We start from the raw sequence: 278430 nt of genomic DNA, 5'->3' as shown, positions 1-278430 counted from the left end.
TTGTGACGAACATTTTCTGCTGCTTTTCCTCAATTTCTTTTGCAGATGTTTCTCAAAGGCACTTTGTCACAGGCCACATAGTGAGCTATAACTAGTGAAAATAATGAATTTCCTCATATATAAACGCCACTGGATTGTTTATTACGTGCACTAATATCTTCTGTTGCGTTTGGCTACGATGAGAAGAAAGTGGGTTAAAACTTCTCTTCATCTCTCCAATCTCCAATGACCTCCTGTCCTCTAGTCAGTGGCACAAAACTACAGACCCACATCTGAGTGTCGGGCCAGCTGCGGTACTACTCAGAATAACAGTCCCATTCCCGCCTCGGTCGTAATCCCAATCTGTGAGGTTTAGCGGGATTAGTTTTTGCATTATGGTGCACGCTGACAGCTCAGCGTCGAGCGGCTCTTTCAGCGGACAATCCGATTGATCGATTGCAAGAAAAAAAATAAAAAGGGAATAAAGAATCATGCAGAATCACAACAAAGCCTGTGAGTTGACAAAAACAACAACAATGAGGGGATTTAAACACTAAATAAGAGGAGGAAACTAAAGAATGCCACATTTTTTAAAATGGAAGTGAAGTCGATCCGCCAACCATGACTGGAAATGAACAACACCAGTCTAACTTCTTTCTGGCTCAATTAATTTCTTCCTAAAATAATTTATAGTAATAATTCTATGTTTAATTATCAATGCCAGCAACAGGCAAGAACAATTAAATGCCATTAAATGGCAGAAGGTAACAAATCTGTGAATCCACCTGTTGTCATTCATACAAGTCATGACTTGCTGCAAGAATATTAAATTAAATATAAGATTATGATGATATCAGTATTTTTTGTGCTATTTTTCTTGGTGGTATGCCATGAGATGAATGTAAAATATAAGCCTTGGCTCAATAAAGGTTGGGAAACACTGCCTTGACCTTAATATAATACGCTCCCTATCACTCACTTGGCTGTCATTGTTAGAGTTTTAGGAAATGCAGTGTGTCAAAAATTTTCATCACAAAGACATAATTATGTGTGTGCATGCGTGTGTGTGTGTCTGTCTGTTTTTTTTTTTATTTGCAAAGTAGAACAGATTGAGTGACTGATCTATTCAGAGCAAGTTTATAGAGGGAGCCACAATGCGATGACCATAAACCTGAATCAATGGGTTTGTTGCAGATGGCGTGTTTATGTCTGTGTGCGTGAGCGGGAGACACACACGCGCGACCGCCAAAACAGGCAGACATGCCAAGCGCACACAGACATGCACACATGTTCAGTGAAATCACACCGCCAAACAATAATAACCCTAAAGACCGTTTCATTGAGAATGTCGTGATACAAAAGTACACATTCATCACATTGACTTCTATTAAATTCCTTCAGACACAAATTAAACGCTTCGTAGGCACTAAAATGTTGTCTTATCCATCTGTCGGAAATGTCTGCAGAGATTTATGTGCCGAGACGCAAAACAAGTCATGTTTAGTATGAAGGCAAAACAAACTCACCTGCATCAGAGTCTGAAGAAGAATCCGGCCGATTGAGGGCAGAGGGAGACAAACACACACATTAGATGACATTGTGATTTTTCAAACAGCTTAGATGAACAGCCTTGTTCATCAAGTTTGGCATTAAGCCTTCCCTTGGCAGCTAATTTTATCTGAGGGATGGGCTAAATCAGGCCAAAAAACAGAAAAGTTGTTGGCATCTACTGCCCCAACAGATGGATTATCTCTGTGAGGCATCGCCAAGCAAACAATAGCTTTTATTCAGCGGCTTGACCCATAAAATATATCAAAGTGACTCCATGTGAGCTGCTTTTTCCTTTCAAGTTGACCAATTAGCTACAAAAGAAACAGTGAAAATTCAGCAGTGAGATGAGGAAGAATCTGAAATTCTATAGTGGTTGACAATAAATAATAATCATAATAACAACCACACTAGTATTAATAATATAACAAAAGGCAACGGAAAGTTAAAGATGTCTTGTTCTCTCACCCTTTGCTGGATGATCGCATGTTTATGCTCCAACTCTCTCTTCTCCACCGCTGAGTCGATGACGAGCTGATCCAGCTGCACAAAGTAGAGCAGAGCGAATAAGATGGAAATGGGAGCCAAATTAAGGTGGAACTTGAAATAACCGCCAGATGCTTTGACATCTGGAAGCAGCACGTTCAAGTAATAATGGAGGAAGGGTTGCTAAAAACCTTATTCAAAGGAGTTCTGTCATGTGCGTGAGCAATAGTATTTGGTTTTCCTCACCTGGGCAGCCAGCTTTTTCATGTAGGGGTCAATCTCATCCAGAATATTGAAGCCTTGTTGGAAAAGTGTATACTGGGCACGCATGAAGGACAGCATCTGTACAGGTTGAGAAGCTTCTACTTGTCATCGCAGAAACATGCAGTTTTTTTTGTATACAAGCAAGTTGAGCAGTATCGATGTGAAACTAAGGAAAATAAATATGGGCTCACCGCATCCAGGATTTCAAACTTCTTCCTGGCCTGAAGCACATTAATCTGTTCAGGAAACAAAACAAAACTTTAATTTATGTGTCTAATGAACAGATTGGTGGAAAAAGTGCCAGTGTTTGATGCATTTAGATGAACTTGCTGTGGATCATTAGCGCTACCTTGTGGACACTTTTTGTATGGCAATATGTATGTAGCCCACCTGTAGTACGTAGTCCAAGGCGAGGTGCCTGAAGGCTTTACGGCTGAGGACGAGAGCTTGCGTGGCCTCCTCCGCTTCATGGACCTTGTTCCTGGGGGCTTGGGCGTTCTTCACCTGAGCCAGCTCCATGTCCTCTCGAACGCGATCAAACTGCTTCTTGGTATCCTTGAACTTGCGCACGTCACTATCGTGAAGAAGCATGCAACACATATATCAGTGTATTTAAACTCACAAGACCTGAAATATTTGATAGGCATAATTTAGGCCAATAGGAAAATCCAATGGAATGCTTACTCTTTAATGAAAGCGTGAAGTTGTTGCTTGATTGACCGCTGAGCTTGGTCGAATAAAATCTGTGGAAAGAGAAGACAGAGGACATAAGATACCTGTTGCCATTCACACAAAAGAATAATAGATTTTTTTTTTTTTTTTAACTAAACCGACCCGGTTCCTTTGTGAGTAACTTGAGACTTGGTCTAAGTGCATTTTGTCACATTTTCGTTTGGTGGTGTGCAATATTTATTTTTCCGCACGCTCGCTCAATGTCATTGGGAGACACAAACTGTAGTTTCTTGTTTAACCACAAGGTGGGGCTATAAACTTATATCCCTTTGGAACTATCAATGCATGCTTATGGGGAGGAGAAGTGAGGTAGAAGAGGCACAGGAACAATGTCAGTCTCACCCAGGCAATGTTATCTTTATAAATGCTGCTCTTGTGTTGGAGCTCATTTGATTGTGCAGGAACAGCACAATCGTATTAGCAATGCATTGACACCGTACCGTCAATAGTTAAAGTCCTGATGAATAATCATATAAACAACCATGATAACTGCAGAAAGAAATGTTCCAAATGGTGGGAAAACAGCATGACAGGGTAACTGCTGCAGTGAGTAACAAGTCAACAAGCTAAGCTTTTATGAGTTTGTGGCTTGACAATACAACCTTTGTTTACCAAATAACACCCAATTTTCCATGTTGTCTTGGACTACTCGTGTTTCATTTCCTGTTTTTCTAACAAAGGTCAGCAAATAGGTTATTAATCGGTGTTTATTTCATAGTCTGACATGATAAATTCAATTTGCATCAACAAATTCCAGTTACAGGACAATTAGTGCTGTGCTAGGAATTACTTGGTACTTTCCACAGTGGTGAGGTTGCCAGCCCACCCTGAAATTTAAAGCAGCTCCATCAGGCTCACTCAAAAGGAACACCAGTAATCCAAAAGTTCCACGCAAACCTGTTTTGGATTATGGTGTCCTGTTGGGCGTGACCCCAACATATCATCATGTCGACTCACGTTGCTTTGAAACATTCGTGTCACGTTCAAAGACCCTCCCTGCTTGTTACTGTGGACGTCAGGCAGCAGGCCAAGCCTGCACAACAGTTGCTGACAAGCAAATTCCTTATGTTTAAGTATGATAAAATATAAAAATTAAGGCAATAAATACATGAATTCAGTCAGTTCCTGAACTACTTCAAAAAATATGAAAAGGGATCAGTCACAAAGCCGGCCATCTGGATTGCACTTATTCGAGCAGTCAAAGTTATTAACATTTTGGGGCACTGTAGTTAAATCCAGACCTTGTACAAGGTTGGAAATACGTTATCATAAAATATTTCAAAAATGTTTTTAAAGACAGAGAGTGTGGGTGAGTCTCTATCTGCGCTATTAGCATGATGTGAGGTTTCAGAAAAAGGGAGAGTAGGCCTGAAGATGGTACACAGAGAACACAATTAGGCACGTACGCAGATGACGGTCGGAGTATTTGTGTCATCACCAACCCCATTAAACCCAATGTTACACCAAACAGAAAAAGTGATTAAATCAAACTGAGCTGATAGATCCTCTTGTGTTCAGCACACATTGAGTTGATTTGAAAAGCTTAGAGAGGTCAAATGGGATTGACCCCTGGGGAATTGAGTCAAAGGGAAGAGAGATACAGTGGAACAATGACAGTAGGACAAACATTTTTTATTGTTGCCTACGTCTGGGTTTTTGAGTTTCATTTGCGATGCCCTTCAAGAGTATACTAAAAACAGAAGCTGCCAAGGACAGAACAATGGCACGAGAGAAGAGGCAACAATGAAATCACGAGATGGGGAAGTCTATTAGCAAATGAGGAAGGGGGGGAACAAAACATAAAAGCCTTCTGCGTGATTAAAACATGATAAAATAAAAAAGGGAACCTCATGAATACAAGCAGCAGTATGCAGAGCCACCTACAAAGCAGACTAATCAGCAAATCTGGTTTCTACCTTATTATTAAAAGATCCCCGTACCATTTGATGTGTGAATTAATTCCTCTACTTTATATCGGCTCTGCTGTGTGTGTGTTTTATGCAATAGTGAGCCCACTCAAAAGTGAATGTCTTGGCATCTTAAGAAGACATGGATGCATTTAATGCTTTTTTAAGACAGCAGACAAAAATGCTCCTTCGTGTTTATTCGTCCGGTCTGGCTCAAGTCTATTGTAAAAGAAGAACAGTTCTCACCATATGGTAGTTGACGATCTCCTGGAGGCTTTCGCCACACTTTTCAAGGCAGTCCTACAAACACAAACACATTTTACACGAAGCAAGCATCTGATTTCATTTCAAGATAACCCAAAAGACATGGAGACACCCCGACGCTCCCATTTTCTGGGAGCCTGGACGTCTCCATGTCTAGACAATACTTGTTTATACAGCTCTACTTGTTTGATTCACGTGGGGAACCGCCGGAATGTCCTGTTCGAGTCAGAGGGATGCGAGGGAGACCTCGACCTACATTTGGAATTTGCATGTTTGTGTGCCCGACATGCTAACAGAAGTGACGGACGGGCGTTCACTCACCGATACCATCTCTTCTTTCTTGCATTGCTGGGACAGGTCCTTGATGCCGTTCACAAAAAGCTTGTTGGCGCTGACGTAGGCCCTGCCGGCCTCGATCATACCGCTGCATAACTTCACCAGCTAAGAGGAGCAAATACAAATTTGGATACTTTAAAAACCCATTGAGGACGCGTTCTATTTAAAAAAAAAAGCGACACAGCGATGATAATAATAGTCGCAGCGATTACATAAATCAAATAAAGCTTAGGTAGATTGGCAGTTGCAAATAAAACATAAATGTAGTCAATTCAATTGTTTTTTAACTACTATGTAAATGAACTTCATTATTTTTCTTCCAAATGGCTAAATTGACATTTGACACAAATCAGGATGATCGTCTAAGTGTAAATAGTACATGCTTAACATCCTGAACATTCCATCTTACATTCTTTTAAGGCACTTACTTGTGCTTGTCATTTTAGAGATGAAGAGTCCCACAGAGACACACTCGTAAACATTTCTAAGCATACTTGGGTCAGTCGGAATGTTTCTTTGCCAGCATTTTTTTTCTCATTCAACAGAACTCATTTCCGGCAAACTGAACAGCTCATGTCAGTAACTTTATATAGATTGTTTAGACATTTTCAAAAGTGAACCTCAAGTTCAGATATGAAACCGGAACTTGAGTCAAGTTACATATTGATCATACATTGCTACGCTGTGTATGGCAAACAAGCTATTTGTGATTTATTTTCTCAATTATAAACATGCAATTAATTTTATAATGGTCGTATAACTTTGGACAAATAATAAAAATACAGGGCGGGGAGGTAAAACAAATAAAACAACTAAAAAAACAGAACCCTCCCAACAAAAGATGACGATTGGGTAATTCCACACTGGGAATTCAGGCAGTTAAATAAGTCAGCCAAATGTTCCCATCACAAGCTAAATCGCAAACAAGGGAGTCGTCTTTGAGGGTGTAAACATGTAAATTATGGGGTGCAGATAGCTCAAGAGTGCAAACTATGCATTCCCACTTTGCGGGTAATATTACGCACTAGAGTGACACAGTCTTTAACACTTGGAAAGAGTGTGTTGCCGAGAACTTGCGAGCTATGCAGAGGAAGGAGTGAATAAAACATCGCATCTCGTGCAAAGTCTCATCAGCATCAGCCAATGTGAGGTCACTGTACTTTCGTGGCAGCTTACAGATAAGTAAGCATTGGCCACTTATGGAAGAACTGGTGAGACACGTAAGATGGAATTTAGCTCGTACATGTATGTATGTATGCATAAGTAATACCACCATCAGACATAAAGCATTAATATTAAATATACATTAGTCAATTTTATGTCTGAATCAACACAACAGCAATTCCTGCCTTGCTCTTTCACAAAATATCTGCTAGTCTAGTGAGTTATCTGACGGGGGGCAATGTGATCTCATCGCGTGCTATACCGAGCCCCCCAGGGTCCGAACATGGCCATTATATGTGTCAGCTTGTCAACAAATGGGCTGAAAGAACCACAGGGGAGTCACATCGCTACATCTGCTCAAATCGGACCAAATAGGTTGTGTTCATTGACTGACACGGCAACAATGTAATGGAGAACCTTCGAACCATAGCAAACTGTAAAATATGGCAAAGTATAAGCAGATTTGGTTGTTAAAGGACACATGAGAATATCAAATGTATTAAATTAGGCAACTACAGTGTAATTCATTCCATTTTATTTAGATTTCTATGCTGTCAGAATATACCTCAGGCAGTGTGAGGTCATCCCGCCAAAGCAGTGTAAGGACCCCCCGCTGCCAGAATAAATGACCCAAATGGAACCTCAAGTCATCATTCAAAGTTCAGAGGAGGGTCCCAACTTGCTTGGAGGAAAATTTTGTGATGGGGTGGATGTGATGTGTCACCCACCAGCCTGCTAATTTAACTGCTGCGGGAGATATTTAAAAATTGCAAATGTCATGAAAGACCAAATTCACAATATGACTATAAAACTTGAGCATGATTGAGCTGTTGTGTAGGTTGATTTCATGTAAAGGCGTGTTTGGACAAACAGAAACAAAAAAAAATGAACGTCTACTGCCATTGCTGATTTATAATCACTTGGAATAATGATTTCACGTAAAGGCGTGTTTGGACAAACAGAAACAAAAAAATGAACGTCTACTGCCATTGCTGATTTATAATCACTTGGAAAAATGAAATGTCCGACCAACAAGTTTTTATATGTCTCTGCGGGTCCAAAAATAAGGTTATGCAATATACAAAAGTGTCGTGCATTCTGGCATCATATTAAATTATCATGACAACAGACATGATGCAGTGCAGTTAATGCAATCTGACTCAGAAACATCTATTGGTTTATCGAAAGAGACATTACCTCAGCTCTGAGACTCCCAGGGGACAACGAGCCATCTACTTTCACTTTACATAAAGCACTAAATCATATTAAAAGCGCATGGCAATAATGCAGCGGGAAATGTACTCCTAATGTCAAGTTTGCTTAACCAACCCAACAATTATTTATGATCATTTTTATATGAATAAACATTGATCTATTTTGACATAAACAAAAATTGCTGACACAGGCAAAAATGGCAGTGGAGCAACAACAGGCGACTGTAATGTTTCTATATTTCACTCCAACGCGTGCACTGTGTTGTTTAGCTATGCTCGAGCCAATTGGACATAGCACAGCACATCTGGTTTTAATGGACTGATGCAAAGAAAACCAATTCAAGTTCACACGTCAACTAAGCACTGATGACGTTTTTCAGGGAAGCATTATGATTCAGTCAAAAGAAAACATAGTTGATTTAGTAATCTGTACGGGAGGGGGGAGGGGGTCCATACCTTGTCCAACTTTGCCTCGATCTCCACCACGTCTGTCTCCACATCATCAATGCCGGCCCTGAAACAAGAATAAACAAAGTTACTGAAATGATGATGGACTTGGAGACACACACACAAACTGACTTATGAGTGTCCAAAAGATTTATAATATGGACAAAATATTAGGATATGACTGAAGGAAGTGAACGTGATCAATGAATTTATTACGAGCACTATCTTTGTACTTTTAGTCTGCTGTATTGATGATCTTATGAAAAGATCATATTTCATCAACCTTTAAATTAATCTTTGACAAATGAACAAACACTGTGAATCTGGCTAAAGACTTTTTTTTTCATCCCTGCTGCATAATAAGATGCAACCAGACACCACACATCATGCTTGCTCAGACTTTCGCGTTAATCCCAACGATTAAGATTAGCGGTAATGGCCCAGCTGTAAAATCAATGAATGACATCATGCGGAGGGTAAGGATCCGAGTTTCAGGATTCATAAAGTAAACACAAAGGCAAAAGGATTATATAGGTGTTCTTTAGGACTCAGCATCTAGTATTTCAAGGATAACAACACCAATATGCAATAATAATAAATCATAAGGCCTCACAAAGAGCTCACAATAAAACGTTAGAAAAGTATCAACATTGTTCAAGACGTGCTATGGTTTATTTGAATTCCACAATGACAACATCAGCTGAAGCTTATTTGGATCGGATCCAGCAAGAGTTCAGCGACACACCCTCGGTAAGCTGCTGGAACAAGCCCCTCATAACAGCAGACCCCTAGGGAATGGCGATGATCTCACCATGAAATGGCAAAGCCAGACTCATCTGCAACTCTTTCACACCGGGCAACACCCTCATTGCAGCAGACTTGGAAAAAGCCACACTTGCAGATACATTTAAATATCTCGCCCAACTTTGGAGCCATCCAGAAGAAGAATGCAGGAATGCTCTCTCACCTGTTCCAAAAAAGAACATTGATAGAATTCCTCACTCACAAAGAAGACAAAGTGTTTATCCAATTTGTCTAAGAAGAACACACTCCTGACACAGCAGGGTGAGCACGTGTGTGGTCTCCACAGGAGGTATGTTGCGTGTGTATGCAGATGTCCGCACACGTCGTTACACTCGACTACCATTGCTGAAATGCGCAGCCGACCATTCAACCAGCACTCATTTGCCGTTCTCCAATCAAGCGGCGAATCAAACACGTGCACATGGTGTTCCTTATAGCAATGTCAAACGGTAATACGGTGCGGGGGGTCCGAGGATAAGCTCATTAAATCAAGCATCACGCACGCCGCACTGTCAATGAGACGTGGTGGCCAAAATCTTAACCGTGAGGCCAATGCAGGCATCCCTCAATGTGGTTTGTGTTACAGCTCCAACACGTCCACAAACACACACAAAGTACACTATGAGAGTTGTCAAGCTTGCCATGGTTGAACACAAAAAGCTTTTTGGATGGAAACGTGTGCAACAATATACTGGAGGCAATAAATCTCAGTTTGTCCTCAAACCAGACTTGACTGCTGATGTATGTCTTTGTTTGCAATATGGGATTCAAATCAGGAGAATGACTCTCAACGTTGATACTAAAAACAGAATTAGCTGCAACTTTATCAAGAATAGTTTCTACAAAGACACTAACGGTCAGTTTTTTTCCTCTGCTTAATGTGCTACATGTGTTCCTTCTGAATGAATTTAGTGTCGATCTTTTCTGCAAATCACTTCAGCATTGACTAAGATAGTTCTCCTACTTAGTACTGCATTATACTAAGCGATGCTTGTCATTAAAAATATATGTACCGTATTTTCCGCACTATAAGGCGCACCTAAAACCCTCCAATTTTCTCAAAAGCCGACAGTGCGCCTTATATGGACCAATATGGATTCGTGGATGAGGACTAATTTATTAAAGTAAGCTTTACGTGTTTATTTTGTGTGCTGTGTGATATTAACGTTTGAGCAACGTTGAGTTATTGATATAGTGTTATTGTTTTCACTATTTTGAGTGTTACTATATTGTGATTGCATTAACGTTTGAGCAACGTTGAGTTATTTATTCTATGCGCCTTATAATCCAGTGCGCCTTATATATGGACAAAGTTTTAAAATGGGCCATTCATTGAAGGTGCGCCTTATAGTGCGGAAAATACAGTAATGTAAATATCGTCATTAATAATATACATGTACAAATATATATACACATTTAAAAAATATGTATATATTTTTATAAAAAGCAAATACAAATAAATTAGAAACTATCAGGTGTGTACATAATGGGGAAGCCACTTTAAAACACAGCTCACCCTCAACATTTAATACTCACGCCTGTGTCCACTGTGTGTGGACATACTGTATGAGGAACAACCTCAGGCTTTGAACAATGATGATGCAGCCGGCCAGCCCAGTCAGAAGAGGAGGGGGGGATGGGCACATGCTTGTTGCCAGTGGTAACATACAGTAGAAGGTCTAACATCATCGGCAATGGGGGATGGGAGGGTTAGCTTCACGTGCCCTCGCGCCACGTGCACTCTCGTCAGACCCAACAACCATTCGCAATCTATTCTGGTCCCACCACTGTGTGTGTACGTACGTCCTGCAGGACGTTTGCGTGGATATCGTTTTGCATCTCTTCACATTAGTGTGCACACACACATACATTGTATATCTTGCAGTGGAGTCCACTCGATGTGTCACACGACATCCCATCCACATCAGCATCACTAGAGGAACAGGGGCAGCAGGAACAACAGGCCCTCTGATACCAGTTAAGCTTGGACCCGGCGGGCAAAAAAATACTCACATGCAACAGGACATCAGCCACCACATGTGACGATGTTGATTAGAGTCGGCCAGTAAAACAAACCGTAGTCAAAACAGAAATGTCGAGTTTCCATCTGCCCTAAAAATAACAAATGTAGTGATGAATATGCATTATATTATGTTATATATATTATTTCCAATAGTCTGATGTATAATCCCTGCAATTTTAATCAGTCAGTATTTGTGATCTGACTCAGCAGATCAAGATATAAAGGGCAGTGACCTATTTTCTTTAACAGACATCAGGTGATGTACGTACACACACACAGAAACACAAATGGATCAGGAGCACAATATGACAGATGAGGCACACGCAAATTAAATTCAGGAATCATGTCTGTGTTAGACCACAGTCAAAGACTAGTCAAAAAAAATAAATAAAAGCACACACACACGCTCATGCCGAACATCCTCATTTATAATTACACACTTTGATCCTCCACCCGCAAGTTCAGACTGAGCACACGTCAAAATATCTCCTTCTCGGAATTCCAAGTAGGGAGGCAACCATAGCAACCGTTCATTGACCCAAATCACCATGGCAACAGGCATCAGCATTACTCACGCTTTTTTTTTTTTTTTTTTAACTGACCAATTTCCTCTTTGTCTGACTTGATTGTACTTGAGCATCTCCCCGCCACTCCCTTTAGCTTCCAATAATCTCCGTGTGTGCATACAGGATTTACTTTCAAATCACTCATCCGTAGCCTAATTGCTTTGTTTGCTGATATTTAGCACAAAGTGAGCAGGTAGAATTTTGATGGTTAACGTAACAACATCCCATCCTTTATTTCTTTGTCTTGCTGTCACATTGTGAAGTTCGGAACACACTCAAAAAAGATTCAACTACATCTTTAAGATTGACCTCCTTTAACACATCCCATAATTCTTGGTGTGCGCACTTTTTAGCATGTGTGAGTCTGCGTACAAGATGACAATGAAACACAACAGCAGACTCATTTGTACATTTAATTGGACCATTTGTGAGGTCAATGCACAATCGCCACACCATTAAAGAGCGCACAAACGAGCTCAGTCATCATCACAAGAGCCTTCAATAAAGATTCCTCACATTTGGAACACACACCCGGCCTAACACGCTGCCTTTTGACATCAATGGCGACTAAAGGCAAACACTGGTATCTTATGCGCGGCTTACAAAGATGCCTTCACTGCTCCCCCCCTAACCCCCTCCTCCATACACACAAACATCACACTCTTTCCACGAAAAAACTTTGCGGAAGATACTTGTGTGCCATGTGATTTCATCGGAAGTCATGAGCTCCATAAATGAGCATATTTCAAATATCCCCGAGAATGGGGATAATAAAAGTTGTAAGAAAAAAAACATTCAAGTTTCACATACTGAAAGATGGGGTTTTTTTGCCATAATTTTTTTTCTTTATTTCGTTAGCCATATTTATTTTTCACACTTTCAGTACATTGCAAACACATCGGTTTAAAAAAAATGAAATGCTCATGGACGTTTCCACTAACAACCTCTTTGTCTGCCTGTCATATTTTATTTTGACACATTATTTGTTCAGTAATTATAATGGTTTAAAAAATGTATTTTAATGACCTGATCTGTCAGATAAATTTAAAAAAAGTACAGTTTCACTATTGTTTGACCCACTAATGTAAACATATAAACTGTCAATGGGTAATTTATGAGACGCTTTTAATGATGCAGTAACATGACTGAACAAAGGATTACCGCAAGTCCTGTAAGTGAGAAGACGCTTCCTCTGCTGTTCCCTGCTGCACTTTCGATGAACTCAATGCATGTATAAATATTTCTAGCAGAGAACATCGAGATGTGGAAACGTCATTATATCATTCCACAGAATGGGCCAGCAGGAAACGTGTTGGAAGGCCTCAGAGCGTGAAGGGGTCAGAAATGATCCTTCTCAAACATATTCTGATGGCCTTGCAAGCCAGGTGCCACTTGTGTTTGTTGGAAAGTGCGACACTAGCTTGCTTTTTTGTGCCAAGACAGGAGGGAAGAGATTTAACCAGGGAAAAGTCCGACGTGACTTCCATTATCTGCGCTGTCAACATGCGAGTCAAAAAAAGACACAAGGGAGTCATGAAATGACAGTAAAAAAATGATCCGCACAACAAAACACTCCAAAGTTCATTCAAGCATGCATCTACCAACTCCAGATGCTTCCCAAAAGTGTGCTAACGGAAGAACATAGTGCGTTTATGTTTGAATAACAACATCAATATCGTTTTGATGGGACGTTGGGAAATTGGGAGATCAAATTCTGGTGGGTTAGCCAGGACACATAGGCGCCAGTGTCTTTGCTAACCTTGACACAATCAGATATTTTGTGAGTCTACTAATTAGAAAAAGAAAATCTCAATTAGCGATTGTCACTAAAAATGTTTGTTTGAATTCTGTCAATTATGTGTCATTTTTGTTAATCTCTTGAATCATTATTTTAGAATAAATCTATTCCACCAACAGTCTTTAGTTTTCTGGCAAAATAATCAGTTGTGCTGACAGCGGCGTCAAAACAGAAGTTAAGAGCTTTTATTTTGTTTTCTATCACTTCTTATTTTAGATGGCTTGTACAGTCAATGACAAAGCTGCATCGCCCCAAGTCTTTTATTCTATTGAACTGCTCTGCTTTTTCTCGAGCACAGCATGGCAACTCATGTTTAATGCACATTGATGCATTTTCCATACTGCTTGTTTGTATTGACTTTGGGCGAGAGGCAGCGTTCACTCTGTACTGATCGCCAGTCAAACACAGGGCACAAATAGACAAGCAACTATTCACACTCGTATTCACAGAAGGAGAATTTAGTCTTCAAGTCAAGTCAAGTCAAGTCAAGTCAAGTCAAGTCAAGTCAAGTCAAGTCAAGTCAAGTCAAGTCAAGTTTATTTGTATAGCCCTAAATCACAAACAGTCTCAAAGGGCTTCACATAGACAAAAATTGACAATTATTCTCAACTGTGCTAAAATGCATATTTGAAATGCTACCCACTGTGCTAGTGTTTAACGCATATAATACTTCATATAGTTACAGAAATAGATTTGTCGATTCATCTAATGTTAATTTCCCCATTGCATTCCCTTACTTCTAGTTTCAACCAGTTACAGCTGTGGCCCAGGCGGAGCAGTGACTTCTGACATTGAAGCACAACCAGCTCAAGGGTTTGATCATGTTGGGTCACGCTGCACTCACACACCCAGCGGAATGTGGCTTTACATCCTCGCTTAGTCGTTTACTGTAAACCACTGCCCACGCCACCGTTAGAGCAAAAGCTAAAAAAATAAATAAAATGATGCTGTGACAGCCAACTATGCTAGACCAGAGTCAAAATTCAGAAATCATTCAAATGACAGCGTGACCTTGAGAGCAGTCAGGAAAGTTAATTTTCTCCACGGGTGAGCTGTGTGTGCAGGCATCAGAGGGGCTGCTGATTCAGCTCAAGCAGTTGGCGGTCGAAGAAGAACAGCACGTTAAGACCTGCACTATGGGACACATCCAAACAGCGTCAGCCATCAAAACAGAAATTAGACATTTGGACACCCCACTAAGACCAACAAACAAAACCCACAGGGAAAATATACAAAAAAGCTGTACAGTGCTTAAATGTACTTGAAGCCGAATATCAAAGCCCCCACCTCTTTAACCTTCACTGAGCCCCCTGCGGCCACTGAGCATCCGCCCAAATGCACAATGACGCAGGCGGCATGAGAATCGAAGAGGAAGGAGAAGACCCCCTGCGGTGTACACTGTGAGCTCCCGTTCCCAGCAATAATTCACTTCTGCGTTCTTAGCATCTCTCCCGCCCACAGCCAGCTGACGGCCTCTTATCGCAAGAGCTAGTGGGATGTGTTTGGCTTGGATGGAAGCTCACAGGAAGACAAACAAGTAGATATAAAAAGTCAAATCAAACAAGTAGCCTGTAATATTAATGTATGTATGCGTGCGTGTGTGTTTCCTTGTGAAGACCGCAGTCGTGTGTATTTTCTTCTATTACATTTGTTTCTTCGTGCCACACAAAATGTTCAGCGCCAAATTGATGACTAAGCCATGTCTATATAACACTCCCACATGCTTTCAGCAGAAAGCCAGAAAGAGAAATGAGAATCCCTGACAACACAGCAGAGTTGCCTGTACATAAAAAGAAAACTAAAACGTCACAGTTGTCAGTTGAATATCTGAGTTGTGGTGATCAAGTGCAGGAGTTTGGATTCGAGCCACCAAAGCGACACATCTGTTCATACTCATACATGCAGGAAGTGCAACATTCTCATTTTACACAACTGTCCATACAAGAAGTAACCAAATCCTCATCGCACTTCAATTTGTTGAATAAAAATAAAAGTGCACCAGCTGGATGAATGAAAATGGGAGCAACAGCTTCAATGGATGCTCGATTCATGAAAAAAAAAGTTATGACGCTTAATCTCTAACAGTTTATTTGATGCATGAGTATGTATTTAAGGGGTCACCTGATAAATGTTTGTCTGATAGTTCCATAAAACATACGCTCACGCATTCACCACTCTTTATCTTGTGAGGAAGGAAATGGAATCTGCTGAAGGGGCCACACAGAATCGCTGTGCAGAGATCTTACAAAGCACACAAATCTCATCTGACATAAACATTTACACTAAAACAGCGGTTCGGATTGCCTCTTTCGGTGGCGGATGTTCCGTTGGGGTCTGCGAGATTTGCCAATTCATTCCGAGTAAAGTACCTCCTGAGACACTGAGGATAAGGTTACGAATCGTTTAGAAGATTATTTTACAGCTCAGGACAAAAGAACAGATTTGCACGACAAGTACAAAGCTTTAGGTGCATTTGTGTTTCAAAATGTTTCTGCCAGTTTAAGATTAGATTTGGAGTTGGCCAACCAAGTGTTGTCATTTGTAAAGTCTTGACGTGGCTCCAAAGGCTGTTAAATTGATATCTGTGTTTGTAATTGCTTAATCTTGCTCTCTCTCAATATGTTGAAATATGTTTGTATGCTTAAAGACCCAAAGAAATCTCACTTCAATGAGATCCAGTATGCACATAATGAAATGTTGAAAGCGATGAGCTTACATTTGGCATCGATCTGGACAACATTTTCCAATCATGTTTGCCCTCAAAGCCTTCAAAAATCCTCAGTCTGGGCGCACGTTACTGTCTGTTCTTGTTTAGACGGAGGGGATCAGCTGTTCTGACAGATGACACTAAGTCACCATAAATGGAGCAACAACATTCCAACTATTCCTTTTAATTGCAGAAAATGACACGTGATGGAATCTGGACCTTCTGTTGTTGACAACAAAGACTTTCAAATGTGCTTCTATGCAATTCTTTCCCTAGTTGTGAGATACAATGAGTAGAAGTTTTTGCTCTTTGGTCCAAAGTCAACTTCCAGTGGCGGTTACCGTGAAATTTATGCTTGTTTCACACAGACATGATTCTTAATCTCCTTCCTCTGGAGCCAGGAATCTCTCGGACACAACCTTCTTGTTCATCCAGCTACATCTGGCTGGTCCAATGGGACATACACATTGACTCATTGGCTTTCCCGCCATGACTCTGCACGCACATACCAATGGAACAGAATAATACTTCCTGCCTGGACTCAAGACAAACTGTCCATTACTGATCAGTAACTGGGCCTCAGCTGTTCGGATTTTCCCACTTGGAACCGGTTGGCAATCCATCCAACAAATGGAAAGAAACACCCGCCCAGTCCATATGTTGAAGTACATGCGTGTGACACTGCGGGGGGGCTTCGAGGGGAACGTTACGGATACGAGAAAGTGTGGGACTGCTGACACGGCGTATGGGAATGTTTTCGTTTGGTTGGAAAGAATTCCACGGAGATGTAGGATGGAAGAATGTAGTGAAAAAGACGGTGACAAGGGAATCCATCCGTTTCTGAGAGGGAAATAAATGCTTGTATTGTTCAGAGGATTGGATTGTCAATCACGTGTGGTTTCGGCGCCGTTGTGTTTTTTGGATCAGTGAGGGTCAGGCCTGGTGCAAAGCATGATCGATGATGACACGCCAAGCAGGCATCAGGAAATCAAAAGCACTTAAATAGAAAAAAAAAAGAGCTAAATGTTGACGAAAGATAATGTAGTCTACGAGAAATTGTACAGCAGGCAACACGGGTGGAGGGAGAGAGAACAAATACATCATCCAAAAAAGAAACGGGAGCAATAAAAATAGAAATAGAGATGTGAGGAAAACCGCCGAGTTCCAAAACCAAATAGCAGAGCTAAAATAAAACAAGTGAAACAAATTCCTAATTTGAGAAGATCCACTGGTTTCCAGATGTCAGACTCTTGCATGTGAGAGAAAAATCGAAAACTTCATTTCATCATCCTCTTCCTGTTACTGATGATGTGTTGCAAAAACGACAAAGATTGACAAAGATTCACTTCAGTAAAAGAATCGAGTCAAACAAATCATAGATCTAATTTCATTCCAGAGTTAGAAGCCTCTTCATTTCTCTCCAACTCCTCTCCCTGCGTTGACTTGTAACCGCCGAGACACATGCACTTAATCGAATCAAACCCTCTGAGTGTCTGACGATGATGATTCACATCCTTTCTCCAAATTGCATCACAGTCTGAAGGTGAGAGAAGTACAAATCCGAAAACACGAGCATCAGAGAGAGAAAACGACAAAACAATGAGATTACTTCTCTCCCTTCTGTTCAGACGAATCATTTTTCAAACGAAGAACTAAATGACACCAGATGGTCGCCACATTGAGAAAAGAACAAACACCCACTTCAATCGAACGGATGGCGGTGAATTTTCATCATCAAACAACACGCAAATACGCTTTTTGTGTTCGCTTACGTCAATAAACCCGAAGATAACTTTAAGTTGACCGCTCAAACCCAAAAGGTTCATTGAGTCTGCTTAACCTCTCACACTAAGAACTTAGCACATTTTTAAATTTAACACACCTACATGACCTAAACACACGCTTCTCAGTTTCCTCCATTTTGCCAGCATTCAACACGTGTACATACGTGTAAAGTCCTGAGAGGGTTTATTCATGCGTGGCCTAACGTGTGACGTTCCGCAAAATTGCACAGCGACCATTTAACGACTTCCTGGGAAGCGAAATCTCTATGGCGAATTTGGCATTTCACAGGTCCACCTAGTGCCTGCAGCTTGAGCGGAGAGAAAAAAAATAAGACAAATCAGGTCATTCATGAGTCTGATGTTAACAACTGATAAAGCAAAAAAAAAATGTTTGTAACATTTCTCAAAAACACATACGCTGTTGTTCTACTGACAAACATCTTTTGAGCCAGTCGACAAGAACCTGGCATTTGAATTCATTTTGATCTGGAAAGTCAACTGGTGGATCCGAGCGCCAATATTGTGTGTCGACTATCGAGTAGATTGAATCAGAGAGATCGTGCTTGCCGATAATCCTATTTCATATAAGTCCCCGCAGCGGCACGTGCGGCCGAGCGACGGGAAAGCTGCTTCGTGGTGGATTCAGCAGGAGTGGCCACGTGCGGGGAATGATGTCAGGCCGGTGTGTACCCACAGGCATGCAAAGACCACATATGTGCTCAGCCCACGCATGACAATTTTGCATCCAGACTGGCACAACGAAGCTTGTTACTTTCACTGCTGCTCATAAGCATCTCAGCAACGTGTCAATCAGACACTTATATAACGACAAGTGTGAGAGCCCGTCAGAACAAACAGAGAGACGCCTTGCTGCCCTCGGCTGTACCACAGCATCCTCACAAGTCTTTGAAGTCGTTGGAATGTTTCGTGCCCCTGACATGACAGACGGTGGTCTTTCCTGCGCTTGTGAGGAGACTTCGAGTAGTATTGACGGGATCTTCTTGATATTTTACAAGCACTTATTGCATCCACTAAAAGGTTTGATTGCTACTCGAGTTTAAATGTTACTTTTCTTCAAGAGGATGAGCGTTGTTAATAGACTCTTTGGGATCTAAAGTTGCTTTTTAATTGCTGATCTGAACAGATGACATGATTGCACAGGAGACTAGTGAAAGTAAAAATGAAAGACAGTAAAGTCGTCCCCCCCCGCGTACACTTAAAACAGTTTCCACTCTTCTGAGAAGACATTTTTTTCCATTCAGAGCAAAGCAATATCACAATACAAATACATTGCCATCATAAAAGCGACTATATCAAATAGAAATAAATTGTTTGGCCCTGCTATACCTTCAAAAGAAAATCGACATGCTGCAAATCCGGAGAGATTATGGCCAAATGGAACAGTTGTTGATTTTATAGCATTTGCCAGATTTACGGAGCAAGCAATTTCGAGAAAATGTAGAATTCTTAAGCAGAGCTGTGCATTGTCAAATTATCTTTAACATAATGTGCAGTATAGAATAAGCATTGGGGTCACATCGTAGCCGTTGGTTTAGATTGAGGGAATTTAATGTGAGTGGTCTGGAATCCGTCTTGATGTTTGCTGGTGTCTATTTCCAGCGAGGGTCAAAGGGGGATTTCAAAGTGGTTTTCTCTGAAATACTTTCAAGCAGTAAGGACACTGTGTAAAAAAAACAACTTCACTCTGCTGTCACTTCATCCTCTTACACTTTTCCAAACTCCGGCTCATTGGTGGGAGGCAATTTTAGCCCCCTCTCACTTAGGATGGGTGCATTTTCATATTTCAGGCAGCTGGCACATCAGTCCGCATTATCTCAGACAGGTGAAGAGATGATACGCAGGATTAAAAGCATGACGCAGGAAGTAATCCAGACATTTTTTGCAAAGGCTCGGCGCCAGACAGATACCCAGAGCATCGAGAGGACACTTTAATCTGCAAATAAATAGACAGCAGATTTTAAAAGTCATGTCAGGAAGCCACATTTGCAGCACTTTCAAAATATTTTAAATAGATCAACATGATTGATTGTGGTCAATTTTTCAATAAACCACAGGATTCCCTTCTTTTGTTCACAACCTTTTGCCACCCAATGCTGGCTTTTCAAATAAATATAGCCAGACAGATTGTGACCGCTCATCCTTTTTTTTTCCCCTTGCAAGTAACCATAGCAACCACTCTAGACGAGGCAAAAAAAAAAACCTCGGGGGAAGCAGCACAACGTCATCTTCCACGCCCGCTCCACTTTGAGAAACACACAAAAAAAGCCTTCTGCACGAGAATACCCTTGTACACATGTGGCTAAGCTACCTGAAACCCGGAGAGATGTGATTATAATCTCAGCCATCGAGCAGGTTGAACGACATTCACCTGCACGTATGAAGGTGAAGAATGAAAGTCAGCACAAACATGAAGACTGTGTCCTGAATCAATTTTGTTTTTGGAATGAGGGCAGACACCCGTTTCAATGACGTCCCATTGTTTGTTTATCAAATTGTGAATGAGGCCGAGTTGCTCAACTTGTTTGGAGGCCATGCGGCAGAGTGGGTGAAGAGGAAGCAGACCGGTCCGGGTGTTGGGTTCTGTGCACACGCTGACCGGGGATAAATATTACTGGAGGCCATTTTTCATATTTACAAGACAGTTCAAAAACACAGAAACGTGGCATATGGGTTTTGTTAAAGCAGAAGGTCGGTCAACAACTAAAATGCTAGCGCTACACAAAACTAGAGTTCTGTGTGCATATGTTTATCAAATTATTCGAAGAATCATTTTTAAACTACATTAGTGTGCCCTGCAGTTCGGTAACTGTTAAACAAAAAGTCCAATTTAGATTCAAAAATGAAATTTTAATGTGATGTATGCTGTAAAAAAAAAAACGGTGTATTTTGGGGGCGAAAACATATAAATAAAAAATGATTATAAATATAAATGATTTACATTTATGACAACAAAGCAAGCAAGTTGCTGGCTCCCAAAAAATGCTGAGTTGTTTTTGATTATATCCTTAAGTTGGAGGACAATACAGGGAACAATCAGTTCTGGAATTTTCTCATTTCTTTATTGTGAAATGTGGGAAAGCCGATTTCCACAACAGTAAAACTAAAAATAGTTTTATTCAATTGCCCAACTTAAAACTTCATCGATTTTTTTTTTTTTTTTACACACAATGTAGGATTGGACATATTCAATTGAATGGAGTCATCAGGTTACACAAGTGTTTGACTGTTAGCAGGATTACAAAAATGGAGAAAAAACAGAGCAATACAATCTAAAGAACCCCAACCCTAAAAAAAAAAAATTTCAAACTTCTGTTAATAGTGAGGGATTTGATGCTGATTGTAATTTAAAAAACAGAAAGACAGCCTTGAACAATCATTACCCTTAAAATGAAACTAACAGAAACAGGTAGCCCAATAAAAACCAACGGCTACCCAAAGCACTCAACGAGCCCGCCTCGATGGAATCAAATGACAACCTTCTTGTCCGACCACACTGAGCAGGTGCGCCAGCTTTATCTCCACACTGTCGAGGTGAATGAACAGCAGGTGAGCTGCACAAACAATGCAGCACAAAGAGGTTGATCAAATGGAACAAAGAGATGTTTGTTACAGATGCCCAGCATACCTTCAATACTCTTCCAATACTCAGTCATGCAAAAACATGCACAAGTTAAGACCTGCTGGAAGTGGGCGTGAAGGAGCCGCTGTAGCGTCAGGCGTGGGAGAACACAGCAATGACTCTTATGCTGCTTTTCTAAGATGACACAACCACAGCCAAGAAGCCGGTCTCCGAAAACGCAGCACGACTCGAAACATTCCGACCTGCTTCAGTCACCTTCAATGACGAAGAATGTCCTTTTGAATTGCGGGAGCCCGACCTGATGCATGCAAGCATCATTTTATGGTTCCAACGTGTTGAAAGACTTGAGAAATCTGAACGCTTGTTGGTTCAAGCATTTAAGGCAGCTGATCAGTGAGTCGCATGATCAAACCAAAAAACAAACCAAGTGAGCCATTTTGAAATTTTGAATTGGGCAAAACCAGCAGTTGACGGTCAGCCACTCATAGAAACTCATTGCTGAACACTCAGTTGGTTTCTGCCACAGGTTCCAGCTGCCTGAAAGCCTCAAATGTGGAAAATTGGCTGACTGGATGTTTCTGGCAGCCAGGCAGAGCATTTGAGTCGCAACTACACATTGTTGTCTGCTGTCTATTTGCAAGTATCTATAACGTGCTGGGTGTAAATGACAGAGCAGCCACCATTATGACCAACGGTTACATCATGACCTCATTTTTAGCCAACACGACATTCTGTCCTTTGTGTAAGGCGGATTTTTCCAAATAGCACTCAGCATTGGAGCAGTCAGAAGATATTGCTTAAACGCGGACCCTCTCTTTTCCTCTCCTGTGACCTTTCGTCCTCGCCATCCATCAAAAGGGAATCCGTGAGCACGCTCGCTCCGTCCTCTGACTGAGGTCGTCTGTCATCTGTTAAACTAAACTAAAGGAAAGTAACACGTCAGAGACAGACGCTGACAGCATGGAACTACTTGTTTCCATTGATTTGCATGTGAAGCTAGAAGCCCGGCTGGCACGTGGATGGAGTGCGCCCCCCTCCCTACCCACAAGGGGGCTAAACATCTGGATGCATGCCCGGGAAAAATGCTCTGTTTCCCGCAGAGAGCATTCTCACCTCCCCGCTGATTGCTTGGCCAGTCAAATGCAGCTGCGTGGACATCCACTATGCATTCATGCAAAAGCACGAAAGGCTTTTCTTTCACACACACAGACACACTCACTCACTGTCACACGAAGGCCACATATATAAATGAATGATCTCAACAAGACCCAGCAATTAAGCAAATGGCTCCTTAGTGGCCTGTCCCTTCTGCGTTTATACTGAGCCAACGTTGCTTACAATACATATTCGCAAATTACATACATAACATAAATGCATTTTTACTAATAATAGAGCATTTCCCTTTAAATGCCATGAAGGAGCGGATGATTTATCCACCCTGTTGATGCAAGCACAATCTCAGGAGAAAAAAAAATCATGCGTAAAAGAAGGCGTGCCGTTTAGCGCAGCAGTCTTACCTGAACCGGGGCGAATCCTTGATGCATTCTTCAAAATCCACCGTCATTTTTGCGTCTTCGTTGTGTATTCCCGGATCAGTGCGCCAGTGTCATCGCCCGCGGCGGCTTGTCGCTATGAACCGAGGGGATGGACGGCGGCTGGTCGTGTCCCTGACGCGCGGCAGTTCCTTCCCAGTGGCACCGTGTCACCAATAAGTCGAGCCGAGTGCTCAGTGACTGAATTACTACAAGCAGAGAGGAGGAGGACGGCTGGAGGGGAGGAGTGCGCGTTGGCGAACCAAGTTGGAAGAAGAGCGCGCCGACTAGCGACGCCCTGCAAGAACAGAAAAATACCAAAGGTTGAAACAGACAGAATCATAATGAAATACGCTTAAATGAGATAAACCTGATTACATTTTTAATCCAGTAGAGTGCATTTTAATTTTTAATTTTAGAATATTTTTCAATTCACTATGCACAGTACCATATATTGCATAGGCATTCAAACTTTACAAATTGTGCTTTTTACGTTTAAATATTTTTTTCTGTTTAATGCTACGTACAAAGTTACACAAAAGTCATGTTGCAAAATCCAATCTCCATGAAAATGCATATTTGAAACACTGCTGCAATAACAAGATTATTTCATTTAATCACCATTGACACAATAATTCAAACATAATTAACATTTAACGTTATTCCACTTAAATACGACATATTGATCCATTACGTGGCCATAAAAGCAGTTTTCACAACTTCATCGTGCTTCTTCATGTCTGTTTCCTGTAAATATAATTTTTTTGCTCATTAATTTTTATTGGGACAGAAAGCTACTACTTGCCTACGTGTGATGTCGTTATCAAAATGCGACAGAACAGAGCACGTCCTTCTGCAAATATAACTCGTGCATTTTAAATCGGCAAATGCAGATTTTGGTATAGAACCATTGTGTGAATATATCTTTTAATTTGCATTTTGCTATGTAGCATATCAAATGGCCAAATTTGTCTTAACGCGAGTTGTCCTCTGGTTGTTAGAAGACTGTGGTTCCGGACTACAAATCCGATTGTGCCTACATCCGGATGCAACTCGCAGCATGTTGAACAGTCTTCTCTTCTGCTGCACGCACCAGCGCGGCGTTTAACAGTTCACCCTATTTGAGTTAGTTATTCAATGCATTTTTATTTTATTTTTTTGTGCAAAAGTGTCCCCCTGCAGCTTTTAAGTATGCAACCCTTTTGCAAATGACATCGAACGAGGTCATGTCTAATCACACACGTTACCTCATCTTTTTCCAATACATTGGAACTAAATACAGGTAGGCCATAATTTGCATACAGTACATTTGATGTATGTAGCATAACCGGCATAACGTGTTTCGTGTTTTATACAGTGGTGCAGTCAAAGTGCCTCCACAACAACTGGAGAGAAAAGGGGTCCAAGATCACTTGGAGGTAACTAACTCAACGCGATTTATTAAATGATCAAACATCCTCTATTATAGGCCTAGTAATGTTAAAACACATTTGTGGAGAAAGTTCAATATTTATAAAACTACACTGTTACTTGAGCAGAATTGAGTATTCTGACAACAAATTGGTAGCACGAACATATATGTTAACCAAAGACTGGATGGCTTAAAAAGTTAACTTTCCAATGAGATCTTATTTTATGTCCGGTCATTTCTCTCTCCCCCCTGTGGCTACAGAATGCATTAAGAAGACTGAGGCCACTCAACCCAGTGTCTGTGTCCATTTCCAGCAGGACAGATAGTGGCGTCCACGCTCTCTCTAACTCTGCCCATTTTGATTTCCAACGCAAGAACGACAAGCCGCCATTTACTGAGGACATTTTAATTGAGGCGCTCAATTACCACCTCAAACCAGAGCAAATTAGGTATGTCGATTCAATGATCTTTTGCAACACACTGGTGTGTATAGTGTCAAACAGTAGGAGTGGGATGAAGTCAAGCACCGAATAAAAGTCAGAACAGATAGAGAGGTGAGAGTGTGAAGGAGAACGAGCCAATTGGGAAACAAATGGGGGAGAGAGAAGCAGAAAGGATCCCAGCATCCCACTTGCATCCCACTAATCCTTCAACCTGCAGAGAGAAGGTTAGAAAGGATTTTCTCCGCTCTGCTTTTTGCTCTGTAGGATCCAATAACACACATGTATGCATCTGCAACACCCGATGGAAATAACGTTTTCCTCGACTAGTGCAAACGGCCTTTTTGTTAAATAGAAATGTGTAGTGATGTGTTTGTTTTTGCAAACGGCAAACGCTGTCACTTCACATTTCAGCAGGTGCCATTAGAAGACGTAAAGCTTTCAAATGCCACGTGTCGCATCCGATCCCCTCCCTCGTAACCTACTTTCTCTTCTCGTGCACTGGAAACACACACACACACACACACACTCGGGCACTGAGCTCTCTAATGTAACTCGGTGAGCAGAAATAGGCCTGCTAGCATGCGCACATGCATGTATGATGCATACAGCATCGTTCTCGACCCTGCCACCTTCCGACGGTCACCTGTCACAGTGATTGTTGTGGCCTGGAAGAAAAGTCCAATTTTTTGCAACCAACATTGTCTCCAAGATTAACCGATGGCAGTACTATAACAAATAAATATGCATATTTGACAATACATGTTGTGAAAAGACCATTTTCTGACAGCTGATCAACTAAACAGCTCATTAAGATTAGAGAAGAAAAATACATATGGCACATCCAACCAGGATTTCTTCATGTGGTGTCTAAAATCTGGTGGTTCATCATTGTGCACAGTTTCAATTCAAAGCAGATGTCGTGATTGGAAATGACACTGACCTTAATTCCATTCAAATACCACACACAGGCCGATTCATTGTTTCCCATCACTGGATCTGATATCAAAAGAGAGAGTGGTCTAAATGTCACAAGCAGGAAGCGTTCAGTGTCCCTCTGCTGGATGCACATCAAAGCTCGTCTCATCCTGAACTAATGCTAAATATTTGAGCGTAAGCGCTCGGCTCCTCTGAGCTCTATGCTCTCTGACAATGGCTGCGCTTTTGTATAAAAGCTGCATCATTGGCATTTTAGACAAAGACCCATGCACAGGTTTTATGACTTGTATTAGAAAACCATCTGTTCCAATGTGGGAGGGAATGAAGGATGCTTTTGATCAGTAGTCGCATTAGCTTTGCTAGCTAGCAGCATGACCTTTCCTATTTTAGTGACCTTTCCTGCCAGCATACTGACAATGTTAATACTGCATTCTAATATTCCAATGATGTAACTAATACATATTGATTGACAAATGTTTCCCCCCCCTTTGCCAGCGTCACCCGCGCCTATCGCGTGCCAGATGACTTCCACGCCCGTTATCGAGCCCTCTCCCGGACGTATGTCTACCGCGTCGCCCTGGGTATTTCCCATCCCTCTCAGCTTCCCCTGGTTGAACGCGACATGTGCTGGAATCTCCGCCACACGTGAGTCAACAATGTGTATGATTCCTACTCATACAGAGCTCAATCGTATGCGTGCACGCAAAGCCCCCCCCCCCCCCCCCCCCCCTTGCAGAAACAATAACATGTTAGACACATGAATAATCCACATGTGCTCAGTCGCAACTGCAAATTAGGGCCAGTCGACTCAAGTCAAACGTTTTATCCGAGCCGACGTCCCAAAAACAAAGGACAGGCAAAGATGTGGGAAACAATGGATGTCGGGGTGGGAAAGAAAGAGGGGGGGAATGCTTTGGGAGAGATTTGCTGCTTACATGATGTTCTCTTGGCGGGAATTGGAAGCAGGAGCGTGATGAAACACATTTTAGGGAGCACGTAGTGTAAGAGCATTTGTCGTGTCTTTTTTTTTTTTTTTTAGGGAGGGCGGAAAGTAGGCCAAGATAAGCTGCGGGCTTAAACACATGCCGAGCAGCACCCACACGTCTTCCTCTCTCGCTCTCCTGATCAGTCTTCCCCTGCTTCCCTCCCTCCTTCCTTTCGCTTCGTTATCCCGTCTCACATTTTCAGCATCCGCCTCGTCCTTCCGCCCCCGAGCATCCCCGTTTGATCTACTCTTTCGTCACTGCTGAAAGAAATGTCCCCCTCTCTCATCTGCTTTTGTCAAAGCCGAATCACGATGACCTCCGCAAAACCAAAAGTCGTGTCTTGCGTCATCCATCAGCAACCAGGAAGTAGTCACTAACATACAGATGGAAAAATGAACACAAATACAGGATTAAGTTATTTGTCGAGAGGCTGTCATAGATTTGCTGAGTCATCACGTCACAGTTTAAAATGCAAGAAAACCTTGTCACGTTTCAAAACCGTTGCCTTTCAGGTGATGCGGTCGTACAAATTCATTTCCGTGTCTGTTGAGCACGCTTAAGCAGAGTGTAAATGAAGCTCGTGTTTTCCACTTTGTTCATTTCAGACCCACATGTCACGTTCCACATTTTAAATGAAGGCGTTACGCTTGTAATTAGTGAGACATTCTCTTCATTCTTCCCCGCTCTCTCTATCTATCAGATCATATTTGAGAGCTGACGTTAGCTTGTTGAGGAAACCAGGCGCCGGCCCACCCTCTCCACCATCCAGCAAGTCACATTGGCACGATTGAAACGCTCACGTGGCGTTGTGACTCAAAAATATGTGCAAGTTAACCAATAAATGATTCCACTGCTACAAATGGAAAGTGGGCGTTTAAATCGTGACGCGTTTCAAGTGTCGAATCACACATCTACAGCCGAACCTCTAAAAGTCAAACTGCACCAAAATATGACTTCAAACGAACTAAATTGATCTATACAACTTGTCTTGTAAATATGATTTTGGTCACACTTTGTTGTCAGCGAGCTCGATATGGAAGCAATGAGCGAAGCGGCCACCGTGTTGATCGGAACTCACGACTTCAGCAGCTTCAGGGCAGTCAACTCCGACATGCCTTTCAAAAACCCTGTAAAGACGCTGGATGTCGCCAGCATCCAGCCTGGGAGAGCATTTGCAAGTGAGCACTTCCACAGGTAAACCTGGTTGAACGAGTAGACATACAGTATTGTTAAGCATATATGAATAATTCATATGAATGAATAATTATCTACTAATTTGAGGAAAAGGTCTACCAAATGCCAGATTACTTCCAATCAATGTTTTTTGTATGCATACCAAGATGGTAGACACATGCAAAATGGATACTCTAACATGGTTCCATGGTATCTTGCAGAGAGATTCCATTTTGGGAGTTGACTTTTCAAAGCAAATCATTTCTATACAAGCAGGTACGTTGCATTATATCCAGTTTATTCCCATTTAGTCCCATTAAAACTCTCCTGGAGTTCTGTAATCACAGTACCTTGCTTCTTCTTTAATGATCCCAAGCTTAACTGTGTCATTGTTGCTTCAGGTACGCAGAATGACGGGGGCCCTCGTGGCCGTGGGCCAGGGAAGGATCTCACTCACCGAGCTGAAAGACATCATGGAAGCTCGGGACACTCTGGCTTATCCACAGAAACTCGTTGCTCCACCCCGTGGCCTCTTCCTCACCAGGGTGGACTACAACAAGTCAGGTAAGCAATTAGTTGAATCACAGATTATGCTTGACTCTTTTCAAACTTTTTTCATATCAATTGTAAATGACTTAATCCTTTATGGGAATTGTACAAGCAATGTATTAAATAACACAAGCAAATACGTTCACCCCTGTATGCATCTCATGGGGCTTCATGCATTGTAGAAAAAGTTAGGTTTGATATGTTAATTACTAAAAAAAAAAAACTATTTTGTGTTCCATCAGATCTGCTGCTCTCACCAAAAACCTCAACTGAAGTTTTGAGTGATGCACAAACTCCAAACTGAACATCCATTTAATAAAGTTTTTATTTAAGCCTCTCTGGTTAATACTGTTTTCGTTGTGACACATAGGACGCTGCAAACAGTTGATCACCTACACATTTTTATTCAAATACATGACCGTATCCATAGCTCAGCTTTTTGACCACACAAACAGTTGAGTCTATCTTGTTCTAAACAAATTACTCTTAAGACTACTTCTGTGTGTCCATGAACACAAAGGTATCTTCTAATATCAAACAAGGTTTACAACATGGGGAGTGTTGCTGCTGTGTGCGCATCTAAACAGACTGTGGCATACCACACACACATGCCCACCATGTATTACGCTACATCCAAATAAAACTGCATACACGGTTTTGTTTTCACAGATGATCCATGTGGATATTTAGTACTCAAGCCTTAAATTTGGCTGCATGTATTTCCTGCAAACAGGAATGAATAAAAGCGGACCACCGCCACCAGTGTTGACAGTGCCAGTGGGAACCAAATGAGGTTTGTTGAAGGTTCAATCTGACCCTTTATAGTCCTTCAATGATTTGAAGGACTGAGCTCACATGTCACTGATGGATACAGCCAATTTTATTTTTTTTTCTAAAGCTGCGACAGTCAAAGTTGAACCTCATGAGGAATGTGTTTTTGCACTTCTCAGAAGTGACACTAAATCAGTCACACAATTTATTTGTCCCCGTCGATTTTAAATGTGTACACAAGTACACGTCCTCTATTATGCGACCATGTTTTTTTAACACAGTAAATCTGATTGGCATAGGTCCTCAAGTCAATTCAGCATTTGGTTTAAGAGTTCAATAGATACAAATTTCAAGTGTCATTCAGCATGTGAAGTCCAATATTTTGGATTACCAATAACAAAAGCATATGAATACATAATGCACTTGAGGAAGGCTTTGTGTATTTATCTTACTCACAATCATTGAGAACTTTGTAGTTTGGATGATGAAGAAGAATGGCGCTCAAGTCCAACCGATTGTGAGACAAAATCACATCGAACCTTAATGGTTCAAATCTTTAAAAAAAATTAAGAATCATGTGACATGTTTAAAAACAACTACATGTTACAGCTGAGCAGTCTTAATACTCTATAAATAAAATTGTGAGGGACGCGTGACTGGGCCTTAATCCAGAATGATCTAAAATGTTGAGGAGTTATTGGTAGGTCATCTTCATTTTGGCATTTGGCTACGCACCCTGAAGATAAGTTGAGGTTAATTTCATTTCTGTCATGTGAGTATACTCTAAATTTGCATAGACCCTAAAATCCATCCATCAGTCATCACCCCAAATGATGCCCCTGCATTCAGAGCAGCAGTATACCCAACTTCACCCTTTCCACACACTGTCGATGACCTAAAGAGGATACATTCATGAAAAATGTTCATATATGTATGAACAGCAGAGTCAAATGGGGTTTTAGGAGTTACTTGACAGTTAAACGTGTACAAGGCGAAAATAAAATTTTATTCTAGTAAAAAGAGTGAAATAGGGTATGTTCCACAGACTGAAGTGTATGTAAACATGCAGTATATGTGGTTTTGCCCCTTCCCCTCTAACGGCTTAAAATAAAAGACAAACTTAAAAAGTCAGCATAAAGAAGCATAGTCTTTGCAGAGCGCAAGTCTAGCTGGCATCCACTTTGTCAGCACGCTTTTCTTTCAGTTGGCGATTTTCTCAATTTCATCCAAATCGTGTGTGTCGAGTTTTTCAATTTTCTTATCTGGAAAAGAGAAAACCAGCGTCGTGTTTTTTTCTGCCAGTGGACGAATAAAAATGCAATATATATTACATTGAACCTATAAATACTTACTAAAATGCTCCTGGATCCTGTTGAGAATGTTCATACTCATTCTGCTGTCCACCATGTTGATGGCCAGCCCCCTTTTGCCGAACCGACCCGTGCGGCCAATCCTATGCAGGTATGTCTCGTTATCGGGGTTACCCTCCTGGTCTACGGGCAGGTCAAAATTGATCACCACCGATACCTGCTCCACATCAATTCCTGGTGGACAGCAAGTACAGAAAGGAAAAAAAACAAGGCGAGAGGTGATAGGGGAAATTAATGTTAATATTTTCACATATTTATAAAATAGGTATGTTCAACTTGGTCTGCATGGGTTCCTCACCTCTGGCACAGACATTTGTGGTGACAAGCACCTTCTCCTTTCCATTTCGGAAGCGTTCAATGACAGCTGCCCTCTGCTCGACTTGCATCTCCCCGCTAAGCAGCGCCACCTGATGGTTCTCTTTGGAAAGCTCTCCTGCCAGCCAGCCTGCGGTCTTCCTTGTCTGGATCACATGAAGGAAAGCAGAGTCACCAGTTCATATACCAGCCAGACACTCAAGGAACTTAACGAATTTATGCTTCATGTGGTAAACGACGTCAGTCTTTTGAAGTTCTTTATAAACTCTGGAACATTTCTCAGGAAAATGTGATACCATTTATAATCTATCGATCGGAAAGTGCTGGGGGAAGGGAAGTGACTCACATGGCAGAAAATCATAGCCTGGGCTATGGTGATGGCGCCATAGATGTTGCACAGGGCTTCAAACTTTTCCTCCTTGCTGTTGCACAACACATAGTACTGCTTGATCGTATCCAGCGTCTCCTCCTCTCTTTTCAATTTGATGATATTTGGGTCGGGCACGATGCGCCTGGCGAAGTCCCACACGGTCTCCTCAAACGTAGCTGAGAACAGCAACATCTGGCAGTTTTTGGGCAGCATCCTGTGTAGCAATGAACAAATTAAAATTGTAGCATCCTTCAGTGGAAACTCAAAATCCGAACATAGACACAAAGTGAACTCCCACATTTTCATCTAATTGCAGATTTTTGTGGAGGAACCTATTTGCCATTACTTGATAAGATTTAAACAAAGATTGCTTTGGTGCCATCCTGGTCCTCCCTTATAGGACCTTCATTTAGTCAGGCTATTATTGCCTTGTCTGGGCACCTACAGTAAAATTAAAATTTTCATGCGTGCATCTTTTATTGTCAAGAAACTTTTTTATTAATATTCATTTTTACCTTTGGATGCGAATACTCTGGTCTTTGTGACCCTGTGTTGCAATCATGACATCAGCCTCATCCAGCACAAACACCTGAATCTTCTCGGGATCAATGAACTTCAATTTGCTGCACCAGTCCAGCATGGTGCCGGGCGTGCCGATGACTATTTGTTCCTGAAGGTTCACGCCTCGCGGCACTGGAAAATTTTCAAAGAAACTTTGTCAACACAAAAGCACACCGAGTACCGGACGAGAAAGTCAACATGGCACTCGATGTGAACTTACGCCTATTTCCTCGTATGGCGTAAACTAGTTTGACTTCAGGATAGTTTTTGCCCATCTGCTCAATGACTTTGCCAGTCTGAAGTGCCAGTTCATAGGTGGGTGACAAACACAGGCACTGGATGAAAAAGGAAAAAGAGATTTAGAAATCTAACTCGCAGGTCACACAAGGACTAAGGATAAACCCATCTGCAGTCACTTGGATCACTGATAATATTTTCAAAAAATAACCTGGGGATATTTGTTGTCTGGATTGACGTGGCTGAGCATGGCAAGCACAAAGGCAGCGGTTTTTCCGGTTCCTGACTGAGACTGGGCGATGAGATTCTGTGGACTAAACAGAAAAATCAAAACAAACCGACTTTAGTCGCATCATACATTTAGTTCAGAAAAGTAGCACATCACAGTCAATGTGCAGCATACTCACGGTTCAGCGAGCATCATAGGTAAGGCGGTCTCCTGGATTTTGGAGGGCCGGTTAAAACCCATGCCATAGACACCCTGAAGGAGCTGTGGTTTACTGCACATATGAGAAAAAATATTTTTAATCTATTGATCAAGTTTGGCAGGAATACAACAGATTGGGCATGTAATGAACACACAAGAGGGATTATGAATAAACGAAAGAATGATACACTTACAGTCGCAACTCCTCAAAGGATTTAACAGAGTACAGTGGTGAGTTGGGATCCTTCTGAAGAACTTCAACTTGATTTGTGGTGTTGACAAGATTACTTCTGATTAACTTGTTCAACAATGACTGGGCCGCTTTGTCTTCTGCGGAAAAACAAGAGTAGAAATTGCATTTTTAAGATGGGAGGAATTGTTAGTGATCTGAAGGACCATGCAAAGCATACGAGTAAAAGCGACCATGATAAACTTGCATATACAGTCTACTTACGAACGCCTATACTTGCAGACATTTTGAGATGACGAGTATGTGAACACATTGCAAGGAGTATGTGGAAGCATACAATAACTTCTTAGAATGACTTATTTTTTCTGTGTCTTCTCTGGGGTATTTCTAGCAAGTGTTCAAAATTATAATGTAAACAACATTATTGGATCACATCCTTTTATTTTGATGTTCTACCTTTTTGGTTTATAACAAACAGCATCATTCGATCAAAGCTTTTTACTTTGATCCAACTTTTGCTTTATTGCATCACAGCTTTTTACTTTCGGTCCATAATTTTGTCAGCACAATTGTTGTGAGGAGTGTTTGGGGTGACAAAACAATTCAATTACTGTATGGGGCATACATAATCACATCAGCTCACCTCGTTCATCTTCATCTGCAGTCTTTCCTGGAGTCTTATCTCCCGCTTCTGACTTTACAACAGTACTCCCTGCTGATGATACAGATGTTCCTGAGCAAAATCACTTTATAGCCTTTTCATGCTTGAAATTAGTCTCATCACTTTGCAAACATACCGTTTTCTCCTGGTGCATCCTTTAGTTGAAGATTTCCAATCTGTAGAAAAACAGTTTACCACAGTTGACTAGAAAAACATGTTAACGGCAGTAATGATCAACTGTTATAAACATTTAGAAACGTGACCCTGAAACATAAAACTTGGAAAGCACAAATCTAGAAGAAGCCAATGCTTCTACTTAATCAGGTTAAGCTATTTTGGAACCTCTTGCATCATTCAGTTGCCAGCCAGTTAAAGCTGTCTCAATGAATTACCTCTTTGATGCTAGCTTCTGCCAAAGCTAGCAACGCACGCAGCAATTCTTTACCGGCTAATTTGGGACATTTTAGCGCTTGCATTTAAACTAAGCAAATATCCGAAGGCACGATAATATACGCAGATTTGTGTTGAAACAATGTCTGGCATTAAACAAATATAAGCATTCATTTTTTTACAGCGCTAGGCCTGTGACTAAAACATCTTCGAGGCTAACGTGAACTAGCACACTTACATTTACTGATTCCGCTCCCGCTTCCTGTGCGTCAACAGCCTGGGCCCAAGAGTCCGAAGCCATCGTTGTTTTCCCTCTGTCGTTGTTTTAAAAACTAAAACTGTGGAAATGTCTCAGACGTGTGTGAGAGAAAAGTAGAATCCAGTATTTTACAGTCACAATGGCGTGCCGATACTGACTGAGAGCCTTGTACAACAGCAACGTCTACCGAGTGGAAACGAAGTGCAGGGAAACAGTTCCTCCGTATTAAAGGTTCCTAGCAGGATTTCCCTCCAAAATAAAAGGGAATACTGTGAAAATTATTGCTATGATTTTACAAAACAAAAGTGTCAAAATTCAACCCTGTTAGAGCTAATATAAAATTTGAAGATGACAGTATTTTCCATTTCTACTAATTACTAATTAAATGTTATTAATGTTTGATCATGTTTTCATGGACACTGTCAAGGCAGTATCAATGTAACTTTACTATATATGATAATATCATAATCATCCATCCATCCATTTTCTGTACTGCCTGTCCCCACATAATAATAATTAACCACAGAAAATCTAACAATGTCCTCACACGCACATTCACACAAGCACATAGAGTGCAAATACTTTCTCTCCGTTCCTGCTGCTCTAATGTGTCTGGGTGTGTGTTTGTGCATGCACACGTGTTCGAGTTTGCCATCACACAGGGCGCATACTCAGGGTGACCTCTGCAGTCAGGCCACTGTGGCTGTCTGTCTCCTCTTTAATTGAATACAAAATTGATTTCACACATTTCCCCATGCTGTTTTACGCGGAGAGATAGATAGAAGATGACACTGGCTTGGGATTGTGTGCAGTTCCATCAACTGGGGGTCAACACACAGTGCTCTTTGTTCTGTGTGTGAGTCCAAACCTCTCGTATGCCTTTTGCATAACATAGTAGATGAGTGAAACGTCACAACATGTGAGAATGAGCATGCTTGGAGGTGCTTATTATCAGTTTTGGAGAGAAATTTGTCGAAAACCTGAAGGAGCATTTATACGGTAACATCCAATCACATGCCTCGCCACAAATATCCATGGCAACTGAAAAAGTAAAAGATATGAGCTCTCCAGAGAATTGGGGAAAGAGAGAGAAGGACTTGCAATCTCTAAATAAGGACTCATTTTATGAAGACGTGAAGTTGAAATTGGATTTCTGCATACTATCATGCATTGTTGCTCACATAATGTTTGCTCTTGGTTCTGTGGTTTCATATTTTGACTCTACTTAAAATATATGAGTGATAGATGCTATTTAAATAACATCAGAACTGAATAATTGCACATTACAAAATATTTGTAATGAGTTAGATGATTTGTGAATTATGATATTGTGTATTTTTCAATGCATTATTTCACAGGTTGCTGATAAACATGGCATGGATGCATCAATGGGTGCGAAAATATAGCGGTTGGACACAGTAGTGGAATGAGAATGAAAATGCAAGGAGGGGCCTGCCTACTGGTTGGTATTCCTCAGGCTTAGAGCCACAGAGGCTGATGGTGCAGAGTGGACATCACATTGGAATTTCAATCGGGATGAGGCAGCTTTACTGCTTTGGCCTGTGAGATTTAGCTTTTGTGTACATGTTGTTCTACCATAGCAATGAAATGAATAAAAAAATAAGATACTGATCAGAACGGGACGTTTAGAAAGCACAAGAATCCATGACAAAAAATATCAAAATGAAAACAAAACATGTCAATTCACTTGGACCGCCCCATCCAAAATCATGCTGGATATTTTTTACTTGATCTTGGTGACTGACAGGAAAACAATAAAGCCACCTCGCAGACTGATCCTGTTGAGATGAAAATGAATATTAATGCTCAGCGTTTTACAATTTAAATTTTCCACTGCAGTTCTTTGTATATGCCCTTTATCGTTAAATGTTTGAGTGACTTTATTTCAATGTTTAATTTTTTTTCCTAGGATCAGTGTTTCTGTTTGCTTCAAGGGAGACTTCGTTCCACCAACTCGTCGAGGAAACAGCTGGATTATTACGTAAACACACAATAGGGACAAAACAGCCCGGAGCCCTTTTGTAAAACGTGAAACGAGATTAGTTGGACTTTCCGTTGGCTCAGTGTAGTTTGGAGTTCACTTCTATTGATGATCATCAATCGTCATCTTATCAGGGCCAAAGAGCTCCAAGGCTCTCGAGCCCCGGCTGAACAATTTTCAATTCCTTAATAATTTATTGATGCCGGGCAGTCAAATTGCATATCAATAATGTAGAGGAGCTCAGTGCAATGTTGATACAAAACACCATCAGCTCATTCATGCTCAAAGAACTGCCGATATATGTACTATGTTTACTCCCACGTGATCCAGTGGTGGCCTCAAGCAGTGATCCAGACCGTATGAGTCAGCTTCATAATGTTATATATCATACCTGTGGGAACTCATGCCTTGCTGAAAGTTTCCATCTGAGTGGTCACACTGCAGGTGGAGTTAAAGAAACAACAACAACAAAAAAAAACATTTTGCACAGAGAAAAACGGAAATGATTTTTCATGTCATTCATTGAAGTGTAAATGAAATCAGCCTGTACTCTATTTCCTATTTTGAAAGCAGCAAGTCAATTTGGAGAAAGAAAGCTTACAAATGTCACCATGACACACTCTGATTTTGGGTGCGGGCCAGTCACACATGTAGGACAAATTAATGAACCAATGGCCAATTTCCATCTGGGTCAGCATCTTTTATTCACAAGGCACGCGCCGTGCACAGTTACATGTCATCCTGCCCCCGAGGGCCCTGTGGAGACCCACTCTGCCAAAGCGAGATGGTCCATCATTTTGTTCTGTTTTGAAAATAATCTCCAAGTAATAAATTAGCTGGGGGGCCCTCAAGCGTTTCCCTTTTGTTGACCATCCCACTTTGGATATTCAAGACTAATGTGTGTGCGTGTGCGCCTGTGTGTGTTTGTTCGGAAGATGTCAGCTTGCTATTCGCAGATTCATGGTGCTTTATCGATGTGCATGAATATAAAAACACGTGCTACCCAGAGCTTATATTGTAGTTTGTCTGCAGCAATAATAATTTGTATTGTATTGTTGTATTATAAATGACTTTTTTTCTATTAAAGTGATGCAGGGTCCAAGAGAGAGAGAATAAAAAACATTGTTTTCAGCGGCTGCAAGTCTCTTTAATTGATGAACTCTGCATGACCCCGTTTCTGGTGCACACTGCACTGTGATGCATCACGCCCAATATGATTTAGGGAATAAATTAAAGCACACGAGGAAACGGCTTGTTCCAAAAGATGAAAATTAGCTGTCACAACAGAACCCTGGAATACACAGCTTCAGGTAGACATACACAGAACTACAGCCGAAGTTCTATTTTTAAAGAAAATAATATTATTCTTGCCGTGGTTTGCAGCAGCAGGTATACAAGTACATCTTATCACACAGAAGGATGTTTTTAATACTTGGTCACCTTATGGAGAGGACAATATATTAAACAACCTTCGGTATGATGCAGTGTAAACTAAAAGCCCAAAAGTGGAAATGCAATGAGATGAAGTTGTTTCTTTGCGCTTGAAAACAACACTGCACCAAAATGAAGCTCGATCTCAGTCGTTGATTCCTCAGCATGGACGTGAAGCGGCAACTGAGCAACTAGGCAGAGAGAGAAATGGAGAGAGTGAGAGACTGGGGATGTGGTTGCTATAGAAACCATCTGGTGGGTCTGAACGGTTTCTCCCTGGCATTCATTTCATCATTGAGAACTCGCTCTCTCTTTCTCTTCCCTTCTTCCCTCCATGCCTCTCTTATCTGCTAATCTCTCTGTGAATCTTCCTCGCATTATACTTCCTGTTCTCCTCACTTGTTTAACGTTAATGCAGCATGCTCCCTTGTTTGATCCTTTTAGTTGCTTTTCCAAATTTTCATGGCTCTGTCCTGACAGTCCCATCTGCCCGACTTGGATTCTTACCCTCTTGTTTAAACAGCACCCAAGGACAATGTCCCCGGGCCAAGAATTTGCTAAAAATGACTTCAAACTGGATTGCAATCTAAGAGCCACCACAGTTGAAAGATTGACGTCATCTGCAATCACTAATTTAGTGGCAAGCAAAGTGGCGTTTAACAGACTTACTGCACCATCATTTCAATATTTCACTGAATAAACAAAAGCAAGCTGTTCAGATACCTTCAGGGACTTTTAGGTTTCCTGCGAGTGGTCGTCCTGTGAATTCCCTGTCAGTCGGAGAAGACTTGATCCCACAGCCAGTTCAGCACATATAGAGGAGCCAAAAGCCTCTTCATTCACACAAATGAAGCTTTGAGGTCAATGCCCCAGCTCCAAGGTTATGAGACAAAATGGTGAAGAGGTTGTCTTGCTGCGTAAGAGAGGTTAGAGTTGTCAGGAAGGAAGCTAACAAGCTATTGTTTATGTCTAGCAAGTATTTCATATGTCATACCTTGAGAGACAATATTATCCAATATGTCAGACTTATAGTTAATAAAACTTCACTTTGTGCCCCAGAGGTAGTAATTAATTCAGCGTGGAGTGTAATTGCATAGATGAGATGGCGTCCCAGAATTATTTCACGTTCAACTCTGCCCAGCTGGAAGTGAACGGGATCTGTATGACGTGTACAACTGCATCACCCCGAAAGCTGTTTCCAATATTTTGTCCCAGGTGAGCAAACAACAATTGTGTTGTGGGACAAAACTCATCTTGAAATTTCACTGCAACTTTCGCGATGAGGGAACGTAGTAGAGTAATATTATGCCCGAAGTGTGCAGCCTCTTATCCCATGTGAGGGAACAGGCTGTTGCTGCAGTAAGCGGCGTGCATCGTCATGGTTGACTGCTGTCTCGGAAGAAGGGACCGGCATCGGCGGGATAATGTGGTCACGCCACGCAGTGAATAGGCACTTTGGAGAGATAAAAGAACAAGAAACATTCCATTACAGTTAGCGATGCTATCAAAGCCGAGGGTCGGGGAAAACTGTTCCGCAACCCACCGCAGTATCCATCCGGCAGCAAGAGATGCATCTGTTACCATGGTAGCGGAACCCAGGCAGCCCCTTTCATGTCTGTCAAGAGGAGGAGGAGGAGAGACATGCAATATGTTAGTCCGGCCTGCGGTTGAAGCTGAAATAGACGTGCGTGCTTGGACGTGTTGTCGTCTCTTGTATGTACGCATTCCCTGCCCGCATCACGGCGGTCCCCGCTCGCTGACACTGGCTCGTCACACAACATGAATCATTTAAAGGTGGAAATGTCACGTCTCATCAGTGTCGCTCACGCCTCAGTGCACCCGCTAGCACCATTTGCATCTGCACGACCATGAACTTAAAGCAGCACTTGATTCAAAAGACCGGCTGAGATTGGTGGATACAAACTTTATTATTGCAATTCGCCATTTGGAGATGAAAGTGAAAACAACAGCACGGATGTTTTTAGTTTTTTTTTTTATTGTTTGTTCATTTGTATCCCATTCCCGATTCCTTCCAATCGTTCAGATGAATGGGACGCTACTTTCTCACAGTGGAAAACGCCGATTTAACCGTCCTTGGCAGCCAGATAAACAATCTAGTATCAACTGTACACAACACATCTGAAAAGTCTGCCAAGTCCAACCCTCGTCATATAAAACTAGACTTTTGTGTTTTTGCTACACTTGTAAACATTACAAAACAAAACAAAAATCCACCTCGTCATTCCTTAAACAGTAAATAGTTTGTTATCGCCTTTATTACAAGATATGAGGCCACTGTACAAATAGGAGTGAACGATACAGTACAGTATTAAGACTGCTGCTTGAGGTTTGTCATTCAAAGCTGTTTCACGAGGTGCTTCAAGAATACACACAAGTTTCAGAAGTTCTGCTGCTGTGCATGCATGATTTTAACGTCGCCATGCATGAGTTGGTATTTTAAGTGTTAGCCCTAAAAAAACAACAACAAATAACTTTTAGAAGTCAATGTAAAAGCACAAAAAAAAACCAGAACGACTTTTCCGGTGCAGCACAGTATTCACCTCAGGTTTGGCACACACAAAAATGATGCACAATGCAATATAAATAGTTTAGCAACAGGGTGCGTACAGTCATATCAACCAATCAAGGTGAAAGCCCGGAAGCTCACACGCATAGGTGGAAGGTACGTCATAAATAAATAAATGTCAGCTGCAAAAGGTAACAAAAAAAAACAGGCAACATCGAGAATCAAATTGGGCAAAAGAAAATCCTCAACATACATAAACAACAAAGATTCACTGCAACACATTGTTTCCCCCAAACAAAGAGAAATAGATACCAAACTTGTGCAAGAAAATGTATTCCTATATACAAATGTATACACTGATATATATATATATATATATATATATATAATTTTGACCGTTATAGCAGAAATGTGTGCTTTTGTTTCTATTTAATATTCATTTCTGCATCCTCTCCCTGATTTCTCTCCTTCGCCCATCTGAAGCCCCACCCCCTTCTCCATCCTTCTCCAGCTTTTCGATTTATGGCAAAACCCCTTCTTCTAGGGTGTGTGTGCTGGTGGCGGGGGTCCACCTGGGGGTCTCTTTGCTGCCGCTGTGTGTGCATCTCCCATATGGCCGTGACTGCCATGGAGAGGAGGGTGTGTGGAAGTGCTGCTTGCTGCCACATGAAACAAAGTGCTTATATACAATGTCTTTGGATTACAACGGGTAAATATCATCATTTAAAAAAAAAAAAAAAAATCCAAGAGTGTCTTTAGGGAGGGGGCATTTCTACGCATCCGCCGGGGTCTTCTCTGTACCATTTTTCAGTGCACCGTCATTGCCGGCCTCGTCCTCGATCACCACTGCGGATGACAGAGGGAGCGTGTTAATGAAGAGGGTTTAGTGTCTGTCTGACTGACAAATTAAAGCTCATTATCATTGTTTGTGCCAAGCGGCTTGTGGAGGTAAACAAAATAACATTAATTATGTGAATGCATGCATGAAGCACCTGTGCTGGCCTTAGAGGAGCAGGACATGCAAACAAATGCATAAATGATGCACATACTGTACATGCAAGTGCGTGTTGTGGTTGTGCACCACATCAAGTGCGCATGTGTGTGCGTGGCAGGCAGTACAAGTCACACATTGGGATTCACCATCAGGAATGCAGCACATACATCTTTTTTTTTTTTTGGTGCAAATGGTAATTAAGTCAGCGTAAAGCGTTCATTTATGGGGAGCAGTGAGCGTTTTAAAAGCATTGCGCATCTGACTAGTGCTGCACAGCCAAATGAAGAAAAAAAACACACAATAAAGAACACAAACGCAATAATTTCAGGGGGGGTGGAATGGTGACACATCCACATAAAGGCAAAAGTGGCGCAGTCAACATAAGACGCATGCCAATTTAATTCAATATATTAAATGTACCTACCCCGTTTGCTGCGGCCTATTTGTCCCAGCTTGGGCGGACGTTTATTCTGCGAACCGTTGAAGAAGTTGTTGGTGTCTTGAAGGCGACAGGTGAAGGAAAGGTGTTCCTCGTCGCCCTCGTTCCCATAATGACTCATTTTTTCTTCGTTGAAAGGCAGCACTTCCGACATTTTCAGATGCGTCTTAGAGCAAAACACGAGGCGCGCTAAGCGGGAAGCTCCTCGCCGATCGCGTGAACAACAACAAAAAAAATAAAAAGAGAAAAAAAATAAAACGACACACACGACGCGGGCACGATCGAGTCTTATGTTGTTTACCCACAACACACGTGTATGTGTGTGTGTCTCAGGAATAAAACACTGGAAATGTCCTTAAATCATCCAATCGTGCAGCTTGGGCAACATTATTAAAAAAAAAATCCTTATTCCTTTTCTCTCCGCTCTCCGTCGATGGTTGTCTAAAAAAGAGAAGCGTGTTGGTTTGGTGATGGAGAATCGCGGTGGTTGCGCCCACTGCGCGGAGTCGCTGGCACGGAAAATGTGAGGGAGAGATGCAAATAGAAGAGCGATGCAAAACGCGGATCCCGGGGAGACCTGGCGAGGGAGCTGTTTGATTGAGGGGGGGGGGGGGGGGGGTGTCTCTAGTGCAAAAGCAAAGCAAAAAAAACACATAGACAGAAAAGACACAATTTAGGATCCGCTTCCAGCTCAGTAGGATTTGCACTCAGAAACTATGGCGCGTGCATGTACTGTGTGGGAAATCCAGTTGACACGACGAGGCAGAGCTGCCAAAGCATGGAAGACACAATTGTGCAGCTTATTTGGACAGCAGGAATGAGGAAAAGACTCGGGCCAGTAGGTGGCAGTATCGTTATCATTTGACCTTTGGCCTCTAAGCGCCCTTGTTTTTCACTAGTCTGTTATGATAGTCATATTTCACTTCATACCAATTTCATTGTAAAATAAATTTTAATCTTAACCCCAGTAGCAACCAACACAAGGACGAAAGTATCAGGAATACTTTAATTGACTAGTTTACTGGAACAAAGGCTGTGTGTAAAAAGAAAGACATCAAATATAGTTTTATTACTAAATGTAGGATTCATTTTCTCTATGGCACAGCTTTACAGTTCTATATAAAATCATTACAACCTTACTTTTACTATATCTACAGAACCTAATGTGGTACATTTATCAGTGAGAAACACACTTAAGAATAGACACCATCAGAGCTTTCAAGAATGTAAAGTCTTTAAATAATTAAAGAAGCAAGACATATAAAGGCGTAAGATTGGCTTCGGCTCACTCAAGACCCGAATGAAAACAAGCGTGATAGAAAATGGATGGACAGACAGAAAGCTTATTGACCAAGCCCAATTACAAATGGCCTTTTGGTCTCCTTGACCGACACTGTCTATTATAGCGTGTAATGAAGCTAATCTGAAGTAACATGACTTTCTTTTGCCGCCACCTCGCTCTTATGCAATAGTGACAGTATATAACAGTACATTTGCTACAGTGCATTGGAAGATGAGCTAAGATAAAATGTTTTTTACATTATGTACACTTTGTAACATTGTGAGAAAAACACACTTATCTTTTTTTGTCATGCATCCACATCCCTGTTAACCTATGCAGGGTGCCCTTTGCAAGAATTAATCATCCGTCGCCATTGACTACCATAGCTTTGCAATGATAATATGCCATTATCAGCCTTATGGCAAGTCAGCATCATCCACACACGTACACATACACAGACACATCTCCCCTCTTGTACCACATTGAGCATCATCTGAATAATTTATGCTCTACCCAAGAGACACGGCTTTGTATGACCTCCCGCAGTCACGTTTCCTGGACAGCCATTCATCTGACCTCAACCCGAGGAAACCTCAACAAATATTGTCATGATTTACAAGTTGCACTGTAAAGAAATAATGTTACCTGTGATTGTATGACAAGCATCAAACATCTCTAGTAGCACAAAACATGTAATGTAATTAAAAATTACTAAAAATACTGTAACTCTCAGCCATAGTTGTATATGCAGATGTGTTTGTAGGGATTGTGGTTTAATTTGATTTAAATTTCAAACGAAAAAAAGAAATAATCATAAACGAAGCTTTAGTTTCCATATTATTTGGCAGTGACAAACCTGTTTCAAATCAGGAGTTGTGAGAAACCTGGAAGTAATATTTTATGGCTCGCAACCATTAATCATTCAATTTTTGCTTAAATATTGATTGAGAATATTTGTCATGGAAAATGGCAGGTTACAATTGTTGTTATGAAAGCAAATGCAAGTAGATTAATCTGCAGTTCATTTTTGATCACAGATTTATTCATTATAACAATTACTGGATTGAAGGGGAAATCATGGAAAATTGATTTATTTTTTTTTATTTTTTTAAATGGCTCAGTTCCACTCGTAACAACTGCAAGCTGTTGGCAACAGCAGGTGGTGTCTGCTGCCAACTGCTGGAAACCTCACGCTACTGCAGTTTTACTCTTAATTCGTAATTAAAGTACAAATTAGTGAGGTCGTAAGTGACAGGTAGCCACTTGTTTTTGATTTTACCACAGTTTAAAACAATTACCAGGCATCTCATTAACATGTCTCTGAGATGCTCCCATCAAAATATTTCAGAGATCAAGAATTACGGTACACCTTACATCATTGTACATTGACGAATATCATTGATTATTAAACCAAAGGAAATATGAGCTAAGGTTAAGGGTCAGGCCTTCGCATTAATCAGTACCCAAGAAGTAGCTCTCCTTGTCAAAAGGTTGCTGACCCTTGCCTTACATCATTAATTTGACCTTGTTTGGTTATTAGTCTGTTTTGAGGAGGCGGTTTATTTGGTTTGAAGGCACACAAAACAAATGATACTCCTGACACATGGATTGCTGACGTCCCAGCAGGTGATTGGCTGGGACTGACCCTCTCCCCATTCCCATGTGCTACTGCTCCATTCACATTTAAAACCTGACAACCAAACCCATTCGCACTGATACAAGAAGATCCCAAATGGACCAAGTCAAATACACAGGAGAGCTGGTGCACACCGAGGATATGGGATCAAGAAGTTTGAGCAAGGAAACGGTGAAAAAGCTGATCCACCACTCTCATGAGGCAAAGAAGCAAGCGTACTGTCCTTACAGCAAATTCAGAGTTGGAGCTGCTCTCTTGACCGTTGACAACTTATTGTTCACAGGTAGAGTACTTGATTCAAGCCCATTCTGAGTAATAATTGAATTAACTGTTGTTCGTATTTATTTTAATTGGTATTTCTGGGGTGGAAAAGTCATGTGATTTCTCAGATGAAATCAGAAATTAGGGGTAATAAATCAATTCAGTGTCGGGGGAAAAATGTATAAGGAAAATGGCAGTAAAAATTGCACAGACTACTGTAATAAATAACCAGCCTAGGATACTCGGTAACTATTGCAGGGAAGGGGTAGGTGGGGGTAAAAGAACATTGAAGAACATGTTTTTTTGTTGATATTTTAAATAATTTGTCTCCGTTCTAGCAAGGAGTCCAGATTTTATTTTGATGCAATTGGAAGCAAGATAATACACACTGAGTTTATATGAGTATAAATCAGCCCTATTAGTAGTATTGTATTTTTAACTGCTGATTATTTGTGTTATGATCGTCATTAATCATAATAGCACTTAAGCAAAATTAACTTGACTAAAATGCATCAACTTCATTCGACCCCTCCATAGGGGAACGTATTTTTTTGAGCATTCCAGTGAACCGCTATGACCTTTTTTTTATTGTCATCCATCACCAACAGCAAAGGCCACCCTGGCAGGGATTTCAATCATTATCAACAAGTTCAGTTTGTGTTGTTGGCCTTTGCAAAGCTTTTAGCTATTCACGTGTCGTGTGCTTGGCAAAATGTTTGGGAATGAGGGTGGGTGGCGGGGGCTGCCAAAGAGCTGAGAGTGCAAAGGCTGTTTGATTCCCAAACACACCAGGCTCACGGCACCACCTGTTTTGTTTTTTTTCTGAGGGGTTTATTTGCTTAAATGAACAGTCAATGAACCCAGTGATTGAGAAGTGCCATTGATTAACTTTTATGTAATGGTGCACAGGAAAAAAAGTAGTATTACCAACAGTGTGTTTGATAATTTAAGCAAGTTATCATTATTTGTTTTAGTTCCTGAAAATGTACTTTTGGAGATGTGAGAATTGTGCTCAACAGCTCTATTTGAGGGTGTTTTTTTTTTTTTTTTTTGCATTGTGTAAGACTAGATTGTTATTATTATTAACACAAATCAATCTACCTCCATGCAGGATGCAACGTGGAGAATGCATGTTACAACCTGGGAGTATGTGCTGAGAGGAATGCCATTTCAAAAGCTGTGTCTGAAGGTTACACTACATTCAAGGCCATCGCAATTGCCAGGTAGCACAAACGCTATTATGTAAAAACATGACTCGGTTCACAGGATTCGTTTTGCGACCCTGCCACGCACGAAATGTTCAACATTAACCTGATGGTTTCTTCTTGCTTGATTGATCCGTTTGTGTAGTGACTTGAGTGACCAATTCATCTCTCCATGCGGTGGCTGCAGGCAGTTCATGAGAGAGGTACGGTACTTCATGAGCACTCATTGGACATTGCATTAGGTACAGCTAGACCACATCTATGCGTCTTTCAGTTTGGGTCCAGCTGGGATGTTTACCTGTCAAAGCCGGATGGGACGTACACGAAGATGAGCGTCAACCAGCTCCTGCCAGTCTCATTTGGTCCTGAAGACCTGGACATGAAAAAAGCACTGGACATACCCAATGAGTACTGAAACAGCAATTAACTAGAACTTAAATTCTGTCATGTAGACGCATCAATATTACAAGTGCTTGTATTTATTACTGTATTATTGTATTTATGGTAAAGGTATTTTCTTGTGTTAATTGCTTGTTATTAATATATATTGTTTTACGGCTGATGATACTGGATAATTCAATGTGCTAATTAGTATTGTATTAGTAAAAACGTTGAATCACATATATAAAAACCATTTATTAGCTGAATGGAATAAAATGACATATCAAAACAACATGCAGATAATTTAATAAATAAACTTTTCAAACAAACTCTTCACGTTGGATATTGTCAAATGCCATAAAAGTCTATTATTATTTACTCAGCAGCAAATTATTTAAACATATTTTAAAAAAATCAAGATGATACTACAATTTATCAGTGCAATCCCACTTATTTGTGGTCGATGACCTTCAAAGTTCATGCATTTAAAAGAGCAAAACATTGACTGATTCTGTGGGTCAGGCTTCGAAACGTACCGGTCTCTGGCTCACTCATGAACAGGTGTCATGCAGATCTTATTTTTGAATTTACCTTCAAACATGTTTAACCACAGATCATTAACATCCATGATTTAGCATGTGATGGCTGTCATAATCCAATCGACCTGTTCCAAAGGTTTTTATCGTACTAGTGTCCTAGTACGCTCTTCGTCCTCACTTGTAAAACAATTGAGCAGTTGAGTAGAATGACTATTTTCACTACTAGTTGCTAGTTGCTCTCATTATCCTACTAGTGAGGACAAATATGGAATAAATGCTCATGCCATACAGTAGTTGTACAATCTTTCCTCAGTGTACTTCTTAGTGATTAAACATTTCAGTTACTGTGCCCCCCCACCCCAAAAAAAAACAAGACAAAAAAAAAAAAAGCATCTAAGTCTGGGCAACATAAAAAAAAGCATCCCGAATTGTGGACACAAATAAACCTTAGATAATAATTTTACAAACAGTAGACTGTTCTGCACAAACTTGAAGAAAAAGCAAGAACGTAAATGGTGAGCACTACCTTGGTGACGCCGACCTCAGCTCTCCGTGGGGGTGTTCGCAGCGGCATGGAGGGGAGGCCAGGAAGGCACATGACATCTCGGCAGCGTGCCCTCCATTAATCTCTCCATCCACAGTCCCAGGCGGTCAAGCTTGTGGTGCACGTCTATACTTGTAGCCCTACTGGAGCCTCTCTTGGACCTAACCCCATCCTCTCTGGAATGGGATCGAGAGTCTGAGCTAGACCGAGACCTGGATCGGGACTTTCTCCTACTCTCAGAAGAGAATGAAGACTCAGAGGCTGACGACGCGTCGCTCAGATCGTCTCCGACAAAGACGGGTCTGAAGTGGCAAAAGTATTTCTTGTAGCCGTTCAGGGCCAAAACGTGGCCGGAGTAGCCTGACGAGTCCTCATCCTCGTCTGGATGAGTTCCAGGGCGTGATGCGTTTGAGCACGAGCGGAGAAGTGTGGGCATCCAGTGATGATGCTTCTCAGCGTTGAGGAAGGAGAAGTGAATAGTCTGAGTCCTGTGGTGGAAGAAACTTTCACATGACTTCACTGGCAATTGAACACAATACTAAAGCATGCTTGCCACTACTTTCAAAGACTTCTCCTTTAAAATTGAATTTGCTGATAAAAAAAAAAAAAAAAAAATCCGTATACACTACTCTCCTCTCCATTGTGTGCTCACGTTCCAGAGAAAGAGTACTGACACTTACCCAGAGAAAGAAAACACCTCCTTGGCAAACTTGCGCAACAAGGCGTTCTTTGACGCATTGGTGAGCACCAGAACAACATTGATGTGGCCCGGCCGCAGCTTGACCAAGTTACTGGTGTACGTGACGTCAGTCAGCTCTGTGACCTCCACAAAATCCTTCTTGGGGGGTCGGCTGCATGGAGCAGGGACAAGAGGATAAAACGTTTTTGTTTTTTTTTAATCACATGCAGTAGCATTATTTGAACAGCAGTGATTTGAAGAGAAATGTCGAATTTTCCTGGTTGGCTCAATTTAGTAGATTATTCTCACAGGAGACATCTTTAATAAACAATAATAAAAAGCCCCAAAATTTTAATAGAGTATGGCTGTCTCCTTGGCCCTGTAGATGTATCGAGTTCTCAATATATATAACCACAGTTACCTGGTGGATCGACTTGATGCATCATCGTCACTTTGAGTTTGCTCCTTTGACGCTGGTTTCCGGGGTTTGGTCTCACTTGGTTCACTAAAATCAAACAACAACAAAAAAAAAAACGAATAGAAAAGTGAATTCTCCATGTCTTAGCTGGTAAACAGAAAGCTCACTCTCTCACCTGAAGGCCTGAATGATTACTGTCCCGAAAAGAATAAAAAGAGCTGAGAAGATCAATGACAGGATGGGCATCATCTCTCGCCTTGAAAAAAGACACATCACATCTTAGTGGAAGGACTTTTGTTGTACTTACATAAAATATTCATTTGCAATAAAAAATGTACTTGAAAATGTGTGTTTGTGGTACATTTGCAGTTTACACTATCAAGATAGAATATTATATTTTTTGGGATGTTGGGATCAGTATACCAAAAGAAATTTTCTCCTGTTTCTTTTCATCCCAACATGTAACTTTACAATTTTGTCTTACCAGTTTGAGTAGAGAAGGTCGTCGTAAATTTGATGGACGTAATCACAAGCAGCATTCAGCCACTCGATCAAGAACATCTGAACAAAGATCGAAAATTTAAAACTGTCAGATCAGTTTAGGGGAAAAATATTCTGTGTGTCATATCTTACAGGGGCCATTTCATTATTGAGCTCTGGCAAGGTGGCGTCTGAGGTCAGATAGGTGGGGTCCTTCTGAAGGAGCTCCAAATGCTCGAGGAGACGGTACTTGTCTTCTTCGCTGCCATTCCACCCGCCGATCACAGAGCGGTACAGCACCTTGCCACCCGAGCTCCGTCTCTCAAGAATAACCACCTGGAGAAAAAAAACACGTGTCTAATAATGATGACACATTTCTCCTCAAAGTTTAAAAATATATACATATATTAACATGTATCGAACGTTCTTCTGTGTGTGAGCGCATGCCACTGACCTGCGGGGAGACTACAGCCTGGTTGGGAAGAAGAGCCTGGCAGAAAGGCTGCTGCTTATGCTGGTAAACGTACACAAACCGTAGCACCTCTTTCTTATTGAACGTCGCAAAGTCCAAGAAGGCCTGATACTGGGGAAGGAAAGTTTGGTCGTCGTTGGTGATCAGCAGCACGCAATACCTGCCAAAAACAAATGGTGTCATTTCCTTGACTTTCTTCATGTGAGAACTCAAAGCGATGATCTTCGGTGTCTTACTTCCTTCGTCTGTGGAACTGCTTAACAGGACACAGCTCATCAAACAGCTGCTGGTTGACCAGTCTAGGAACTTGGAGGAATTTGTTGTTGGAGACAAACATTTCCATGAGCTTCCAATACAGTCCTGCAGCCTGGAAGATAAAAGAAGGCAAAAAAAAAGGGAGTTTGAATAAGATCAGTTGCACTGGTGCATTTTTACATTTGAAACTCCATAAATTCATACGTGGATTTTTATTTTAATACGACACAGAGCCATGCTTGTGTAATAAAGAACCTGGATCATGTCCACTGGGTTTTTGGTGTCCTCTTTAAACAGCAGCAACATGGGGAAGTTTGTGTTTACATTGAACTGGCGCAGAAGCTCGGTGTTACGTACGTCACCTTGTTCTACGTAACCAAATCGAACATAGTCTCGGAAGGCAAATGCTGATAACTGGAGAGAACAAGGAAGAAAGTACTTTCATTTAGATGTATAAGAAGAGGAGATTACAAATTTTAACAGGCGCTGAAGTATTTCCAACAAAAGCCTCACCTTGTAGATTATGGGGGCATTGAAGTGCTTGTCAAATACAAGAACATTGGGCTTATTTCCAACATGCCAGCTTTCCAGAAAATTCTGGTAGTTGTCAGATGTGATCTAGGGAACAAACAAGAAAATTTAAGATCATATAACAGATTTCCAGGGGAATTAAAGAGAATATAATGTATATTTTTAAAAAAAGTCAATTTCACATATTTTCACCCCTTTGCAACCCTAAGAGGAAGTTTTGTGTATCTTTCGGGTTTTTCACCTTTTCCACCAAATTTTGAGGAAGAAGGTCCTCAATGAACTGTCGCAAGTGTTCTCGACGAATGGTTTGATGGAAGAAGGTCACTCTGCCGTTTAGCAGTCCAATGATGGAAGGAGCGCGGTGAGCCCCCAACTGGTTGGCGAGCCGACGCTCATAACCCAGATCCACAATACCGATGCCCACACCTGTACAAATGAACTACAACTTTATCTCACATAGGAGAGACAAATACTGTTTGAATGTGATCATGGGATCAGCATTAGTCTTACCCAGCGGCTCAAGTTCCTCCACGGTCTCCTTCCACACAGGCTCTATGTGGATGCACGCAAAGCACCAATCAGAGGTCACTTTGATGAGGTACGGTCTCTTGTGGCTGTCTGGAAGGACATCGCTGTTAAACTGAGCGTGGTGAAACAAGTACTTGCTGTCAGCAAAGTCCCTGGACCTGGACAAAACAGATTGATAAGATTTTTAATGACATGACAGCAAACAGTCTAAAAGTATAGTCTGGATCGGAAACATAAAACCCTGCTCGGAGCACCTCTAATATATCATATATATTAAAGAAACATGGAAAGGGGTTACCTGGAGAAATGAAAGAAAGACTCATCGAAGTAGAAGCCGTTTTGGAAATGTTGACGCTGTGACTGGCCAAAGGGCTCGTTTTCTTCTACCTGCCCGTACCGGTCAAAGTTGGCCCTTCGCTCCTCGTTCGACAAAATCTGTGTGCAAAAGAGAAACAATACAAGTTACAGTAATTCCATACTGCCTTTTATTACGCACTGGTTCCGAGTCCAGTGTTAATACAAGAAGGCACCACACCCATGTGGTTAAATTTTCATAATGAATATATTTATTCAGTTAGCACAGTTGGGGAAAATGACGTGAAACAGATTCCACAAGGTATTAATTCAAAATCACGTTTCACCAGAATAAGCAAGACAATCTTGCAGTTCTTGAATACCACACACCTCATACGACTTTGAAACCTTGATGAACATATCTTCAGCAATGGGGTCTTTATTTTTATCTGGATGCCTGTGGAGGAAAATACATTGGTAATTGGAAATCGTCGCAATGACTGGTGGAATAACAATCACAGATGTCCAGCTGTCATTTGGTAGCACAAAACTATGGGGTTGCAGATGACTCACCATTCTTTTGCAAGGTTCTTATATGCCTTTTTGACTTCAGCTTGGCTCGCACTCCTGCTGACACCCAGGACTTTATAAGGGTCATAAGCAGCGGTTGGTTCCACTAAATGTTCAGTAAAAACTAGCAAAAAGATGGCGAGAGCCAGTGGGCATAGCCCAGGATGTCGGCTATTTCTCACAGCAGTCATCGCTCGTCACTGTCCGATTGCACAAACAAGTAATGGTTTTAATTAACAAACCCGTCGGATAAAGATACACGAAGCTATAAGCTAGCATTAAAATCCTAATTTACTCATTCATGTTTCAGGTTGAAAGAGACATTCCGGTGTTTTAAAAGCCGGAGGTCATTATTTTTCCGGCTAATGTTGTAGAAATTGTCACCGAATCTCTTCCGGTTTTTAATTTCAAAATAAAGCTCATATAGTAATATTATTTTATATATTTATGGAAATATATTTAGATTATGATATATAATATTTATTTATTTTTGCATGGAAGAAGGGGATCTATCAGAAAGGTTTCTGTAAAGTATAGTTGACCTAGTTGTAAGTTAATGTCCATTTAATGCGCAATTTACTACTTTACTATTTACTACCACTTTTCGCTTTTTTTTTCTTTTTCGGAGACGTTTCCAAACCTAAGTGATATAGAGTATAATAATAAAATATGTATTATTTGTGATCTAATGTTTCCCGTTTGGGGTCTATGTTTCCGGTATCCACTGATCACAGCCTCCCTCGTTTCCTGGGGTAAAAAAAAATGAAAGAATCCACGTCTGCCCAGGTTCTGCGAGTTTAAACCATTATGTTTACATGTTTCGTTTTTTTCTTCACCTAACTTACGCACCATGTGTGATTTTGCTTTTTGTGGAGACAGTTGCCAGAGTACGCAAGGCGCCTGGACTCGGTAGCCAACGTCAACGTTAGCAAAGCTTCAAGGCCTGCTGTGGCTTGACTATTCGCAAAAGGGCCACTTTAGTACTCAGGTAAATAAACCAACAAACTTGGCATGATGAAGGAGAGCTAAGAGGAAAGCAAAACATTACATGAAGCGCCTCAATTTACTTCAGAAGCAGTTCTTGATTTGGATGTAAATACTATCAAATCAGAGCTCGTTGTCTGCACTTAAAGCGAATCTGGATTGATTGATTTCATTTCAAATCCATTGTACAGAGCTGGAATGTTAAATTTTTTATCAATGTCCGAATAGTTATAGTATGTTTTGATGACATGACCGCAAATGTTTTTTTTCTCCCTGCACGACAGGCTCAGCATCATGAATTTTGTTCGTCTCGTCTGCCGCCACAAGACTGCGCTGTTCCTGTGCACTGTGTGCACTTTTGCTGTGGTTCTTGTCTTCTTGGCCAAATGTACCTCAGAAACCCTGAAGCAGGGTCATGCCGATCCACCGGGATTGGCCCCCCATGCCAGCGCTTTACATCCCCGTCCGGAGCAGCACGACCGCTCCGCCTCGTCCAAAGACATGTCGGCATTCCTGGTAGTCCTCATCACAACAGGGCCCAAGTACACGGAGCGTAGAAGTATCATCCGGAGCACGTGGCTGTCCAAGCGGGACTCAGATGTTCTGGCCATGTTTGTTGTAGGAACTTTAGGGCTTTCCAATGAAGACCTTCAGAACCTCAACGTAGAACAAGGACGACACAAGGATCTGCTCCTACTGCCTGACTTGAAAGATTCTTACGATAACCTAACCATGAAGCTGCTGCACATGTATTCCTGGCTGGACCACAATGTGGACTTCAAGTTTGTCCTCAAAGCAGATGATGACACATTCGCTCGCTTGGACATCCTTAAAGAGGAGCTGCGAGGGAAAGAGCCCACTCGCTTGTACTGGGGCTTCTTCTCAGGCCGGGGACGAGTCAAGTCGGCTGGGAAGTGGCGGGAAAGTTCTTGGGAGCTCTGTGACTACTACCTGCCCTACGCTCTGGGCGGTGGCTACATCCTATCATCCGACCTGGTGCGATATGTGCATCTTAATGCAGGCTACTTGAAAATATGGCAGAGTGAGGATGTGTCTTTGGGTGCGTGGTTGGCCCCGGTGGATGTTCGCCGGATGCATGACCCGCGTTTTGACACGGAGTATAAATCCCGTGGTTGCAACAATAAATACTTGGTGACACATAAGCAAAGTCTGGAGGACATGCTGGAGAAGCACCAGATGCTGCAGCGTGACGGCAGGCTCTGTAAGGAGGAAGTCAAATTGCGACTCTCATACGTGTACGACTGGGCTGTGCCCCCCTCGCAATGCTGCCAACGGAAGGAGGGCATTCCTTAATAATATCTCCTCATCGCTGGGCTGAAGCCAACTTTCAATCCCTACTCAAATCTGTCCTTATTGCGTTTACAGTACGAGCCCCATTGTAGCTTTGTGTTCTCCTCACAAATCACCAAATGATTCAATTTGATCCAAATGGATACAAATGGGAGAATAATTGTGGAAATGGATGAGGCCAAATTATTTTACTCTTGAACGACGGTCAGGTCATACTGACAGATTTAACAAATGTCACATAAAGTGATTATTTTGAAAAAAAAAGATGTTCTGAGATGTTTATCAAGGATACAGAACTAAAGTTCAAATAGCGTTCTGAAAAACTGCTCTAATGTCATCCCATTACTGCTCACAGCCACTGTGGGGCAGGATTGCACTTAAGTGTATCTGAAATTTATTTAAAATGCTGTAAATTGTCCTTGGATGTTTATTTCTCTGAGCACTCACAATTACAAGGGGAAATGCTTTTCTGTTTTAAAGGTCGAAGACAAATTTTGCACAAATCGTGTTTCATGTAATGGTGGAAATATGATTTTAAATATCAAATTCTGCCTTCTGTACAAGCCTTCTTCAGCCTTGTCAGTCGTGTCAGCTGTGTTGTACACTACCTTTATTTCCTCTTCATCACATTTGTACATTTGTTGAAATCTGTGGGTCTTCACATTAGGAAATTCATACCTGGCATTATATTGTGTTGTAATTTTTTTTTAAAATTATATTTATTGTTAATTTATTATGCAGTAAGAACACTGGTTGTTATGCCGGCATATGAGGAGGCACAGTGAATTTGTAGTCTTAAAAGTTTATGATCAAAGGTACACACACAAGACATCCTGCAAGTTGCACATTGCGTGAAAGGGAAAATGGTTGAATGTGTTTTGTTAAGCAGGTCTTCCTGTTTCTTTACGAGATGAGATGCATGTACAGAGTATGTGATGGTTATGAAGCGATCAAGTCAACATGTTTCTACAACACTGTGCAGCAGTTGCTGTTTTTTATTATTTTTTTTATACTATGTCATCCTCCCTTGATGTATTATTAAAATGACGTGGTACTGTCGCATGTATTCGTTGTCCAGCAAATAATTTTATTTGCTTTAAAGTGTATTAAAAAAAAGTTTTTTCCTTCATTACGATTTATTAAACTTTTTATTTCATAATTATTGATTTTTTAAAAAGCAACAAAACAGTTAGGCAATATCACACAAGAAAAAAATGGTCATTGTTTTCCAAAGTAAAAGCAGATGTTTGCAAATGTCTTATTTTGATTAAACACAAAAAAAAAATACTGGGACAATTCATTTCATATAGGCAAAATTACTTTTTTGCTGTGAGGAGACCCTCCAGTTGGACCTAACGAGAAGGATGTATAAGAATGAGAAAATGAGAATTAGTTGAGACGAAATTAAAATTGCTGTGTAGTGATGAATGACCTTCATCTGTTGGTTGTTTTTCCTCAGGCTCTGAATCTCCTCGGTGCACTTCTTTTCTTGCGCTTCCTGTTTTTCAGCTGCCATTTTCTTCACTTCCACACATTTCTTTTTTTGGTGATTCAGTTTCTCAATCAGCTCCTCTTTTAAGTTCTCTAAATCAGAAATCTATACAAGATAAAAGAAAAGCAGACAGATGTAAATGTGTTGATACAACTTTGAGAGGTTAAAATATCTCTACTAGTCACAAAACAATTGAAATATTTGGCCTTCAGGGGAAACTTCATGACAAACCAAAAATGAATTGACTTACAGGGTATATGATTTTGACCTCTAACCTTTTGAATCTAATTTTGTCCAACTGTTCAATATTTCATTCATCATTCAAGGAAGCCCACTTCTAAGCCTTTTTATGTTCAAATATTTCAAACATTGTAAATTATATTGTTCAAGAATTCTGAAATTTCACCCGAAAACTGAAAATGCACAACTTTCTTTCAGTAATTTGTAGTTCGCTAGTCTTACTTTGTCCTTCAGGGCCACCTTGTCCTGTTCATCATGCAGGGCTTTCCTCACGCCAAAAACCATACTGCTCTCATAGAACGTCTGATAGGCAGCAATGGTCATTTTGATCTCGTCTCTTACCCGCAGCAACAAGAGACCCCTCTCGGCACAAATGAGGACCACCTGTCTGATCAATTCATCTATTCAACAAAACTAAGATTAAAAAATTGGTATTCAAAAGTTTACATATATCATATACAGTCTATACCAAAGCACTCTGTGTATAACTGCCTTCTCAGAGGGCAGATTCCAGTCTCCATAGCCCGTGTTTGCAGCAGCTTCTTATCCAACTCTTCCTCCAAGTTCACCACGTCCACTCGAGTAGATGGTTCACTGCAGACTCTTTGCACCCACTCTTTGTTTGCTTCCTCCCATCTCCTGCGAGGGGGAGATGACAATAAATAACACTGTTTTGTGAAATTGACTGAAGAGTTATTTAGATACCTGGGTGGAAACATAAGATTGAGAAGGTTCTCATTTTTCTGCTTGATGTCTTCAAGCGTTGCTGTTATGGATTTACGAAGACGTAGTAAAGAGTCTGCAGGCTGCTGAGGTTTTGACTTGAGGGGTTTTGGAGGACGTCCCTGAAGCAAACGTGTTTTTTTAAAAAAAACAAAATTATATATTATTATTATTGTCTTGTGCAATATTTAATACACACTTAGGTTATGTCATTTTTTATTTTTATTTTAAATGAATCAGTCAGAACACTGCAGTCATGACATCACATCATGACATCAGATATAATATATGACCAAATATGAGCTGGGTATTTTGTATCGGTTAAATGTTCCCTTACAAAGATAATACCTAATAGTGTTTTGAAACTAGAGGGATGCTACTCACCTTTGCTGATTTTTTATCTGCACTTTTGGGAACTAAAACTGGAGGATCGTATCTGAGGAGAGATTCGGCGGGTGCATTCATTCTGAGCTTTACAAAAATATTCCAATTCTATATTTTCAGAGGAAATTCCCGAAGATTCCATCCCATCTCTCATGTTTTTTCTTTTACCAAGACAACTCGATATTGAGCGTGACCCTAGCCACTTGTAAAGCATTACATTTCCTGAAACTGAGCATTGTTTATGATTTGTAATCTCGCCACTTGCGAATACGTCACCAGCAGTGACATCAGTGCTTGTCATTGACGGCGTGTTAAAAAAAAGACGTGACAAGGGAATATCTTCAACGGCATATCCAAATAACGTTTATGGTTGGTCATGTCAAGTTTAGCAAAATTTAATACGACACTGTACACACATTGTGCTAACGAACTGGTGAAAATACTACATTAAATTGTATTGTGAAGGGTGTTGAGAATCCCAACTTCCACTGGGTGGCAGCCGTGCGCTATGGACGCCAAGCAAAGAAGTAAAAGGAGGTTTGAAACCGGAAATGTCAACTCAGTGACTGCGAAGTCGATGTCGTTAGCTTCCCTCTTCCGAAACACACGATGGCGTTTTGATGGACATAAGTTAACAGTTACATAACGTTGATAAAAGGTCGCTGCGAATATGACAAATGGTAAGTGGTATTCATTAAAACGCCTAGTTGAATAAATGTCAGCTTAAGTGTAGTTACCTTAGCAGGCAAAAGCTAACGTTAATTTAGCTGTAGACGTGGCCCGTGAGCTGTCGCTTCACTTTCTCAAACTGAATCTGTGCTGCTAAATTATCAACCTAGAATATGCTGAAATTGTCATTTAAATAATATCCTACCACCCATAATGAAATCATCCCGTGGTTTGCGTCGGTTTGCTGAATTCTACATTGAAATCTTTGAACAAACTAGAACTATGTTATTGTTTACAACAATGCAACTCAAAATACTGATACTGCATGTACATGCACAGCATTCAATATATTTTTTAAAACCCGCGTCGAACACTGTTATTGGCAACATTTGTTGTGTTTAAGTGATTTCAATTTAAAGCTTTTGGAGTGTTGTAGTGATTTGATCACTTGTACTCAGAACCACCTATCAAAATAACACTGGATTACATGAGCATTCACGACCAAGTAAAGAGCTTTTTAAATGTAAAAATAAAATTGTTAATGTACAATTGCCTGGATGTCATTCACATGAGCTAGATCATTTTAGTTTTTACATTAAAATAAGTTTTTTGTCCATTTTGTGCCCTTGTCCTACAGTGTATTCTTTTGATGGCATCCTGGTGTTTGGGCTGCTCTTCATCTGCACATGTGCATACTTCAAAAAGGTTCCTCGCCTCAACAGCTGGCTGCTGTCAGAAAAGAAAGGAGTATGGGGAGTCTTCTACAAAGGTAATCTCAAATGGTGCAAATCAATAGGGGCTGCTTGGTTATAGTCTGCATTTTAAAATGGTTTAAGATTAGTTTGGGGGGGTGCTTTCTGGTAATTACCTTACAGTCCTTATTAACCACTTATTTTTCATGAAATATCATCTTTTGATTTTTCTTTGTAGCTGCAATCATTGGGACAAGGCTCCATATTCCTGTAGCGATCTGCTGTGTGGTCATGGCTTTCTACTTGATCTTCCTGAAATGATGAAACCAAACTGGATTGGAAAGATTTGGATTGGCGCAAGCAGGACTCAGTGAGGCCATACCTGGTCCTTGTGGGACAACTCGTGGACTATGTGACCCATGACGTCACATCTTCTCATGGACTCGTCAGTGCTGCCCCCCTCTGGCGACTGTGGAGATGGGGTCTCCCAAACAGATGAGGTCATCCTTAAACCACCTCAGTTTTTATTACAGAGAAGAGAAGTGGGAGTGCACTATGGTTGTACTGGTTTCAACTCATGCTGTTGTCTTCATTCACATTGTTATTTATACTGAAGGTATGGTCATTGTTGGCCTGGACATCATCAATTTAGTTTGGATGAGTAATTTCAAATCTAAAAATGATCATCTACTTTTTCCCTGGTTACATCTGTAATGCTTCTTCAGTGACTGGATAAAGAAATAATATATGATGTATTTTGACACAATTGTCTACACCCCACCATTGTTTTCGCACAAGTGAATTTGAAACAGGTTCTTGTACTACACAATTTACCCCATCTAACTGCATGTTTTATTTTTTAAATCAGTCTATGACTACTGTTACAAATGGATATTTTTACAAATTGGACCATTATTAAATCTGCCTCATGATATACCAATGCTAAATAAGGATAGTGGTTATCTGACCATTTCATGCTATTATTGAAAGAAATGATTGAGGGGAGTCCAATGGAATTTTGGGTAAAATGTTAGCAACACAACTTGTATGTTGTTTTTATTAAAAAAAATCAAAACATAATCACTTATAAAAGATTTCCAGTTGTGTATTTGTTTTATTACCTTTATTCAGTATGTTTGACACTCATGCAAAATAAAGCCAAATCACAATTGTTTTCAGTGCAATCAGTTGCTTGACACATCCCTGGAAAGTCTGCAGTAAATTTTACTTTCTAATTTCCACAATGTACTGGACTAGTAATCCAATCAAACGGACTGACTTGAACTTTCTAATTTCCACAATGTACTGGACTAGTAATCCAATCAAACGGATTGACTTGACTGCTCTGTCACAGGTGCTGAATTTTGAAATGTGACACATTCCCAAAACTTTCTGCTGCTTTTGACACTACTGTACACTCAAAATTATTCAAGCCATTATGAGCCCATGATAAAAAAAAAAGAGTTGACACCCCTGTAATGTTATTATACTGTATGCTTGATGCCATATTCATAAACAATACAATAAACATAAACCTAATTCTCATATTTGAAAATGAAGTATTATAATTATATATATATATAATTATATATATTTTGAAACTATTGAGCAATCCACAAATTTGAAAGCACCCCTAATTTTATATTGTGCTTTTTATGATTATTTAAAATAATATTTGCCTTTATATTTGTGTTCAAGTGTTCTGAGTTCCTAAATAAAACAAAAATAAACACGAAAGATGACTAGATGATTGACAGGGAATCTCCTGCCCTCTAAACAGCACTGTAAGAAGCTCCCCTTGTTTTCGCGATTTCGAGGTTCTCGCGAGACCTCTATACCGAGAGCGCGCTGTGACCAAGACAAATACGCGCTCACGTTTCCGCATGCCGAGCAGAACACGAAAGAGAGCGAACGAGTACTCGAGCAGAAGCTCATCCAACCTGACCCAGCGGCTTTAGAAGAGGAAGTTACCTCCATCGAGAAAGTGCACGGAGCATTGAAGAGCTTTCTTTGGAAGCAATTTTGCACCACGGGGCGCCCTTGGTTCTCGGCCTTTTACCTCCACAAATCGCGTCAGTCTTGTCGAATTATTTCCAAGAGTAGCCCAGCGTTGTGGGTGCCACACGGGGAGGAGAGGGCACAAGTTTCCGCTGCCTTGTTTTCCCCCGTCGCTGCGGACCTACTTAAATCCGCAGGAATGTCTCAGGAGAGACCCACTTTCTACCGGCAGGAGCTCAACAAAACAATGTGGGAGGTCCCGGAGCGGTACCAGAACCTGTCTCCCGTTGGGTCTGGTGCCTATGGTTCTGTTTGGTAAGCGGATGCTTTCAACATGCCTTTTATTGACCTTTTTATAGTTTACAAAAGGAGCGTGCATGTTCCCAAGTTGTCATTGTTACCCTGTTTATTTTGCGAATCGTCCGACTTGGAAATGTGCAGCTTTGTACCCGCCTTGGCAGTGGCGGCGTGCCTGTGCATGCTCCTTCATCGGGCCTGAGAACGGCCTGTTCATCACATTTGATTCCAGTTTAGGACACTACGATTGTATCCCAGGCTCCAGCATGCACAAGCTAACTCTTTGCAATCGGCGCTCTGCATGCATTATGCATTTTCCAGTTGGGTGCAGCCAGCCTGCACAGCACCAGAAGGTCACGTGTTTTGCAGTAAGTAAAGTAGGCCCCCTTGTGCACAGTGAGGGCTTTGAATAGGAGGCAGAAAAAAAAGAGCACGATGATGACTCTAGAATGATGTCACTTTTTGTAGTACAGGCGTGACTCACAGTCCCGAGGTGAGGCACACATCTATTAGTCAGCACTAAATCCTGCCATGGCACCTCACTTACCCTTCAGTCTTTCTATACATGTGCACTTGTAGATGCTCAAAGTAAGCAATGACATCACCATGCAGCAAAGCTTCAATCAGGAATGCGAGTAATGCAATTTAGCTCCCCTTAATCTATTACCATTTACACAAACACGAACTAATCCATGACCATTTATACAAAAACTAAACATTTATTTAACACCAAAATTAAATATTCTGCTTGTGGTTGGTAGTGGTTTGCAACTCCATGACATCATTGTCACATGTCAATAAATTGCTTGCAAGTTTTTAAGTGACAAAGTACTTTGGCTTTATCAAACTTTCACTTCAAGGGAGAATGTTGTGAATGCCAAAACGTGCTGAGTGCGTCTATTTTCTTTCGACATTTTTCAGCTTTGTGTGGTGTACTTACAAACCCCAAGGCACGTATTGAAAAATCAATAAGGAGCCTACTATTTCTGGTGATGTCTCCTTTTTCTTAACACAAGTTTATTTCATATGAGGTGGACTTTATGTACATGAAGGTCAACAAAACTGAAGTGGCTGAAAAATGTGGAACCTGACAGCACTTGCACATCTTTGTTGAAGTACAGAACAGCTTGTTCTGCTTCTCGTTAATTGTCTTTTTTTTTATTGTCACACCAGTTCTGTTAGTTCCTGTCATAACTACTATCAATAACGGTTCTTTCCATGATCACGTGAGATAAGCTAAATTAGATTTTTATGTTACTTGTTGCAGTTTGTTTGTGTAGTCTTGTATTACAGAGAAATTACTGCATATGGAAAATATCAACTTGTCCATTTTTGGACTGAAGATGGAAAGGCCCATCTGGCTTGAGCAAGCACTAGACTAGCCTTCAGTGCTTTCCTCTATGAAAGAAGAACGAAGACCAGAAGTTAGCAGGCTGCATCGTGCTACTTACTGACCTCTGCTCACCCCTCTGAACTCACAACATCGCTCCTGTTTTATTTTTATGACCACTTTGTTATTACTCTTTCTTTTTATTACAGACTAATTAGCTGCTGTTTGCTTAGACCTGACTTGTTTATTCTGCAGATCAGCACACTTAAAAACGACTGGTCTTCAATCCGGCCATGACATGCAGGTTGTTTGGGACAGAAGGTCCACCGGTTGCATGTGATTATCTCGCTCGTGCCGAAGAAGACAAAACACTCTGCGTATCATAATGTTCTTATTATGGGCCATCTTGATAGGCTGCTGACTAAAGTTAGTAAGTGTGGCTCTATGGGAAGTACCACTTGAGGAAATGACTCACCTCTTCCGCTTGTAACTAGTGGAGAAATAGAATTCAATATTCAGGTCACCTTGCATATGTGGACCAGGTCACCAGTACAGGTTTTGCAGTTCAAGCTGCCAAGGCTAAATTAGGGTGCACCACTCCCTGCTTGATGTCTGTCTGCACCAGGTTTTGCAATGAGCCATTTGTAATGCAGCGTAACTAGTCAACCTAGAAGGAATGCGAGTTATTGTAAGGGGGCCCGGCCCGGCCCGGCCCGTATTCCCTCGGTGAACGCAGGCAGGCCCATCTGACTCGTGACCGTTCTTCTGCATCATTGTCTTAATCGAGCACAGTTGTCTCGTTTTCTAGTTTGGCGGGCAAATCTACGAATTTGACCAAAAGAATTTGTTGTCACTTCGACACGGAAAATGTCCGTCTGTGCTTTTCTTTTCGTCACACCCATTTCTGTTCTGATTCCTCTGGCAATGAGGTGTAGAGTTACACTCGAGAAATGCGTTCTCATTCCAGCATTGGGGTGTTTGAGTTGATCCAGCCATCTTTTAGTTCCTTTGTTCTTGATCCTTCTTTATTATGTGACAACCACGGAGACTTTTTTTTTTGCTTGAACTGGACTCACTGGCATGTTGCCATCAAGGCCATACAGTACGAGAAAACTAAAGTAGTGCGGCAAAAGCTATCAAAGCTCGAGGACCACTTCATGTGATGATGGACTTATGCTGTTCATTTGTTGGTTAACATATTTGTCAATGTGTCCAGCAATTTATGTGACGGTGCTTAATAGTGCAAAGCATAGAAAGACAATAGCTCAATTTATTTCTGTTATATTTAATTTCTCTTTGCTTGCAGTGAACGGTTTTATGTGTTTCTGAAATATATAAATCTGATTTTCATTTTTAGGGGAAACCACTGGCCTGCATGTTGTCTTTGTGTACAAGTCAGTGAAATGTTTTTGACTTTGCTCAAATGCACCTTTTACAATCAATTTACTATTTTTATATATCTTACAGTTCAGCATTTGACGTGAAGACGAGCCTGAAGGTAGCAGTAAAGAAGTTATCCAGACCGTTCCAGTCCATCATCCACGCAAAGAGAACTTACAGAGAGCTGCGGCTGCTTAAACATATGAAGCACGAGAATGTAAGTTGCACCAGAAGACTTGGTCGTGCATTGTAGATAAAATCACCTGCAGACACTTGCCCACACGATTTTAGATGCTGTGTGCCGGTGCTGCATCCATTCTGACCACTTCACGTTACATAATCACAGTAACTTTGTCAAGCGACTCCAGGCAAAGGATATGTGCTGCTGGAAAAGCAAATGTGTGAATGTGTGATTCTGATACTGATTTTACAGACAGTTAAGTATGGAAGGTTTCAAAAGAAACATCTTCTCTTGTATATAGATTCTTTCCTGTGAACAATTAATAACATTTGATCACACTAGAACGTTTCCATTGTAACACTCATGGTTGCCCACATCAAGAGGAAAAACTCTCCAACTGTTCTTCTTTGCAAATGACACCACAAATTCCTGATACATTCACTCCACTTTTAATTCATTCTCGATACCCAGCTGAAGCAAAACAAGAGCAAAATGTGAGACTAACAACACCTTGTTTTGTTTTGCGCAAGAAAACAAATTTGGAGTATCACACTCATGTGGCCTGAGGGGAAGTAGAAATAATATTTTCTCCCATGAGTTGAAGCTGCAAAGGTTTATTCACCTTTGTAGACACTTGGGCCAATCTGCGGTTGAGTAAAAAAAAAAAAAAAACCTCAGGCCACAATATGAGGGTACGTGGAATTTGTCATCAAGCATATTGCCGTGTTGTTTCGTCATAACAAAAATTGCATGCAGTGGTTTTTTTTTTGTGTTCTTTTTGTTTGTGCATTCTAAATTTGTCCGCATGTTGGATTAGATTACCTTTTGCTGTGCAGACAGACATTCTGTTTTTCTCCCGCTGTTGCCGGGAGACTCCCCGGGTTTTGAGTTTGGAAAGCTAAGATGAACCAATCCGATATTTGTTGTGACTGCAGTCTACCAATCATCTGTGTGGGTGCTGTGTGCAGGCGGGCTCATGGTGAGCGGCGATAGCATAACTGATCTGTAGCACTCTGTTTTGGAAAGGGGGGGGGGAAGGTTCCCTGGATCTGCATTCCTTTATGACCTACTTTTTGACATGCCATGAATCATGTCATGTAAATATCAATATTTTATCAAAAATGGAATGCAGCTGATTTTTTTTTTTTTTACATCCTTGATCACCAACTTTAGCATTCTGCTCTCGGTGTGTGCTTTTGTCAATATTCAGACTTCTTTCCGGGTTGGCATCACCTTTTCTGCACGTCACAATGATCATACTCCCCGAAAACAAACCAGTTTAGTCGCTGCCTAACTTGTATGTTTTGCCAGAGCCATTTTCTTTCAATTAGACCACACAAAGCAAAACAGCGTGGCAATTTAATCTAACTACAAACGCTTTTGTAAATCTAAAGCAGCGGCTTTGCTGTCTCCGTGTTGCAAATTAAAGACAGGATATTGAAGAAGACTAAAATAGTGCATCATATCAATGTGTAAACAGGATCTTTGCTTTCTCTTTTTTTCCCTTCTCAGGTGATCGGACTGTTAGATGTTTTCACACCTGCAACAAGCTTAGAAGAGTTCAGTGATGTGTAAGTCATACACCCCCCCCCCTCCCCCCTTGCTCCACCAACGATTATCACATTCCACCTTATATGTAGTGTTTTAGGTGAATGTAGGTTAAACACATGCACTGTGAACATTGGAGTTGTTTCCATGGTAACAGCCATCTGGCAGTCTGTGCATTTGTGTGCATAGACTACTCCAATGAGTGTGCACATGGTCTCCACGCGGGGGGGTGACGTCACGGATATGTGAGCTTGTTGCACTTGTAGGTCACTACAGCGCTCGGTTCTGTTTTGCAGATACTTGGTGACCCATTTAATGGGGGCGGACCTCAACAACATCGTAAAGTGTCAGAAGCTGACCGACGACCACGTCCAGTTCCTCATCTACCAGATTCTCAGAGGCCTAAAGGTCAGTCACTGCTTCATATTTGATTTACTACAGTCGACCCTCCTCAAGTTAAACACAATTTGTTCCCGAAGAGTAGTCAACCTCGTGTTTACATTTCCAAATTTTCAAGATGCTGTTTTAAGTTATATTTTTAACATTCATCCGTCAATTCTTAGCAATGTGATTGTATGATAATATTGAAATAAAATGTCTGGGAAAGCTCAGGCATGCAATTTGGAACATTTAAAGGGCTATTTATAGTACATATGTATCTTAACTATAGGCAGCCTCAGTTCTCGCTCCTGCGAGAGTTCACCTTACTTTTCGACATGTTTATGCCTCCAGTAAACTCCAGTTAAATGTTTACTCGATCTGCGCCCAACCCCTTCTGAAAGTGGAAAGATTTTTACTCCAGCAACTGCAGCAACACACATTATCTTACGAGCATGTTTCATTTTCTCTTCTTTTTTTTTCCCCCCCTCTGCAGTACATCCATTCTGCAGACATCATCCACAGAGTAAGTGCTGTTGTGTAATAGGTTGTAAGTATCGAGATCACATTTCACTTCATGCATACTCCACCCTACCTAGTATGAAACCCTGCTTTGAAACCCTAACTCTAGTTTTAAACCCTACTTTGAAACCCTGATCCTAGTTTTAACCATGGGTAAAAACATGATTCAATACTACATGGCCCGAATAAAGGTTTAGAACAATCAACAGAGCATCATATTTCATGTTTTGTGGTGTGACGCTACATTGTCACACATCATTGCTGTCTGTTTGAATTGAGCTTATCTTTAACTTATCTTTCTATCTCCACTCCCCAGGACTTGAAGCCCAGTAATCTGGCTGTAAATGAAGACTGCGAGTTGAAGGTGTGTTGCCGTCGAAAATGAAATACTGATCGCAATATGCTGTACGGCCACTACTCATGCAGTTATGCAATCAAACCAAATGCAACCACAATAATCAAAATATTGTTACTTCTTTTATGGAGACAATCAAACCTGACTAGCATTATCTTTGCAAGAACCCCTAATAAACACAGAATGTAGACTAGGACAGACTTTTAGCGCCAATGTTTTTGGTTCCTCAGATCCTGGACTTTGGTTTGGCCCGGCATACGGATGACGAAATGACTGGCTATGTGGCCACTCGGTGGTACCGCGCCCCGGAGATCATGCTTAACTGGATGCACTACAACATGACAGGTACGGACACTCAGATATGATGTTAGTTTACTTCTCATTACGGCATCATTCATTTTCACATATTTGGACTGTGACTCCTCACAAATGTAATCATATTGCATCAACAACAAAAGAAAATGACTTGAGAAAAAAAAAACATTCACTGTTGTTTTACTGCCTCCATGTTTTAGTGGACATCTGGTCGGTGGGCTGCATCATGGCGGAACTTCTCACCGGACGAACGCTGTTCCCCGGCACGGATCGTATCCTTCCATTCTACTGTCGTTGTGGGGAAGGCTGTAGATGAGTGCATGAACTGTATACGAATGCAGCTAATGGTTTTCCTTCATGTCAGTGAGATAGATATTGATCAGTTGAAGCTTGTCATGCTGCTCGTTGGAACCCCTGGGTCCGAGCTCTCAATGAAAATCTCCTCCGAGTCTGTGAGTGTCAAGCAGTCAAAATGTACTTGCGTTCCTTGCATTGCATCTGCTTTGCTCTTTTCCTAAAAAACTCATTTTTTGCTCCTGCTTGACACACGCTTCTCTTTTAGCATGTATTAGAAGTATGGAGGCACTATGGCTGAAGATCTTTAACAATAGCCTCTTAAAATGGTCATCTTCACCCTGTGTTTGTTCACTCTTCATGCACAAACTTAAAATGCCCGTGCTCTTTCCCCTTCTTGATATGATGCCCCTTGACTCAGACACCTTAGACATAAACCAGCTCCAACAGATAATGCGTCTGACGGGGACCCCCCCGGCCTCCCTTATAAGCAGGATGCCCAGCCATGAGGTGAGACATGCCAAGCTGCCTCTGCTGGAGATGCTCTCTCCTGCTCTCATTTAGCTAATTCTGTTTCCTCTTTGTCTCACCGCAGTTGTCACGGCCATTTAGTATTTTGTCAGTCTTGAGCTTGTTAACATTTGACTGCTAATTGTTCAATACTACTACAAAAACAAATGCACATAAGCGTGTCATAAAGGAAGATGAGGTGAATTTACAACAATAGCAGTGCAGATTTTTCACATTGTGTTATGGCTGGGCTGTGTTTTTATTTCCTCTCACAGGCAAGGAACTATATCAACTCACTTCCCCATATGCCCAAGAGAAACTTTGCGGATGTATTTATCGGCGCCAACCCTCTTGGTAAGTGTGCCTTTAAAAAAAATAAAAAATAATGTTTTTCTTGGCTCACTGAGTCCCTCTAGTGGTCTCATCAACCACAAAGCCCTTTTCATGCCTGGCTGCATTTGATTGGCGAAATGGAGTCAGTTTTATTGTATTCAACAGCCACCATAGATTGTGCACCTTACCAGTCGTTCTCATGTTGTTCCTTCTCGCTAGCTGTGGATCTGCTGGAGAAAATGCTGGTGCTGGACACAGACAAACGGATCACGGCATCCGAGGCGCTGGCCCACCCTTACTTTGCCCAGTATCACGATCCAGATGACGAGCCTGAAGCGGAGCCTTATGACCAGAGCTTTGAAAGCCGCGAGCTGGAAATTGAGGAGTGGAAGAGTAAGTAGCTATAGTTAGGATCATTAAGGGGAGGTGGTCGCGCTCCTGGCAGAACTTAGATGTGATGGTTCTGCCTCCCTGTTCTGTCCAATAGGGTTAACTTACGAGGAGGTGGTCAGCTTCGAGCCTCCATCGTTCGACAGGGATGAGATGGAGTCATGAGAAAGAGTGAAGGCAACCAACCTTAGAAACACATGAAAACCTCTCTGTGTGACTCGGCAACACTTTCCGAACACTCTCGACACCACCACAATGTTCAAGTGCCTGCCATCTTTACATCTCTGCGGGGTAATTTTTCAGGGATTGAACTTGACTTGTGTGTTTCTCCCGTCACTCATGAAGTGGTTCCGTTTTTTTATTAGTTTCAATACAAACTAATAATTTAGTGAGGCTACCAGCTAGCGTTGTTCTCTTTATATCGTAAGCAAATTGGAGCAACTTCTATTTAGTGGATAATGAAAAGAAAACTTGATAAACAGGATTGAAATGTTTTAGGGAGATATTTATAAAATGAATTCCACTTTTAAATTCCATATTTTTGTACATAGGTGTGTTTTAGAATGACAAGAAAAACAGTGTTTGCATACAAGTGATTCAGCCAGGCCAGTAACCATATTGGACCCACAGTATGAATGATATGCCATAAAAGGCATAAAAGGAGATTTGTTATTTAATGAATAAAGTATGTATGACATCTCTTCAGTATATGTAACAGTTGCAACATTGTTTTTATAATTTGATTCAGTCTTTCTATGTAACTTCTCTACACCGCTGAGAGGTTTGTTGTCTGTTTCTAGTCTTAGCTCCTGTTAGCACTTTAGTTTCGGTCCATAGTTTAAGCATATTCCCTCATCCTGCAGGACCACTATGGTGTAATATGTCTTGAAGTTTTAAATGTTATCCACCACAGTATGGGCTGGCAGTATACTTTAATCATATTGCGTTTATAAATCACAAGTGTTCATTGAATGTTTTATGGACGTCAGGTTGTCTTATATTTATGATCTTTTCAGATGTTTTGTATATTGATGTTAAAGAATGTTATTTGTGGAAAAAAAAAAAACAAGCTTCAGTTTATTATTTATGGAGAGCTGTCCTTTACCAAACACAAAATGTATTGTCTGATGTAGTTGCGTTTACCAGAACCAAACAAAAAATTTAAGACAATTCGATTGTTTTAATAACACTTTGTAACACATTTTGGCTGTTTACTCAGCGGACTATTTGAGGAAGCTAGTCAAATTTACACATGCTGCCTTTAGTGCTTCATTTGCAAATACTTATTTTTATTTAGGGCTTTTCAAATGTGACGTTTTATTGTGTGTGTTGAATTAAGCGCTCGTAGTTTGAATATTTTTTGACGGGGGTTCTGTTTTTCTCCCAATGAATGCTCAAACCACATCTTGTCATTGATTTGAATCATATATAGAAAGACACATGTATAGCATTTAAATATTTACTCCCTGGATGCTGAATTCTCAATTAATTCGTTAATTTATTGGTTATTGGTTTTGTTGGCACCACTATTTTTAGGTCCTTTTTTACTATCTGGTTAATTTCCTGTAAAACGCTACCGTGAGAAAATAAAGGTGGCTATTTTTCAAACAGGGTAAAAGTGCATTGTTAATACAGTTAAATTAATGTACAATTCTGAAATATATTTACTGCACAGTTTCAAAAAATATTTCTGTAGAAGCTTGCTACCACTAGGGAACGCTAAATGGTCTACATAATAACAATGTCACAACTTAAATATGCAGTAAAGATACTTGTGACGTAAATGTATTGTTAAATAGCTGTTGTTTTTATTTTAGTTTATTTTGAGCTGCCTGGGAAAGAACTGAACGATCTGGTAGACAAAGAAAATTGGACTGTCCACGTCTTGTAAACCGGTTATGTTGACACATGCAATACAAACAAACTACAACAGGGAATATTTATTATGCACACGACAGCAACATCGATTATTGTCAATCAAAGTGAATATAATAAATATTTCATAATCATTAATATTTCATTTCGATCCAAAACACCATACTAGTGTTTACAAAGTTGGAATATTTCTTAGGTTTCCTGAACACACCCTCTTACCGCGCTGGAGATTGAAAAGACTATAGTGCTGGTATTTCCAACACCTCCTAAACGCAACACTCGCAGACTGGTTTGCCGCGATGGAAAGAAAAGGTACGTTAACTAAACACTTTTCTTTCGTATTAGATTCTCGCAGTTATTCTCGACATTATCGGAGGCAGATTATGCCACTATGATAATGTCTCATGTAGTGTTAACCCCACCAAGTAATAGTTAAAAGATGGACCATGCGCTTTACTTTGTGTGCGTACTGTAGCATTTATGCTAGTTGTGTCCACGAGACAAGCACTGTTAGGAATCCGGATGCGCTCAAACTTTCTACAATAATGAGAAAGCGTCAACTCCTTAAGTTCCACCAGCCCACTAAGTCAATGCAAACTATTTGTGTTAATGATAAAGGCTGAATTAATTGACAACTTGGATGCACCTCGCTAGCAAATTGGGTGTGTGACTGTGCATTGAGAACCTGTCAACTTGATGCATCATTCTAGGACTCTTTTTTTCCCTCCATAATAAAACATGTGATGCTATGTTGTGTTATGGTTTTTGTTAGGGATTCTATTATTGTTTTTTTTTTTTTTATCGGAGAAAGCTGTACAACATGTATGGACTGTTCTGATTTTAACCCATGTGGTGTTATTCTACTTGACAGTACTGGCTTTACAGGCGAGGAAGAAGAGGACAAAGCCTCGAAAGACTGGAAAGAAGTAAGTTCTCATAAATATTTTGCAAAAAAACATGGAAAAAAAGTAGGCTGTTTGCTTATTACATTATACTTGAAGTAATCCATCTTCGTACCAAGTCGTGCTATATACTTAAAGTTGGTATGTGCAGGGGTGTATACAAATGTATAGTCACCAACATTTACATGACCGTCCTTGCATCGTATACTAGTGGTTATAAATCATTGCCCACTATTTTCATCTTTCACCGCCTCCTTGTTTTCTCAACTGCAGTTTATTACATAACCCATCATCTATCCGTTTTGCCCTCACCCTGCGTGTTAACTTGCCCTTCGTTCTTTCCCATCAAGTAAGAAGACTAACTGAAAATGATATAAAGGCTACGAGCGATGCAAGTGTCACTGTGCTTGGCTTTCCATGGAAGGCATCAGTGCATTTCAGTCAACCTTGACGTGTATGTTTTGATCATCCCTTGGCCTTTTTTGGGTGATATTTAAGGAAGTAGAAACTTATTGTGAAAGGACAAGTTTAAGAACTGCAGAATACTTTTGAAGTAAAGCCAAACAATGCACTTCTGGCTTCCCGTTCTATAGTTGTCACTACGAGGTGGGTCCAATAATCACATAATGTATAAAGCATCCCAATTGGAGTTCAGTGCTGCAGTGTTTAGCCTCGGTGACATTTTGCTTCTCCAGTGCAAAGGAGTGTGATGTTAACATTCTCTAGCCTGTGATTGAGGATAATAAGGATGAAGAGGTCAACTGAAGAAGCTGATGGTGGAGTGAAAGAAATGGTTGATGTGGTCCCTCACCTGCATTGCAGTGCTGAGCTGTGTAGTCCAATCATCTCCCTGCTGCTAGTGCAGGGGGCGGGGCCAGAGGCTGACGGCAGCCAAGGAGAGTTCTCGGTCAGAGAGAGAGAGAGGACGAGAGCAATGAAGAGATTGTAAGCTGATGTGCAAGTGGAGAAGCGAGACACTGCGAGCGCTGATGCCTTGAGTGTGGGCACTTGTTTTTGCTTCTTTTGGATCATCTCAACTGTGCTACTCATTCCCCAGCCCCCTCACCCTTGAATATTTTTGCCCCCCACTCTTGACTAATGGAGTGAGAGCATCTTTGAACACCTGCCCTTGTCTCCTCCACTGTCCTGTCCTCCTCCCTGCTTCAAGTCCCATGGGTATCCGTGCATCCTGCAGGTAAGCAGGCAGATCTGACAACCATTTTGGATTGTTTTCTTGAATCAGGTCCACATGTTGAATTGTACAGATTGTCCTGTAAGCGCAGTATGCTTATGTTTGCCCTTGACTTTTGCCATTCAAAGAATGTTTGAATGTCAGTTAGTGTGTGCGTACTGCAGCAAAAAAAAAAAAAAAAAAAATGCATATGCACAAGTATCTCTTGTAAAGTTACTGCTTCTCTTCACATTATTCTATTCATGACTTGGATTTAATTTGTCCTTTCAAGCTGTATCTTATAGTTTTTAATCTTCATGATTACTGCTATTTTCTTAAATAACTGCATGTTTTAGGCCTTTGTGTTGTCCATGAAATAATATTTGTATAGTAATAACATTTCTGTGCTAAGGCTGCTGCAGAGACAAGTTGAACTGGATAGAAGCAAGTTGGCAAACATCTTGTTTGACTAGAAGAATGCAGTTTTTATTCATTGCCCAGTATGTTTGAATGATGTTGACAAGAACAGTTCTATAAATAAAATATTATCTGACGAACATTCAGTAGATTCATCTGTGATATTTGGATCTGTTTTATTGGTTGCCCTTGACTTGGAACGTTGGGGCTAAGTTGACTTGTTTGTTGTCTGTTATTTAGTCGTCGCGTGTTACTAAGTCAGTGCCTCATGTAGCATTGTTTATTTTAAAACATTGCAAAGCAAAACGTGGTATAAAGTCTCACCGGCGGTGCTGGTTGTTGCCTTCTGGGCTCCTTCCTAAAGCAGGTGGCTTGTTTTTGCTCTACAGCTTGACCTTTCAGCACTGCAGGGGCTCCTTATCTTACTAGTTTACATTACAGGTTGAACCATATCCAAGTTTTTTTTGTTTTAGACAAACATAAACAACAATTACTTTGCTTTGGGTCATCCTGTTTAACCAATGGGGCAATGTATTTATTTATTTAATCAACTATGTTCATATTTGCTCATCACAACTTGAACGGCACACCGTAACCCCCATCAGCTGTTCAGCAAAGCAGTCAATGTTTAATGATATTAGGTTTTGGTCGAAGGATTCTCATCTGTGTTATTTTTGTGGTCACTCAGATTAGAAGACATTTTGTGCTTTGTGTCTGGCTTGTTTTGAGTAACTGACCCTCTGCAACTCCAATGATGCAGCAGATTCGGTTGGACTCATTTTGATTACAATTTGGCAGTATTGTTATCCAGCGGCAAAGTATTGCAATGATTTCTGTGTGCTTGTTAATTAGGGGGTGGCTAAAGGGGGAAACTGTGCTGACCCCAATTCCAGCATTGCCCTCTCGAGTAATAGCTGCTATTTTAGTAACGGCTGCGGCAAAGACTAGTGATGAGAGGGCAAAGCAGGAAAATGTCAATTCTTCAGCTGCTCAGTCAGCAGGATTTGAACTTGTTTTGCAATGCAGGATTTCTGTGAGCATCACAGAGATGACACATGAAGACGTGGCTTAGAGGCAGCAACACTTAAGGAGTTTGGAAAGTGGGATGTTCCCCTCACTGACGATCATGTAATTAACATGATTAGTTTATTTCATTAGTTTGGTGAGCTGCATTTCCTTCCATCCATCTGACTTAAAAACTGAATTAGGAAAAAGACTTTCTCTTGTTTTTAACCAAAGAGCATGTCTGTTTTATCCCAAATGTCCTTTTTCTGTGACCTCTGACCCAACCGCCTCCTGTTTTTTTTCCCCTAAGGCCAGAGCCTCAGAGCTGTGGTGGCACCTCCAAGCCAAGTCAGACAGACTCGCCTGTCCCCGATCAAGACGAGGAGATCCTGGGCTCTGATGATGATGAGCAAGAAGACCCCGGTGACTACTGCAAGGGTAACAACTTTCTGTCTGTTATCAGAGCAAATTATTAAAAACAAAGAAAAAAAAACCCTCCTGAATCACATCATTATGGTTTGGTCAGGGGGATATCACCATGTGAAGATTGGAGATCTTTTCAACGGAAGATACCATGTGATCCGTAAGCTTGGCTGGGGGCACTTCTCCACTGTGTGGCTAGCTTGGGACATCCAGTAAGTTGTTACTAGACTGCAGAGATAAATTCATATTTTGCATATAAAAACAAATACTCATGTAACTACATTGGTACATTTTAATTCACAAAAAAATATTGTTTTTGTGTGTATCTTGCAGGGAGAAGCGCTTTGTCGCTATGAAGGTTGTCAAAAGCGCTGAGCATTACACAGAAACGGCCCTGGATGAAATCAAGCTACTCAAATCTGTAAAATAGACAATTTCATTTTTTATTTTTTTTTAGTGTTTTGTTTCAGCCAAATACCCATTATACGTCTGTCTCTGTCGCATTTGTTTCAGGTGCGGAACACAGACCCCGCTGATCCCAGCAGGGAGCGAGTGGTGCAGCTTCTTGATGACTTCAAAATTTCTGGCATGAACGGCACGCGTATCTTTTAACACAATTGTGCTTGAAGACCACTTGTAGACTCACTTTGACACCCTCTGCCCTCAAACCCTGCGCCTCATCTCTCTACATAGCTATTTGTGGGTCTTCTGCTGACAGCTCGCTGTGCATTGGCACATCCTTGGGTGTCACAGGCTCTGATGCAGTGACGGCACCGTCACTTTTTTTTTTCCCCCCTCTCCCGCAGTATCCAGTCTGCAGCTGTGCTCTCTGACAGAACACCCACACACCCTCTGAATGTCGTGATCTTTCATTTGTAGTCGCAAAGTCCATTGTGGGTCGACAAAATGCGACTTGTTTAAAGAGCGATGCCTTCTTGTGTTCTTCCTTGACTTGTGTTCCACCAGATATCTGCATGGTCTTTGAGGTGCTGGGGTACCATCTTCTAAAGTGGATCATCAAGTCAAATTATCAAGGCCTACCATTGCCTTGTGTTAAAAGCATCATTCGACAGGTACTGCGGCAAAACTTTCAGAAAGCTTAACTGTCATTTTTTGTTTGGATATTGCTGATGGTACCTGGTCACTTTCATGCAGGTCCTCCAGGGTTTAGATTACCTCCACACGAAATGTAAAATCATCCACACAGACATCAAGCCAGAAAACATTCTTCTCACTGTCAACGAGTCCTATATCAAGAAAATGGCTGTCGAAGCGACGCAATGGCAGAAAACTGGCGTGGTACCGCCCTCTGGCTCTGCAGGTTACACTTTTAATCCCTCCCCTGTGTTTGCGCTACAATTTCTCCTCATCATTCCATGATTTACTGTTTGGATTTCCAGCTGTAATTCCCCCGTCGTCTTCAATTGACATCACTGAGCAATTAGCTCGACGATATCTTTATTGATGGAATTTCAACGATTCTAAACTTGTTTGGAGATGATAGCTATGAGTCATCACTGACTGAATGTTTAAACGGCCACCTTGCTCTGAGAAATGAGAGACAGCCTCTGCATGAGTCTGTTAATACATCTTGGTGTGAGTCAGCTTCCATCGAGGTGATAGATGTACCTCCAATGTCCTCGAGTAATACAATCCTCCTCTTCTTTTTCTCTTCCCACAGTGAGTACAGCTCCAGCACCCAAGCCGGTAATTTTTTCTTTCCTCAAACTGACTAGTATGAATGGCTGTGCGGAATACAAATGGATCATTTCTTGTCTCTCTCAAGATGGCCAAAATGTCAAAGAATAAAAAGAGAAAGATGAAGAAGAAGCAGAAGAAGCAGGCAGAGCAGCGACAGGTGGGAGAAGCGTCACTCAAAGCTGGAGAGGAGACAAAGGAGGACACAAAAGAAACCACGTCTGACATCTCTACTGCCCCCACCTCGGTGTCGACCACGTTGCAAAATGACACAGAGCATCCGATTGCAGGTGATTAAGCAAATGATGCGGCACCAACATCTTTGCAAACAGGAAATACAAAAAAATGCTTTTTTTGCTGAATTAATACCTCTGAGAGTATCACTAAGAATGTTTGCATTATCCTCTTTACTAAGGCTTACAGGATGAGAATATTGAAGTGCTTATTAAAGCGTTATTACATTTGTTACAGAATCTCCCATTGTCAAGCTCCCCCAAGAGGTGGCTGAGCCAAGTGTACCCACAGAGGGCGCCACCAAGGAGGAGAGTAACATGGAGGTCAACTGCAACGGTAACGCCTCTGAACCGGTGAGCGAGGCCACCCAAGAAAGCCCGGAACATGGGACCAAGCAGTCTGCAGAAGAGCTAGAGGACCAACAGAATGAAAACCAAGTAGATGACAAAATACAGACTCTCGACAAAGTACGCAACAAAGACGACTTCCAGAGCTGTAACGGACGCTCAGAGGACCCCGAGCCACCCGTTGCCACTTCAGAGATGATTGATGCTGTCAAGGTAGAGCGAAAGGAGGAGGATATGGACACACAAGGGGAGAACAAAACGCAAGGTCAAGATGAAGAAAATAGTTTGAGTGGTTAGTTGGAAGGAATATCATTTTTAAATATATGTCACTATTTTTGTTGGAGGCATTTCCTGTCACTAACTATCTGCACTTCTTTTTCTTTCTTTGCTGCCTCTGTCGTCGGGCTTCCTCCAATAGAATCATCTAGTAGCTTGTTAGTAAATCCCTTGGATCCTCTGAATGCTGACAAGTTGCAGGTTAAGATCGCCGACCTTGGAAACGCCTGCTGGGTGGTGAGTATTAGAAACAATACACTTGCATCTCTCAACGGATTTGACAGAAATGTGTCCACTGACTAATCGATTTCCATCTCGCGCAGCACAAGCATTTTACGGACGACATCCAGACTCGGCAGTATCGTTCACTCGAGGTGCTGCTAGGAGCTGGCTATGGCACGCCGGCAGACATTTGGAGCACAGCCTGCATGGTAACGCAGATCTCTGTAGATCTGAAAAATAAGAGCTAATCTTTTTGATATGGGGGTGTCATGTGCTGATGGCAATTGAGTAAAAATAAATAAAAAGCTAAATTAATGCGCCACTTGTCAAGATGCCAACACAGCTTATGACGTAGAATGCAACTTTGTAATCACAAATACGTGATGTTCTCCGTCTTCAGGCCTTCGAACTGGCAACTGGAGACTATTTGTTTGAACCTCACTCAGGAGAAGATTATTCCAGAGATGAAGGTTTGTGGATTCTTGAGGAACAAATCCTGCCTATAAACAACCACGAGACATGCAAGACGAAAGCCAATGTCCTTTCTTTAATTGCGACTTTAATGTCTCCAGATCACATAGCTCTGATCATCGAGCTGCTCGGCAAGGTTCCTCGCAAGCTGATCACGGCAGGCAAATACTCCAAGGAGTTTTTCACCAAGAAAGGTAAACTCACACACACCGCTGCTATCATCTGCCTTTCTTCTGTGCCTTGTGAGTTAGTTAGAAGTTCACAAAGTCATAAAATTTGATATGTGGAACACTACTGCATCCAAGTCAGTACATCCACAGAATATATTTTAGATATACAGAGTGGCTTCCTCATTTTAAAAATGCGCCATTTGACCCTAGGTGACCTGCGACACATCACAAAGCTGAAGCCATGGGGGATGTTTGATGTGCTGGTGGACAAGTACGAGTGGTCCAAAGAAGAGGCGCACAACTTCAGCAGCTTCCTGCAGCCAATGCTGGACCTTGTCCCTGAAAGAAGGGCCACGGCTGCTCAGTGTCTCTCTAATGCCTGGCTGGCATAAGATGGCGTGCATATAATTGTGATACACACACACATGCACGCACACGCCTCTAGATGCACACAGGATGGGTGTGAAGATTATGGGCTTAAAACCGAAACTGTGCACTCTTCATGGCCTTCAGATGCATCCGGCACACACTTGTCACACCAGCTAAGACTGCACCTTAGTTGCCATCCACATTCTTTTTAGATTACCGACAGAAGAGGAAGCAAATTTTCTTGGGTTCATTTCGCAGGGCAAGTTTGTTTTGGTGTCTACAGCACATGAACTCGTTCAGATATTTTAGTTACTCTTAGAATTTAAGATCGACAGTAGTTCTTGCGCTCGAGTACAAGCAAGCAGTAACAGATTTTGCTGTTCAAATCACCAACTTTTTTTAGATCACCAAGAAGCCAAATACGTGCAGTCTTGTTTACCATCGCATTAGCCGTGCCATCATTTATATCTTTAGTGGTCAAACTCCCTCAAAGAACCTGACCACCATGGAAAGGACTAGAAAGCATTTCTACATTTGTACACAATTACAAGAGGAAAGAGGATCAGTCTTTATACAGTTTTGCTAAGAATTTTATTTTGTTTTCAGCTTTGCACAATATCATCAAAACCCACGATATTCTTGTTTATTATCACAAGAGTAGGTTTTAGAATTCATTATACATCAAACTGGGCCTACGCAGTCGCCTTTAGGGAGTCTTTGAAGGGAATGTTCCGGTGCTGTTTAAATGCATGGAATGGGCGATACGTCAATAATATAGCTACAGCAATCCACCCGTACGCACACGGCTCAAAAGAAATTTGCTCATAGGTTCTTAAAGGTTCTCCTGTTCAGCCAAGTTTATTTTCTGTAGGTAAAGAAGAATAAAATGTTTCTAAACGTCTGTTTTGAGCACCTGTCTTGACTCATCATTGCTCAAAAGACACTACATCCAATGTTTTTTTTGTTTTTTTTTGGCTATTGGTCTAATTAATGTTTCGTGTTCAATTGAACCAATAATAATGATTTGCCACTTGCTTCCACGTCACATTTGGATTCGCAGTGAATCCAAAAGAACTTTGATCTTCTTGGGCGGTCTCCAGTAGGTTCATGCATTGTCTGCAGTGAAGAGAAGAAAAACAACAGAAATTGAGGCTTCGCAATGAATTAAGAAACTTTCTACCTCCGCAAGTCCTCTGTTTTCCTTTCAGTGCATGTTATCTCCTCCACCCCCTCCTCCCCTAAGTGCTGGTACCTTTCTCCTCCACTTGAAAGTCCTCAGGCAGCAAGTTGTCCTGTCTGCTGCCCAGGCTGAAGGCCAGGAAGGCGAGGATGAGCGAGTCCATGATGCTGATGATGGCCAGGATATAGGCCCAGCGCACCGTGCAGTTGCCCAGGGTGTATTTGTCGGTCCGCTGGCCGCACATTCGCTTCACCTCCTCCGAGTCCCAGCCGTCAGGATAAATCATGCAGCCGATCACCATGCAAGCGCCTGACGGAGAAGGGGCCGCAGGAGGTCGGTGACCTCGAGGTGAGTTGAGTATTGCTGAACCGAGTGTTGAGAACTTTCAAATCTTTTTTTTTCAGTCAAAATATTGCACGCCTGTCGTATACATGATTCAGTGTATAGTAGTAAACATCTTTGGATTCACTTATGCAATGTGGTATGTCATGTTTTGCAGGTGTACCTAATTTTGTGACCTAGCTGTGTCTGCTTTATGCTCACTGACTGGAGGCCAGCTGCATCCAGGCGCAGATCTTGTACACGCTGCCGGCGTTGCAAAAGAAGAAGAGGCTGAAGCACACGATGCTGCCCACCACCAGCAGCGTGGAGATGCCCACGAAGAACATAGCCGTCTTGAAGGCCCCAGACGGGATAGAGCCAAAGTCCAGAGCGCTGCCTTTACAGATGAGCTCCGAGGTGAGCGCATTGCCGATGCAGTAGTGGAAGAGGCCAAAGTATCCAGCTTGGGGCGTGTTGACGCTGTCCCCGATCCAGTAGGGCTGGATGAACACCACCACTGTGATAACTGCGAAAGTGATGGTGAACACTGTCCATAGCACTCCTACCGCTCGGGCGTTGCGCACGTAGTTGGTGTGGTAGATCTTGGCCGCCTCCTGGGCAGGCAACATGGTAATCTCGTTTTAGGGTGAAAAAAAAAAAATCTGCTCCCAAAATGATCTTTATAAGAAGTGTATTTAATTTGATGTGGCTCCAACAACCGCCTCCAACAGTGAGAAGAGATAAAACCACCCACTGGAGAAGCGTTATACCTTCTAAATGTCCCACTCATGTATGATTCATTGTAAAATGAGGCGCCTGCCAGATGGTGCTGAGGCTCAGCTGATACTTTCACTCTCAAGGTATTCACTTTCAATAACATGAATACATAACACAAAGTTCCCCAACATTAGAGTGAAGGCACATATCTGACAGCACACCACCAAACAAAAAGTATAATAAAATATAGTATAATATAGTATATACATCTAATCACAAATTTACCCAGTGTGAAATCTGAGCCTGTTTGATTGAACACAATACAAGTAGATACACAGATTAATTGAAATTTCTGCCATCTAGTGGAAGAACACGTAATTGCATGTCACCTTCCACTACTCCTGGAATATAAATAAGCGTAGATATAGTAGGTTATCGACGTATATCAACAATTGAATTGTACATTCCATTCAAAATTTGTTTTTAAGTATGACTTGGATGAATAATAACACAAATATACACCAATCATGCAGATTCTACTACACTCCAATTCATTACTCGCGAGCAATTGTATTTGACATGCTAAACACTAGGTGGCAGCACAAAGCCGGAAAGTACTGCATAGACAGCAGTTTGTGCACCTATTAAAATTTACCATCCATCCATTCATTATCTGAACCGCTTCACGAGGATCGCGGGCGTGCGCAAACCCGTCCCAGCTGATCTCGGCCAGTAGATCCGAACCCAATTGCAAAAATGGGAATAAAACTCATAAAGCAAAACATATTTTATCGTTTATCGTGCAAGGGCCTGTACAATACACACAGGCCTCCTGAAGTTACTCTTTAATCTTATATGGATCTTCTTTTCCTGCTTTCAGTTTTATCTTCTCCATAATGCAGCCTTGTTATCAGATTGCATTGACAAAGCCCCCCTAAAGCATAATAATAATAGATTTGACTTTCAAACAACCCCCAAAACCTCATAAGCCAATGCTGTACAGTGATAGATGAATATGTTATGTGAGACTCAAGTTTTGCTAATGGAAGTAATGCACAGTATTTACTCTCCTTATAATTTACTGTACTTAATATATTTGTTTACACTTGAATGAAGGGTGTATCAAATTGATGTACAGCTCTGCACAGGGCTCGAGTGAGGGCACCGACGTGTCGATGCACTTAGTATTATTAAGTGACGCTCGCCACCAGAGTGAGGGGGAGGCTGTTTATAATCAAGTTTTTTTTCCCCCTTCCCAGCACCAGCAATCCAATTTACTTAGAGAATAGAGTATGGGCTTTGTGTGTGTGTGTTTTGCAAATGAAAACAAGCTTGGAATTTGATTTGTTTGCTTATTTGTGTTTTTACGTTGCAGTGTGCATGCTCAGCTTTCTGTACAGACATGTCAACTAAATTGGTTCTTAAAAGCAATAGGATTCTTTACCAAAAATATTATTTCACACACACACACCCCCCTCCCCCCGTCCCCCCCATCATTTTAACATATTTGTGAACACAAGTCATGAATGTCTCCTAAAATATTCTTGGTTGCATACGTGTCAGGACTCGAGTATGGAAGATTCCTCAAAACCATAGAGGAGGAGCCAATCAAGAAGATTCTTTAAGACCACAGAGAGCAATGATGTTGGAATAAACCACAATACCATTTCTTAAGGAATGTGGACTTCCTGGGATCATGTCAATGTTCCATATCAGCACATGAATGGAACAGGCATATCTTCATTTTATGTCAGGTGACATGCAAACACCCTCACTTGCATCATCCTCTCAAGCACATGTCATCCATTATGGCTCAGCATAATTTTTCATCGAGATAGATTTTGGAAGTTTTGTTTCCATCCAGTGGGTCTATTCTGGTCGATTCTATTCACACTCACAAACATGCACAATTTCCAGTCTTCAATTATCATGTTTGTGGAATGCGGGAGGACATACAGAGATTGTACGTAAGCACTGGGAAAACAGATATGCTCTCAAGTAGGGAGAAGTGTAAATGTAATGTTTTCTATGTGTCTACTTCCTCTGCTAGCATGCACATTTTGGTCACAATAAAAGCTGATATATTTTTTCAATTTGAAAAAAGCAACCGAATAAAAACATTCAATGGAATTTTTATTTTCTAAATACGGCACAGCGTCTTGAGTTCGACTTTAAAACCCCTAGTATCGACATCATTTAACACTCCCAATCACGTAAAGGCGATGATGTCATAACAGTACTTGCTCAGCATATGATGTTTTGCTGTCATGCATGTGCTGGAAGATTGATTACATATCTGGAATTTTTTTTTTTTTTTTTTAATATACAGTATAAGTATGTAAATATTTGCCATCACACCTATTTCCAACACATTCCGTGACAGTTAATGGTGGATGTAAGCTGTCATCTATCTCAATGCAAACTCCAATTGGCCTTCTACAAGCCTCCTTCTCTTCTCCACTTGTCATCAAAGGGTGAGTCATTTTAGTTTCATTTTATTAGCCACTGATGTCACATAAAGGATTTTATGCACCGTTAATAAAGGTTTTATGATGATTCCTTCAACCGTGAGGTCAACTAGTATCCAACAATAGATTGTTTTTGAAGGTCCTACTGTATTTATTTAATGCAGCCTGTCATGGCATCTTATTAATTTGTTTATTGTACTGTGGCTAAACAGCGAACGACAGGTAAGTGAAACATTTGGCAGATAAACAATTAGAAAAGCTACGGATCTGTTTAATTAAATCTTTCCAAATTATAATATTGGTTAATTTCTTAATCGAATACTTCAGGTTCTCTTGATTTAGTTTTAGGACTGCATGAAATCGGAAATGTATGCAGAAACAGAGGAAGTCATATAAAGTTGACAAACTTTAGAGCTCCCCAGTTCTCTTTCTATCCCCTTTGGACCTATCTGGTGTGTCAACACAAAGAGGCTTTTCTACCAGCTCAGCATCTCCTCCTGCATGGCTGCTTTAGAGACTGTTTCCATAGAAACGAGGTGCAAAGTACCCTTTGGAGGAGCAAGGCGGGACGGACGATGAATATGGTGTCCGACATTAGGAAATACACCTGCCAGGCAGTATTTATTGTTTATCTTATCAAACAACCACAATACAGAGTTGTCATCATTTGACAGATATTTTTCAAATCTTAAATAAATGTCCTGGATAGAAGAAAACAATCCAATGATGTAACTTTGACACAAGTCATGCAATCGTCAACACTCCAACCATTAGACGTTGTAAACATCACTGGATGATTGAATTGGTCCAAAGAATAATTAAAAAAAAAAAAAATTGACTTCATTAAAAATGCTTGATTCTCGTTACGACATCGATGAATCGTAATATGTTTTTTAATTTAAATTCAACGAGGTGTGAAAGTGAACTTCACCATGCCGAGAGGTGTTTCTAATATTTTGCCCCTCCTGTTAAGTTTAATAAAATTAACAAAATGTTCTAAACACCTTTCACTGTGATGATTTATTGTACCAGTTTGAATTTCTGGAAAAAAAAAAAAAAAGTAATACCTCTCACACTATAAACTCAAAGCTTATCCCAATTTGTAAATGTACTTCATAACGTGTCTCAAATGTATATTGCATAATGCAGGTACATTATGATACTATTCTTTTAAAAGCCTTCGCATCATAAACAAAAAAGTTCATTAAAGACATACATGGTTTATAGGTGCGAAAGGTTTTTATTAGTTTTCCCGTGACCTGAGTGAGGATTAGCGGTTATAGAAAATGGAAGGTCACTGCAGTACAAGCTTGTAGCTACAGCTGTGGGGGCTTTTGGCCTCCTCATCTGTGTCATGTGACACAGATGGACTCTATTAGTCTTTTGTGAATGACAATGAGAGGGACTTGGCAAGAGTTTGTAGCTGACCATCAGGGAACAACTCCTCTTTGTTGATTTTGCACTCTGAACACACACATTAATTGACACGCACACACATAGACTTCTTTTAATGGGGTAGTAAGTCAGTCAATGAGTGAAGATTCCCGAGGCTGCTGCAGCCATTATGATTTGCCCTCCGGCTTTTGAACCAGCCGCCGCGCATTCGCAACCCAGCGGGGAGCATCCGAGGCCGGCCGGGCAGATATGGAGCAAAGTGTGGGTCAAATTTTGCCCGATGGCACGAGAGCTGGAACATTCATCCACAGTGGGTTGTGTTCATTCCTCGGAACTGATATCTGACAGTAGGGTGGGGGAGGAAACATGTTTTTGGTTTTGAACAAGTGGCAGTAAAACCAAATGTGCAGAGAGCTCTCTGCTGGTTTATAGCGACTCTTATATTGAACCTAATTATTTGTACCTTATGAAACGTTCTCTGAAATTTAATCGTGATGTAATATAATTTAATAACTGAAGCTGTCACACTGCCAAGATGTGCTCACCACCATCTGACAAACCCTGAAAATGTAAAACACATAAGTGGCTCCTCTGTAACACTATCAAACATGCACAGACACTCTCTCATTAAACCCGGCCACGTTTGCCCCCCCCCCTCGAGGGGATTGCGGGAAAGTGAAACAACTGTTCTCCATTCAACATCCTTGACTTTCACTTGGCCACTCATTTGAGTCAGATGAGCGCCAATTCAGGCAATTTTGTTCCGGAGGAAAGTATAAGAGATTAGCTTTTAGTAGCTTCAAAGCCAAATGTAGAAAATGCATGTGCGGGGATTATAGAGACATCAAAGTATAAAGATGGGGGGGAATACATTAGGGTGCAGTCTCATCTTCCATCTCTCGCTTGTGGCCTCTATTTGAGGCAGGCGACCTATAAAGGCGGAGGAGAGAAAAACGTTCCTTCCCAAGTATAATCTGGAATGATTGACACTGTCTAATCTTCATTGATTCAGTGTTTTGTATTATTTTATCTTGGAAAAATCTCAGCGTATGCTACCAAACAGCAATGTCCGAGTCTGCATAAAAGTTGGTTTTGAAGCGCATTGGTGTCTCTTTGTCTATAGCTAGAGGACGTAAATGCAAATTGCAAAGGATTGATGGTACAGACGGAGCCAAGAGGCATCAGGAGTGTTTATCTTTCTACAGTCTATATTGACTATACGTGGAAATAAGATTTAGGCAGCAGCATATTGTGGCAATTACAAAAGTCGAATGTCCTGAGGATTTTGCATGCCACACTGTTATGAAATGTGCTTTATTCAGGGTAACGATTTGGTACATTTGCGAATATGCCCCTACTTGGTGATAAAACGGATCCTTATGTAACTGTGTTACATGTCTTGTGAAGTTCACAAGACAATAAGATACACTTTAGTATATTGGTGTGTGTACTTGTGTGTATGTTTGCTGTGGCTGCTGTGCAGGCTGACGAGTTCCGAGTCGCAGATGAAGGGGGATTGAAGCTTTATCCTCATAACTGAATGCTAATCTTGTGTGGAATCCAATACTGCTTCTGGGGAACGTTGCCGGTGTAGCACTTCCATCACCACCAGGATCTCCGTATAGCATGCATCATAAGCTTCTCAAGCATGCAAACTGAGCTTATGTTGCTGTTGGACTGCGTTTTATAGCATGAATGTGATTATTGTGTGAGACTGTGAGAAGATGTTTATTATTATTATAGATGTCCTGTATTGATTGACACAAGGCCGTACTGAACAGTGGTTTCAAACCTCCTGTGTTCTCCATCTGCTCTGGCTTCCCACATGCCAACAAGTTGCATGATAAAGTATTTGAAAACACGATAGCTGAGAATATTAATATGTTTTGGCTGATTTGTGATTGGTTGGCAACCAGTTGAAGCCCAAAGTCAGCTGGGAAAGGGTCCAGGTCACCCGATTATTTTTGAAAAATCAGCTGCTCTGCCAGATGCCAGCAATGCAGCATTTACTGTGATCACAGATTTTCATTTTCATGACTGTTGTATTGCATGTTGCAAAAATACTGCAGTGTGTTGGAGCCTATCCCAGCTGACTTTGAGTGAGAAGCTAGACTGGTCACCAAGGGTCGAACAGTTTGGGATTTTTTAAAAAGTTTTTATTATGCTTTGACTTTTTTTTTATACACTTCAAAGAGAGACAAAGAAAGGGCTTCCTCTTTAGATTTGACCCAGCAGGAGGAAGTGTACGTACTAACTTCCCATTTACGCTACGAGCAATTTAACTCCATATTCTGTAAAACCATAAGGAATAATGTAACGATTAGTTAGGCTGCGTGCATTAGTTGCTGCAGGTAAACTACTGAACTGAATACCCGCTGACGCTCGATCAATTTATAGTGTGGGCGTGGCCTCATATGTGGGTGTGAGCGTCTGGGCGGGGCCTCGAAGCCTTCTCCGCCACAAAAACACCAGTCGTTGGTCAAAATATATGTCAATCAAATGTATTCACGATGCGTTCAATAACACTCGGTTATTACCAAATTTTAGAAAAGACGCAGCACTTTTCAGATTTGTAATTACACTAAGATCCAATGCTTATGAGTTCTTATGTTTTTCTATCCCTCACTACTTTCAGACAAAGTAATATCATCAATTTTAATATGATTAGGAGATGCGTTTGTCCGATTCTCCCCTTTCCTTATTATTATTATTATTGTTGTAGTTGAATTTTGCGGCAGGAAAAAAGTGTATATAATATTCCATGCATGACTTGTATCTCTGAGATGTAAAGTTAAAATAGTGATGAGAGTCAATTTGACACGATGACCAGTACGTTTCGAAGGAGTTAAATAATTCCGACAGTCATGAAGGCAGCGTTCTCCAGTTGAGTTTATGGTCTCGCCGCTCCATCAAGCTGCGGTGTTTCTCAGGAGCGTTGCTACGTTCAGTGGCGTGCACATGTGTTTCAGACATGTAGCCAAGGGGACTCACTGAAAACAACATTGCTATCACAGATTCAAGTCTGCAACGTGGAAGACGCACCCGGCTCGGACAAGATGAGCTCCAACGCAGGATTGAAACAGACAGGAGTTCAGGAGAGGCAGTCGTTAATGGGCAGATCTTGACGGCAACCCCGCCGACCTGAGACGCCAAGAGTCGCCGCTGCAGAGCATCGCGGCCACGCACTGAATCCAAACAGAGCTGTTATCCTCCACGACCAGCGTGGGACCTGAGACGAGACAATGGCCAGCCAGGCTGACTGCTGCGTGAAGGTTGCATTGAGGTAAGCCTCGGATCTGTTGTTTCTCTGTAGGTGTGTGGTGCTCTGCAGACCACCTTGTGTCTGTCCCCTTCGGGCATCAGTCTGAAACATCATGCACACCTCCAGTCTGCACTGATTGTCTATTTATGTTGAATGATACTGCAAGGTTATCTACCTTTTATAATATTATACCTCTGCATTTGCATGCTGTCCTCCACAGCATGTTGAGTGGAATACTTTCATTCAATATGAGGCTGATGTGACAAGGACAGCTGCAGCCAGGTGTGGAGTAAAATCTTAATCTTGTCTTAATCTCAAAAGTGATTAAAAAAAAATCATGGTTTACTGGAGCTTGATTTGTAACCCCCCCCCCCCCCCCCCCCCCCAAAAAAAAAAAAAAACACACACAAAGGCACAGCCTGGAAGACTGCCTTTGTTGGAAAAGCACCTCCAGGCTTGGACAGGACAGCACAGCAGCTTTTGTGTTCACGAGAAAATATTGGCAGCCCCCCTAAATATTGTTCATATTCATGTGCTAGACTTTTGAAGCATTCCTGTTTCTCCATGTTTACATGAAAACTGACAGTTTGTGTTGATCTCATTACTAATGTCATAGCACTCAAGCAAAATTTTGTCCTCTTGAGCCCTCACTTTGGGAGGCATTCATTCATGGAATTTGAAAGGGGGGGGGGGTGCAGACCCTTTTAAGATGAACCGCACCGCAGCTCTCGATTCCCCAGGGCAAGCTTGGGAGTCACGTTTCCATTTACAGCTGAGTGTATCTCTTTTGTGCTCGCTCACAGTGACAGTAACAGGAAGTGAGGAAGGCGGTGGTGTTGACAAAAAACAAAAAAAAAGTGAAGCTTCTGAGCCAGCTGCTGTTCAAATGAACTTATTGATTGAAATGGGGAAGAGCAGGTGATAGCCTTGTTTGAATGTGACAGCTGTCATCAAATGACATTCCGTTTTTTAATTATATTTATATAATCAGCCAGTGTGTGACGAACATATACAAGGTCGAGCAAAATCTGACATCCGTAGGTAATTGAAGTCGCACACCCCGCCTCAAACCTATTAGCAAGAGTCTCACGTCGTAATTAAACAGCGTTTGTATAATTACAATGCTGGTGGGCGAGCTCGCACTTCTGCTCTCGGCCATGTGTTTGTATTTACGTGCTCTCTAAGTGGCACCGAATGTATATTTGACAGGAAATGAGACGCAAATAAACTTCCTGCTCAGCTCTGCCGGCTTTCCCACTGACCTCACAGACTTTTAACCTGAAAAAGTTGGCCACTGATAAGAGAGGGGGGGGGGGGGGAGGTGTTTTGTAATTGGTCCCATGTTGTAGTGCCCTCAGGCCAGCCCGCATGAAGAGTGCGTGAGCGAGCATACGCGGCGCAGGGCCAAGGAGGTCGGAGCGAGGGCCGACCCAGTCTGAGTCGGCGGTATCCATTTCCTGAATGTCTGCGCTGACTTCCCCAAACAATGACCAGTGACATGACCTACAATCTGCATTCAAATGTGGCTGCTTGAAGAATGGCGCCACACGGTTACACATACAATACATGCATACAAATCTACACACACTGAATTCAACTTGCAGCTGAAAAGGAAATGTAAAAACAATTCCAGTTCACACAGACTGGTAAAAATGAGTGAACCGGTTTTAAATGCATCCAGGACCTGCATTTGATGATGCCACTTTACATATAATGAAATGTGTACGCAAGTATATGCAGCAACTACTGCTTTTCCAGGCAAAACAGTCTTTTTGAATACCCTTAGTCAGCTTATGCAATTGCGACATCTCAAGATGTACACCAGCACAAGAGGAATCTGTTAAGCCCAATGGTTGCGCAAAAATCCAACTTGCTCTCTCAATAAGATAGAACAAAGTTCATCATGGAGATATACGTGTTCATAAAAATATAAAAGTTCCCACTAAAGTCTGTTTTCAGATTTCAAAATCAACTTTCTACCACGACGAGTGATGGTTTTTTATTCTCATTTTGTTCTGTCCGCTCTTCTTAACCCATTCACTGCTAGCCCAGTTAAAATTGATATTGGACGTCTATAGCCTCCAATGGCAGTGAACGAGTTAATCACCTGTTTGTGTTGTGACTGGCTTGGCGGTCGTTTTTTTTGTGTGTGTCCTGAGGGGAATGTGGCGTCCCTTCCAATACACGCGCCATGTGATGTGGGAACGATGACAATAGTAACAGGTGCAACTCCAGCGACTATAGGAGCACTTGGGAATGGGCGAATAACGTATTTCATTAAGGAAGTCTTAAAGAAATAAATTAATTTGACATTTTCCCGCCCATCGTGGGACCCCAAATTGAAAGTTTACTGCGAGCTCCTCAGTCTGCCCTTGTAAATGTCAGTAATTTACTTTCCGTGCGCACATTTCCCGCGTAATCCTGTTTTCTCTTTCACAGCAACTCTGCCAAGTCGTCGTCCGAGAGCGGCAAGTCACTCTCGCCAAAGTGCTAAGTCAGCATGCACGGCCTACCGTAAATAGACACAAAGACCAATCTGTTTAGCCCTTTTGCGGTCTTTGACCTTGTGATGGCTGATAGATGTTCTCACCTTAACAGCCTTTTCCTCGAGGATCTTCTCCCGCTCTAATTTAAGCTCTGTGACCCGGGGCATCGCCGAGTTTGTCTCATGAATACGGCAAGGAAGCGAGGATATAAAGGCATCAACTCAGCAAAACGAATAAAGGCGTCACTTGTATGTGCCTGAAACCTATGACTTGTTTTTGAAAAAATAAATACTGGCTGACGTTGATAGTTTGTTTCTATGGAGAAATTCGTCACAAAATGATACGGTGAGCCCCCTCCCAATTGACACACAAAAACTTTGGGTGCTTAAAAAAAAGTTTTGTTGTCGGACGTGTGTCCTGTGTAGGCTACCAGTCTCGCCTGTTTCCCGTGAGCGTTCATACGCTCTGTCTCCCAAGGGGCGGCCTTTTTTTGGCGTAGGTGGAAAATATGCCAGGTGGGGCATATTTGTTTGGTGTTCATGCGGGTCAACTCGGCATGAGACATTTCTGGCACTCGCTCTCAACATTCACAGCCCTTGTAGCACAAGCCTACTGCAGATTTGCTGCGAGTGGAGCAGAGTGAGAGCCTTTGTTCACCTGCAAACACTGAACAATGGGAAATTTATTAGGAGAGTGTATGAAAAAGCAGTTAGTTAAAACTTATCCTCAACTACTTGCATTGTGTTGCAATTGAGACGTAAGGTCGGAAAAGCGCACAAAAAATCTCTGATGGGGGAGGGGTACGAGCAGGAAACATGACATGGAGCACGGCCGTGCGGGTTTTCGACTACTGCGCACCACTTCCTCTTCACCCTCATGATCTCTTTTTGTTGTTGTTATCCCGGGTGAATGTTTATAATGGCAATGTTATAATGGTTAGAGTGAAAACTAAAAAAATCCAAACATTTGATGGTGCAAGCCCCAAACAATGAAATTTCGTCATCATTTCAGTCAAGCTTGGACTGATTCATTAAGCATCATCTTTTTTTTTTTCATTTATTGTGGCAACGCTGGGGTTGATAATAATACAAACATTGAGCATGAAGGAGTGTCTGGGGTTAAAGAGTTGAAGGTGTTGTGTACTTCACCTGCTTGGAAACAGCTGACTGCTGTGTTACGGAGCTTTGCAAGCACACGCTCTGTCTGATTGAGGTCGCGACCAATCTACAAAGGCGTTGCCGAGCTGCAACAAACTTAGAACTCAATAACATTTTTTATGTGCATTTATATGACGTTTCATTTTGGTTGGTTGTATATATGCTGCTTCAAAATGAGATGTCGCATTTTGGCACACGGATGAACAACCCTCTTATGGTTTGCTGTTGTTGCAGAATAATTTCCTGTCAAGCCACTGGAGAACTATTCGTACTTCCTGTTCAACGGCTGCTTCTGATGATTCATCTTAGTCAAAATATGAATTCAAGTCCTCTGGAAGAAAAAGTTCCTTGGACACTTTTATCTCGTGGCAAGAAGTTTGAATGTTCTCACTGCATTTAATCTCGCTTGGAAAGAAAAAAAAAAAACAAAGCAAACGTGCTCATTAGGTTAATTGAAGTGGAACATTGACTGTCTCCATGTGTCAACCTCATGATTAAGTGGTGACCTGACCACAATGTACTTCCCCTCCCTATGAGCTTATAGTAAAGAATGATGAATGGATAACTAAGACTTTAATGAACTTCTTGTCTCTAAAATGAATTACTCCAATAATTTACTGTTTATGTTACTGAAGCAATGGAGGGTCATTATTTCTTTATCAAAGTAAAGTTAAACCAGTTAAAATCAGAATTTGATCAAATGATTCATCAACTGTATGCCTCAAAAGTCACTCGGAACTTTATTATTCCCTCTGAATTGATCACGCAGGACCTCGACAAATCTCCACAGTTCAAATTTAATCGGATCACAATGTTAAGAATTTTAAAGCGTTAGCTCACAGCGCAGTAATAATTTCAATGAATTATTTGTTTCTCAAAAAAGTGGTCATTTTTTTTAGTCATAACAAGAACATAATGCAAAAGCTGTAAAGTAATTTTGTCATTTTGTGTTTGCATGTTTGTGTGTGTGTGTGTTTTAAGAGAAAGATAGTGGGCATAGCATAGAGCCTTTTAACAGTGCACCCGGGTGAGTGTATCCAGAGGATGTTGTGTGAATGAGTCTGATGTTGGTGTGGGTCTTTGTGCTCTGTGCTGAGTTTGCACACACTTGCCAATAAAGTCAGAGGAAGACAGAGGGTGGGTGGGTTGGTGAAGCAGAGGGTGTGTGTGTGTGTGTGTGGTTGTAAAATAAAAAGAAATGCTGTGAAAAGGGGCTGCTGTAAACATGCAAAATAGCATGCAATGAGTGTGTGTCTGCATGTGTGAGCAGGAGTGTTATTAAAAGGAGCATCGTGTGTGTGTATGAATAATTTGGGACAGCTGCACGTGTTTGCCGTGTTCCCATACATGTCAGAATTTGGGCCAGATCGTGTCCAATGCAATATTGTTCATGCTTCAGTGGAGCAGCCGTCAGAATCTGCAAAGAGGTGGGATGTGTGTCTGTCTTGCATGTGTGTTTCAATAAAGGGATAAAGTTTAGCATTTTGGTGGGATTAACATCAGACGGGGTTAGGTGTTACATTGTGATTAAACTTCTGCTAAAGTGGTCTGCAAAAGTTGTGCACAAGTGCGTGCGTGTGTGTGTGTGTGGGCCGGCCAGCTGGCCAATAAGCACCTGCAATGCTAAGTAGCTTAATCACTGCTGTCTAAGAGCTTGTTTTGTTGTGAACACAGATAAAAGAGGTACACTTACCAAAACCTGAATTGAAATTAAAGATGCTCATTTTAATTTGGGCTCAAGTCCGATGGAGGCGAAAAGCATATAGTTAGTCTGAAATATTAAGATGGGACATTACTCATTGAATTTTGAACATTTATAATATTGTACTCAATTCAAACGCAAATGATGTAAAGAAATAATCTTGGCTACTTTGATTTTATTTCAAATTGTTCACTGACTGCTGCAATCACTCTGTTTGAAGTGTTTTGATTTTGTTAGGCATCTCAGGACTTTTTGAAGGAAAATGAATCGAATATTGTTCAATTTTGCAGATAACACATTTTATTCTCAACAGCTTGTGTCATGGTTATTTATGATAATAAAGATGTGCGTTGCTTCCCAGACAGCTAAATTAGTTTCACGCACCCATAAATAAACTGGCTTTGGATGACAGTATGAATTGCGGGACCGATCTCGCTTCGCTTATACAATATCAACGTCTTGTTTGGTGTCACAATGACGTGCTTCTTCGAACAAAACGTTTTTGCCCCCTGGGCCCCTGAACAATTTTTACATGAAAGATTATTTGTCCAGCCTTGTGAGCTTCTTCAAAGGGTGTCTTTGTGCCACTTGATGGAATCTGCTCAACTTCTTTTGCATCAGTCATGAGGCCTTGCATGTTTTCAGCCTTTTGTTTGCTGCCCTTTTATAAGCTGCAGTGTATTTTGTCTCAAGCGTTTATCCGCTTTCATCTTCGGAGAACATTTTCTTTGGCCTTTGGGAGATTATCCTAAAGGTATCTCCCCCCACTTCTTCAGTGTCTTCAACAACACGTATTATTTTTCCACAAGCAGAGAATCATCTTCTGTAAATCAAAACAAAAGACTTCATTCCATCCAAAATACGAATGTGTTAAACGTTGAAGTCGATTGGAATCAAGCTGACTCGCACCTCTCTAACCTTGCCAAGGCCATCTGTTGTGAAAACGAAGGAAAGCATGCTAATTTGAATTTTTCTTATCCCCCCACCCCCCCCTCCTCCCGCGGGGGAGCAGACGAGACTGACGGTGAGCGGAAATGAGGGGGATTGACCCAGAATCGGCTCAGATGATGCGCACTGATGTGCCCGTGTAACAATGAGTCATGTTCATCCAGCTGATTGACAGCAACCATAGTTTGACAGCAGGAACCAGTTTGTGACACCATTTTTTTTTTTTATGCCACTTTCATAAATAGTTCAAAATGATTTTCCCAGGATACATCGGATTGGTTGTCACATTTTATTGTTTACAAACAAGCAACTCGGGTTGCACTCACTATTGTCCTTTGCATTATTAGCAAAAATAGGTTATTTGAAACCCTTCCCCTCAAATCGCCTTCTTGCACGTTGGAGCGTTCATGTCCTCGATGTTGTCACGCGACAAGGGACAGCTCTCCGCTCTTTTAATTACACCGACAGTTGAAAGAAATGTGCCACGTGGTACATGAAAACATTAAGCCCTTAAACTTATTAACTTGACAGACTGTGTCTTTCCAAAGTAAAATGACTGAAGGAGATGGTGGGCAAATGGAGTCGACCTAGACAATGTAGGGCAACCCCGGCCCCGAAGTCTGGCTGGGTTAAGAAAATTCTCGCGTTGATGTCGATGAACCACTTCGCCCGTTTGTGCTCCAGCAAGCGACACTTCATGCCAACACAAGCAGTCAAATCAATGAGCACAGAGAATGTGAGTGCCGCAATCTCTTATCGCTTGTTGCCGATGGTCCAACAATGCCTGAAGGCTGCATGGCTGCCCGTCTGGAAGGTTAGCATCATTGATAGCTTGCAAAAAGTGTGCCACATTGAGGTAGTAATAAAAGTTTGAGATCAATTCTCTGTCATGGCTGTATTAGTTTATAATTTTCAGCGCAATTGGGCAAATTGCACTCATTGAAGGTATACTGTATATAAACCTAAACAAATATGCTTTTTATTTTATTTTCCAGAAGGCCCAAGTAATCTCAGATTAATATTTTTTATTCATTATAGTGTAAGTTTCTTTGTATTTCAACGAGTGTGTCTCTCATACACACAACACGGCGAGCTGTCGGTGAAGATTACCGCATCTAAACAGATGCAAAGACAGATAGAAAGTCAATTAAAGGTGGGAGGCAGTTGATAGGTTTACGTTCTCGCTCACGGGAGACCGATGATCCGGGGGAAATCGATGCAGGACTGATGAAATGGGCAGAAGGACAGGAAAAGGTTTACCGGTACTTACAAATCACAGAGGTGCCTTTAGCGTGCAATCCTTAATTAATGAAAGTAGTAACCAGACACGTTGAAGGTAAATTCAATCTTGATGCACAAGAGACTTAATTTCTAAAAGTAATTAGGATTAAAAGTATTTGATTGAATCTGTTTGGTGACCAATTTCGTTATTAAAAAAAAAAATCATCCTCTCTTGTTGAGAATTTACTTTGGAGACGGGGTCAGTTTTATTTGAAACCTTTCCATAATTCCTTTTGGCAAATGTATTTCCCTTCCAGTTTTGACCTCACTTGTGAGCTTCTTGCCACTGGACTGCACCTCAGGGGCTCTCCAGTTTCATCCCTCAGTCATCAATATGCCCTCAGCATCAACAACCCAAAAGAGATGAATGGTTTTCTGCATTGTTAATTCTGTTTCATTTTCGCCAGCTTTCTTGCTAATGATTTCTGTCGGCACTTGTCTTCTGGGCAGGACTTTATTTTCAGATTGACGACGTTCACTATTTTGGAAACAACGCTAATGGGGAGTAGAGCAAGTTGAGGCTAAATTGTGGGCGGTTGGAAACCAAAGCAATGGGCTGACTTTAGGCAATGACGTGTTTGATGTGTTTACTGCTCCGGATGAACGAGCAAAGGATAAATCAGAGTGCCGTAGCTTTAATATTTGGAACTGTCACAGCTGTCATCTTGCGTTTTGCTTGGGAAAATAAATATGCAGATTCGCATCAGTAGCGAGAGTGTTGGTCGACTGCATTCGGCCCTCTCGATGCATCCACGTGAACTTAAGATAATGTGTGAAGTATAAACACCATTTTGTTTCAGGTTAGCACATGTGGAAACTGACTTTGATTTACTTGGCGACAACAAACTACTGCCAATACGTGTTACTAAAAACTTACTGGTTGAATTCTTTAAAATGTGATCAAACACTGACACTGATTGTGTGTAAAAATAAAACAAATCAAGTCCACACAGTAAAATGCGGGCACTTATCATCGGACACGGCCGTATCATCGTTATGGCCGTAGTTGTGGAAATTCTGCACGATTTCTTAACTGGCAGTCAAAAAAAAAAAAAAAAAAGTTTCTCTCAGGCGCTCCTATTCAGCGTGAATTTTTGGAGGGTGTTATCTGAGACAAATCAATGTTTTCATTCTTTACCTGCACAGCAGTCTGAGCCTAATCTCCCTTTTTTTTTTTTTTTTTTTGATCCTCCTTTTTTGTTTGCGCAGTGATTTCATTGCTCGCCAAAATGTCGGCTTTTTGCCTTCTAAGAAAATGATCTCTGATGGTTTGGATGAAAGAAAGCAAGCCAGAGTGATCGAAACTGAGGCAGCGAGAAACAGACCACTTTGGCCTCTGCTGTTATCTGAAACAACAGAAATGGAACTGGTCCTGTCCTGTTTCTGGCAACATGTGAAGGGAAGACCGGATGAATAAAATCACAGCACCAGAATAAAACATTGTCAAGACTAACATTTACAAAAACGGAGCAAACGAAGAAAGGAAATGATGCCAGTAGAGCTGAATGGAATTATTTACGTGAGCGTGTTTGTGGGTCTTATTTTCAGATAAATGGGCCGAGTGTTGTATGAAGCAGTAGCAGGCTTCCTGTGCCCGCCGTGCCAGCTGACAAACAACAGAGCCCCCGAAACACTCCCAGCTCAAGCGAATACGATTAACTCAGCCTCTGTGCGCTCGTTTGTTGGGCTTTACTAAATTATGTCCTTTCGGGGGGGGGGGGAAAGCTCTTTGGTTAGAGCCACTCTGCTTGTTTGAAGGTTGAATGGATGTCAAGTTACATAGTCAACACAGAAGGCTGATATTGGTGTGCTGGGATTATTGGTGAGCAATTTGGAGTCTTCTGAGGATTACAGCATAATTGGATATGCTGTCATTTGTGCACCACTATTGTATTTTAGGAGGTGTGGGGGTGGAACGCAAATACAATGTGAGCACTGATATGGTCAATAACACATTAGCAGTCCCTGAACGACTTGTCGTTCCCAAGGCAACCGGACCCTCCTGGACCAGCCCAGCAGAAGGGGAGATGTGGAGTCAAGGCTCCATTAACATTTTGCTTTATGTGTTTGTGCGGTCAGTGTAATGTTTTGGGGGCATCAGTTACTAAAATATTTTTTTTTTTTTATTACTTGATGTGTTTTTATTTAACCAGCATACTAAAATGAATTATCTCACTTGATAAGACAGTTCATCGCACGCTTTGGCCTCACAAATTGCTGAATTCCATTCTGAATGAAAATGGAACTTTAGATTCAAGAATGTTCGTGAACTCGACACTCCCATCTGGCATCTTTGACTTTCACTTTTGTCAAGGTTTGAAGAGGCACAATTAGGGCGTACGGCTGTGGGTGTTTGTTAGTTTGTTTGCCTTTTTCAGGCTAATCCTAATTAGCACTATTGGGTTTGATAATTAGTCTAATAAGGGAATTCCCTTAGAGCTTGTGTATAATGAGTTTCCGAGCGTAGGTGTGTGTGTGTGTGTGTGTTCAGCCTTGAGGATATGTAATCCGTTATCTCCAAAAAATGAGATAACTAGCACTGTGAAGAATCCACAATCCGCTTCAAATTTATTATTATTTTTTTTTGACAGCCTTGATCTCATTCACACTTTTAATTGCGAGGTCTCGGGTTATATTTCTTGGTGCTAAAATGTCCTTTGGAGTGATTGTGCGTGTGTGTGAGACTAAAGTCAACGCGAGTGTGAGACATTTGCTGTTCCAATCAATGTTATGGATCTCGTCCTTTGTCGCTCCAGCTGAGGCTTGTGGGAGTTTGTGAAATGAGTATAAATAGCTGCTCCATTCTTCTTCCAGGAGACACGCTGACTTTCATCTGTGTGTGTTTATCTCCATTTGTGTGTGTGTGTGGCAGTTAGACATGCTTGTCTTCGTGTAGAGCTCGCTGAGAGACTCTCAAATTCAGTTTGAGCTCCATCCCAAGTACTTAAAACTATAGGGCACTTTCATTATGTAATTACAATCTAAAATGAGTCGAGGAAAATGCCAAGCCGTTTTTTTTTTTAATGAGAATGCAAACTAATTATCCTAATGGGCAAACCGCTGATGAGAGCAAAAATGCGGCGATGCGGCATGAAGCCTGACAGTCATTGTTTTAAAAGTCATCACTCATACTGATATTTGGCAAATAAATAAATATGTGAAACGCCAGCTAAAAATCAGTACATGCCAGTGACCCTGTCACATTCCCTTTCTGCCAATAATAAGCTTAAATATCTCTCAAATGGGACGTGCAGTTCCATTTATATTAACCCCGGTGTCAAGGTTGTTTGAAGGTGGTCCTGAATTTGATCATTTTGTATTCTCAGTTTGTCTGACGAGTCGAGAGATTAGTGGGGACTGTTAGCAGTGTGTGTGGCTCAAATTGTACTTGAGTCAGACATGTGATGTTTTATTTTTATGCAATCTGGATACACTTTTTCTTCCTTGTGTGTGTGTTTGCGGTTTGGTCCCAGTGAGAGAGCCAGTTGATTTGCATCCCCTTAAAATCGATCTTGGGTTTAGCATGTTGCCTGCTTCCTAAAGTGATTACCTCTCCACACAAGTAGACCAATATGACCGCATGATCGTGCGACAGGTCATATGTTTAAATTAATGTACACCGCAATGACTGAGAGTGTTTTTCTTTACAGGAAGTTAACTTAGACGCTCATAAATTGAACTCCTGCTGCTCCATTCCGATATAAATTAGTTCGAGTGCTCCCTTTTAGGCAAATGGCGGCACTGCTATATATATATCTATATCACCATATTGCAGCTGTCTTGCTCATTCTGTAGGCAAATATATAAAATGAGGAATATTTTAATGACTTTGCAACAAAGGTTTGGTTTCATTTAGCAGGTTCTGGTTGTGGTTATGTCTTCGTGTCCCCACGCAAGCTGTCAGGAATTTGCCTCGTAATCCTTAGGACTCAATCATAAGCCTGAAAGGTATTTCTGTGAAAGGCAGAATAACATCACGCATAATCGACACAGACAATGAACAAAAACAAAATGACTGAGGCAAATACACGACGTGTTTGGAGAACTAGTTTGGATGGCCGATGTTTGATATTATGATGATTATATCACTTCCATTCCAAGCAAATCATATTTGGGTTATCAAATGCACCTTTTTTTGTCATCTCTTAGGATACGTCCTCAGATGGCCAAAGAGAAGATCGAAGGTTGCCACGTGTGTACGTTGGTCACACCCGGCGAGCCGCAAGTGCTCCTGGGGAAAGACAAGGCCTTCACCTACGATTTTGTTTTCGACATCGACTCGGAACAGCAGAGCATCTACCAAGGGTGCGTGCACAAGCTCATAGAGGGCTGCTTCGAGGGGTACAACGCCACCGTCTTTGCTTACGGCCAGGTAGGTTGCAGAGATCTCGGCCGTCACTAAAGGTACTGCCAAGCAAAATGTGCGTGACAACACACCGTCTACTTCCCACCTGTACTGTCAGATTGTGATCGGATCACCCGGTATGCGTGTTAATCCAAAAAGGGTTTATGTTTGGGATTATTTGGGGTTTTAATTTTCTGTTTGTACAGGTGCTGTTTGCTTGTACGTCCATGGTTGTTAAACATACCGGAGGCATTTTGCTGTCTTTCCACTTCAATGTGCTTACAAAGGCATTACGGGAGAAATTTCACAGTTTACCACGTTGATAATCACTGCTCGAGATTTTATTGATGGTCGAGTGGTTCAAAGAAGCGATGTTTCGTAAGACTGTAGGCTGTGCTATATTTGAACGCTAAATACCAGAGTTTGTGTGTGCTTCATTCAGACGGGCTCTGGGAAGACCTACACCATGGGGACCGGTTTCGACATGAGTCTGGCCCTGTCGGAGCAGGGCATCATCCCACGAGCGGTTCACCACCTCTTTGAAGGGATCCAGAGCAGGAAGGAGAAAGCCAAAGAAGCAGGCACCCAGCCCCCCGAATTTAAAGTCAGCGCCCAGTTTCTTGAGGTACGTGATGCAGAGGGAATTGAACAAACACCGGCCCGTGTATGTGTGAGTGGAGGGGGGGGTGGGCTTATTAACTCTAACCAGATGGGAGTAAAAGGGGGAACGAGGGAATCAGACCCTCTTCCACAAACAGGAAGCGACAAGCTGATGACAGATGGGCAGGAGTGTCTTCTGTGCTTTGTCCCAATGAATGTTGACCATTATGACTGACATTAGTCTTCATCACCGTGGGCTGCAAGATGGATAAGAGCAAGGGATGAGTGGGCAAAGTGGGAAGCATATCTGCAAGCAACGAGATAAAAAGACAGCTAAGCTTTCTGCTGGATGTTTTCGCTTCTTCCGAATGTCAGTGGAAGCGCGTGTGGATGATTTGATTATGCTTAAAAATAATTATATTACTGCGCTCAGTCATGTAGCTTGGTTGTTGGTAATGTCTGTTTTTGCTGTTGCGCTCTGGTGGTGGTCTTTCTGTCGCTTCACAGGTCAAAAGGTTATCGCTGTTGATGTTAAACATATGTGTGTGTGTGTTTGTGTGTTTTTGGTAGTCGTTGGGAGAAGCTGAGCTTTCAGCTTACTTCTGTGACCCTTGGCCTCATTGGCCTCAGTCATCACTCATGTGATCCATTACTGCAAATGGGCTGTTTAAATGTGGTTAGGTTTGTTTTGATAAGGACGATCAGGAGATAAAAAATAGGTCAACTTTCTTTTAAATTCACATTTCTAGATGACAACATACAATGAAAATGACACATAGTTTTCTACGTATAAATCTGTGCTCCGGGGACATTGTCTTATGTCAATATGTTTAGAAAAAGTATGGAAGTAGTTGTAAATAATAATTCTTATACAAGCATGTCCGTATTTTAAATAATTCAAAATCAAATCTCAAAAGTATTCACATTGAAATGTACAAGACCAAAGTAAAAAAAAAAAAAAAGAATCTATGATGTTTGTGACGATAGAATCTCATGTAACATTGTTGATTTGATGACTTATAAGTTCTGCTATTTAAATTCAATTCTGGATTCATTTTAGCTTTACAATGAAGAGATCCTGGACTTATTTGACGCCACGAGGGATCCAGAGAGTCGGACCCGGAAGTCCACCATAAAAATCCACGAGGATTCTACTGGTAGTATCTACACCAGCGGGGTCACTTCCAGACTCGTCCAGTCTGAGGAGGAGGTCAGTGCATGTTTTTCAATACATTATGTACACATCCAAAAAACCGTGCCAGAAAGAATATTGTGGCCAACTTTTTGTTGATGCTGTCAGAGAGGCTGTAATTCTAAAAAAAAAATATTATTGTTGGAGTTTGCAGTGTTATAGTACATTCCATCAAACTGACATTTGTGTTCTTCAAGTTCCTGTTACCTTGTTTGGCTATGCGAGAGGGGCATTCAAATCAGAACATTAGTATGCATGCTGTTCAATGAATTCCTCTCACAGCGTCAATCGAAACAGGAATTTGCAAAGTTTTCTCTTTGGATGTTTGATTGGCATATTTTCTAAATGTTATCAGTGTGTCGAAGTTTAGTTTAGTTTTTGGCACCCATCTTGCCATGGGGATGGCAGAGATCCACAGAAGCTCCCAAAAGTCAACAACTGTCTGCTGTCAAAAATGACAATGAGGGTCGAGCTTAACAAAGGAGATTCTGCTCCTGCGAGCTGCTTTTCAGCTTCACTGATTTTGATTGATTTTGCGGCGAATGATTTGTTTTCGTTACTTTAGTGACCATGTCAAGACTTGTGTTATGCGTGTAAAACAGCTGAAATGTTCCTGCATCTGAACGGAGTGATGAAATGGTTGCAGTGAGGACAAATTGCACCAGGTTGCCTTGTTTTCATTTCAAATTTAAAAGTCATCTTTTGTGTGCGTGTAGTTGCTGCAGTGTCTGAAACTGGGCGCGCTGTCCCGAACCACCGCCAGCACACAGATGAACGCTCAAAGCTCCCGCTCACACGCCATCTTCACCATCCACCTCTGTCAGATGAGAGTCTGCCAGCAGCCCTTAGAATTGGTGAGCCCTGCTGCAGGGTGAATGGATTGCCGGAAAAATGAACACAAAAAGACACGACGTGAGAGGGAGATTCATTGGGAGTCTTATCGGAATTTCATTATAATCTGCTTTTACATTCAAATCTCTCAGTAGGCAGAGGAAGGAGGATTAGGATTAATCAGAGGATAGAAAAGGCAGGTAAGGGTAGGAAAGTAGAAATATGGTAATAAAAAGAATTGTAACTTGAATTTAATCTTAAATGTATTTCGGTAACACCGCACAAAAAGTTTGTACAGTGTCAAATATTGCCTCCATCTATTAAAAAACTCAACTGTTTATTTATATCATAATATTATGTTGATATAAAGTACGAAATTAAGTATACAGCCACTGTATATGTTTATGCAAATAGCTTCTGCAAAAGATGTTTGAAGCACCATATGTCCAACCTAGTCAAATGGAGACGGGGGGACCAAGGAATTAAATGGTGTGGACTCCAATGGCATCGAGCAGCCCGAGTTTGAAGCGCTGATGGCCAAGTTCCATTTTGTCGACCTGGCTGGTTCGGAGAGGCTCAAACGCACTGGAGCTACAGGAGAGCGAGCCCGGGAGGGAATCTCCATTAACTGTGGACTGGTGAGGCACAAACAAAGTGTGTGTATCTGTCTGTAAACACATTTTGTTCAATAGATCTTGGTATGTTTATTGTGTGTGTGCGTGCACGTTCACCGACTGTAAACACATTTTGTTCATTTGCTCTTGGCATGCTGTAGCATGTTTATTGTGTGTGTGTTGTAGTTGGCCCTGGGAAATGTCATCAGTGCTTTAGGAGACCAGACCAAGAAAGGGGGCCACGTCCCCTATCGGGACTCCAAACTCACTCGCCTGCTACAAGACTCACTAGGAGGCAACAGGTACATGACGGTTAAGATACCTCTTAACCATGAACACAAATGTATCCTACCGTCGGACTTTGATATAGATATATGAAATGATTCTCTCCAGCCGCACCGTGATGATCGCCTGCGTCAGTCCGTCCGACCGTGACTTCATGGAGACCCTGAACACCCTCAAGTATGCCAACCGAGCGCGCAACATCAAGAACAAAGTGGTGGTGAACCAAGACAAGACCAGCCAGCAAATCAGCGCCCTGCGTGCCGAGATTGCTCGCCTCCAGATGGAGCTGCTGGATTACAAGGCGGTGCGTGTTCGGAGATCTAATAGGAAACGATGGCACACGCACATTTTGATGAGAACGTGAGATGAGGAAAGTGTTAGATATAGGAAAGGAGCTATTCCACATAGTCCTCCGTCTAACTGATGCCAAATTTACAGCAGCGGAAACCTAACCACTGCAGTGGAGGTATTTATGCTCACCACTTTTTGACCTCTGGCTTGTCCACCTAAAATGTGATTAAGTGAGCTGTCGCGGCTACTGGAGCGTGGTGAATGTGACTCGGCCTGGATACGGTTATAAGAACTGCGAGTAACACACACGGCCGTCTGCCACCAGACGTAATGATGTTTGCGTGCTGTGTCCGGATTAGACAGGCACTCTCTGTTCGTAGATTATGCAAGAGAGTTTTCTAGTGTTTATCATTCAGGGTCTGACAATGCCCAACGCTGAGCAATCTGCCGGGCAGTCCTAATGTTGATCAGCAGCAAATGATGTATTTATTTTATGTCGGTCCTCATCTTGGTATGCAGGGGAAGCGCGTGGCATGCGAGGACGGTTCGGAGGGTTACAGCGACCTGTACCAGGAGAACACCATGCTCCAAAGAGAGAACGACACACTGCGCCTCAGGCTGAAGGCCATGCAGGAGACTATCGACCACCTCAACACCCGAGTCACACATCTGCTGGCCAACGAGGTCAGCGTGCTGCTCTCCAAGTCAAGTATGTGTACTCCTCTTAAACTTGTATAGTAAACGTGGCACATTTTCTTTTAGTGTTTGATTCCATCTGACTTGACCTCTAGGTGAGGGCAACCAGGAGATTGGGGCTCTAATTCAGAACTACATTCGTGAAGTTGAAGAACTCAGGTAAGATATTTATTTTTACTCCTACACCACATATCAGTCATTTGCTGAGAATGTCAAGTCAAGCCAAATTTATTTATATAGTCTTAAATCACAATGAAGTCTCAAAGGGCTTCGCATGTGCAAAAATTGACAAATATGCTCAACATCCCCTGATCTTAAACTCCCAGGAGGGCAAGGATAAACTCAAAAAACCCCTACTGGGGGAAAAAATGAGAAACCTTGAGAAGAGACCACAGATGGGAGGATGCCCCTTCCAGGATGACCATGGATGCAGAGAGGGCACATAGAACATATAATGTAAAACAATCCAAAGAAAAAGTGGATGTCCAATTCAAAATAAAGAGCTGCAGGAAGGTGCCCTCAATTGTCCTGGCAGTGTCTTCGAGGGTGGTAATCCGCGCTCATCCCGATTGGTCGACAAGAGATCCAGACAGCTGTTATCAGTTTGAGTGTCATCCAGCCAGGGAGGGGGGGGGAGGAGGACAGCGAACACAAACTCCAGCCGAATCGGCCACCAAAGGTTAATTAAAGGCCATAGCATAAAAATGTGTCTTTAATCGTGTCTTAAATGTTTCTACTGAGGTAGCAGTTCTGATATCTATCGGTAGGGCATTCCAAAGACCCTGCGGATTTTCTTTTGGCCCTCGGGGTCACTAAAAGACTAGCGTTTTGCGAGCGAAGGTTAGGGTTATATTTATTTGTCCAATGACTTTTGAGCCTCTGAAATAAGGAGTGTTTGTATAAAAATAGCTACAATTTCTATATGTTTAATTACATATTTATGTTCTACACCTTGAATTAAACCTTAAAGTGTGCACTTCAATTCCGTTGTAGTTGTTTCATTTCAAATCCAATGTGTTGGCATGCAATGCCCAAAAATATGAAGATTGTGTCAATATTTTTGGACCTAACTGTATAATTGGGTGTTATCAGATGAGGTGTTTGAATCCATAGTTATGAGGATTATTGGTCACTGTAGCAAGTGCTGTCTCATGGAGTGGTTCGCTCCAAAACCAGACTGAAATGATTCAAATTGATTGCTAGCGACCATGTAATCATTAAGCTGCTGCGCTACTACTTTTTCAAAATATTTTGCTATAAACAGGAGATTTAAAACCAGCCTATGATTACTGAGACGGTCCGGGTCGGGGTTGGTCGCTTAAGTAGGGGTTTAATAGTAGCGGTTTTAAAGGCTGATGGCACGATACCAGAGGAGACAGAGAGATTAATTATATTTAAAACGGACGGTCCGAAAATCTGAAATAACTCTTTAACGAGTTTGGCTGGAAGCGGGTCGAGTAAACGCGTTTGTTTAGCCGAACTAATCAATTGTGTAAGCCTTTCAAGGGATACGCTTTTAAAATTTGAGAGAGATATCGCATGATCAGTCAGCTCCCGTAATCGGCGGTATGTATGTATGGCAGTACTGTTATATTTGAGGTTGCCAATGCTTGGGATAATACCAGATCTAAAGTATTTCCATTTTTATGCGTTGTTGCCTGTATTGCTTGTGTAAAACCGAACGTTTCAATCATTGTCTGAAACGCCACAGTAAGTGGCTCTGACAGTAAATTTGTATGGATATTAAAATCCCCCATAATTATTATATTATCCGCATTTGTCACTACAGGTCAGCCACAAATTCTGAAAATTCATCCAGGAAACCAGAGTAAGCTCCGGGTGGACGGTAGATAACAGCGAGATAAAACGACGGCAAGGCTGTGGATCGAACAACGAGAACTTCAAAAGTTTTAAATTTGTTGAGGGCTAAGGCTAAGATCGGAATTGGAGATAAGGGCTACACCCCACTCTTTTTACAAGGACGCGCAAAATTTGGATGCGAGGCTTCATTAAGCGGCAGCAATTTATTAGGTTTTAACAAAGTCACAACTCATCAACTGTCTTTTTCACTTAGATCCAAGCTGCTGGAGAGCGAGGCCATGAACGAATCATTGCGACGTCAAGCCGCTCGGCCCTCCTCTCGACCGACCTGCGCTTCCTCCTCTCTGAGCCCGGCCCCTGGACACCCCCCTGGCTCTTCCCCCTCAACCATGTCCATGGAGGCCGAAATGACGGACGTGTTGCGCAGGGCCAAGCTGGACATCGAAAGGCTGAAGAAAAAGGAGAGGAGGCAGAGGAGGATGAGGTGAGGAAATAATCGCCTCGTATTCATTTCTTTTGAAACTCTGCCCTTGCCATTGAGGTTCCATGTAGGTCACTGAATGGAATTGGGATGCAGCCAGGAGTAAAACTAGCTTTGGCTCATTCAGCTGGCCATGAGGTCGTGAGAGTGCACAGTCCAAACGGCTAATTGGGTTTTAATGGGATGTAGGTGGGAATGTTAAGATGGGGCGTTTGATAAGATGCATGCCCGTAAAGCTCAGAGCAAAGGGGAGGGTAAATATGCTCATAAAATCTACAGAGCTAAAAGCAAAAGTGATGGCACTAAAAAAAAAAAAAGACTTTGCTAATGAGTCTGGTTTTTATGTTGAGCACATCACTAAAGAACTTTTTCGGAGCACTAATGGAGAGGGTTAGATTGCGCTCAAAATGGATCAATATTATTTTGCCTTTTTTTGCATACTACTATTTATTTCAATGAATCCATACATTCTATATATGTTATACACAAACAACCATTTACAGTTGCATTCACAGCTATGGACTAAGTTTTCTCTTTTTTTAAAAAAAAATGTCCTTCAGTCCAGAGTTGGAGAAAGGCTTGAAAAAACGCGTGAAGTTACACAACCACGAGAACGGCGACAACGGCCAAAATGGACAAAACGGACTGAACGGAGAGATCGATTCGGATGACAATCACACAGAGGTAACGTCAAAGTTTGATTCACAACAAAGATGAAAGGAAGAGCTTCCGCCTGATATCTCGATCTTTCTGGGCAGGACATCATGTCGACGTTGCAGGAAGAAAGTGGTTGCGATGAAGAGGAGGAGGAGGAGGAAGGAAGGGAGGAAGATGATGACTTTGATAGCGATGAGAGCCTGGTGGACTCGGACTCAGATTCTGATGAGAAAGGTGTGCTTCTTTGACTTTGGACACCAATATGAAAAAAAATATTGAATGTATTGCCGTGTCTTAAGTTCTGTCCTTTTTGATTGTCTCTCCACTCTCAGCCAACTTTCAGGCCGACCTTGCTGACCTGACCTGCGAGATCGAGATCAAGCAGAAGTTAATAGACGAGCTGGAGAACAGCCAGAGGAGGTTGCTGATGCTGAAGCTCCAGTATGAGGAGAAGCTCATTCTGCTGCAGAACAAGATCCGAGACACCCAGCTGGAGAGGGACCGCGTGCTTCAAAACCTCAGTGAGTCCACTCACTTGGATTTTTTTTTTTTTAAGGTCATTCATTCATTTATGACTGGGTTCCACAGTGTCCATGGAAAACTACACGGAGGAGAAGGCTAACCGCATAAAGCAGGAGTATGAGAAACGTCTTAAGGAGATGAACCGAGACCTTTTGAAGCTCCAAGCTGCACAGAAGGAACACGCGCGTTTGCTTAAAAACCAAGGCAGGTACGAGCGGGAGCTGAAAAAACTCCAAACGGAGGTCAATGAGATGAAGAAAGCCAAGGTGAGAGAACGAGAACACAGACTGGAGAGATGAAGATCGGCGCCACCTCACCTAGCTCATCTGTTCTAGGTGGCTGTGATGAAGCAGATGAAGGAGGAGCAGCAGAGAAGGAGGCTGGTGGAAGCCAAGAGAAACCGAGAGATTGCCCAGCTCAAGAAGGAGCAGCGAAGACAAGAGGTCAGTCCAGTTTAGGTCTACGACTGGGCGATATGGACACATTTCGCTGCTTGTCTTTGCTATGTATCATGGAATGAGGATGGGGGGGCTATTTCAAAAGTCAACCACCAGGGGGATGCAATTGTAATCCCATTTTGCAAATGTAACTCAATGTAGTCATCCTTCGTGTCATATTTTCACTTTATTCTCCCTTTCATACTCATTAGTTTCAAATCCGTGCCCTGGAGTCCCAGAAGCGACAACAGGAGCTGGTCCTGCGCAGGAAAACACAGGAGGTGACCGCCCTGCGTAGGCTGGCCAAGCCCATGTCAGACCGCGTAGCTGGACGCGTGGCCCGCTGGAATCAGACCGCCCCGGTTACCGACTCTGGCGCAGAGTTGTCCGCCAGCACGACGGCAAGCAGCTCCGAACCCGAGAGCGGAAAGACTGTGAGTGGGTTAGTGCGACAGTGGAACAACAAAAACAATGGCTATGGATACCTGGGAGAGAGCGAGGGGAGCATGGATGGAACGCGGGTCATTGGGTAAGTTGACCTCAGTCATGCGATGGACGCTGTGTATGCCGTGTGGTAATCTTTCACTTACCTTCTACAGCAGCCGAAAGAAGCTGCAGCGGAAGCCGGCGGGCGTCGGCACCAACGCAACGGCGGGCCGATCCGTAGGCTTCTCCAAGATGGCCCGTCAAAAGTGGCAAACTCTGGAACGGCGCATTATGGACATCGTCATGCAGAGAATGACCATTGCCAATGTAGAAGCTGACATGGATCGTCTCATCAAGGTTTGGGAGGCACTGATCTATGGCATATACACAATTTCTTATTCTAGATGTAAAACTCTTCCAATTTGTTTCCGAGTCAGAAACGAGAGGAGCTGACGGCCCAACAGGAGGCACTCTCGCACAAGCGAGCGGTACTAATGGCCGAAGGAGAGGGTCCAGAAGCAGAGGACCGACTCCTTTCGGAGATCGGCGAGGATCTCGAGGTTCTGAACGCTAACATCGATTACATAAATGACAGTCTGTCCGACTGCCAGGCGACTATTGTGCAGATAGAAGAAACAAAGGTATGGAAGACACAAATTGACATGCTAGGACAAAAACTCGTACTCAATAAATGACTGTTAATTAAATAAACAATTATATGAATCATTTTAAAGAGAAATTGTTAAAAATAATAATTTTAATAGAATGCCAATTTGTTGCAGGATGAGTTGGACTCAGTGGATACATCAGTGGTAATCAGCTCATGTTCTCTGGCTGAAGCACGACACCTGCTGGACCATTTTCTCAAGGCCTCCATTGACAAGGTCTGTCAGTATAAACAAGAATCACTAAAAAGGGTATTCTAGTCAAGTCATGTGCTTTATCTTTGATATTCTTTATATTTTATTAGTGATATGCAAAATAGGATTGATGGATTATTATCTAAAAAAAAAAAACCTCAGCCACCATCTATTTCAGGTATATTTCAATGGGGATTCTTTTTGGGGGAAGTTGTATTCACTTTTCCCTCCAACTTTAAATGACCCGGTAACTTGTGGTAAAAAATAAAATCCTCAAACTTCTTCCATCCCCTCGAGCATCTGTATGTGGAACAGCTTGTCCCCAATGCTTTGACCAAGAAAAAAAAGTTTCGTTTTCAAGATTGTAACTCTGGACCGTTGAGGGTATAAATGCATTCTGTCTCATGTATAGATCAACCAAACAGATTTTCTACTGACACCACATTTGTATGTTTTGCAAATGAAAACATTGTGAACATTCCGTCTTTTCTGTTGTGTAAGCACGAGGCTGGCACTCATCAGCACAGTCACACTTGTGGTTTTGTGTGTGTTAGAGCTTGCAAGTGGCACAGAAGGAGGCTCAGATCCGACTACTGGAGGGTCAGCTGAGACAGACCGATGTGATCGGTTCGTCCCAAAATCACATGATCCTCGATGCTCTGCGGGAAAAAGCTGAATGCATCCCTGAACTGCAGGCTCTCCTTCTCAATGTACAGCAGGGTGAGCACAAATGGTTGCATAAGTGAATTTTGATTGAGCCCAATGTGTTTTACCGACTGAGATGTCTCACGCCCCAACTCACTTTCAGAGAACGGTTACGCCAGCACAGATGAGGAACCTTCTGAGTTCAGTCAAGCCTCAGACAACAGGTGAAATTTCATCTTCCTGCCATTTTAGTTATTGGAATGATTTTTTTTTTTTTTACCTGAGCTCCCCTTTTTCTTCTCCAGTGTCTCTTTACTGAAAGAATCCAACAGCCAAGATGACCTCAAAATAAAGGTAAAGCATCTTATTTGCTCTCAGCATTCATTTATTATTTATTGCATGCAACTCACTTGTTTTAACACGTCTAGCCTTAATTACGGACAGTATTAAATCAGAATATTTACTTCCAATGACGTATATGTTCTTTTATTATCCACATGGTGGCAGTATAAGCAAGCAATTGCAAGTTGCCTCTGCAGCTTTGATGTTGAGTGTGAAATAATTTATCGTTTGACACAGTTCCGATGTACTCTCCCGTTACAGAGTGTCCTCCATCTTTTAATGCCCCCCACTCCCCCTCCTCCCAGTTTCATTTTGACCAGTTATTGTATTGTGTTCCTGCTCATCTCCTTGCTGCTTGGCTTCAGTTTAATTATATTTTGCATTTCCGTTTGATTCCGTTATTACGCTGATTTTTACTCGGCCTATTTCTCTGGGCTTCCACCTCCCACGCAGGTGGAACCTCGTCTGTCAGCTCAGATGAAGGCGGTGTCGGCCGAGTATCTGGGTCCCGCCGTGGAGCATTTGTCAGGCTGCAAGCAGGCGCAAATCACAAAGTCTTTGGCCTCGCTGACCGACATCCAGGAGGACGGTCTGAGCACGGTCAAGGCGAGCTTGGGCCTTGGTCTCAGTCTCTCTCTGCGGGACCCCTACCACAAGGACAGAGTGTCACGCACCATCAGCTTGCCTATCAGAGGACACACCTTGTAAGCTGAAAAATGCTCATTCAGTACAATTTGACTTAAGTCAAGTAGGATGTGAGCATTTGCATTTTGAAAATGAGTCAGCCAGTTGTTTTAGTGTCAGTAACACTGCTAATTGCTTTACGGGGCATAATACTTGTAATTAGTGTGTTTAGCGTTTGTATACTCCCTTGAGGACTATTTGTTTTTGTGTGTTAGTCCCAGGCAGTCACGAGGCTACGACACCTCTCCCATCACCAGAAGGAAATCTTATGACCGTTCATACAGGTGATAATCACCTTTGTCGTGATGTCATTCATTGTTCTGCTTTTCACTCACACTTTTATGGATTTTATCTCAGGCCCACTGATGGCTATACACCACCGTCCTCCCCTCCTCTGAGGACCAGGAATGACCGCAACGTGTTCTCGAGGCTCACCAGCAACCAAAGTCAAGGTTCTGCACTGGACAAGTGAGTACAATAAAATGCTGTACTTTTTTTTTTCCCTTTTACATGCTCTCACGGCCATGAAGAGTTATTTTTATGTCTTCTCGTTGGTTTACTGGTCCCGTAGGGTGGTTGAAGGTCAGGTCTTTGGAGAAGAAAAGGCCTTAATCTGTGCTTTTGTGAAGCTTAAGTGTGTGCAATTTCCAGTGAGTTTATCCACACATTCATTCCATCATGGACCCTCAAACACTTCAAGTGGCATTAATACCATTCTCGTGGGAACCACTGGTGTGAGCAGTTCTGTTTTATATGACCAAGAGACACTGATGTGGATAATAGGTGATAGAAAGAATTTTTATTACACCATCACTTTTTTAATGTTTGGCAGGGAATCCATGCAAAATAATAAGAAGGACACACATCAGTTGTTTACGTTCTGGTTTATTTTGTGTTCATTCATACGGAAGGCTGAAATCTTGACGCCCACAGTGAAGAAAAAAAAAAAAGTGTAGTATGCCCTCTTCACCCTCCCATCTCCTCCCCCCATCGATACACAAGAGAAAAAACAACCTCCAGGAGCAAAGTGTAGCCCAACAATATTGAGTGGCAACAAAGGTGGTGTAGAGATGGTGAAAAGAACAAAACTATTCTGACAAATGTCAGCTGTTATTTCAGGCCGCTTTTGCCCATTCTTTGTATTTATTTTTCATCGCTGTATTTTGCCTCATTCGCTGAGATGTTTTCTTTTTCATACTATGGATGTTTTTATGCTCAAGACCGATGTTTCGTTCTGGTATGAAGGAGGCGTAGGTCAATGCATTGCTTTTCCATGCAGCTTCTTGTCAGTTGTAGCCATTTTGAATGGACTCAACTCAACAACGTGGGGAAGTTGCTGAATCTCTGCATAGTCTTTATGAGCGCTTCACCTGAGACTTAAACTCAACACTCAACTTTATTCCATATTCTTTATTCCAGACTGAGATGTAGAGATGAGGGGAGTGGTCAGTATGAATTCCCTCAATGGCTGTTTGCTTAGCAGGATGGAAAACTACCATCAGCACAAAATAATGATTACCGTAGCATCTACAGTATGTCACAATGTTATAACCCTTCAAACAACTTTTATTGGAACACAAACGGTCCTGCAATACATGTAGACTGACAATATTGCTGTTCTCACGTGCATGTATAGTGGAATTTGCTTTTAATTTTCATTTCTTTAAGCATTTTACATTTTGTGAATGTCCCAGGTTTATACTTCAATGTCGTCTTTTGTCACCTAATAATCTGAACTCACTGATGGTTGAACTCTTGTTTACAACATAGTGCATACCTATGAATTCCCCCAAATATGACATTGAGGTCTTTTTTTTTTTGTGAGTAACCTGTCAGCTAAAACAGCGTGGCGGCTCCCAAACATGACATCTTTCTTCAGTCATGCATAGAACTCATTTGGTGTTTAGTGATCACAGAAAAATATTTTCCCGAGTCCCTCCTCCTTCGTAAACCCATTGCCAGTAACCCTTCTGCCTTTCCTTAGTGTGATTAACCTTTCCTCTCCTTGACATCCCACCCTACCCTGCGTCTTCCTCTTCTGCCTCCAGGTCGGATGACAGCGATTCCTCGCTCTCCGAGGTGCTCAGGTAGACCAACTGTGTCTTTTCCTTCTCTGTCTGTGTCTTCTGCCATTTGCTTGTTAAGCCACCATGACACCACCACGGTTCCCGTGGTCGTCTGTGGCCGCCTCTTCACCACCTGTCCCTCCTCCATCCGCTTTCCTCTCCACTCGCATGTGATTGTGCTTCCTTTGTGGTGATGCTAGTACACGCAATAGACTTTTCACATAAAAATTGCTTGTGCAAATATGATTTTATAGCACAATCTTATAAAAAAAGTCTTTCTCATATGAATGCTCCAGTTTACTTGTGAATCTAATGAGGAGAAGCAGTGTGGAAATTAGATGGATGGTACCCGAGTCATCATTATAAAACTTTTGGAAGTAACATTCTTCAAAAAGAAATAAATGACGCAACATTAATGAGATGGTACACAATACGAAACAGACGGTGTATTTTTCTTTTGTTATTATTTTCCTCTGACTCTTTACTACCTGCAATGAATAATTGACTTTGTGTGTGATTTGCAAAAGTCTCCAAGCAAAACCGTAGAGAAAAGAAAAAACTCGTAATCTTAGCCAAAATGTTAAAATGGCAGAAAAAACAAAACTTGGTACAAAAATAGCAATTACATCTCAACAACTTTTAAGCTTGCCAATTAACACCTTACACTTGTTTGTTTTTCTCAAATCTAATCTGTATGAAAAACTGCCAAATTGACACCGTTCTGTATTAGCGAGAAGCCAGACTGGTGTTCTTTCATCCTTGAGTATTTATACCAGTGAAAGATAACAACACAGATTAATTTGTGAGCTTTAGAGGTTTTGTTCAAGAGGATTGCACAAATGGTGTCATTTTATAATGATGTACACAAATCTTTTCTCCTCTCAGTATTTCTTACTAACTCTCAATTTGATGGGGCTTTCACAGAGGCACTTGTGTCTGTTTCTCAGTGTGATGCAGGGAACACACACTGATCTGCCTCCACATTTCTCATTATTTTGTCGGTCCCCCAAGCTCGGCACTGCAACATCCATTAGCTGCTCTTACATACTTCATAACTCTGCACACTATGAGATCTTTCATTCTGATAGAGCAGGAGCAGTTGGTGCTATTCGGTCCACTGCTGCGAGAAGCTCGCTATATTCCAGTTTGCATCCTGAATGGGGGGGGGGGGGGACATGGGGCAGATGATGTAAAATGTATATCGTAATATAAATAGGAAGATAAACAAAAGAAAATTCAATGTTTCATTCAATGCAGTAGCAATGAGCTCCCTGTAGCCTTGACAACAGACAGGAATGAGGTTCGCTTATAAAAATACACTGACTTATTTCACTCTGAGCTTTTATTTTGTTAAATTATCATTCTCCTTTCCCTTTCTTATTTTATTATTCATTTTACAAGTTACTTTTTTTAAATGTATTTATTTTCCCCCCCAAAATTACAGGTAAATATGTCTTTCCTTGCAATGTTTCTGGTATTCTGAGATCGACGGGGGCTAAAAAAAAAAAAATCATACTTTAAATGTCACCCTTTGATGTGGAGGTGGCCAAAGTTTTTTTTTTTTCATGGAAGCCCCCCAACCCATAAAGGTGGTGAACATGGTTGTTGCATGTCACCTTATGTTTTTCTCTGCAGGTTGCACTTGCATTGTTTTTTCTTTTTATGATTTTATTTGTTTTGTTTATTTTTGTTTGTTGGCTGATTTTTTTTTTATTTGGTTTATTATTGCAGTAGATAGCAATGTTTGTGCTTTTATCTCCCAGCTTTGTTTTTATATTGGCACCAGCCAGTTAAATGGAATAGATACCTGGAGAAGAATTATCACTTTTACTGTCTATTGGGCATTTTTCCATTATCCAATTTCCTGTTCAACACTAGCTAGTAAAATCTCTCAGATGACGCAAATCATTCTTCATACAATCTTGCTGACAGAACAATATAGATCAACACAATTGCCCTGATTGCATCCAACACCTGCCGTGGTTGCTGAGCAGGATTCGACTCCAGCCCTGCAAGTCAATAAAAAAAGCCAGCAGGAATATGAAGTCCAACGATGACTAATGAAACATTCAAGATACAAATTAAAAAGACATATTAGAATGGCCAACCAGTTGCACTGCTTACTATATCCTTCTTTACCCACTTTCATCCTCACCCACTTCACATGCCCAGAGCCCACCCGTGTTATTAAGAAACCCACCAGAGACCAATTTTCTCACAATCCTCTCCCTTCACCATCTCCCTGCACTTGTCTCACTCTGCTGACTGCTTTCCAGGATCTCTTCGACTTTGGACTGTCAGCGTAACATGGGGGGAGGGAGGGTCAGTGCGTAGAACATCCAGAGACAGTTGTGTGTACCTTTTAAACAGGAGTCACAATGGGAGGTTTGCGTGTAAGATGAGAAATAGGGCGATTAACAAAAAGCTCTTGTGGATGAAAATACTTTAACTTGGAGCAAGAGATTGTCCTGTACTCTCAATGGCCGCAGCATAAGAGCTGTAACAACACATTGCGAATGACATTTAAAAAGTAAATATCTGGTTGTTGTTTTTTTTGTGTGTGAAAAAGCATGTTTGCCTGCGGTTATGTTTCCATCTGTAAAAATATAGGAGCGATCATATGCTCTCGTTTTGCCTGGAGGAAGTAACACGGCCAATGATGATTTTTCTTCAGGGGTGTGATTAATCCTATCGGTGGCGTGAAGGGGGGCCGGACAGCCCCCCTGCAGTGTATGTCTGTAGCCGAGGGCCACTCAAAGCCCGTCCTGTGTGTGGACGCCACAGATGAGCTGCTGTTCACTGGATCAAAAGGTAAACACTTCAGCAAAGCGTTGATAAAACCAAAGTGGTTGAAAAGAAATTCATTGAAAGCATCGTCTTATGTTCCAGATCGTACCTGTAAGATGTGGAACCTGGTGACAGGTCAGGAGATTGCCACGCTTAAAGGTCATCCCAACAACGTGGTGTCGGTTAAATACTGTCCCTCCTCGGGTTTGGTCTTTTCCGTCTCGACGTCCTACATCAAGGTGTGGGACATACGCGATTCGGCCAAGTGCGTCCGTACACTCACGTAAGTGCTTGTCCACTAGTTACAGGCTGTGTAATTATTTATTATGGTACAACAAAAAAGTAACATTATTTCATGCAGCTGAATCTGTCCTTTGTTTGTACATTTATTTATTTTTTTCTCTCCCGTTCATCCAGTTCATCAGGACAAGTGGTGTCAGGCGACGCGTGTGCCGGCGCCACCACCCGCACAATAACATTTGCACATGGTGAATGTCAGATCAACCAAATTGCACTCAATCCATCAGGATCTGTTTTGTATGCCGCTACTGGAAACACGGTTCGCATCTGGGATCTCAACAGGTACAGAACATTCTTTTGTTTTATTGCTTGAATAATATTCTTTTTTTTATTTGTGCGTCAACAAAATATGTCTCACAGTGTGCAATCTACTTATAAAGCTCCTTTATGATTTTTATAGATTTTCTTAATTAATTTTTTTTCCTTTTAATGATTACTGACAGACACAAATCCGACATCAATTGCAAGAAATACTTTTCATCATTTTATAGAAGATACTTTTTTTTTTTGTGAAGGTGTTAACACTCTTTATATTTTGTATTTATATTTTTTCATTTTTCTTGAGGGACACAGAGAAACCAGAAAATCTCAGAGTTTATTGATGCGTAGGAATTCTGCCAAGATCCAAATGCATTTAATATAGACCCTATTAGTATCAAGTCGGCCTCTGTGACAGGGCTTTGGCTCAGCCGGGTTTATTGGTGAAATTGAAAAAGGCTTTTGTGCAGTGAAAATGAGCTTCAACTTCTTGTACGTGTGTGTTTAGGATGCAAGCTTTGGGCAAGCTGACCGGCCACATTGGTTCCGTTATGTGTTTGACGGTGGGACAGTCTCTGCTGGGCAAAGATCAAGTCATCACTGGCTCGAAAGACCATTACGTAAAGGTAGTTGCACCATTTTAGACCTGAATCAGATTTTTAGTAACATTGTCAGGATAATCGTTAAATTTCACGGTGTTTTGTACTTCACCGTGTATTTCCAGGTCTTCGATGTGGCGGAGGGGACTCCGGGTAACATCGGCCCGGCTCATAACTTTGAGCCACCGCATTACGACGGCATCGAATGTTTGACCGTGCAGGGAGACGTGCTGTTCAGTGGATCGAGAGACAACGGCATTAAAAAATGGGATTTGGAACAGCAGGAGCTCAGTCAGGTATGCTTTGTGTGTGTTGTGGCCTATTGTTTCAGAAGAATGCCAGCTGAATAATAAATACATATGCCGTCGCTCAAGTGATAAAATCTAGGTTACATGTGACTGGTGTCAACAACTGCAAAAAACACTCAATGACACAAAGACTTTTCTGCTCCAGAGTGGGGATTGCTGCTTTATAAGATTTAAAGAAACCATCTATGTTAAATTAGCTTGATGTTTAAGGCATCTATCGTCTGCCATTAACAATGTCCTTTTAGCGAGCTGCTTCCACATCTTCCATATCAAAGGGTTAGTGGGTCAGGCTGAACAAAATTGCACTTTTGTCTGGCTACGGGGTCAATCAGTTGCACCCTCGACGTTGAGTTGATCTGGAAGGGCACTTAATAGGAGCTCATGTCATTCCGACAATGCGGATGTGCCCGTCAGGCGCATTTGTGTCAAGTTCGGGGCTCATGCAATTCCATCAACACTTTTCAGTTCTCATTACAGGAAGGCGGTGAATATTTCTTTTCATGTGTTATGTGAGGAGTGTCATTGAGCTGCCTGTCACCGCAGTGCTTCCTTCTTTTCCTCATTTATACACGGTATTCACTCTTTGGTGCTTGTGTGTCAAGTGGCAGGAAAGTGTGTCAACATCAGGGCCCAAGTTTCAGAGGGAAAGAAAGCGTGTGTTTTGCGTGCGTGCGTGTTTCCTTCCGCGCTGTCTCTTGTGTATCGCCTGCCTATGTTAAAAATGCATAATCTTGCACCTTGTGAGACTTCATTCGCATGCACATTCATTTGCATATTAAGCAGCGCGTTGTCAAGTTTTTAATAAGTTATTTTTTATTTTTGCTTCAATCTTCAATCATTTTCCCCCTAATTTCTCCCAGGAGACTAAATAAGAAAATAAGGCGCTGTTCAAAGACTCTTTTAAATCCGAGTCGGTGCTGCGGTCCGTGGCGTCTCACCTCTACCTCATTTACCAAAGAGCCAATACAATCTATTTTACAGCCTCTTGTCTAATTATGAAGTTGCATCCGAAAGCAAGCACGGGATATAAAATCATATTGTTGTATATTACGGCTCTGGAACGCTACCTCCTCGTGGAGCTGTTTTGTTCTCAACCTTTGTGTGGAAAAGTACAGTGCACAACCTCGCGGGAAGCAATGGAGCACTTTGTTTATAATTAATCTACACAGTGTAAGTGTAAATATAACTCTCAAAAACACTTCTGTACGTACACGGTGTAATTTCAGTTGGACACCGGGTTCATGCAATGCGGCTTTGCCATCTTTTATTTATTCTATCACACCATCTGGTGTCTTTTGTGCCGTCAGGTTGTCAGACCAAATATTTTACTCACCAGACCAAGCAATTAATGGTTCCATGTACTAGTCAATGAAGAATCCAACGAATGTTTTTTTTCTTCTAAATATTAGCAGTGATTTAATTTGTTTTAACCTGGAAGATTCAAAGGTACGATCCCCCCCATTGCAAAACAACTGTGACAAAAACCTCACACTGGGTCGTTGTTTGTGTTCCATTTCGTGTTCTCCATTTTGGCGCTACTTCACTTCTAATATTTTCTTTAATTTATGTATTAAGAGAGAGCCACTGAACCTTTTCTGACCTATAGATCCCATCTCGAACTGACAAACCTTTGCTGACCCCAATAATGAGTTCCCGCTTATCGAGTGCACTTGAAGACCCGCGATACCGTACGCAGTAGTTTGAATTCACTTCACATCTCAATGCGTCATTGTCATTAAGAAAAATACACCGCAATTTACGGGCGATGTTTTACATTAGCATTTTAAAAATCAATCGGTATGGCGTGAGTATAAAAATATGTTTATCACTATATTTTGTGGGTGAGCGTTGAAGCTTGCTTTTTAAAATTTTTACCGTTATATAATAGACTTCTATTTGAGATACCCTTTTGTGGTGGCAAAAAACAACAGCTAAAGTCTCGTTAGTATGATGTCACGCAAAACAGCATTTGAACCACCATGTTGTCAGCACAAAGAGAATACACAAAAGTTAAAAAAGAATCACATTTGCACAAATGAGCCAGCAACAAAACCTAATTCATTGCTTACATTCGCGCTTTATGAAATGGCAAGAGCTCCATAGAGGCTCAACTATATTATATATAAAAGCAAAAGTCCATTTTCCTTCAAGTCTGCATTTTATATGTTTGTATCTACTTCCATTTTGAGCTCAGGCATGGTTGGGGTTTTACTTAAAAGCTCCCCGGGGGAGGTATTATATCTACATTCATACCATTTGCCAGGTATTTTTGTCAGCATGTGGTAGTTTGTTCCAAACAATATGTGAGACCATGCAGAGAAGAACGCATGAGGGAAATTAGAGAGCTAGAGAGGGATGGAGAAAGACAAAAAAACACACCGACAGATCACAGGCTGTCTTTGTAGAGCGGAATTTTAGATTTTTTCATTGTATTTCATTTTTTCTTTGCATGGAAAAAAAAAAAAGATTTTGTTTTGTCATACTTTGAAAAGCAGAAAATGTGCCCGTTTGTCGAGTATTTGACACAAGAAAGTTTGCCACTTGAGCACTAACATGGTTGAACAGGGCACAAATAAACAAGCGTAATTATTAGCTGCTGCAATTCTCTTTTTAAACACCAGCTACTTTGAGGTTTGTGTCATTGGGAGTCACTTTTCATACACAAGGCAGCTCATGTTTCTTGACTGAATGGTGCTAAATTGAGAAAGTTTCCCTTTTGTTGACTCAGCATCCCTCTCCCTTACTCAACAGCAAATCCCCATCGCCCACAAAGACTGGGTGTGCGCCCTGGCTTACGTCCCGGCGAGGCCGTTGCTGCTCAGCGGCTGTCGGGGCGGCATGCTGAAGGTGTGGAACGTCGACAACTTCACTCCCATAGGAGAAGTCAAAGCACACGACAGCCCTATTAATGCCATATGTACCAACTCCAAGCAGATTTTTACTGCGTCCAGGTAACTTGGGTTGCTTCTGCACTACCATGAATCTCACTCAGAGGATACCACAGTATGCAATTAATGAACTCTGTTGGGAAAGGACCTATTTTTTGCAACTGAAGCTTACGTTCAAAGGGTTCCCCCCTAACTGCACGGTTGGACAGATAAATCTCCCATTGAGAAATAATGAGATTAAAAAAAAAAATGGGCATAAAATGAAAATCAGGAGAACATTTTTCCTGTCATTGGTCTTCCTGGTGTCAAACTCAATGTGAAAGAAGTTTCTTAAATGAGCGGTTTCTTAAATGTTGATTAGAGGTAAAATGATTTTTTGTAAAAATGCCCCCCTCATCTTGACTGACTTTTCCTCCCTCTGCTTTCCGTCCTCCCCCCTCGTTATCCTCCTCCATTCTACCGCTACTATGATCCTACTGGACAACAATGCGTTTGTCTCAAAATGGCACCGCCAGTGATTGCAGAGTGAAATTATGGAACTATGTGCCCGGCTTGACCCCGTGTCTTCCTCGCCGGGTCCTCGCCATCAAGGGCCGAGCCACCAGCCTCCCATGATTAGCACCTTCCTTCCTTCCTCTGGTACTTTCTTATCCTTTCCTTTTCCTTCCCTAGTACTTTTCTGTCACCTTCATTTTCATTGGTCTATTTCTGCTCTCCTGTCATTATGAAAAAGGTTTCTGCTGCTGTATAGAAAACAAGTGATACAATCCGTGCAGTAAAACAATGAACTGCAAAGGGTTGAACATTCCTCTGGCACACATGAATTATTTTCCGTTCCAAACTAATTACTATTGTCGGCCCATCTTTCCCTATCAATTATCTGGAATTATCACCATTCTTCTACAGACGCCAAACTCATTTTGTCTTTAAAGTAAATTCCAATTTATAACCAGAAAAATATGGACTAAAATAACACTGTCTAGTGCAGCCGTGAAGTTTCATAGTTGTAACAGAAATAACTTTAGGGCAACTTTTGAGCCTCCAAATTTAGATGATTGCATTTTTAGTTTGTTCTATGAAAACCAAACTTGGCAACTGTGAAGTCAGCCTCATAAGCTCACATGAATTTCAGAAAGTGGGTGATGAAGACAATTGACAACATTGACATTGGCATGCAAGCAACTTTCAGTTATCAGCTTGAAAATAGCTTTTGAAAAGTGGAAAAAAGCAAACGTGTGTGTGTGTGTCTCTCTCTCTCTCAATGGAGACTTCACTGATGTTATTTATCTCCTGTGTTTTCCTGACTTCCTTTGCTCCCCTCCCCTCCCTTTTGTGAAAACACCCCACATCTCTCTCCCTCCTCCACCGTGCCTCTCTGCAGTGACAAGACGGTGAAGATCTGGCTGTCAAAGGTGTGGAGAAAGAGGTGACAACACAAGTGACGGACGGCGGTTGTGATCTGTGACCCCACTTCCACCACCGAGGCAATCCCACTTTTATTTGTCACTGTGAAAAACGGAACATTTCCCTGAAGGGCAAGATAAACAATTGTTCCTTTCATGTTTTTGTTTTTTCCAATTGAAATTTAAAAGTGCCATCTGTCTTGATGCCACTCGGACAAGGCAAATGCATCTTGCAGACGCTGCTGGCAGCACGATTTCTCTCATCATAACAAAATGATGAGTGCCGTGCTCTTTCCCCTGTTCCTTGAGGAGATTGAAAAGCAAAATACGGAACATCTGTGTAAACACCTTGTGTTTCCCGGAAAAAAAAAAAGATTTTTGTCCTTTTTAAGATCAGTCATCATTTTTATCAAGCTGTTACACAACTAGACATCTCAATTTGTGCCCCAGATTTTTCTCTTAATTATTTATGTCACTTTCTGTGCTAATCAACAAGTAGTGTTTCATTTTCATTTTCCCTACCTCATTTGTTTTTTGGACTGTGCTTTCCAAGTGGGCGAGAACGCCTTTACGGGTCTCTTTGCACAAAAATCTGGTGCTGGACTTGTCTGGCTCTTTATGTCTCCAAATGTGCCCTCTGTTGGCTCAGCCCGTCTTGTGCTGACCTTGCAAACAGAAAAGCACACATCCAGTAGCACAAGCGAGGTGATACTACCCCTGGAGGAGCTCACTAGACTTCATTATCTTGTGCAAAAAGTCCAGACGACAGCAGAAATACGAAACACCCCCTGCAGACGACCGCAGATTAGTCCCAGCCCCCACATGCCCCTCCCCACCAGAGCTCCCAACAATCCCTCTCAGTCTGTTTACATTGTTGAGAATATCCGGTAATTGGCATGGGTGCAATTATGCCAATTAAGCTCATCGATCATAAAGTTACAGTCTGTAGTGCAGGAAAAGCAAATTTCTGGACTGGAATGATCTCTGGATGTGCTCCTTGGCGGACTCAGAAGTCAAGCACAGTGGAACCTCTTAGGATGAACTCAACAGATTGCGAAACATCTGTCATTACTTCAAGCACTTTAACTGTAATGATGAAGGTGTCTTATTTTTCTTCATTGTTACTTGCTGCCTACGCGGAAAAAGAAATGGGGAAACGTAAGAAAAATGTCTTCCATACCATAAAGATCAGAAGCCAAAGAAAAAGCCAAGCCCTCATTCTGAGTGATTCCTTTGACATCCTCTGAGCCAAAGTCTTTGACAATTAATTACTGACGTCTTGTGTGATGTCTTACAAGAAATTGCATTGAACCTTTGTTTGACATTAAAGTCTTCGGAATTAGGGCGTTCCAATTCCAGAGGTTCCGCTGTACTTGATGTCGCTCTTCCAAGGAGAGAATGACCAATAGAGTCTACTCACGGCATGTGCAAAATGTAACAAATCACACTTTGTTCACACGTACGAGGAGTAACACAGAACCTGAAAAACCGAGAAGGATGGCAGATCTCCACCTCTGACAGCAGAGGTGGAAATCTGCTTTCTGCGTTCCCCCTTTTCCCGGCAAGTGAAAGTCTGTGTGAAGCTAATTTGATTAGCGCTGTCACATTTCTCCCGGCTGCTCTGCGGAGGAGATTTTTTTTGCTGGAAAGCAGGTCACAACTGAGAGGGATTCTGAAATCTCCCTCCACACTTCAGTTGCTTCATTAAAGAGTCGGAACACATTTCTTCCGGGCACTGATGGTAGAATTAATGTCCACTGGATTTCCTTGTTTGTTGTTGTAGAACATCTAATTTGGACGTGATTCTTCAAGCAATCAAAATAAGCCAAATCCCCCCCAGCCCAAGCTCAAGCTCCTGCACCCTGTACATGACACAAATTCTTTGAAATGATGCAAGGTTGTGTTACACTGAATTTCTGCAGTACAAACTAGTTTCACTCGCTGCTGAAACACTCCAAAAGCAATTTGTTGTTTTTATCAGCGCAAGTATGTGGACCTGCGTCACTGCCAGACGTGTTGTTGGTTTCTATATATTTTTTTATATGTGGAGCAACTCAGGTACAGGTTGAAGGATCATTTTAGTTTGTCATCACTTGATGTGATTGTTTTGGGTCGCTTTTTTTTTTTTTTCTTCAAAATGCCTTTGTGTAAAAGGGTGCTCTTAACCGTATCACCCTGTTCATACTACTTCTACATTTTCATTTTTGTTTTATATCGATACTTTTCTGCGTAGTCTTGCTCTGCTGTAAAAATCTTAAAAGTAGGTTTTCACAATTTGTTGTGTAAATCAGTGGAGGATTTATATAGGATTTGGCTTCCAGCGTTGGCGTTACTGTATTTTAGTCTGTGCCAATTAGCCAATCAAAGCCATTTGCCACTTTTCATATTTCTAGGTCATACCTGGTGAGGAGAGGATCTCACTGTGAGTGGCCCCCTATCTAAACACACAATGTTCATGGTACTAACTGAATGATTGCAAATCTGAGAAAGGAGATTGCAGTTTGGAATGATCAGCCTCAGTGCTTAACACCTGCATCCAATTCGCCACGGTATCACACTGGATAGATTTCAAAGTCATCGCTTTTCCTTCCCTTCAAGATCCATTTTTTAATCTGGCCATCATTCCCTTCAAAGTTTGTGCCTGGTTCTAAAGAAAGGTTTGTCCAATGACAGTTTACCGCTTGACGTTGTGTAAATAGTCATGCCATAACTTTCATGTTTGCAAACTGACTTTCTCGCTTCATATTCACTGCTACGAAAGAGTATTACTGGCCATGTGTGGAGAAAAAAGTTGAGGGAAAAAAAAGGTCCTTTTAAGTTTTGTAATTTCATTCGAGGCAAGACTGTTGACTAAACCTAAAATGACCTTTGTTATTTTTCCCCCGCTGATCAAACCCAGTCTTAAAGTAACATTTAAAGTTAATCCTTGATTATTATCGGCCTTATTTCTAGGGATACAGAGCCTGCCAATCTCAGACTGAAAATACTCTTTCATACTCTGAAAGTTAGGCCTTAAATGTTTTTTTTAAAATAGTAGCCACTGGCCACTGTTGTGAATAGTCCACAAATGTACTGTATGAAACGTAACTACAGCGCAAAGAACTCACCCGTTTAGATCTTCAGCAGACGGTTCTATTGCTATTCGTCAAATGTGCTGACATAGGAAGACTCTTATATGTCTGCCTGTGTTGTAAATGTAGAGAGAGCTGCATGCAAACTTTTGTTCATGCAAGTCCAGTCTTCCACTGGCACCTTGATTCATTTTATTACGATAAAAAGAAAAAAAAATAAGAAAGGTGTTTGCAGACGAACAGTAAAAAATCTCATGAGAGATTTGTTACCATGCGTAATGGTACAATTGAGCCTCCAACCAGCTCAAGGCACTATGCAGCTATGATTTAAAAAAAAAAAAAAAAAAGGACTTTCTACCAAAGCTCAATATCATTAAGGATAGGCTCTGGAAAACAAATAGTGGAAGGAATATTTTACTCCCAAACAAACATGGAAGTAAGAATGACTTGCCATCAGATTTCAATTGATTCCGTGATCGGTCTCTGCAATACTTCGCTCGCCTGCGATTAGCAATTAGCACCCAGCCCGCCCATCGCGTCACCATGAAGAAATAGAAGCTCAGTCACTCGCTCGACTTGCGCCTTGTGCCTCAGCCAACGGGCCTTACACCAGCACAATGTCTTTGTAGCTGAAGCTTCGTCCTACAAATTGGGATTCTGTTTTAAGTCTGCGGATATCTCCGCTTGCTGGGTCATTAACGGCTGAGAAGTCTTTTCATCATCTGGGCCCCCGGCCCCCGGGACGGGATTGCATTTGCGCACAATCAAGAGGGCTGCTTACTTCTTTGCTGCTAGCCGCCAGCTCTCGGTCACACATCTCTTGTACAAATATACGTTGCAATGTCTGTGAAATCAATACTTGATGTGACATGAATGCAGGGTCAAAGGTCATTTGTGCCTTTTAATTGCACAGATTACTCATTCTTTAAAAATGAGTGTAAATGTGTGTACAGTTTTTTTTTTTTTCAAATGTATGAAAATATGCATGAGAACCAAGCCATGTACAAACATGTTTCAGTGTATATAATGTAAGTAAATATTTAATGACAAATACAACGTTCCCTGAACACAATAAATAAGTTAACAAAACGTGATCGACTTTGTCGGAACTACTTTCAGTTGTTTTTCAATGCTTTGTGTTCAAGCAGTAGTATGTAATAAGATAACCTGAGAATGAAAGGAGACATTTATGTCATTGCCATGGCAACCTCTGAATTGCCTACAGTGAACGTCTTCAATCTCTTATTCCAAAATAGATTACTTCATATTTTCAGAGGTCAAAAGCGCTCTGGAGCAAGATGTTATCTGGGAAAATCTTTTGAATGTAATTAGTACAAATGTGTTCATTGTTTGCACATGATTAAAAAAACTGGTAAAAACAATTTACCATCCATCTCCTTGAAAATAATCCAATATATGTCAGAGTGGCACATTTTAATCATGTGCAATATGTTGCCTTTTTTTTTTTTTGTCAGTGTACAGAGACATCCTTGACAAACCAAAGCGCTCCTGAGCTCAAGACTGAGGTGACATTTCAATTTTGAGCAGGATAACAACCCATCGTGATATTTGCAATTTACGGAACAACAGTTGGCTTAGCTTTGCTTTATTAGCTTGAGACAATGTCAATATTCAAAGCAAATATTAATTTGTAAATCAATTACCAAAACAATGCAGGACATCGTTCTCTTTCAGAAGCTACGAGTGAATGTTCATATTCAATATCAATAGCGTTCCTTCCCTTTCTCCGCCATGTCACAAATTGTCAGCCTGCATTTATGTCAGTGGTTTTAAATAGAAGCAAAATGCACCCAGTGGAGCGTTGCGGACCTCCACTAAGGTGGCAAGATTCTGGTCTGCATATCAGCATACCTAGATTCTCTTAGGTGTGGAGAAGGGGAAGTGCATCATGCATTTAAAATCAAAGAAATGTTATCTGTCAATAACAAAATACTTTACGTTTAACTTTGCTAACACATTAGGATAAGACTCGAGTCTAATTGCCTTGCACTTACTAAACTTGAAATTTGTTAACTTTATATTCTTTCCAGATGGTTTGATTAGCCTCAATGCATTCAATTACAACCAAAAATAAATATGCTGACTAATTGTTGCAAATAAAAGAAAACATAACAGATGGACACATTTTTTTTTTTTTTTTTCTCCCACCTACAACTATTTCTATGTCAAGATTTACTCCCAAGAAAAGAATACATCTTCATTCCCATTGCGAACGCTGATCATTAACTCGTGCGGGGCAACACTTGCCACAGTCGCAACGGGACTCACCGACGGTGTGATGTATGACGGCCATTAACGCCTCAGTGGAGCCGAAAGCCATTTGAAGATGCCAGTCACAAACAAATATCCATATACGCGGCACAGCCGTCACATCCCAGCAGGATGCGTTCCATCTGCTCGTCCCACATAAAAATAATAATAAAGAAAAAAACCTTCAGGAATTTGATTCCGGCGTCTTCCTCACTTTGATTACATTGCAACATTTCAGCCAAGCCTCTTACTTGCTGATCCATGCCGATCCATGTCCTCGTTGGGCCATCAATCACCGTGCCAACATAAGGAGTAAATTCAGGCAGATACCTGCAGTGAATATTAAAGTCCTTACATGGTCACTGCTTATGTGTGTGTGAGTGTAAACATTAATAACACGTGGTGGTTATCACTGGAAATGAAAGTTCTCACTTGCCCATCCATCACTGTGTCCCGTTGCGATACACCGGCAAATGGCAATAATAAAAGGACCGGTGCAAAGACTCTAGAGGATTCAACTTGCACAGATTGACAAAATCACATTCTCAATGTTCAAAGTTCATCTTGTAGCTGTCTGAACATAAATTAAGTTCATAAATTAAGAAAAGTTTTTGTTCTGACAGCTCCAATTCAAGGACTCCAAATCTTCAGTTGTGCTACCTTTTGGCCTGATAACACGTTTACTCATTACAACCTCCCTCGAGACTTGGCACCATGCACTGTAACATGCAGCAATGTAATTAAATCGATGCATTTATGTCCTTCACTTTGTCAGGAATCATTTGTGTCGATACGTAGAGCTATTTTGGCCGCGTTTCTTCCCAGCCTAAAAGTGAATTGCTTTTCAGAATGGTTCTGTCACGCTTGTCGTGTTTACCATAAAACAAAAAAGCTTGCTGAAGATAGATGTTTCATTGGACGATGACACCATCAAAAAGTGAATAATTCTGGGGGGATTATAAAAAATGGCTGTGGCTAGCACTTGATGTTTCAGTTTACCTACTCCAATTTGTTCCCCCTGGTAATATTTCAACTTTGTTATCATAGTAGCAAAATCATTATCATGTTAGGCCATGAGATATTCGGCACAGTCGAAGAAAGTAGATCATCCTGGTAAAAACAACAATCCTGCCGTGATCATTAACGCTTCCATTCCTTTTCTTGCCCTTGATAGGGAAGATGAGAGCACCTCCAGAAAGTCCACCTCCGACATACAGCCAAGAACGTGCTAATTGGCGGCAAACAAAGCGGCTTGAGGAGATGCGCTGAGCTTGACAGATGGTGAGCAACCAAGGCAAGTAATTCAGCTAAAAGGACCTTGTGTGTGGGGGGGGAATGAGCAGACTTGTGGAAAGAGCAATAAATGAGCAGTATACCTGAGGGCCGTGAATATTTATTCTGCTTTAAATAATGGATGATGCAGAAGGCAGCCTTGCTGATGTGCCAATTAGGAGGGTAAATGAGAATATACCTCACATTTACTGCCATAAGAGAAAGGGTAAACATTGCCAAATGATTCATAATTTTCCCCGTAGTTCTACATAACCTCAACGGAAAATAATATATTACAAAAACAACCGTGCTGGTACATGCTTTGGTGCTATAAATCACTATTTGAATGAAACAAATCATTCGGGGAGCGTAAATGACCCCCGAAGAGGATTTTAAGGGTGGAGGGTGTCTAAAATGTCTGCATAAATATTCCCATTTTCAGATTGTGAGCACATCTGCATGTATATGGAGAAGAGACAAAGACTGTTAGCCAGATTGTTTTTTTTTTCAAATGTTTCCAGGTTTTTTCATCACTAACACAAAAGACACACAGAAATGCACTTAGGAACATGGTTATAATTCAAAACTACACATACAACAAGGATCGAACATGATGTTCCCCGGGGGAGGTTATTTTCACAACTTGAAAGAATGATTCTCAGAAAGCCAGTTTATTTTCTTTTTAATGACGCAACATATGGAGCATTTGTGGGATGAGCAGCACAAATGTATATTGCGCTCAGGTACAATGTGACAAACCTTCAAACTGTTTATTGATCAAATGTTTGTTCAAATGTCAAATTGATGTGATAAATGAGACCAAAAATGACTAAAAAATTCAGGATTTTTCTAGTGTACATAGAGAAATTTAAAAAGAACTTTATGTGACAATACAAGTTTTATTAAACCATAATTTTATCTGCTTAAAAAAAATATTCTCATCATTCTTAGAAAATACTGTGCTTTTTTTCTAACCAGACCAACAAATTATACATCACAAAGCAAATAAGCATGAAGACATTTTTCCTGTCAGTCAACTCAGTCTAACCAAAATGTATTTTTGTTCACTTTGTCTTCTTTGGTTCTTTCCCCGTCTGTTTGGTCGTCTTCTTTGGTTCTTTCCCCGTCTGTTTGGTCTTCTTCCATGGCAGGAAGTTGTAGGAGACCAGTGCGGTGAGGAGGTACGTGGCCATGCCGGTGTACCCCCCAAACACCAAACACAGTGGCTGCATCAATACAAAGAGACAGAAGACGTTGACGGACGCCCGCTCATCCAGCTCGATACGATCCGACTTGGTGGCGTTCATCACCGCAAAAAAGTACATAAGCGCCACCCCTGGGTAGAAAGCCAGCTCCACCATGACGCTAAAGAGGCAACACCCAGTAAGAAAACCTCTTGGGATTTAACATGCCAACTTAGAAATGAAGAAGTTCAATAAAACACTCACCGGTAAAAGATTTCAACTCACTCTGAAAAATACGGGTGAAACGTGAAGGTGGATCAAAAAGCAGACTTTGACCTTTGAGCCGTCATCCTATCATCAAACATTACCAACCTTCCCCATCTTATCTTATTTATGAGCCCACTTGATCTGTGCTACCTTCAAAATACCAACACCGGGATATTGGAACATTTCTTATCTAAAATTTTGTTGAGTGACTTGATGGAAAAAAAAAGCAGCTCCTATTCTTGCCGGGACACGTCTGAAGCCAAGTGGTTGACCGTATCAGTTGTATTAAAAACACCGAGATGCATATTCATTGGCGCTTCAGTTGTGATTACATGCAGTGATAAGCAGGGAGGAAAAACGTGCTTCCAATATTGACAAGCTAGTCGTTGAACACGTTCCATTTCAGATACAGAATGACTGCTCAGAATTCAATTGTTTCTTTCTATTCACACAAAATTGAAACTGATTGAATTGACTCCACCAAATTAAAAAAAACAAATAACTATTTGAGCTGACATTGTTGTTGCTTTCATTTTGAACAATTTTTATGTTGTACATGCATATTATTAAACTAGCTGGAGGATACCTGACAGCATACGGTTTATTATAGTTGATTCGTTTCTTCTGAACGTTTCTCATCTGTTGGCATGGCTATTTTATAGACAGATAAACTCTGGTTGGACAATAAAATGCCGTATTGGCCCGAATATAAGACAACCCTGATTATAAAACGACCCCCTCTTTTTCAAGACTCAAGTTTGAAAAAAGACTTTTTAAATTAAAATTTAGAATGAAATGCCTTCTTACCATACAGTACTTGCAATTAGGAGGTGCGTGCTCCTTTGTGGCCTTGCTAGAATTTAAGTTGCCCATCCCCGCTGTAATCAATTTAAATGCCAGTGGTGACTCAAAGCAGCCACTGCCGCAAATAACTCCGGAGCATTCTAACCAGTCCCCAGAGGTCAATTTGCACTAAATGCTGTTCATTTATTGGTGGTAATGGCCTCCACATAGCATCTTAACTCATCATCAGCTTACGGTAAGAGACAACAGATGCTCTTCATACTGCATCAGAAAGGTTTGAGAAAAGCTCAATTCACTTGTGATCAAGTTGGAATCAAGACTTCCCGATTATCTTTTACATGTCAGTGGCTGCTATTCTTCACTCATCCGGCCTCACACTGCTTAAATGTGCACTGCTGCAGTCTGAGGGAGTACCGGGCCCCTAGCCAGTCAATCAGTCACATTCCCTCCCATAAATATTGCATGCATACTGTGCGTGAGCGTAATTCCCTTCTGTTTGCTTACCAGTCACTGGGTAATCATTCAGAAAATGTTTCTCTTTCATGTTAGCCACCTCGGGAGTCGTTTGATTCTGGATTAAACAACAGCACCGCTGAGCGGGATTGCATCCTGGGGGGGTGAGGGAGGGGGTGGATGTCGTGTGGCCCCATTGAAAGGAGATTTAGCAAACCCCGCGTTTGTTTGCACGTCACCACCGAGGTTCTTCGTCAAGCAACGGGGATCCGACTTTTAGATGGACTACACAGAAACAAACTTCTCAAACTTATGAAATGTTGAGATCGGCCTGTATTATACAATTGGAGCGGGGCGGGGGTGCAAGCTGTCAGCCTGTGTCTACATTTGAAATAATAGCTTTGTGTTTGACTAAACAGGTTTAGCTTTCAAACAGTCAATTTGTGAGATGAAAATATTTTTGCGACATTTTACCTCAGGGCTGTGCTGTGACATTTTCTTGATATAAAATATGTCTTCGGTTAAATAAAGGTTGGGGAACACTGTTCTAAATCGTCTACTTTTGGTTTGAGAACGTTTTGGGTATTTTTTTTTGGTGAGTATTGCCAAAGACGTTTGAAAAGCTTTGAAGGCTCACCAGAAAATTACTCTTCTGTTACCTTTTTGTTGACCGCAGCTAGAAAATTAGGTTTAATGACCATGCCTGACGTCACATTTTCCACCCTGCCTCGCACTAGTCTAAACGACCTCTTTTTGTAATTGCTTTTGTGTTTCTCTGTATGATTTAAATTCCTCTTCAAAGCTTATCTGCCCAAAATGCTACATCGAAAACATATGTACAGTATGTCCATGGCTAAAGCCGCTAAAATAAAGATCACATACTTTATCTTGCTCGGCAGAACATGATTCTATTTCTAGCCTTGGAAAAAGACAGTGTTTTGGCCAGCATGACACAAGAAAACCTTAAACACAGTAATTAGCACTTACTAAACTACAGGAAGGAGGAAACAGGGGCGATAGATAGAAATGAAAGGAAGGCGGCATTTGAATCCCCTACGGTGTTATTAATGTCACCACCAGCACGAAGCATTGACCACATCCTGCGCCATCTCCATTGGCTAGAGCAAAAGCATTTAACGGAGCAATCCGACATTTTGTTGATCTGTATGATCGATGACACAACACAACTGCTATGCCGTGACTCCCTTTGGGAATTGGCATCTGCATTTTGCCATTTTGTTTTTCTATAATAAGCTGCTAATTGCTTTATTTAAGTGTTTTTCACCCCGCCGTGAATGTCCTGTAGATAATTGCCATTCAGAAGGTCTTTCTGTTCACATTCCTCTTTATTGTCCTGCCAGCCCATGGAATCTCTGCGTTTATGTGCGCAATCTACATAAAACCATCCAAATATATGAATCAAAGGAAAGAGTGTGCAGGTAGACATGTGTGTACCTTTTTATGAGTTCAGTGTCATGGAAGAAGATGAATTGCTTTTATGTGTTTGTGTGTGCGTGCTGCTGATGTTAAGCTGAGGGGCTGTGTGGGCAGAAGCATCCTTTGCCGGCATAAATTGATTTTCTGAATCCAGACAACTATAGCTGCTTATTGCAGGGAAGCCATGTGCTTTTTATCCATTTATGAGTGAAAAGTGTGCAAAGCTCCTTGAGACTGTACGTGTCAGCAAGGAAGGAAGCGAGACAAACTACGGCTGTGTGGTCTGACATATTAAACCGAAAAAGCCAGCTGGGCTCACCGTAGTCCTCCAAATGTGATGTTTCACCCTAAGAGATTGCGAGTGAGTGATTTAACAAAGGCTATATGCCGACTGCCTGGATGCATTTGGGAAGTGTATTTAGTCCAATATGACAAAGCCATCTGATTGTTGGCAGGCGCTCGCACCAGTTTTGCATTTTTATTGCAATAGTTTATCGTGTCGAAAGTCTGAGCGGCAAACAACTGGCCAATGATGGATGCGCGCCATTAAATATGTAATTCCCCTCCGTGTAATTAATATTGATTTTACCTCAGCCAGCGTATATTAATTGGTAACTGCACTTGTTAAAAGGGCGTGTTAATTTCTCCTCTGGTACAAACATATGTGGAACTTTAGTCTTGGTTGATGCTTTTAGACAAATATATTAATGTAACAAAATCTTTGTTATTGTGAGAGTGGTATGCAATTTATCGCATGCACCAGGGGTGTCAAACTCATTTTTTTTTGCGGGCCGCATTGTAGTCACAGCTTCTTTCGGAGGGCCATTATAACTGTCAACCCAAATAAATGTATGAGCACCTCGTATTATATACAGTAAAAGCGACAAAACAAACTGACAAATAACTCGAGTAAAAACTGGTCAAAGCCATTAAGATCGTAGATATTTCGATTTTTATCATCTTAAGTCAGTGGGAAATCTCTTTTGAAACTAAACAATCGCTTTGACAAGCCTATTATTGATTCCAAATCGTTGCCACTCTGATCGTTTCTTTGCAATCACGGCAACTCGTCATAGAAATCCGTGCGTAACCGAATCACTGTCGCGCGCGCATGCACTCTCAACAGCCAGCAGTGAGCCTTGCATGCATGGGCAGGGTCGCCAACACTTGAGTGTGATTCATTCAGGGAGGAGGACGGATACGTTTGAGTGCATCTGCTGCCTTTCCTCTCCACATGCTCCACTGTGCACACAGAGGAGGAGAAGAACTGTCTTCATCAAAACTTCCCCGGCTGTATGGACACATAACCAACTGCACGGCTGACTTCGCGGGTGTTCATCAGCTTATTTCCTCACTTTCGTCTCCAGCCTCAACGTGTCTGAAGTGGCTGCCTCACCGAGTCGGACCGGAGGCCACCTGGTCTCTGATCTGGTCTCCGGAGTCGGTGGAGACTCAACACGCTCCATCGGGGCCAGGCTGTGCGGCTCCCGGATCCGACCGGAGCCACCGCGCGCTCTCGAGATGGACGTGATGGAGAGGGAAGTCATGGACAAGCTGGAGGACATGTCATCCGTGTACGACTTCGACCCAATCACCGGCAACATCCCCGCCACCAAGGTGGAAGTCACCGTTTCTTGCAGGTGAGTCTCCGCGGTGGTGTGAGGGGGGGCGGGTGGTGACAACTCGTGGGGGAAAGTTGCGCAAAAGGTGCCGCACCCACTGTCGGACTTTTGCCTTGAATTCTTTCCATTCTTGTTTTTATACCTAAAACATGGCAAATGGACTTAAATGAGCTGTGAGGGAGAGACTTGACACCAAAAATGAAAATTGAACCTCAATTTAATCTGGATGTGTTGAGATGAATAAATGTTTGCACTGCAACATTTTCCCCTGACCTGTTTGCTATTCTACAGCTTTCATCAATCACTCTTAGCAAACTATTAAATATGAAGTCAGAAAAGAGATTTGCCAAACTTAACACTTGCACAGGTAAAATAGTCCCATTTTGCATTCAATATTCAAAAGGTTTAGAAAGTCAAGGCTCTCAGCGCCTTATCACACACACGCATGCGCACATGCACGCACACGCACACACACGCACACACTTGCACATCCTTTCATGCTGGGTTTTTAGGTTGTTGAGCCATTCAAGCGAGCCAGTTTGAGCTGTGTATGCATTATTGATGTACTGTCTGACATACAGTGCGCTCTGTGCCACGCACATCCTCCAGCAAAGAGAAAAGGAGAGGGAGGAAAAAAAAAAAGCAAAGAATTTCATTTTAATTAGTGGACGAACCCGTGGCTTTAATGCTACACTAAATAAAAAGGAATGGAGAGTTGCAATGAAAGATTTCTGATTTTGAATGCATCATTTCTGATTGCAGAATTAAGCAATATTCAGACACTTTGAGTGACATTCATAGACCCTTTTTTCTGCTCATGGATGTGATTGTGAGATGAAGCAAAAAGGCGATATATCATGAAAGTACATTTGCACCTGCAATCTGACTTTAAGTGATAAATAAGTCATACACATTTGAAACATATAATGGAGGGATGGGGATGGGGGGGGCAAGCGAATAGGTGGGCCCATATGCTGGAAAATGCAAAACAAGAATGCATCTTGATACCTACTAGTCTATTCCAGGTGGCCTTGCCCTACCTCCCCATTCTTGACATAGCACCATCTGAACAAAAGTGCTGCTACAGTATGTCATTCAGTCATCTCAAAACTTCTGCGCCAATAAAGTATGAGTCACGTTTGTGAAGAAAGGATTCACACGCATTTGTGTCATGTTCTCAGCGAGGTCTGGAAGCTTGATGATAGCTGCTGCCTGTTTTGGTTAATAGCTCTCATTACAAATGACACAGCTTGCTTTTGACAACATGTTATCAGGACCAGTGGCGGAGAAAGTGGGTGGACAGGGGATAAGAAACATCAACGGAAATAATAGGAGGAATTTAGTGGTCTTCAAGCCAGGGTGGATGTACATCGTGGTATTTATTTAGTGGATTATATTCCTATGTCATCAAATGACATTTTTGATTCCTATGGTGTTGGTTCAGTTAAAGTCTCCACCCACTTGGTGCATCAGGTCCACAGACCAGATGCTCCCGGAAGGAGCCTCAGAGGAGCCTTTCTGTTGTTGGTCATTCCCTTGAATGTTAAGCAAACCCAACTCACCATCCATTTTTCAAACTTGTTTGAAGATTCTTTGGCTGACTTTTGCCTCTTACTTTCCTGCCTTTGTAAATTTATTTGTTTCTAATCCCATTGCTCAATGTGAAGCACTTTGTTGCATTGGAATAATTATATTTCTGTCATTTTGTACAACACAAAGTGACAGTCATGAAATTGATTATTTTTAAACTTCCACGATAATTTAATAATGATGCCAAGATGCGTTTTAGCAAATAAACATATGCTGTTTTATATAAAGCAGTAATCCCATGAGTCCAATTGTACGTGGCTATCTTGTGTTTGTCAACAAGCTATGCTTCCAAGTTGCGTGAATGCAAAGCAGAGCCAATTAAGCCATTACTGTCATGGATTGTTTTTTTCTTGACACCTAATCACAATCAAGCTCCTCGGGATGTGGAAGATTCATCTCATAGCTGATAAATCTTCCTCTAATTGGGGTATGGCGCTCGTCGCACTTTTTAACCATATAGGAAACTGATTCTGTTCTTCAGCGACATGTTTCCCCAAGAGGGGCGGGATGTGGAATATCTCCACTTGTTTCCTTCATGCAAGCATCACACGGCTTTGATTAAATTCCTGTGCTAAATATCGGGATGGTCGACATTTGCATATGGATTTGAGTTTATGACAAGCCTGGTTTCCGCCTCGGATAGGTGCCTTTATGAATCTGGGACATTCGATGTAGAAAAGCCCCCGGGAGATCCAGAGCCAAGGCTTATCATCATTCTCAGCCCCCTCACTCGCTTTCACATCACATCTCTTTAGGTTAAAACACTTCTGGTGGGAATATTTCCTGCACCGTCAAAAGATCCCTGGTGCTAATTAACCATAGAGAAAGAAACACCCAAACGATCTACAGTATATCTGCAAAGTAACTCATTTGAAATGCATCACAGCTGCTTGTGATCTGTGCAGCCACAATATTAGGTACACCCATAGAAGCCAAGAGAAAAAGCCCTTCAGTGTCCAGAAGGGAATTGGGAAATTTAAAACATTGTTTTTATTTTATTTCTTTTGTCGCATTAAATCTACAAGAATGAGTTAGCCTATTTTTTTTTTTTTTTTTTAAATACATTTCGCTACCACACTATGTCTCGGTGTTCGAGAGCTGGAATGTGTGAAGTGGCCAGGAACTCTTCACACCTGCCACCTCCAACTTTTTAGACTTTCTTTCCTTCTCTCGTCCTTCTGATCACAAAACTCATTAGTTGGATTCTTCCTGTACCACACTAGCTGCTGCAGCAACATGGTTTATGGTACAAAGGCGACACAATGCTTCCCTATTAAATATGAATGCGCATTTTCTTTTTGTTCTAATCCCTGGTGGTTTAAATTAAAACACCAGATTTGCTAGAGCTTTGAAAGCACATCTGGCCACTGCATGCTGAGGAAAAGTTTGTGGCAAAAAACTGACAAATTATGTTGAACAGTCTTACATAGCAGCAAACGTCCCACTAAAACATTCTGCAGCCTCCTTTCAATTATATGCATGATGACAACAGAAAGACACTGATTCTTATGTTGAGTTTTGCATCCGATAATCCCCCTCCCGGGTCTGTCAGTAACACTGCTCAGCTGTCAGCGTCTTCCCGCTTCCACAACATTAATCTGTTCTGTGATGTACATGTCAAATCTTTATATCAAGCCTTCAGTTTGTCTTACTGCACATTAACTCCAGAGAAGCTGTTTTGAACAGAAAGTAGTTGCTGTTTAGGAAGGAGCCAAGATGAGTATTGATGGAGAGAGGTTGAAGAGGTTTTGATCGATGATCTTTGTCTGACAAAGACAAACAGCAGCCAAGGAAACACCACAACTCAAAATCAAGTCTAGTAGTGAAGCACGTTAGTGTTTCAAAAATGTTTTGGTGGCACACTGATTTATAAGTTATAAAGTTTGGAAGTCATTTAATATTATTATTTACTATTGGATTATATTATAATATTTTATTTATGATTATGTATATATAAATACTATATAAATAAATAACATGTATATTATAAGATATATAATATAATATTATTATTTAATATTAAATTTAACAATAATACCGTTAAGATTTGTTTTGGGGGCTTGTATAAAAAAAAAATAGCACATAAACAGGTTAAGGCAATTTAACTTCAAGGCATGTGGTTAGAACACTTAACAGTCTTCAGCCATTTTAAATTCATTGGGTTCTCGCCATATCTTGGGTGGTTAAAATGCATAGTTACATATTTTCATAGTTTGCTCCTTACTTCTACTCTTATTAATCCATTTTCTTTGATTGATAGAGGCTGTCACACGTGTCGTACACTCTACTGTAATCACTTGAGACAAGTGAAGTGGCATGATTGATATGACATGACAACTGCTTTAATTTTGACACCGCTTTGCAAATAGCCAAGACAATGCAAATGTCATTTAGCATCTCATAGCCAGCGATCAACGACTGGCTTAGATCAGATGCGTATTTGCGCCTATTCTGAGTCTGTGCTGCTATTTCAGCTTTGGCTATGTGCCCCTTTTTGCAGGATGAGATGATTGAGCAAGATGGTCCCGTGTGGTACAGCAAAGCTGGATATGCGGAAAAAAATGTGTGGGTGAGATGAGTGTATTTGATTATAATGCCACTGACACCCTGAGGGGAAATGGATAATGGAAAATGTGTGTGTGTTTGTGTGTTAGGGTCTTGCTTCCTCTTCTTATTACATTCAGAAGGTTGTAATTTTATTTATGATGGCTGATAAGAGTTATTGTTAAATTCAATCAAACCGCTGGAAAAAAAAAGCAATAAATATATTTCCCACTCTGATGTGGGGAAATTCCATGCACGGTTTCAGATTTTTTTTTTTTCATTCAAGTTCAGATTTTGTTTAAGGGGGAGTCTTTGCTTTCTATTGGTGTGACATTTGTCTTTTAGACACATTTATGATCCCCTGAGGAAGAAGTACAAAGACAGCAATCAGCTCCTGCCCTTTTTTTCACCACCACGAGATTGGAAACCACCACGCAAGCTCTTACTACTGTAGTGATCTGCAACCAGCTACACTTATGCCTCATAAAAAGCACGTTTTAATTCCAGGTTTGCACGTGTCTGTGGTGCATAGGTCAGCCCGAAACAGGAATAGGTCACGTTTGGCTTTATAGCATAGTCTAGAATGAGTTAGAAAATTAATACACCAGTTTGTCTGTCGTTTGTTTTCTCCCTATGTCACTACACAGGGAAAAAAAAGTGATCCAGATTAATGGACAGCAGTTGCCATGGAAACATGCAAACTATGTGAAATCTACATATGTTGCTTCATCCCTTGAGAATATCTATTGCTCAAGTTCTATCCATTTAGAACTCTTTCCCAGTACTGTACATTAGTTCTGTGGGTCTATAGGTAGTCATATATTGTGGAACAAATTCATTTATGCTACAGAGTAAAACAAATCAGACTTACGTGAGAAGCAATTTTCTTGTTTTAGCCTCAGATAAGACAAGATCACAGATTCCCACTGCATTTTACTGATTATTGTGCTTTTAGATGTGACCCACTTTAGAAAAGTTGTTTTTTATTTGAGGAAGAAAAATCGTTCGCGTTTATCATCTTCTAATCTTGCAATCAAATAAATCAGCCAGCAGTGCCTTCAAGAATTTTCGCATGCAGGCACAGTATTGCAAAATTCCCCATATGTCCAACAATAACTATAATATACTATTAAACATGATATTACTTTGGGGCAGTTTAAAATGATTTCGGTATTCACTTTTGTTTTTTTCTTAATCAGCTACCAACAAACTATCCACATTACCACTGCTTACTGATCTCTCCTATCAGTAATGCACAATTAGCCGCTCTCTTAATTATACACCATGCACATTTCCTGACCCCTGACCTTTGCTGTGTCAGCCAGTAACACAATTTCCCCCGCTGGAATTTAAGGGATGATCTTAAGCCTTCACGCCAAGCCAGGCAGCGAGCTCACTGTGACTGTCTGGCACACTGACTTGGATTCTCCCCAGAGGAAGTTCTGCCCTGAATAATTCAACAGCTGGTAGGGTGGAATGAGCCTGCTTGGGTCTACCATCAATTTGACTCTAAAGTCATGCCAGCATTACAGTTACGCAGATGGAATTGTTGCTCTCAATTAAATTCCTGCATAGTCGGTTGATCCATATCTCTGGAAAATGGATTATTGATGATATTAGTTCCGTGTCGAAAGGAATCTGTTGATCAGTTAAGTTGTATATTGAAAGAGAGATATGATGCCATATGAAGCAGAAACGACAGCTGAGTGAATTTTTTAAGCAGTTATCGTACTGCTGCATAATTTCCCCGTACACTCTCCTCCATGCGGCTCCAGCACTATCAACAAATTGCTTACTTCAAAACTTCTTTCCCAGTGTGTGTCCTTCTACATCTCTCCTGTAGTTTCCTTTTTTCTTTCTCTCTTCTGTTGCCTCCTCTCATTTTATTTGTAATTATTGTGCCCACCTCTTCCAGCTCTGTTACCATGCACATGGTAAGACTTCATTTTGTCACACTGACACACAGTAGCTTTTTCAGAGTGGATGAGTGTAGATCACCTTCTTTTTATGTTCCATTCTTGCTTAAATGTCCTTGAGGGGAACACGTTGCCTTTTGAGCCAGGCTGTTATTGCTGAATGAAAACATCATTGCTCAATGAACATCGTACCTTTGCACTTTCTCAACCAAAATTGATTTGATAAGACTTAGAATTGGAAAAACTAGGTCAAATGTCTTAAAGTGTTTTCTATATGGATTTTATAGATCGAATGGATATTGATTTAATTTTAACCTTGCATCATTCCTATTCCAAATTTATTATTATTTTCCGATAAAAGAATCGCAAGATTCTATTGGCATGCAGTATTGATTGTATTGAAGACAAATTGTGCATCGACTTCATGTGTCAATACATAAATTTCATTCATACATTACGTCATAGTGCTCCATAGAAGGAAACGATGACTACGATGCGTCCCACGACAAAAATTCGCTTGACACACCTGGTATGAGTGATCTGATTCGCTAATGATGATTAAATCCAGTGTTCAGTTCAAAGATTTTAAACAATGACTGTGCTTTGATTTTGTATAATGCATGAAGTGGTATGTTTTGGACCACGTTGCCCTTTCCTTTCTTCTTCATCGTTGTCTCTCATCATTAACTGTTATCAATTCCACATCTCAAACACCACCAACCACTGGATAGAAATTTTTATATTCATGTTTTTGATGTGGGTGTAGCTGCAGTGTTTTTTAATTCTTTTTTTTCCCAATAGAAATTGGTTTATAATACTGAAAAAGATTAATCACAGGAATCATCCTACGAAATGTTCTTAGGGTGCTACTTTTTGCACACTCTGTGCAACCACGATAAAGCTCTTGCTGGAACCTACTCCCACTCCAGCAGCAGGAAAACGCCTTCAGTGCGTGAACCTCTCACCCTCAATCTACACATACTTATGCTTCCTCTATGTGCATCGCCAAGGAATGAGGTGCGGGTGATATGAATAAATCTTGGCCTGCATGATGTAAAAATAAGAGTGAACACTATAAAACCCTGTTAGGAATCATTGAAAAAAAAGCCGTGTCCTATAAATTCAGTTCATTTATAATGCACAACATATTAGATTGGATGGAAGCCTGAACGGGCGGAACCTTCGAATCTGTCACCGTAAATTTATGCTCACTTTTAGTCTAGTCCAAGTCTCCAAATCACTTCGTCTCAATTTGCATGCCTCTTCAAACAGAAGCACTGATCCCTTGATATTTATTATCTCCTCCTCAGTATGCCCCGGTTGAGCAGAGCAGTTAAAGTGTGAGAGGCTGGAGGAGCCTCCCCGTTTGCTTAAAAGAAGCATCTGTCTAATTAGCAGGCTTGCTGGTAGGCCAACACTATATCAATAAAGGCCGTTGAGATCGTGTCTGCTGAGCTGGGGCTTGGTTCTCCAACATGAGCAGAGGAAGCTTTGATATTCTTCTCTATTTTTGATCTCATCCAGAACATTTTCTGCTTTGACTCTCAGAGAGGGAAGGAGGGTGGCCTCCCTCTCACAAACACACACTTTGTGTAACACGTTTGTCTGTTCTTCTCCGCTTGTGATTGATTTTCTGTTACATTGCTGCTCACTTCACTCCACAATATTATCTTGTATACAGACAATCGCTTGCTGCATGCAGGGCACATCTCACACAGACACACACACACACTCGCACATCCAAATACTGCCACGGTTGAATCTCAGATCTTTTTTCGAACCTCATTTACATCTTGAAAGTTTTTTCGAAATGCCCTGTAGCATTGCCAGTAGATTGCATAACGCCCAAATGTAAATCTGATGACACTTTTGAAAGTTGGATTGTTTTCACAATTAGCCAAATGGTGTCCTTGTTAGAACTTTTGAAGTTAGGTAGTCTTTCCTTTATGTTGCTACAATTTATACAATGCATTGTGCAGGAGAATATTTATTTTCAATTGTGGCGTTGACTTCACTTTTGGAAAAGTGTTTCAAAACAGAGCAGAGTTGATATTACCAAAGATGAATGAACAATTCAAGTAGAACATCTTGATCCCCTTGATCTAGAGTATTTATAGACCAATCTAGTATAGACACAGACCTGGCACACATTGTAATGGCCAAAAGGGAAAATAAATTCTTTGGTCAGCACTTCTAAACCTTTGTACTTAGTTGTGCATTTATTTTCTAACATTTAGGACGGTGAAGGCTTGCTTGTGAATTCAGGGCAGGACCATTGTTGATGTGGGCTTGGCGTGTTGTAAAACATACACGACGGAGGCCACACTCAGCACAGGCTAATAAAAGAATCACTTTGATGAGAATTCATTGCAGCAGATCTGGTTTTGAATAGATGAGCTCCTCCTGCTTGCTGGGTGCTTCTGTTTGAAGTTTAGGCTGTTGTCGTCTTTTCCTTTTACCCCCCTGGAGGGCTTTTTACCATTGTGTATTGATGTTTATATACGGTGAATGCCTGGAAGTGAATGTAAGAACATTCTGCACTTGGCCTTCTCCTCTGCATGCATGTATGCTTGTCCTCCTCGAATCTGTGGATTTCAATCAAGGCATAATAAGAAGCATTTTCTTTTTAATGATTTAATTATAAAATCAGTTGGAGAGAATTTGCTTCTCTTGTAATTCAATTTGAAAATGATTGAGGTTGATTAATATCTTGAGTTAAAAACTTTTTTACAGCGATGTATCATTTTTCATGTCAATCATTGGAATCCAATGGACATTGGTGTCAGCAGCCTCCGTTTCCACAGTTTTGGTAACATCATATTACACGTTTTGAGGTTTTTCAGACACGGGACTTAAATGTAAATGTTAGGATTTGGAACAGTTTTAGGCCATAAATATTTTCGATTAGCAGCTGTATTGTGAGCTCTTTGCAGATGACAGAGCTCCTCGCCTTATCTCCAAAAAAAAAAAAAAAAATTCCACAGAGGAAACTCATTTCGGTCGTCTCTGATCTTCCTGTGTCGGTCATGACCCGATGCTCTTGGCCATAGGTAAGGCTGGTAAAGTAAATCGACCGGTAAATCGAGAGTATCTCCTTCTGGCTCAGCTCCTTCTTCACCACGAAAGACCGATGCAACGTCTGCAGACGCATCAATCCGCCTGTCAATCTCAATTCGTTCTTCTTCGCTTGCTTGTGAGCAAGACTCCAAGATGCCCCCACTTGGGGGAGGATCTCCTCGCTCTTTTTCGACTGAGCAAACTGGGCTCAGGTTTGATGCTGATTCTCATTCACCTCTCCAGTGAGAGATGGTAAATCCAACACTAGTAATGTACATCATCTAAAAATCACTGAGGTGTAAAACTGAGGTCACCAAATGGAAGTATTTATTTTCTCCATCAACTCACAAAGTCCCGAGTTGAGATTCTTTACTTGAAGTGAGTTCACTGTATATAAATATTGTTTTATATATACTATATTTTTTTTTTCAGACTTTCAGACTGAATCATATTGGTGGGTAACCTCACCCAGTAAAAATACCATTGACATTTACCAGCTCACACTTACCTGACTTTTTTTGGGAAAAAAAAGTACTGTAATATCAGCTCTGATGCACAAATGGAAAATGAGACTAAATGAAAGGTCAAAGTTCTGCATGCTCTCCAATGAGTCAGTATAACATTTAGAGACAGTTGTTTTTTTTATTCGAAGGATTGTCTTTTGGTATTAAAGTTAGTAGAAAAGTAATTTTGAATAAAAAAATCAATATGCCATGTTCTTCAGTATTGTTCTTCTTTGACTTAATAACTTTAGACTTTATTAGCGGACGGGGGTGGAAAATAAATTTCGTCAAGCAGAGAAAAGATCAAGCTCGATTGAGGCTGATGAAAGAACAGAACACGATGACACTAACTGAAAGAGCAAATGGAACAAGACAAGATGTGAAAGTAGAAAGATAGAGGGAGCAGGCGATGGGATATCTCAGAAAAAGAGAAGAATGAATCATGTACGGTGGGTTCATACCGGCTGCGGGCAGGCATTGCAAAAAGGTCAGACTAGTAAAACACAAGTGTAGCTCAGACACGAGAGATTGACACAGTTATTTTTTGACAAGGTTTTTGTAGTGAACTGAGAAATCACAGAAATGCTGAAACACATTCAAGTCAAGCGAAATATTGTATCACTCTTCGTCTGTGTTATAAAGTTTTACTGTGCTGTGTTGTTGTACCTCTAAGTGAAATTTTAAAAAAATGATATCTGTTCGCAATGTTCTTTCGTAAGTAAGTAACTGTGATATGGTTTTCATTTACAGAAATCTTCTGGATAAAGACACGTTTTCCAAGTCAGATCCACGTGAGTCTTTTGAATTTTTCCTTCAGTCACTCTTTCATCTTCTGCGTTTAGCTTTTTCTCCACGAGTTGAAAAAGTTTTCACTGTGTTTTGGGAAATCTTTGTTTCCTCCTACAAATGTTGCTTTACTGTACTGGAGGTAACCTCCCAAAACAAAAGTGCACACACAAATTGATTTATCATTTCCAGGCAGGCTTCCTCTGATTGATGACTGCCTTTTTCTTCTCTCTGTCTTTCATCCTTCACAATCTTTTATCTATCCATCTATCTGCTGATTTTGTCCTGCTTCACAGTGTGTGTCCTCTACACACAAGGCGCAGAAACCAAACAGTGGAGAGAGGTGAGTTTTTCTTCTTTAACACCTTTAAACTACAAAAAATAGACTGAAAAGTTGAATGAATGTCTCTGAAGCCATGCAATTATATTTCAATAATGTATGGAATCTCCCGAGAGGTCATCTTACTATAAGGCGCACCTTCAGTCAATGGCCCATTTTAAAACTTTGTCCTTATATAAGGCGCACCGGACTATAAGGCGCACCATTAATGCATCATGTCAGATTTTTAATCCAAATCAAATCATTCTCCATTTTATCTTTTTTATTTCAACTTCAGATGCAACAAACTTATGATTGGTTTAAATTTAGGAATTTGGTCCATATATAAGGCGCACTAGACTATAAGGCGCACTGTTGGCTTTTGAGAAAATGTTAGGTTTTTAGGTGCACCTTATAGTCGGGAAAATATGGTAATAATAATAATAGCAATAATCATAATCATCATAATAATAATAATCATAAAAATACTCATCATCATCATCATAATAGGCTGTAAGGTGAAGGAAAACAGAACAGTGTGTGTGGACATGAGCAGGGTGTCAGCCAGAAACTTCCCGCCAGATTCTCATTAGCCCCCAGCAGCCCAGCAGTATCTAATGAACTCTGGAGCTTGGCATTGTCTCTGCCACTCAGCAGGGAAATCACATTATGGAGCTCGTCTTTGCCATCACCTGCCTCATCACTAGCATGTGCTCTGTATCTCATCAACACCTCTGGGCCTTTTGCAGTGCCTGGCTCATGGCAGAGATGGGGGATTTCTATTCTTACTCATTTAAGTAGATTAGTTCATCCATTGTTTGTCAGGAAAAATATTGCTTTCAAATGGATACTGAGGAATATTTTGTTTGTTAATGTGTGGTGCTATTCCAATTATGTAGAAGGGAGGCTAAGATTTTCTTAGTCAGGGTTGATCCTGTCTTCTAATGTGACATTTCACCTTGGATTTTAATTGGCTGTACCAATTTAAGTTTGATGAGAATTCACCTGGTCATTAAAAACAGTCAAAAGAACCACTGACATTAATGACTGCAAACTTTTTTAAAGTCTCCATCTAATCTTTGGAGTGGAATACAAATGGACTGTCAAGGCAATTAAGGAGACAATTATTATCCATTTGGCAGCAATTTAAGATGATCACGGAAAATCTCCCAACAAAACTCGACAGCTTTATAGATCCGTCAACTATCATTACGTCGGCGTGCATTTTATTCGCATCTAAAAACAGACCATGTTTAATATTTCTCCTGACTCCAAGGACAGAAACTGTAAGCGATACACAATGAATGTGGGAGAAACAAAACTTGTATCGGAGGTCTTTGCTTCTTGGCTGCATTTGTTATCGTGTGTTGAAAAGTAGGCAAGGTTAGTGTACGCATCAACCTATGCAGCCAGCGCTCTGCATTGTGGAATGAGAGCCATGCATCCATGCACAACCACTCCTTCACGCTCAACTTGCAAATAACAGCCTTGGACCTTTTGTTTCAGCTCAAGCAATTATCGGCTTGCACAGAGGTGCTGTTTGCGTGGTACCAAGGCGTGTTTGAGATTTTACAATGTAACCGAAGAGAGTGGACGGAGCATACTATACAATTAATAGGTAGTGTGCGGATTGAATTATAATTGCAGACTTTGCTGAGAGATTGATAAAGACGAGGGATTAAGAAAGCAGCAAGGAACAGATTTTTGGAGAGTGAAAATAGATACACTCTGCCCAAAAATATCCCATGAAAAAGCCTTGTAATTTGTTTTTAAGATAAATTTTTTGAACTGGATTACAGAATGGGGTTGTGCATATCTCTTTAAGGTAGGTTCTAATTTTTTGTTCATTTAGTATGTAGCTTATGAAAAGTAAGAATAGATCAATGCCACCGAATCTATTATTCAGTTGTTTGGGAAACCTTGGTAATTCAAGTTAACCTCGTATTAAATTGATTAAACGATTTAAACAGGCACAGGATTTATTTTTGTCTCAGATCATAAAAGGAAACGCTCGCAAATTCTCCTGATGCCAAACTTCGGGATGAGTTTGGTTAGTTTAGTAACTGGTCATACTTTTTCCCCTAATTTTCTCTGCAAGTCATGTCACTGCGACTTTATCGTGACTTCTTTTCCTCTGGGATGTTCAGAAAAGACTTATCCAGCTGTAATTAATGTGGGAGAGGTTGAAGATCAAGAAGCCCCGGAAACATAGCCCCGGTTCCCTTTTCAACGTGTGAAAGCGCCACCCTTAATCAGGCCTCTGACAAGAAAGGTGTTCGCACGGGTGTGACGAGGGAGAAGATCCCAATCGAAAGCAAGATTCAGAGTGTTTGGTCTCTCTGACATCCGTCTGTCTTTCTTAATTTGCAGTTTGGCAGGACTGAAGTGATCGACAACACCCTGAACCCCGATTTTGTTCGGAAGTACATCCTGGACTACTTTTTTGAAGAGAAGCAGAGCCTTCGCTTTGATTTGTGAGTCTGTTGTCTTTTGGAAGTCACTGCAGATTATTTCTAGCTCCTTGACAGATTGCTTTGACTGATTTTTTTTTGTTTTTTTATGAGAGTTAGAAGTCAGAGGAAGAGACTGGCGTCATCAGGCATCCAGCCTTGCTCTTCCTTTGCCTCACTGATGACTTTTCCTGTCAATTGCTCTTTCGACAAAAGTTATATATATTTGTCCTTGTGGTTCTTAAATATCCCAAAAAATTGTTACACTCATCCATGGTGGCCAAAGGCTGCCTGTAACTATGATGAAATCTTGCATGCTGTCCAATTGTGCGTAATTAATGTGGAGGTGAACATTTAATTAGTAAATTACATATGCACAATTTCACTTGCTTTCACAGTTTTTTAATTACATGTAATTCTATGTAAATTAGATCATGAGCTCCACTCATGATTATGGATGAAGAAAAAAAAAAACAAATCACATTTTCCACTGATAGCAACATCTGGAAAGTTGGCAGTGGCTCATTTTAGTTTTTATATTAGACCATGATGTATTTTTAAATGTGTTAATAGATTCCCTGGACAGTAAATTGACAAAAAATAATCAATGTGTGATCAACTCACATAAATACAATATGAAAAATAAATAAAAATAAATGTTCCCACTTTTTAATTGTGTAATTTTGAAACGGCCTTTTTGCCTTTGGGTTTCATTTCAGGTATGATGTTGACTCCAAAAGTCCAGATTTGTCCAAACATGTGAGTGCACATTGTACTGTTTTCTATTTATGTTCCACTTGACACCACAGATAAGTGCACACCAGTTTCGGCTGGATTCTAAATTTTTATTTGTTAACTTGATGCATGAGACAAAGAAAATAGTGCATGTTTGGTTCTGACAATGAGCTGTGCAGACTCTTTATCTGTGGTGTTTCCAATTAGAAGCTGTTTGTTGCCTGCTGCTACTTGATGGAATAAGGCAAACCCTCTTGAGTGCTTGGGTTGTAGCAAAATCCAAATACAAAATGTTCTTTTTTCCACCATGTAAATAGTTTTACATGAACAAATAATTTTGAATAATTTTCTTTCTGTTCATACATAGGGAGAGATCACTCGTTGGCGTCACTTTTCACAGTGACCTCAGAGCACCTCTGCTTTTCCTCCTGGAGTTTTCGGGCTTTTCCATCTCATTATTGGTTTACTTAAAATAAAATAAATCATGCTGGCTTAAATATTTGGGTCCAGCAACATGAAATCGGATGTGTACTTTTATGCCTAAATGATTTATCCCACAGAGAGCTAGCTGGTTGTACGTTATTGAAATCTGAAGGCAACTCCAGGAAGAAACCATCTCGCAGCGGTGACATTGCAATGACAAAAATCAATCACGCAATGCTTTTCACCATTTTTTTCCACCTCTGGCAAACTTTGAACTCAATACTGTATTAGCTTTCTTCATCCAACCGGAAACTATGGTGACTGAAAGCATTGAGAAATTATGTTTTAAATCATTTGCTGATGATTATTGGATGTATTTGGATTAACAGGGGTTTGCATTTTTTCCGCATCATCAGCTTTCTTTTTTTAAGGGGGGGGGGGGGGGGGGTGTTAAAGCACAGCATGTTGTCTTGTCATTCTTACCTCATCACCTTGAGCGGCTTTAGGAATCAGGAGCACTTTGTTCTCAACGTGTCATGTTATATGGTATATGATGGGCATCTATTGTTGTTGTTATTGTTGTTGTCACTGTTGTTATTGTTGTTGCTGCTGCTGGCCAACATTTCTGGAAGCCTGCAGAACTCAATGTAGGTGCTAGCATCGCTTTCACCTCTGACACTGCATGGCTGCTGTCTCTCATTGGCTCAAGAGGAAGGGCGATGTCTGAAGGGCACTGCGGCAATCTGTGCAACCTTTCAACACGCTCGGGGTCTTGAAGGGTTACACGATGGCTGCGTGATGAAAGGGCTTAATTCAGTTTTTTTTTTCCTCGGGTCGGGGGAAATGTTCACTACATCACAACACACCAAAGAAGCATGATGCCAAGGCGCCATGAGGAACTCTTTGGGCTGGATTGTTGCTTTTCCAGTGAAGAAAAGCAAACATAGAAAAGTGTTGAGATCAGAGCACTACTACTAATATTTGCAGGCCACCAGTAATTTAGTTTTTAATAGGTTTTGATAGAATTCTGTTGTTTGTGAGGATCTGGATAAATAGATGGATACAATTATTTCTCCCCTGCTATTTGAGTCATCAATAAAATTGTCCACAAGCTCGGAATCACATATGGCACCGCCTGTCGGTTGATCAGCCTCCATGAAGCAGGAAGTAGCTTGCTAACTAACCAACAGATGGTCAATAAACCCACAAATAGAACACTGACTTTTGTTAGCAGTTTTTGTTCTTGGTGGAGGGCTGCAATCTGCCAAGTGATATTTTCAAAGTTATTATACAATTAGTATAGAAGAAAAGCCATAACAGGAGATCCGGCTGTACCCGTGGCACGGCAACCTGCAATCACTTCATTTCACAATTCAATTTTATTGCTGTAACATATTAAAGGGGAAATATCAATTTCTTTGAACGCAAAGTGAATGTCAAATTTCACACCTGATAGCAGCATTGAGGAATTCAATCAGCTTTGTCTGACACTATTTCATATATAATTTCAATTTTGCCTCCGCATCCTGTTAAAGTTGCTGCTTAACAAAAAAACATTGCTGTCGAAAACGAAAAGGGCCTTGAGTTGATACAGTCATGACAGCGTTACAAAAACAACTCTTAATGCGTGCACGGTATTGTCAAGGATGTTTGAAGGCATTTCCATGGCCAAGTGGTCACGAATCATCTTGCTTGTCATTCTCACTATGCTTTCAATCTCATGCCATCTGTTGTGTATCTGTGATAGTCCACAACTCACCGCAGTGTGCGTACTGTGTGACACCCCTCCAAGTTGTCTTTAAAAATAATGCCAAGACAGCAAATCCGCTGTTGAAATATTCACAACTTTCCAAAACAAGCTTTTTTCAAATGGCTAACATAATATATGTTGACTGACTTGAATTTGAATCTCTAAATTTAATCTGAAGTTTGATCTTCAATTTGACCTTTGCAGGGGTGTCCATGGTAAAAAAAGAAGACAGCCGAGATATACCTACAAATCTGACCTTCCTTTAAAGCATTTTTTGTTTGTTTTTCTCAATTCCATAAATGCCAGCCTGTCTAATTTGCTCCCTTCTTTGCTTTTCCACGTTCTTAGGACTTTTTGGGACAGATGTTCTGTACTCTTGGAGAGATTGTTGGATCACCAGCCAGTCGACTGGAAAAACCTCTTGGGTAAGTGAGCTCATTCAAGTAATTAGAAAAGATATAACGACGCAAAAAGATACTACAACAAATGAGTTTTTGGATTTATGCCTTATGATTTATAAACTATACAGTACTGAATACAAATTGGAGTAAGTCGAACCTAAAAGCTAACTGGAACTTCCAAATACTAATTTGATAAAAATGCAATTTGCAAAGAAAACAACATTGTGTGTAGACTATGTGCTAAGCTGCACTGAACAAAGACAGAAATGGCGACAGCCAAAGTCGGCTTAATTGGGAGCGTCGACCTGAATAGTGTTTTTGCAACTTTCATATCTAGAATCAATGATTTGGGAACATTTATGGCTTGGCTTGGCTTGAAAGAGAATTAGTCTTTAGTCGTGCCAAATAATATATTTTGGGACGATCTGCAGCTGAGCGATAACGTGAGTGCTTGCCAAATATTATTTTTGTGGCTGCCTTGAATCATTTTTTAGCACGAATAAATATGATCTTTGGGTTGAAAGGTTGTGCTGTGACATCACTCTGGTCATTTGTGCTGGCCAAAAGGCACATTTGATTGTTCTGACCAATCATTTGTTGTAAATGATCATCTTTCAAATTATTCCTCCTTAAAGTCAGACTTTAGTTCAAAGTTCTAAATTCTTGCTTCCCAGCAGTCTAGAATTTCTGATAAATTATTTAGATGCTAAGGTGTCATCACTCAAAAAGATCGACTCACATGAGCATATCATGTGAGTCGATCTTTTTGAGTGATGTCATGCATTGGATTGAGTTTTTGTGCTACTTTAAAGGTATGTTCATTTTTTCCCGATGCATTTGGTGTACAGAAGTGCTGCCAAGTTCAAATCTTCCATTAGCCGTTCATAATTTAGCTCACAGAACTGATATGAGATTGAAGACGAGTGGCACTCCAACCCAGCAGTTTGTTTTCATGTTCCCGTGGTAACAAAGATTATTTCACATTTTGAAATGTCACAACATTTTTCTGAGCCTTGCTCTGTTGATGAGATGTTTTTAGAACAAACTACAACACACCCGTGCACATGCACGCACACACACACAAACAAGGCACAGCGCCATTAATGTTATCAGGACAAGCATACATACACAAACAAGAGAATACTGATTTCAGTGATTGAACCTTCTTTATCGCTAAAGCAATATGAATACCCGTGGATTTCATTGTGCTCTTACTCGACCCTTTTCGTGGCTATTAGTTGTGCTGTTAATCTCTGTCTATTTATTTAGGCAGCAGCCATTGTGTTTTGTCATCAGTGAAATGCTTCCGCAGGATAGACGGAATGAGAATGAGTGAGAGGTCAGAAACGCAAAATGGAAAAATAATTGTACTAAGTTCATCTTGTTTTTCCTTTTTTTAATCACTTCACTGGTTTCTTTTATATATTTAAATGGAAAAGCAGTGTAACTGATGATGATTAACAACTGGTGTGAATTCTAGTTAGATGAGAAATACAGAAAACTAATTTTTATTGTTTATTTCATTATGTTCATTTATTGCGTAATACATATTAGATGAATTGTTTTTGAATTTCTAGTATCATGGAACCGATTGCATCAACTTTGGCAATTACAGTGCTGCCCAGATTTTACAGTGTTGTTGCATATAGACGATTTGAACTTTTTTTTTTGTACTTGTTGAAATTTTAATGTGACCTTGTATTGCTGTCAAGTTTTGGTGAGCTAGGATTGGGAATTCATAGAAGTACTTCTTTTGCAATCTCATGTTTTTTTCATTGCTGACTGACCCTCAAAACTGAGGGAACTCTATCATGGAAGACCGTATTGTCTTTGTTTTGCCTGACATGGCGTTAATAGAGAGTGAAAGGCCATAGCCAGAGGTAAGAATAAGGTTGAAAATAACAGCAGAAAGAAATTGCCTTTATTTTCGCAGAGAGCACTTATTTTGCATGCTGGGTATTTGTTTTGAGGCACTCACCAGGTGTAAAATTGAACCTCCAAATCTCAATTAAATGAGTGTGCAGTGAATGCCTGAGGAAGGCGAGACACATGCTGCATTAGTAAAGTGTTTCTGTTCATGTTTCAAACAGTCAACATGTTTCATTTGAAGGCAATCATTAGTTTAGTAAATTGCCAATTTGAACTTCTGAACCGGCAATGCATCATTTCGAGCGTTTATAGCCCATGCAAGAAGAAGCTATTTATAGCCATATATTTAAATAATAATCTTATTTACATTTATGGATGTAGTTTTATGGGTTTGAAATGCAACTTACTGAAATTGTGTTGACACGTTAGGAGAGATTATAGCTTCTCGGCTCCTCCATCTCAGGTGCATCCTTGCAGACAGCGCACTCTCAACTCCTTTAACTCAAATTTCATTTTAATTATTCACTTGACATGAAGATGTACTGAAACTGCACAGACAAATCAAGCGTTCCCATATTTTATTTGATAAAATTCCGTATTACACTTTCATCCATCCTTATCTGAACACAGGTATCGACACGTTACAAGTTTATTCACATAATTCTCTAATTTCATTATTTATTTATTTATTTATTTATTTATTTATTTATTTATTTATTTATTTATTTATTTATTTATTTATTCATTTATTCATTCATTCATTCATTTATTTATTTGCCACTAATACAGTAAGTATGAAACTGACCAACAATAACAAAAATTAAAGAATACTATAGTTAAACGCTAACTCTAGCGGTCCTTTCATTCACAAACACACACTCCCCCCCACCAAATGATATATTTAAATGGCCAAATTGTGAGCACTTTCTCATGTTTGAATTTGTCGGAGAGCGAGCTGCAGTTGTCAGCAACACGCTCAGAAAGATGATTGCATATCCTTGCTGCTTGAAGTTAGACATTTGAAACAGGATCTGAAGCTCCAATTTACCAAGCTGCTCTTCGTAGTTAAGTGGCCACAGAAGTGAACACTTTGCCCACTAGCAACTTATTCGCTCTTATCTGTCCAAATCTGCAGCTTTGAGATATTGGACAAGTGGATTTACTTACGCTGTCATTTTGGCAATGATTTATGTTTGCCCGTGGCTCATCATCACCTATCTAGGATATGCAGACACACCACACAGCACAGGTGAATGAAAGAATGAAAGCGTGCTGAAAGTGGTCCAGCTGGCATGCTCTGCTGGTGATATTGCTCTTGTGGACTTTTGGCTGCTCATGAAAAAAAAAATGTCATTTTGTTTCAGTTATGAGGTTTTAGTTGTTTGCTGATCTGTGGATTTTAAATTGCTGCCAGCTTTGGTGTGTCGGTGGAGGCATAGGTTTTACATCCAACTATGTTATCGAATGTACCACAAATACCTAATCACGGAGAATCATTTTGAAATATATTATGTGTGTATCTGACAAGAAATGTATGCCGCAAGTCCTTTGGGTTAAGCATCAGGCATACAAGTTGCTATTTTTCCAATCTTGAATCTGGCAATCATTTTTGAAAGAAATTCCCACATTACGAGGGGTTGCAATGACAAAACAGATTTATGTTCCTCACATTTTTTTGTGATATTGGCCATTTCTAGTCCTCGGGTTCAGGCTCCAAGACAGACACGGATACATAGCAGCCAAGCTAATTATCCAAAGTTAACATTCCTGTGTGTGGACCACCAACACCATAAATGTTTGTGGAAAACTGATTATTCAAAAATTCAAAAGGCCAAGCAAGCCAGATGACGAAAGTGATTAAAATTTGTCATTATAATCAGAGCTAAATGCAAAAATATCATAATTTGTTGGCCAATATGGACTGAGGAGCAAAGTCATTGGATCATGTGGTTTGATGAGACTGACCTCGTTCCAGAACGATTGGCACATCAGGGTAAAAAAAAAAAAAGTAGTTGGGTGTTGAGCTGCCATCTGGCCATGAATCTCATTTTATTTGGCGACTATTTTTTGTTCTGTATGGGCGCTGCAGTTGGCTGGTGATATTATTTATTATTTATTTATCCAGGTGATGAAATTCAGAACAGTGTATCATTTGTAATCTTAAACCGGCTGCATACTGCAAAGCAAAGGAAACCAAAAGAAAAGCAAATACAAATAAATAATTCAACAAAACATCCAAGGTGAGGTTATGCGAGCTTCATAGGTGTCTGTTTAGTTACCAAGGGGCCCCTGTATTCTTTATTTTCCTCAATGCTGCACTCGATAAAAAAAAAAAACTGCTGCAATCAAAGTGTAAGATATGTACTTTATGAAAAATGAGAATCAATTTATCTGTAACCGCCTCTGCAAACAAGGTAATGCTTTCACCTTCTCGCGTTTGTTCACATAATGTGAAAGCGTGCCGATAAATCACTTTGTGAAATCTGCGCTAACTTTACATCCACCTCATTAAGTGGTCCACTTGAGTGTATGTGACACAATGTATTCTGAATAATAGCATTTGGCATTGACTCTTAATACACCAAACAACTTCATTACTGTGTGAAAGCACATTTTAAGTGGCTGTTAGCTATATTTTTGTATACTGCTTGTGTCCACAAAAGATCCTCACATACATTTGTTGTCTTCCTCCAGTGAGTTGTGCTAATGGAAGTCTGAAATAGTAGACTGATAAAGCTTTCATGACACCTCCCCTCTGCTTCTTGCTCTCTCGCGTAAAGTGATAAATGAAGTGGCTCTAATGGCGTCCCTTTACAAAGTAACATTTCACACAAGCACACAGAAGCACAGAGAAGCATCGGATGCTTTTTGTGTGCGACGAGGTTTTAAGAGGCTAATTATAGCTTCTAAACACAATTGTCTCCTCTTTTTATTCCACCATGTATCATTCATTCGCTCGCTTACAAACTATCGGTCTGATTGGACTGCATTTCACAGAATCCACGATGCGGCACTTTACTAGCTCTCCATTGCTGGTCTGGGTCTGTGACACCCGGCTAATATGTATTCTTGGAGTAAGTGTAGTATCGTGCCAGGTTTCCTTCAAGAGTACAGTAAATACAAGGTACCGGATTTATTTCCTTGGGGAGAAGTTTGCTGGTCAAACAAGAATAATGGTCACGAGTCTAATTACTACTTGAGGGCTTCTTCTGCTTCTTCTCCGACCGAAAGCGCCTCTGAAGCTCAATTTATCTGTCTTTAGTGCCTTGGCAGATGGGAAACTGGTGTTTTGTTTCAGGCTCCAGCTGTCTCTCTATCTTCCGGGAGCAGTTCATGGAATATTTAACCAGAGCAGACCTTTGAGGCGGCATCTAGATCTTTGTAAACAGGTCACACCATCAAAAGCCAAGGCACAGTTTAGCGGTTTTCCTCAGCTTGAGGTTACGCTCGGTTACGCCGAAAAGAATGCGTAGGAGTTGGGACTGAAAACTTTACGGATTGCTTGCTCGACTATGTTGGTTCTTTGGTTGAACCTCTTGGATCAGTTGAAACAATCTTCTGTTGTGTTTGAGAATTACTTGAAGAGGTGAGTGTCTGTTTGCAAATCCGAAACAGCTTGTTGAAAAGAGACTTTTTGTGTTCCAATCACGGGTAACTGCAGAATCATAGAATTGACCCCTAAGGCATTTTACACAAAAACCTATTCTCGGTTGCATTTTATTCTGCAACCCAGAAGGAAGATTTTCTTCTGCAATTGCTCATGAAAGCTGTGAATTGCTGTCATCAAGCCAGATACCACAGAAGGGTCTTAACTGAAAATAGTGCTGGTTAACAGATTCCCTTGCTAAGGGCTGAAAATCAGTGCAAGATGACTTAGTGCTAGGATTCTAGTCATGCACACACATTTTTACAGAAGGTTCTCCAGCACTTGAAATATTTTTGAATATAAAGTGCTTCATATTGTAATTGAGCCAGATATTTTTTCAATTAACTTTTAAAGAGCAACTGGTGCACTATTGCACAAAGTGAATATTTCCCTTTGTCAGCATAAGTCTCAATTAAGAGAATTTGAGGGGGGAAGAGAGAAAGAACAGTTTCTTCTTCCCACTCCAACTCCATCTGTAAAATGTACTGGGAAGTCCTTGATGTCATGATGAAAAGTGGCGCCTGTAATGCCCCCAGGCAGTTGATGATTGAGCGGGTTAGGTGATGGGAAACGGATGGTTCAGGCCTGCTGAGCTCTGTAGAAATGTCTCTGACAGCGAAGGGACTGCCCCATAGGAACGTCAATTCCTTGATCAGAATCACAAAGAAACTATTTGAACAAGACTTTGTGAAGCTGATATCCCGGCGGTGCCTGTGTGGCTGCTCATTAAGAAAAAAATTTGGATGGCAGCAAACTTTATCCTGGTTGAGAGCGGGAAGCAGGACCAGATCGACTCCACAACCATAAATAGGCGAAGTGAATTCCTTTTGGTCAAGAAGACTAAAATGCAATGAGCATCACTTCAATATATATGATATTATTATTTCGATATGATATTAACAGACAATGTGAATGTTCGGCGACCTGGCAGAAAGTTTTGTGATCTTCCAGCATTGATTGCATCCTAAATCGGAGTTCAAGTCAATTTCCTCTTTCTGCAGCTAACAATCGATCACTCGTCTCTCACTAAGCCGAACCATCTGTTAAGAAAACAAATTTCTGTGGATTCAATTTGACTTCTCAATCTACGAGACGGCTCAACCACACCACACAAACACGAGGAAGTCATTAGGAATGAGCTCTTTTCTTCAGTTCTTCCGCACCATGCAGTTGTCTGCTTGGGAATGAGCAGACATATGGGAATCCGTTCTTCTCCTTCGCTCATCACGCAACCCTTAAAACGCTCTGAGGTAGCCGTTTTAGCAAACAGAATTGTTTACCCCCTCCAAAACAAATGAGCAGGCCCAGCATCATTGATTGCAAACAAAGCGTACAATTGGCTGCTATTGTTACGATGCTGATTGCCCAAGGTGTCATTTACTCCCCCACTGAGTGTTGTTGCTAGTGCAAGTGATAAAAGTGTCCAATGTGTGCATGTACTCTATTTTGTCTCTCAACACTCCTGTCCTCCATTGGCTTGTTTAAGCTTTCACATCGACGTGTTTCTCTGAGTAAAACATGAAATTGCCAATGGAAGAGCAGCAAATCAAATATTTACAACAATATGAATAATAAATTGAGCGCAATTGACAGTGTTCCTAATTGCTGAGTGTGTGTCTCCACCATGGATGAGACCTCAGATGAAGATGGGAGTGTTGTCTTTTGATGTGTTTTATTCGAGAGCATGATAGATACCGGGCTGCTTTCGCCTCCCAGCCAGAGGCTGAACACTCATTTGAGGCCGGTTTTTACTTTGGCTGCTAACACTTTCCCCCAGTACAATTTGATTAATGTTGCACTTTTGCTGGTATAGTTGTAATAAAGTTAAATGAGGTCACAAATGGCTGAGGCATTGTAGAATCAGCAGTGGGTAATTGAGGAGGGAGCAGTCTCCAAAGCGTATTATATGTGTGTAGTTTCTCATCCATTCTTTCCCCTCATGTTAGTAATTTTGCTGGAACCTTATTTAATAATGGTTTTATCATGCGAGAGAATCAGAGCAATCAGCGACAGTGTAGCATGAGATGGATTTTACTCCGGGCGTTTATGTTCTAACTAGATCTTTAATTTATCTTGCAAGATCCAAGCGCAGACTGTTATTTTTAAACAAGTTATTTAACTGCAATGCGTGCACAAAATTTGACTGCGTTCAGGTTCAGGAATTAAAACGGAATTTTCTGTTATGTTCATGCTACCTGATTGGTTGTACTTCTGAAAATATGATGACCTTTTTTCAACAAGACCTCCTTCCACCGTCTTATCAAAACCTTGAGGGTTCAAAATTAGATTCGCTTTTGGGTAACCGAGAGATCCCACAGAAATTCTATTTTCTAATGTCATTTCAAGACTTCATTGTTCATCATTGACTTCTTTTTTTAGTCAGGCCAGACCTCTGGATTCTTTGGGCTGATTACAATGTTGAATCAATGAGATACTTGTGTTGCTTTTTTTTTAAACTGTGGCTCTCTTTGCCAAAGTGCCCTCCTGGACGACATCCAGCGCAATCTCAATTTCAACAGGTCGGTTTATCTCTAGTGCTCTTTGTCCGTGAATGAAACTTGACTTTGAAGACTGCGAATAGCTTTCACTCCAAAACTAGTGCTCGGATACAATTGAATAAAAGAGTGATCAACCCTGTGTTCTGCATAGACATTACAAAACATTAGTTTTGTTGTTGAATCATTGCTATGCTGATTATTTACTTAGCATCTTTAGCATTCAGCTTTTCCACGTTTACCTTGAAGCAACCACAGATAAAAAAAATTATATTAGACATTCGAACATTGGGCAAAACCAACAAACAAAACAACCCAATTATTCCTCGCTGCCGCTTTAATGCTCATAAACAAATGTACGCGGAGTCTTTGAAGCGTTACGCTGATGGCTGATGGCGGGTTATATTATGCATGCAATATTTTTCTGACTCCACAGTGACCCTCACAGGTCTTTTCTTTCAATCATCTTCAGTTATTGCAAGATGAGCTCTTTAATGTTCCGGTTCCGACGCCAACTTACTGTTACATTTATTTGATGGATGTTCTGTTTCATTGCTTATGCTCATTTGAGAACACATTATCATCTTATGTGCCATCCTCATGAGGTCTCTTCTTCATAACTGGAATATTACTTCTTGTCAATCAATTCTGAGTCTCAAATTAGATTGTGTTCAATAATTTCCATCTCGGCTTTCCAATAGTTGTTTGATTAGATGGAATCCAGGCACCTCATAGTGAAGCAAGAATGTCTTGATAGCGAGGAACACACCGTCATTTAAGACGGACTGTTTTGAGATGGCCATGACATGTAAGATTGTATTTAAACTGAAAATAAATACCTCGAGTCAGAATTTTTTTCCTTCGTATCTTCTGTTAATATGTGACCTTGCAGGCATGAACATTTCATTGCCAAACACGACAAGACATGGTCGAGCATAAATTGAAGTCGCTCATCAATCTCTTTTTTGTACTTGTTGATTCTTGGATTTCACAACCTTCAGATCTGTCAAAATCGGCACGTTTCTCGTTTTAAGGCTGGACCTCCCGGCCAGTTTCCAGAGGACGTGCTGTTGAAATGTTTTTATGTGGGTGTGCGAATTGACTTCTTGGTGCCAAAAAGCACTCACAGCTTCTCACATCACTTGTCCACATGACAGGGATGTTTCCCCTACCTAAATTTTGATGGAGGGCTTTCAACGTGTGACTTAAAGGTCTCCGAGTTGACTTTTTACACACCTCTGCACACAGTTGGAGAGCTCTTTCCTCAGCGCCTGTAAACCAGAAGGAGGCAAAAGCGTGTTCAATCTTTTTTTTTCCTTTTATTGCATCACACTCATTGGAGCTCCTTGACAGAATGTTTTAAATTTTAGCATCCAGTTTCATCAAAGAGGAACTGTAAGGAATCCAGGCCATGTCTAGCACAAATTACAGATGAAATGCGCGCATGGGTTTAGTTTTCTTACTTTTGGTGTTTTGGTAATCAGCCGCAGGCTAATAAGTGTGTTTGCGCCGCTGTGGGAGGGAACACGGCGAACTTGTTTACCATTGAATGGAAGCTGCTCTCCCTTTAAGTTCCACACATGAGAAAATCTTTTAAAATATTTTTAAAGCCGTCTGTTAATACGTCAATGTACATTCAGAATTAATATCCTGGTATATTATTGTATAACTATAACACTACCATTGAGCATAATATAGTATATATAAATTATATCAATTGAAAAATGTTTAAGCTATAATTGGCTTTTACCAATGTTGTGGCTTTAAATGTTGACTTTTGCGTTAACAAACATTCCGCTGATTGGCTCATTATCATATTCTTATCCTCTAAGTCCTTGAGATGGCACCCTTCTGTTATAATTCTGCCTTCTGTGAGATTTCCAAACTAATATAACACTTACTGTGTCACGCCCGTGCCACTTCGCTCAGCCACACCCCTTTCGTTACCGTAATGTCTGTCACCTGCTTCCTCTTGTTACCCTGTGTATTTAAGCCCTGCCCGTGTGTTTCTCCCTGTCGGTGTCTACTGTTGTGTCCATTCCTGTTCGTGCCCAGTGTTCCTGTTCGTGTCATCTGGTTTTCCCTCGGTCTGTCTGAAGGCTCACGGTCAGAATTTTAATCTTGTCCAAGGGGACTTCATGTCGGTCAGTCTGTCTGTTTTGCTGGCCGTGAGTCTTCCTCCCGTCTGTGTCGTTCGTTCCCCACCTGCCTCCCTTCCAACTCCTTTTCCCTGCAATAAATCCTGGTTCAAGCTGCATTTGGTCGCCCTGGCTCAACTCATTCCTGACATACTGCTTACTTTGACAAACAACCGATTGCCAACATCATTCATCAACTCGCAAAATATCAACATCAAACTCAAATATCCTCAGCTGAGACACGCAAATATATTCAATGTCCTGCTGTTTAAGACAAAGAGCTATGTTTTCCAAGGAAACCACAAAGTGCTGTTATAATTGAAAGCGGACATGGGGGAGCGGCAGGCAGGGGTGTCCGTGTAGAACTCAGCAGGAGTAATCTACACAACACAGATGACAATTCTTTTTTAGTAGAGAACAAACCGGAATGGAGTAACAATAGAAATAATTTTCAGGAATATCTACACTGGCACAGAAATGTTTGTCACCAGAAAATACAGGAACAACTTTTAAAACGAGGAGCCGGCAATACAGACAGCCACTTTGTGTAGCAAAATTGACTTCCAGCCCAATTTGTTAGCAGAACAGAACCACTGGGAAGTTTTAATAAGGCTCTTAAAAGTTTTTGAGTGCATTTTCTGCAAGTTGCATCATGAAGAGGCTGGCGCACATGTAATGATTTTCTATGGGAATATTTATTTCGGTAAACTCACCGATGAATTATTAAAGAGACGAGCACAATTAGTCTACCAGGGAGGGGTTATTATAGCCAAAACCGAAATGTCGGGGGCCAACAACTCACAGCTAAAGTGTGCAAAATGGATTTACAAACAGATTGAATTCTATGACCTGGAGGCTATTATTATAGTCTGTTACATTCCTGAAATCATTTGGTGTTTAACTTTGGTAAATCAGGATATTGTCTGTGTGTTTTCATACAGCAGTGCTCACAATCTGTCGCATTAATTCTGTGTCCTGGCCAATATAATCAAATGTCCTAAATGAATAAATAAGTTTGTATGACAGTATACAGAACATACTTTCTGTTCTTACATCTTTCTTTTTTCTTTGATCTGGACATGCAAATGAGCACATGCAGATCATGACCTCTATTTGCATGAGATAACAGTGCAAGCCTTGTTTGATGTTAAACGTTCAATCTCGCACGCGATGTCTTTCAGCTCATGATGAGTCATCAAACAGACTCGTGTTTGTTCACGTTTTGAATTTAGGAACGACACGAAGGAGCGAAACACTGAAATAAGTATTTTCCTTTTAAGTTGGACCACTTTATCGGACGCTTTGCAAAGCACGTGAGCTGGTTCTTCCTTTGAAAGGATGAGTGCAATGAATAGCAGCAAGATTTATTGATACACTGCGACAGAATACAACATATATTATCGTCGATGAAAGGTACAGAGGTGACCTTTGCGCAGCACCACTGCCAAAGCCACAAAATGTGAATTTAATGTTCCTGAGCATGAATTAGTATCTCATTAGTTGTTGTAACTGATCATAAAATCATTTCACTATCTACCACAGAGGGATCCAAGGGAAGAAATGCGGCACTATCATCCTGTCTGCAGAGGAGCTGAGCAACTGCAGAGTAAGTAAGAGCATCAGGTGACAGTTTGAAAAAGCTTTTTGAAATTATTGTGGCTATAAAGTACACATTTGATGTGGTCAAAATTATACCAATGTAAAACAAAATGGCACTCAAACCTGTTAAGGGCACAACATCATTACTGCAGTGTAGTTTGTGGTGGTTTTTCCTCTCATGTAAAATATGAGCCTTGATTTGGAAAAGAATGCTAAACACGGCGATAAAGACAAAAAAAGAAAAGTTATGTTTGTCATAAAATCCTGAAACTCTTTTTATGGTTAAATAGATACAACAATATATCAACTTCAAATAGCAGCAGACCCGACAGTTTTTTTTTTTTGTCCCCTGAGGAGGTAGGCACACTCTCCCACGCTTTGGCTAAAAATTCAAAGGAGGCATTTTTGCAGTGTTTCCACCAACTAAGGTGTCCTTGCAGGAAACTTTTCACATTTTATTTTTTTATATACCTGTTTGAATCAGCCTGTTTTGAAGGGCAGTTCTTTTAATGTGGAGGGTGCCAATGCATACAGTTTTGTTGTACCTGTGCTACTTGTTTGCATTTGCCGAAGCACTGGGGGATGGATTAAAAATAAATAAATAAATAAATAAATAAATAAATAAATAAATAAATAAATAAATAAATAAATCTATCTTCACTCGCATTACACTTATCAATTAGTGTGAGAATCTGTGCATGCTGCCAGACAGCCAAACCATACCCGCTCATTGATATCTACTCATTTTATCTCCCTAACCTGTATATGGTCGCGTGTTTACGCTGGCGGCTATCTCCGACCCGTTCACCCCTCTCGCAACACAACCGACAGGACATCTGTTGTCCCTCAGTGGAGTGGCACAGTGTTGAATGAAATGGCCCCCGCAACATGAGGAGCTGAATGCAGATCATTCTCTCCACTAAGCCTGCGGTCTGAAGCCGGGGATGCTCCACTGAGCTCACCGCACACACATTAGAGCAGGATATTGGAAAGCAAGAGCGTGAAACCGAACAAATTGTGCATAGACAGAGGCAGAGAGGGAATGAAAGAGGGAGCAGATGCGGAATATTGAAAACAAAAGCCAATGTGCAATTAAAAGATGAAGAATTACTGAGGATGTGTGTGCGAGAGTCAGAGACAACGAAACAATAACCGTGAAGTGAATCGATATGAGATGATTGCACACCCCGCAGGTACCAACTTGTACCTCGGATAATGACAGTGTGAGACTGAGATTTGCTTAATTAAAACCCAGCCCAGCCTGACCTTGTCCCCATGTAAGAACACACACACACAAGCAGTTTGCCGACATTATCCTTTAATTGAATCCCTATTTGGAATCTGAAGCTATTTTCATCCTTTAGTGCTTTTGGATCATCTAGTTCATTCCCCCCTATAGTGCCGCACATTTGGTAATCTGCTGTCAACTAGCTCGAGACCATTCATTAGTAAACAAACTCTGTTGTGGTTCACTTGGTGAGAACGCAGTTGCATTGTTTAAATATTAAAAGTTGATTCTCTTCTTATTAATGAACACTGCTGATGCTCAATCTTAGCAAGAATGTTTGTTCGTGCTACAAAACATTAATGAGGCAGGAGCATATGCATATTTAATATCCCCAACACTGCCATCATTGCCATCAATATTTTTATGCGTCTATTATCGCAGCAGCGCTTCCTTTGTATGTGTGTCATTTTATTCTGGCTGAATCAGGGGTGCAACCGCAGCAGACAAAACCGTTCAAATGCTCGGGAAGACTAATGAGAAGCCGGGAAGAAAATGTTTAATGTGCTGAGAAGAAGAAGCAGGTCTTTCTTTTGTTCTGCCACCCTTTCCATGTTATTTTTTTTTAATATGACATGGGTTTGCAAGTTGCCCCTTGACAAAAGAAAGAACGAAGGATTCTAAGAATCCATGTACTCCAAAATGCATGAAATGATAAGCGAGTTCTCCTTTATTCATTGATAACAAGTGTTTATTGTGCTATATCATCTTCAAAGAATTTAGTTTTCACATAAAACTTTCAAGGAAAAAAAATTGTAAAATCTTTTGGGAAAAAGATGAAAAAGGGAAAAAAAATCACAAGCAGCGTGTCTCCATTTATTCTGACTAAATCATCATTTTAATGATAATAAAGCAAAACCACATTTGTGCCAGTGATGACCTATCTAGCTAGCCAGCTAACCTATCACGATGCCATTTCTAAACTTTTTCTAAATTCCTAGAATATCTGTGCAATTCCTTCAAATGCTGCAGCTATCTGCAAGGAAAGACAAAAAGACACTGAGTGCATGAATAATGTTCAAACATATAAACACCTCAGAGTATAATACGCTTCTCTTTTCGATCATCTCGCAATGTCGTATGAGGCACAGCTGTTAATGTGTCATCCAGTGAGCAGCATGTGAAATGAATGCGTACCCAGATGAAATGTAATGAGCTATGCAAAAAGGTGGTGTCAAATATGGCAGATGTGCAGTAGGTACTGTATATTCCCCCAGGGTGAGGGAAAGAATCCAGATGAAGTTCCTCTCATTTGCTTCAAAGTGCCTGGCCTGGAGTGATAAATAAAAAATAAAAAAAACACAGGCAGGAGGTCACTGTGGGGGGAAAAAAAACGAACCGGGAATCTGAGCAGGCATTCGGCATGCACGCTCAAAAAGACTCACACAATCTATCATATTGGGAAGCTCACATCCATCCCTTTAACTGATTTGCCACCCGGCGTACCGACTGACACGAGGTGCAAGCTGTGACATTAAAAAGCTATCAAGCTATCATTAGTGGAGCACTGGCTGCATGGTGTACGACCTCAGGCAAAGATGACAACAACAGCAATTTATTGTTAAAGCATGTGAAAAGTACTGTCGTGAACACTGCATCGAAAAGATTAGCCACGGTGTGCATCCAAGCGTTGGTCAGGAATCGTTTTTAGAACACAATAAGAGGCAGCCACCGAGAGAAGAACATTAAGAAAGTACCTCGAGACTTAAAGGCTTGCCGGTGATTTACTATATTTGGACGTGCTTTAAGCCCTATATGATAAATAATCTGTGAAAAAAAATGCACAGTAAGGCAGAGGGAAAGAAAAAGTTTACAGCATAAATTAATCTCTCAGCAGTATCAGCTCACTTTTCATTCATGCAAGGTCATCGTTTTGTATGCTTTCCTTTTGTATATTTAAATTTAAAATTCGTTAGTCTCACCGTTATTTTTTTTTTTCCGTATTGATTGATAGATTAGATAAATTGGTAGATGGGTCATGCCTTACTTGGATCAAATAAAATGAAATATAATAAAAATTCACTTTATATAACCCAGTTGACCAAAACCTTCCTCCAGTTTGACTGCGAGTTCAATTTTCCATTGAAATTACTTGTAGCAATACAAAATTGTCATTATCTTGACACTGTCATTACTCAACTCATTGATTTTTACTGTAATGGCTTTGCAGTTGTTGTTGTAAATTGCCACTCTAATATTACGCCGTGTGAATGCATGCAGCGTTCAAAATCTGCAAAACAATCCACATAAACTGTAATACAATTTTTAATGGTACTTATCATATGCCACCTTTGTCTCCTTATTTCTCCATCTGTTCACATCCTAGGACAGCGCCACTATGCAGTTTTGTGCCAACAAGCTAGACAAGAAGGACTTCTTCGGGAAATCAGACCCATTTATGGTATTCTACAGAAGCAATGAAGATGGAACGTAAGTCGTTATCCATCTAAAATATGTATCTACCCACCTACCAGTTATAATTGTGGTGAGCTACGAGGTGTGACTCCATATTTCAACAGCCTCTATTTCCTTTGTCGCATTGCTCCATCTTGTCACAGTGAATTTGCCTCTACCCAATTAAAAGCAGTCACACGCTGACTGAATATTTTTTTTATTTGGTAACTCGGGGCAGATGTCCTCGCTGCCCCACATAGTAAAAAAAAGGACAAGGTGAGTTGGTTGGAAAACAACGTAAAAGCTGAACTGTAGATGTCAATCAGTACCACACTAAACGCTGAAGGGCAACCCTGTAGCAAGTTGATTACCATGTCTCCAGCAGCTAATCATAAATTCCGTATTCTGTTACACAGCAGGACTCCAAATTTAGACCCTCCGATCCCAAAGCCAAGTCCTTACAAACGCGCCTATAGAATATGTAATCATACTGCATAAGAGTGGAACTATAAAAAACACACATGAGAGTGAACTGTATTTTATGGGCACTCTTGAAGGAGCTGCAGTGTACTCATGCTGTATGAAGACACTCTGGTCACATCAGTTCTGCAACCACCTCCAAGCACCTTCCTTTTTCCAAGCAGCTTTAGCCTAAACCAGGGGTCGGGAACCTTTTTGGCAGACAGAGCCATAAATGCCCATTTAAAACAAAATAATTTCCCGTGAGAGCCATACCATTTAAAAAAAAAAAAAAGATAGGTTGAATACAATTAAATGCATGTATTTTAATTAAGGCCAATGATTTTTTTGAGTGTATTATTTTTAGTAACGTTTTTAAACGTCGCCAAAAGAGCCATATCTTTCCCAACCGCTGGCCTAAACAGAATCAAACAGAAAATGTTTTGGCAAACACCTCATTAGCCCTCTTGTAGCTTTCTTAAGACCAAAAGGAAAACCAATTTAGGGGACCAAGTACCTAACAGACTTACACGGGTTTAAAATGCTTGAAGCACTTAGTGGAGCAGCAGTTATCCCAAAAAAAAAAGTGACACGCCTTGTTGCTTTGTGTGAGGACGGCTTTTGGTGTTTAATAAGGATTTGTGCTCGGTGAAGCATTGCGGATAGCGGAAATCCATTGGTTGGACTCAGATATGAAATCATTCTCAGGGGTCTATAAAACAATATTACTGCGAGGCAAGCCAAAGCATATACAAGGCTGGACACTGCCCCATTTGGAAACATCTTACTTGGCTTCCGCATCGGCGCCTCTGTCCTTTCCATAGCAAACAGCTCCTCTTCTTATTTGCATTTTTAGCTCTCATGTCTGCATGAAGGGAATTAATGAGCAAATTCTTTTCACCTCTACTTTAACTCTTGTCTCCTTTTTGTCTAGGTTTACGATCTGCCATAAAACAGAGGTGGTGAAGAACACGTTAAACCCAGCGTGGCAGCCTTTCACCATTCCAGTCCGAGCACTTTGCAATGGCGACTACGACAGGTAAACCACACACATGACACAAAAGCCCGATAACCCCATCCACTTGGTCTGACTTCATTGACTCCTACTGGAACAATGTATCGATCGTGACCTTCAAAGTCCCGAACGGTATTCCTCCAACAATGTCCAGTCTACTGATGGCAGCCATTACTGAACCACAAGTAGACTTGAGTTCAACCAGCAAGAATCAATATCAACTCAACATGTTGCACTGTTACATTTTATTTTCTTTCACCGTCACACTATTTTACTGTAATCACATCAATGGATTACTACTCAGTACTAATACTACTCAGTATTGATTCTTTCTCAAATGCACATAATGTGTGCCTTTATTTCGCCGCTGGATGACTCGTTCTGCTCGGCTCTTTTTTTTCCCAAAAAGAAAAGCAGAATAACACTTGAATGGAGATATGACAAAGTGAGAAAAATCACAATATTTAAATGCATTTGACTAAATTGATTGCCAAATGTTTGTATATTAAATGTAACATGCAATTTTCTTCATAATGTCGAACCTTTCGGGTAAAAAGCACTCTTCTCTGTTGGCTGACCTCCAGTTGTTCTTTCCCATTTGGGAATAGAAAGGAATGCAAAGAATTAATTCGTGCACTTTGGCGTTTTGCGCCGTTGTGGGCGTGAACACAGCTGATTGAATTGTGCTTCCCTAACACATGTTAATTTTCTCTTTATACTAAACACTGATTTATATTTGTTATATTTTGTTCAATAACATTAGAAACAAATACATCATTGTTTAAATGAGGCGTTTCAGTTCCACGTTTACACTTAAAGTTGAAGCGTGATGGGATTTAACAATATCGGTCATTTTATGCAAAGCAAAGTAAATAGTGGAGTTCGACATTAGAGAATACCAATGAGACGTAACACTGAATTAAATTGAATTAATACTTCCCTCATTAAATTGACCTTTAGCAACGCATGGGGCTGCACTGCGACAGAATCTGATGCTCTTGTCTTACTTGGCACGTTATGAATAAAGACACATTGTGTAATAAGGGATCAGAACTCATTTCTCACCTAGCTTATCCATCTTGCTTTTCATTTAGAAGTCAGTGATAGAAAGAAAACAAACTCAATCAGGAAAGGAGCTATAAAAAGTGATGAAATACAAGTGACAGGCACATTTTCTCTTCTGGAGGGTAAGAAAGTTTTTGTGCGAGTCTATATTTTTGTCATAATGCGTGTGTGACTCCATTTGAACTCTAATTAAGGAGGATGCTGGAAAAATAAATGGGTGGGTGTGAGATCAAACCCAAGCAGACAGAACGGATGAGAGCTGCTTGTTCCTCCAGAGGAGCTGAAAGATGTAACAAAACATTGGGGGGAAATTGTGTCAGCCAGTGTATCAGCCGTGAGCTCAGAGAGGGGTCACTAACCTGTCAGAGTCGATCATACACTGGGGAGTGTGGTGGGCATCAAAGGCGCACACACACACAAACACACACACGTACACACAACACATGGTGTGAGTAATGAAATGTGACAAGTCACAAGCTGAAACAGTTTGAAATGCTGCAGGTCTTGAAATATGACCAAGGCAACACATACAAGGAAACAGATTATGCACTTGCTCGTTTTTCCATTCAGTGTGTGTTTCAATCAATGCAATGTAACATCGGGTAACATGTAACATGGCATGGAATTGTAACTGTGGCATAGAGGAAGACAAGTATCAATAGCAATATATGCATTTACATGCTTTAGAGTTTAAGACCAGACTACCTGATTGAGGAGCATACAATGTGGCTGTCACCTTTTTTTAAATTGCCTGTAAGCCAGGTCATCCGCTAACAGTAATTATTCGGATCAAAAGCTGAAAGTGACGCTTTTTACCGCTACCTTGAACTAAGGAGAAAAACATCCCTTTTGATCTTTTAGTTAGAACACATATAATTTCCTTTCATTAGATTTCCATATGATTATAATTATATGCATCTACTGTGTGACCCAAAAAGGCACTTGCTTTATTTTTGTGAAATTATTTTCTGTGCCCACTTGTATACTGCGTGCTCTCTATTCATAGATAGCAGAAGTGCGCTCGGGCTGCAAGTTGGTTTGATTTGGGAATTTGGCAGAGCATGCTGTAAGAACATAGAAGTATGCCAGTGCTTGGCCTTCTACTGATGTGGTTTGCTCTAATTGGATTAGTGCATTAGTTGGACATGTTCCCGCTCCTGGCTTCATGCACCAAAGGGCAACAGGAAAAGTTGTGGCAGGTCAACAAAGGACAGCGAGGATTTTTAAATGGGGCCTTTGGCTGCAGTGTGTGTTGATGAAACTGGACCATCGTTGAAGAAGAGATAAAGAAACTATCGTAGGTCTAGTTGATGCTTTGGTAGGTATGTGAGATATAACAAGAAAATATTTGTGCTGCAATTATTACTATTATTATTTATAAAATATTCTAAAGGTTTTTCCTATGGTTTTGAGGAACAGTTATGAATATACTCTAGTGATTTAATTAAACCTCCCAGAGCTCATTTCATCCATATTTTACAATCACAGTGACGCTGAAATTTTCTCTTTTCATCGGTGGCAAATATTACAAGGCGATCTTTGTAATTACCGCAGAAGAATGGTTCAGTATTAAATGTACTCCACTTTTTTTTCACGCTTTCAATCACATGTACCTCCATTACTGGGGATGAGTCATTTCATTAAAGGAGCCTGAGAATTGCAGGAGATAACAGTGGTAGATTAGTTTTGGAGTGTATATTGTTCTGTGAGTTCAAGGAGGGCACTAAAGCATCTGAAAGTCTTATTAGCCATATTAGGAAGTTTATTTGAAATCACAATGCAAATGTGTCGGAATAATGGCTGTATTGAGCCCAAAGCTGCACAACACAATGAATGAAATGTTATTGCCTCTTGTTCTTCCTCTATCTGAATTTTCAATTTTTTTTGCAACTAAGAGAGAAGCATCTTGTTTTAACCACCAATGTGTCAAGCACATATTCTCTGGCTCACATGCTTGAAGATAACCTCAAAAGAACAACCTGCCACCTCACAGCAACAGAGGCCAGATGGCAGGGAACTAGTTTGGCTTATTCTCAGTCCTCTTTGACAGCTTTCTTTGAAATTGGGTTGGTGGAACTTCCTATGTAAGGTAAAGTTAGGAAAGATGAGAAACACCGGAGGGAGATCAGTGGAACTCAGTTGTGAAGGTACCCACAGAGTTGTTTTTCCTTTGCTCTGCAGGAACATTTCTCTCCTGCTGCACTAGTGGAAGTCAAATTTGTTACTCTCAAGATACTGCCTTGTGTGCTACGGTTGTTAGACAAAAAACAAAACCAAACCTCACTTCAACTGAATTAATCTCATCCATCAAAATGGTGACACCCATTAACAATGCACAAACTCAATTAAATACTTCTGCGTCGAGGAGTGTTGGTATTTTGGCAGACAAAAAAAAGTCAGTTTCCGCTGTTGTGGGCGTGAACAATGGCTACTTGATCATAGATGTATGCTAAGAGGCAGATGTTCCAGGCACCAGCAACTGTGTATGCCAATTATAATATATCAATTGGCTCTTGAGTGCAGAATTTTTTTTTTTTTTTGTAAAATCAATAACACGTGGGGAATTATCATCATAAAATTATACATGAGGGGCTTGTTTGTGAGTGAAGTGTTTAATACTGATGATAGTTTGCGGACACGTTCATGTGATGACATAATTGTATTTTGTCATTTAGACCATCATGTTCTGACAGTATCCTGTGTTTGCGTTAAGCAGATTCCACTTGAAACGTTACACTCGTAAACGCCTCTCCACTTTTACACAAGAAATACGAGCTTGGTTAATTGATCGAAGCACTGAGTGCAAAAGGAGCTCAGATTGGTGGCTAAGAAGAAAATGATACACAGTCAAATGCAAACTCCACTAAAATATTTATGACAAACATTGGGAATTGGAGATCTGCAGAAAAATCCACACTGCTGCCAATTCTCGGGGGGTGAAAAGAATCTGTTTCATATTGTGTACGACACGATTCAGTACGAACGGGGAAAACATCTGCCCACAGATAAATATAAAAAGCTTCTGTTACCAGCACAAACACGTCATGCAAGTAAACACCAAGATGCTGATTCTTATGCCGACGGGTTTATGTGCAATATGCTCAACTACCAAATAAAAATAACCGCCCTCTCTTCAATATCTCGCCAGCCGCGTTATCATAATGTTCCTCCTTCTGCAATACTTGTAGAGCCTCTGAACATCAGAATTGAGCCTGTTTGCTTTGTTGTGTTTCATCCACCAGCCTGATTGTCATGTTACTGGGATATAGTCCTGCTCAAACACAAGATGGCATTCAACATATTTGGATAAATTCTTCTTGGTACATATGGACCTGGAAGAAGCCAAGTAGCTTAGAAGATGAAAACTGGGAAATGAATTTCAGCATCTTCTTGGACTATACTATTCCAAAACAAATTCCTTTCTGTTTGCCAAACGTCTGTCTTCTGTCTGATTTTTTTTTTTCTCTCCAGAACAATCAAAGTGGAGGTGTATGATTGGGATAGAGACGGCGGGTGAGTGGAATTGTCTTTTTGTTGATGTAAGTGCCTGATTGTTTGTAACTCACAAGTTGTCCAAGTGATTCGTGCATTTTTTTTTTGTCTTGCCAGCCACGACTTCATCGGGGACTTCACCACCAGCTACCGAGAATTAGCACGAGGGCAGAGTCAATTCAATGTGTATGAGGTAGTTCATTGACATTTTTATTTTTATTATTATTTATCTATTTAATTTTATTTGATTTTTTAGGGAGTTATCAAAACAAAACACCTGTGTTAACAATTCTATTTATGTACCTAGGCATTATTTCTTTTAGCAATAGCAAATATTTGAGTCTGTGCAAAGCAACAAAGAAGACATATCAGGGTCTTCATGTTGCTATGGTTCACTAGCCCCAAACTCAGGATAAATACCTGTCCTGAATGTCATCTCCATTATCTTTTACTCTTGATTCCTCTCTCCCTCCCTGAGAGTCTGAAAGGCTTTTTTTTTTCTTCTTCACTTTTTGCATCAGCAGATTGTTCAGCGTGTCAGACAAATTGCTATCCCTCCATGTTAAATTAGGGGTTGTCATTTTCATGCCTCACATCCGTAGAAAATCAAAGTAATGAGCTGAGACGCCTTTGGTCTCAAAATTGATATTTCTCGCTTGTTCTCGAGGCAGTAAGTGTTGCACCTTGAGCCTGCTGTCCACCACACCCATCAATAGACATTGTATTTGGGCACATCAGTCTCATTGGAGACCAGGGCCAAAGGGTTAAATCAGGTGTTTAAAAGTTAACTTTAGTATCTAAGACTAACCACTACACAGCAGTATGTTACATTCCTGGTTCTATCATAATATTCATCCTCATCGCCAAATAGATTTGATGTGACTGTAATTTTACCGTTACCATGAAGACTAACTGGACTTTAAATTGGCTGGGCTCCATTTTAATGCATTACAACTACTTTATGTCTGGTAAGATGGATGCACTGTGTCAGTACAAGCATTAGCAGGAGCTACATTTACTCCAATGTTTGCTCTAATTGTCTTTTTGATCTAATGCATCTTTTCTACGTGAGCTATGTGAAAAACTGAACTTTAATTTGAATGACATTAACTTGCTTCCATTGTAATGGAGCAAACGATAAATCCAGTTTATAACTGTAATCTCCTAATGCTCCTTTAAGGTCATTTGAATAAAATATTTTTTCCCATAATGATATGTATGGGATTTTTTTTTTTCTATCCGAGGCAAAGACATTTCTCTTATTGGTTCCTTTTTTTTTTCATTTCTAGGTTATAAATACCAAGAAGAAAATGAAGAAAAAGAAATATGTCAACTCTGGAACTGTGAGTGCCTGCAGCTAATCAAGGCTGGAAGTTTGCCTCTTTTGTGCTTTCCTGTTATTTCTCTTTTTCACTTCTTCAGTCCAATTGTCACATTTGGTGGAGGGTGTTGTGAGAATTGAGTATTTTTGGTGAATACAAAAATGGATGGAAACAGTTTGTACAGCTCCACGCTTGTGCTCAGTCGTTGACTCGATTGTTTCATTTAGGTGTTGTGTCACAAAAACGATAATCATTGTAGTTCACAGATTGAATGGCATTCCAACTGATAGATCACAACGTTAGATGTCATCAAGCAATTTTCCCCAAGCCTCCTTGCTTGTGTGGCCGTTTGCAAGCAATGCATACAAATAACAAGTGATACAAATCATCTTCACGCTTGTCTCGGGTAAAGTCAACAAATCATCTAAAAAGCAGACGACTCTTATCGTTCGGCATGTGTGGCAAGCGCTCACTCAACATTGAAAGTCATTGATGGGAAGCGACGCTTCAGTTGTTTGGCCATCAAATCACGTAGATTGTTTTCAATCTCATTTGTGTTTTTGTTGTTGTTGTGTCTTTTAGGTGACGCTGCTCTCATTCTCTGTGGAATCAGAATTCACATTCTTAGATTACATCAAAGGAGGGTAAATGCACTTTTTTTTTTTTTTAACCGACTCCAAATTGATTGAGAATTGCTTTCACACTTTGCATAATGTCACAATGACTTTAAATTAGAAATAAACTTTTTAGGAATATAAACATTTTCTCATTTTAAATGAACACTCACCAGTAAGGAACTGCAATTTAATGTTGATCATTACGGTGGAACAAAACCACTTTTTTTTTTTTTTTACGCTTGACATCTCAGGAGCTTGCTGCTGTTTGGTGGGGAATTACGTACCAAATAGTCACAAAACTTGTTAGTACGCCAATTGTGATGAAGTGGCTCAATTTACTGTCAGATTTGGCTAGCGTTGAGATAATTAAACTACTCCTATTGTTTAAATTAATAATGAAATAGCAGGCCAAGAGAAAATAAATACAATCAGTATATTGATTTTTTTTCAGCATGGAATAACATGATGGAGAATGATAAACTCCCAAAGTATAATAAAGCTGCGCTGAATAAGATTTAAAACAATAAACTGAATTAAAATGTTGTTTCTGTTAATAGAGGGGTTCCGCTCAGATATAAATGAAACATTTTGAGTTTTACGTCTACGAGAAAAGATGTTCACCAATTGTTTAAATGTCGAAAAAATATTTCACCCGAGGAGAAGAGTGCGTCAACTGGTTTGCGCTAGCAATCATTCCTGGGACGGGAGTGTGAACAAATGTCAAAAGCACTCATTTAATATGGATTCACCAAAGTGACAAGAGTCTCCAAAAGATGTCACAGCATCTTTTCTAACACTGACCTTTACACACGTTGCACAAACAGGCAGATAATCGCACTGGATAGTTGTTGCTGAAGAGAGCTTAGAGAATGACATCACTGTCACATTATTTCCCGCAAGAGAATTTGTAAAGCTACCATAGCACGCAGATGCCTCATGAATTATACAAGCATGTGTAATTAATGCTAAGGTTGGCAGGGTCAGGCGTTGGCATATTCTCAGTCTCAGCCTAAAACGGAAAGGTTAATGTGAATCTTTAAATCGTTCATTTGCTTATCATTCTCCTGCTTTCCTCTGGGCGAGCGTTCACATGTAATGAGGGGCTGTCATTTGGGCCTTCTACGAGATCTTGCCGTAAATTAACAAGACGAAGGCAGAACTTCATCAGCGAGGGAGAATTAGATTATGATTTGTTCTTAAGTGCTCCGTCACTTTAATTACTGGTTGGCAAGTCGCTTCCTCCTTCCACTGCTCCTAGTGGAGGTGAACGTGGGATAAGTACACGGGTATAATCACTTCAATTTTTCTTAGGGTACTGAGGGACCTCTTTATGCTTGACTACATATGACAAATGGCAATGACAAATTGAAGTACTGATGGCTTCTGGACCTTTGGCACCATAGGAAATCATTTAGGAAACTTGATGAGGAATGTTTGATACTCCTGCCTGTTTCATCTCTACATTTTTCTCTTCGCCCACCCCCCTCTCCCTTTCTAGAACGCAAATCAATTTCACTGTAGCCATCGATTTCACAGCATCTAACGGTGAGTGATACAAATTGTATGTGCAAAGCGAGAAGTGATAGAAGTGCTCTTTGACTGTGGCATGTTCATTTTTCGGAATCGATCACAAATAGACGTGTGAGCTGGCGCCTTGTTCGAATACTGTACAAAATTGTCACCTTGATCCATCACTATGCGGTAAATAGAGATGATAGTCGGCAAAATACAGGACAAAGCTCCATTTTCATCTTTTTGTCTATTTTGTTCTGTCACTGAATCTCAAACAAGCCCACGGTTGATTCTGTGGAATTTAGTCCTGTATTGATTTCCCAATATTGGTTAATTGTCAATGACCAAGTAACATGCCGTTCTTGATATTCCGAAAGGTCACAGTTATCGGCAAGCTGTCCAACGAGCCACGGCACAGTAATGAATGTATCGAGGTTTGAACTTTAGCCGTCCTCCAGTTTGCCTCATTAAAGTTCTTTACGCAATGATGGCCATAATACGTATATACTCATGGATTTCTCTATTCATATTTCAGAATACAGAGTTTTTGTGAAATCGTGTGTAACCTCCGTCGTGATGGGGTCCGTTTGAAGAAGTTGGTTGACCTGAATATTGTATGAAGTGATGTGAGAGCTTTGTGTCGCTGGTGTAATCAACAGGTAATCCCTCCCAGTCCACCTCACTCCACTACATGAACCCGTACCAGCTGAACGCCTACGCCATGGCCCTGAAGGCTGTTGGGGAGATCATTCAGGATTATGACAGTGATAAGATGTTTCCCGCTCTCGGCTTTGGAGCCAAACTACCCCCCGATGGACGAGTCTCACATGAGTTTCCACTGGTAAATTCATTTGCTGTTCGGAGAGCAACTTTATGATACTGGAGTTTTATTTGGTGCTCCTTCCTCAGAATGGAAATATGGAGAATCCTTACTGCAATGGTATTGAGGGCATTTTAGAAGCTTACCACCAGAGTCTGAAGACAGTACAACTATATGGGCCAACCAACTTTGCACCGGTGGTGAACCATGTCGCAAGGTGAACAAACAACACAAGCATGCTGGAAGGGTGTGTCCCTCTTTTGCCCTCACAATAATTCCATTTCACCCACAAAACCGTTATTGAGATGAAAAAGTATTTCATTTGCAAGCATGCTGGAAGGGTGTGTCCCTCTTTTGCCCTCACAACAATTCCATTTCAACCACAAAACCGTTATTGAGATGAAAAAGTGTTTCATTTGCAATGAATGTGACATTCAAGACCAATAAATGGCAAAGAAAGAAAAGGAAAAAAAAAAACATCATTTGACGGGTTCAAGAAGTTACATGAAGGAAAAGCAAGGTTGCTATGATTATTATCAAGGGCCAGATTTTCTTCTTTGAAATGACTTCATTCATTTCTTTTTCTTAAATTCATTTCAAATCCAAATGTTTTAATGGCATACTTAGGTGTTCCTTAGATGGTATAAAATGTTACAAAGAAAATGCCAATAATAGTGTGTTCCTCTGTCTCTGGATTAATTGTCTAGACCAATAACGGCGCAGACACAAAGAAATAAGACTTGACATATGTGAACGGATATTTCGATCCCAAGACAGCTGTCAGCAGATATGGTCAAAATATACTTAAGCTGGTATTGATCTCCAAGGCAAACATTTACTCAGAAAAAGTTCTGACAATCGACCTGTTTAAATTTAGTATATGAGAAAATTTACCCAGGTATGAATCTCACTCATTTATGGTACAAGATGATAATCTGTCAATTAAAAAAAAATGATGCTGTACTCCAGAATTAATTCTGATAAGCGCTATCTGAAAACCCCATTTTGATGTTTGTTTGCTGTTTTTGAAAATCCATAATGTCTAATCGCAGGTACGCGGCGTCAGTGCAAGACGGCTCCCAGTACTTTGTGCTCCTCATCATTACAGACGGAGTCATATCTGACATGGCTCAAACCAAAGAGGCCATTGTTAATGTAAGTGTGGGGAAGGCCGGAGCTAATTTAAGATGCAACTTAATCGAAATGTTCATAAAAAAAAAAAAAAAAGGGTGATGGGATTAACCCATTAACATTTTTCACAATTTTCCCAGCTGTCCAATTAACGGAAGAAGCCGAGGATTATTTTCATGGGCTTTTATCATAAATTTGCCACACTGAGAATCTTATTCAACAAGTTTTTCCAAAAAATAAATTGGTCTCTCCTTAGTCAACATGTTTTTTTTTCCCCCTCCCAAATGTTTTTTGTCTCGCTATCTTTGAATACAACCTGTTCCCTTGTTCTCTTCTTCTAAGCACCTATCACCTCCTCCGCAGCCAGCCGCTGCTCCGAACACCCAGCAGACTGGATTTAAAGGGAATTTGCGACTGTTAGTCAACACATTAGAACAGCCACACCTTCCTTTTAAGATCTTGCCTGCTGCTCTATCGCACGGTTTCTTCTATGACTGCTGCTTGCCGCTTCCACTTCTGCTTTTACCCTCTTTGGATCTTTTGGAGTTGTTTTTGAACATGCTGCCAAGGTGTTTTCTCCCTAAAATAATGACAGCATGAGAAAAAGTTGCATGACTTTGTTACTAACCTCTGTGTGTGTGAGAGTGAGAGAAAAGATGGAGTTTAAGAAATACCATGTGTCAAACACTCGTCACCTTCCTTCTGGCCTCTTTGTCGTCTCCCTTTGGAAAGTTAGACTGGCTCACCCACACATACAAAGACTTCTGCTGTCACTTTTATTCTCATCCCCTCTCGAGGATCAAGTCCAGCTCTCCCCCAGACGTGTCACCCCTTTTTCCCTATAGAACCAAATCCTTCATAGCCTTTGATTTCTTTCACTCTCTCATCTTATTAACTGTCGGTCTTGATTCTTCATCTCACCGCATATGCCAAAAGCACTCCACCACCCTTTTGATTGGAACGAGGATTTTCTCGAATGAAACTTAAAGGGGTGACTGATGATATGCAAAAAAAAAAGAGGGGGAGCAGGGTGGGAAGGGGGCGTCAACAAAGTCAAACCAAAGGGAAATGCAAGTCCTTTCCACTCGTATTCTATGCTGCTTATCTTGTTGGTGAGCTAGAGCCTATCTCAGATAACATGAGGCAAAAAGCCAGTTGTAAAATAAATAAATAAATAAATAAATAAATATAATAATAATAAATAAATAAATTTTTGGCTGATTATAAGTATGCAATGTGTTTTCTACGTTATAAATAGAGGACATCAGGTCACCTAAATCGACATCCCAATAAAGGATATGTGGCCATGACAATTACATTTAAGGAGCACATCCGCAATGAGTTGCTGAGGAAATTAAAGGTTTCTTTGTTGTTTCATTGAGCTGATTCTAGGCTGTCATCAGCATTGGGCGAGAAAAAAAATAGGGCATGGTATACTGCCAGGTTATTTTTGGTTTTAATGTCATGAGCTACACGCGCACACATTTGTCTGTGTGTGTGTGTGTGGGTGGGAGGACAGGCACTGACAGAAGTGTTGAATACTCATTATTACGCTGATGTGCGGTTGGGGAAGCTCTGCTAAAAGAGGCTCCCTAATTGTCCAGACAAATGTCATTAAAGTAAATAGCTGGAAGTTGTTAGAGCAACAACTGGGCTGGCTTGTCTTTGAATCATATTGTTTGCCAATTGACATTTATTCATGCATTTACCATTCAACCATTAGTCATCAGATTTGAAATTGCACTCTACCATTTTCATTTGGTCCACAGGAATGTTAACTTGACATGCCAATCAATTTACTATAACAGATCATATTGTATTCATATGTTGACAGTTATTGTTTTTTATCTGTGTCTGTGACAACAGTTATTTACTTTGCTATAAATTCTCAATGCAAAAAAAGCTTATTAGGCATATTTAGAATTTGTAATACATAATGGATAACAATTTTTAAAATGTTGCTTTCTTCTGTTTCTGGTACTTCTTAACAACATTTAATATGTTCCAATTAAATGTTTATGATGCAATCAATATGATTTTGTTAGTATGGACGTGTGGCTTGGGAGTGGCTGGGCGAGTGACCGAGGACGGATGCTGTATCAAGTAAAGTTGGCATCTCCTCCCTTTCCCTCCTCTCCAAGCTCACAACAGCTTCCATCTATTTCGAGGCCACCCCATCTATTCTGAGCCTCCCGCAAACATATTTTATCACTCATCACATGACTCACCTAAACTTTCCCTGTGGCTTATTGAACTTGCTCTGCCACAGTAAAATGTAAGCAGCTGCTTATCCGTGTAGCTGTTCATATTGTCACTTGGTGTCACCTCCTCCTGCATGAAGATAAATATTTTGTGAACCAAAGCTGATACTAGGGAGCATTCAACAAAATGCGGATGCAGGGGACTAAAGCGTGTGGAATAAGAATATTCCCATTCTCACCTTTGCTTACCTGATGTGATGCATTGCTTTTGTTAGTCTGTTTAAGCCTTGTGGGACTTTCAGATCATTAAAGAGCATTACAGAACATTAGCTGTACCATGGATAGCTGAGCATGTAACTGCTCTGAAGTCACAATGTCGCTATTGTTGTACAAGCTTCCGCTTTCCTTTAATGAGTGGATAGTGTGTTCACTTTTTTTTTTTTTTAATTGCTCTACTTTGATTATTCTGTAGGGTGCAAAGCTTCCAATGTCCATCATCATCGTGGGAGTGGGTCAGGCTGAATTTGACGGTATGGTGATTTTTATGGTTAAAGCCTGCTGCAATGATAAATATTAATCAGGTTTTTAACTGTAGGCAGCAGAAACGTTGCCATGGTAACAATGTAGCTATTGCAGGACTCAAAGCGTTTTATGAGTTCTTCAACAAAACTGTTAAATTGAGTTAAAGGGAGTGATTCACATTTTAAATTGCAGTTTATTATTATGAGGAAATTTTTGTCACTAATTTGTGTCAGAGGTAGTGGCTGATGATAATTATTAGGAAAGATGATTGTGAATGTCAGAGGCCATAATGACAAACTTTTCATTTCCATTTGATTAGAAATATGCATCTACAGAGCACTCAAAGCTCTTCCCGCCTTTTGTGAGCTGCGGCATCAATAATTTATTTCCCTGCTTTCCACTCACGCCTTTATGTTCTCGCAGCTATGGTGGAGTTGGATGGTGATGACATTCGTGTCTCTTCCCGAGGGAAACTGGCAGAGCGAGACATTGTCCAGGTAACAGCTCTTATCAGAGCATAAAAGTTTTAGATATTTGCTGTCATCTCAGATGCAGAAGCTAGGTCAGAAAAGGGGGAGTGGGAAAAACTAGTTTCATGGTACACCATTCATATGAATGAAAGTACTGATTCAATGTAGATAGATGTTTTTTTTAATCAAAATGAATTTATTCACATTGCTTGAAGTGTGTTTTATATCACGTTTTGTATTGTTCCTCCTCAGTTTGTCCCTTTCCGAGATTATATGGACCGGACAGGTAACCATGTGTTAAGCATGGCCCGTCTGGCAAAAGACGTGCTAGCAGAGATTCCCGACCAGTTCATTTCCTACATGAAGAGTCGAGGGATTAAACCCAACCCAGCCCCGCCACCGTACACGCCGCCCGGACTCACACACCACCTTGTACAAATCTGACCAGATGACATTTTATCCATGAAGCAGCCATCTTCATAAAGTTTGCTTTTTCTTGAAGAAAAGATGCAAACTTTCCAGGACTCAAAAAAGCCTTTTTTTAATCAAAACTGCGGCGGAGACTGTTTGACGTCTAAATGGACAGCTGGCCGGTGGAACAAAAAGATCATGTTGTGGTTAAAACTTGTGCCTGTCTGTGCTTGTTTCTGACAGTGTTTCAGGACATGTCAACTTTGACCTGAAGGACTACTTCTCAGTCTTTGGTGTGGCCTAATACGGTAACATTTCCAGACACCTTTTCTTGTCTGGAATTAGTTTTTATATTTGGAGATGATTTATCTCCTTTACTCAATGATGCATCAGGAATGATTAATGAAAAATACCCGTGTGGAGTTTACAATTTGATTTCTTTAAACATCAATCAGGTATTTCATACCCTCAGACCTTGCCCTTCTCTTATTGAGGAAAGGTTTATAAGAACATGAGTCCCCTTATTTACATTTTACTGGAAAATAGTATTGTTCACAGTGGCATGGACAGTTGATAAAACTTCAGAAAAGCAAAACCTATTTTTGTTTGATTTCCATATTAATAGCAGATGGTCTCTACGAGCCGTTGCAGGTTCATCCTTATACATGAATATATATAATTCCAAATAACATAATTTATTCCAAGAATATAAAGCAGATTTATTGATAGATTATTTTTACAAGCGTGGTCAACATTCTGGTTCATTTTTCTTTTCTTACAATTCTGCGCTGATAACTTCATATTTGCTTGCTCGCATTTGTTGACATGCCACCATTATTAAAGGTATTTTTTTTCAAATATTATTTGTTGATTTTTTTTTTTTCTTGTACCACTTGGCCAGTCTCTTTGTTGTTGATGACTGTATCTCACCTGCATGTAGATTTGCAGGAAATTGCAATTTTCTGGCATGTGTTGGAACCTCTAAAGACAGCCTCAGTCCATCCCACTGGTAGATATCTGCTTTGTTCATACCTTCAAACATTTTTCCCATGGGAAATGCTGAAAATTGAACGAAACGGTCACAGGGTCCAAATGACATCACTGGCAGCTCGTCGTCCGGTGCACATTGTCGATTTTTTCTCAACATTATCAGCCTTTTGTAATGTTAGCCATAATGAACTAAAAACAAAGACAGAGACGTATGTAGCGCAATCATTCCTTGCATATGACAATGCCAATGCGTTCCATTTCCAGTTCTATCAAACAGTTCCTCTTTGACATCACTGGTACCAAATCTGTGATTGTCTCACAAAGAAAGCCAAAGAAAAAGCAAAATATAATTTTGTAGACCCTTTCGATTCAAATCTAAAAATATATGACAGATGTGAGCTCTGCAGACTTGAGGTATTATTATTATTATTATTAATTGTTTTCAAAATTACCAAAACCTAGTCCAACTCATCTACGCACAGATCTACATGGGTCCCAAAATTAAACCCCTTTGTGTTTAAATAAATGGGACCCTTTAAAAGCTCAACAACAAAAAGTTGCCTTTTACACAATTCACAATAAGGCATTAGATTATAACCATCAGTGTTGAAACACGATAATAAAAATATGATAATGAAAAAAACTAACACAATATATGACATGTTTTTGTCCAAATTCTTCTCAAGTCACTATCTTCACTAATTCATGCAGGGTTTTGGTTTTCATCCAAATTTTCCATGATGACTATTTTTGAGGTGTCCTATGTTATTAAAGAAAACACAGATTTATTTATTTTATTTTATTTTATTCTCATCATTTCCCAATGTAGCATTCAGAGAGATGTACAATTTGTTCACTTTATTTCACATTTAGACACAAGTACAGCTGGATGGCAGAATATTTTAGATAGAAGGAAACCATTTACAGTACACATGTAAATGTGATCAATATGCATGATAATATAATATCTGATTTGCCTATTGATCCCGTTAGCACTTTAAATATTAAAGAGTGCTTATTGAATATGTTTGATATTTTTGGAGAGGAATTGCTACAAATATTTTTTTTTGTATTGTATGAAAGGTCATTGCTTCTGCCATCAATCACATCTAATTTCCCTTTAGGGTTGTGATTTTCAATATGCATAAGCTGCATGTGTCCTGAACTGTTTTATACAGTTACTGCCATTTTACGGAATAGAAACCTGTTCAACAAGCCAACATGCATGGGAGTGTGCTGTTTCTTCTCCATTGTACCTGCTTCTCCTAACATTTCTTCTCTCACCAGTGGTTAAAAAAAAACCATATTGTAGCATGTAATTAGCATGTTACGGTTTATTTATTTTTCAATACCACAATCTATCTTTGTTGTTTATTATAGAATTTATTTCTCTTTGTTTTATTTGCATGACACTCTGCTTTCCTTTATTGTACATGATTAGTGTCAAATGGTTGGTTGTGAAATGCTTTGTAATGGATTGCCTTAAATTAAAGTTCAATTTAAAGGGAAAAAAATGAACACTTGCGATGTTATTTTTCACATTTGTCATTTCAGGGTGTGAGTGTGACACATGTATGTGACATCCACTCTTGTGTTGTACTGCAGTTAACAGATGGCTGGTGAGCAAATGGAGGATTAGTCCCTAAACCAAAGTGTTTGACTCTCCAGGTATTTGGACATACTGTATTTCTTTGTAGTTGCAAGATTTTGACCTTTACCAATGACCTTCACAAAAATGTATTTCTTTTTTGGTTGGTCCCTGAGAGAAAACAGTCAGATGATGTCTAAAGAAATACCAAAATGGGACATTTTGAATCATGACACGTGTTGTTACTTGTTTGGTTACATAGTAAAAAGACCGACGAGAAAGTTATAGGGGAAAAATCGCAGACTTAATAATTCATGAATGGACTTGGAATTCCACATTGTGTTTCTCAAAGTTCAACAAAGTTCACAATTGTAATATGTTTTACAAACTTTGAATTCCAAACTAGGTTGCTGAATGATATCTCACTGTCAATGAGTTCATCTTTAATGATTGATGAACTGCGTCCTTATCAGTGCATTTGGATCTAAATGAATAACTCAGATTTATTATAGCTGCAATCCAACCCTTCTTAATTCACACATAATAAAGTATCGTACAATGCATATATCAGATGCAGTACCATGAATGCAATCAAACGTATGTAACATCAGAAAAGAGCAGGGGGATGGGGGGGAAGCAAAACAAAAAATCAGGAGTGCACTCTTAAAGTAGCAGCATAGGAGAAAACAAATATATCTGAAAATGTCACGACCTTTGAAACTGCTTATATAGCATTCAGAAAAAAAGAATTAAAAGCCTCTCCTGCTTTCCTCTCAGTACTAATTAATTGTTAACTACCCCCCCCCCCCCCCCCCCCACACACACACACAGTCATTCCAAACTCTACATCCTGTAGCCATTTTATCACTATGCAGGAGTAGGCTCCTATCAAGACTTTTACTCATAAAGTATGGTTCGTTTGCCTTTTGTTCAAATTTTAATGACGCTACTATACCACCAAATTATTATTTTTAGTGAGCTACTTTGAAAATTGGCTCAATTTAAAAATTAATTTCCAATGCATGCATGCACATTTTGTCCATGACCATTAAACAGGTAAAAATAGAAATATCATCAGATATTACTGTACTGCCTGTTAGCAACCAATACCTCTTACTTGAGATGCGAATGGGCATCATTCTGCACTGCACCATTTGCTTAGAAGAATGCATGCACACAGGGTGTGTTCATTCAACAAAGTGGAAAGGTGCCCAAAACATCATATGCAAGAAGATAGCCCCATCTTCTGGGAAAATGAGGTACTGTATGTTGAGGCTTCTCGAAGGGCTATCGTATGTACTGTTTATGTACTGGTTTATTAATTAGAAATATTTATTTGATTATGTTTATGTATTTGTTCGCAGACATAAACTGCGCTACGTTATTGCATGAATGAGCTTGATGGCTAAATATAAAATCTGATCATTTTCGAGTGAAGACTCGATTTGATGTTTTGATTGTTTTGTATTCATGTTAATGTGACGTTTTTTGTTTTTTTTTTAAGTTAGACATGTCGAAGCATTTTGAGAGCCCTCTATTTAAAGTGTTTCATGAACATGCACTGATATGAGGTCAAACGGTACAGAAAATAGATAGGATGAAGTACTGACGGTAAACGATAGAGGGCAGTATAACCAGGTGTAGCAAACCAACAAAGAAGACATTCGTCTCGTAGAATTCAGTTGTGAGGAAGCTCAACAATGGCTGGACCACTACAATTGTCTCAAATTAGGCGTCAAACCACTCAAATCGTCCAATGTCTGTTTGAAGACTTCGAAGTAGTTGACTACTGTCAACTCGATGAAGAGCTGGAAACTGACGGCCCAGTGTCCAATGGTAAGTTTTTCATGTAGAGAATTATTTTCGAACTGGAAATTATTTTTTTTACATATAAACTATAACCTGCATTTCACGTCGTTTTTATTATTTACATACTAAGCGTACGTCCAACTGTACTGTACACAAGACTTATATAAGTATACATTTAACAGTATTGAAACCGCTTCCAGTAAAATGAAACCAAAATCTCAAGCGAGCGATCGCCATTAAAATAAGGGCGCGTCTTCCTTGGGCAATGATTAAACTGATAAACTGAAAGACATAAACACGTTTAAACTTGATTAGGTACACCTTTTAATGTTATTGTGAGCGCTATTCATTCATGTTCCTGACTTAACAGCTACTCTCCTTTTGTTTTCCAGAACACTTTGACCCAGTTGCTGTAGCTGAAAGCCTGAAAAAAGTGGCCGAGTCTCTGACTCAAGATGCAGAATTTAACGCCGCTTTAAAAGACCTCAAGTGTGCTTTAGCAGAAGAGGTAGGCACACACAAATCATTGTTGCCACCCACTGAATCCTAAAAATAATTGCAAGGGTTATGTGCACTTTTATGCAGATATTGGGAATTGTATGTTTTAAAAGAAAACTTGCCAAGGTCAACAACAAGGATGTGCTCAACCACTTCCAAATGCACTCACACTAAGTGCTACTTCTGTACGAGACTGTATACACACAGATGATAACCAAACTAAGCATAAATATGAAAGCAAAAAAAAGAAAAGTAAAATATCACATTACTCTGTTTGGATGTTGTTTCCTTTAAAAAAAGATGTCTTGTTTCTGACAATTAATTCTATTCCCTCCAGGCCATGGAGGAAGCCTTTAGCTGTGGTGTGGACACCTATGTGAAGGCTCAAACCTTTCAGAATGCAACCGACTTGGCTCCAGAAGTTCAGGTCATGAAAGTTTGTGTTGCCTTCGGGCTTCTTGTGATGAAATCGTGCCCTGAGCTGAAAGACAAAGCCCAGAGAGCTGTGGACGCATTTCTCAACAACCGTGTTGCCCCGTGGGTGGGTCAGCAAGGTGGCTGGGTAAGCAGATTTTCTTTCTTTCTTTCTTTCTTTCTTTCTTTCTTTCTTTCTTTCTTTCTTTCTTTCTTTCTTTCTTTCTTTATTTATTTATTTATTTATTCATTCATTCATTCATTCATTCATGCATTCATTCATTCATTCATGCATTCATGCATTCATTCATTCATTCATGCATGCATGCATGCATGCATGTTGTCTTTTCGATGCCGTCAAGTGACTGCAAAAACACTCTTAAATACTGTAACAAGCCTGGCTCAACGGTAAGACACAACACCAACAAACTTTGGGGAAAATAACTCAAAAGGTTCAGGCCAATCAAAATGGTTTATTTCACAAACAATACTAATAATATTTCAATACTAAAATGAATACCAGGTATGTTAATGTGAGTAAAAATCAGTGGTGTATGCAGTGCATAAATGTGAATGACTGGCTGGGTGGGAAGATGTTGCCATGTGTGAATCAAAGACAACTGATACTTTCGTGGTATTTTTTATTTTTATTTTTAAAGTGACTCTACTGATTTGGTTTGACTCTGCAACTCTCCTCACTTCTGTTTGGAGGGGGTTATTTTTTCCACCTCCAAGAAGTAAAGACACATTGAATGCATTATTAGCATAATAGTCATTCTTAACTGACAGTAAAAGTTGAAAATGTGATTGCATATGTTGGTTTATACACTTTTATTCTGCGCCGAGGTTTGTGTTTGAGTGCATTTCTTGCTTGTTTCCTTGTAGGTAAAGGTGGAAACGGATATAAGACGCAATTGAAAGTTGTTTCACTGAGGAGGAAACCTACTTGAACAACAATGCTGCACCAAAATCACATGTGGAGCCTCATTATCAATCAAAAGCATACCAAATCTCAATTTTTGACAACGATGGGTACGAAATCAAAATGTTAGATGCAGATAAGTCCGTTCTTAACGTACAATACTTCGTTATGGTGTTTAATTGTTAAAGCGCGTTGTTTGCCTTAAAATTTTTCCCTCTAAAATTAGGTTCTTGTTCAAATTGTGTTGATTATACACTTTTGCCACAAAGCCTCCTGCCAAATGACTGTTTTAAAATGCACTTGAAGCTGTGACTATAAATACTTGAAATTTGTGAATTTGTATTTTGTAGAGCAAAAAATGACGTTTACAACATGCTATGTAATATTTACCATACAGGGAAAACTGTTTTTACGACGTCATTACCTATTGTAGGTAGCAAAATTAGCTTTTACTGTAGCATGCAGATTACATCCTACTGTAGGTTTAGGTAACATTCCTATAAATATCTGTCATTCACACATGCACACACACACACACACACACACACACACACACAAACAATTTAATACTGATTGCAAGACAATAGTGACCTGAGTAAGATCAATAATTTGCTGTGCATTAAATTAAATTTAATTTAACTTGCATTAAAACACTTTTACCTCATTCATTTTTCCAAATCCCTGAAGTGCTCTGGCAGTTGTGCATGAGACTCATTTAAGGAGTTGCATTTGTTTATGTTTGCGCTCAGTGGCACCCTTTACGTCTTAAGTAACATGTCGACAATGCGTTTTTCAAACTTGATCACTGTGTTGTACATCTAGACTCAAATAAATATACATTATCTACCGTTCATAGTGTATTTTATGCTGTATTGAATAGCTTGACAGGGGCTATTTCACTTTAGAACAGTGCGGTATTGTACATGTCAGTGAATCTTTTAAAATAAAAATCACTGAATTAAGCAAAAGAACAAAATCTACAATATTTAAAACATTACATTTCCTTTATATATAAGTACACGGCTTAGTTGTAGTTAACTCCAAATGCAGCCAGCAGAGGGAAGCACAATGCAGTAGAATGAAATTTTAGTTGATCAAGCCGTTGTCTGTCGGTGAAAAAATAAAATAAAAATTATATTGGCAACTTTGTCAGACAGAAAGTGAATGCGTTTAGTTGTCATAGTTTTTATTCCGTATAAACACACAGGAAACACACACAAAGGAAAAATGTAAATTTTCCTTTTGAACTCTGATACGTATGTTTGTTCTTCTGTTGACGAGAAATGCAATTAATTTTCTTAGGGTGTTAAGTAATCAAGCTGTTTGCACACTAACTGCTAGTGTCAGGCCTTGTGTACAAACACTTTGAAACGCATCAGGTAACATATAGTTATTCCACTTTTGGGAATCACTGGATTAAATTTGTTACAATATTGCTAAGCAGTCCTCTCGAATCCGATCCTCATTACCTTTTTCCACATCGCCATCCCAAACATACAACAATTAATTGTTTTGTTGTCAGTATCCAGTCCATGAATGTAACTTTCAGGTAATCGTTCCAAAAAATGTCTTTGCTCATACAGTGTCCAAGGTTGTTTATTGAGTCAACTGCTACTACGGTATTATAAGGCTAAAGTATTTGTACAAAGGCATTATTGTTGTTATTATTATTAGCTGATGGTGATATAAATATGTACCACTGTTTCCACAAATAAATAATAACATTCAAATACAATAATACACAGTTAAACCAGAAAATGAGCCAAATGTTGAATTGAGGGAATTTACGGGGTATACTATAGCAGAAAATGACACAAGTGGCACACAATTGTATGATGTTATTACTTTTTGAATTCTCCATTACGAAATGATTCAGATTCATACTCAATTATGCACTCAATGCTGATTATAAATGATATAAATATGGTCCAAAAGTTTGTATTTCCTCATTAATTGTCAGGCATGTACATCATTTTCAAAATATATCGCACAGTCTTTTGTCAATATCTCGTCATCTATAGCCAGAGGATACCCATTCATAAAAAAACATGTTGAATTTAAATCCAAATTAAGCCAGGAATGGAATCATTTTAGGCTGAGTATACTTTTGCAAATTCGCAATTGTTGAGGTGAGTCAAATCTGTTTAGTGACAAGAGATAAGTGCATAATCAAAGAGGTCTCCTATAATCGAAGTTCTTTTAGGGGGATGTAGTATTCCTCACAACAATCGATACACAATTGTAGTATACTTAAGAGAGGCATGGTAGTTTCAGGCTTGGCTGATAAGGATGCTATTTTAAGTCGCAGATAAACAAATCCGTTTCCCATGTGGTCACGCTTGCAACCTGCACACTTATAAAAGTATGTGACACACATACGTACGTGACTGATGGCTCATTCAACCTGAACACAGCTTGCCCAAAGTACATCACTGAGGATTCATTTATACATCCTTCCTCAAGGATCTGCTCGAATTTTGCTAAATTAGTGCTATGTACCTGCCGCTCAAGCACACACTTATGGCTCGACCGGTCAATTGTTGAAAAAAAATAAAAAATTCAGTCACGAAGAGGAGTTTAAAATGCGGTACAACATCTTTGCCGTTATTCACATTGACGGTAAGGCCCTTATCCCATATGACATCATCACCAGATTGTGGTGCTTGCTTGAGACATAAACAAAAACATTCCCATCTATAAACAAAAACATTCCCATCTGAGTCAGTTAGATTTATTGACTGTTTATCCTCATATGAGCATAGCTTTCATCCGTCTGACATCCTTTAAGAAAGGTCCTTTTCGTAATCCTTGATCCGCCCACGTTACGGTTCACACATCATCGTCGTCATCGTCATCATCGTGGTGCCTCAGCCTCCTCGTGGTATTCTGTATCCTCTGACTACCTCTTTGAGGAAGCTGACCACCTTGATCCCGACAAAGAACGTACTGATTCCAAATTCTCCAGAAGGCCGAGCGGAATTTCTTAATGCGGAAAGCGTACACGATGGGATTGACGGCAGAATTGCCGTGGGTCAGGAGGATGGCGATGAAAATCACGCTCGGTGGTTTGTCGCATTTGGGGCAGAAGAGTGTGATGCAGTTGTGGATGTGAAGGGGGAGCCAGCTAACGGCGAAGAGCAAAAGAACAAGAGCCAAGGACTTGGCAAGCTTCAGCTCCTTGCCGAAGTAATGACTGGGGTCTGCGTGGCTCACCGTCACCTGCGCAGAGACAAACACGATGTCGGCACATATCGAACCATTCAACTTGCCATTGATGCAAACATGGCCGCTGTTCCTCATTCTCACCTTCTTGTTAAGCTGTTTATGAATCATGTAGAAAATCTCCACGTAGATGACGAGCATGAGGACCAGGGGGGGCAGCACCCAACCGAAGAAATTGAAGTAGACCATGTAGTCCATGCTGATGACTGTCTCAAATTGGCACTTCACCACCAGGTCGGTGCTGACGAGGGAACCGTTGTCACTGAGATGTTGTAAGTTATTCCATCCAAACATAGGCGTGAGGCCCACCAGGATGGACACAAGCCAGCACAACAACACGGCCGACCCGGCTCGCTGAGAGGTCACCACTCGTTTGTAGCTATGGTTACAGGAGAGAAGGACGGACTGTTTAGAATTTCTGTACTGTAACATACAGAAACTTACAGTTTGTTAATTGTTGTCCTTGAGTTTTTGGACCAACCAGATGAAGAAGATGGAAGATTGTTGTTACATGGACTCAACAGGAAATACTTGCCATAAATTCCTGCAGTTCATTTAGTATTGCCATCTGATCCGCCTCCTCCCAACGTTTCTGACCTCCTTCCCCTCATTTTCTCAATTTTGGAGGGAACTTGAAATGGTGGCATGTGTGTGTTGACTTCTGTCTAACACAAATTTGAATGTGATTGGTGAAGTCTGGACACACATCCATAAATATTAAAATATTAGCCACCACTTGTGCAACCATATTATCTCGGGAGTTGTTTTTATTTGGCATTTTTTAAATATTGAGTTCCAAGGGTTACATCAGTGGTGGAAAAGAGTTTTGAAATGTTTCTTTTTTTGTATGATATTAGGCACCACTTGTGCAACCATATTGTCTCAGCTTGTTTTTATGTAGCATTTTTGAAATATATTTGAATTGAGTCACAAGGGTTGCATCAATGGTGGAAAATAGTTTTGAAATGTTATCTTTTTTTTTATATCCCACAAAATCTTGACACGTGAACAAGGGTGTGTAGACTTTTTTTTTTTTTTATCCAGTCAAAGTTCTGCATGAAAAAGGCAAATTTCAAATCTAGATTGGGTTGAAGTCGTGACAATAATGTCCACGGGTGTGCCAGTTGCCAGTTAGAGAAATTATGTAAGTCACCAAAGCAGCCAGCATGAGCCTATTGACCAATCATGCATCCATCCTGTGTCAGAATATTCCCAGCCTTTTGTCACATAGGAAAACTTGAAGTGGATTGGCTTTTAGACTGGATATCAACATTTTACAAGAAAGCTACATTACAGTATAACAGCTCTGGTCAAAACACAATGCTCCGATTAATATTGAATTTGGTCAAATAAGATTTAAATGGAATAATCAATCAAATAAAGGCCTCGACAAAACAACATCCTCCAAGACCCCCTACCATGCCTGCCGGCACTGATCTACAACCACCTCGTTTTTAATTTGTCTTAATTTTTCACTCCTTTTTATTTTTACTTAGTTGCTTAATAAGTTGCATTCTATTTTGCACTCGGGCTAAGAGACAATGACAAACTGCAGTCGTGATGCCTTGGCAACTAATTGCAATTAACGTCCCTTGTTCTTTGACTTCACGATGAGATGACATGGTGCGTGGCTTCAGACACAAAGGCGTCTGGCGCTCAGTGAAGATGTGCTCATCAAGTGGAGTCCCACCTACCTCATGGGTATTTTGACCCTCAGATAGCGGTCGATGGCTATGGCCAGTAGGGCCAGGATGGAACTTTGCGTGAGGACCAGCACGGTGCAAGCGACCGCCAGACAGCTGTAGAAGTGAGTCTCGAGTCCGATGCTGATGGTGATAGCGAGGGGGATGACGAGAGCCCCGACCGCAATGTCAGCCAAGGCCAGCGAGACGATGAAACAAAACGTGGTGTCCCGGAGCGAGCGGTTAATGCGCCCGGCCCATACCACCATTACGTTGCCGATGACCGACGAGACGGCGATGAGCACCTCCATGCCAGTGTAGACAACCCACGGCCAAGACATTTTCGGGGAGACTGTCTGGGGGTGGGAGGCGTGCGCGCTCGTAGCGGAGCGGCCCGAACACTCCTGCGCTCGGAACAAACCTCCGACTGACTCAGTCAAGTAGAGCCACCAAATCCTTTGTCCCGCTGGGGTGTCCGCTTGAATTCATCTAGGGTCTTCTCTCCGAAACGCGGAGCCGCTCATCACACGCCAAACTTGTTCCGCACATGCTGCGAGGAGGCGTTCGAGGAGAAGGGTTGAGTGCTTCCCGCAGCTCCGGTGGAGAGTGAGTGAGTCACAAAAGCTCCTTTCACAACAGAGGAGTTGAAATCTTGCATTCTGCGCCGCAAAGAAAGCGCACTCAAATGCAAGCGTTTTAAGAGTGGCTCACGCAGTTTCTGCGTAAACCTGAGTCATTGTTATATCTTATCAAGAAGACGTTTGTGTAATTCTGTTGTGATATTGTCTCGTTTCTTTGACTGGAATTTTTCAAAAGTCACGATGCATTAAGACCAGGCATGCTTTATCTATTTGTTGCTTTTATTCTGGAAGTTAAGATTGATTATTGCTATTATTATTCAATATTTGATTTTTGGGCAGCATGGTGTAGGAGTGGGTTGAATGTCTGCCTCGCAGTTTGGAGGTTCAGAGTTTGAATCCTGTGTGGAGGTTACATGTCACTGTTTTTTCTAAGGGGTTTCTCCATGTGGTCCATCCAGGTTTGATGTCAAACTTTGCATTTGACATTTTAAAAAATGAATATGGGTCAAGGGTGACATCCATCGTATAGTATACAGGCCTAATTGTTCAACATAATTGCAATTATGCATAATTGGTTAGGTGTCCCATTACTATTGTCCACATATGGCAAATGAGATTTTTGGAGTAGATTCCCCACCTTAGTGAGAATATTACAATCAGAAGATGATTGATGGAGAGTCTCCTTTCCATCACCTTGAGTGTTGTTAAGGTCTTCGTGCTGGGGATGATTCATGTGTCTACTTGCTCAATCGTTTATCAGAAACTAATCTCTTACTTTTTACATGCCCACAAGATTAGTAGATAGACAAGCCAGTGCAAGAGCAAACTTCTTCTTGTTTGCTCGTATTGCCTCATATCAAATTTGTGCAAATGAAGCATTCATTTGGTTTCAATCCTTATAATTGTAGTTTTAAGAGGTGTAGAGGTGATGTGTAAAATGATAAATATTGTCTGCAGAGGTCAAAAGATGTCAAATTCCAAAGTGCCCCAAGCAAATATATTCCAAAAACACTAAAGCGTGAAATAATGCAGAAAGCTTACAGTGGAGGCATTAAAATTCATTCCGATGCAAATGTTCACATAAAATGAGTAGTTTGGCGTGGTGTCCAATTGATTTAATGCACTGGTGGTAGACACATTTACAACATGGCTGTTAAAACGTCTTTTATAACATTTTTTTTTAGAAGTCATCTTAGCTGTAAAGAACTGCATGTCAAGTCAGCGATGGGAATAACGTTTTTTTAAGTTAATTGAGTTTTGTTGAATTGATAGAAACAGTCACATTACATTTTGAAGAAGAAGCAAAAACCGGTGCATTTTTTTTTTTCTCATCCTCAGGCTGCTGTTGTGACTGGAGCGAAAGAAAACCGGCACGAAGTCACTAATGGCGTCATCCCATGGAATGGAATGTGGAAGGTGATTTGGCGACAAGGTGCAATTCCAGGTTAGTTTGAGTATGCAAATGATGTTGATCAGAACTCCACTTGTCTCACTCCAATTTCACACATACAAACACACACACTCACTCGATCATTCACGCTCATACACAAACAAGGGCAGGGCTCAATTAAGGAGAAAATTCTGGAGGCCAGACACGTCAGCCGCACATGATTCAAATGTGGTTAACTGACACATACCGTGCTCAACAGCAAATTTGAATCAGAGATGGATTTTGTCAAAAGGATTTTTAACACTAATAAGAACGTACTGATTCCAAATTCTCCAGAAGGCCGAGCGGAATTTCTTAATGCGGAAAGCGTACACGATGGGATTGACGGCAGAATTGCCGTGGGTCAGGAGGATGGCGATGAAAATCACGCTCGGTGGTTTGTCGCATTTGGGGCAGAAGAGTGTGATGCAGTTGTGGATGTGAAGGGGGAGCCAGCTAACGGCGAAGAGCAAAAGAACAAGAGCCAAGGACTTGGCAAGCTTCAGCTCCTTGCCGAAGTAATGACTGGGGTCTGCGTGGCTCACCGTCACCTGCGCAGAGACAAACACGATGTCGGCACATATCGAACCATTCAACTTGCCATTGATGCAAACATGGCCGCTGTTCCTCATTCTCACCTTCTTGTTAAGCTGTTTATGAATCATGTAGAAAATCTCCACGTAGATGACGAGCATGAGGACCAGGGGGGGCAGCACCCAGCCGAAGAAATTGAAGTAGACCATGTAGTCCATGCTGATGACTGTCTCAAATTGGCACTTCACCACCAGGTCGGTGCTGACGAGGGAACCGTTGTCACTGAGATGTTGTAAGTTATTCCATCCAAACAGACGTTTGTGTAATTCTGTTGTGATATTGTCTCGTTTCTTTGACTGGAATTTTTCAAAAGTCACGATGCATTAAGACCAGGCATGCTTTATCTATTTGTTGCTTTTATTCTGGAAGTTAAGATTGATTATTGCTATTATTATTCAATATTTGATTTTTGGGCAGCATGGTGTAGGAGTGGGTTGAATGTCTGCCTCGCAGTTTGGAGGTTCAGAGTTTGAATCCTGTGTGGAGGTTACATGTCACTGTTTTTTCTAAGGGGTTTCTCCATGTGGTCCATCCAGGTTTGATGTCAAACTTTGCATTTGACATTTTAAAAAATGAATATGGGTCAAGGGTGACATCCATCGTATAGTATACAGGCCTAATTGTTCAACATAATTGCAATTATGCATAATTGGTTAGGTGTCCCATTACTATTGTCCACATATGGCAAATGAGATTTTTGGAGTAGATTCCCCACCTTAGTGAGAATATTACAGTCAGAAGATGATTGATGGAGAGTCTCCTTTCCATCACCTTGAGTGTTGTTAAGGTCTTCGTGCTGGGAATGATTCGTGAGTGTCTACTTGCTCAATCGTTTATCAGAAACTAATCTCTTACTTTTTACATGCCCACAAGATTAGTAGATAGACAAGCCAGTGCAAGAGCAAACTTCTTCTTGTTTGCTCGTATTGCCTCATATCAAATTTGTGCAAATGAAGCATTCATTTGTTTCAAATTGACCCAACTTTCTGGGTCGGTCCCATTTTCAACCCAAATTGGGTTGTTTTTGACCCGACAGTTTACTAAAAGCGTGTAGACTCTAGTTGAGACCATGACTTAGATGATAAATGAGCTGTCAAAATTAAAAGGCCGTCTCCTATTTCTTTTTCATAAGCTAACGGGGCAAAATGATTGATCTACTATCCCTTAGCATGCGTGACATTTTTGTTAAATAAGGGCTAATGATCCCACCTTCATATTTCCAAGAGTAAAATCAATTTCTTTAATAGACGATGATAATACTCGTGTTTGATGAAATGAAACACAATGCGTCCCCAGATTGCCTTGGGTCCAATTGCCACTACGGTGAATCTGTGCGGCAGCTGCTGCTTTGGAAGGTGTGTTGGGTGTTGCTCCTCATCAACCATGTGCAGCCCTCCACAAATGAAGGGAAACTGTTCCGACATTTTTTTCCCCTGCTGGGATGAGGCGAGGGTCACGAGGACTTTATTTGCTCACGGCAGGCTGGGCGAGAACGTGAGTGAAGATGAAATGTTCCTAAGTGTGCACTGCAGAGCTCCTCGGGGGAGAACAAAATAAATAATCTCGAGCTCAGCCAAATGTTTGCTTTTAACACGACAATCCCAAGCCACAGCGTTCGGTGTACCTTATAATTGTGGTTTTAAGAGGTGTAGAGGTGATGTGTAAAATGAGGAATATTGTATGCAGAGGTCAAAAGATGTCAAATTCCAAAGTGCCCCAAGCAAATATATTCCAAAAACACTAAAGCGTGATATAATGCAGAAAGCTTACAGTGGAGGCATTAAAATTCATTCCGATGCAAATGTTCACATAAAATGAGTAGTTTGGCGTGGTGTCCAATTGATTTAATGCACTGGTGGTAGACACATTTACAACATGGCTGTTAAAACGTCTTTTATAACATTTTTTTTTAGAAGTCATCTTAGCTGTAAAGAACTGCATGTCAAGTCAGCGATGGGAATAACGTTTTTTTTAAGTTAATTGAGTTTTGTTGAATTGATAGAAACAGTCACATTACATTTTGAAGAAGAAGCAAAAACCGGTGCATTTTTTTTTTCTCATCCTCAGGCTGCTGTTGTGACTGGAGCGAAAGAAAACCGGCACGAAGTCACTAATGGCATCATCCCATGGAATGGAATGTGGAAGGTGATTTGGCGACAAGGTGCAATTCCAGGTTAGTTTGAGTATGCAAATGATGTTGATCAGAACTCCACTTGTCTCACTCCAATTTCACACATACAAACACACACACTCACTCGATCACTCACGCTCATACACAAACAAGGGCAGGGCTCAATTAAGGAGAAAATTCTGGAGGCCAGACACGTCAGCCGCACATGATTCAAATGTGGTTAACTGACACATACCGTGCTCAACAGCAAATTTGAATCAGAGGTGGATTTTGTCAAAAGGATTTTTAACACTAATATTTTGATGACCACCAAATCCATAACGTAATACAGCACTGATACAGTTTTCGTATTAAATCTCATTATGTTGCACAAGTGGTAGTAACGTGTATGTCTCTATTCCTTTATTCCAAGAAGCCACAGTGAGAAAATAGGCCAAAGAATGGGCTCACAAGATTAGATTTTATCGAGTGACAGCTTGACAATAGTGACTTATCATCCTTCTACTTCCTGTGGGAGTGAGCTTCTTCTAGTGAAATGACTTATTCATCCTTATATTGCAGCTGTCAAACGTAATGCCGATGTGTTCCCAAAAAAAAACAAAAATCACCTGAATTTGATGTTGCTGCCAGAAAGAGATTTACAAGGAAAAGACATTTTGAGTCACATTATGGCAAATCTGTACTGGCGTGTAACTATTTACTGCATGAAAATCTTAAGTGATTGTATCTAGAAAGGTATTGAATGCAATTGAATTGCTTTCCCACTGGCAAACAATCTTTTTTCTGAAGAAAGGATGCTTGTATGAAATTGAAGATGTGTCATTCCAAATGAAAAAAAAAAGCATTTCAGATAGTTTGTGACCTAAGAGTTAGTGTTAAAGACATTTTATTTACAGTACAAGATCCCCTGTGGGGACAAGCGGTATAGAAAATGCATGGATCTCCTTTGATGGTGCAGGTGTACCTAATATTTTGACCGATACGTGTAACACAGATGTTACTTTTAAATTCAGTCGAAGGGAAAATCAAAAAAGCTCCCGCTTAGCATTGCATGCATGACTTAAATGCTAATTATGACAAATAAATAAGTAATCACAAGTTAGCAATGCTGCTGCTGAGATCATGCTCAATCTCCATTTTAATCAGTCTAATTAAATAAAAATGCAAAATGGATCTGATTAGACAATTCACACTGTGCTCCATTAGAGGTTCCTCTTTTCCTCACATTGGTTGTCGTGTTGTTTACTTGGCTCCGTGACACTGGAGATTGATTGACAGGTCACGGAGGTGTTTTGTACTCTTTGACATAAACAGAGGAGACACGGCATCTCCTCCGCTCTCCGCCTTAGCGGAGGTGGCGGATTTAAAATGCCGGTGCAGATTCCAATCTGCCCGACTTGAAATTACATCATGGTTGTTGTCTGTGAAATATTGATCGTTGCCACACACTGCCTTTCTCCATTTGTTGATAGCCTCTCGCCAATGAAAAGCGTGTAATGGAACCAAAACATTTGCATAATCTTTTTCCTGATGGAAAATAATGGAAATTGAGTTGATTTGTCAAACTGTCACTATCATAAAATTTAGGATTCAACAAATACTTTTTTGTAACTTTTTGTTCCACTGTCATGTACAAATTTGTGATTTATCAGTATGAATATTCTCATTGACAGACTCCTAACATTATGACCATAAAAAAAAACTAAGTACAGGAATTAATTTAAAATAGCATCAAAACTAATGTCCTGAATCAGAAAAAAAAAAGAAAAGAAAAAAAAAGTCCAGGAATGCAACCATTTGATTTAGTTCGTTAATTTCTGATGATTTGGAGGGATGTAAAAAAAAAAAAAAAAAAAGGAACGTTTTTTTTTTTATCTCAGAGCTTTATGATTTATTGCAGTCTTTTAATGAGAATAACAAATATATCAGCCCACTAAATTATAGTGACAAATAATTGTATTATTCCGGTTTGATGGTTAAGCAACATTTGGCAGATGGCCACGCAGTTGCCTCTAATGTCATTTCATGGCCTCCACCACGACAAAGAGCTCCAGCGAGCGAGTGGCCGCTATTCTGATGACCACTCAGATTGGATTGACGCTGTCAGAGAGTTATTAAATGAATTAGCTTTTATGATGGAGAAAAAAAGCATCATTGAAATTGTAATTGTAAATCATTTTAGATTATTTTTTTTTTGCCTATTTCAGCAGATTCTAGCTCAATCACATACCAGTACCAGAGTCTGAGTTGTAGTGTTCCTCTGAGCCAGGAACCCATTTGAGGATTTGAGAAGGCATCATTAATTTTGCAACTAGCTCCCCTGGTCACCATAATTGAACGAAAAACAACATGATTTGGTTTTGATGGTGGCCATTTCACCACCTGCACATGGCTGATTATGAAGGTAAAGTGTTTCAAGCCAATCCGTTGCAACCTTCTGGGCTTTATTACCCTTGCATGTGCGCAGGTGCTCGGGATATAATTGTGACATTTTGCTCTTGCGCTGCGCATCGTAAAAAGGTTTTAAAAGGTTTTAAAACATCTGCCAAGAGCTTTATGTCATTTGAATTTGTGCTTCAAGCAGCTGTATGGTATCTTAAGATCGATGCCAAGTTAGATTGAAACGTGTAAGGACTCCTGGAATCCTGACTGACAAAAAATTGTACTCTCTAAATAGCCTTTTTTTTTTGCCAATTAGGGAATGATGCAAATTTGCATTGTGAGCAGTGTCTGACTTTGCATTCCGAATTGGAGTTAAACGCGAATTAATTCAGACTGAAGTTGAACAAATCGATATTGACCGGTTTAGTTTTTTTTTTTTTAATCCTCTCTCACCTGCCACCCCTTGCTTTTTCCTCTCCCTTTCTCACATATCCACTGTGACAGGCTGAGCTTCAAAGCTCATTGTGATGCAGCCTGCAACATCCCTGGACCACAACAGAATTCTTTCTGACTGCTGGACTGACCTCTATGTACCAGATGTCCTTTGTTGGGTGCGTATTACTGCATAATCACTACCTATTCCAATTAAATTGAAATATACCATAATTATGCAGAATGGAAGCCCGAACAGCAAAGTCGTGCGTTTTTTCATCATCTGTCGCAGTATAATTTGTTTTCCTCATATTGTCTATCCCAGAGGACTCACCTAAATGTCATCAACGAAATGTCCCTTTGAGGACGAGCCAACAGCTGATAAGCTAAGTGCATTTTTGACATTCACCATATTGCTGTCTCACAGCCTCATAAACTTCACTATAATGAACCTTATTAGGTTATTTCACATTTAAAAGAGCCTCAAGGAGCCTGTTCAATGAAGAGTAAAGAATTATACTGTGTCACGTGATTCCCTCCAGTAGCAGCAGTTGTAAATTTTATGGCTTCCAAAGGTGATGTCTTTAAAAGGCAAAGCTGCAGCAGGAAGTTTCACAGAAATACAAACCATCCCACCCTTTAAAATTGTGACAAATTCCAGTTTCTTTTCATTCCTGACATCAGTTTGAAACATTGTCTGCCTAGTGATGCAGAAAGTCCCAGTGAGCGCTTGTCTCCGGGAGAAGCAGTCCAAGACGGCCTCTGCCTTCTTGTCCCGGCTTCACCCGAGTTCCTTGCCTCGACTGTGACTAATCGAATCGACCCATCTCAGTGACTGACTGGGCTAATGTTTAATTGACACTCAGGATATGCCGCAAGATAATAGAACAGAATTTTTATCATGTAACAGAAAATCACTTGGCTTGTGACCAGACAGTTAAAGTCAGTTGGCTAATTACGGGTGCAACTTTACATCATCCACACGTGGAGCTTTCTTCTAAATGTACTTTACATGCGCTGATCTTCTGCATGGACTCCAATTGGTCTAAAGTTCAAGTCACCAGATTGTCTAGCGCGCCAGGGGATGTGCAGTAGAAAACGCTCGTCTCTGATGACCTCTAAGAAGGAAAGGAGAGGAGGCCCAATCACCACAACACCCAAAACCATTCAAGCTGTTCTGCTGCAGTGAACCTTGTCGCTCAACTTTGGCCAAAGCTGCAAGCTTGTTAGTGAGCATGCGCTTTTATGAAGCTTCTGTCCTAATGAGGTTCAATAGACTCTGTGTCCAATGAACCATGACTCCCACATTCTCCTGCCCAATTTTTTTGAATCACGTCACATCAAGTAGAATACATGTTGAGGTTCATAAAAGTTGTGTGAAGACCAAAGCACATCGTTTTTAGTTTGTTTTATACATCAGATAAAAATAAAAAAAAAGGTTAGGGTTTTGAAGTAAGTTTTCAAACTTGGGTTAGATGATGAGGAGATAAGTCATAAGATGATGTCCATGTCCGTAAAACATTATGATGGCAGGAGTGTCAAGGTGTGGGCTGGAGTGCAGAGGTGGGATTTGACAGATGAAGAGAGATGAAGCAAAGTGAGAGTTAGATGTTTTTACTTTTTCAAATCAGTGGATAAGGCTACTTGTAAGTAGAAAAACAAAAATAGAAGGAAGAAAAAACAAAAACAATCCAAGCATTTCCTTTTTCCTAAAGCCAAGGGGTTAAATGAGGGGTGTGTTGATATTTGTTCCGAGTTGTGTAATCCCATTAACGACCTATTCGTTTTGTCGTACTCATAATCCTTTACAAGAAGATTAATGTTGCAATTAGTTAACATGGCAAGTTTAATTAGTACAAAACTAAAATCTATTTCCAGCACCACAGGCTTTGGGCTATTCTGAATTATGAACGTGAAGAATTCAGACCTTCACAGGACAAGCAAACATTTTAAATGAAAAATGAAGTAAGCCAAAAATGATTTAATGTCTCCAAAATGATTCATTTATAAACATTTAACAAACAAATGAAATTTATTTGTCTCTAGAGTAATTACTATTTCATGAGAGCTGATAAATTAGGCAGCAAATGTTAATACTGGACTGGAATTTTACAATTTGATTCAAATTAAGAATGAAACTTGAGCTTTTTTTGAGGAAACAGAATTGATTATGTATAGTAAAATATGTTTTTGTAAAAAACTGAACACGTATGGTAAGGTTTTTTGTAGTAAAATATATATTTTACTTTTTATATATATTTTTTTATTTATAGGGAACTACGTTTATGGGAGATGGACTTCTCAGAATGAGCTGCAACAAGAATTTGAATAATCAACCAACACAAGGTAACAAACATTCTTAGCCTACCACTGGGTCAAGGATGAACACAGCCACTGATGCGCTTACGATTACTTTATTGAACAAAATGTAACAAAATAAAAACTTATTAAGCACATTCATACTTTAAGTGTAACAACCACAAGTGATGCCCGGGGACTCGACACCCAGACCGGCTAACCTGAACTAACTCATTCGCTGACCCACACATCATCAGGTGAATACTACAGTGTAGGATAGTGACCCCTAGTGGAGAAAAAAATTTCCCATGTGTATTTTGCAATGGCTCAAATGATTGAAGAGATAATTAGTAGAAGAATCAAGTCCTAATAGCTGCAGGTCTTTTCTTAGGGCAAAATAATACACTGTAGCATAGAAACAAAACATTCAGATACACACTGTCCCATCTGGAGATGGACATTTGACAGAATTTCCTTGATTGAAAAATGAATGAAAACTGAATACAAATAAAAAAATGAAGTAATCTGCAACTGCTACTTTTTAAATGTTCTAAATGTAGTCACTCTCAAATGAATGTTCTTGTTTTGGTGCTAGTGTCATTATTGAACTACGATAACAATAGTGGCAGAAGTTTCTATAACATGCCTGACTTCACCACCACCCAAACTCAAGAAATACAATAGAGATTTTAAAACGTAAAAAATATTGATCATTTCTCCACATTGAGCAAGGAAATGCAGTCACATTTCCAGTTTCAAGGAATGTGTGAAAGAATTGATTTTTGTTTTTTATTTTAAGCCTTCTTAAAATGTAACTGTAAAACTTGACATTTTTTGAATTTTCTTGTGTCAATGTAAAATTAAGGAACCTGATAAAGATCAATGACATGATCATGAAATGAATAAGTGTTATTATGTTACAAACATATTTACACATTTTCAAAGTCAGTACAAAAATCTTACTAAATGGCAGCAACTGTTTTCGTAAACAAAAAAAAACAAAAAAAACACATGGATGTGATTCCCAAAGAAGGCTGGCTCCTCAGCGGCATCATTGCCCTGAAAAATAGGTCCCCTCCCGACTATGCGTCTGGAGGTGCCGTTTGATTTTGTCCGAGCGACTGAAGCACTTGCCGCACACGGGGCAGCTGTACGGCTTTTCCCCCGTGTGGATCCTCATGTGCACTTTGAGGTGAGCCATCTGGGTGAACCCTTTGCCACAAATCTGGCAGCGGAAGGGTTTCTCCCCAGTGTGGCTCCGCTGGTGCTCCTGCAGTCGTCCTGCGGAGCTGCAGCACTTCCCGCACACGCCGCAGCGGTACGGTTTCTCCCGCGTGTGCACCTGCACGTGCACGTGCAAATGACCCACATGGCTGAAGGCCTCGCCGCAAACCTTGCAGCAGAAGGACGACATGTGGCCTTGGAGGGGGGATTTTGGATGGGGGCACTCCACGGCGTTGGCTTCTTGGTTGCGCGTATGAGATGACGGTCCCCTGTTTGCCACAGATTCGTTTCCCTTAGCACCAACCATCTGTCTGCCATTCTCCACCCCAATGTCAATGTTGTTCTCATTTGCACAGTTTGGGTTGACTGGTGCGAGGGGCTGCCCGCCGTTGTTGGATGACACTGGGCCCCTGTGGCTGCCTCCACTCTCTGCCTTCACGTGCCTCGAGGAGCCCCGGGAACCAGGATCCTGGTCCCTGTTCTCCACGCCTTGACTCTGGGGTGGGGCGGACGTGTGTGGGGCAGACGTGTGTGGGGCAGACGTGTGTGGGCCGGACGTGTGTGGGGCGGACGTGTGTGGGCCGTCCTGCGCGTACTCATTTGCAACATGCACGGGGGAGAACATGTTTTCTGAAGTGCTGCAAGAGCCATGGGCATGGAGCTCTCCTTGATTGGGCCGCAGTTCTCCCTTGTCCTTGAGCTGAATTGGAATACGCTCTTCATGTCCCATGCTGGGACTCCACTCACGCCGTGGATGCTCGCCATCCTCCTCTTCGAGCAACGCCATTGATGGGCGGTCTGAGAACAAAATCAGCAGAGACCCAAGTTAGGCAAATGACTAAAGTGATTCAATTATGCTAAGGGTACCTCAACAAGCGAGAACATTGATCATTCTAATTTGTAATTCGTTTACAATAGTTTTTTTGTGACTTTGAGAGTTTTAGTGAAGCCCTAAAGAACGTTGAAAAGTGATTAAAAATACAATAAAGTGTTTAAAAATACAAGAAAGGGTTTTTAAAGTCTTGTGCGGATATCGTAAAAATATTAACTCCACATCGTGGATTTTCATCTATCGATAAACGAGGGATCATTGTATACACATCTCTTCACACAATATTGTGTATGTTTTAGTGTTCTACATGAACTTGTGTCGTTACGTCGCAGTCACTCTCAATAGTTAACTTTTTTGACGGCATAAATTCAAGTCGTTCTTAATTAAATGTGGATGACATAAACGGTTAAAAAAAATGAAGGTTTTAAAAGTTAAATTAGCACTTGCTGTGTACAGTAAGTGAAAGAAGATCCAAGACAAGACACACAAAAAAATAAAGCATTTGTGTGTTGCCTGTGTCTACTTATAAGTGTTAAAAATGTAGACTAGCTAACAAGTTCGCTAACAAACAAAGGTTGCTAAAGCGCTAGCAGCTCCGCAACAGTAGTTGCTAATGTCAACTAGCGGCTAATGATGACTTAGTGGAGAGTAGCTATGTTTATTTTTGGGGTGCTATTTTTATTTTCTATTTTTTTTTTACACTTAACACCCAACGATAAACCGTATGTATATGAAGAAAGGAACCGTGCAAATGTTAGCTTCTGGTGGAGCTAACCTGGCCATATTTCAATCCCTGCATCTCGCAGCCTACGTCTCAGATGGTCGTTCTCCCGCTCCCGGATTGCTATTTCCTCCTGGTACTCCAAAATTGTGTCCTCTACAGACTTGTAGATCTCCTGCGCAGCAAGCATGAGCCGCTCGGTCAGGAAGACGTTCAAAAACTGCAGTTTGGTCATCGTCCAGGACTACACGGAGGATCGCTCCCTCTCCACCATCCAAAAGGAACCGAAAAAAAGATGAGACGCTCGGTCACGTGACAATCTCCAATTGTTTCTTCCTTTTGCCTCAGTCTACTTTGCTTTTGTCTAAAGTAAAATCTGAATATTACATTATGTGACAATAAAAAAAAGTTTTTTCTCAGATTGTTTCATTGTGTTTTTAAATAATGATACGATGTTGGGTTATTTCGGAAAACCCGTCAATGAGACAAAAACTAATTTGAGAAGTATCTTTGATACAGTATAATACAAATGGAACAAAAAATATATTATCACGCACATACTTTGTCTATAGTCAAATAATTATATGGAGAGCCCCATATATTGATCTTTTTTTGTGGAAAATCTTTACTTATTTTTCAAGAGCAGTGAGTGATGAGTTTTGTCTTCTCTGTAAGTTATATTATATATAATACATTCCACATTGCTGTATACTGTTCTCCCATGACCCCGAATAAACTGTATTGAAAGTAGTTTGTATGAATTTGTAGGCCCTATTTTATTTATTCTAACGTTTAACGACGAACCTCCTGATCGATAGGTGGCGGTATAAAATTAAATTATTCGCCGAATAAAGCGGAAATGACGACCTTCGACTTGCCATGCACGTGTAGCACTTCACGTTGGTACGATCGACATTAGTCCAAGATGAAACGACCAAGTAAGTCGACACTTTTATCGTATTTCATCAAACTACAAATATTTTACGTTTGCCAAATGCTTAAAGTATTTTTCTTTCTTCTCAGAGCTAAGGAAAGCGAGTAAGAGATTGTCATGTTCTAAACGGTATAAAATCCAAAAGAAGGTACGATGATCAGTTTTAGAGCATGGTTGTATGCACGTATTTTTCTTTAATGGTCCTCGTTTTTCTAGGTCAAAGAGCACAACAGAAAGTTAAGAAAAGAAGCCAAGAAGAAAGGAGTGAAGAATCGACCCAAAAAAGATCCAGGAGTGCCGAATAGTGCTCCGTTTAAAGAGGAAGTGTTGCGAGAGGCCGAGCAGAGGAGACTTCAGGTTTGGATGGAAAGCCGTCTGATCAGTCATTTGCTATCTTACTAATGTGTAAATACTGAAACGACTTGCCTTAGGTCAGCTCTACCACGTTGCCATTAATAGGCATGGTAATAATGTTTAAATAGAAAAGGTAGTAATTCTGCCACATACTGTCATCTCAGATTGAGGAGCAAAAAGAGAAACAAAAGCAAGCAGCAAAAGAAGAACGTGCCAAAAAACGAAAACAGGAAAAGGAGTCTGGAAGTAAAGAAAAAGAACCCCAAGCCAAAAAAGCACGAGAGGTAAAACAAAAAACTAATTTGATTCAAATAATATATTTTTTAAAATTAAATCCATCTATATTGCAGGATAACGGCATCCAGAAAAAACATCCAGAAAAAAAGAATACTGAACTAAGGAACTCTAAAAGGTTTCAGTGTGCTGAACTAAACAAGGTAACGACATCTTCGTTGTTACTTTTATCTGGTGTGTTTATTTCCTAACTCACCAGATTATTTTCCACTCTTAAGGTCATTGATGCATCTGATGTGGTAATCGAAGTGCTAGATGCTCGTGATCCACTGGGCTGCAGATGTCCACAGCTGGAGGAGATGGTGCTGCAGAAGGAGGGCAACAAGAAGCTTATTTTTGTTTTAAACAAAATAGGTACATATGGGCAAGACGTGTCTCTGCGCCGCTTGTTGTGAGTGCAGTAAAATTAAGCGCTTTGTTTATATTCTGTCATAGATTTGGTACCAAAAGCAAATGTGGATAAATGGATACAGAAGTTACAGCAGGAGTTTCCGGTTGTGGCGTTCAAAGCATCCGTTACAAAAGCGGTAGGAGTTAAATGCTCTAAACATGGAATCCATTCTTGCATTTTCGTTTCTTGGAGGTCTGAGAAAGTTGAGCAGTTTGTGTGGTGCTGTTCTTAACTGGTTACAACCTCCGATATTAACAATCAAACCACTCATGAAAATAGCTCGGCCATGTGCTGATCTTAATTTGTGTGTTTGCGAACAAGTGATTAGAAATGAGACTGTTCATTGTGGTTAATTTTTAAACGTTTTTATGTGATTCACACATTCGCCTTTGTGGTTATATTTTTATTAGCAAGCGAAGAAGAACAGGATCAAGGCCTCCAAAGAAGTCTATGACAATTCCTATGGAGCCGCCTGCTTTGGAAACTCTGTTCTCACTGAGCTGCTCACACGTTACGCCGCAAGCAAGGGGGGCGACTCTCGTCTTCGAGTAGGCGTAGTTGGTGAGTCTTGTGTCTGCTACTCCTGAAGGTTCTGTCTAAGATCCCAGTTGGTGCTTCTGAATGTGATGATCATGTGACCACACTTAACAATATTTCCATCTAGGTTTTCCCAATGTGGGTAAGAGCAGCCTGATCAATAATCTGAAAGAAAGTACTGCCTGCATTGCTGGTGTGAAAAGAGGCATCACAAAGTGAGTTATTGGCACAATCGATCGAGCAGTGTTGGCAAATATTGTTTGTAACTGCCTTGTAATGTGTATTACGAACCTTCATCCTCAATGTATCGTTTTCCTTTAGATCCTTGCAGGAGGTGAAAATCTCGGAGAATGTCAATCTGTTGGATAGTCCGGGAATCCTGGCGTGTCCGTCCAATCCGGCAGCCGCCATGGCTCTGAGGAGCTTGCAAGTGGAGGAGGGCCAGGAGAGCACGCAGGAGGCTGTCAGGGTTCTGCTCAAACAGTGCAACCAGACTCAGGTACTATCCGGTGCTGTAAAGGGGCCCCAATCCCTGCCATTATGAAGTCATCTCAGATTTTGTATTCTTCTTGCTTCAGGTCATACTACAGTTCAATATTGCAAACTATAGAAACGTTGCAGAGTTTCTAACCTTGTTGGCCAAAAAGCGGGGCTTCTTGCAAAAGGGCGGAGTTCTCAATACAGAGCAGGCCGCTTCAGCGTTTCTGGAAGATTGGACTGGGTGAGCTTTTTGATTCTGGTAAAAAATCAGCGACATACACCTGGTGTGGAAATGAGGACAAAAATTGTTTTCAGATTTCACAATGAAGACTGTTAATCCAACTCTGATCCAAACACCGTGCCATGCTGCTGAAGGTGCTAGTACAAGCACGGGATTGCTTTCTCATATTGCTCTATGTTTTGATTTTCTCTCAGAGCCAAGCTGAGCTACCACTGCAAACCCACAGACAAAGAGGCCACCCCTGCCTACGTGACGGACGCCGTCATCGCGGACATGTGGAGCAGCCTGGATCGTGCACAACTGCAAACGGGCAATGAGGATACGCTGAGAAGTACATGCTAACAGACATGCTCGAGCTACACGACATTGTAATGTTGGTTGACAATAATTTTTCCTCTCTGAAGGTATAAAATTTCCAACCCCGGCCAACAGTATCAGCTTTACGTCTAGCGGTCCCACGAGGGGTCTTCTGGTGGTCAGTGACATCCCTGTAGAAAAACCCAGTGTTAGACCTGTAGAGGAGCTGGTTGTGGAGGCAGAGAACAATAATGAGGTATATGACATTGTTGATGGTGCCACATTTTACAAGTGTAACCTTAGCATGGAAATGAGGACAGAAGCATAAGTCTGAATTCACTCATGAAGACTTCTAATCCAACTCTGATCCTGCTGGTGAACAAACCTCTGAGAGAATTGTGCTCTTTCTAGCTTTTAACTATTTGTTTTCCCCCCTCACAGTCTGAACAAATAGCGGTTGAGACAAAGGCAGATGAACCAGAGAAAGTTTTATCTGAAGGTACATTTGTTTTTCACTAATTGATAATTATGTGAACAACGCCCACTTAACACCTTGTTTTGTCTTTCCAGAAAAAACAAAACGTGTCCAGTTCAAGCCGGTGGCCATTGACAACAGCTCCTCCACAGTGAAAACAGACGATGATGATGCCTATGACTTCAACACTTATTTTAAATGAACTTTCCCTGTCAATTTTTTGGCTGGTGTGACGGATGGAGAAATATGGTAAAATACTAACCTTTTATTTTTATGCATGATGCAACCAATTTAAGTTGAATCTCTGCATGAACATTTTGTATATAGATGCTACTGATGTTATAAACCAGAATTCTTTCCAATCTGTTGGCCAATAACTTTATTTCAGCTTTTCAGTTGTAAACATTTCATACTGTAGAGACCATTCACACCACATGTAGGTTTGTCAAAGTTTCAATACAATAGTTCTACAAAATGTGTTTAATGTACAATATAAAACCTGGAATGGCAATGGTTTGCTTAGTGGTTTACATATTACATCAGGGAGGAAAAAAAACTAGCCATGAAAAAATGCTATTTCAGCACAATTTGTATTGTAACATGTTCAATCATTATATAGAAAACAGAAACTAGAAGAGGCAAAGGTCAGTTTATAAATGACCTTGAAGATAGTGACAATACATTTTCCACAGGAAGTATTGAAATGAGGTAACAGCATTTCTGACTTAAAGTGAGCTCTATAAAATTTGGCAAAATGCTGCATTTGTCATTGACAACGAGGCATCGGCTTTGTAAGTATGACAACACAGTTGGTGTGTCATTTTTCAAATGGCCACCAGGATTTCAATAAGCTAACTTTAGGACATCCATATGTTCATCTGAACTAAAGCAGGTGTGATTTTAAAAGTATTCCCCAAATACTGTTCAGGAAAATGACTAACAAAACTCAATGGTACAATGAGAATTGAGTGGGAGGTTTTCTCATGGGTGGTCCTGAGAGGCATGTTCCTGCTGGCTGGACTGACTCGACATGCTCAGATAGCTGCATTTCACACATTTTCAGTTTTATTAGTCCACTGTGTGTCTTCGTACAGGATGAAACTTTTCCAAGGGGTCTGGAATGAACCACCTGTCCCATACGTCAGTGAAGGCGGACATCCTGCCCCATGGCTTATAGTGTCCATTCCAGTGAAGGAGTTTAGCTGCTTTGACAAACTGCGGCGAATAGCGGTTTCCGGCACCGGTAGTACCTTCAAGAAAAGTCACAGTTGAAATATACTGTATCAATGATATGCATTATTATTTTTATAAAAAGTATCTTGCCACATTTGCATAATTTCCAGCTAAAACAAGTCATCAAAATGTCTCCAGGGTATGAATAATTATGAGCTTCACTGTAGCCACTTACCAAGGTGCCTAACATGCCACATGGGATCAAGCGCAGAGTGACGCTTGTAAAAAACTATGAGAAGCGGGGGCGTGGTGATACTCTCGGCTAACGTCTTGCTGTACAGATCGTCCCTGGGGGAAGAAAAGTGATGCAGGTACGTTCAATGCACAGAAACAAGACGGCCACATTTGTGCAGCACGAATGACTGACTGCGTGTTGAGCTCCATCCAGTGCTCCAGCTGACTAGTGATGTTCAAGTTCTTCCACTCAGTCAGGTTGGCAACGATGACTCCCGGGTTGAATGAGCATGTGTTGGCTCTCATCCCCAGTTGTTTAATAGCCTCCTTTTTAAAATCCAGGAACCCCATGTAGTTATTCTATTGAAAGAAAGCAAATATATATATATATATGTAACGTGTTGGTATGGAAGGGAAAAGGCCAGTACTTTTTACCTGAGTTCCAGCCCCCCGAATAATGCCCTTAGCGGATGCTGAATCGCAGTCATCGGAGAAGGCCGCTGCATGTCCAGGTTTTAAATTTGTGTCATAAAGCTCTTTAATATCCCCTGAGCAAAAAAGGAAAATGAACTTTTTTTTTCAGTAAAGACAATCAGGCTTAGATTAAAATGGTGTATGCTGGCGTGGAGTTTTTTTTTTTTTTACCTTGCACAATAATATCATCATCCAGATAAATGGCTTTCTCCACCTCAGGCAGGTATAAAGGCAGATAATATCTGGCAAATGTCAGCTGGAAAAATAGACCAGATGAGTAAAACTTGCAAGGAATAAACTTTAGGTCAATATGCTCAGTACTCTAAATGAACAAAAAGTTTCCTCACTGGTTTTGTAGCCTCCAGAGTTGGAGTTTTTTTTGCTATCTTGCCAACCAGCAGCTCAGGCTTGAAGAGAACCAGTTTGTATTTGATGTTTTTTAGCCTTGGCGCACTCAACCACGTCCTGTAAATCAACAAAGTTTGACGATGATAATTCAAACCTAAAAGTTTTTCTGTCTGCATTGGTTTAATGCGCAAGATAAGCACAATGATACTAGACGTCTCCATAGCCACAGTGGAGTCTTACATGAGGTGATCGGCTGTGTCGTTCACGGTAACAATGGTGAAGACAACATTGGCTTTAGTGTTCTGGTAGATGCTGTGCATGGCGGCCACAGCAGCACCAAGTCTCTCCTCAGCAGCAGTCATGACTACAGGGATCTCATCCCCTTCTCTCTCCAAATCCACTCGAAGGTCAGGAGACAATTCTGCCTCAAAGGGAAGGATGGCTCCAGTATCTGGAGAACACCACATATAGGATTGATCTTTGAATGTTAAAATGACTGCAACATTATCTCTACTGCTGTCTGACATACAAAAATAGTAGTAGTGGAAAACAAGTACTGTCTTATTTTGAGGACAAAAAGGGTAATAGAACATTGAGCAAGAAATGCTAATTGAAGGAAAAACACCTACGTGTTATTTCTTTATGTAAAAAGTCACTGAGGCTCAAGAGATTTCGCTGAATTATGATCAGGAAAGCCACAGCAAGCAGCACGAGGATGACCACGTTTACTGGAAAACAATCAAGAGCACACATATTTAAAAATCCTGAGCAATTACTTTAAAATTAGAGGACGCATGCCAGATGGCCAGAAACAAACCTTTCCTCATCGCCTCTTCCGTTTCTCCGCCAAATTATGCTCAATATTCTTGTGTAAATAAAGACGCCACGTACTTGTTTGGTAGGCTAAAGCACTTCCACGATGTGAGAAAATAAAACCATTCTCAATCTTGAGCACATTTAACCGTCCGTGTGTATGTTAACCTTAAAATCCCCAAACATTTATTGTGTAGTAAAAACAGTTGCATGAGAACTGCCAACGCAACACCATCTGCTGTCGCAGGTACGAAATAGTCGCCCACGGCGTGCCTGATTAGAAACAAAAACAAGCTAGATTGTTGGATAAAATTTCAAAATCTATACAAGTAAAATAAGGTCAATTTGAATCACTGTGTGTTATAGGTATTGTTTATATCATCCATCCATCCATTTATTAATTGTAATACTGTGAAGGTGGCCCGCCGCCGATAATAGGCGCGCCCGAACCGTCGCGATAAACAAGTAGTGTTGGCTGGTGAGTGAACGATTCGTTAAAAAAGAACGGAGCCTTTCAATGAACGAGAGTGAACGAATCACTTCCTAAAGTCTGGTGTTTTATTCCTTGTTTTTATATTTGCCAATCAAAACATAAAAATCAGACATTTGGTTGGGGGGGATTCGTTGAACGATTCGTTTGAATGAACCTGATTCTAAAGATTCGTTCACCTAAAAGAATTGGAATGCACATCACTACACGGGAGCACTGCAACGGCCGCCGAATTTTTGCAAGAACAATTCATTTTAGGATGAACTATCGATACAAATATTTTCATTTGATTGAAGGCAATGGCGTAAACCACTCGACCAGAGCCTGCTCGGAAACAAAAGGAGATTTGGTCATATTGATAGGGTATCCATCCAAACATGTTCGGTGTTCAAAGTTTCAACGGATAGTCCGAAGCAACCCTTTCCACAGTAGTCACCATGACAGGCGACCACCTGGTGACGTCAGTGTGCCGAGCGCCGTTGGACGATCAGGAGAAGAAGATTTGAATTGACGGCTGTGACGTCAGGGCTTTAGGTAAATTGAAGACAGGTGTGCTCGCTCAAGGGAAGTTATCATATGCAGGTACCACCGAGCGCGTGGCGGCGGACGGTTTCTCAGGTAAGCGAGCATGCTAGCAAATGTTTGTCGTCTCCTGCCGTTTTTCACGACGGACGCCGTGTTTGTTGCACGATTTTCGCGCTCAAGGGGAGTTCTCAAATGCAGGTCCCACCGAGCGCGTGGCATTTTCCCAGGTAAGGGAGCAAATGTTTGTCGTTTCTTGCCGTCTCTCACGACGGACGCCATGTTTTCACACGGCGACTGTAGGCGTCGAAGGTAACTGGAGACCGCAAGGAGAGTTTTCAAATAGGCCCCAAAATGTGTGCTTTGTTGCCTTTTCTCACAAGCCTTTTTTATTTTGTTTGACGCAGGATTGTGTACTCTCGTGACTCGGCAACGTCGCGTCCGCCGCGACGGTAGGCCTGGAGGTAAATTGTACGCCGCAGGCAATTTAACCCGTGAGCAAATGTTTGCAGTTTCTTACGATGCCATTTATTATTTCTTGCAGGATTTTCGCTGTCCAGGGAGTGCTTGAGTTTTGGGCACGGCATGCCACAATCGACTTTGCGTCGCGTCGTTGCGCGTTTTGGTGATATTTTAAATGTTTTTCGCGGGTTTTTTTTTTTTTTTTTTACGTCATGTCCAAATCAGAGCAAATCCATTCAAAGATGGCGCCCGCCCGCTCTCTTTCCGTTACGCAACAAACATTTGCGCAGGTTATTTTCTCCCGTTTTGGACGCCGCCAACCTGGATCATCTGTCCAATGTGAGGTGAGTTGATGAATGATGAAATGAAAATGTGAATTAAAATCCTGGATAATTATAATTTACTACAATAGAATAATATTTTTTTTCAACTGCAATACTCTACTTAGTATGTATAAAATAAAAATATCTATTTTTGTTGCAATAATTTCCGTTTGTCTTTTGTAGCACTAGAAAAGGCTGCCCAGCCAGCATCCTTCTATACAAAGCAAGCAGGAGGCTCTTGAGGAGCTATTTCAGTGATGCTGAGGACACTGAGGAAGAGTAGTCCTAAGTAGGGTGAAAACCTGTTTTTGTCAAGTTTCAGCTTCCCAACACAATGGTTGTCGAGTTTTAGCTTCCCAGCACACAATTAATGACTGTCTGTGTTATTGTAGGCTGCAAGAGGAGCCGAATGGGAAAAGTATAATTCCATATGAAAAGGCACAATGGCCTATCCAAAGGCGCAATGGCCTATCCAAAGGAGCAATGGCCTATCCAAAGGAGCAATGGCCTATCCAAAGGAGCAATGGCCTATCCAAAGGAGCAATGGCCTATCCAAAGGAGCAATGGCCTATCCAAAGGAGCAATGGCCTATCCAAAGGAGCAATGGCCTATCCAAAAGAGCAATGCTATATCAAGTCAAGAATCAAGCACGCTGCAACATGTGCGGATCATGTGCCCAGGAGGGGGCAGTGTGGTTGCCTTTGGTTATGGGTGCACGACGGAAAGGTTGCAGGTGTGGACAGTGTTTGGGGGTCTGACAGTTGGTCTTGCATAAGAGGTTGTGGCTTATCTGGATCCAGTGGTGTCTTGTGCTTGGTTGCCATTGACGGCTCACTTGGGGGAGGATGTGGTGACTTGGATGGAGACAAAAGTGAACTTTGACGCGGAGCCCAATGTCCAAGCTTGCCATATGTCTTGTACCATTTTGTGTCTTTTTTTTCTAACCTGCCACTGTCGTGCTTGCTGCGTTCTTTGTTCTCCCCCATCGGTGTAGGGCAGCATTGGAGCGAGCCGATCCTGAATGTCCAATTTTGCAATTTGACTTGTACCATTTTGTCTTTTTCTAACCTGCCACTGTTGCACTTCATCTAACCCTAACCTACCACCACTGTGGTACTTGCGTTCTTTGTTCTCCCCTAGGCGTAGGACAGCATTGGAGCGAGACATTTTGTCTTTTGCTAACCTACCACTGTCGTGATTGATCTAAGCTGTGTGTCCTTTGTTCTCTAGGTGTAGGGGGCGGTGTTTGGGCGAGCCGGTCCACGAGGAAGACGTAATGATGCGAGCAGCGCCCAACTCATTGCATGTTCTGCCATTTGCAGGCCGGACGCAAAAGGGGGGGCGCACAGCCCGATCTGACCCGGCGACGGTCACCAATAGTAGCTAGCCGCTGTGATCAAGTAAGCATGTGACCGACAACTTGGGGTGCTCTTTGAGTTTCTAAGATTTGTTTGTTTCTGCAGATGGCGACCGGGATGTGACACGATCTGACCAGAGGTTAACGGACCGCTGTGGCATCGCTCTGAAGTCGCCGAGTTTTGAGGGAGACCCGCTTCCCTGGAGACGTCGACCTGCGCAGCTTCAACGTGTGAAATGGATATATATATTTTTAAATTACACCAGCGGTGTCCCAATGTCTGCTTGAGGGCTACATACTGAAACAAATTCAGAATTCTTTGACGCAAATTCATTAAATCAATCACGAAATGTTGCCATTGATATTTAGTGCTACAAAGCAGTGTTGTGTTCATTCGTGTGGTGTGTTGATCAAGTTGCCCCGAGGCTGCCATTTGGACACCAATGGTGACGTGTGTAGGGCTGCATGTGTATTGGAAAGCTGCCATATGGTGGTCTAGGTTATTGACATGCACTTTAAGACCGCAAAGATTTTTTTTTTCATGTCTCAAATGAAACATGTTTTCTTGCCTAACTATTTGTAATGAGTTAAGACGATTAGTCATTGATGTAAGTTAAAGTTAACTAATCTAACTGATCTCATTGCGATCAAATAGTTAACCTCCATCCAAGAATTTTGCACAACTTGCCTCAATGCAGTGGTCTGGCCCAATACTGCCATATCATTGATTTTCCAAAATGTTGTGCAGCCCTCATTGAGTGCCAAACGCGCAGCGACGGCAAGCAACCGCGCAAGCAACCGCGCAAGCGACGGCAAGCGCAAGCGACTGCAAGCGCAAGCGACTGCGCAAGCGACGGCAAGCGCAAGCAACCGCGCAAGCAACCGCGCAAGCGACGGCAAGCGCAAGCGACCGCGCAAGCGACCGCGCAAGCGACGGCAAGCGCCCGCGCAGCGACGGCAAGCGCAAGCGACGGCAAGCGCAAGCGACCGCGCAGCGAGACTTTTGTGCTTGTCTTGCAAGGTGGAAGAGCTGATGTATGAAACGAAGAGCCGGTGGACGGAGGCCACCAGACCCGCGATTGGTGAGCGGGGTGCAAAGGAAGGAATCACCCAAAGAAAGCAGTCGCCAAGTGTTGAAGAGGAGCCTGATGCATGACTGGCCAAGGCTGGCCAGAGGCGGTGACATGGCAATCCAATCTGCAAGGGTAGTGTACACACTTGTTGGTTTTAAGTAGATTTCCTTATTTGTCTGCGTTCAGGGTTGCCGGGGCGGCGGATGGGACAAGCGCCAGCCTGCACCGAGAGGGACTGGGCTGCACCCACAAGACCAGGGAGGGGGCAGGTAATGAGTACGTTGACACAAGTGAACCGCATGCACCTGAGTACCGTTTGTCTTTTTGCACTCGTGCGAGGCGGAAGACGAGTCCAACACCGGCCGGAGTAGACCCGGACCTTGGCCCGTGACGAGCGGCCCACACGAGACTGATGGGTGCAGATGCAGCCAGCGTTTTGGGGGAGTATGCCTTTGTTTTTTCTTTTGTTTTCCCTACCCCTGTCTGTTTGAATAGGGTATCTAGTAGCACGCACGGTCATTTGTGTTGCTGTGACCCTCAAGATACGAATTGGCAAAGTAGACACCCCCTGCCTCTCTCCGTCCCTCCCTCCCTCTCTCTCGCTCTCTTTCTCCAATGCGCCCGGCAGTACCTGCATGGCCTGGTGCACTCAGGGTGGAACGTGGCTATACCTTGCCCTTTGTGGAATACCAGGGTATAATGTCTGCCTGCCTGGGTCCCAGTGTCGTCGACGGTGTCGAGGACAAGGAGATTCTCCGTGACGTTCTCCGTGACGTCACGTTTTCCTCTTTTTTTCCTCTCGAGGCCAAGCCAGCTCTACTCAGGGGGAACTGGCCGGTTGCGCTTAAGTGCGCACCAAAGCCTCTTATCTCCCCTCGCTCTCTCTCTCTCCCTCCCTCCCTCCCTTTTTGTAAGGGGTTAAACATTTCATAACCCGGATCGCTCCAATGCGGGAGGGCCGTATGAGACATGCGCCAGCCCGTGCGTGCCGCTAGTTACCTGATTCAAACTTACCTTAGTCAAGGTTGGGGGGGAGGGGGGTGCTAGTGGAATTTTTCCCCTTGCCAAAACCACCACAATATGTCTGCCTTTCAGGATTGCTGGGGCAGTGGATCGGACGAGTGCCTGCACAGAGAGGGACTGGACAGGGCCGCGAGACCAGAGGGTAATAGTAAACTTTATTTGTAGAGCACCTTTCATACAAGAAATGCAACTCAAAGCACTTTACAACAAAGAGAGAAATTATAAGCATTGAATTCTTCATATAGGAACAGACATAAAAAGAAAACAAATATTAATGTATGCATACGCAATTAATAAAAGGAGCTTAAAATAGGAGCAAGCTTTAATAGACGGCTAATGAGTACGTCCACAGAAGTAAACCGCATGCAACCGAGTGCTGTTTTTCTTTTTGCAGTGGCACGAGGCGGAGGATGAGTCCAAACGTCGAATACCGGCCGGGAGGATAACCCAACCGTCGGCCGACCTTGACGCCCGTGACGAGCGGCCTACGCAGGACGAATGGGTGCAGATGCGGCGAGGGCAAAGCGCCCAGCCAGCGTTTAAGGAGAGTACGACTGTGTTTCCTTTTGTGCTTTCTTTTCCTCCCTCCACTTTTTCACTGGGTGTGCACACTGGTTGTCTGCATGATGCCTTTCTTTCTTTCTCAGCGCAGCGTCATTTTGCAATATTGTTGTTTTACTGTTTTTTAATCATGAAATGAACTGTTTGTACTGTTATTTTGTGTGTGTGTACGTGTACCACTGAACTGCAATTAAACTGTGAACTGAATTCAAGTGGTCCATTTTAAGCATTGGCAGTCTATCGTACATACAAACTGGAATTATTTGAGACATTCTCAATGACAAGACAATTGTAAAGTTAGGCTGAAACAAAATTGACTTGAATATGCAGTGTCAGGCTTTTTTTTTTCTTTTTTTAATTACACAAAGAAAAGCGGGATGCATTCTAAATGGTTGACAAAAGCCAAGTAGCCAGACACCCATACATGCAAACGACAAGCGTACAAACGGTCTCTGTTGCGATCAATAAGTCATCTTTGGCAACCCTGCTTTAAAATGGCCACCGAACTCAGAATCTTGCAGAATGTTGGTACCTTTTTCTGAACGAGTAAAAGCTGTTTTAATCCAGTCCGAGCCATTTTTTGGTTTGTTTTGAATCGTCATGCATCATGTGGGCATTCTTGTGAATAAAATCAACAGTGGTGTGTTTTCTTCCTGTTGGCGGTCTTGTAAATAAAGTTAACTTTGGTGTCAGTCATCATTCGCGATGTGCCTCAATCGATGGTGCAGCTCTTGAATGTGAAACTTGTTGCATGTTTTGTTACAGGGCTTGATGTCTTCATTGGCTGTCTACAAAGAAGGCTGTTTCTGTACGGTCCAGGTTGCTGCTCAAGTCAATTGAATTTATAAACATAGCGTGTAACTTCCAGGACCTTAGCTTTCGATTCAAAGCAGAGTTTCGTAACTACACGGCCATCCTCTGTACATGTACTGGGTGGTATCACCCAGTTCAGAGTAAAGGCCAGAGTGGTCTTGTTTGACCTTCTGCCCTCTGGGAAGAGATACGGGAGCCTGGGCTCCCGCACCACCAGACTCGCCAACAGCTTCATTCTCTAGGCTGTAAGGACCCTGAACTCGCTACCCCCTTCTGCGTAGAGTGCTGCACTTTTGCGCTATTTTCTGGATTGTCTGCTGTACGCTCACTTGCTCCTCTTATGTATTTGTTGTGTTATTTATTCATTATTTATTCAGCACGTTGTTTACTTGATTGTCTATTGTGTGCCATGTCTTGTCACCGTGGGATAGCGGGGAACGAAATTTCGGTTTCTTTGTGTGTCTTTGGCATGTGAGGAAATTGACAATAAAGCTGACTTGGACTTTGACTTTGATTCATACCGGCATCCTTATGAAATTGACCATATCAGACAGGCTCGATGAATTGCAAGTGCGGCCACCGAGTGGCAGCATATTTGACTCAACCTGTCTGATGCCGGGTCAATGCGATGCACCTTTCGTTGTTTTGCCCAAAACAACCTAAGAAATACAGAAGTACTGCCGTTATCTCGCCAATGTACATGTGTGTTAAAAGTACAAAACAAATTCATTTGCATGATAGACTTCTAAACCACGTGCTAGATATTTGGCTCAACCTGTCTGATGCTCTATTTAACTGTACGTGGTAATTTTTAATAATTTTAATTTTTAAGTACATTACAAATGATAGGCACCCCAATTAGACAGCTGGGTCAATGTGACCCGTCTTTTGCGGTTTGTTCTGCCCAAAGCAACCAAACAAATACACATAAGTACTGCCACCAACTCGACAATGTGCATGTCTCTCAAAAGTACAAAGCAAACAAGTTCATTTGTACAATACACTTCTAAACCACACGCTAAAATAATTCATGTGATGCAGAAAGTCTTCTTCTGTAGCTTGCTATGATTTGCCAATTTGAGCGATGACGTATCCGGACCCGAGGCTGGGGGTTGCCCGTCCATGTGCCTAATCGCTCGGGCATTGATACATCAGGGGCGGGGGGTCTTCTTTCTAGGTCTCCTCATGTCCTCAGCACTGCAAACCTTTGTGCCGGTACACCATATGAAGTAAATGATGGAATATGTTTTTTTTTTTTTTTTTTACACCTCCTCTAATGTGTATCAAGCATATCAGATGGTGTTTTAGAACAGCCTAGAATAGTAAATTACAAAAAGTAAAAAAAAAAAACTTGTAAAGTTCGAAAAAGTTATTAATTCACTTATTAATCACTGCAAGTGAGAAGTACAGGCAAATGTCTGCCTCATCATAGTCAATGCAATGGAGCGAACATCGCAGCGCATGCAGTAGGTGGCGCAGGCGGCATAGAGAGCAGGTGGCGCAGGCGGCATGGAGCGCAGGCGGCATGAGGCGCAGGCGGCGCAAGCAGCGCAGGCGGCGCAGGCAGCATGGGGCGCAAGCAGCAAGGGTGGGGAATCGAACCCTGGATCTCAGGTGTTCAAGCGCAGCGACGGAGCCACTCGCCAAGCGTGGCGAGCTCGGCAGTGACCCCGCTTTCACTTCGAGTCATTCTTATACGTTCAGTATTGCGCTCCGCGCGCGCTGGGTAAGTACAAAAGGGAAGAGAGCGCCGCCGGCTGTCAGGTCACACTGGCCGACCGGTTAGTGACACGGCCTCTTGTCCCGTACAGTCCTGGTTCGATCCCAGGGGTGAGAACATTCACCGGGCCACTTTTGTAGATGTCTGGATACATGCATATATACTGCATATCCAAGTATTTATTTATGTGTAAACACCCAGTGTGGCCCCGCCCGGAAGTGGGCGGGGCCATGCAGCTGGCCCCGCCCCCGTCGATATGGCCCCGCCCCCTGCCCTACTAAATGACAGTAGGGTAGGGGGCGGGGCGAAGCCCCGCCCCCTGCCCTACTAAATGACAGTAGGGTAGGGGGCGGGGCGTAGCCCCGCCCCCTGCCCTACTAAATGACAGTAGGGTAGGGGGCGGGGCGTAGCCCCGCCCCCTGCCCTACTAAATGACAGTAGGGCGAAGCCCCGCCCCCTGCCCTACTAAATGACAGTAGGGTAGGGGGCGGGGCTTCGCCCCGCCCCCTGCCCCACAAAAGACAATTAAAAGTGTATTGAAAGACAGTAGGGTAGGGGGCGGGGCGAAGCCCCGCCCCCTACCCTACTGTCTTTCAATACACTATTAAAAGACAGTAGGGTAGGGGGCGGGGCGAAGCCCCGCCCCCTACCCTACTGTCTTTTAATAGTGTATTGAAATTGAATTAAAGACTATTAAAAGACAGTAGGGTAGGGGGCGGGGCTTCGCCCCGCCCCCTACCCTACTGTCTTTTAATAGTGTATTGAAAGACAGTAGGGTAGGGGGCGGGGCTTCGCCCCGCCCCCTACCCTACTGTCTTTCAATACACTTTTAATTGTCTTTTGTGGGGCAGGGGGCGGGGCTTCGCCCCGCCCCCTACCCTACTGTCATTTAGTAGGGCAGGGGGCGGGGCTACGCCCCGCCCCCTACCCTACTGTCATTTAGTAGGGCAGGGGGCGGGGCTTCGCCCCGCCCCCTACCCTACTGTCATTTAGTAGGGCAGGGGGCGGGGCCATGTCGACGGGGGCGGGGCCAGCTGCATGGCCCCGCCCACTTCCGGGCGGGGCCACACTGGGTGTTTACACATAAATAAATACTTGGATATGCAGTATATATGCATGTATCCAGACATCTACAAAAGTGGCCCGGTGAATGTTCTCACCCCTGGGATCGAACCAGGACTGTACGGGACAAGAGGCCGTGTCACTAACCGGTCGGCCAGTGTGACCTGACAGCCGGCGGCGCTCTGTTCCCTTTTGTACTTACCCAGCGCGCGCGGAGCGCAATACTGAACGTATAAGAATGACTCGAAGTGAAAGCGGGGTCACTGCCGAGCTCGCCACGCTTGGCGAGTGGCTCCGTCGCTGCGCTTGAACACCTGAGATCCAGGGTTCGATTCCCCACCCTTGCTGCTTGCGCCCCATGCTGCCTGCGCCGCCTGCGCTGCTTGCGCCGCCTGCGCCTCATGCCGCCTGCGCTCCATGCCGCCTGCGCCACCTGCTCTCTATGCCGCCTGCGCCACCTACTGCATGCGCTGCGATGTTCGCTCCATTGCATTGACTATGATGAGGCAGACATTTGCCTGTACTTCTCACTTGCAGTGATTAATAAGTGAATTAATAACTTTTTCGAACTTTACAAGTTTTTTTTTTTACTTTTTGTAATTTACTATTCTAGGCTGTTCTAAAACACCATCTGATATGCTTGATACACATTAGAGGAGGTGTAAAAAAAAAAAAAAAAAAACATATTCCATCATTTACTTCATATGGTGTACCGGCACAAAGGTTTGCAGTGCTGAGGACATGAGGAGACCTAGAAAGAAGACCCCCCGCCCCTGATGTATCAATGCCCGAGCGATTAGGCACATGGACGGGCAACCCCCAGCCTCGGGTCCGGATACGTCATCGCTCAAATTGGCAAATCATAGCAAGCTACAGAAGAAGACTTTCTGCATCACATGAATTATTTTAGCGTGTGGTTTAGAAGTGTATTGTACAAATGAACTTGTTTGCTTTGTACTTTTGAGAGACATGCACATTGTCGAGTTGGTGGCAGTACTTATGTGTATTTGTTTGGTTGCTTTGGGCAGAACAAACCGCAAAAGACGGGTCACATTGACCCAGCTGTCTAATTGGGGTGCCTATCATTTGTAATGTACTTAAAAATTAAAATTATTAAAAATTACCACGTACAGTTAAATAGAGCATCAGACAGGTTGAGCCAAATATCTAGCACGTGGTTTAGAAGTCTATCATGCAAATGAATTTGTTTTGTACTTTTAACACACATGTACATTGGCGAGATAACGGCAGTACTTCTGTATTTCTTAGGTTGTTTTGGGCAAAACAACGAAAGGTGCATCGCATTGACCCGGCATCAGACAGGTTGAGTCAAATATGCTGCCACTCGGTGGCCGCACTTGCAATTCATCGAGCCTGTCTGATATGGTCAATTTCATAAGGATGCCGGTATGAATCAAAGTCAAAGTCCAAGTCAGCTTTATTGTCAATTTCCTCACATGCCAAAGACACACAAAGAAACCGAAATTTCGTTCCCCGCTATCCCACGGTGACAAGACATGGCACACAATAGACAATCAAGTAAACAACGTGCTGAATAAATAATGAATAAATAACACAACAAATACATAAGAGGAGCAAGTGAGCGTACAGCAGACAATCCAGAAAATAGCGCAAAAGTGCAGCACTCTACGCAGAAGGGGGTAGCGAGTTCAGGGTCCTTACAGCCTAGAGAATGAAGCTGTTGGCGAGTCTGGTGGTGCGGGAGCCCAGGCTCCCGTATCTCTTCCCAGAGGGCAGAAGGTCAAACAAGACCACTCTGGCCTTTACTCTGAACTGGGTGATACCACCCAGTACATGTACAGAGGATGGCCGTGTAGTTACGAAACTCTGCTTTGAATCGAAAGCTAAGGTCCTGGAAGTTACACGCTATGTTTATAAATTCAATTGACTTGAGCAGCAACCTGGACCGTACAGAAACAGCCTTCTTTGTAGACAGCCAATGAAGACATCAAGCCCTGTAACAAAACATGCAACAAGTTTCACATTCAAGAGCTGCACCATCGATTGAGGCACATCGCGAATGATGACTGACACCAAAGTTAACTTTATTTACAAGACCGCCAACAGGAAGAAAACACACCACTGTTGATTTTATTCACAAGAATGCCCACATGATGCATGACGATTCAAAACAAACCAAAAAATGGCTCGGACTGGATTAAAACAGCTTTTACTCGTTCAGAAAAAGGTACCAACATTCTGCAAGATTCTGAGTTCGGTGGCCATTTTAAAGCAGGGTTGCCAAAGATGACTTATTGATCGCAACAGAGACCGTTTGTACGCTTGTCGTTTGCATGTATGGGTGTCTGGCTACTTGGCTTTTGTCAACCATTTAGAATGCATCCCGCTTTTCTTTGTGTAATTAAAAAAAGAAAAAAAAAAGCCTGACACTGCATATTCAAGTCAATTTTGTTTCAGCCTAACTTTACAATTGTCTTGTCATTGAGAATGTCTCAAATAATTCCAGTTTGTATGTACGATAGACTGCCAATGCTTAAAATGGACCACTTGAATTCAGTTCACAGTTTAATTGCAGTTCAGTGGTACACGTACACACACACAAAATAACAGTACAAACAGTTCATTTCATGATTAAAAAACAGTAAAACAACAATATTGCAAAATGACGCTGCGCTGAGAAAGAAAGAAAGGCATCATGCAGACAACCAGTGTGCACACCCAGTGAAAAAGTGGAGGGAGGAAAAGAAAGCACAAAAGGAAACACAGTCGTACTCTCCTTAAACGCTGGCTGGGCGCTTTGCCCTCGCCGCATCTGCACCCATTCGTCCTGCGTAGGCCGCTCGTCACGGGCGTCAAGGTCGGCCGACGGTTGGGTTATCCTCCCGGCCGGTATTCGACGTTTGGACTCATCCTCCGCCTCGTGCCACTGCAAAAAGAAAAACAGCACTCGGTTGCATGCGGTTTACTTCTGTGGACGTACTCATTAGCCGTCTATTAAAGCTTGCTCCTATTTTAAGCTCCTTTTATTAATTGCGTATGCATACATTAATATTTGTTTTCTTTTTATGTCTGTTCCTATATGAAGAATTCAATGCTTATAATTTCTCTCTTTGTTGTAAAGTGCTTTGAGTTGCATTTCTTGTATGAAAGGTGCTCTACAAATAAAGTTTACTATTACCCTCTGGTCTCGCGGCCCTGTCCAGTCCCTCTCTGTGCAGGCACTCGTCCGATCCACTGCCCCAGCAATCCTGAAAGGCAGACATATTGTGGTGGTTTTGGCAAGGGGAAAAATTCCACTAGCACCCCCCTCCCCCCCAACCTTGACTAAGGTAAGTTTGAATCAGGTAACTAGCGGCACGCACGGGCTGGCGCATGTCTCATACGGCCCTCCCGCATTGGAGCGATCCGGGTTATGAAATGTTTAACCCCTTACAAAAAGGGAGGGAGGGAGGGAGAGAGAGAGAGCGAGGGGAGATAAGAGGCTTTGGTGCGCACTTAAGCGCAACCGGCCAGTTCCCCCTGAGTAGAGCTGGCTTGGCCTCGAGAGGAAAAAAAGAGGAAAACGTGACGTCACGGAGAACGTCACGGAGAATCTCCTTGTCCTCGACACCGTCGACGACACTGGGACCCAGGCAGGCAGACATTATACCCTGGTATTCCACAAAGGGCAAGGTATAGCCACGTTCCACCCTGAGTGCACCAGGCCATGCAGGTACTGCCGGGCGCATTGGAGAAAGAGAGCGAGAGAGAGGGAGGGAGGGACGGAGAGAGGCAGGGGGTGTCTACTTTGCCAATTCGTATCTTGAGGGTCACAGCAACACAAATGACCGTGCGTGCTACTAGATACCCTATTCAAACAGACAGGGGTAGGGAAAACAAAAGAAAAAACAAAGGCATACTCCCCCAAAACGCTGGCTGCATCTGCACCCATCAGTCTCGTGTGGGCCGCTCGTCACGGGCCAAGGTCCGGGTCTACTCCGGCCGGTGTTGGACTCGTCTTCCGCCTCGCACGAGTGCAAAAAGACAAACGGTACTCAGGTGCATGCGGTTCACTTGTGTCAACGTACTCATTACCTGCCCCCTCCCTGGTCTTGTGGGTGCAGCCCAGTCCCTCTCGGTGCAGGCTGGCGCTTGTCCCATCCGCCGCCCCGGCAACCCTGAACGCAGACAAATAAGGAAATCTACTTAAAACCAACAAGTGTGTACACTACCCTTGCAGATTGGATTGCCATGTCACCGCCTCTGGCCAGCCTTGGCCAGTCATGCATCAGGCTCCTCTTCAACACTTGGCGACTGCTTTCTTTGGGTGATTCCTTCCTTTGCACCCCGCTCACCAATCGCGGGTCTGGTGGCCTCCGTCCACCGGCTCTTCGTTTCATACATCAGCTCTTCCACCTTGCAAGACAAGCACAAAAGTCTCGCTGCGCGGTCGCTTGCGCTTGCCGTCGCTTGCGCTTGCCGTCGCTGCGCGGGCGCTTGCCGTCGCTTGCGCGGTCGCTTGCGCGGTCGCTTGCGCTTGCCGTCGCTTGCGCGGTTGCTTGCGCGGTTGCTTGCGCTTGCCGTCGCTTGCGCAGTCGCTTGCGCTTGCAGTCGCTTGCGCTTGCCGTCGCTTGCGCGGTTGCTTGCGCGGTTGCTTGCCGTCGCTGCGCGTTTGGCACTCAATGAGGGCTGCACAACATTTTGGAAAATCAATGATATGGCAGTATTGGGCCAGACCACTGCATTGAGGCAAGTTGTGCAAAATTCTTGGATGGAGGTTAACTATTTGATCGCAATGAGATCAGTTAGATTAGTTAACTTTAACTTACATCAATGACTAATCGTCTTAACTCATTACAAATAGTTAGGCAAGAAAACATGTTTCATTTGAGACATGAAAAAAAAAATCTTTGCGGTCTTAAAGTGCATGTCAATAACCTAGACCACCATATGGCAGCTTTCCAATACACATGCAGCCCTACACACGTCACCATTGGTGTCCAAATGGCAGCCTCGGGGCAACTTGATCAACACACCACACGAATGAACACAACACTGCTTTGTAGCACTAAATATCAATGGCAACATTTCGTGATTGATTTAATGAATTTGCGTCAAAGAATTCTGAATTTGTTTCAGTATGTAGCCCTCAAGCAGACATTGGGACACCGCTGGTGTAATTTAAAAATATATATATCCATTTCACACGTTGAAGCTGCGCAGGTCGACGTCTCCAGGGAAGCGGGTCTCCCTCAAAACTCGGCGACTTCAGAGCGATGCCACAGCGGTCCGTTAACCTCTGGTCAGATCGTGTCACATCCCGGTCGCCATCTGCAGAAACAAACAAATCTTAGAAACTCAAAGAGCACCCCAAGTTGTCGGTCACATGCTTACTTGATCACAGCGGCTAGCTACTATTGGTGACCGTCGCCGGGTCAGATCGGGCTGTGCGCCCCCCCTTTTGCGTCCGGCCTGCAAATGGCAGAACATGCAATGAGTTGGGCGCTGCTCGCATCATTACGTCTTCCTCGTGGACCGGCTCGCCCAAACACCGCCCCCTACACCTAGAGAACAAAGGACACACAGCTTAGATCAATCACGACAGTGGTAGGTTAGCAAAAGACAAAATGTCTCGCTCCAATGCTGTCCTACGCCTAGGGGAGAACAAAGAACGCAAGTACCACAGTGGTGGTAGGTTAGGGTTAGATGAAGTGCAACAGTGGCAGGTTAGAAAAAGACAAAATGGTACAAGTCAAATTGCAAAATTGGACATTCAGGATCGGCTCGCTCCAATGCTGCCCTACACCGATGGGGGAGAACAAAGAACGCAGCAAGCACGACAGTGGCAGGTTAGAAAAAAAAGACACAAAATGGTACAAGACATATGGCAAGCTTGGACATTGGGCTCCGCGTCAAAGTTCACTTTTGTCTCCATCCAAGTCACCACATCCTCCCCCAAGTGAGCCGTCAATGGCAACCAAGCACAAGACACCACTGGATCCAGATAAGCCACAACCTCTTATGCAAGACCAACTGTCAGACCCCCAAACACTGTCCACACCTGCAACCTTTCCGTCGTGCACCCATAACCAAAGGCAACCACACTGCCCCCTCCTGGGCACATGATCCGCACATGTTGCAGCGTGCTTGATTCTTGACTTGATATAGCATTGCTCTTTTGGATAGGCCATTGCTCCTTTGGATAGGCCATTGCTCCTTTGGATAGGCCATTGCTCCTTTGGATAGGCCATTGCTCCTTTGGATAGGCCATTGCTCCTTTGGATAGGCCATTGCTCCTTTGGATAGGCCATTGCTCCTTTGGATAGGCCATTGCGCCTTTGGATAGGCCATTGTGCCTTTTCATATGGAATTATACTTTTCCCATTCGGCTCCTCTTGCAGCCTACAATAACACAGACAGTCATTAATTGTGTGCTGGGAAGCTAAAACTCGACAACCATTGTGTTGGGAAGCTGAAACTTGACAAAAACAGGTTTTCACCCTACTTAGGACTACTCTTCCTCAGTGTCCTCAGCATCACTGAAATAGCTCCTCAAGAGCCTCCTGCTTGCTTTGTATAGAAGGATGCTGGCTGGGCAGCCTTTTCTAGTGCTACAAAAGACAAACGGAAATTATTGCAACAAAAATAGATATTTTTATTTTATACATACTAAGTAGAGTATTGCAGTTGAAAAAAAATATTATTCTATTGTAGTAAATTATAATTATCCAGGATTTTAATTCACATTTTCATTTCATCATTCATCAACTCACCTCACATTGGACAGATGATCCAGGTTGGCGGCGTCCAAAACGGGAGAAAATAACCTGCGCAAATGTTTGTTGCGTAACGGAAAGAGAGCGGGCGGGCGCCATCTTTGAATGGATTTGCTCTGATTTGGACATGACGTAAAAAAAAAAAAAAAAAACCCGCGAAAAACATTTAAAATATCACCAAAACGCGCAACGACGCGACGCAAAGTCGATTGTGGCATGCCGTGCCCAAAACTCAAGCACTCCCTGGACAGCGAAAATCCTGCAAGAAATAATAAATGGCATCGTAAGAAACTGCAAACATTTGCTCACGGGTTAAATTGCCTGCGGCGTACAATTTACCTCCAGGCCTACCGTCGCGGCGGACGCGACGTTGCCGAGTCACGAGAGTACACAATCCTGCGTCAAACAAAATAAAAAAGGCTTGTGAGAAAAGGCAACAAAGCACACATTTTGGGGCCTATTTGAAAACTCTCCTTGCGGTCTCCAGTTACCTTCGACGCCTACAGTCGCCGTGTGAAAACATGGCGTCCGTCGTGAGAGACGGCAAGAAACGACAAACATTTGCTCCCTTACCTGGGAAAATGCCACGCGCTCGGTGGGACCTGCATTTGAGAACTCCCCTTGAGCGCGAAAATCGTGCAACAAACACGGCGTCCGTCGTGAAAAACGGCAGGAGACGACAAACATTTGCTAGCATGCTCGCTTACCTGAGAAACCGTCCGCCGCCACGCGCTCGGTGGTACCTGCATATGATAACTTCCCTTGAGCGAGCACACCTGTCTTCAATTTACCTAAAGCCCTGACGTCACAGCCGTCAATTCAAATCTTCTTCTCCTGATCGTCCAACGGCGCTCGGCACACTGACGTCACCAGGTGGTCGCCTGTCATGGTGACTACTGTGGAAAGGGTTGCTTCGGACTATCCGTTGAAACTTTGAACACCGAACATGTTTGGATGGATACCCTATCAATATGACCAAATCTCCTTTTGTTTCCGAGCAGGCTCTGGTCGAGTGGTTTACGCCATTGCCTTCAATCAAATGAAAATATTTGTATCGATAGTTCATCCTAAAATGAATTGTTCTTGCAAAAATTCGGCGGCCGTTGCAGTGCTCCCGTGGACTCATTTTCAGTTCAGTTGTTAACAAACACCACACCGTTGCACGGAGACAATTCTTGAGTCCTATCAAATAAATGATTTTCAAACGGGTCCAAACAAGTTTTCCGGGGGCACCTGCATATGATAACTAGTGTTGGCTGGTGAGTGAACGATTCGTTCAAAAAGAACAAATCTTTTCAGTGAACGAGAGTGAACGAAAAGATCTAAAGATCTTGGTAGCCATGACGGAAAAACTTATTTGGACCCGTTACCATAATTTCAAGCTTTATAGTTAGGGTTTGAATTAATAGCCTTTATTATATTATTTTATTTTACAGAGCAAACTAAAGCCACTCTTCCCTCACCATCTCTTAAGACTCAATGGGGCTGAAATAGTGCTTTATTTGGCCAGTGTTTCAACTGGGCCAGATTTCCCACCACATTTATTTTGGAATCTATTGAAATGAGATCAGGACTCAAACATGTCTAATTCTACCAATAAATAAATACATTAAAACAAATCTAATCTAAAATGTACAGTATTAACATTATGGGGTGCTAGTCCAATACTCTGGTACCATGAGGAAAAACTAAAATCAGCACAACCACACCACAGTTCATCACATTCTTTATTGAAAAATCTTTTCTAATGATATATCACTACCGCTCCGTCCCTTCTTGTGAAACAGAAAGCATCACCTTGTTGAGATAAATGCACCAAAGATTTGCCTCCTTTTAAATAAAAGTTCATTTTTTTCATGCTACCATGAAACCCTCCACAGCGGTGCTGCTGCATCATCGCAATCACAGTAAACCTCTCGCTCCGTTTATGTTAAAGGGCTGCATCACTCACATCTACGGCAAACACTTGCACACACACACGGGCAAATATTTGCTACAGGCACCCTTTCTCCCAACTGTTTGGTCCACAGTCACTTAACAGTATTGAGGTCTATGCATGTCACATTCTTCAAATCAGAGCACTCCTGATTAGCCCCGTCATGCCTAAACATTTGAAGCTCTAATTTAAAAAAAAAAACACTAAATTAACAAAACATCTGCTGGTAATGTCACTCAGGCACATGCTGTGCCAAAAAAACAGCAAAGAAAAGAGAAACAATGTGATCGGTTGTGCAAGTGGGGTAAAGAACACTTCTGGAGCAAAGCATAGTTGATCTTTTGGCCCACAAATAAAACCTGTATAAAAAAATAATACAGGACATTCAAACACAAAACAATTCATCAGGGAATAAGACACACTTGACCAGTAGGGTAGATATTTAAGGACTTCTGCAGTGACTCGACTTTCAGATTTTTTTTTTTTTTTTACTTAATTCTGCTACATACCTCTACCGTATGAGCAGAGCATGTGCACGTCCATGGCGGTACGTCAACATGAGAACACAAAAGGAATATGTTTCAAGATTACGCAACAACAAGTTAGAAAGCATTTGCATGGTGGTTGCACTGCAGTAAGCGCAACCATTGTGTTTCCTATTATACTCACGCCAAACTCACTCAGGTATGTCCATCCAAGCGTGTTTAACCTGCAGGAGTCATTTAGGCTACTGCCTTTAAAGGGGCTTCCTATGTTTGAGAGGGTCTTTGAGGAGGTTGCTGATGAGTCTGTGGCGGAAGTGTGGGGGAAGCTACGTAGCCGGGCCGCGCTTTCATGAAGGCGCTCGGTCAAACAGGAATCCCCATGCGCAGCTTCTTCTTCTTAACCGTCTTCAGACCCGTGAGGCGTCGAACGTCGTCCTCATCTGACTCGTCCATTTCGTCGTCTGCTGAGAAAAGGATCTTAAAACAAGAGAGAGAAGAATGAAAGGGGAATTAAGGGTGGAATGTGTGGGACTTGTTGGCGGGCTTCTGTGAATGGACAGCACATCACTATAAGAAAGATAGAATTGCACTGTTGGCTCTGTCGTGTAAATTCAGCCAAGTACTATTTTGGGTATTCGTGACTTTGGTATTTGTAAAATAGAAGGTTGAAAGAAAGCAATGAAAAAGTCGAGCCAGCCAGGAGTCGAACCTAGAATCTTCTGATCCGTAGTCAGACGCGTTATCCATTGCGCCACTGGCCCTGTGCTTCCCTTGTGCTCCACAGTGCATATTATGGAGGTTGGCCCCTCCCCCACCGCTGCAAACAGGCAGTGAGTGAGTCACACTGCGAGTGGGCCTTTGTGCGCACTTCTTTGAGCATTCATGTGGTTTTGCTCACCAAACACACAGCTCGAGGCTTGTCAGAGACATGTTTGTTATATTCCTCAGTAGTGAAAGGTCTCATTTTGAAAAATTAATTAATTAAAATTCCCTCTCCCCACAGCTGAGTGCACATTTGTATTTATGTAAAAGCAGAAGTTGTGAAAACAAATCTTGTTGAAGCATCCAGTCAGCGCGTGCTGCAGAGAGAAGCGCCCCGATCGTACCGGAGGGACACTAACCTCTGACTCCGAGTCATCGTGGGACAGAGCTCGTCTGTAGCGCACTTTGCCATTCCCCCGCGAGTCCTCCTCCCTCTCTTCCACCTTTGCTTTGGTCCTATGCTTCTTCATGAGAAAATTGTCCACCACCCAAAACATGAGGGCCTGAAACACAAAAATGTACTTCAACAAACGAATGATGAGCAGGGGAGCTGCTAATAAGCATGCCAAGACACAACATTTAGGAAGGAGCCGCACTTACATTAACGAAGAACGGAACGATGAGCATGACGATGGCCAGCTCCAAGTCTGGATTCTCGATGGGGTTGAGGAGCGCCAGCTGCAACGCACATTTTGCGCTTACACTTGTATAGCAAACACACAGTAAGCATTAGCAAAACAATGCTACGTGACCCAAGAAACAGTCAACTACGCGAGTGGGACGAGAACATGACTGAGGTGCTTTTGTGTGAGACAGATTGCTGCCCAGCTCCGGAAAAAGACACAGCTCAAGAACAGGTAAAGAGAAATGTAAAGGTCTGGTGGTCCCAAAATAAAATGGATTCTTATTTGGACCTGTGCTACCCCCCTTCCCTTTTCAAGAAAACCAGGTCAGTGTTTGCATAATTCTGCAAATACACCTACAGAGGTATGACAACATAACCTCAGTCCAGGGGCACCAAAAATGGGAGATGTGTGTGTGTGCGTGTGTGTATGCCGACTGACATGATTTTCAGAGTGACTTTATACAGCAAATACTGACCTTCTTCCATTGGGGAATGAGAAGAACGAGCATGATAAGGACTTTCTCAAACATCATGATGAGGATGTAGAGAATACACTGCCCCAACCACGCTGTGCACTGGATAGGCTCTCCTAAACACCAAACGGAACCAAAAAATAATAATTTGGCATTAAGACAAACATGCTAAAGCACTTTCTCCTCACATAGGTGAACAGCACAGACAGAAAATGCAGAAATAGATTTGCTATCAATCTTGTCATTGGCATTCGTGACACATCGACATGCATTGTTGTGCTCATTGCTGCCCTCCTTTGGACATTAGTGGCATTAAAAGATTGCGATGGCCGACACACACACCTATACACACATACACAAACCTCACCGTATTCTCCAAAGCGGAGAGACTCCCACTGCCTCCACTCGACAACTGCACTGATGGCTCTTACGCCGCCATAGATGAACAACATGCCCAGTGAAGCATCCAATAGGAAGTTAATGAGGTATCTAGGAGATTAGAAAGAGTTCCACTGTACCTTCAAGCTGAGATGTTTGAGGTCCACTTAATGTACATAATGTCCTACAATACAATTTATTATTATTAAAAAAAAAAAAAAGAAGGGGGTGTCTCACAGCGAGCAGGGATCCTCCTCAGTAAGGTCTGAAAGGTAGACATTAGCAAAGTGGATGAAGAGCATCCCAATGGCCTGTTTGGAAGTATCCAGGAACCTGCAAGGAACAAATATTACACGTCTTGGTGTGGGCGCACTGTATCGGGGAATGTTCTGCTGAGAACTTGAGTGGGAATCATAACAACACACTGTGGCCTGATTCAAAAAATGGCTGAGGCAACGTTCTAGTCAACAACTCACCAGATTCTCCAGGGTCTCCTTTCATGTTTGGGCTCCCGGAAGCGTTTCACTGCGCACAAATGAGACAGGAAGTCGCTAGTGCGATGATGCAATCGATCAAACATCCATCCGTTCATACAATCCTCATTAGGGCCACGAGTGTGACTGACTCTGGGCTTAGTATGAAGGGGAAAAACAAGTGGCTGTGCTCACTCCCACAATGGCGCAAATGTGAGTGTGTGTATCTGCTCTTCACAATTATGCCCTGTTTTGTCTAAAAAAAAAAAAAAAAACAGCTCTCAAGTCTTTTTGAGTTTGGGAGGTTATACTGCAAGCTGCGACGTTATGCAAGAAGTGCGACTTCAGACTGAACACACCCAGCACACTCCCTGGTCATGATGAGTGGATCTAAGTGCACACTCACACACACATGCCCATGCTCGTGCACACAAAAACATACAAAACCGTCTGCCACTTGGGAAAAAAAATTTCCACCAAAACATTCCTCTGTGCTGTCTTTATAAGAGGCTGCACTGTGACAGCACACACAATAAGTCACACAGCTGTCAGTGCCGTGCCAGACACTGACCCAATGAAACCACAGTCTCCCTTCTCAGTTTGAAAGCTCCGATATATTGTAAAGGGCAATTTGGGGTTAAAGGCTATCATGGAACATCTCAGGTGGACCACAGTGACACACGTGAGTGATGCTTCTGGACAGTTTGAAGTAAAGGTGTGTGCAGCCATACTCACACATAAGAATGCTGAAAGCCATCACAGCGAGGAGACCTTGAAGGAAGATTCCAAACGAGTCCATTAGGGCGCCATTCTCACAACCTCTGGTCTCAGTAGCAGAGGTCGGGCCCGAGGACGTGTTGCTGAGGGACACTACGTCCCCTTGCTTAGACTGCGTGTGCAGCCCACTATCAGCCATGGTTTGAAAAATAAGGACCGGACACGTTTGGGGGAGTAGGGGGCACCTCGGACGGTTTCTCCTTGCTCACAGGCCGTGGACAGCTCTGTCCTCCGGCTGCGGCAGATGTTGGTCAGGGAGGAAGAAGCACAGATTTGTGGGAGGGATGGGGACCTCTCATCCTTATGTTTCAAACATGCATGAAGTAAACCTAAAGGGACGTCGATCCGTGGCATTAATAGGAACTTAAAAAGGTTCAATGTATGACTAACATCTGCTGTTTCGAGTCAATAAGTCCACCACGTGGAATGATTTGATAAGAAGCCCATTCATCAAAAGATTATACGTAGAATTAAGCAATTTAAAAAACGCAGACGAACCTGATGCTACTTTACTAGCTTAGCTATCAGGCTAACTAATTAATGGTGCTATGCTGAAACGACAAACCCCGTTCTTTGCTGAAGACGTCGAAAGTATTTGTGCACGCACTCCGCCGATAAAGGCGCTCGTCCCGTGTCGTTTAAAAAGGTGACCGAGATGAAAAATTGCAGGTCATGACTCGCTTGCATCCCGCGGCTTCCCGACACAGCTTGCAATGCCCACTCAAGTTGACAGAGGGAGGAGTCACGTGACAAAGTCGACCGCGAAATGTACTCTGGGAAATGAAGTGCGGTAAAGCGGTATGAAATGAGCTGGGCAGTTTTTATTGCATCCATTCATCCATCCATCCATTCATCTTCTGCCGTCATTGGGCAGGAGACAGGGGAGGTTTTTATTGCAGTTTTCTTTAAATAATTATGTTCAAAACAGGAAATTAATAAAGCAAACATTTCATGGTACTGATTGTAACAATTAACAAATGAAACTACAGAATTTTTTTTTTAGTTTCAAAAACACAAACAATTTCATTACAGTTAATAACGCTACAAGGACAAGTTAAATGAAGGATTTCTTTTCTTCACAAAGCACCCCGTGGCTTCATATTTGTTGGTTTATTTTCTGCTCGCATTGGGTTGATTATAAAATAAATTATGTAAACTGGCTCAAATGATCACCATAAATACTGCTCCAAATAAACTAGGTTTAATTGAAAGTTTGAACTATTCTGTGCAAATATAGTGAACATTAAGAGCATTTTCACATTGCTTATTCGGTAGGAGTATTTATCTCAATTATTTTTCGTTGAATTACCCTGTTGCACTAAAGATATTTGTGTACACTATATACAACCATGCAGTCACATCAGTATTGCTATACTGTGCATACTTTCACTTGTGCCTGCATTAGTTCCATTTATCATAATACAACAATTACTTTTTTCCTCACTGAGATCAAATTCTTATGCAAACTGTTTTGTTGTTGGCTTGAAGGCTCATTATGTTACATTGTGTTTCATCACTGTGACAAAATGCAATTTAAGTGTCAAACTTTTGCGGTGCGACTTGGAATTTTCTTGTGTAAGCAGATTTGTCTTTTTAAGCGCTAAAAAACTTTCTTTACACTTGAACAGGACTGGTGAATGAGCGCATACAAGATTAGATTACAATATCAATATCAAATATTTACAAGCATATGTGAAGAAATATTTGCATGACAACACAATTTTCAAAAAGAGGGATGGGGAATTTGGAGCACTTAGAAGACATAAATTAAAAAGCCTTTTCTGAAACCTAAAATGAAAAAGTTTCACAGCCTCAAAAATCACCTTGTCCTCAAAACACATTTAAACTCATCCAGTCTTTACCTGAAGAGACCTTGCAGTGTGTATTTTATTTTTTACTCATTGCAGCTCTTTTTTTGTACTTTTTTTTTTTTTTTTTTTTTTAAACACCCAGAAATCTCACCGTTGATGCTGCTCTTTTCTCTTCTGATGTTCAACACCACATGGTCATGTGTGGGTGTCAAGAAGATATCCAGTGTAAGCACAGTCAACATGGGACATGACTGTTTTGTATGAATAAATAGTCCCTGCTTTGTTTATCGTTCTTCAGCTACGTGGCAAACTGTTGATAAAACGCCAGTTTGACTCGCTCAATGTGGTGGCACAACTTGATGGCCGGTCCCAGCTTCAGGTCCATACACTCCTGCACCGTTGGCAGGTTGAGCAGCAGAAGAGCTTGTCCGTCGATCTCCTACGAGCACATAAAACACATTGGAGTTACCCTGAGGAGAACCTGCATGTCTCTGTCTGTATCTCTTACTTGGTCCATGAAAATGCGAGCGAGAGGTGCGCAGTCAGTCGTCCGGATGAAACGAACCACATCGGTCACACTCCACTCCAGGGGGCTGGTGTCCAAACACAACTTTTGCGGCGGTTCTGTCTTTGACGTCTGCAAAATAAGATCAAGCCAAGACACATGGTAGCGGTGTCCAATCCAAATGTAAAAATTTCGAGACTACCTTTGGTGACGGAGGGTGGTTCTCATCGTCGGAAAAAGAGGGCGAGCGGGGTTTTCGCCGCCGCCGCGTGGGCCTGGGTGTTGCGGGTGGGGACGGAGACGGTGTAGGAGGCTGAGACTTTTCTGCCGATTGTTCGGAATCATCTTGAAAATCGTCTTGCGGTTCTGAGCCGGAGTCTTCGCTGAGGGAGTCGTCTTCATCAAGATCTTCTTCGTCACCGCTGCCCTGTCAGCCGCAGACATGAAGCTCAATGTTGACTTTAATTTTATTTTTGGAGTAGTAGGACAGTTGCAGTGTGCGGGATACCTGCGGAGAGCCAGCGGGTGTGTTATCGACAGACGTTGACGAGCGTCTTTTTTTATGGACAAAGAGCTGCTTCCTTCTCTTCCTCCGCCTTCCTCTTCTTTTCACTCCAGCCTCGAGGTTTGTGTGTCCTCCTGGCGGGCGGCCCACCCGTTTGCTCTTCTTCCTCCCGTAGTAATACGCCGCTGGCAAAACAACAAAACATTTCTGCAAGCTGGCTTGACTTTTAATCATCATCATTTAAATTTGGGCGTCGCTGTGAATATCAATGAATGTGCAAAACAAACGCAGATGACATGAATGTAATCAGAAGATTAGCTCTTATGCAAAAATAGTAACAGTGGAATCTTGAAGGTTGAACACAATCAAGCACTATTATAGAACGACTGATCAACTCTACTTACTGTATTTGGTCTTGGTGAGGACAGAGCAATTCTCTGAGCAGTGCTCCAGAACCATGCGAGGTCCAAAGAGGTTGGGGCAGCACTCTAACTTGATGCAGGTCTTCCTGCAGAAATCTGCCACACGATCTGCTGTGCGGACAATTTCCACGGTGGCTCTGTAGCTCTTTCCCTTATATCTGAAACACAAAAAGAAGTGTGTGTTTACTTCCACTTGTTCTTTGAGTACATTTGCAACCTAGCATGTGAGTTGCGCTAGCCCAGCTGAGAACACTCATGCTATTCCCACTAGTTGTTCGAAAGGAGTGAGAGGAGCTGATAATGAAATGGTGTTTCCTCTCACTTGGCTTTGAGAGTCTCTCCGTTGCCTTGCCAGCGACTCTCCTGATCCAGCTGCAACTCCCTCAGCACGCGGCTCGGCTTGTACGCAGAGTTGATAAGAAGAGTCAAAACCTACACAAAGTTTCAAATTTAACGGATTCAACATGAGATATTTTGAATACAGATTATGAATCTTGAATCTTCTTGACATTTAGATAAACATAAAAAGATCTCAAAACAACTGAATGATGGAAAAAAAGAAAAAAAAAATCACCTCTTTGATGACAAGGACACAATTTCCAGGGCCGATGAACTGGGGCAGCTCAGCTATGCGTCCCTTGTTAAGGTACGGCCCGGAGAAGCAGCGATGGTTAAAGTAGATCTTGGGGCAGCAGTATTTGCCATTTCCTTGTCCTACAATGTAAATTAAAAAACACAACATGAAAATGATTAGTGCAGGCAGCACATTTTGAGCTATGTCAATGTCCGATTTCACTAACCAGCCTCTGGCTGGTTTGCCATCTGCTGCTTAACAGTGTCGGGCGAGGACAACTTTGGCGGCGCTCTGCTGCAAAGTGATGCAAAATGAGTCAAACAAGATTCAGTTGGAAAAATTTCCGCATTTGACTCATATCCAAATGTATTAAACTTACTGTTTTTCAGGCTGTACCACAGCAATCTTCCTCTCATTTTCTACTGAAAGACAAGCATAAGGTTTGTCGTTGTAATATTTGAAAAACATCATTGCGTCCTAAACATTGCATGCTTTACTCTCTACTGTCACGGTTGAAGTTGCTGTCCGATTTTGCAGAAAATAACTGTTCAAGCTTAGCTGTACATTAGTTTGCTTGCTTACCTGCAGGCTTGATAGGGTAGACGAGTGGATAGCCGTTTGTCTCGCACCAGCTGACGGGGAAAATGTCCAGAGAGTCCACATGAACTGTCAACTCAGGCATGGGATGTTTTAGACCTGGGAAAAAAAAAGTAGACTTTCCTGGTTTCTCGTAATAAATTGTAATAGTATGTTAGAATCCACGAGGGGTCAGAGGCTCAGATTAGAGCGTAATCATGTAACGTTGCGCAACAAAACTTGTGTTGACGCAGACCAATAAAACCCGCCTCCACGCAGAGGTCTTTCTTTCAGTCCTCGCTCACCTTCCAGGCTGAGCCAAATGTATTGCCCTTTCACCCTGGTGACTGTTGCCACGTGAATGTTCTCTGGTGACAGCGGGTTGACAGCCTCCAGTTTCATGGACTCTTTAAAGCTGTGTTCACACGTCTCCTTGATTTGTGTTGAAAAACACACACACACGCACGGGAATATTTCAGGAAAATATGTAACTGGCACGTGTTTTCCATCAAAAGAATGTTGGATTTACAATATTTATGCTGTTGTGAGCTGTCTGAAGGGAAGTTTCAAATGGTCTTGCAGTAATGTGTTTTCTGCTTGCAAGGTCACATCTCATTCAGTCTTCACATAACAGCAGCGTGACAATCGCGGGCTGCCTAGCCATCAGCTCCACATTTAATTATCACTGGCACGTTGCCGGCAGATGTTAAAAGTAATTCTGACTTACGGTGGGGAAGCAGTGCTGGGGAGCTGCTTCGGCCTCACACTGTTTGAGGTAATCAGCCCAGTCAAAGTCTGGACCCTGGTAGCCTATACACAACACAAAGTCAACAAGAAGGAATATTGATGGATGAGTGTGTGTTAGAGGGAAAGTTCATTTCTAGAAAAGAAATTGCAGTATGAATCATTTCATGTGATGATGACGGACAACGGGTGACAAAACAAACCTGATGGCGGGCTGAGAGGGAGTCCATTTTTAAGACTCCATTGGGCGGGAAAGATGCCTGGACTGTCTCGGTGGCACAGGAAAGATCGCCCGGAGCCTTCCGACTCCTCAATACCACAAAGGTCATCCATTGTCACCAGGAAGTAATGCTCATTGAACACCTACAGACAAAACATGTTTGAAAAAAACCAGTTGAACCCATTTTAGCTGAGGTCAAACTCGAGCTATTAAGCGCAAACATTAGAAATGAGACTGTTTTGACCGTCAAGTCTGTTACCTTGGCGACAGTGGCCGGTCTGATAGAGATTGGTGCGGCAGGGTCAACAGCTTCTAATTTCATCCCTTCTTTGAAACAATGAACAGCAATGCCAGGCTGGTCCTGAGACAATCACACATGCTTTAAAAGATTAATCATAACTTGCTGGAAGTAAATGTGCAATGAAATGTTCATGGTGTCAGCACCTTATTTAGCTCTGCAGTCAGAGCTTCATCTTGAGGAAGTTCAGTGATCCTCTGCCTCACCTCCTCCCATTCTTCTTCTGTTCGCAGCGCCAAAAGTTCTAAAACAAAGTGAAACAAATCAGCCCCAGAAAGACAGCTGCTCACCAAGTGTTTCTATTTTGCAAGCTAAGCTAAAGAAGCAGTCAGTATTATTTATTTTTACTTATAATAAGCACATGCACCACAGACACCACAAGGTTAGTTAAGAAAAAACAATTTTAGCTTAGTATTGGTTTGAAATGAACCTTGAGCAACATTGATAAGACCTCAAGTATCAAAGTAGGGAAATAGCCTGCAGAGTGTTAGATAGATAGTTTAATTATTAACAATTGTGACTCTCTTCAATAACGAAACAAAAACAGTTTCTTGAAGCGTCTCTACAATACGGACACCGTAGGCAGCCTTGGTAAGCTTTATTAGCATATTCTTTTGTTTCCATGACTATAAAGTGTGAAGCCAGAACTACGTCGGAAACACTGACCAGAAGGAGGCCTGAGGGCGCAGCCGTGCTCTCGAGCCCAGCCGGGTGGGTGGAGGCGTGGGTGGAGGTAAAAAAGCCAAAGGGTGGCGGGTGTGTCGGGGAGACCCTCTGTGCCGATGAGCCGCAGTTTTAGCCTTCCTCCGACGTTCTCCTCGACCTCGGCGGCCCAGGCCAGCCCTGGGTCAACGTTGTCCTGAAGCTCCACATAGCAGCCGGCGCTCAGCAGCTCCATTGGGTCTCGGCCGCGCTGAGGCTGAGGAGAGCGGGGAAGGGGTTAAAGGAGGAGACGAGAGCGTGCGCACACACAAATGCCCACACAGAGAGACAAGGTGAGGAATTCACACTGGGAGAAAATGTGCTGCATGATTAAGTAGCAGACGTGAAGCAAGGCCACTGGAAAAACAAAATAGTTTAGTTCAGTTCAGTTGGTAACGCGACTGCGGTTGCCTTGTCTTACCAATTCGAGTAGGTTGGCAGGCGCGCTGCACTCCTCAGCCAGGACCTTTTCAAGTAAAGCCTCCCAGTCCTGGTGCCTCTCTCGCACACCTGTGGTGGATCATGCACAAAAACATAATCCAGGCGCCCACTTTTTTTGTTTTTGATTGCCAAATGGATTCATTTTGTATCCGATCAGTTTTTAAATTAAGAAAGAAAAAAAAAAATTCCAACTTCGTCTCACCGTCAGGGGCTCTCATGAGCTTGCCATGCTGCCGGCTCCAGCCGAGCGGGTGCAGGTCAGCCGTCATGGTGTCGCACCAAAAGTCCGCACTGCGGTTCTCTTGGTATCCTTCGTAGCGGAGCAGCAGCAGCTGGCCGCATGTTGTGATGATGCTGGCCACCCAGTAAGGACCGTCGGCCTCCGAGCGCACGCACACCTCCAGCTTCATGCCTGGAGTTAAACCCGTCTGCAGACCCTGGTCCACCTGATAATTGCAGACACATTTTATTTATTTGCAGTAGCCCGGCCTGTAAGGACATCAGCTTGGAACGAGGAAGACCAGTTCAATGCCAGTTAAGGACCCGATGTCGCTAGCTTGGTGCTAGCTGAAGTCATGAGCGTTAAAACTGTTAACGGCACAAACACAGTTCGTCTTTAGGTCGAGTATATTTGTGGAGCACATGTGAGCAAATACACAAATATAGCATGTTAATGATTTCCCCCAAGGACACAATAAAGGATTCTTTTTCTTGCTGATTTACAACAGGTTACAAAAGACCACTTGACCAAATAATGAAAAGAAAACAAGTGAACAGAAGGCACACTCAAGGTGATCAGCCGAACATTCCTTTTCGGCTTAATAGAATGCAAGTAAACATTACTTGCCAAGTACTTTGCTGCACTGGTAATACGAGTCCCGGATAAATTCTACATTATGAATAAATTGGTGGTCTTTATTAGCAAAAGACACGTCAGTATAGTGCTACTGCTTTGTTGAATGGATGTTGTTTCTTAGTAACCAATTTGACTACAGAGGTAAAAATACATCGCCATGCCAACACAACTGATTTTGCTTTGGTGCATCCTTTTAAACAAAAAGCAAAGCACACACAGAATGAAATAAAAGAAATACATCCGCGTAAATGGAAATGGGAAAACAGACGTACGGACGGACGGACAGATGGACTTTTAGGTAGTTATTCTAAAAAGCCGCAACCTCCGTGGGGACAAAGTGGTACAGAAAATGGATGGATGCATGGATGGATGGATGCATATTCTGAAAAAAGTTCAAGAGGAATTGAGGGCTCACATGTTTAAAGGCGTGATGAGGCACAGATGCAGCGCCCGTCTCCTCCAAATAATCATCCCAGCTGAAGTCGGATACATCCTGTGCACAGTCGCCATCTGCAACAAAAACACACATTTGTTTCCTTTTATAACCTGCTTTCTAAAATATCATCTTCCTCTTTTCCTTCTACTCTTTACAAGAAACAAATTCTAAATCCTACCAGACTCCAGTGACTCCTGGTTCATGCTGGTGGGATGTCCTCTTCAACCGAGATTAGGCACTCTGAAGAAGTATAGAAAAGGATTGACATCCATTAAATGAATAAGGTCAGATTTAAAAACAACAACCACTCGAAAAAAATCACTGATTTCTGATTCAGATGAGGTAGGACATCATCACATTTGCATTAAAGTGACTGCCCAACTTGCAACACCAACACGTTTTCCATTTTGAGTGGTTTTAAGCAAAAGAGAAGATAAAAATAGAACAAAAAGTAGAACTGCGTGGTAGTCGACGACCACAACGCAGGCAGTTAATCCTCTATTTTTTAAGCAAAACCTACTTTGTATTAAACATTTGAGGATCTAATAATCCTTGAATTGGGCATTTGAAACCGAGAGAGGCTTGACATTAATGTGGACACGCATCAGGTGTTGACACGTCGACGTGACCCGCGGCATTGTGACGCGCACATGAAATCAAGTTAATTCAACAAGAGCTGCGGCGTGAATGAGGGGAGCGCTGGGCGGGACCGCGGCGGCAAACGGGACGTCGGTCTGTCACAGCAGCTCCATTCAGGCGGCCTGTCAGCCTCGTCTTTGTCACGCGGGACGTCTCTATTAAAACCGAGGCCCACATCACGCACCGCCCCCTCTCAGCCACCCCGCTGCCACGGTGACCCTCGTGCTCCGCCAAGATCTGCGCCGCCTTTCACCCCCGACCCCGCCCTCTGTCTTTCTACCCCCCCACCAGCACATACATACACACCAGAGGATTTCATTGTCCTTGGGGTCACACTCTCTAACATAAGAGTGGAAAAAAGAGCAACGGAACAGAAGTAAAGTTGACAGCCTCTATTCTAACAACTGATGCTGATTTCAATAATGCTTCCAAACACCATTTTGTGTGAAACCAAAGTTTAGCAGTCTGAAAAATAATTTAACTTGCACTATGTTTCCATGCATAAAAAACTGAATTTTTGCATAAATTAATTCAATGAAGTATTTTGTTCAACAATATGTTCAACGCCTGTTGTTCTGTTAGGCAGAACATCCCTCGTCAATAAATCAATTCACACACACACATTCTTTAAATAACTTGTCACAATAAACAGAACCAGAACCATTTTCATTAGCAGCTGCTTGCATTATGAGGAAAGGAATTAACACGGTTCAATGTTTTTACGGTGACTTTTTAAAGGTGAAGTCAACTAAAAATAAAAATAAAATCTTAATAATATATTCTATGCCATTTTTAAACAATTAGTGTGCCCACTAATTGTTTAAAAATGGCATTCTGATCAATATTGTATTTGCAGGCTCATGTAAAATCAATCACAGCTCATGTTCCGGACTAAAGGTGAGCCAAGATTATAATCGACAGATTACAACGGATTACCAAAATAATTGTTAGAGGATGTAATTATGTTTGCATCCAGCCTTTAACTACTGTTATAAATTACATTATTAATTATATATTATATGTTCACTGTTATACAAGCTGTACACAGACTACTTGAAGCAAAGTGTCATTTGATGATTGTTGGCTCAAGATATTTTGTCATGACTTCACTTCCAAAAATGTGAGGTTTGTACTCACTTTTGGGAGATACATTAAATATATAAACATTTTAATATACTATTATGACTAACTAAAAGCGTCATTTCACGATGTTTAGCCCACGGATCAGTCAGGTTGCACAAAGGGGAAGTTGGAGGCCACACAGCGGTTGCAATAAGTCAACATCGGAACCTGAACATCCATCGACCAATTTGCAAGCGCCGAGACATTTTTTTAAAAGCATTGACATTAGGACTTGTCGAGTATGTAGCGCGATATATTATGTATTATGTATAACTCTTCAAGGGCAAATGTCCTTTTAGGTGTCTTTAGGAGAGTGCACTGTTCCCCTTTCGCGCCGGCGTAACTTTCCCACTGATGAGTGCACAACGCATGGCCACTCACGGACGTTCTCTTACCTCGCCTCCGAGTGATGATTTAACGTGTGCATGTATGTGCGAGTGTTTTTGTGTGGGTAGACTCCGTGGACGCGTGGAAAGAGCGAGTCAAGTTACTGCACGTCACAGGCTCCCAGCAATAAGAGCGAGCACAGGCTGACGAGCAATAAGGAGGCGCTTTACACCACTGAGCCGGACTCGTCTTTTTGAGAGGCAGGAAAAAAGACGTGTGCCTCACCGCGGTGCAAAACACTGACAGCAAAATGTAACAAACAGTGCGGAGTAAGTGAATATTTGGTCGCCGAATTGGTCTCTTACCGTTAAGTAGTTTTTTCAAGTCGCTTTTTTAGATGCCGATCCTCTCGCCGCCTGCCTGCTCGCTAGCAGTTGTGTGAAGGTAGCGTGAGTCAAATAGTCTTTTCTGGTTTATGACTTTCAAAATGAAAGTTAAGTACGTGCGTAACCGACCAGCGAAGAAGAGAAAAATTATTTGGTGTTAAACTTCCGGTATTACTCGGTTGACGCCTTGCGAGCTTGACGCACTTCTGGTCCACGACCTCATTCCAATATGGCACAAACGGCTACTGCGCATGCGCACTCCGATATGCCTCTCAGCCCGGCTACATCACGCCGACTTCCATCTTCACACACAATAAAATTATCACACAACCGCAATCTACGACAACATCTGGAACACGCACAAAAAGAAAAGGGACAGAAAAAAACAAGAGGGAAAAGAAAAAGAAAGGCTTTGTCTTAGTTCACATGCTTAGAGAAGTATTCCTATCAATCATGATCGAGTGTGTTTAATCCCCAGCGGAATCCCGGTGATGATTGAGATGTAATAAATTAGCCATATAATCGACCCACTTTCGATAACTAGAAAAGCATATGTCATGAAAAAGCTTTTCGTTTCGTAACGTGCAATTTAATCGTTTCTGTCACCGCATGATCGCGAGTTTTTATTTCCAACACTCTTTGTCGAACTCGACAAATATTGCGCAAGAGAAAAGCTTCACGTGACGATCGATTGGAAACCAACCAAGATAAGATCGTTTCAATAGCAAATGTTGCACTTGTGCTGCACAAAGATTTCAAGTCGGCGGTGGGAGGAGGAGGGGAGAGAACAGGCGTGCGGGAAGGAGAAACTGCTGAAAATGTGCACTGACGCCGCCAATGCAACAATCCAAGTTCACCCGTTCTGCGTCACAAAATTGACTTTCTTTGTTCAGTATATACATGATATTATTCTGATGTGTGTATGTTTACTACGGGAACGTTTTTTTTTTTTTTTTTTTTGTTCACTTGGACCACGCAAGGCAGGCTTCGCTGCCTCCCGATCCTCCACAATAGAAAAACCCTTTTTGGATGCCTTACAAACAAAAGGAAAAAAAATACATCTCGCATTTACAGCGCAACACTGTCATAAATTCGAGCTGTTGCAGCAAAACGATCCGATCTTGCACCAATACAGAACCAATGGCAGAGAATTTATTCCCAAATTCACTCAGTCAATTTTTTTTGTGGAAAGTGTTTTGGTCAGAACTACAACTAGAGGAAATGGTTTGCGCTGCCATTTTAATACAAAAGGATTGCATCCACTGTGCATGTTTTTTTTTTTTAAGGAGGGATGGGGGTCGCCACCTGACATTTTTAGTAACAACCTTCTTTCAAAAAAAAAAATATTTTTTCCGAATGCGTATAAACTCTAGTGAGTAAAGTGTGGCTGCACACTCACATGAGCATTTCTTTTCATTTGCACTTCTCACGTCAGACGATGGGAGGTAGTAGCCGAAGAGAGAGGACAGAGAACGGGCCACTGCAGGAATGCCTGCTCGCCTGTCATCGACTTCACATTGAACCGGTGAATGCAGTCACAGCACCTGACCACGAGGCGGCAGCAGAGCGTATGAGTATTTAGTGCTACATCTTGAATGTACCCTCTTCACCTTTAACCTTATAAATCCCCAATATCAAAATCAAAACCGGAGTTGACTTGACTCTTTTTTATGTTGTCAGATGAAATGAGAAAATGTGCTCCAGAAAATGTATGGATAAAAGGAATGTTTATTTATAATCAGATGCAAAAGTATAATTTTAAAAAAGGTACAGCTTTAACTAAGTGGTTAAGAAGCAAATTGACTACATTTCTTTTTTGATAAACTTCCAAGTTATTTACTTTAAATGCTCATTCCAACACAAATATATATCTTTATTGACTACAAGTAGGGCCGTATTATGTCACCAACACTGATTTTAACCACCGGATGTGCTTATTGTTCTGGCCGAGTGTGCAGATGTAACACATCTTAAAACTAACAAAGAATAAATTAATCTATCTTTTTTGGGGGCATTTCTGTATTTACAATGGCTATCTTGCTTACAGCTGCTCCAGTATTAAAGTCAGTGCTGGTAGTCAGGATGTGACTAGTGATGTCATTCCCTGGAATGTGGATTTTTTTTATGCAATAATCCGGACAATTGTTACCCATTGAAAATGTCTTTAGTATTGCTACTTTTAGATCTTTAGAGACACAGGATGTGGTGGAATTTGTGTGTACGAGTCAGTTTTGTTTTTGAATATCATTTTCAAGATACAGTACATAGATGATTGGGTTAGGAGTGATTTCATGGTTAAACAATAACAAATATAAAAAAAAATGAAAAACTTCAGTTCCAATTATAGTTTCAATAGTAGTTGAAGTACGTCCCTTAATTACACGTATAGAGTGTTTTCGTACCCTCTGACAGAGGTATTCAGTAAAATTCAACCATGAAGATAAAAGAAAATAGGCCTATAGCCAAAAGTCTAAGTCAGTGATGGAGGTCCAAGTGCAACCAGTTAGTCTTTTCTTTTGCTTATCAAATCTTCCAGTTTAGGGTTGACAAAGGAAAAGCCAGAAAAGGCCGACTGATCCATGGAGTTGATGAGGTTCTTGTCAGTGTGAGAGAGTCGCGGCTTTTCACTCAGAAACTCTCTGTCAAAGTTGCTGCAGTCGCTTGGGGATTTCTGCAGGCGGAGAGATTTCAGTTACCACACAAGTCGATGCCGTGATGCATCTTGACATATTCACAACATTGTGTTTTGGACAGCAGAAATTGAGTCAGAATGTTTCTCACCACTTTGGGCTTGAAAGGGGGCTCCATTTCTCTCCTCTCCAAAGTGAACCAGTTGATTGCTTTGAAGAAGGGCTGTGCACGGATGTCTCCTACCACGCCAAGTCTACGATTGGGATCTCGCTCAAACAACTGCAATAATGATGGAGGAAAAGAAGATAAGTGTTTGGACTATAAGGCAAAACAGCCCTTTGAAATATTAGAAAGTAAACAAAACGGAAAAAACTGAACACAAAAGTCACACCAAGCTTGCTGATAATTTGCTGCATAGTTTCCCAGCAACTCTAAATCGCCCCACTTTTGCACATTTAACGAGAACATGTCATATCATCACCAGTTCCAGCAATTGTCTGGCCTCCTTGCTTATCCAGCGAGGGTAGTGGGGGGTGTCCGACCGGATGGACTCAAACAGTTCATCCTCATCGTCGCCTTGGAAAGGCGACTGGCCAATCAGCATTTCATAGACCAGTACGCCAAAAGACCACCAGTCCACTGAGAAGCTGTACTTCTGCCCTAAGAGAATCTGCCATGAAAGGAGAAAGTTGGTTGGCTTACGAGAAAAACGTTCTGATTACTTGCTAATGCCACAAATAATACAGGACTATTTATTATGTAAAAGGACGTAGAGGGCCTGTGGACCCCCCCCCCCCCCCCCTCACTTAGCCCTTATCTCGAGGCACTGTAATATTAAATACCTCAGGTGCAATATAGTCTGGCGTCCCACAGAACGTGGAGGCTCGAACATCTCCATAGACGTTCTCCTTACACATGCCAAAGTCTGCAATTTTAATGTGCCCGTCCTTGTCCAGCATGACGTTATCCAGTTTCAGATCCCTGTGGATTATTATAATATCCGTTTATATTCCACCTACACTACGTTCGAATCTCGTCATCTAAAATTATTTGTATTAGCATGTCCCTGTGAATATATTACCTGTAGATTATTCCTTTTGAGTGGAGGAACTGCAGTCCCACGATGATCTCAGCAGCGTAGAATCTGAAAGTTGGAATACAAAACAACCTCAATAGAATTCTATTTGAACATAAGCGGATAATCCATTCAGGTACGCTGCTGCGCTTACGTGGCTCGGATTAGATCGAAGCGGCCTTTTTCTTGGATGTGGAACATCAGGTCGCCTCCATTGAGATACTCCATCACAAAGAAGAGGTGCTCCTGAGGTAACAGCATGACCTCATCAGCTCATTGTTGCAGACAAATTGATTAAGTGTGTGCAGAGGTCATCTTGGTGGGTCGAGATAACCTCCGTGCGGTAATGATGTCACATTTCACGCTTTGCTCACTTTAGACTGGAAAGTGGAATAAAGGTGTGTGAGGAAGGGGTTCTCCCAGGCGAGGGCAAGGACTCTCTTCTCCACCATCGTACACTCAACGTCGTCATCCATGAGAACCACATCTTTCTTGAGAACCTTCACGGCGTAGTACTGGTTCTGACCCTTGAGCTCGGCCAACAGGACCTGAGGAGTAATAAACGAGTGAGATTTGAGTAGCGTGGTGACACAGTATAATTTGGGAGAAGTGATATGAAGTAGAAACCCCGCCCACCTTGCCAAAGCTGCCTTTGCCCAGAACCTTGTGGAAGACCAGATGGTCAGTGGTGAGGTGTAACCGCTTAACAGAAGGTAAGGCTGAACTCGAGGTGTCACCTGATGTGCCGTTCTTATCAGCTATGAGGATTTATACATCAGAGTGAGTACACAACTATAAAAACCTGTACTAAAAAAAATAGACAATCTTGAACAAACTCAAAAACAGATTTCAAATTAAGACTAATGGCAAAAAGCAAAGAACTCAACACATTTGAACAATTAGCAACCTTAAACTGCAATGACAACATCTTACCAGTAGGATGTGTTGGTGCACGGATGTCTTGGTAGATCCCGATATCTAGTGTATTGGCGCTATCAGACTTCTTCAGAGATTTCTAGGACGTAAATTTCATACGCGTAAATGAAATGATCCTACATGTATTTTCAAATTTAATAGCATCATCCCTGGTGGTCTAGTGGTTAGGATTCGGCGCTCTCACCGCCGCGGCCCGGGTTCGATTCCCGGTCAGGGAAAGATCTTGTCACATTGCTCTTGGGTGGTACAAACCTGTGAGACGTAAGAGAGCGCTTCAGCCAGTAACTTCTGGTTGATACCACACATGTTGGCCACTTTCTTCTGACAGTAGCTATGAACGTTCATGGCACAATCTGAAAGATCAGTAAAGTTACTATTGTAGAAATTTAATGAGTCATTTTTTTATCCAAACACTGTGAGACAAATATTGAGCAGCCCCACCTTCACATTTAAGGCCTTGTTTGTAGAGACCCCACAGCAGGCTGCCACAGTGGTCACAGAAGGTGGGGCCTCTGTAGGTATTGGACTTGAAGCGATGTGGCATATCAATCTTGAAGCGCTCTTTCTGGAACTATAAAAAGATTTAACAGACCCAATTAACCATTACGTCAACTGAATGTTACATTCAGATAAGTTCAAGGAAGTCCCACAACAAAATGTTGCATTCAGCTGGGACTAGAATGTTTTTGCTTTACTGTACGTCCCATAAAGTATTTTTCATTTGTTTTTTAGACCCCCCCTCCCGAAAAGAAAATATTGTGGTAAAATCGACAAAGTAATTGAAATTGGAAAAATATATAGTGAGGTTAAATTGAATTTAAGCCTCCTAACAACTCACCATCGTGTCACGACTGTTTGCTGCAGTTCCGGTGCACCTGCCCATAATCTTTTCGATGCATTTCTTGTGAATTGCTGCGTTGCATTCTGGGTGGAATCAAGAACAAAATATTGAGTCCAAATTTGAATGTAGGATGATGTAAAATTGGAAAAAAAAACAAAACTGTTGTCCTATATTGAAAAATGGTAGTGGGGGAAACTCACGTCTGCACTTGTAGCCTTGCTTGTTGAGTCCCCTGAATGGGGAGAGAAAAAAGAACACAATTTTGCTACCATCCAAGAATTATAAATTTGATAATGACCCCATAGAGTGAAAAGATTATGCAATGAGTTAGTGCTGGTGACTTTCATCAGATGGAATCCAACATGACCTGGTGGTTTCCCCTGGTGATTTTATTGTGTAACAATAAAATGATTCATTGTTGTTTCTTTCTTTTTGTGTTTTAATACCCTGATTATCATACCAAAGATCGGACTCACCAGAGAAACTCTCTGCACACAGAGCAGAAGGTAGGCTGGTGGAAAAAAGTGGCAGCAAACTCGTGGCTCTTCATGAGGTGAACCTTAGGCTGCTTGAATGCTCCCCTCCTCCTATTTAGGGTCGTGAGTCCATCCTGAGGACCAACTCTCCCAGATGGCTGGTTGGCAGCTGAAGGGAAAGGTCAATCGGCAAATAAATATAAATGAATACATTTAATTTTGTGTGTTGAAAACAGAGGCTTATTATTTTAAGCACCTTCTTCCCCTAACATATCTGTGACATTTATTTATGTTTTATTATTCAAGGTTCTAGAAATTCAAGTTGAAACCCACAGTTACAAAAAGTACGACGTCTCTTAAATGGAGATTGGACACATAGAAACTCAACTGTGAACAAGCAACTGACGCAAGTCAACTGCATGGGGTCAAAAGTCACTTGGAGAAGACGGTGAAAGGCAAACAAAGCGGGCAGAAACAGAGGCGATAAGGAGAGTGGGCGGGTAAATGGCAGCACGTTGTAGGGAAAAAAAAGGAGTTGCCTTAAAGAGGCTGCTGATTAGGCTGAGAAGTGTAAAGACGTACAAAAAGAGATCTTTGGGTTTGAGTGACAGCTGCTTGCCTTTGGACAGCGCTTCAGTGGACTGTGCCAAGAAAGCAGTAATAGGAGAGAAGGACAAAGAGAGTGAGAAAGAGAGAAAAATATATTCACTGACACTTTTCAGGAAACGTGGTGTGCATGGCAGCGAGCTGATAAAGTCTGGAGTCAAAACCAAAAGCACCCACCCCACCCCCACGTGGGCTTTCTCTCATAGGAACTGCCTCTGAACAATTGAACTTTCTGAACCTAACCTTTATGAAGCTAATCAGTTAGCGTGCTACTCCAAAACAACAATTCTGTAAGTGCCACTATTCTTTCAGGATGCTACAACACTTGAAAGAATCGAAAGAAGGACACATAAAAATGATGACTTTATCGCTTTACCTGCATCACTGTCCTCCAGGAAATACTGCACAGAAATGTACACCTTCCCAGAAGGGATCATGTCCAACCAGAACTCAGCCCGCCCGTTGGTCTTGGGCTTCTTGCAGCGTTCTGCGAGTACAGACACGTCAATGGTCGCCTTGCCCAAGGCCACCTCGGCGCTCTGCATCAGAACCACTTCGATAACACGACCCTCGTAAATATGAGCGTCGAAAGTGGACTTCCACGACGGATACATGGTGGCCTTCTTCTGAATCAATGTCGTCCCTCGATCTGTGGGAAAAGAGTGATTTTAGGGATTCACAAGTTTGACATAGCGCTACCCAGTGGTTGGCCACACCGTTACACTGGCAATCCATTTGCCGTTCATACCCGTGCTGACGGATTCCTTCAACTTGATGGCACAAATGGGGGCTTCAGATTGATGAGGCAATTCACCCAAATCATATGTGGTGAAGGAGATGCGCAGGAAGGGCGCCATGGCAACGGCTCACCTCAGCTTCCTGGGGAAACACCAAATGGGCAATTACATGTGGCAGATATGGGCAGTACACGTCTCACACACACACACACACACACACACACACACACACACACACACACACACACACACACACACACACACACACACACACACACACACACACACACACACACACACACACACACACACACACACACAAAAAGGGAGATGACCAACAGTGTCAACAGACGGGAACAAGAGAGGAAGTACAAATTACCCGGTCATCAAAATAACCACTTTGCTACATTAAGTGGCAAATATAAAAAAAAGCAAATGGTAACCCCAAAATGAGTTAAGAACACAAAGAAAAAAAAACAAATCAGGAAAATTGAATAATTAAACAAGTTTCACTTTTAAGTTACCTTCTTTTACTGTATATTGGATTCAAATTTTTCAATTGTGATTCATCATGAAACTTTAACTTTGAGTTTTTGTTTATATTTTCAAGACTTTCCACAGATTAATGCTCTATATTTAGCATTTTATGCAAATGTTGTGATCACCTGTAATGTCTTTTTCCTTCCCAATGCAAATGTTGGAAAGCATAACATTTTACATTCCTTGTAGAAAAGTCAATGTTTACACTAATGGTCCATTACAGAATTCAAAGACTAGAATAATTTCTGTCCCTAATTCCCCTCACGCCTCCTAGCGCTTAAAACAACCTTAAATAAATCTGATCGGAGAGGTCACAAGGGCGCTGAAGTGCTCCCATAACAGAGGCTTCATTTACACACACAGCTGCAGTGTAGCCCAACACAAACATTATACAAATACTAAACAAACGATAGCTAAAATAAATATCTGCTACTTTGAAAGAAAAAAAAAAAGACATCTTTGTGTCCCCAAAGGGAACTGGAAAAACTGAGGACAGGAGAACATACATTTGGGGAAGGGGCAGGACAGTAAAACAATCTGGCTGACCCAAGATGAAAAAAAACTTAATGCTCCAAAATGATGCGTGTGTGTGTTGTGCGTGTGTTCCTGCAAAGTCAACAACTTTTCTGAAGAATTTGAATGTCTGCCACATGTCGCTCTAAGCAACAGTGGGCCATATGATATCTACCACAACACAAAAATAGTTCATCAAAAGAACAGTAAACTGGAATTGGGAAAATTTATGAACCAAAATAAATATCAAAGGTTTGGTATGCATTGAATTGCTGGAAATTGTTATTTGACATAAGAACTAACCAAACCAGTGGGACAGGTCTGGACACTTTCCAATGACATCTGCTCATTTGTACATAAAGGACCCATCGCACGCAAAGTAGCACTTACAGTAAACAACATTCTTTACAAAAACAAGAACACAATTCCTTTGTGCTAAAAGCACCTTATGACCTGCCAATGGAAAAGTTGAAGCTTGTTTGTCAGGTATGAAGGGTCACCGACCTTTTTGAAACAGAGCTACCACTTGGTTGTTAATTGATGGCAAAGGCTACCAGTTAGCAATAGAACAGAACTCACAATGTCTGCACCCGAGTCAGGTAACACGTGTCAAAGTTGGAAGGGCAAAAGCTATAAGTGACTCAGTCGATGATGGCTGAATGCCAGCGAGCTGATTTGGTTTCAGCATCTCGGGACTTTTCGAGTGTGTTTGTGTCACGCTGCTACAGGGCTTCCGGGTACAGCTATCCATTATTTTTGCATCTGTAGCTCATCAAGAGCGATGAAAACTCGCCAAAGACGTTTCAAAATTATGTTAAGAATGATCAAAGTTAGTCTTGCTGTCTAAAAATATTCATTTTGTATTCGCCGTGATTTCAATGAGGGTGAACAGCGGTGCCCCCCCCCATTTAATTTTTTGCAGTGTTGCTGTAAGAAGCCACCAAACAGGGAAGTTGGAGTCGGAGTGAAAGACAGCAAAGTTCAGCAACCAGACTGACTTCACGAAGTGACGCTAGTTGACAGATAATTACAACAAAGCTGCGTCAGTCCTTCACGTGATGACAACCCATAATAAACCTCCTGTGTTTTTATGAGTACGAATTTTCCACCTGAGAAATGTAGCAGCAAAGGTTAAATACACTTGACTTGCATAACCCAAAAAGTGTTACAAAAATGTCAGTCGTCATCAAGTCTTCAGAGGCATGCAATCTGAGCACACGCTAATAACCTTGAACAAAGCGGTCTTTAATGACTTTGAGTAGAGGGCCGCTCTCAGAATTAAAGCCCTCCCCCTTCCCTAACTAAGCAAGATTAATATCAAACACTTGCTCTCCTTGCTCAAGGGCAACACATGCACACGTGCAAGAGGTCAACAATGTAGTCATGGATGCCACCAAAACCGTAAGAAATGGAAGTAATTTGGTCTCAGGGAGCTAATACTCGCAGAAATATTATATTTCCATACTTGGATTACATTTCTGAATGCTGTGCTCAGCTCTTTGACAAGCTGTCAAACCTGCTAAACCAGCAGAGCAAGAATCCTTCAACAGCGAATTTTTTTTCCCTGCATGCTCATCAACGGCAGCGTGTAATATTTTTCCTTTTAGCATGGCGGTGAATCACAGCAACACATTTCTGGGGTAGAGTTTTTGGTTTCCAGAAGTTCATGCTGCACATGGGTGACTTTCATACTCAGCAGATGTCCAGAGAGCATCCTCAAAGCTACTCAGGAGACCGCAAGCTAATATTGACACGGCTCTGCCTGCAGGCAGATTGTATTACCGCCTCCAAAAGCATAGACAGTGCAATGATAAGCAAAATTGGTGAAAGCTCAGATATGTGGTGGGAATCTTTTCCCTCAGAGGGTCACACAAACTTCTGGAAAAATATGATCTGGTGATCAAACAAATGTTTATGATGACAAGCGATTAAGCACAATTCTTTGCATGACTTATTCAAAAGATCTCACGGTCCTAACATGGCCTATCTTTCTGTCAAGTTATTGCATCATTTGATCTTCTCATAAAATCGACATTGCTGTTTGCAATCTGTAAATGGGATTATAAAATGAGCATATCCAGAAAAGTCACCAATGTAGACTTTCAACTACACCTCGAATATGCAACATTGATAATCCACATTAATAAAACAAAGGTTTTGGTGTACCTTGCAACATTTTGAATGTTTTGCTTTCTTCGCTCGAGTTCATAAATTTCATGTACAAAGTTAGTCAGTGTCACTAACTCGGTTGCCATGGGCTACCCCCAGGCGCCACGGACTATTTATAAACCAAATAGACTCGTCTTACTGTGTTTCATTGAATATTAAAAGGGTTGTTTGTTATAACTTGATGTTTACAGAAAGTGGGAAAAGTTGACACCAAAGCGCATCTATCTACCAATGAAAGCCAACCGGGATTTGTTTACTTGTCGTGCGTTCATTTGCAAAGTGAAATAAAACAAAGTGGCTGCGCTTCTTTACGTTGAGGAAAAAACCCGTCCCAACGATCATACAGCGACCTAGACTAGTTCCATAAGAAAATCGTGACTTACCGCTTCCGCCAAGTCGCAAAGTGTCAAGTGGCGTTTCCTCCGACGGCAGACTTTTTGTCCGACGGCGCAATCGCTACAACGTTTCTGCGCTGCTTTCGGGTGCGTCTTTTAATGTATGCGGTGCGTGCGTGTGGTGAGACTGACACGTTGAATGCGTTCCCGGTGGCGTCCTGCTACTGAGTGCTGCCACGCACGGTGGCTTTGTGCGACTTCGAGTAAGTCCAAAGTATGACGTCACCCAGGTGATTTCCGTGTGTACGTTATCGCCGATTGGGCAAACAAAGCCTTAAAAGTATCATTTGTGTGCTGGAAATTGAGTTTCTAATGAGAGATGAAATCATTCAAGTTATTTAGTTATTTAATACTCTGACAAAATTGGAAGTACTGAAAGTAAAGAATTACAGACAAAAAAGTAAAATATTTTTTACTGTCACTGACTGTATGCTGGGTGCAACATGATAGTTTTGCTATTACATATATATATATATATATATATGAATACATATATATTATTCATAATTTATATATATATATTTATAGGGGCCATGGTGGGGCACTGTTCGCACAAGAGAGAGAGAGAGAGAGAGAGAGAGAGAGAGAGAGAGAGAGAGAGAGGAGGGAGAGAGAGAGAGATTCTGGGGATATTCAGACATTCGTGTATTTTTACACTGGCCCTCCCCACATAATTTCCACGGTCCAACTCCTTCAATAAGCAGAGCCGTCCACATGGTGCTGAGTCATCATCCTCCACCCTCCAGAACTGTTCAAATGGATGAGGGAATGGAGCAGTAAATTTAGACGCTCTGCGTCAGCTGCACCTAAAGAACTATTCATAGCTGTAAAAAACAAAAAGGAGCACAACAATGACGTATAGAAAAGCTCACCAAGATGAAATGATGGAAAAAGTTACTGAGTCAGACTTAAAAGTGAGTAATCACTCCAGTGTCAGTAATCACAGTCATTAATCAACAATCAGCACTGAAAGCAAGCTCAATTTTTGTTTTTCATGAAACTCATGACTGGACCAGTCAAAGTTGATCATCCTTTACTGACCTCTGCAGGAGAAATTTAAGATCCTACAGCAAAAGTGACCATTTATGTAATTTCAAACCACCGCATACTTGCTTCTCATCACTTCTTCCACATCGAATACAGTAAGTGGATATGCAAGCAAGTATTTTTTCCAAATACTTTTTAAGCATCCCCACACGAGTGGAAGGAATGTTTTATTGTTTTCACAAGTCTTGTATGTGATGCTTTACTTGTCAACACAAAAAAACCTGCTGGGACTTCACTCATTCCAACTTTATGTTGAACCAGTTTGTGCATCATAAAAATGACAATCCCTCATTATCATCATTTCCCCACAACCTTGGCACAGAAAACAGTGAAAGATATAATTATTTTTGTATTTATAGCATGAGGCACATTTTAATACTATGTACATACCGAATTGGCAACTAGCTTGATTTTACACAGGGAGGCCGGAGCCAATTTCTGTCGTCTACATCAGCGACTAAATTATATACACATCTTGGACAGATATTTAACAGCAGCAAACACAAACAATCATCCTTGCCTATTTTCCACCTTGCCAAAGTCACTTGACTCTCGATTGTCAAACCAGTAATCCAACACAACCCATTGTACGAGCCAAAAATGTGCTCTAAATATTTACGCTCTATATTGAATCGCCTTTTGTGTGAACGTTATTAAGAAGCGGTGGACTGAAGGAGAACAGAGAGCGGGCAGTTGTTCTGGAAATGCCACTTTTCTCGGGTGTGCTAGCAGTAGAATAAGATTGGAGATTACTGCATGGAAACTTTCCAGCCACACTAGTTCTCTGTTACCCGTTTGGCAAACTCCGACTTGGAAGAAAGGGCCCTTTCACTTTACAGCATGAATGTCGATTGGAGGATTCGAAGGCTCAGTAAAACATTAATAAGGTTTTCTCCTCACAGTTTATCCCACTTTAACCAACAAGAGTCGTTCCAATAGAGGACAAATGTGCTAAATTGCTGTTCGCCTCTTGGAGGCACATCTGAAAGTTTTTACTAATTATGCCTCGGGCAAGATGTTTTGTGATCTTTCCGTGCCTTTAAATATTGATTGCAGTTTTTATGGTCTCGGTGCAAGGCAGTCTGGCTTAATTGTTCGGTAAGTTATCAGAGCTGGGTTGTATTACCCAGCAGTCTGGCTCTGATAGGGAAATCTGGTAGGCCTTGAAAAGTGAAGACTTAATTATAGCCTGGACTTGAAGTGTTTGCAAACGCTTCGTTCAAATCAACTGATAAAAGCCAATAACAAGTAAATTTTACACAATAATGTCCACTGGGTGGATTTAACAGAGGCATGGTAATAAGATGTTATTTGGACTGGATGTCTCACGTAACGAAGGACATGTTATAGGACAGGCAAGGTGACTGTATCAATTTAACATGACATGACAAGATGACATCTAAGAAATTCTTGCTTCTCATAGCTGAAATGTTTTGACAAATTATCTCAGAAATGTAATTCGGTGGTTACAAAACCAACTATTATTATCACAAGGAACAACAGGGGAAAACCCTAAAACTAAAACAAGCCTCATGCAGAGTCAAAAGCCAAATAATAAAAAAAAATTGATAATGTAGAAAACAATAAAGATTTTTAAACGTGATTTTGAATGGATGTTATTTTAAAAATCCGCGTCGTGGGTATGCTGCTCTTTGCTGGATCAAAGAGATATGAACCCAACAGGAACGACGTCAAACGGTCACAATGAAACCCAAAAAAAATAGGTCAACTACGTTTTAGCTTAATATTGGTTAAAGAGAAAGCAGTAATGTCATTGACCATCAGCGTTTGGGTAAAGATAATTATTAGAACGCGAAAAAATAATTTGGAGATCCTGAAATTATTATACTCTTCACTTCAAGTCACATCATTATTTTATTTCAAATCCATTGTGGGATTTGCAAATAATAACAACCATTGCATATTTTGGAGAGTTTATTTTAATATGCATCTATATACATAAACATTTACATTTACAACGCACTGTATGCAAGAGGTACAATTTTATGTAACACTTACGGTCTGGCAACAAAATGAAATGAATGATAAATGTTCAAATATCACAGTTACGCTTCATTTGGACTCGAGTTTTCTTTTTTTTAAGTTGTACTTTGAGATAATAAATAGTTCACAATATGATGTTGTAAGCAAATTCATGTTTAGAATAAAATGTCACACAAATGTGGCATTTTTTAGCGTTGCATTAATAAATTTAAATTTAGAACTTTCAGAGGAAGAACTATGAGGAAGTGTGAAACTTCAGATTTCGTCATTGGCAGATTCTCTCATGTAAATCAAGTAAGATTCAAACCAGCAGTATATTTACAGCGCTAAAATGGCACAATAGTATATTCATAATTTACCTCTGCTGTAATTGAACACCGTAAAAATACAAAATAGTTGAAAGCTATAAGAGCAGATAAAAAAAGCACAATTCTTCTGTTGACATAAGAGTAGTACAGTATTGTCTAACATTGTAACAATTCTAATTCGATATCAGGCACATTTATCATTAAACGCAAATTGCACTGAATGTAACAGGAGGAAATAAACTGGCACTTGATAAACATTTCCATAATTTCAAAAACCTACAAATGCAAAATATGTTCATTATTACAGAACTGTTGCTGAGGACCAGTCACTACATACAGTCTAGATGTATGGCCTACTTCACAATATATACCCAGAATAATCTTTACTTGACACTAGCGAATGGCTCCGCCCCTTTTTTATTGTTGTTTGAGCTGCTGCCAACAATTGAGGCTTTTAAAAAAATGTATTGACATTCTTTTTGCAGTGACACCACAGTACATCCACTTGCAAAGGTAGAAAAATAGAAGTCAAGCGGACAGACGGAGATAAAACTGTTTTAGTTCTCCGAGGGAAATATGTGAATAAGATCTTATGTTGTCCTAGCTGCTCGTGAAGAGTGGACACTCAAGTGAAGACTTGGCACATTGAGGAAACACAAAGTGTGCCCTTGTTTTGACCTCCTTACCAGTGCGACTCTTTTCCACGTGGTTTCTCTGTTGAGCTTCCATGACAGTAGATATGGATGAAGATGACAAGACAAATCAATCAGGTTCTAGCGACAGTCCATAGTCAGAATGGTTTGTTTTGATCCTTAGCCGGTGCTATAAAACTGTAGCCTCCTCAATGGCGTTCACCCATCTGGAACACATAACGGAGAAAATAATTATCCAGCGTAACTAAAATACATGAAGGGATGAATTATACAATAACCAGAGAACATTTAGATTAGTTTATCTATTCATTCATCCATTTTGTCCAACCCCCACATGGGGCCATAATATGATGATATCGCTTCAGTAGCCGTGCCAGGTTTGATTCTTGTGACTTGATGTGCTCCATTTCCAGTCTCGAGATAAAGTCAAGAGTGACGCTGACCTGCGTGCCGTGTGATGATCATCAGCCCTGAAGGTGTAGTACAGAGTTTTCTTGTGGTAGAGCTGGAACACGTTGCTACCCTCATCTCCCTCGGGCCTCTCGGTCAGCTTGACGGTGAAGCCTTGCAAAGGGAGACTCTCGGAGGCCACTTTATCCTGAAGGAATGTCCAGGAGTGTAAGTGAAATCAATTTGAAAAGATTGTCAGATAAAGATCAGTGAGGGCAAAGAGTCCCTTAAAAGGTCACAGAGGGAGCTCAGAAGGAAATGTTGAAATGTGAAAACAATTCTATTCAGTGTGTATGTGTGTGAGTGGTTTGGGGCTGGTGTGGGAGACTCTGTGCCCCCTCACCTCACAGGCTGTGAAGGTGTAGAGCACCTTGTCTTTGAGGAGGAACCACAGCCGCTTCCATTTCCTCTTGCTCTTCTTTCGACGCTGTAAGATGCCGCTCATGGTGGAGCCCTCCACCCCAACAGGCAACTGATAATACAAGGCCAAAAATCAATAGTGTGGAATATTGGAAAAAAATGTGCAAAATAAATTGACTGTCAACAAAATGTCAATTTTGTATCATATGCGCACAACCTTCTGTAGGTCCCAATTACTGGGCAGGTGGGGATCAATTTTTATTGAACTGGGTGTCACACTGATTATGTAAATACATTTTGAACAAATAGATATGTGGGCATCATTGATTCTGTATTCGATGTAACATGTTTCCTCAATTTTCTGATAAAAAAACAAACATTGCCTAGGCACAATATAGATTGGGACTCCATAGTAAGTTAACGACCTCTACTGGTCAAACTTTGGCAATGCATACTGCATTCACTGTGGATGCCATGAATTCCTCAGTTGTTTCTCAAGTGGCAGATCTCCCTGGTGGTCTAGTGGTTAGGATTCGGCGCTCTCACCGCCGCGGCCCGGGTTCGATTCCCGGTCAGGGAACTAACTTTTTGTCCTAACATGCCAGCTGTGCTCCATCTCAGCCGTGTCCATGAGGACAAGTGGTACAGAAGATGTGTTGGTGAACTTTATCGGAACCTGCGCAAAAGTACCACACCTGATTGAGTGATATTGTGCTTTTCCTGCTCTTCCAAAGACTCTGCGTCTGCAAGCTTTGGAAGACAGCAGAGAGGGGACGACTGGCCCGATGAGTCGGCGGACTTGAGTTGCCGCATGCTCCTGACATACTGCCCCCTATAATCAAACACGAGAACTTTTAAATAACCAATCAACAGATTCCTAGACAATTATATGAGCGTCACCTCTTTTCCTGAGCTCGGCATAGCAGTGGTCACACACTTTGGCCACCCTGTCTTTGAGGTACTTGAGCGGATATCTATTCCTAGAACAAGCTCGGCACACTACCTGCAGGAGCAGAATACAAAGAATGTGTTTGTGATACAAACCATCTGAAATTAATTGAATAATAGCAACAAACTCTAGTAAAAATAAAAAATCTCAGACATAATATCAACCAGTGCAATGTTGTTGATGTGTGATTGCGAGAAAGTACATCTAACCTTGCCACAGGCATTGCAATGGTGTCGTCGAAGAGTGAGGCTGAAGTCAGAGGTGCAGTTCATGCACATCATCACATGAGACACTGGCACCAGAACTGGAGCAGCTTCACCCAAGGCCATCCACAGTTTCTCACGGGCCTGTTGACAATGAAATTGAATTTGTCAGGACTCAGGGTGGAATTTTTCACTCAAAAGAAAGTGCAAGTCTCACCTCATTACAGGGTCCCCCAAATGTACAGAGCCCCGCAGCGTGGTCGGCAATGGCTCGACTCAACGTGTGGAACCAATCCTCCCTCTCTCCGACTGAGCTGAAAAACAGCAAAAAACAGACAATGTTTAATGAAAACATGATGACGATCAAAACCGATTTTGTTTTACAGGAAAGGGCGTTTCCAAATGAGAGTTTTATTGACCTGGCAGAGAGCGTGATGGTAATATCGGACATCTCGATCTTAAGGCAGTTCAGCACGTCGTCAAGAACAGGTTTGCTCACCTGCAGAAAAGATTCCGTCAACAATCATATACAACAATGCTAACATGATGTTTTGTAGCATATTAAAAACAAATGTACCTTCATTCCAGACAGGGATAGTGTGTTCTTAACCCTGTATTTGCCATCCTGCTGCGGGTAGGTGTACAGCATGATATCATTCATCTGGAGAAGGTCACACAAAAAGACAGTGTGTTGAAATTTTGAAGAAATTTTATTCCTTATGCACAATCGTGATGGTCACCATGTGTTTTCCTCCTTTGCAGTATCTCATATCTACCACAAGATAGTGCCAAAGCTATACAGATATTTTAAAAACCTTGTTTTTGTTGTGCCAAGCAATTTCTGGCCCTTACTTCATTCATATGGATTAAGTTATTTCCTTTCCCAGCGTTGACTCAACTAAGTAGCACCCAACTCCCAAGAACACTAAGTGCAAAGTAAGGCAATGAAGGCGTTTATTTAGACGGAAGAACACAGTATTGTTATTCCCTGAACACACCAAGCGTCCATTGTGTTGTGCATGAGAGGAATTTCATCCACCACCCCCCTCCCCGGTGAAAAAAAGAGATGACATAATTGGTCACACCTAACGTGCGTTCTAAACATCCGCTGGGACTATAAAGACAGCATCCAGGAATTCTTCACCCTGCGCTGGGTTCTGAGCCTCCCCTCGCTCTCCCAGCATTCCCACCCTACGCTGTCAAAGGAGGCTGGGGTGGGACGGGACACCTTCAATATAGCACAACAAATAAACACGCTCGGGAATATGTGGCCAAGGCTGACCATGCATAATAGCCAATCCCGACCCGGACCTGTGAATTCTGGGCCGCTCGCTCCACCTTAGCTGCTCCTTTAGAAAGGCTCCAAAACACCTAATCTATCACTGCTGTCTCATTGATCTTTCACCTTCTTTCCCCCTGGGAGCTTTTGGCATCATTTGCCTCCCTTTAATCCAGTCCTTGTTCATTTAGAGCACAGGTGTCAAACTCAAGGCCCGGGGGCCAGATACGGCCCGCCACAGCATATTATATGGCCCGCGATGACAAATTATGCATCGAATTCATTACTAGAATTGCAAATTGTCTTCATTTTTAATAATATCTCTTTTTTAAAAAATATTTGACCAGTTTTTACTCATCTGATTTGAAAACGAGTTATTTGTCAGTTTGTTTTGTAGCTTTTACTGAATATAATATGAGGTGCTCATACATTTATTTGGGTTGACAGTTCTAATGGCCCTCCGAAAGAAGCTATGACTACAATGCGGCCCGCGAAAAAAAAGTTTGACACCCCTGATTTAGAGCACAAATATCAAAACTCAAGGCCTGCTCCTGCGACACAGTCAACTGTTCGCCTCTGCAGGTTGGCATAAGACACAAGTAATTAGTTATGAAACAATAGAGTGAACGTCTCTATTTCATGGGATGTGTTTGTCTAACACCCCACGCCCCTTCAAACTCTTCAACCTTCCCCTCCCTGCATTCTAAAGCCTGTCTGGCCTTCACTTTGCTGTCAGTCCCCTCCCAATACACAGGAAGCCAGCATCCAGTGACCCACACCAAACATCCTGTAAGGAAGCGGTGCCCTGGAAAACAAGTCCTGAGAGGGGAGGAGAGTGGAGAGGGAGGCCCATGCTGGTGGGTGTGGTGCCCAGTGGAGATTTTACAACTTTGGCCATGTGCCCTTCCATAGTTTGCAGAATAACCTCCGCCCCAATATTTTTGCGGCTAATGCTAGCAGGTGCTCTTCGCTAAGGTGTCAAAATGACAACAAAACATTCAGCAAGGTCTTCTTGCCGTTCTTTGGGTTTTTCCACCTGCTGGAGGACTCAAGTCAATGAGTAATCAAGCCATTATCAAGCATTTAAAGAGAATGAAAAGAGCCACTTCAATTTGTTGTGAATCAAGTCAGCTGTATTCACACCCACATCGGCGCAAAGTTCCCTTTAAATATGCGCTACACCGCAACAGCTTGCACGGGTGTGCGAAAATACCAAAACCAAGCAAGAATTTGGCATGGGAAGCTCTGGAAACAAAACACAATTTTAGAGTTTCATGAGACGATGCCAAGAACTGTTCAATATTTACTGTATGCTGTTAACCCCTTTCACCACAATAATAATAACTTGAATCGGAACTGAGGAAAACAGCTAGCCTCACTTGGCCTGATCACAACGCCGCTAAATCTCCCTAATTAACACACTGCATCTTGTTAAAAGCTTCTGTGTGTAGTTGCCAAGCAACCTGTGGACAAAGATGCATTGCACACTGTCAGGAAATAGTGTAATTCTCCATAAAACTGCAAATTGTCTTTACACAATTGAGATGAGGTGTTGATTAGCTGGATTTAAGTCGAGCCAGGCTGGAACCACAGCACTTGCATTTAGCAAAGAGCTAAGAAAATGAACCTTTGTGTGTAATTGAGGAGTAGCACAAGGTGAATTTTCAAAAGTTAAAAAGATTTACCAGAAAAAGATGTCTTGGCTGTCGGCTTTTTCTCGAGACCTTCATGAGTGTTCCCTCTTTGACAAACATCTGCCAAGAAAAACATTGTTAACCAACTTTGCTTTTGGGTTCTGATAGTAAACATGACCAGATGCACGGCTGGAATTTGCTTACCCTGCCAGCCTTGAGAAGGTCCCTCTTGCCTTTCATGCTGTATTCGATGTGGACCATACGCAGCAAGTTCTCCTGGGACATTGGAGTGAGAAACGAGATGGCGCGTGAATAGAATGAAACTACCCTTGTTTGTTTGTGAATGAACGAGAGGTTGGCGGGAAGGGATGTGATAGGCAAGACTGAATCGTGAGGTGCAGAGATAGTGGGAGTTTGTGTTTACATTGTCTATCAGCCTCCGTCTGCGCGAGTGATAGTGCTGTGAGATAAACACAGCAGGCGAGCCAGCGCCAGGAACAAGGCGGTCTTGACAGTGAGAAGTCACCGAGACATGACGAGGGGAGGATTTTGAATTATCTCCATAAAAAACTCGAAGGAGGCTGTAAATCTTGTCCAATTAAACAAAGATCCCCTTTACAAAGACACACCTGGGATCTTTGCATGAGCTCAAAATGGAGGAATCAACTTCTAGTACTAAAAATTATTTTTGGTGGATGTCCATAAAAATGTTATTTTTTTTAACGACAACTTCAATCAGCTCATATTTTGCTTCCATGTATCTTACCCCCTGTTTTAGATTATCATTGGCTTGGTCCGCCACTTCTGACACGATCACCAAGGCAGCTGCAACACAAACAGAAAAATGAATACAATGAACATAAGATGCATCTAAAAAATTAGACTATTTTGATATCACTGGTTTACCTTGTGTGTCCTCATATTCTTTAGAATCAGGTGAGAGGTTGTTTAGGTAATCTGTGGATAGAGTCAATCACAATGTCATGATGTAATTACGATCCGAATACTGTGCATCTCCTTGAAACTTGGCCGTGTTTGTGTGTTACCTGTCAGTAGCATGCGATATTGCAGCACTCTCACAATGACCTGCAGCAGTTGGTGCTTCAGTGGCACTTCAGCATCCTCGGGACTTTTTCTCTGCAACATTAAAATAATATGAATTTTTGAATCACACGAGTTTTATAGATTAAAAAAAAAATGGAAAAAAGAAAATATATCTCTTTCACATCTCTCCAGCGTAATGCAAGGCAAGGTCAGAAGTAACCGAGCCAATTGTGTTAACTAAGGTGACCTTCACATCTTTCCATGAGATAAAAAAAAAATCCCATTCCTTTTCTCCGATGACTCATTTGCAGGAGAAAGGGTGGCGAAAAAGCACACAATCAGGGGAGTATTGGAAAATCAATCAGTCTAATTGTCTCTGACAGGTATTTACACCCTAAGGGGTAGAAACCCTGCCGCCACACACACACATGCACGATTTTTTTCCATACAAGTCATCAATGTCAAAAAAGTCCCTTTCTGTCTTTGCTCTCCCCCTCCCCTTTCTTTCCTGACCACCACACTGGGAGTACAACAATTCCGATTGGTTAACCCACTTTCCACGACGCATCTGCTCTCCTCAAGTGTCGCATGTAAATTGTCATCCAATTGACACTTCTTCAGAGGAAGTAATTCGCCCGATGCGTGCCAGCGATGATAATTAGCGTTTTTGCTTGTTTGGGCTAGTGAGGCGGCGAAGAAGAAGAGCGATGCTTCACGCTGTGATGCAGACACCCGTGCAAACAAACCTACCTTTTAAGTCTCTTTCACGGCCATCTGATTTGCTCTCCGCACACACAAAACCGATCTAATTGGGGAGTTGTAAAGCACTCTGCTCCTCTAATTACTTTCTGTCTGCCTCATTGCCCAACTAGCTTGCCTAGCGAGGCATTCACTCAATTCCACCTGCTGCAGAGCGCTCTCTTCGCCACCTTGACCTTCTTGCGCACGACAAAACAGGCCACGCAGGCTGTGGCCATCTAAAAATAGATTCATAAAAGCAGCTTCACCAAATCCATTACAATGGCATCGCCCCGTGGTGGCCAATGTTTATAGATGCTGCGGCAAACAAGGTCCAAGCTGTGGAGAGGAGGCGCTAATCCTGTAAGAGCTTGCTGTGATCTGATCAGGCTCTCTGGATACTTCATCATTGTCACCACATCCGCAATGATATTACCAAACACTTCTTCTCCGAGGCTTTACATCAACCAACATGTTGAGAGTTTGTAAAGTAGATCAAAAGCGACGCAATAATAATGAACACTATTGCCATGCATGAAAAAAAAACAATATTCAGCAAAATTGATAATTGAACGTTGTCTCTTCACCCATGCCTTGCTCTCCCTCGACGCTCCTTCTCTCTCATTATGGAAGGGTCACAGTCTCTACGCTCGTCCCAAGGCGGTGCTTTGACACAGCAGAGCATCCATCACTTTTTTTTTACCCCCACAAAGCAAAACTGCCTCACACGGCGGATGCACAAAAATGTCCAAAGAGGGAAAATACAGAAGGTGCATATGTGCTGGCAAGTGTGCTGTAAAACATGCCTGCTGTCAAGCCTCCTTTTCCCCACGTGGCATCTCTCCCAGCAATAAAAAATAAAGCCTCCTTTGATCAGACAATATCTTTTCATGCATTCATGCAAAAAGTGGTTCATGAGGCCCAACTTTTATGGAGCTGATTAATAGACAAAGCCTCGAATGACAAACATGGACCAGGTGTTGAAAATATGCCAAGGATCGACACTGACAATATTTCCCAAATGTTCACTTCACCCTACTTTTTATGTAGATTAGCTCGTCTAGCTTTAAGAAAGTTTTTTCTTTTTTTTTCCCGGGAAAAGTGCAGCTGCTGTTAAATATTCATGAGTGCAAACAGTTGGTGCATTGTCCACTTCTTTTTACCAAACGCGAACGACTTGGAACCGCTGTGTCAACAAACATCCCGTAAATCAACGTACGTGAAGGTAGTAACGCGAATAGCTGAATGCCGTTCGCTCGCTCCAAACAGGGACGTTATTCTGCAGGCCAGCAAACAGCTGCATGGAAATGAGAATCTCGCGGTTATCTTTTCTCCTTATCTTAATATCCTGCCGTTTTATTAAACGCTGTCAATGTTTCCATTAACAATGTTGTGCACGTTTACTTTCCAAATGCTCTGAAGAAGTGAATGAAGAAAATATATAGAATACGGTCAAGCTGATTACTCCTTTCATCCAAACCTTTGCTGCCTGATTCTTTAAGAATAAAGACATGGATAAAAAGAAAAGATTTAGAAACTGTGATCAAGACAGAGGAAATGTCAGTCCATAGAGAAAGGCAGACAGAAAAGAAATTTAAGGTCAAGTCTGTTGGATGAGTGCAAAGGAAGATAGCAGGTGGACGGATGAAAGCGAGGTGTCCTTTCACAAATATGGAAATTGAGTTTTAAAGAGCACGGTCAACATAGGCCTCACAATGGCGGGTTCCGGGTTTGAATCTTGGACAATTTACCTCAAATTTCTTGACAGTGCTGGCAAAGGCTGGGTTGACCTTGCAGCTCGCCTCCAGTAGAGACATGCTGCGATCGTACTCTGAGATGAAAGTATCAAACACCTTGAAGTCTTCACAACGAGATAGGATCACATCCGCCACTTTCTGGCCTTCCTCCCTAGACACAAGAGCACGATAGAATCTCTCTCTCAAAAAAAAAAGTGCTTTTGGTAATGTCGATGGTGATACGTACCAATGATCAATACGCTCCTCCAGCTCAGTGAGAATGTTGCTGTGGAGAGTTAAGACCTGCGGAAGAACACCTAATATCTCCTCCAACGTCTGATGGTCCAGAAGCAGACCCCCGTCCTCGGCCACGGTCTCGGCCACTGCTGGCCTGAAGTCCTTCACAAGATAAAATAAGTTGATTAGAGAAAGATTACGAGTAGGTTGGAAGTCATTAGACAGAAAAAAGGGGGAGAGAGTGAGAATGGAAGTGTCCACTTTCCAAAACATTAGGTACACCTGGAACATTTTAAAATAAAAAAATAAATAAAATGTCCCAAGATTAGCTCGAAAGTAGCACAATATAGCTTGAGTACCCAATGTTGTGTCCAGTGAATGTTAAAGAATGTGGAAAAGGAAAGGAAAAGGCACGAAGGTCAAGTCTTCCTAAACATCCTTCCTGCTGCCCTCCCTCCCTCTCTTCATTTTGGGCTCTGTCCAAGCATTCAGGAAGTGAGGAACTGTCTGCATGGGACACACCAGCAGGTGTTGTTGCGCAATGGCCTTGGTGCCAGAGCACTGACAGTCCTCTGAACCTCTGGAGCCAATCACTTGTACTTTAAAGTCCAGACATGAAGTGAATCAAGGATGTTCAAGTTAGTCATGGGATCATGTGCTGGGATTTCATTCCAGTTAGCATTCATCGCATAGGCCTCAGACAAGATCAGCCACATAGTCAAACAGCTTCAGCTGACTCTGTTTCCTAGGTTACACAAACATGCAGGCACCGTCTTTATTTGGTACGACCTCTCTCAATTTTCATCACGTAAGGCAACATGAGCTGCTTCTCGAGCGGCCAGTCACGCTTAGCTGCCGTAGAATTCGTCCAGAGGTCAAAGGTTACAATACAAAAATAGCAAGCCTTATAAGTTGAAGCTGTTATGCGAAAAGTCCTTTAAAAGAGGAGCACAGCCTCCCAGCACAGGCCCTGGAAATTCTTTGTGTTCTTGTTATTCCTTATCAGACAATGGAACAATAGCTCATATAACTCTCAAGCACCCCCCCCCCCCTCACACCCAAAAAAACAAGCCACTGTAATGCTTCCAAGTAAAATGACTCCATTTTATGCACTTCAATTGTTGGTATCCAACCACACCAGCACACTTTTTTAAAAAATTACAAGACTTCACAATGTTACAGAATAATACATTCGTCACTTCAATAAATGTCATCAATGTCTGGTAGCGTCAGGGGAGCTTTCAGAATTTTGGAATAATATAAAGCAGCACTGTTTCTATCTAGCATTGCCATATTTCTGTTAGATTGAATTTCCTGCATAATATTTGCATTCTTATCGTCACCAAATTATACCTCATCTTTCATACTGTCGGATAAATCGCTGTGCAGGTGCATGCATAAGAGATTCACGGTAACCTCGTTCAAGGTTAAAATACGGATGGCCTCGCCTGAGTTCAATGTCACGTTTCATTTTCTAGCAATACTCCATCATTAATGCAATTTATGCATACGTGTTTGTGAGCTGGGGGCGTTTCTTCGAGGGGGCGGGGCATTGAAGTGAGATGATGTTCAAATCTTATTGTAGCTTTTTGAAATCCGCATACTTCAGCTTTAAGTGCCGTGACAAGTTGCCCCTCCAATTTTGTCTATCAGGTAAGTAAAGATACAAGGACAATACCAGAAGGCGCCTGCATCGCTTGACAACTCACTACATGTTAACTTTGTCAGAACCAGGAAGTAGATCTCACTGCAACAACATTGATAAACCTCAGTAAAGCTTTACGGCAGGGGAGGGGCGAGGGGACGCAGACAGAGGCCAGGGGAGTAGACTCGCATGATAAAATGTTATCAGGGGGTTTTCAAGAAAGTGGAAGAGGGGGGGGGGGGTTACCTCTTGAAGGTACTTGAGGGCACGGACATGTCTGCAAAAAGACAGAAAAGACAAAATGAAATGAGAAATGGAATCTTCCTCAGAAATTCAATGGGGATGAATATTCAGAGCTTGTTTGTCTCTCAGTAGTTACACAAAGTTCTTCGATCTGGAGGTAGACGTATACATTATGTATGACGGCGAACCCACATTAGATGATTAGTTAAAAGGAAAACAGAGCGAGGATGAGATTGCTACTCTGCATGCAGCCTGATGGATTAGTTTACACGTGGGTGACATTACAGCAGGCAGCCAAAAAAAAAAAAACACCTTCAGGATGCGTGCTTTCGAGTGTGATGACACCACGGCGATACTCACAATCGTTCCGAATCGACGAGCTCCTTGGCGACATAGAACGCTCGGGATCGCCCATCAGTCTACGTGAGAGCGGTGACAGGTGAATGAGCGCAGCTAATGTTCAAAGTGCACTTATTGCTCTCAAGCATTAACGGCAGTGGCTATACAGCAACCAAGGGGACTTATAAAAAAAAAATCTGTAGTTTTTTTTTCTTATCTCTGCTGTCAGAACGAGACTGATTATTTCATTTAAGTGCAGCATGAGGGCCCTCTCAAAGATGGCACTTTTAAACACTGATGCATTATGGATGAGCAATGGCAATGATTTATAGGCTAATCAAAGGGCCTCAACACATCACATTCAAACCATTTAGAGGGTCACTGTACTTTTTCTCCGTTATGCTTTTTGAACAGGAGCACTTTGAAAATGATTTCAATTCAATATAATTATTCCTAATGTCCATTTTGTGCTATCAATTGCCAAGCTGCACACCAGAGGATTAAACAGGCAGATTAAAGTGCGGTATAATTTTTTTTTGATTTTGTGCCATAACTCACCTGTCGATCAAGGTTTTGCTCAGCACTCCCTTCTTCCTCTTCCGAGGTACGTCCATGGTCCTCCTCAGCTGACCCAGCAGAGACTGAGCTCAGAGGGAAAGGTTCTGTGTAGGCACTGCAAGACCAAGGGAGAACATCATGATAGCCAATCCGGTGCGGAGTTGTTCTTGCTTGTGAGGGTTAGGAATCTTCTTCCCACATGGCGAAAACGTGACCAAGACTTTAAAATGTCCTAAAGTGTGATTATGAGTGAAAATAGTTGTCTAAAACTGGATGGGGACTTGTCCAACTCTCGCCTTAAATCAACTGGGACAGGTTCCAGCACACCTGCGACCTTTGTGAGGATAAGCTGTACAGAAAATGGATGCCGGATGGTGTAAGATGAGGATTTCCATTCCTCATATGCAGCACAGTGCCACATTTTAATCCCTCCCTTCCCCAATTCATCCTTTTATCGCCGACAGTGTTATGTACGTACAGCGATAATCCTTCAGTGTGGTGGAGAAGGGCTCCGGAGGGTCACACTCTAGGTCAGTTCTCTCGTAATCCCTTAAATGCTACCTGGAGTCATTTATGAAAATTCTCCTAGCCATTAACACTCACTTAGTGTTTGAATATACTCCCCTTACGAGGAAGATGATCTAAAAGCAGCAACCAGAAGGTACCCCGGCAGCTCTCTCCAGAAATGATTTTTTTTTAAAATGTCTTCTCAATATATTGTATTTGATTACGGTGGGTAAAAAAAAAACGGCACTGCCTCATACTGAGTGAGAGTTGTTTCGAATAATGACGCCACACGAGAGCGGCTCTTCCAATCAACTTGGCATTCTTGTCTCATTTATTAAAATTTTGTGGCCTGATAATGAATAGAACCCGCTGTCTTTTAAAGCTCCGCTGTGTACGTCACATCATTTTGTGTACTCGAGTACATTTGAATTTATTAATCCGACACAGACTCCATTTGGTGGGCTATTACTCATGGTGGACCTCAATGAAGATAAAACTGTTTGGTCTCCAGGGTGATGTTGCCTTCAACTATATAATAGAAGCACTTTGCCAGGGTTCTACGATCGTAAACAAAATCAACCAAGATAATGATGATGAGAAATTATTGAGAAGCACGATTACTTCAGGCGTAGAGAAATTAAAAAAAAAATGGTTAACAATCAAAAGGTATAAAAAATACATTTAAACATCTTTCAGGAGTTCTAATGATTCCTTCAGGCAACCAGCCCATTTCCTCAAGACATAGCCTCCATGTTGGAACATAGAAATCCCTTTAACAGGATCGTTAGTATGCTAGCAGATTGTCTTTTATAACACAACAAAGTAAATCTAGTGTGTCAAATTTAAAGGACTAAATGCTTTTCTGGAAAATAAGACCTATATTTAAATTACTTGACGACAATATGTAATTCAGTTGAATTAAATTATATATATTCCCAATCACAAAAGCGTCCTCCAACTTCTAATGGCGCGATTACAGAAAATAGAGAAAAGGTTTTCCCGCCTCTCCAGGCAACAAAAGCAATACAGATGGGGGAATTGTGAGAAGTGAATGCTTTACTTTCAAATTGCTTTCTGCTTTTTATAACCATTGTGCATTGCCCGAAGCACTTCTAATGTGCATGATGTTCTAATAAGACACACTTCTCTCCAGCTACCTGTTACATGACAGGTAAAAGATTATGGAGTCATAACTTGCCCTTAAAACTCCAGCACTAAAAAAGCAGAGCGAGTCTGCTCGGTCTGCAAAGTTCCATGCGACCACCTCATGGTGACAACATTCTTGGACATCTATCATGTCTCGATCCCTCTCCCCATGTGCTGCATTTCCTGTAAACAGGCTCTCGGCTGGGCGTTTCCTCCCCGGGGGATGACCTGGCAATGACTTAAGAATGCCTGGCACGGGGCCTGCCAAAAACACACCCTGTCCACCGCCTCACTGCGGAGCCGCCACCCAGAAGTTACAACAATACACATAAGGGAACACTTTCATCCCGTAACGTAACACAGGTCATGACGGCCAGAGCAGCCAAATGGTTTCTGCTACACAGATCCATTCGAAAAATTAACTGTGCATAAGATGCAACTCCACATTTGCTTTGTTAAGTGAAACTGATGAAAACTGACATTTGGGGACAATGAATGGGCTCACAGTTGAATACAATCACATATCGTGCACTTTCTTTGCCAAAAAGTTGTTTACTGCTCATTTGTTTCCAAGCTGCTAATTGGCTACATAAGAGTGCCTTCTCAGCATGGGGTGCCATCTTTGACAAAGCACAAGCACACTTTACACACAGACACACACAAAAGCTTGGCTCACGTTGGTTGCATCATTAGTAACGATCACACATCGTCCTAACGCGACTATTTAATTAAGCTGATGAAGTCATAGCAATATTTTTTGTGACTACATTTGGAAATACTTTGGAGATGGCTTTGTCCGCAGTGCTATGAGGCAATTTGTTTATGTGACTGCTGAAATCTTTTATTTCTCCTCTGTGAGTGTACAATGCATTTTGTTGGGGTCTTTTTGAATTTAACAAATACATTTGCATATATTTTGTAATATAATAGTGACTCATGTGCACTCTCTTTGCAACGAATGCATCGTAAAAATCCAAATGTTGCAATTTATGCCCATATTAAAAACAATTTCCAAATAAGTGGGCCGTTAATCTTGATGAGAAACGCTATTTCTTAACACTGTCCATTTCTCTCCACAGTCCAACAGCGATAAAAGATTGTAGTCAAGATAGCATTCATTGCAGAATAAAAAAAAAAAACTGAAAGAGAACGGGCGTTCAGGACATAAACATTGCCATAGGGTTATCTACTCCAGTAATTCTTTTGCGGAGTTCTCAATAATGGCTCTTATTTTTGACCACACACAGGTCATCAAGCACGACGATTTAATTAAGAACACAAAAGCTTGTGGCCTCACAGAAACCGAAGCTTATGGTCAGGCTAATTTGGTACCGCGTGATTCCTCACTCCATCGCACGCTGCAGTAAAGCCCGCCGTCCCCTGAGGGTCCAATGAATGAAAGCGAGAGGCACCCGTGAGAGTGCTACTTTAATAAAAGCACTTCTAAAGTTAACCATAAGTGTCAGATACAGGAGAGCAATCACACACAAGCCGCTTCCTCCCTTTTCTCTGCCTCTTCATTTACATTACCACATCTATCAGGACGTGTACTGCTCTTCTCATTTCTCCGTGAAAAGTATTCCTCTACTGCTACTAACCTCCCTCTGACTTTTAATTGCAGCCAATAATGATTATCTAATGCGAATAATCCCTGCTCAGTGAGCTATTGCGTTGATCATTTTCATCCTTCATAGGAGGCAGATGTACCCAAAGTGACCTCTAAACGTACAAAGCATTAGCAAGCTTCCCCACAAGGGCTATCCCAAGAACCACCCATGTGCTCATCTCTCATTTACAGACTTTTACGACATCGTTTTACAGGAGGCGGAGCTCGCTCAGCCACTATGGAAGTCTCTACGTAACACGTTAGCTCGCCACTAAAGGGTCAAGACTGTAATTGCAGTGATTCTTACAAGACTGCAAATATTGCAGGTGAGCACAGACTAATGATTTGAAAAGAATGTAGGTCTATAAATTTCGGTCTTGCTATGTGGATTGTAAAATGAGTTGAAGCGGAAATTTATACAGAACACGCTAATCACAAAAAATGGTTAGCAGAAAAATACTCAAAAAGATCTTAAGATGTATCATACCTTTCAGCGTCTGCTTTTGCCGGTTTGTTGTCTATCCCGGGGAAACTATTCATGTCGACGTATCCGTCGTTCTCATTGCAAGGAGCTGTCATGCGATTTGGATCTTCGAAAAATTCGGTTACAGTGTGCGATCTGGCGACCCTGCCTGGAATTTGGATGTTCTCATAGTCTGAACTCATAGCAGGAATGTTTTCATAGTCGGAGGTGTCGGCACTGGGGAAGGAGATTGAGCGGGGTTTGGTTAAAGGCAGCGGCATGGCGGAGCGATGCGAGCGTTCCTCGAAAGACTCGACTCTGGAAACGCCTCTTCCGTAAGATTTGAGGTGACCTTTCCTTCTCTGGTGATCTTTGTAGAAGACAAATGCGGATGGCGGTTCTGAGGGAGACCGCTGGGGGTTTACGATCATAGACTGGAGCTGAGGGGAGCCGGAGGTGCTTCTACGGTCGAGATCTATGACTCGTGTGGGGCCGTGATGGCTGGACTCAGAAGAAGAGCGAGAGGAACGGACAGAACCGTCAGTAAAACCTTTCAAATCCGTCTTCCTCTTGAACTTGAGAGCCAGAAAGCGTTTAAAGGAGATTTTCTTCTTCTTAACTTTGTCATCGGGTTCATGCTGGATCAAAAGGGAAGGTGAACTCTTAGTTACCGGTCTCTTGGTGATGTAGGCGAGTTCAAAGGGTGGAGGAATGTCCACCAGAGAGGTTGGCGTAGAAACGCCGCTGGATGATTGGTGACTACGTTGGGAGAAACTTCCAGAAGAGCTCATGACACATGGAAGCGAAAGAGTCTCATCTTTCCTCTTGCTCCTAATCTCATCAATTATTGTTTGTTCAGCCAAGGATAATTCTTGACTCCCCGCTGAGCGAGAGTGCAAAAGGAACTGACGGGATTTTGTAGTTGGGACTGAGCAATTGTCTCCAGTTTTTTGGGACTGGCTGATTGGTTCATTGTTGGTCTCCAAGGATACGGTGTAGTAGTCATGCGTTTGGTACTCGGTGGTGGTTTCTTCCGGCACAGTCTCTGGGACGTAACCCGGCACTTTACCAGAATAAGAGCGAGAACGTGACACGATGGTCTTCTTCTCTAGGTTCAAAAAGTTCTCGCCCTCAGAGTCAAAGCCAGCCTCCTCGTAAATATGCTCTTCGCTGTCCGAGTCGGTGTCCTCGTAGAAAGGCACAATGTGACAATCCAGTTCCTCGATGTCTTCTTCAAACGCCTCGGTGGTGTGAGCAAAGACGACCCTGTTGGTGAGCTCCGGGGTGCGGCCCAGGTCCAAATCTTTTGGCACAGTGATGTTGCATAACCTGAGACGAGGCTGGCAGCTTCTTCGTTGACTGAGAAAGGCCTGTTCCCGTTGAGCCGTTCTTTCTTTGACGCTTTTCCCCTTCACTTGTTTCTTCTCTGGCTCTTCCTCTTCGTCCTCGTCACCTATCTCCACATAATCTTCCGACGAGGCACATTCCAACTGCTCAAAGTCATCAGCTTTCGGACAGGAAGACTCCTCAATGTCTGCGTACTCATCTGTTGACTCAGCGTCCTTTGCTTTGTCTTTCTGCTGATCGCAGCGTTCAGCTTCGTCCTCAACCTCATCCTGATCAGCGAGGGCTTGCTTATCTTCCAGTTGGTCCACGTCATCCGACGATACGTAGAAAGGCTCCGGGTTGGAAGTCTCGGATGTTTGCTGAACATTCGATTGATTTTCATCAGTTTCATCCTCGGCCCACTCAGGGTCAGCGGTGGAAGTTTGATTTGGCGGAACAGACTCGATGACAGAATACGGGCCAAAGACATCCTCGGTGCTGGACGTGAAACGGAAGCATCCAGAGACATCTTTGGTGGCCCGTTCCGGTTGCCATACTTCGGCATCACCATTTTCAGCCGGGTCACATGACTCACATGCATCGCTGGTGTCATCTGCAGGGCCAATCACATCGTAGGGATACTCTTCGGTGACAGTCGGGAGCGTGCGGAACCCGAATCCAAATCTTCCAATTTCGAGCGTGTCGTTATCTGAGGGCAAGTTAAATTTAACACAGTTTGTCTCAAGCTTTGCACTCAACTCTTGACCGTTGCTTTCTTCCCCCTCCAGGTTTTCATTTGCAGGAGACAAAAGAGTAACTTTGCTTTGGCCACCGTACGGTTGAGTCGGATCATCGTCAGGATTCTCATCGTCGGTGGTGTCTGCAGTTGAACCTTCATCTGCTCTAACTGTGTCTTCAGAGCCAATGCTCTCAATCTCATTATCGTTATTATTAAATATTTCCCCAGTATCAGTTTCGCTATCACTCACTTCCTCCTCTATCTCGTTTTTTCCCTCATTGTCCTGTTTTTTATCAGCCGTCTCATTAAGATCCGATTCCTCGTTAGAATGAAGCAGGTCTCCATTAGTGAGACTCTCGCATTGCTCCCCCTGTGGCACAAACACATGGAAGCCTTTGGGTTTGGGGGCGACGGGAGGTTTTGACCCATGCACAGGGGGACAAGGCCTTGGCATCAGCTTGGACTGCACTCTGATGGTCAAATGACTTCGGACCTTCGGTCGAGGGACTTGCAGCGGATTTTGGAAATCTGTCAAAAGAGTAAAAATCTAATGAAATCCCACACAAACACTTGGTGAACAAAAACACAAATAGGGAAAGCCGTGTCCTGTCTACTAGTCAGTGACATGCAAAATGCTGCGGGGAACATTATCAGCAGGAAAAACAACAGAACCACAGCGTACTTAGAGAAACAATAACATCTCCTTGTCTGGGAAATGACACATGCCTGTTGGAGGTTCACACTCAATGGTGCCTTGTCTCTCACCCCAAAGAATGCAGAAGAAATACCCCAAAAGAAAAGAAATGCACAAATATGTCTTTTTAATTGTAATTGTGAGATGTACTCCTCTAAAAATACGTACAGACGTGAAGATCAATTCTTATGAAGTTTGGAATTATCATGCAACACACCCGTTCCTAACAGTGTGCACACCCCTTGTCGCTTCCTGTTATTGAGCACCTGCCCTGACGCACATCCTATTAGACACTGTGTCTCGACATATCCATCACTTTTGGTGATATCCTATTTGAGATCCATTTATTGAAAAATCTGTTTCGTTTTATCCGTGCTTTTTTTTTTTTTTTGAAGGAGTCCACACAGGATGTCCACGGGAAGGACATTAGCAGACCCCCAGTCACCATGAATGTCGAACAGTACACATTTTCATGACACAAATGAACTTCCTTCTTCTCATTCTTCAACTAAAAGCACATAAACACACACACACACACGGTTGCTGAAAAGGCTCTTTGAGTATGTCAAAGAACAATCAAACAAAAGAAAAACAAGGGTCCCAGGCTGACAAAGCACACAACAGGATATGAATTATGCAACAAGAATTCAAGTAAAGCAAATGTTTGGAATCAAAAGAGGTGACGGACAGTAGGACCTTAGCAATTCCTGACACAGGAAACGATTTGACAATGTTCACATAGTTAATTCCGATCTGTGCAGCCGTAACAATACTACTGTAGTCAAGCTTTTGCAGAGCCAAGCTCATGTTGACCATTCAGCAAAAACTTGGGAAGGTATTCATTTTTTTTTTAAAGTTTAATTTGCAGATGACCTCTGTGTTTTCATATTTAATTTTCCTGAATCTCTGCAGATATTGAAGTTACTTAAAACCATTTTTTTCCTCAAAATGGGTGACATTAGTCTAAAATAATCAAATTAATATAAACAATGAGAAGTTCTTCGGGACATTATATTTGCTCCTAAAGTAACCACGCAATCATTGCTCAGAGTTGAATGTGACTTATTTTAGTACCTCGGAGAGGGAAGGTATTCAGTCTTTCAGTAATTGATCAATCTGAAAAATAAAATCACCGACTGGGCCATCCCTCGCACAGTCTCTCAAACATTAGCACACTTTTTTTTAAATTATTGACAGTGAAATAAAAAATGAGCAACCAACCTGTGTTCATTGTGGGACATCATCATCCACGGGAGCCGAGAGTTACGCTCATTTTTCGCTCCACTGACTGCATTGTCCGCAAAGTTAATCCACAATCAATCGGAAAGACCCTGTTGGCACAATCAGGTTTCAAAAGCTGAGGCAGATCATCTCGTCTCGTTTCTGTGGACAGATGATGTTGCGCCTCCCCGCGTAAAAACGAAGCCCGATGTGCGATGAGCCAGCCGGTGCGCAGCGTGCACCTCCTCTTCTGATGCTCCACTCAAGTGAGCTTCTGTGTGCAGCTCTCTTTGGTTTCCTGACTGAGGCAGGACTTGGTAGAGCGCAGAGTCCCCACAATGTAAAGAGGCGTTTTATTTCCTTACGCAAATCAAACATTCGTGTTTTTGGATATTTGGAGCAGGTCACTGTTTGGCTATTTTTATATTTGTTTCATGCCCCACCCACACCCTTCACCGACTTGAATCCACACAAGTGTGGAGAGCAATGAACTATTTATTTATTTATTTATTTATTTATTTATTTATTTATTTATTTATTTAAATTATGATAACGAGCAAATAATACATTCTAACGCAGCCATTAAAATCCCCACACTAGTGCAAGTTGGCCGAGTAACCAAACCTTCTTTGTGCTTGCTGGCCACAAGTGTGCCTAAAAATTGAGAATTAAAAGTTATTTTTGTTCAAATAAAATATTGCAATTTACTATAGCCTATTGCCAAACATGTGCATTTAGCTTTTTAACATGAAAATTATAATAATATATTTTCATGCTTACAGGTAGGACTCGAGGATTTATTTTCCTCTCCTGGGGTTAA

General features: G+C 41.5%; 23 protein-coding genes, 3 long non-coding RNA genes and 5 other non-coding genes across 65 annotated transcripts in view; 14 read left to right on the top strand and 17 right to left on the bottom strand.

Moving 5' to 3' along the window:
* The window catches only part of LOC125977929 (arf-GAP with coiled-coil, ANK repeat and PH domain-containing protein 3), a 34178-nt gene extending 10831 nt beyond the window's left edge, over window positions 1–23347 (bottom strand). For 6 of the 8 annotated variants that reach the window (XM_049734992.2, XM_049734993.2, XM_049734994.1 and 3 more), the window contains exons 1-10: window positions 23142–23347; window positions 8351–8408; window positions 5502–5621; window positions 5163–5216; window positions 2962–3020; window positions 2668–2851; window positions 2469–2513; window positions 2260–2355; window positions 1996–2070; window positions 1506–1517 (exon numbers count right to left, since the gene is read on the bottom strand). In XM_049734992.2, the coding sequence (XP_049590949.1) occupies window positions 1506–1517; window positions 1996–2070; window positions 2260–2355; window positions 2469–2513; window positions 2668–2851; window positions 2962–3020; window positions 5163–5216; window positions 5502–5621; window positions 8351–8408; window positions 23142–23188 (750 nt within the window). In that variant the 5' untranslated portion in view covers window positions 23189–23347. The remainder of the gene's footprint in view (window positions 1–1505; window positions 1518–1995; window positions 2071–2259; window positions 2356–2468; window positions 2514–2667; window positions 2852–2961; window positions 3021–5162; window positions 5217–5501; window positions 5622–8350; window positions 8409–23141) is intronic. The other 2 variants (XM_049734995.2, XM_049735001.2) reach the window with 1 other exon arrangement.
* A 10-nt stretch (window positions 23348–23357) lies between these two features.
* pusl1 (pseudouridine synthase like 1) lies at window positions 23358–28991 on the top strand. The gene is made up of 9 exons (XM_049735005.1): window positions 23358–23479; window positions 24158–24438; window positions 24514–24574; window positions 24829–25016; window positions 26442–26591; window positions 27956–28126; window positions 28327–28381; window positions 28507–28669; window positions 28897–28991. The coding sequence occupies exons 2-9, from the start codon at window positions 24365–24367 to the stop codon at window positions 28956–28958; spliced, it is 924 nt and encodes a 307-aa protein (XP_049590962.1). The 5' UTR covers window positions 23358–23479; window positions 24158–24364; the 3' UTR covers window positions 28959–28991.
* LOC125977931 (ATP-dependent RNA helicase DDX19B) lies at window positions 28962–34413 on the bottom strand. 3 transcript variants are annotated; one of them, XM_049735002.2, is made up of 12 exons: window positions 34185–34413; window positions 33693–33732; window positions 33539–33628; window positions 32900–33035; window positions 32686–32778; window positions 32490–32592; window positions 32262–32376; window positions 31996–32173; window positions 31457–31694; window positions 31094–31256; window positions 30778–30969; window positions 28962–30687 (listed from the first exon to the last, which is right to left on the bottom strand). In XM_049735002.2, exons 1-12 carry the CDS (start codon window positions 34245–34247, stop codon window positions 30626–30628), a joined length of 1473 nt encoding a protein of 490 aa, XP_049590959.1. In that variant the 5' UTR covers window positions 34248–34413; the 3' UTR covers window positions 28962–30625. The 3 variants fall into 3 exon arrangements, with proteins under 3 accessions (XP_049590959.1, XP_049590960.1, XP_049590961.1); XM_049735003.2 differs by having other exon boundaries at window positions 33539–33610; XM_049735004.2 differs by having other exon boundaries at window positions 33539–33607; window positions 34185–34412.
* Window positions 34414–39896: 5483 nt separating this feature from the next.
* camk2n1 (calcium/calmodulin dependent protein kinase II inhibitor 1) lies at window positions 39897–42207 on the bottom strand. Its single transcript, XM_049733842.2, has 2 exons — window positions 41584–42207; window positions 39897–41011 (listed from the first exon to the last, which is right to left on the bottom strand). The coding sequence occupies exons 1-2, from the start codon at window positions 41750–41752 to the stop codon at window positions 40938–40940; spliced, it is 243 nt and encodes an 80-aa protein (XP_049589799.1). The 5' UTR covers window positions 41753–42207; the 3' UTR covers window positions 39897–40937.
* Window positions 42208–44359: 2152 nt separating this feature from the next.
* Window positions 44360–46450, top strand: cdab (cytidine deaminase b). The gene is made up of 4 exons (XM_049733793.2): window positions 44360–44799; window positions 45889–46000; window positions 46128–46185; window positions 46257–46450. The coding sequence occupies exons 1-4, from the start codon at window positions 44613–44615 to the stop codon at window positions 46395–46397; spliced, it is 498 nt and encodes a 165-aa protein (XP_049589750.1). The 5' UTR covers window positions 44360–44612; the 3' UTR covers window positions 46398–46450.
* Window positions 46451–46598: 148 nt separating this feature from the next.
* On the bottom strand, window positions 46599–52060 carry LOC125977374 (dnaJ homolog subfamily C member 16). Its single transcript, XM_049733791.2, has 15 exons — window positions 51677–52060; window positions 51494–51560; window positions 51108–51244; window positions 50792–50967; window positions 50523–50707; window positions 50264–50368; window positions 50006–50164; window positions 49732–49862; window positions 49478–49655; window positions 49177–49359; window positions 49028–49104; window positions 48719–48799; window positions 48547–48630; window positions 48127–48297; window positions 46599–47934 (listed from the first exon to the last, which is right to left on the bottom strand). Exons 1-15 carry the CDS (start codon window positions 51862–51864, stop codon window positions 47445–47447), a joined length of 2412 nt encoding a protein of 803 aa, XP_049589748.1. The 5' UTR covers window positions 51865–52060; the 3' UTR covers window positions 46599–47444.
* A 321-nt stretch (window positions 52061–52381) lies between these two features.
* b3galt6 (UDP-Gal:betaGal beta 1,3-galactosyltransferase polypeptide 6) lies at window positions 52382–55097 on the top strand. The gene is made up of 3 exons (XM_049734900.2): window positions 52382–52459; window positions 52553–52661; window positions 52942–55097. The coding sequence occupies exon 3, from the start codon at window positions 52952–52954 to the stop codon at window positions 53969–53971; it is 1020 nt and encodes a 339-aa protein (XP_049590857.1). The 5' UTR covers window positions 52382–52459; window positions 52553–52661; window positions 52942–52951; the 3' UTR covers window positions 53972–55097.
* LOC125977871 (axonemal dynein light intermediate polypeptide 1-like) lies at window positions 54669–57296 on the bottom strand. Its single transcript, XM_049734901.2, has 6 exons — window positions 56808–57296; window positions 56406–56545; window positions 56170–56339; window positions 55923–56101; window positions 55401–55565; window positions 54669–55320 (listed from the first exon to the last, which is right to left on the bottom strand). Exons 1-6 carry the CDS (start codon window positions 56886–56888, stop codon window positions 55285–55287), a joined length of 771 nt encoding a protein of 256 aa, XP_049590858.1. The 5' UTR covers window positions 56889–57296; the 3' UTR covers window positions 54669–55284.
* A 25-nt stretch (window positions 57297–57321) lies between these two features.
* tmem167b (transmembrane protein 167B) lies at window positions 57322–59342 on the top strand. Its single transcript, XM_049734903.2, has 3 exons — window positions 57322–57487; window positions 58114–58245; window positions 58407–59342. Exons 1-3 carry the CDS (start codon window positions 57478–57480, stop codon window positions 58487–58489), a joined length of 225 nt encoding a protein of 74 aa, XP_049590860.1. The 5' UTR covers window positions 57322–57477; the 3' UTR covers window positions 58490–59342.
* Window positions 59343–60028: 686 nt separating this feature from the next.
* mapk14b (mitogen-activated protein kinase 14b) lies at window positions 60029–69607 on the top strand. 2 transcript variants are annotated; one of them, XM_049734899.2, is made up of 12 exons: window positions 60029–60481; window positions 63261–63390; window positions 64867–64925; window positions 65199–65310; window positions 65777–65806; window positions 66119–66166; window positions 66388–66502; window positions 66673–66744; window positions 67197–67276; window positions 67552–67630; window positions 67829–68002; window positions 68097–69607. In XM_049734899.2, exons 1-12 carry the CDS (start codon window positions 60366–60368, stop codon window positions 68162–68164), a joined length of 1083 nt encoding a protein of 360 aa, XP_049590856.1. In that variant the 5' UTR covers window positions 60029–60365; the 3' UTR covers window positions 68165–69607. The 2 variants fall into 2 exon arrangements, with proteins under 2 accessions (XP_049590856.1, XP_049590855.1); XM_049734898.1 differs by lacking the exon at window positions 67197–67276 and adding an exon at window positions 66845–66924 and having other exon boundaries at window positions 60205–60481.
* Window positions 66513–72781, bottom strand: LOC125977874 (uncharacterized). Of its 2 annotated transcripts, none has more exons than XR_007484760.1 (5): window positions 72689–72781; window positions 71588–71679; window positions 68108–68185; window positions 67798–67980; window positions 66513–66778 (listed from the first exon to the last, which is right to left on the bottom strand). It is a non-coding gene; the product is annotated as an uncharacterized lncRNA (long non-coding RNA). The 2 variants fall into 2 exon arrangements; XR_007484759.1 differs by having other exon boundaries at window positions 71588–71657; window positions 72689–72775.
* Window positions 70090–78480, top strand: srpk1b (SRSF protein kinase 1b). 4 transcript variants are annotated; one of them, XM_049734897.1, is made up of 16 exons: window positions 70090–70186; window positions 70746–70800; window positions 73680–73807; window positions 73896–74004; window positions 74126–74213; window positions 74306–74393; window positions 74759–74865; window positions 74948–75113; window positions 75474–75499; window positions 75579–75780; window positions 75962–76363; window positions 76490–76584; window positions 76671–76778; window positions 76970–77039; window positions 77142–77234; window positions 77421–78480. In XM_049734897.1, exons 1-16 carry the CDS (start codon window positions 70174–70176, stop codon window positions 77600–77602), a joined length of 1932 nt encoding a protein of 643 aa, XP_049590854.1. In that variant the 5' UTR covers window positions 70090–70173; the 3' UTR covers window positions 77603–78480. The 4 variants fall into 4 exon arrangements, with proteins under 4 accessions (XP_049590854.1, XP_049590852.1, XP_049590851.1 ...); XM_049734895.2 differs by having other exon boundaries at window positions 75962–76336; window positions 76970–77234; XM_049734894.1 differs by having other exon boundaries at window positions 76970–77234.
* lhfpl5a (LHFPL tetraspan subfamily member 5a) lies at window positions 78156–79797 on the bottom strand. Its single transcript, XM_049734902.2, has 3 exons — window positions 79307–79797; window positions 78832–79068; window positions 78156–78695 (listed from the first exon to the last, which is right to left on the bottom strand). The coding sequence occupies exons 1-3, from the start codon at window positions 79707–79709 to the stop codon at window positions 78685–78687; spliced, it is 651 nt and encodes a 216-aa protein (XP_049590859.1). The 5' UTR covers window positions 79710–79797; the 3' UTR covers window positions 78156–78684.
* Window positions 79798–86528: 6731 nt separating this feature from the next.
* Window positions 86529–124999, top strand: kif21b (kinesin family member 21B). 4 transcript variants are annotated; one of them, XM_049734889.1, is made up of 35 exons: window positions 86529–86943; window positions 98646–98868; window positions 99284–99466; window positions 100502–100651; window positions 101350–101487; window positions 101920–102102; window positions 102265–102380; window positions 102472–102667; window positions 103174–103363; window positions 103446–103509; window positions 105425–105655; window positions 106213–106336; window positions 106411–106543; window positions 106642–106830; window positions 106898–107097; window positions 107167–107274; window positions 107481–107797; window positions 107868–108051; window positions 108132–108335; window positions 108477–108578; window positions 109109–109274; window positions 109363–109423; window positions 109505–109553; window positions 109995–110245; window positions 110441–110509; window positions 110583–110693; window positions 112274–112312; window positions 114966–115102; window positions 115181–115361; window positions 115496–115660; window positions 116145–116262; window positions 116361–116531; window positions 119295–119494; window positions 119947–120070; window positions 120813–124999. In XM_049734889.1, the coding sequence occupies exons 1-34, from the start codon at window positions 86903–86905 to the stop codon at window positions 120044–120046; spliced, it is 5094 nt and encodes a 1697-aa protein (XP_049590846.1). In that variant the 5' UTR covers window positions 86529–86902; the 3' UTR covers window positions 120047–120070; window positions 120813–124999. The 4 variants fall into 4 exon arrangements, with proteins under 4 accessions (XP_049590846.1, XP_049590847.1, XP_049590849.1 ...); XM_049734890.1 differs by lacking the exon at window positions 112274–112312; XM_049734892.1 differs by lacking the exon at window positions 119947–120070.
* A 3204-nt stretch (window positions 125000–128203) lies between these two features.
* LOC137840760 (uncharacterized) lies at window positions 128204–129287 on the bottom strand. Its single transcript, XR_011087769.1, has 2 exons — window positions 128897–129287; window positions 128204–128813 (listed from the first exon to the last, which is right to left on the bottom strand). It is a non-coding gene; the product is annotated as an uncharacterized lncRNA (long non-coding RNA).
* A 3448-nt stretch (window positions 129288–132735) lies between these two features.
* Window positions 132736–181785, top strand: cpne5b (copine Vb). Of its 2 annotated transcripts, XM_049733434.2 has the most exons (21): window positions 132736–132886; window positions 132961–133233; window positions 143576–143616; window positions 143908–143954; window positions 146301–146404; window positions 147100–147139; window positions 149637–149713; window positions 161380–161443; window positions 165048–165151; window positions 166509–166613; window positions 171126–171167; window positions 171264–171339; window positions 172436–172489; window positions 173051–173112; window positions 174584–174630; window positions 175257–175438; window positions 175507–175634; window positions 176470–176572; window positions 179222–179279; window positions 179695–179768; window positions 179994–181785. In XM_049733434.2, the coding sequence occupies exons 1-21, from the start codon at window positions 132828–132830 to the stop codon at window positions 180183–180185; spliced, it is 1932 nt and encodes a 643-aa protein (XP_049589391.1). In that variant the 5' UTR covers window positions 132736–132827; the 3' UTR covers window positions 180186–181785. The 2 variants fall into 2 exon arrangements, with proteins under 2 accessions (XP_049589391.1, XP_068508491.1); XM_068652390.1 differs by lacking the exons at window positions 132736–132886; window positions 132961–133233; window positions 143576–143616; ... (1 more) ...; window positions 146301–146404; window positions 147100–147139 and adding an exon at window positions 147980–148185.
* A 5757-nt stretch (window positions 181786–187542) lies between these two features.
* On the bottom strand, window positions 187543–191953 carry LOC125977536 (adenosine receptor A1). Its single transcript, XM_049734106.2, has 3 exons — window positions 191290–191953; window positions 189680–189974; window positions 187543–189592 (listed from the first exon to the last, which is right to left on the bottom strand). The coding sequence occupies exons 1-3, from the start codon at window positions 191616–191618 to the stop codon at window positions 189203–189205; spliced, it is 1014 nt and encodes a 337-aa protein (XP_049590063.1). The 5' UTR covers window positions 191619–191953; the 3' UTR covers window positions 187543–189202.
* A 1261-nt stretch (window positions 191954–193214) lies between these two features.
* gnl3 (G protein nucleolar 3) lies at window positions 193215–217453 on the top strand. 3 transcript variants are annotated; one of them, XR_011087749.1, is made up of 26 exons: window positions 198899–199005; window positions 199152–201172; window positions 204720–204839; window positions 204925–204983; window positions 205052–205192; window positions 205354–205473; window positions 205540–205626; window positions 205702–205837; window positions 205919–206010; window positions 206285–206435; window positions 206539–206626; window positions 206733–206910; window positions 206990–207132; window positions 207327–207463; window positions 207537–207685; window positions 207871–207928; window positions 208000–208153; window positions 208999–212054; window positions 212142–212188; window positions 212366–212422; window positions 212503–212764; window positions 212927–213032; window positions 213136–214143; window positions 214207–215442; window positions 215513–216338; window positions 216591–217453. XR_011087749.1 is itself a non-coding variant. In XM_049734100.2 (18 exons), exons 4-18 carry the CDS (start codon window positions 204827–204829, stop codon window positions 208104–208106), a joined length of 1659 nt encoding a protein of 552 aa, XP_049590057.1. In that variant the 5' UTR covers window positions 193215–193302; window positions 198899–199005; window positions 199152–201172; window positions 204720–204826; the 3' UTR covers window positions 208107–208266. The 3 variants fall into 3 exon arrangements, 2 of the variants coding, with proteins under 2 accessions (XP_049590057.1, XP_068508526.1); XM_049734100.2 differs by lacking the exons at window positions 208999–212054; window positions 212142–212188; window positions 212366–212422; ... (4 more) ...; window positions 215513–216338; window positions 216591–217453 and adding an exon at window positions 193215–193302 and having other exon boundaries at window positions 208000–208266; XM_068652425.1 differs by lacking the exons at window positions 208999–212054; window positions 212142–212188; window positions 212366–212422; ... (4 more) ...; window positions 215513–216338; window positions 216591–217453 and having other exon boundaries at window positions 199152–200791; window positions 201100–201172; window positions 208000–208266.
* On the bottom strand, window positions 193518–195096 carry LOC125977647 (adenosine receptor A1-like). Its single transcript, XM_049734432.1, has 3 exons — window positions 195091–195096; window positions 193926–194177; window positions 193518–193838 (listed from the first exon to the last, which is right to left on the bottom strand). The coding sequence occupies exons 1-3, from the start codon at window positions 195094–195096 to the stop codon at window positions 193518–193520; spliced, it is 579 nt and encodes a 192-aa protein (XP_049590389.1).
* On the bottom strand, window positions 201481–204218 carry LOC125977534 (uncharacterized). The gene is made up of 2 exons (XM_049734104.2): window positions 203956–204218; window positions 201481–203146 (listed from the first exon to the last, which is right to left on the bottom strand). The coding sequence occupies exons 1-2, from the start codon at window positions 204134–204136 to the stop codon at window positions 202176–202178; spliced, it is 1152 nt and encodes a 383-aa protein (XP_049590061.1). The 5' UTR covers window positions 204137–204218; the 3' UTR covers window positions 201481–202175.
* LOC125977941 (small nucleolar RNA SNORA47) lies at window positions 206062–206197 on the top strand. The gene has a single exon (XR_007484787.1). It is a non-coding gene; the product is annotated as a small nucleolar RNA SNORA47 (small nucleolar RNA).
* LOC125977939 (small nucleolar RNA SNORD19) lies at window positions 207179–207252 on the top strand. Its single transcript, XR_007484785.1, has one exon. It is a non-coding gene; the product is annotated as a small nucleolar RNA SNORD19 (small nucleolar RNA).
* glt8d1 (glycosyltransferase 8 domain containing 1) lies at window positions 208269–211101 on the bottom strand. Its single transcript, XM_049734105.1, has 9 exons — window positions 210951–211101; window positions 210763–210861; window positions 210374–210584; window positions 210133–210250; window positions 209957–210041; window positions 209747–209859; window positions 209505–209671; window positions 209313–209425; window positions 208269–209154 (listed from the first exon to the last, which is right to left on the bottom strand). The coding sequence occupies exons 1-9, from the start codon at window positions 210958–210960 to the stop codon at window positions 208973–208975; spliced, it is 1098 nt and encodes a 365-aa protein (XP_049590062.1). The 5' UTR covers window positions 210961–211101; the 3' UTR covers window positions 208269–208972.
* A 4944-nt stretch (window positions 217454–222397) lies between the features above and the next one.
* On the bottom strand, window positions 222398–233719 carry stimate (STIM activating enhance). Of its 13 annotated transcripts, none has more exons than XM_068652424.1 (17): window positions 232957–233719; window positions 232225–232273; window positions 231986–232081; window positions 231738–231859; window positions 231374–231486; window positions 230873–230950; window positions 230632–230775; window positions 230220–230327; window positions 227797–229987; window positions 227663–227709; window positions 227429–227485; window positions 227087–227348; window positions 226819–226924; window positions 225708–226715; window positions 224409–225644; window positions 223513–224338; window positions 222398–223260 (listed from the first exon to the last, which is right to left on the bottom strand). In XM_068652424.1, the coding sequence occupies exons 1-8, from the start codon at window positions 233135–233137 to the stop codon at window positions 230301–230303; spliced, it is 810 nt and encodes a 269-aa protein (XP_068508525.1). In that variant the 5' UTR covers window positions 233138–233719; the 3' UTR covers window positions 222398–223260; window positions 223513–224338; window positions 224409–225644; window positions 225708–226715; window positions 226819–226924; window positions 227087–227348; window positions 227429–227485; window positions 227663–227709; window positions 227797–229987; window positions 230220–230300. The 13 variants fall into 13 exon arrangements, with proteins under 13 accessions (XP_068508525.1, XP_049590048.1, XP_068508517.1 ...); XM_049734091.1 differs by lacking the exon at window positions 230220–230327 and having other exon boundaries at window positions 223513–223582; window positions 224234–224338; window positions 232957–233716; XM_068652416.1 differs by lacking the exon at window positions 230220–230327 and having other exon boundaries at window positions 224409–224491; window positions 224572–225644; window positions 232957–233716.
* On the bottom strand, window positions 230199–230271 carry trnar-acg (transfer RNA arginine (anticodon ACG)). Its single transcript has one exon. It is a non-coding gene; the product is annotated as a tRNA-Arg (tRNA).
* Window positions 233720–233799: 80 nt separating the features above from the next.
* On the bottom strand, window positions 233800–243792 carry sfmbt1 (Scm like with four mbt domains 1). Of its 2 annotated transcripts, none has more exons than XM_049734089.2 (21): window positions 243542–243792; window positions 241267–241328; window positions 241068–241162; window positions 239999–240242; window positions 239777–239865; window positions 239320–239572; window positions 238800–238897; window positions 238615–238716; window positions 238339–238498; window positions 238119–238201; window positions 237697–237823; window positions 237398–237511; window positions 237195–237234; window positions 237042–237109; window positions 236816–236955; window positions 236564–236673; window positions 236224–236399; window positions 235823–236004; window positions 235517–235741; window positions 235318–235446; window positions 233800–235248 (listed from the first exon to the last, which is right to left on the bottom strand). In XM_049734089.2, exons 2-21 carry the CDS (start codon window positions 241289–241291, stop codon window positions 235108–235110), a joined length of 2601 nt encoding a protein of 866 aa, XP_049590046.1. In that variant the 5' UTR covers window positions 241292–241328; window positions 243542–243792; the 3' UTR covers window positions 233800–235107. The 2 variants fall into 2 exon arrangements, with proteins under 2 accessions (XP_049590046.1, XP_049590045.1); XM_049734088.2 differs by having other exon boundaries at window positions 237195–237237; window positions 243542–243790.
* LOC125977532 (uncharacterized) lies at window positions 243378–245939 on the top strand. The gene is made up of 2 exons (XR_007484664.2): window positions 243378–243505; window positions 244998–245939. It is a non-coding gene; the product is annotated as an uncharacterized lncRNA (long non-coding RNA).
* Window positions 245273–254676, bottom strand: LOC125977529 (protein kinase C delta type). Its single transcript, XM_049734090.2, has 17 exons — window positions 254470–254676; window positions 250876–251006; window positions 250504–250776; window positions 249522–249690; window positions 249246–249277; window positions 249043–249128; window positions 248646–248775; window positions 248457–248557; window positions 248202–248283; window positions 247905–248026; window positions 247643–247816; window positions 247423–247514; window positions 247275–247337; window positions 247036–247174; window positions 246675–246863; window positions 246344–246472; window positions 245273–246233 (listed from the first exon to the last, which is right to left on the bottom strand). The coding sequence occupies exons 2-17, from the start codon at window positions 250982–250984 to the stop codon at window positions 246066–246068; spliced, it is 2058 nt and encodes a 685-aa protein (XP_049590047.1). The 5' UTR covers window positions 250985–251006; window positions 254470–254676; the 3' UTR covers window positions 245273–246065.
* Window positions 248351–248422, top strand: trnae-cuc (transfer RNA glutamic acid (anticodon CUC)). Its single transcript has one exon. It is a non-coding gene; the product is annotated as a tRNA-Glu (tRNA).
* A 2769-nt stretch (window positions 254677–257445) lies between the features above and the next one.
* fgd5a (FYVE, RhoGEF and PH domain containing 5a) lies at window positions 257446–278021 on the bottom strand. Of its 2 annotated transcripts, none has more exons than XM_049734085.2 (21): window positions 277611–278021; window positions 273655–276223; window positions 269909–270023; window positions 269372–269430; window positions 269015–269045; window positions 267134–267285; window positions 266902–267058; window positions 264415–264505; window positions 264275–264325; window positions 264135–264193; window positions 263573–263644; window positions 263420–263488; window positions 261033–261116; window positions 260875–260954; window positions 260673–260769; window positions 260462–260599; window positions 260204–260306; window positions 259999–260135; window positions 259287–259415; window positions 258937–259091; window positions 257446–258699 (listed from the first exon to the last, which is right to left on the bottom strand). In XM_049734085.2, exons 1-21 carry the CDS (start codon window positions 277618–277620, stop codon window positions 258663–258665), a joined length of 4395 nt encoding a protein of 1464 aa, XP_049590042.1. In that variant the 5' UTR covers window positions 277621–278021; the 3' UTR covers window positions 257446–258662. The 2 variants fall into 2 exon arrangements, with proteins under 2 accessions (XP_049590042.1, XP_049590044.1); XM_049734087.2 differs by having other exon boundaries at window positions 259314–259415.
* On the top strand, window positions 259812–259883 carry trnae-cuc (transfer RNA glutamic acid (anticodon CUC)). The gene has a single exon. It is a non-coding gene; the product is annotated as a tRNA-Glu (tRNA).
* Window positions 278022–278430: the final 409 nt, after the last annotated feature.

The sequence above is a fragment of the Syngnathus scovelli genome, chromosome 11, assembly GCF_024217435.2.
Source record: "Syngnathus scovelli strain Florida chromosome 11, RoL_Ssco_1.2, whole genome shotgun sequence".
NCBI lineage: Eukaryota > Metazoa > Chordata > Actinopteri > Syngnathiformes > Syngnathidae > Syngnathus > Syngnathus scovelli.
This window is presented reverse-complemented; position numbering and strand designations above follow the sequence as displayed.

Bases quoted from the DNA above. Each gene is read 5' to 3' on its own strand.
- pusl1 (XM_049735005.1), top strand. From the start codon at position 24,365: ATGACATCGAACGAGGTCATGTCTAATCACACACGTTACCTCATCTTT. The intron at 26,592-27,955 runs GTGAGTCAACAA...CTTTGTTGTCAG, and splicing joins TGCTGGAATCTCCGCCACAC to CGAGCTCGATATGGAAGCAA. The intron at 28,670-28,896 runs GTAAGCAATTAG...GTGTTCCATCAG, and splicing joins GGTGGACTACAACAAGTCAG to ATCTGCTGCTCTCACCAAAA.
- LOC125977931 (XM_049735002.2), bottom strand. From the start codon at position 34,247: ATGGCTTCGGACTCTTGGGCCCAGGCTGTTGACGCACAGGAAGCGGGA. The intron at 33,629-33,692 runs GTATGTTTGCAA...GATTTTGCTCAG, and splicing joins GGATGCACCAGGAGAAAACG to GAACATCTGTATCATCAGCA. The intron at 33,036-33,538 runs GTGAGCTGATGT...GTTTTTCCGCAG, and splicing joins TGCAGATGAAGATGAACGAG to AAGACAAAGCGGCCCAGTCA.
- camk2n1 (XM_049733842.2), bottom strand. From the start codon at position 41,752: ATGTCGGAAGTGCTGCCTTTCAACGAAGAAAAAATGAGTCATTATGGG. The intron at 41,012-41,583 runs GTAGGTACATTT...TGTCATCCGCAG, and splicing joins AATAGGCCGCAGCAAACGGG to TGGTGATCGAGGACGAGGCC.
- cdab (XM_049733793.2), top strand. From the start codon at position 44,613: ATGGACCAAGTCAAATACACAGGAGAGCTGGTGCACACCGAGGATATG. The intron at 46,001-46,127 runs GTAGCACAAACG...CCGTTTGTGTAG, and splicing joins AAGGCCATCGCAATTGCCAG to TGACTTGAGTGACCAATTCA. The intron at 46,186-46,256 runs GTACGGTACTTC...TGCGTCTTTCAG, and splicing joins GCAGGCAGTTCATGAGAGAG to TTTGGGTCCAGCTGGGATGT.
- LOC125977374 (XM_049733791.2), bottom strand. From the start codon at position 51,864: ATGACTGCTGTGAGAAATAGCCGACATCCTGGGCTATGCCCACTGGCT. The intron at 51,561-51,676 runs GTGAGTCATCTG...TTTCCTCCACAG, and splicing joins AAGAACCTTGCAAAAGAATG to GCATCCAGATAAAAATAAAG. The intron at 51,245-51,493 runs GTGTGTGGTATT...TTTTGCACACAG, and splicing joins AGGTTTCAAAGTCGTATGAG to ATTTTGTCGAACGAGGAGCG.
- b3galt6 (XM_049734900.2), top strand. From the start codon at position 52,952: ATGAATTTTGTTCGTCTCGTCTGCCGCCACAAGACTGCGCTGTTCCTG.
- LOC125977871 (XM_049734901.2), bottom strand. From the start codon at position 56,888: ATGAATGCACCCGCCGAATCTCTCCTCAGATACGATCCTCCAGTTTTA. The intron at 56,546-56,807 runs GTGAGTAGCATC...CGTTTGCTTCAG, and splicing joins CAGATAAAAAATCAGCAAAG to GGACGTCCTCCAAAACCCCT. The intron at 56,102-56,169 runs GTATAGACTGTA...TTTGTTGAATAG, and splicing joins GTTATACACAGAGTGCTTTG to ATGAATTGATCAGACAGGTG.
- tmem167b (XM_049734903.2), top strand. The intron at 58,246-58,406 runs GTAATCTCAAAT...TTTTCTTTGTAG, and splicing joins ATGGGGAGTCTTCTACAAAG to CTGCAATCATTGGGACAAGG.
- mapk14b (XM_049734899.2), top strand. From the start codon at position 60,366: ATGTCTCAGGAGAGACCCACTTTCTACCGGCAGGAGCTCAACAAAACA. The intron at 60,482-63,260 runs GTAAGCGGATGC...TATATCTTACAG, and splicing joins GGTGCCTATGGTTCTGTTTG to TTCAGCATTTGACGTGAAGA. The intron at 67,277-67,551 runs GTGAGACATGCC...TTCCTCTCACAG, and splicing joins GCAGGATGCCCAGCCATGAG to GCAAGGAACTATATCAACTC.
- srpk1b (XM_049734894.1), top strand. The intron at 70,801-73,679 runs GTAAGTTCTCAT...TTTTCCCCTAAG, and splicing joins CCTCGAAAGACTGGAAAGAA to GCCAGAGCCTCAGAGCTGTG. The intron at 74,214-74,305 runs GTAAAATAGACA...CATTTGTTTCAG, and splicing joins AAATCAAGCTACTCAAATCT to GTGCGGAACACAGACCCCGC.
- lhfpl5a (XM_049734902.2), bottom strand. From the start codon at position 79,709: ATGTTGCCTGCCCAGGAGGCGGCCAAGATCTACCACACCAACTACGTG. The intron at 79,069-79,306 runs GTCAGTGAGCAT...CTTCTCCGTCAG, and splicing joins CTGGATGCAGCTGGCCTCCA to GCGCTTGCATGGTGATCGGC.
- kif21b (XM_049734889.1), top strand. From the start codon at position 86,903: ATGGCCAGCCAGGCTGACTGCTGCGTGAAGGTTGCATTGAG. The intron at 106,337-106,410 runs GTAACGTCAAAG...CTTTCTGGGCAG, and splicing joins CGGATGACAATCACACAGAG to GACATCATGTCGACGTTGCA. The intron at 116,263-116,360 runs GTAGTTGCACCA...GTGTATTTCCAG, and splicing joins CGAAAGACCATTACGTAAAG to GTCTTCGATGTGGCGGAGGG.
- cpne5b (XM_049733434.2), top strand. From the start codon at position 132,828: ATGCTCCACTGTGCACACAGAGGAGGAGAAGAACTGTCTTCATCAAAA. The intron at 132,887-132,960 runs GTATGGACACAT...TTTCGTCTCCAG, and splicing joins TCATCAAAACTTCCCCGGCT to CCTCAACGTGTCTGAAGTGG. The intron at 146,405-147,099 runs GTGAGTCTGTTG...GTTTCATTTCAG, and splicing joins CAGAGCCTTCGCTTTGATTT to GTATGATGTTGACTCCAAAA.
- LOC125977536 (XM_049734106.2), bottom strand. From the start codon at position 191,618: ATGTCTTGGCCGTGGGTTGTCTACACTGGCATGGAGGTGCTCATCGCC. The intron at 189,975-191,289 runs GTAGGTGGGACT...CTGTAACCATAG, and splicing joins AGGGTCAAAATACCCATGAG to CTACAAACGAGTGGTGACCT. The intron at 189,593-189,679 runs GTGAGAATGAGG...GTCTCTGCGCAG, and splicing joins ATAAACAGCTTAACAAGAAG to GTGACGGTGAGCCACGCAGA.
- LOC125977647 (XM_049734432.1), bottom strand. The intron at 193,839-193,925 runs GTGAGAATGAGG...GTCTCTGCGCAG, and splicing joins ATAAACAGCTTAACAAGAAG to GTGACGGTGAGCCACGCAGA.
- LOC125977534 (XM_049734104.2), bottom strand. From the start codon at position 204,136: ATGACCAAACTGCAGTTTTTGAACGTCTTCCTGACCGAGCGGCTCATG. The intron at 203,147-203,955 runs GTTAGCTCCACC...TTTTGTTCTCAG, and splicing joins AGGGATTGAAATATGGCCAG to ACCGCCCATCAATGGCGTTG.
- gnl3 (XM_049734100.2), top strand. The intron at 205,193-205,353 runs GTTTGGATGGAA...CTGTCATCTCAG, and splicing joins CCGAGCAGAGGAGACTTCAG to ATTGAGGAGCAAAAAGAGAA. The intron at 205,838-205,918 runs GTACATATGGGC...ATTCTGTCATAG, and splicing joins TTTTGTTTTAAACAAAATAG to ATTTGGTACCAAAAGCAAAT.
- glt8d1 (XM_049734105.1), bottom strand. The intron at 209,672-209,746 runs GTAAAAAGTACT...TTCTTTCAATAG, and splicing joins TTCGGGGGGCTGGAACTCAG to AATAACTACATGGGGTTCCT. The intron at 209,426-209,504 runs GTCAGTCATTCG...TTCTTCCCCCAG, and splicing joins TGGATGGAGCTCAACACGCA to GGACGATCTGTACAGCAAGA.
- stimate (XM_068652423.1), bottom strand. From the start codon at position 233,137: ATGGCTGATAGTGGGCTGCACACGCAGTCTAAGCAAGGGGACGTAGTG. The intron at 232,274-232,956 runs GTGAGTATGGCT...ATTTGTGCGCAG, and splicing joins GGCTTTCAGCATTCTTATGT to TGAAACGCTTCCGGGAGCCC. The intron at 229,988-230,631 runs GTTAGTGTCCCT...TCTTGTTTTAAG, and splicing joins ACGATGACTCGGAGTCAGAG to ATCCTTTTCTCAGCAGACGA.
- sfmbt1 (XM_049734088.2), bottom strand. From the start codon at position 241,291: ATGAACCAGGAGTCACTGGAGTCTG. The intron at 239,866-239,998 runs GTGAGACGAAGT...GATCCACCACAG, and splicing joins GCTCATGAGAGCCCCTGACG to GTGTGCGAGAGAGGCACCAG. The intron at 236,400-236,563 runs GTGAGAGGAAAC...TTTGTGTTTCAG, and splicing joins GGAGAGACTCTCAAAGCCAA to ATATAAGGGAAAGAGCTACA.
- LOC125977529 (XM_049734090.2), bottom strand. From the start codon at position 250,984: ATGGCGCCCTTCCTGCGCATCTCCTTCACCACATATGATTTGGGTGAA. The intron at 248,027-248,201 runs GTAAGATGTTGT...AAATCCTCATAG, and splicing joins TGCACCAACACATCCTACTG to CTGATAAGAACGGCACATCA. The intron at 247,515-247,642 runs GTGAGCAAAGCG...CTGTTACCTCAG, and splicing joins ATTCCACTTTCCAGTCTAAA to GAGCACCTCTTCTTTGTGAT.
- fgd5a (XM_049734085.2), bottom strand. The intron at 270,024-273,654 runs GTATGATACATC...TTGGTCTTGCAG, and splicing joins GCAAAAGCAGACGCTGAAAG to TGCCTACACAGAACCTTTCC. The intron at 269,046-269,371 runs GTGAGTATCGCC...GTCTTTTTGCAG, and splicing joins CTCGTCGATTCGGAACGATT to ACATGTCCGTGCCCTCAAGT.